This window comes from Ursus arctos, unplaced genomic scaffold (genome assembly GCF_023065955.2).
Source record: "Ursus arctos isolate Adak ecotype North America unplaced genomic scaffold, UrsArc2.0 scaffold_4, whole genome shotgun sequence".
NCBI classification, from domain to species: Eukaryota; Metazoa; Chordata; class Mammalia; order Carnivora; family Ursidae; genus Ursus; species Ursus arctos.
Window position 1 is genome coordinate 18,818,687 of NW_026623056.1, and position 288,358 is coordinate 19,107,044.

General features: G+C 44.9%; 2 protein-coding genes and 1 long non-coding RNA gene across 23 annotated transcripts; 2 read left to right on the forward strand and 1 right to left on the reverse strand.

Moving 5' to 3' along the window:
- The first annotated feature begins 17,824 nt into the window (after window positions 1-17,824).
- On the forward strand, window positions 17,825-29,368 carry ADIPOQ (adiponectin, C1Q and collagen domain containing). 8 transcript variants are annotated; one of them, XM_057306914.1, is made up of 6 exons: window positions 17,990-18,029; window positions 18,726-18,990; window positions 21,493-21,603; window positions 22,692-22,786; window positions 25,742-25,963; window positions 27,108-29,368. In XM_057306914.1, exons 5-6 carry the CDS (start codon window positions 25,750-25,752, stop codon window positions 27,626-27,628), a joined length of 735 nt encoding a protein of 244 aa, XP_057162897.1. In that variant the 5' UTR covers window positions 17,990-18,029; window positions 18,726-18,990; window positions 21,493-21,603; window positions 22,692-22,786; window positions 25,742-25,749; the 3' UTR covers window positions 27,629-29,368. The 8 variants fall into 8 exon arrangements, with proteins under 8 accessions (XP_026352702.1, XP_044239410.1, XP_057162897.1 ...); XM_057306915.1 differs by lacking the exon at window positions 21,493-21,603; XM_057306916.1 differs by lacking the exon at window positions 18,726-18,990 and having other exon boundaries at window positions 17,993-18,029.
- A 12,799-nt stretch (window positions 29,369-42,167) lies between these two features.
- On the forward strand, window positions 42,168-212,698 carry ST6GAL1 (ST6 beta-galactoside alpha-2,6-sialyltransferase 1). Of its 14 annotated transcripts, XM_048214724.2 has the most exons (11): window positions 42,168-46,876; window positions 53,016-53,074; window positions 124,082-124,220; window positions 156,727-156,829; window positions 173,220-173,344; window positions 181,834-181,969; window positions 185,693-186,328; window positions 193,181-193,278; window positions 207,958-208,056; window positions 209,152-209,326; window positions 209,778-212,698. In XM_048214724.2, the coding sequence occupies exons 7-11, from the start codon at window positions 185,743-185,745 to the stop codon at window positions 210,017-210,019; spliced, it is 1,200 nt and encodes a 399-aa protein (XP_048070681.1). In that variant the 5' UTR covers window positions 42,168-46,876; window positions 53,016-53,074; window positions 124,082-124,220; window positions 156,727-156,829; window positions 173,220-173,344; window positions 181,834-181,969; window positions 185,693-185,742; the 3' UTR covers window positions 210,020-212,698. The 14 variants fall into 14 exon arrangements, with proteins under 14 accessions (XP_048070681.1, XP_057162901.1, XP_057162903.1 ...); XM_057306918.1 differs by lacking the exon at window positions 173,220-173,344; XM_048214725.2 differs by lacking the exons at window positions 42,168-46,876; window positions 53,016-53,074 and adding an exon at window positions 96,043-96,143.
- Window positions 59,833-97,864, reverse strand: LOC130542693 (uncharacterized). Its single transcript, XR_008957409.1, has 2 exons — window positions 97,321-97,864; window positions 59,833-64,453 (listed from the first exon to the last, which is right to left on the reverse strand). It is a non-coding gene; the product is annotated as an uncharacterized LOC130542693 (long non-coding RNA).
- Window positions 212,699-288,358: the final 75,660 nt, after the last annotated feature.

A 288,358-nucleotide genomic window follows, 5' to 3' on the forward strand; every position in this document is an offset into this window, starting at 1 on the left:
TAGTAGTGTCCAAAGTGAAATATATAAAGAACTGATAAAACTCAACACCCCAAAAACAAATAATCCAATAAAAAATTGGGCAAAAGACATGAACAGGCATTTCTCCAAAGAAGATATACAGATGGCCAAAAGACACATGAAAAAGATGCTTAACATCACTTATCATTAGGGAAATGCAAATCAAAACTACAAAATATCACCTCACACCTGTCAAAACAATTAAAATCAAAAACACAAGAAACAACAAGTGTTGGCAAGGATGTGGAGAGAAAGGAACCCTCGTGCATTGTTGGTAGGAATGCAAACTGGTACGGCCAATGTGGAAAATGGGATGGAGGCACCTCCAAAAATTAAACATAGAACTACCCCATAATCCAGTAATCATACTACTGGCTATTTATAAGAAACGCAAAAACATTAATTCAAAGGGATACATGCATCCCTATGTTTATTGTAACATTATTTACAATAGCCAAACTTGGAAGCAGCCCAAATATCCATTGATAGGTGAATGGATAAAGAAGACGTGGTATATGTTTATATAATGGAATACTGTTCAGCTGTAAAAAAGAATGCAATCTTGCCATTTGCAACAACATGGATAGAGCTAGAGTGTATAATGCTAAGGGAAGTAAGTCAGAAGAAGACAAATACCATATGATTTCACTCTTATGTAGAATTTAAGAAACAAAACAAGCAAAGAAAAAAGAGAGACAAACCAAGAAACAAGACTCTTAACTATAGAGTGCGAACCTATGGTTACCAGAGGGAAGGTGGGTGGGGGGATGGGTGAAATAGGTGATGGGATTAAAGACTACACTTATGATGAAAACAATAAAATAAAATAAAATAAATGAAAAAAATAAATTAAAAAAAAAAACCAAAGTGAAAAACCACTTTACCATATCAGTAGGACAAACCTGTTATTCAGTTACCAATCCAGAAATACATTTATAGGGTCTCTGTGAGCCTGGCACTATGCTCTAAGTTGTGATGGGAATTAAAAGCATTAAGTTTAGGGGCATCTGGGTCAGTCAGTTAAGCACCTGACTCTTGATTTTGGCTCAGGTCATGATCTCAGGGTTGTGAGACTGAGCCTCGTATTGGGCCCTCCTGCACTGGGTATGGAGCCTGCTTAAGATTCTCTCTTTCCTTCTCCCTCTGCCCCTCCCCCTCCTTCTCTCTCCCTCCCTCTCTTAAAAACAAAACAAAACAAAACATAAAGTTTAGATAAGAAGTAAAAAGTCTACACACATAAAACCTCAGAACTGAAAGGCCCAGAGGCGTTGTCTAGCCCCTTCCTTTTAGAGACTGGCAGAGGGTCAATTTCACACAGCTTTTCGGCAGCAGAATCAGTTCTCATGAGTCTGGCTCACCAAAGAGGGTCTGATGAGATGTCACGGAGAGCAATGCCAACAGCAAGGGCTCTAAGAATTCACAGGGGCCTCGGCGCACTGTGTAAGTAGTAGGAGGGCCTTGGGCTGGTCCCTGAGAGGAGATGAGACTTCCAGGTCAGAATGTAGACTCAGAAACCAGGCAATGGGGCAGGGAGGTTTCAGGATCAGGAATATCAGGACCTTATGTCTGTCTAGCATTTTTAAAAGCTCTGACACATACCAGATTATCATCCCAGTTCATTCCTATACCACTTTTAACCCTTGGGATTGCTAAGCATAATAACTCTGTACACTCTGGACAAGGCATACAGGGACCCGATGACAACAAGGACACTGGTAGCCACTGAGGGATATGGAGACAGTGCCTCTGGAGACAGCCAGGTGGAATGGATCTTGTGCCAGAGGGAGTTACAGATGTAGACTGGGTTTGGGCAGCGAAGAGTAGAGTGTAGCTTGACGGGAGGAACACAGCAGCATGATAAGTTAAGGAGGGAGGCAGGCACTGTGGTTTGGGAAAACTTGTTTGCAGCTTGACCACCGATGACTTGGGAAGCTTCAGGAGACTGGGGGAAGATCAGGCCCACTGAGGAAGGGCTCTGGTGGCAGGCAGCTTTGTAGGGGCTGCACAGTGTGCAGGATACAAGGCAAAGACCCAGTTTTAGCAAACATCAGAGCATGAGGCCAGGAAGTGAAGGCTGCAGGCCCCTTGTAGCAGCTGGACAACTCATGCCAGTTGCATGGATAATTAAGAGTAGACCCAGGAACCTTTGAAAATCACTGAACTGCCTCTAAAAGAGCATTTTCAGTGGTGATTTGGAGCCTTGCTTGAGAGGTTCATGGATAGAGTGGAAGGAAATGAGAATGAGAAGGAGGAAAGTAGCCTCGAATGTCAGGCTGAGGAGTTTGGCTTTTATGCTGGTTGTAGGCAGTGGGGAGCCACTGGAGGTTGCGACCTGGTGTTATTCTCAAAGCTGAACAGACAATGTTCTGGAGATGTGTATTTCCCCACCCACTTACACGGCTTGGGCTCACTTCTATTCTCTTGGTACACCTGTGGGAGAATGCGGAATGATGGGCTCACTGATATTGCTTACGTCCGTATTAATGGAGCTAGCTGTCACAACTGGGATGGACCCAGAATCAAGGCACACAGGGAACATAGCATGGTATGTAAGTGGGAGAGGACACCAGGGCTAAATAAGCCAGGACTACAGAAACATTTCCTGAATATATGAGAGAAAAAAAATCAAAACATACATTTATACACACCTAAGTAGATATAGCGTTTTATGTGTGTGGTGGCCTTACTCCTTTAATACTTGCTTACTTAAATGTGTGTGTGTGTGTGTGTGTGTGTGTGTGTGTTAAAGTAAATTAAAATTGGCTTCATTTTGAGTGATTTTTTTCTTTCAGCCCTAAATAAGCTTTTTCATAAAGCATGCAAAAATTGCACGCACAGGTAAATATTATTTTTTTAAAGATTTTATTTATTTATTCGACAGAGATACAGACAGCCAGCGAGAGAGGGAACACAAGCAGGGGGAGTGGGAGAGAAAGAAGCAGGCTCATAGTGGAAGAGCCTGATGTGGGGCTCGATCCCATAACGCCGGGATCACGCCCTGAGCCAAAGGCAGAGGCTTAACCGCTGTGCCACGCAGGTGCCCCAATATTATTTTTTCTTTAAAAGAAATATCAAATATTTTGAGACTTCATGCTGTTTATTGATTTGCTTACTTTTTGTATTTTTATAAAAAAGACATCAATTCTCTCTTGATGTTTATTAGTAACTCTGATTCCTTTGTCGTAGATTGGTTCGAGAAGGAAAAACACACTTCAGAGCTATATTCATCTGAGTGTACAAATTTAAACTCTAGTTCACAGAGGAAAACTTTGCAAAAGGGCCTCAGTCAGCCTAACAACCTAGACTAATTCTGAGACTCCTCCTTTTTTGACATCTAGGCTGCTAGTGGGGCAGATGAGGCAAAAATTAGCCCTGTGGGTTAACACCCATCAGGTAACAGCCTCACGTAGGTGGCCACAGCATCATGGTTAAGCACAGACACTTGAGGTCCTAGAATTCCAGGTTCAAACTCAGCTCTGTCCCTGTGGGCAAAGTTGCCTACCCTCAATGTGACTTAAGTTCCTAACCTTGTATTTTACAAAATGGAGGTGACACCTCACAGTCTCTCTGTGAAGACTGAATGAGATGGAGCTCGGGTACTTTCATTCATGTTAGCACAATGGTACTGTCCAATGTTCCTCCAAAGGGACAGGAGAAAGCTCCTGGCTCAGGCCCTTAGGCAAGGAACAAGTAACTTCTTTTAGGCAGCTCCAGCTCCTCAGTCAAAATAACTCTGTTTATATGCTAGGATTGTCCTAAAGTTTTCACAAAGTTTACCTTTCTTTGGCTTGAGATGAGGATGAAATCTGGAAGAAACCAAAACAAGAACAGAGTTTGACCATTTAAAATCTGTGCAGGAAGAGATGCTGAGGAATTAGCAGGATCCAGACTGGTTCCAATCCGCCATCTAGTGGACAAAAAGGGAAAGAAGAAATTTAAAGCAAAATAATTGATCTTAAGATTTTGTCAATGTCTGTAGTTTACCAAAAAAGTATTTTCTGATTAGTATAATTTAAACTCTCTACTGAATTTGCTTATTAATAGATTCATTTAGCTTTTGTAAAGTAAAACAACCCAGTCTTCTAAACATTAAGCACTAAAACTAAATTCCCTAAAACATTTATCTTTACAAAGTGTGAGTTTTGAAGGTTGTTGGAAGAGAGAACGCTCTTGAGTTCATATCATCATGACTTTTGATGGTCCGCCTTCCCATTTATATTATCCATTTCTATATAGTACTCTTTGCATTTATTTTGGCACATAGACTAGAAGTAGCTAGAGCCTGTTAGTGTTATGTCTTCCCCAAAACACTGACTGCAATCATTGGGGAAATAAAATGACTCCATTAACTTTTCAAAAATGTACACCAACTTAAAGTGCTGCTATAGTGAAGATGAACATTTGTTAAAAGTCTACGTGCTTGCATTAGTCTTTTTGCTGATTTATGTATGCACATATTTCCTCTATTTTTATTTCTAAGGTCATTTCCTTATGTGTTTATGAGGATTTCCATTTTGTCTAAGATGAAGACACTGGCAACCAAATTTCCCCAAAAAGTTCGTGACAGAAGCATACCTGAAGTGGCCAGTGCTGTTCGGAGACTTTTTTTTTTTTTTTAAACTCTTATTACCACTAACAATAATATTAGCAGGTGCTACTTACTGAGCTTCTGTGATGTGCCAGGCACGTATATGTTCTGATGTACATACTACCAAGCCTCTCACTAACTCTCTAAAATAAATATTGTTATCCTCACTCCAGAAGAAAAACTGATGCTTGTGACCCACTGGGCAAATCCTGACTGTGCCAAATAATCACTGACTGGTTGACCCCTTTGAGGACTAAGGCCTGTTCTCTAAGGATGTGCCTGACTTCAGCACTCCTCTGCTGGGAGCTGTGGGGCTTCCCGGGTGAAAAAGATTTCGTCCTTGCACCACGTAGCCCAGGGACTTGTGGAGAAGATAGCCCTAAGGGCACAGAGTGGGATGGTAGTGTGTGTTGGAGCAGATGCCCTGGAAGGGACGTCATGGCAGGCACCTGTGTGACCTCCCACAAAACACCTTTCTGCACTCTGTCCTTGTCTTCTTTCTCTGTTCTACCTTTCCTGTATCCCTACCTTTTTCCTTCTGCTTCTCTCTCTTTTCTTTCTCCCTCTGCCCTGCCTAGAACAGTGCTTTTTAAACGTGGATGTTAATCCATTAGTACGACAAAAAGTCAATTCAGTGGGTGTAGACCAGCATTAAAAAAAATGAAATCACACAATTCAAACTACACTGCAAGTGATGAAGGGCATCACTCACACTAAGGGCAATGTATTTTTTTGTTTATTTAGTTTAATTTTTAATTTTTAAAATTTTAATTCCAGTGTAGTTAACATGTGGTGCTTTATTAGTCTCAGGTGTACAATGTACTGATCCAACAGTTCCATACATCATTCAATGCTCATCAAGACAAGCTCATTCCTATCTCTGAAGGTAATGTTTTGTGTAAAACTTGCTTTAATATGTGTACCTGTGTTTGCATATACACTGGGTCAAGATGTAAACTTCATATCTTTTTTTTTTAAAGATTTTATTTATTTATTTGACAGAGATAGAGACAGCCAGCGAGAGAGGGAACACAAGCAGTGGGAGAGGAAGAAGCAGGCTCCCAGGGGAGGAGCCCGATGTGGGACTCGATCCTGGCACGTCGGGATCACGCCCTGAGCCAAAGGCAGACGCCCAACGACTGTGCCACCCAGGCGCCCCCATAAACTTTATACCTTATTTTAAGACATTAGGAAAACACTGCCCTCAAGTGGGGGCCCCTCCCTTACCTGTGGAGTTGCCAGCAAGAAGGCCCCAGGCACTGACAGCGCCCAGCAGGGAGGTGGCATCCGGGTCCTGAAGCGCTGGGAAGATCGTTTCTTTCCAGGCTCAGGCAGATCCTTCCTGAAGGCAGGGAATGGCCCAGGTGACCCTGAAATAATGCAGTGGACCTGTGGCCAGATGTGTCAGAGGACCTCTGTGGCAGCCCTGAGCCTGGCTGAGGGTCCCCTTCCCCTCCGGCTGGGCCCACAGGAGAGGGGAAAGCCGCCACCAGTGCCTGGCCATTATTTTACCTCAGGTGCCAGTTACCTGCCGGGTGGCCGGAACTGGCTGTCAGGTCTCTCAGTTGCAGCTTTGCCCCCCCCTCCCCCCCAGCCCTGCGGGCCCCAGGCCCTGAGTGCTCCTTGACTGCCAGAGGTCTCAGAGCCGGACCCAAACCTGGCCTCCCAGCAGGTGGCTCTGAGGCCCCTGCCCCCCACGCTTTGTCTGCGGCACTGAGGCCATGGCCCCTGGACACGAAGCCCTTCCGTTCACGGGTGGCGATGAGGACATGTGAGTGTGAGAGAGGAAAGAACGGGAAGCGGATCTGTCAGCCATCGCTCCTCTGACTCTTCTTGGAATTTCAGGACAACAAACAAAACTAAGCCAGTGTCCACTGGCTTGCTCGCCCCTGCGGAGGAGACGACTAGTTTGCGGGCAAAAAGGGAAGGATGCCTGGGGACCCTCTCCCCAGAGAACAAACACCGGTTCCAGACCACCGCGGCTCCCAACTCGGCCGAGCGACCCCAGGCGGCCTTCGTTCTGGGCACAGGCTGCGGCGGGCGCCGGGGGACGGGCTCACCCTTAAATAGGGAGCAGCCAAGGAGCCTTGGACCCTCCGAATCTGCCACCCTGGCGGGGGGGGGGGGGGGGGGGAGGGAAGGGCCAGGACCGCCTTCCAGGAGCCTGAGGAAGGGTCCACGGCCTGCCCGCGGAGCCCACCCTCCGGGTGCGGGCGCGGAGAACCTGTGAGCTGCTCCCCACGCGCCTGCCGGAGCTCGGGGCACTGGGCACAGACAGCCGCAAACTCCGGGGCTGCTCCCCACGCGCCTGCGCGAGCGCCGGGCTTCGGCTCAGACTCCCGCGAACCTCAGAGCTGTTCACGCGCCTGCGCGAGCGCTAGGGCCGCGTACTGAGGCTGGCGGAGGCCACGCCCCGGAGGACTCTACCAAGCCGGGCTGGAGCTGGACCCGCCCGGGACAGCAGTGTCTGCGCGGGCTGTCTGCTGGAACCCGCCACAGTGTCCTTAGCGACGAGGCTGCTCAGTTTCAGAGAGGGCTGGGTCCATGTTGACGTCTGAGAAATTTACGTTTAGAGTTTTTTAGTCTTAGAATTAATTTTAGAGTTACTTACTTTTTAGTTTTATTCGTTATTAATTTTCGTTTATGTTGAACTAGTTTTCCAGTTATTTAACTTTGTAGTTTTTGGTTTATTTTCAAAGTTCGTTTTCAGTTACTTATCTTCAGTTATTTTTGAATTGCTTTTAGAATTATTAACCCTTAGCTTTAGACTCAGTGTTTGGGTTATTTTTCATAGTTACTCTTTTCAGTTATTGTAATTTTGAGTTATTTTGACTTATTTTAAGTGTGACTTTTTTTAGTTATTATCGTTTTTAGCTACATATTTTTACATTCATTTAGTTCTGAATTAATTTTTAGTTATTTTTTTTGAATTTTCAGACTAATTTTTTAATTTTTAATTTTCCAAAATTTTGTCATTGGTTTTCATCTGTTAGTTTTGAGTTATATTCAGAACTATCTATCGTCAATTGTTTTCGTCCCTTTTTAAATTAAATTTCTGTTCCTTATTTTTGCTTGTTTGGTTTTAAAGTTTACTTATTTTAAAAAACGGCTTAGTTTTAGGATCACTGTCGGGGTCCAATCACTGATGGAAACACCATACTGTTTGTAATGGAAAGAATTCAATATAAAGAATTGTTACTCAGCTATTAGAGGACTAAGTTTAGGCAAAACAAACAAAAAGATATTGGAGTATCACGGAGATCTTAACTGCAAGAAGCAGCCACCAGCCCAAGGGCTGAGGGAGCAAAGGGAAGAGGTTGGAGGTGGCCCTGCATAGCTGGGTTTGACTCTCTGAGGAAAAAGTGCTGCCCCCCCCAGGACAGGTGTCCCAGGAGCTGGAAGTTGGTTTGGAGCTGGATGCAGAACTCTCGGTGCTGTCAGCTAATGCTGGAGTCTCTGAAGAGCAGGGGGAGGGATGATGAGGCTGGTTATGGAAGTATTGGGAAAATGGCCTACTGTAGACACTAGAACCAGCTGTTGTTCTCAGGGTGCAGACTAGTTGCTGGGGGGATGCTGACAGGAACTCAGGCGCACAGAGGTCCCTCTCCCCTCTTCCATTCTCTGGTCAGTCTGCTCTATTGGCCAAGCCTGACAGGGAGCAGCTGGCAATGGAAGTGAGTGGCTCCAGGCCACAAAGCAGAGATTAGAAGGGTGGGCTGAAAGCCGAGAAATTATAGCTAATAACCATCACACTGACCTCTGGAATTACTTAGTTTTAGTTCTGGATTTAGTTAGTTTGGGATTTGTTAAGGTTGATTTGATTTTAACTTTTTATCCGATGTAGAATCTGTCTGAGTCTTCAGTTCTCTGATTTGTTTCTGGAATGGAATGGGCCAACAAACATCTGAGGAGTGTCTCCCGTAAAACTCAAGAAAATCACTTCAGAATCAAGAAGATAAGTGTCTCACTTTGTTCATAAGGAAGCACTTTGACCACATGGCCAAAACTGGGCAGAATCTAAGGAACAGACAGTCAGGGAGGGGTTCTTTGGCACAATTGTCCAGCAGAGTGTTCTTTGAAATTTTTCAGAAAGTTATACTTTCTCCCACCCATTTCTCCCACTTCTCCCACCCCCCTTTCCTAATGACAAAATAGCTTTATTCTTAGATACAGAGTATATGTCAAAAATTTTCATTAAGTTAGTGTCTGAGGTTGCCCTGTGGAGGGCAGGATCAGCCCCCCCCCCCGCCCAAACTTCTGAAAAAAAAAATGGGTTCTGATATCCAGACTGATGATGATACCACAAATGAATCAAGAGGATATGAAAAGGTCTGTTACTCACATGATGAGGCTTTGAGGAAAGAGCAGGAGCAAGTATCCAAGCTAGTCTGAAATGACTTGAGTGAAGGGAACAGTGACTGGCTTTGGTTTTTATTGTGGTTGGGGTGGGGCCAGAGAAAGGTTTCCATGTACAGGCTGGGATTTGCATGGTTTGAACTTCCCGTCCAGTACCAAGGGAAGGGGTGTACACACTTTCTCTTCAGCTTGCCCAGATGTGAAGCAAAAGGGAGAGAGAAAGGTAGAGGTTGAAAGTTGTCAGTGGTCAAACATCAAAAATGGAGGCAGACTCTTTATTCCAGTTAAGCTAAGTTGTGGGGCTACACTTTCTTTGCCCATTTCCTGTGCAAAAGACAAAATATCTTTCTTGGGAGATAGAGTATGTTTCAGATTGGTAGACTGCAATGATTTTTATTTGCACAACAAAATAAAGATCTTCCCAAATTCATAGGGAGTCTTATTTCCTTCTACCCACATTACTTTCTAACCTACATTGTTCCATTTGGACCATAAGAACATTTCTTTATTTATGTATGTATTTGTTCATTTCCAAAAACACCTATTTCCTGAACACCTCTGTCCTCAGGAAGGTGCTGGCATCAGGAGAGACCAGGAAGGCATGAAGATGAGTGAGAAGCTCTCAGTACAGTTGAGGGAGACCGATGTGGAAATATCATCACAACACAGTGTGACACATTCTTTGGGGGCACAGAACCCTGCCACTGACTTCCTGATGTAGTCAGTGATGACATGACATCTGGGCTGGGTCTCCTGGAGCAGGCGATTTCTCCAGGTGGAGAAGGAGAAGGACATCCCGGTCATGCACAGGCACAGAGGCGTGGAGGAGCGATGCATGGCAGGGAGGATGCGTTGACAGAGGCCCCTGGGCCACAGGGTTTAGAAAAGCACTAACGTTAGGGCTGGCCCTGGTGCTTGACAAATAGGACCTCAGTTGGTCCTCACAGCCAGTCTGCAAGAGAGTAGGAAGCAACCTCAAGAGTCAATGCACTTCCAGGCCTTCCTGTTCCAATCACAGCCTAGAAGGTCCTCTGACTTGTCATTCCTGGAATTCTTCAACTCATTTCTGGCTTTATCCTTGGTCCATTCACTTCTCCCCACTTACCTTTGGAGGTGAGTCCCTCCCTCCTTAATCTTTGGGTTCCTGCCTCTTAAACATCCGTGGGGAAGGAGGAGGGTTGAGACCAGCTGTGAGATACAGGTGTGGCCAGCTGCAGAAGAGGCAGACAAGAGTGGAGGGGAGCCCCTGTGGGGTATCCTAGGGGAGTTCTGCAGACCAGCATGGTGGCAACTGAGCTCCTGGTGAACCAATCATAACCTGCCACTGCAAACAACACCCCTTGAAAGCTTGTGGGGGTGCCTTCCCAAGGTGGGGAGCCTGCCTTACAACCAGTCAAAGTTTGTGAATCAACAGATTGGGATTTTTAAAAGCACACAGAGCCCTTTGCTGCATTAACAGCACTGGACATGTCTACCCAGTCAAAAGAAAGTATAGTCTTTCACAATCTATGATGGCCTATTTTCATACTTTTCTATAGAACACATTCATTCAGTCTTGAATATGTCTCTCAGCATACTTCTCTGCTTTGGCTCTCTGGTCGTCTTATCAATTACCATATACATGTCTCAATAAGAATATGTAAGAACTGGAGCTGGACAGAAAAATCTTCTAGATTCTATTAGAATTGTCAGAAAACCCATCACTTGGATCCTCTTAAACACTTTGATCATTGACTAGCCATGTGCCCACTACAGAAACAGCTCAAAGCTTTCTCAGTCCTTTGGACATCAGTTGTTCTCTGAATCTGCAGAACCAGCCACACTTGGTGCTGGCAAAGTGCAAGGTGTCCAAGCCCTGCAGGCTTCACATGAGGAGCGTCTCCACAAATCCTGCATCACAGGTGGACGGCCAGAGGAACCAGGACCAGTCATCACTGCTGACGCTCCTGGAGTGCCGTCCCCCAGGCCCATTCTGAACGCCCACTCTGGCCAGTAGACACTGCATTTTCTTCTCCGAGGTCGCGCGTCCCGTAGCCACTCAGGAAAAAGTTACTGAGTGACTTGTGACTGAAGTACCTTTTTAAAGCCTTTTAAAAGAAAAGAAAAGGAAAAGAGAATGGCTCTTCTCTGGGTAAAACTTTTGTCATCTTTCCATTTGTTTAACTGAGAAAGAATACAGCACAATGAGATAAAAATGTCCTAAACCTTTTGGGAGAATTGTTCTGTGTGGTTTTGTAATATTGCCTGTTGTCCCCTCCAGATGACACCCTCTGACTAAAGTGGCTGGATTAAGGCAGCCTTGATTCTGTCAAGTCTGGTGGTGTTCCGAATGCATATGAAACACTCGCTGTGCCTTATGCAATGTTTAGAGAAAATAGAAATCATCCAAATCAGCATTTTTCAGATGTGTTTTTCAGAACCAGGAAGAGAATACAAGAGATCAGCAATTTTCTTCCTCAAGTTGCAATATAGGGAAAAAGAAAACATGTAGCCAGATTCAGAGAATTCCTATAGGAAGGAAACCTGCAGACTTTTTTTAACCCCTTCATTTCCCAAACTGTTTGACTGCAGTACTCTTACCTTTGTGGAATACCACATGCCATGTGGGTTAGTGACCTGCTGCGACAGGGAGCCCCAACAATACAGGGAGTCAAACAATACACTTATTTCTGTCTCTTGGAATAGTGCAGGGTAGGCAGGAAGCCTGCTCTGCATTCAGGATTCCCCGGCTTCTTCCGTGTGGGTTTCACGCCATCCCCTACAACATCATCTTTGTCCGTATGGTCAAAACTCGGTCATAGGCCTATAGTTAATATCATGTATTGTATACTTGGAAGTTGCTGAGACTAGATCTTAAGTGTTCTTGCCACAAAAAAAAAAGAAAAAAGAAAAAAGAAAAATTATGTCAGGTGATGGCAGTATTAATTAATTTGATATTGGTAACCATTTCACAATGTGTATGTATATCACATCATAGCATTGTGCCCTTTAGAGATATACAATTATATTAGTCAGTCATTCCTCAATAAGCTTGGAATAAGGAAGAAACATGTAGTTCTATGAAAAACAACCAATCCCCAATCCCTCCCCTCAAAAGACTGTGTCACAGGCATATCTGCCTTCCAGTTCATAGGTAGAGAAGAAATTGAAGGATCGCCCATGCAAAATTTTAAGACTCAGCCTGGAAGTAGCACACATCACCTTCTCTCATATTCTATAGGTGAAAACTTTGTCATGGGGTAACTCCTAGCTTCAAGGAGGGGTAGGAATTATGTTCCTGATAATGGAAGCCATTTCCCAGCTACCAGTCCATTAATATGTGTCATGGCCCCCCAACCAGCCTGCGGGGAAACAGGGAAGAGTCCAGGTCTTATCTCTTGGTCCGCAGTTCTCATTGCCACACCAGCATTTCTGTACTCAGCCCACATATATGGAGTACTCCTGTATGCCAAGCTCCATGTCAGAGTATAAGGATGGAAAGTTTTATAAAACAGTCTCCTAATTACATATTTGGTCTTTATAAGTGAATAAACTTTCAGGTATGTCTTTAATAGTCCTATCTTATAGCTTTGCATCATACATATTCCTGATGAACAAATACATACAACGAGCAGAGATTCCTTAAATAGACCCCCAATGCATTTGAAAAGTGAATGTATGAAAAAGACATTAAAAATTAGAAGTGAAAAAAAGTGCATTAAGATGGGCATTGGGTTCACCAAGGATATATATTTAAAAAAGAACATATAAAACATGAGGAACTGCTTATGTAAGACTCTAAAGCTGACGACCATATTTTCTTCCAGTTGAAGCAGGAAAGCCCAGATGACCCCATCCAGCGTGGAGAGCCTCTACGTATGTACCTGTTGGTAGTGGACCAATCAAAGACTGACAAATGTATTTGAAAGCCAATCATAACACTTTTCTCACTTCCAAATATCCCACCGTACAAGAACCAGAAAATCTCACCTTAAGACATTCTTACCAAAGACTGTTTTAAGAGTTCCTCCTTTCGATATGTGAAGCTCACTGTCCTTTCAACCCCCTTCCAGTCTCCCCTGGAATAAAAGGTGATAGTAGTGACTCCCTTAGAATAGTAAGCTTTGACTAAACAGCCTCTGATTGGAAGTTGCTGAGACTAGATCTCAAGTGTTCTTAAGTGTATAGGTGGTCTTTGTTCATTTGACAAGATAATTATAGGTTGGTCAAATAGTGAATTAAAAGAAAAAGAAATTGTGGGGCGCCTGGGTGGCTCAGTTGTTAAGCATCTGCCTTTGGCTCAGGGCGTGATCCCAGAGTCCTGAGATCCAGCCCCACATCAGGCTCCTCCGCTGGGAGCCTGCCTCTTCCTCTCCCACTCCCCCTGCTTGTGTTCCCTTTCTCGCTGGCTGTCTCTCTCTCTCTGTCAAATAAATAAATAAAATCTTAAAAAAAAAAAAAAAGAAAAGAAAAAGAAATTGTGAACATTCTGGGGGGAAAAAAAACATATTTTAAAGAATAACTTTGGAATGGGAGGAATCTTTAGGTAAAACAGAAAATCCAGAAATCAAAAGGAAGATGTTAAAAATTAGGTTAAAGAGGAAGCAAAAAATTTTTGTATAACATATTTTTTTAAAGGCAAAAGATAAATAAATTTTCAAAACATATGAGAGGACTAATTTCCTTGATATACAAAAAACTTTTAAAAGTTAATAAAAATAACTCAATAGGAGAGAATGGACAAAGGAAATAAACACATGAATAGAACACAACACAAATAATATGCAGTAAAAGAAATACAAATAATCAATAAATATATAAAAATATATCCCCACACATAATGAAAGAGATACAAAAAAAACAAGATAATTAAAAAAATCTATATTAGAGTGTCAAATATTTATTTATTTATTTATTTAGAATGTCAAATATTTATTTTTTTAATGGTTTAGAGAGGGAGAGAGAATGAGAGAGAGAATATCTTTTTTTAAAAGTGTTTTTTGTGTTTTTAAAAACGATTTTATTTATTTATTTGTTTATTTATTTATTTGAGAGAGAGAGAACGTGCAGGGGTAGATAGGGGAGAAGGAGAAGCAGGCTCCCCAATGAGCAGAGAGCCTGACGCAGGACTCGATCCCAGGATCCTGAGATCATGGCCTGAGCCGAAGGCAGACGTTTAACTGACTGAGCCACTCAGGTACCCCTGGAATATCAAATATTTAAATGTTGGACAGTATCCGATATTCGTGAGGGTATAGGGAAACAGGTAGTCTTATATCATGTTAATTTTGTGCTCTTTATTTTTCCCACCTTTAAAAAAAATCACCCAAAGTCCGTAGTTTATATTAGAGTTCACTCTTTGTGTTGTACATTCTATGGGTTTTGACAAATGCGTAATAGCTATCCACCATTATAATATTTCTTACTATTTAATTTTAGCCATTCTAGTTGGTGTGTAGTGATATCTCATTGGTGGTTTCAATTTGCTTTTTCCCTTATGGCTAATAATGTTGAACATCTTTATATGTGTTTATTTGCCATCCATATATCTTGATTTTACGAAATATTTTTCATGTCTGTCACCCACTTTCTAATTGGATTTTTTTTGTTTAATTTTGAGAGTTCTTTATATAATCTAGGTAAAAATCCTTTGTCAGATATATGGTTTGCAAATATTTTGTCCTAGTTTGTAGCTTGCTTTTTAATCCTCTGAACAGGGTCTTTTACGAGCAAAAGTTCTCATTTTGGTAGAATCTCAGTTTCCATTGTTTTCTTTATTGGATCAGGCCTTTGGTGTCATCTGTAAAACCTCTTTCTCCAGCTCTCCTTCCCTGTATTAGTTTCCCAGGGTGGCCATAACAAATCACCACAAACTTGGTGACTCAAGGAAGAGAAAATTATTTTCACCTCCTACTATGGCAGAATATTCACTAATTATTTTTATGTATGTCATTTCCTGTCACCTCTCGAACTATAACAATTATTCTTAAGTTTGTTCCCCTTTTTTGGCTATTAGCTTTGTTTTCTTGGGTGTAAATTCTTCTATTTGTTGAAGTTGTGGTCTATGTCAGATTATGTCTATTGGTACTTAGCCCCATACCCACTTTTAGATAATCCCCTTTATTCCTGAAGCTGTGTGTGAAATGACGTATCCTCCCCTGCTGGATGAACTCCAGTAAGATTCTGCAAAGGGGAGACAGTTGTGTAAGATTGAAAGGGGTAAAAGGGAGAAGCTATTGTGTTTCTGGCCATGTCACTGGCAGTGTCAGCGGCCCTGGCTGCTGTTCAGTACAGTCGTGGGGCCTCTAGCAGTACAGACACTGAGTGTAGGCTTACAGGCTATGGCCCAGTGACAGAGGCTGCTTCCTGATCTCTGGGCAACACCATCTCCTTTCCTTTGCTTCCCCAGCATTTCCAAAATTATTGTGGGAAATTCTTTGACTAAAACTATATTTGATACCCGGTGTGGTCCCAGGACACAGGTTCTCAAAGATATGAATCTAGGATTGCTTATCGGAACTGGTCTCCTTGCCAATGGAAGTGCATTACTCTTAGTCCAAAGCATGAGTGGCAAAACAGATACTTAAATTAGAATCTGAGGTTGCCCTGGATGAAGTGCAAGTATAGCCAAGTCTTTGTCCTTTTATAGCCAAGAATTGTTTCCTTTCTTGCCATTTGTAGGGATTTGGGGATGGAGCGGAAGGCTGCAGTATGTGCTTACTCTGCTGTCTTGCTCCAATATTCTGGATTATTTCAAAACATAGTGATAATGCATCATTATTTCAATTAAGATTATGTTTTAAAAATCACAATCAAGCAAAAATATATGGCAATATTTAGCCATACTTATGGCAAACTTAGTCATGTGGCCTGCTGTTTTAATATCCCAATTCACCTGCTGAAAGGGGATTGAACTGCAGCCATCATACCCTGGAGGAAATAATCACATTTATTTGATTGTTTTGCTCTAGGTAGTAACAGTTCCGTCCTGGGAAAAAGACTAGCCTCAAGGCCTTCCTGACTGACTGCGTTTCAGTTACAGTCTTTAAGCCAGTAGGCCACAGAATTGCCTCTTTCCACACGGTGACCTTTGTGGCGGTTGGCAGATTTCCCTGAGGTCTCAAAATGACAGACTTTCACAACGTCACTGGCTGACAACCAGACCCAGCCCAGTCTTGGTGTGTTTTTGGGGCTAAAGTCAATCCACCTTGTGCAACAGTTAAAGCCTGCTGTAACCAGCTGCGTTCCCATATAGTTGGGAGAAAATACTTTTTTTTTTGCCAACCCCAAAGCTACGCTGGAGTGCAAACGTGAATCTTAGGGTCTCCTAGTCCATCAGGAGAAGTGCGAGTTATGAAGTATTAGAAAGCATACCAGTTTTGTAGTCAGATCTGGGTTCAAATCTTAGATCTGTGCCTCGGACAAGTCACTCAACCTCACTGAACTCCAGATGCTTTATTTGTAAAATACAAGACAGCCATTGCTATCTTCAAGAGGATATTAAATACGATCAGGGGATACAACACTGAACACACAAAGCGCCTGTTCTCATGGAGTTCCCGTCACATTAAGGAGAGATAGATAGTAATACAAACCAAAGTAAATAAGAAAATGCCACAATAAAAACAGAACAATGATGTAATTGAGGGTAGCTCTGGTTTCTCTGTGTTTTCTCCTTGGTCCGACCTACCTGGGAAACTATAGTAAACCTTATTTTCCCCGGCCCCTTATCTAAGGCAGTGGGCCCTTGGAAAGAGATTCATGACTCCAATTTCAAAGGACTAATGTGACTTCTCTAGAAAATGTGCGTATCAGCCGAAGCCGAAGGCCTTAGATCAGACTTTTACTTTACTTTGCTGTGGACTCTTAGGCTCTGCGTGGCCAGCAGAGGCGGTGTTCAGGGGCGGGCACACGGGCCCAGCCTCTGCCTGAGAACACTCTGTTTCTGAACGTCTTACAGAAGTTGTAGCTGGGATCTTGAGCCCTTGCTGGGGTCATGATCGAATGCCTCAGAATTCGTGGCTTGCAGGAACCAGATCTGATCCTGTGTTTCAAAAATAGAACATGGGTTTGCCAAGAAAGAATCCAAGGTATGAAAGTTGCCATTTCAAGCCTAAGCCTTCTAGGAACACCTACATGGGAGGCAGCCGCTGGTCCTCCAGGCCGCTCCCAGCCCAGAGCTGGGTTCCCCAATAGGTAGAGTAGGCAATACTCTTAAAGGACTGGCAAAACGAGCGCTCACATACCCACAAAAAGTTCATTTTCAAAACCTTATTCAGAATTTTGGAATCCCAAAATCTTGAGATGGTATTCCAATATCACATTTTATGGAAGTTCTCTGCTATGTCGAATTTGAATTCCATAGGGTTAGGAGCTCCATAAATTTTTGGAATGCAGGGCCCCTAAAGGTCTTACTCTGGCCCTGCCCCATGCCACCCCAGGAACTTCCTTTCACCTCAGTTCTCAGAATTAACACACAAAGACTTCCCCAAATTTGGGGTCCAGGCGAGAGAGCCGAGAAAGTGTTCTATTTCCTGTTTTATTGCCGCCCCTCTGACTAGTCCCCCTTCTGAAGTGCTCTGTTGGGACCCCACAATCTCGCACTTTGTCGTGCACAGCGAGCAGGAGTGTGGTGGTGGCAATCGGTGTCGCTGTCTTATTAGGGCAAATCTATGGGGAAAGAGGGGTCTCCTGAACCACTGGACAATTCGTTTTACAGGAGGAAGCTTCGCCCTCTGATGCAGAGATGGCTTGTTTTTCTTTTTCTGGGCTTCACCCTTGCCCCATCTTCTCTTGCTATTGTAGGAAGCAAACATATGAGCCAAGAGAATGTGAGTGCCGTGACTGAGGGTCCACTCAACTTCCTAAGCCCAAGGGGGGTTGCAGCAGGTTCCCCAGAGTGGAGACCTGAAGCAATTGCCAGGGGAGGGTGCCCGCCCACTGGCCTCTGGCCCTCACAGGGTTGGCCAATGGGAAGGGACAACTGTGGGGTGGGGACTGCCTGCCCCCCTTGAGTACCAGGCTGCTGAGGCTGGATCATCTCCTCATTTCCATCCTGACTGCAGTTTGTCTGATTCTACACCTGAGGGTAAGAACAAGTCGATTACAGTTCCAGGCTGGGGGTGGGGGTGGCTGCCTTGCAATGGAGCCTCTGGCTGGGGTTTGCCCAGGCTCTCTTGTCATAGAGGGTACAGGTGGGTACAGGCAAAACTCTGGCCAGGGCAGCACTGGTGGAAGCAGACAGGCCTTGGGCTTCTTCCTTGATTCTCCCACAGCTTGAAGAGAAAAGGGGCTGTTCCTATGATCAAAATGCCTGGGGCCATCTTGAATTTTGCCCAATTCACTCTGTGGCGAGAGGTCTACCCAGAGAAAAGACTGGGATCAATGAGGAGGGAGGGATGGCCCAGTGATAGAGTTCAATTAAATAAGAAGAGAAGGAAATAATTCACTTCTCAGCTTGACTGGGTAGGCAAAGAAAGAAGCACGTGGAAAGGCAGCTTGGGGAAAACCTGAGCTCTGACCTCAGGCTGAGTCTAGAACTTAGCTCCACCACTTGATTCTTCTCAGCAAATATTGATTGAGCAGATTCTGTAAGGCCAGACACTGGGTAGAGTTAGTGAGATACAAAGATGAGTGAGACATAATCGTTGTCTGGATTGAGGGAATCTGTAAATACGGGGATATCTACACAGATGTGGGGGTATTTCACAGGATGATTGAGACATTCAAATGAGATAAAGTGAGCTTGGAATGTACTGAAAACTTATGAAAATCTTATTTTTAGATGACATTTTTTGACAGAAACCAATGGGTCTGCCTGGCCTTTGCCAAGCCCAATCCTGCTCGCCCCAGGGAGCACTACACCTGAGGCTTCTGGTTGTTTCCAGTGTAGAGGCAGAGGTCAGAGTGGGAAGGATTTTAGAGATCAGTCCAGCCCTCCTGTGTCAGCGGGTGTGGGTCCCTGGTGTGGAGAGGTTCTGGTTTTCAGATCAAGCTTCATCGGGGACGCAGCCATCTCACTCCTGGTGACTCCCTCCAAAGGCGGTAAGGTGGGTTCCTCTGGATGAGGTGGGGGAGCAGGGGAGCCCTTTATGCTCGTAGAATATGCCCAAAGGAGCATGGGAGTGTCAGCTTTGTTCTTGAGGCAGAGAACTGGAAGCAGCTTAATTGGCAGTCCTTGCTGCCTCCCTCCCTGAGTTCTGGAGGAGTTGTAAAGAGAGACACGGGACTGGCTTCTTGTCCTTTCTAAGGTAGTTCCAGGGATAAACTTTCCACTGACTCCATGTCAAGACAGGAGATTAGTGGCCCCGCTTGGGGGAGGGCAGGAAGTCGAAGCTTTGGAGAGTAGAAGTTTTCAATCAGGAATTTTTTCATCTGAAGAGAGACTGATGTAAAATGCATTAGAGGACTGTTCTGCTTTGCTAGTTCCTTGAGAATCTATGCATGTGTGTGTACGTGCATGTGTGTGCATGCATGCGTGCGTGTGTTGGGCATGGGACGCGGGCAGCTCTCCTAGGGTTGAGTGAAGGTTTTCAGGTAATCCTCCCGGGAGCCAGCCAGAGTTGAGTAGATTCCTGACCCTGTCATTCATCATTAGGCTGTACCATGTGAAATTGCCAGTATTCTACCATTTTAACCTTTACAAATGGCAATTTCATCGAACCCAAAAAGTTGCATGATCTTTCTTCTCCTTTTTTTTTCCCCTTTCCAGCCACTCAGCACTTCTACTAAGAGTTGCGTGATCTTAAGCCAGTATCTTGGTCTCTTCAAGTCTCAGAATCTTCTCTACAGTGGAATCAAGAGCAGGGCTATGGGGAAGGTTACATGAAATAACATTTCAAAGTGCCTTATGCAATCTCTACTCCAAAGCACCCTTGCCAATTTCAAAGTGTTCCTACGTCCCTCATGTGATCACATTTAGCGGATTAGGAAGTTGAGTCTGAGAAGGCTTTTTAGAGGCCGTGTAATGTGATGGGAAGCTTACTGGTTTGAAAGTCAGACCAGGAATGCCTCAGGGATCATGCTCTTAATCGCTCACTTTTCCCATCTTTAAAGTTGGGATTATTTTCCTTGCTTCATGGAGTTCTTGTAAAGATTAAAATAAGTAATAGATAAAATAAATAATGGGTAAAAGCTCCTCGTGTGGGAGCTGGCCTCTATGAGGTTCTAATAAATGCATCCTTTTCCTTCCCTTTAACCTCCTGCTTGTAAAAGCAGGACAGAGGTGAGACGGCGTATGGGGTCCATTCCAGCTCTCAGGGACTTAGTGATCTGTGCTTTAGTGCCCTTTCCTGCTGGAAGAGTTGGCACCAGATCTGGTGACTCTTTCCCCACCTAATGCTCTGTTTCCTCCCAGTCCCAAAGGAGACCCCATCCTGCATTTCACAAGATTCTGCTGTTGTTACTGAAATTCCAGCAGGTCAAAGTGGATTTTCTCATGTATATTAACATATGAAAATAAGAGGTCATAATACGGCCCTTTAGGATCCAGAGAACATCATGACCAACCTCTCATACAGTTTTACAAATGGACGGATCCCTGCCTATACACAGTGTACCATGAAAGCCAGTGCAGTAGAAAGAATTCGGCTTTGGATTTTAAATTGCACCCCTGCACTCCTTTCCTTGTTATGCATGGGCAGAAGTTACTAACCCTCCCTGGTCCTGGGATTGCTCTTGTGGGAGTTGAGTCCCACCTCCTGGAGTAGTAGGGGTGAAATGAGATGAGAGGGCAGGTGGATGTAGAGTGGGGGTCTGTAGCCGGTGGTCCATAAATGTTTGCTCATTTCCCTTCCCTTCCCTTATATGTGTGGAAGTTTATAAAATACTTCATACTTTTAGTCAATTGAGTCTCACAATAAGATTGTGACATAGGCTAGGTAAGGATTAATATCATTAGCAATCACGTTTGCGGGCGAAGAGCAGGAGATCCGGGAGGTGAGGTGGGGGCGCGTAAGTCACCCAGCGTGTTCATGGTGGAGCCTAGAGCCAGGGAACCTGCATCCTAATCCGGAGGGCTTCCCAAGCTATTTCCCTTATGGCCCTCATCCCATGGAGTGGAAGATGAAAAGGCAGATGTGTGATCCTGATGCTTTTTGTTTCCTCCTCTGAACTATGCCTGAGAGTCCATTTCGGGGCTTTGGAAGACCAGAATTTGATCTCCAGCTTTTCTACATTTAAAAGCTCTAGGATCGGGGGCCCGGGTGGCCCGGTCAGTTAAGCGTCTGCCTTTGGCTCAGGTCGTGATCCCAGAGTCCTGGGATTGAGTCCCACATTGGGCTCCCAGCTCAGCGGGGAGTCTACTTCTCCCTCTGCCCCTCCCCCTGCGTGTTCTTTTTCTCCCCTTCACAAAAATAAATAAGTAAAAATATTGAAAAAAATAAAAGCTCTAGGATCTTGGACAAGTCACATAACTTTCCTCCTCTCTAAAATGGGTACAGTCAGAGCTAACATTCGTTAAGCACTGACATGGGCCATGCACTGTTCTAAGTACTTTATACGGATTGTGCCACTTAATCCTCCAACAAATGTTTGACTGACGCGTGTTACAGGTAAGAACAAATTATTCTCATCCAAGCACCAAGACCATAGAGCCTGTGATCCTGTTCTGCTCCCCACTGTCTCTCAGAATGGTTGTGAGGATGAAATGAGACATTAGTGAGGTAAGGACTTTACAAATGGAGTTCTGCAAAAACAGAATTGTGAGCGGAACTTGGGGTTTAGCTTCATGTTCCATATAAAATTTTCATTATAGACACCATTGAGTCTTAGTTTACAGTTTTGTTTAATAATGTTTTCTCCTGTAGAAGTCTTTCCAAAGAAAAGTGTGACAATTGCCCTATCTAAACAAAGAGCCCAGATAATTTTGGAAGACTTTTTATTTTTATTTATTATTTTTTTAAGATTTTATTTATTTATTCGACAGAGACAGAGACAGCCAGTGAGAGAGGGAACACAAACAGGGGGAGTGGGAGAGGAAGAAGCAGGCTCATAGAGGAAGAGCCTGATGTGGGGCTCGATCCCGTAACGCCGGGATCACGCCCTGAGCCGAAGGCAGACGCTTAACTGCTGTGCCACCTAGGCGCCCCGACTTTTTTTTTTTTTTAAAGTGGCATCTCCTCACTGACCTTCATTTGTTATCCATTGCTGATTTTTCCACCCAAAACTAGGTGTACCCATCTTCCCGCCACCCCTCTTCTCAGTACCTCCACCCATGCCACTGTCATGAAACCCAGACTGGTTGTCCCTGCCATTGGAGAAATCCATCCATAATACTGAAGTGTTGAGGACAGAATGCCTTCCCTTGGGCTGGGAGAAGAGAATTTTGACTTTGAAAAGAGGAGGAGGAGCCACAGAACTCCAGAGACCTTCTGACTTCACACTCTCCCCAACAGTTTGGAGAAAGCCCCCAATCTATCTTTGGGTTCCTCTGTAGTTGCCCCCACCAGTTCTCATGTTCTGGACTCTCTCTTCCTATCTCCCTGTGGAAAAGAGCACAGCCTCATAGATTCTGCCCTCCTCATTAAGGGGGGGAAAGCAAGCACACAACCTCTCAGAGATCTTCTCGGGACTTGTAATGCTAACCCTAGATGGAGAAAGGAGGAAGGTGAAAAATAGTGAGAAACTGAATGCATATGAAGTCTTAAAAGCCTCAGAACAAGTATTCTTCCTAAATACGAAAGGGGCTTGGCTGGTTTCCCCTCCTTGGCTTCTAATTTAACTTACCTCTTTCTTTTTATTTTGGGACAAGCCAAGCCTAGGCTGTGCGTCATTTCCAGCCGTCTTTGACTGCACCCGCCTGAGCCCTTGAAATCCAGTAGAGGGCGACAAAGGTACATGTAGATGGTAAGAGGAGCCTTGGCTAGAGGTTCACCACCATCAAGGGGCAGCACCTGTTGCTCTATGACCTCTCTCCCCCCTTCTCTCTAAGTCTATCTAATTTTCAATTCTCACTTTACTTATAAGATCATATTCAAACTTGATATTTACTAAATGATGCAGCAGCTCAATAGAGAGGGGAGGGATTAACTAAAGGTGTCTTCAAACAGCTAGTCTTGAAATAGAAACCATCTGAGTATTTTAGATCACAGTTTATGCCAAAACAAAATATCAAAGATGAACTAAAGAATGAAATTTAAAACATATCAAACAATAGAAGACAATAAAATAGACTATTTACCAAGAGCTGGAAGGGCTAAGAACTGTTTAAAACTTAGAAACAGAAAAATAGCAACAGAGTTGACTGTAAAAACGAAAACTCTGTCACGTAAAAATCAGGGTAAACAAAAGAATAATCTACAGAATAATCACCAGAGAAAATAGTCATGGCATTTATGATGAAGTTTCCGTATAAAGGAAACATCACACAAATTGATTCAAAAGTACTTTGTGTCCCTAATAAATTAAGTGACAAAACCACTAATGGATGTATCATGAATGAGGAAATTAAGTTAGGAAATAGGCTTTTAATAAAATGTACAACTCACTATTGATCAAAATAGCAAGGTGCCATTTCTTTTGTTCACTAAACTAACAACAGCAAAAATAGGTTTTTAAAATTTTGCTGGTGAGAGTAGCTAATAGAGCCTCTTACACACACTAACACACTACCTAGCAACAGTGTAACAAACTGCAGTTTGGAAATACACATCCAGACCCTTAAAAATGTTGCTACATTTGGCCCAGTAATTTTACTTCTGGGAATATGTCGTAACAAAATATAACTTGGGGATAAGCTATATAACTAAGGATATTAGTTAAAGATTTTAAAATAATACTTGAAAGTGGAAGTAAGCTAAAAGTTCAACACAATAGAAATGGTCAAGTGTACCCACTTGATGAACGGGCACACACACATTTAAAATAGTGATCGTGACAACTAGAAAGTGACAAGGCAAAAATGGGGGGGATAATTCTATGCAAAGTGTGTTTTTCATTATGTTTAAAAATAAAGAGAGGAAGCCTTAGGACTGGGGATCCTTTTGTTTTCTGTAGTTTACAAAGTGTTTATGTTACTGATTTTATTGACTACATGTGCGTGTATGTCTGTATCTATAACTACATCTCTCTCTATATCTGAAACATGAACATATATGAATGAACGAATGAATGAATGAATGATGAGTTGGTTGTGTCTCATGGAGAGGGCACTATAGAGCCCAGGTGATGGGGCACAGAGGCGGGATTCTAGCCACCATGCACATCGTGTGTGTGGGGGGGGGTAAAATCCCCAGTCAGAGGTTTTTCCTGCATCACAGAGGAGCTGTCTCCTGAAGCCAAACCCAATTCTGGAGACTTTGTACAACTCTGAAAGACAAACAAACTGATGGAAAATCGTGAATCTTTGGAGTAAAAAAACACACATGAACTGTGTTTAACTTAAAATCAGGTTCATGGGATTAAGCATCTTTTAAATGCCACAGAAGGTTTTAGCAATGCCTGTGATCCAGGATCCTAGGACTTATTCCCCTTTCTGTGATGTTTTCTCTCAACTCCCTGGTGACAGAGGGTTGGGGAGACTAAGACCCTGGCTATCAGAGCTGGGGGACCAAGATCACCCTAATATCAGAGGCAGAAGCTGGGAGGGGACCCGTATATACATAAAGGACCATCTTCTGGGAGGGGGATATGGAGGAACAGTTCTGAGGCAGGATGTCCTTGGCCACCTGTGCCACTTGAGCTTTTTCCTGGGGCTCCCAGAATACATATTTCAAATACACTCCCTTCTCCATCCTTCTTCCCCTCTTCCTTTCTTCTTTCCTTCCTCCCTCCTTCTCTCCTCTCTCTGGCTCTCTTGCTCTTTCTTTTCTTCCTTAGAAAGATATTTATTTGGTCCCTACTCTGTGCTGTAGTATGTTAGGCTTTGCCCCCGTACTTGTAGTTTAAGGGGGGAATGAATGAGCAAATCAGGAATTATAGGATAGTGCAAGACGTGCAACGCTAGAGGTAAGCAAGGGCACTGGGGGTGCGCAGAGGAGGAACCAACAACTCAGACTGGAGAGGGAGGACTTCCTGAAAGAGAAGACATCCCAACGCTGTTCTGAAGGCTGCGGAGGGATCAGGCAGGTGATGAGGTGCGGTGAAGGGTGGCCCAGGCAGAGGGTCAGCCGCAAAGTGTCATCCTGATGAGATGGTGTGTCTCTGGTTGTCTGATTAACTCAGGAAGAGGCTGTGTGTGTGTGTGTGCATTGTGCAAGTGTGTGTATATGTGTGTGCATCCATGTGTATGTATGCATGTGTGTGTACATGTGTGTGAGCCTATGCAATAAACCAAATGGTCTAACGTGTGAGTCAAGAGATGGGGACAGGAAGAAAGAGAATGAAAGAGAGAGAGGAGGAGGAACAAAGAAATGAGGGAGGGAAGTAGAGAAGAAGAACGAAGGAGCCAGAGAGAGAGAGAAGTTGTTTAGAATTGAAGAGGATGACTTGAGTCATCATCCTTGGAAAACTCAAGGGGTAGATTCTTGACAAATGCACTCTCAGAACTTGGTCCAAGGAGCCTGGTCCTGTGCTCAGATAAGAGGCAGTTGGAAGAGCGTTGTCCTGCCCTCACTGAACTCACAATCTGTTGAGGAAATGAGATTACACACAAAGAATAATGCTAAATATTGCAAATTTCAGAAAAGAGAGAGATCAAGGTGGTTGGAAATAGTCAGACAAGTCTTCTGGAAGAGGTGAGTGTTGAGAGAGCAGGTCTCAGAAGTGGATGCTGCTGAGATGGCCCGAGTCCAATGTAGGTCTGGACGGAGCGTGCTGTGTGGGGTCCGCTCACGTGGCTGACAATGTGGATCTGGGTTCCAGGGCTCAGGATGCTGTTGCTACGAGCGGTTCTACTGCTACTAGTCCTGCCCACTCACGGCCAGGACGCTGTGACAGAAGGGCCTGGAGTCCGGCTTCCCCTGCCCAAGGGGGCCTGCGCAGGTTGGCTGGCAGGCGTCCCAGGACATCCTGGACACAATGGGACCCCAGGCCGTGATGGCAGAGATGGCACCCCTGGTGAAAAGGGTGAGAAAGGAGATCCAGGTAAGAGCAAGACGTTTGGCTTCCTCCATCGTAGACTTCTCCTGGGTAGAGCAGGGCTTCTGGAACTATACAAGGGCATTAGCTATTGACAAAGGCCTAGACACAGGGAGGAAGCAATTTTTTTTTCTGTGAACCATAAGTAAACTGAAGTGAATTTTGGGTTGGTCTTCTGGTTGTGAGAATAGGTCATACCTATAAAACCAGTACCCTCAACTCTGCCCTATTGACATCACATTCCCTGTACCCTTTCCCATCCCCGCCTCATCCATCACTCTTCCGTCTGTTCACATTCATGTTTCCCTTCATTTCCACTTAATTCCCATTCTACCCAGTGGCATTCACACTCAGTTCATCCTTGTAGCTCACAGTCCTACTCCTGGGGAGCTCTTGGTGAGTTAAGAAGATAAGTCTAGGGGCGCCTGGGTGGCTCAGTCGTTAAGCGTCTGCCTTCCACTCAGGGCGTGATCCTGGAGTCCTGGGATTGAGCCCCACATCAGGCTCCTCCGCTGGAAGCCTGCTTCTTCCTCTCCCACTCTCCCTGCTTGTGTTCCCTCTCTCGCTGGCTGTCTCTCTCTCTGTCAAATGAATAAATAAAATCTTTATTAAAAAAATAAAGTAACTTAAAAAAAAAGAAGATAAGTCTAAAGCACAAGGCTGTTAAGGATTACTACAAGAAAGTCGATTCCAAATATGCCAAACTGAATATGGACAAATGCCCAACGTATGGAACAGAGAGAAATGTTCTCCATGAAGAACTGGATTAACAATGAAGGCTTTAAAGAGGAGGCGGGGCTTGAGTCAGGCCTTGAAGGATGGGCAGACAGAATAAAGGAGGGAGGGCATCCCGCACAGAGGGTATAGAAGAGCAAAAGTATGGTTGGTCGAGCTAGCATATAAAGGGTTGGCAGGATGGAGGGTCTGTGATGGAGACATAGGAAATAAGGTTGGAGATGAATTTATGGAAGCCTGCTGGGGGATGTAGAAGGAGAAGGTATAATTCACCTCTTTGAGGGCTCCCTTTGGTTCTTTGCTCTGTAAGTCAGGCAGGTTGTGGGTGAGGGTCACAGGGACAGTGTTTTAGGTTAGAACTAACCAAGGCAGGAGTTCTGTTCTTTATGGTCACTGAGGTCTTCTAATTCTCTAGGTCTCGTAGGTCCTAAGGGTGACACTGGTGAAACCGGAGTAACTGGGGTTGAAGGTCCCCGAGGCTTTCCAGGCATCCCGGGCAGGAAAGGAGAACCTGGAGAGAGTGCCTATGTGTACCGGTCAGCATTCAGTGTGGGATTGGAGAGCCGAGTCACTGTCCCCAATGTTCCCATTCGCTTTACCAAAATCTTCTACAATCTGCAAAACCACTATGATGGCACCACTGGAAAATTCCACTGCAACATTCCTGGACTGTACTACTTCTCCTACCACATCACGGTCTACTTGAAGGATGTCAAGGTCAGCCTCTACAAGAAAGACAAGGCTATGCTCTTCACCTATGACCAGTACCAGGAGAAGAATGTGGACCAGGCCTCTGGCTCTGTGCTCCTCCATCTGGAAGTGGGCGATCAAGTCTGGCTCCAGGTGTATGGGGATGGGAACTCTTATGGGCTCTATGCAGATAACGTCCATGACTCCACCTTTACAGGCTTTCTTCTCTACCATGACACCAACTGATCACAACTAACTTTGAGCCTCCACCAGGTCAAACAACCCAAAAGTGAAAGAACAGTCCACAGGTGTTCAGTGGAGTTAAGAGAGTCATTTTGTGATCTAGTTGGAGGGCTCTGAACATTATTCATTCATTTACTCATTCATTCATCAAGTATCTTTTCAAAAAAATTGTATTCTATGTTCCCTTTCCTGAAGAAGACATGGCCCCTGGCCTCAAGGGTCTCTTATGTAGTAGTAATGAAAGGTTAATAATATTTCTGGGGGTGCTTCACATATACGGTGAGACAGAGAACTACCAGGAAGTATTTGACAGTGCTATTCTGTTTCCACTGTTTTTCTTCATGTTCATGCCAATCCTGGGAGGTACACAGGAAAGATATTATTCTCATCACTTTATGCTTGGGTCCTGAGCCTGAGAGAGTTAGGTGAATGCCTAAGCTCACACAGGTATTAAGTGAGAGTTCAAAGTCAAACCCAGGTCTGTAGACCTTTCTCCACTAAACCCTGCCCTTTTTTACGAGTACATGGCCTCTTGGGACTGTTGATAGGGGGTCTATCACCCAGGTTAACTGAGGGCCTCTGAGTTGGTCTTCATGGTGAATTAAGCCTTTTCCCAGTAGAGCTCCCTCAGAGAAGGTAATTCTATGACCAGGTCCCATCCCAGCTGGACCACTAATCACTCTGTACTTCTGCTTCTCTGTGTCTTTCCTCATGCTCTTCTCTCCAGCTCAGAAAGCTACATGCTGAAATCCTCCCTGTTCCCCAAAACCACCTAGTCAGGAAGCTTCTCTGACGTGATAGCTCTTTCCCGCAAACCTTCCTCACACACTGTGCCCCTGTGCCCCTCTACATATTACTCTGGATGAGAGTCCTGGGTATAGAAGACATCTTTCTACCAGGCCAGGGACAACTGCCTGAAAAGGACTGTGCCTCCTTCACCTCTGAGTCCCTTTGCTGGTCCTTGATAAATGCCTCATGAAGACCAAGCTCTTGAATCTCACCTCTACCCAGAACGAACCCCAGTTTAGTCTCTTCATAAAACTAATCCTTATCTATAAAAACATTTTCATTTTAGGAACTCCCTGAATTTAAGTACTTAATCCTTGTTCCATTGGATAGTTTGAATCTTTTCACACTGAGGTTTGGCATGACTGTGCTTTCCAGAATACTTAAAGAATTTTTCCTGAAGGAGCTGGCAATGCAAAACCCACAAAGGAATTTGGAAACCATTCTTTCCTTGGGTCTGGAAAGACCTGGGCCTTCTGAATCTATTTTTGTTCTTTAAGAATCGAAAAAAGGAGAAGAAGAAAAGGGAAAGAACTCTCGGAGGTGATGGATATGTGAGCTGGCTTGACTGTGATTATTTCACCATGTTTATCTCAGCAAATCATCACACTGTACATCTAAATAGACGCAATGTTTAGTTGTCAAATATTTCTCAAAAACATAAAGAAGTATATGTGGTTGATGGTGGTAAATACCCTCCCAGCAGGCAATAGCTTGAGTAACGCTTTTCAAGGTTTTTAGCAAAAGCTGAGTTAATGGCATTCTATATAAACAGAAATGGGAAGCTTTTTTCTTTTGCTCTCAGTTTTAAATTCTGAATGATTCCCTTTTGTGTCCGTATTGCTCATTAAGTGATTATTATTTCTACATACCCAGCTTCGTCTTTTAAAGTATTTGTACATCATCATTTTCTACAAGTAAAGATACTATTCAGCATTAAAAGGAGAAACACTTGAATCACATGCCTTTTGTTTTCATTTTTTGGAGAAAGACACGGGGTTTAGAGAGGGTTGAAGGGATAAATTGCGTGTTAGGACTCTATGTTATGAATGACAGAAAACCCAACTCTCACTTGAGAGGAAAAAAGAAAAAAAAAAAGAGGATTCCCTTGCATGATGAAGGTACCAGAGCAGCTATCCTGTTGTTAGGTAAGGCTTGAACCAGAGGCTCAAGGGATATCAAAGACCCTTTTCTATCTGTCCTTCCAGTCTGCCTTCAGCCATGTAGGCTCAACGCTCGGGCTCCACACAGTATACTGCTAGGTTTTTGGTCACGATATCAAATAGAATGACCGGCAGCCTGCCAGCTCTGGTATCCTCTCACCACATCATCTGGCTAACGGGACATCCTCTTTTCTGGCGGTTCCCTTGGAGGAGAGTGGAAGTTCTCTTTTCCAGAAGCCCCAGCAAGTATATCCTTGCATCTCATTGGCTCTCACTAGGTTGTATGCCCATCTCTGACCAATTACCTCAGTCAGGAGGATGGACTATACTTACTGACTTAAGTTGATTATGGCTCAAGCTGAAGAAAAGGTATATTTTCTCACATAAAACTGGACACAGTTACCAGAAGTGGGAGAGTGGATGATGAATGTGAAAACACCTGTCCCCCATAAACTCTTAATGCTATGATTGAATTTGCTTAGGTTTCTCAGAGAGATATTGCTGGAAGATTACTACTGGTTTTCTCTAAAATTTCAACACATAGCTGATGTCCGGTCATTCTCGCAGCCCCATATCTGGGTAGGGTGGGATCTTCACAGCACAGAACATGGAGTCACTCTCACTTTAAGCTCTCTGGAGCAGGGCCAATTCTTTGTGGAAACAGAGAGAACCAATCTGCATAGCCCCTCCTGAGAGGAACTGTGGCCAAGATTTTAGGATTAATGGTCTCATGATATCCTCATGGTCCCATCAGATCTTCAAATATAACTACGCATTTCTTTATTTCTCTTCAGTTCTGTCAGCTTTTGCTTCCTGTATTTTGGAGTTCTCCTGTTAAGTACATACTCATTTAATATTGTGTCTTCTCAGTGAGTTTACTCTTTTATCATTATATAATATCTTTCTTTCTCTCCACTGATTTGCCCTATTCTGAAGTCTACTTTGTCTGAAAGTAATATAGGCATTCTAGCTTTCTTTTGATTATTGTTTGCATGGTGTATCTTTTCCCATCGTGTTGCTTTAACTCTATCTATACAATTGACTCTTGAATAATGTGGGGTTTCGGGGCACCAACCCTCCACATAGTCAAAAATCTGTGTGTAACTTTTGACTCTCCAAAAACTTGTCTACTGTTGACCAGAAGCCTTAATGACAACACAGTCGACTAACAGGTACTTTGTATATTATATGTATTATATGCTCTTTTATTATCTTTTCTAACTTCTTTTTTATTACTTGAATATTTCATAGTATTTTTTTTAAAGATTTTATTTATTTATTCGACAGAGATAGAGACAGCCAGCGAGAGAGGGAACACAAGCAGGGGGAGTGGGAGAGGAAGAAGCAGGCTCATAGCGAAGGAGCCTGATGTGGGGCTCGATCCCATAACGCCAGGATCACGCCCTGAGCCGAAGGCAGACGCTTAACCGCTGTGCCACCCAGGCGCCCCTGAATATTTCATAGTATTTTATCTTAATTTATTTATTGAATTTTTGGCTATGTCTTGGTATATTTTAGTAGTTGCTCTAGGAATTACAATGTGTATACCTAACTTTTCACAGTATACTTAGAATTAATATTTTACCACTTCAAATAAAATATGCATGCCTTATAATCAAATAAGGTTCTGTGTCTTGATCCCTTTATGTTGTGGTTGGTGTGTATATTACATCTATATCCACTGAAACATTACAGACAATGTTATAATTTTTGCTTTCAACAGTCCTCCATATTTTCAAGAATTTAAGAGGCCCCAAATACTCTATTTATCTAGATATTCATCATTTCTCTTGTTCTTTCTTCATTCCTAAAGTTCTGTTTCCCTCTGGTAGAATTACCCCTCATCCCCAAAAACTTTCTTTGCCATTTCTTTTAGAGCAAGTCTGCAAGTGATGAATTCTCTTAGTTTTCCCTCATCTGAGAATACCTTTATTCTGCCTACATTCTTGAAGGATATTTTTGCTAGCTATAGAACAGTTCTTTCCTTCTAGTACTTTTTATTCTTTTTTTTTTTTTTAAAGATTTTATTTATTTGACAGAGATAGAGACAGCCAGCGAGAGAGGGAACACAAGCAGGGGGAGTGGGAGAGGAAGAAGCAGGCTCATAGCAGAAGAGCCTGATGTGGGGCTTGAACCCAGATCGCCGGGATCACGCCCTGAGCTGAAGGCAGACGCTTAACCGCTGTGCCACCCAGGCGCCCCAGTACTTTTTATTCTTAAGTAATCTTCTACACCCAACATGGGGCTTGACCCTTAAGATCAAGAGTGGTGTGCTTTACTGACTGAGCCAGCCAGGCGCCCTTCCAGTACTTTCTATGATTATTTATTTATTGATTTTTCTTCTAGCACTTTGAAGATATTCTGTTTCTGTCTTCAGGACTCCGAGTTTTCTGATATGAAGTAGTCATAGTTTCTCTTACATGTAATTTATCATCTTTTGCTTCCATGTACTTTTAAGATGTTTTCTTTACCTTTAGGTTTTCAACAGTTTGATTATGATATATCGGGGTTGGTTTTTTTTTTTTTAACTTAACCTGATGGGATTCATTGTGCTTCTTGAAAATGTAAATAGATTCCTTTCACCAAATATAGAATGTTTTCTGCCATTATTTCTTCAAATACATATTCTGACTCAATTTCTCTCTTTTTCTGCGATTCCAATGACATGAATGTTAGATTGACAAGTGCCTAAGGTTACATTAATTTTTTTCAATCTTTTTCTCCCTGTTCTTCTTATTGTATCATTTCTCCCTCTCTCTCTCTCTCTCTTTTTTAAAGATTTTATTTATTTATTCGACAGAGATAGAGACAGCCAGTGAGAGAGGGAACACAAGCAGGGGGAGTGGGAGAGGAAGAAGCAGGCTCCCAGCAGAGGAGCCTGATGTGGGGCTCGATCCCAGAACTCCAGGATCACGCCCTGAGCCGAAGTCAGATGCTTAATGACTGCACCACCCAGGTGTCCCATGTCCTGTGATATTCTTGAAGAAGGAAAAGGAGAGGGATTAAGCGATATTAGGAACCCAAATGTAATTTACCCTGAAGTTGATGGAGGTCAAAGAAAATAAGTCCAATCTTGAGATAGACCCTTGTTAAAGAGAACATGGAAGTTACCAAAAACTCTGACCAAGGGAGGCTGGGGCCAAGTAAGGTCTTGATTATAATCTCAGCCTCTGAATTTTAGTGTGCATGGAGTGGTTGATGAGAATACATGACATGCTGTGCAGAGATTAAAGAAGTCTGCATGACCCCACCAACAGGGACCAAAGCAGAATATTTACCTCCAAATTCAGAAATTTTATTTTATATAGTGTTTTACTTAGGAATGTTTGGAAATAGCCAGGATTTTAAGAATGTTTAGAAAGAACTAGATATTTTCCTTTACTCTTTTAGTTTTTACTCAGGTATTTTACAGTGAGTCAACATGATTTGGAATAAAATTCACTGTGTAAAAACCACATTTTTCCCAAAAGTAAGTGAAGCCAGATCTCTTCACTTTCTCATTTATGTGTGTCTCACAATATCAGTGTAAGTGGAATTCCTGGGCCAGATTACGGTTAATGTACAGTTCAGTTTGTGGTTAGAGTTAGGGTTGTGACAGGTTAAGGGTCAGCGTGTGGCAGGGGCTAGGTGTCGTTTACACCTGCTGGGTGTTCTGCCATTTCTCCACTCAAGGTGGGCCACCCCCTGGCCCTTCGCTTCAAGCAGGGAAGGTGGTCCATTCTGATCCTTTTCTTCTACAGGCCGTTGAATGGATGAGGGCAGGTACTTAATCCAAGCCAGGCCAACCAGAGTACCTCTAGAAATATGAATTAGGATGGATGAAAAACATGTAGATTCAAGACCCACAGGTGGCCACCTTCTACCATGCGGTCTAGAGAGAGAAGAGGCTCATCTTGGAGAAAGAAACAGTCAGAGAGAAACAGAACTGAGAGGCGGAAGAAGAGACAGAGAGAATTCCAGTTCCCAGAAGCTTTCCATTCTTTGGTTCCATTCCTTCTTGACACTTAGCTATATCCCTGCCATTGGTCCCATGAGACACCAGCTCCTAGATTTTTGTACAATTTCCCCTTTTCTCTTAAGCTAGCTTGAGTTGATTTCTGTTATTTGCATCCAAAGAGTACAAGGGGTCAGGAATTAGTTTGCGAATGTGCTCAGGAACCAGGCTGAGATCTAGTTAGGAAGAACACTTAGTAACAGGGTAACAGAATTAAGTCACTAGACTGGAATATAAAATAAACATTTTTGTTTTCCAGAAAAAAAAAGAAGTCGTTAGGCCCCATGAAATCAAACCTAGAACTCCAGTTTTATTTAGATTTATTTTATTTGCAATTAATTTCCTAGCTGGCAAATCTCTCGTGGGCATAGACTTTCTATTTCGTCTCTGAATTTTTTATAGAGATATTTATTCATTTAATAAATAATTATTGAGTATCTATTATGTTCCAGGCACAGAATAATTTTTTTAAAAAATAGCAATGATAATAGTATAAAAAATCATTTTGAGGTACCTGCTTGAAATGCATTATTTTATTTAATTCTTGCAACTCCCTGTAAATTAAATATCATAGACCCAACCGTCACATCAGAAAATTAGTGCTTAGAGAAACTAAGTTGCCATTCCAAGCCACGACTAGAAAATTGTAGAGCAAGGATTTGTACTCAGAGGTGCCTAACTCCAAAGTTCACGTTTGTAGAAAGAATGGACCCCAATCCCACCAGTCTTCCCTTCTTTCTAGGTTTCAGACATTTGGAGGGTAGGGCATTTACACAACCTGAAGCTCTAATGTTAGCAATCCTGTAAATCCTAATAGTGGAAAAACTTGCCTTTGTAAAATGAGTCATTAAATTTGCTGCATGACAGAAAGTCTGGTTGTTAAAAGGAAATATGATGAAATGTCTCACTCATCATTCATGTGGACAAGTTCTGAGGACCGCACTGAGGTTCTTTGTAAGTGTGGTACAAGAAAAAAAAGGACCTTGCAAAATAGTTTGTTTATGCCAGCTGAAGTAGATTGAGTCAGTGTTCAACCATTTGCTACTGAAACATTTTATGAATTAGAAATAGAATGCTATTTCCTTAACATGATAAAGGACAACAAATTCTAAATAGTGTCTAGCATTATAATAAACAATGCACACCAAGTATGTCCTCATCAAAATTGGGTACAAAGCAAGGACAACTGCTTTTTCCATTCCTACTTAACAACGTTCTGGAAGTTCTGTTGCTTTATCCTCTTGTCATTGAGCTCCCTCTTATTTTATTCATGTTTTCATCACAGCCTTCCATAGAACACACACTCTTGGGAAGTATTTATTTTTTAAGATTTTATTTGTTTAGTTGAGAGAAAGAGACAGGGAGAGAGCACGAGTCAGGGGGCAGAGGCAGAGGGAGGAGCTGACTCTCTGCTGAGCAGGGAGCTCGAGGTGGGGCTCGATCCCAGGACTCCGAGATCATGACCTGAGCTAAAGGCAGATGCTTCACTGATTGAGCCGCCAGGTACCCCAGGAAGAATTTATTTATTTATTTTTTAATTTGGGTTGGCTTATATTTTTTTCTCCCAGCCTGGGTTCTTGGCTCTACTTTGGCACATGGTGCTTGATGACTATCTGATTAATTCTAGCTTGTTTGTGTTGAATATGGGCAACAATTTCCAGACCGTCAGCTCTCCATGAGACAGTGAGGGTGAGTTCTTCACGACTGCCATCCCTGACATGCATGTCTCCCCTTCAGGCTACAGGATGGGGCTAGAGTCTTGCGTTCTATCCACTCTTCTGAGACTGAGAACAGAACGGATAGGAACAGCGCTCTGCTGGGCCTGTATGCAGCCTGTGTTGAGTAACCTGGGTTTGAGTCTCTCTCCTGGAATGATGTTAAATATCTGGTAGCAGGACTTAATCTATCAATTGGCCATGCATCCTGTCCTCATGGTAGAATCCCTCTGGGTTCCTGATAGTTTCCTGGGGCTTTTCCTGTGTCCACCAAGAGCTGAAGTTGGGGCCTTTACTCTGAGTGTTTCCTTGGGCTGCTTACTTGCCTCTGAGGCTGTTTTCCTCCAGGTTGGGCAGTATTAGTGCGAACTCTCAGGAATTTGTCCAATCCCCTTCTCTCCTCAGGACTGTCATGGTGGGTAGAAGGCTACAGTGGGATTAGAAGCCAGGCCTTGGTCTGACAGAATCTTTCGTTTCTTTCCTCAATAGCCACATTTTGAAGTTTCTGACTTGTAGTTTTACCCCTTTTCTTATTTTGTTGCTGCTGGTGAATTTTCCGAGGTGTTAGTTTTTTTTCCTTTTGTGGTAATCATTTGAAAGAGCGAACAGATGAGACGATATAAGAATAAAATTTTAAAAATAAAAACTTACAAGTGGGAAAGGCAGTTAGACTTACTAGTTCTCGGAGCACATTACAAAATTATAGCAATTAAAGCAGAGTATTCTTGGCATAAGAAGAGACAGGTTAATGGAAGATAAGATCGCCCAGAATTAGACCCTAAGATAATGTGAAAGTTTAATACATGATCAAAGAAGACTTGTGCATTTCAGTTGTTTGAAACAAAAGAAAAATCATGGCCTTTTCCTCATATATGCTTGAAAAAGTTTGCACATAGATTAGATAGTTACATAAACTTTGAGTACAAATAAAACTATTAAAATACTCTGAAAGTATATAAAAGTGACTACCAGGACTCTAAATGGGGGAGAGGAGACTCTTGAGTTTGAAACGCGAGTAACAAGGGTGCCTGATTGGCTCAGTCGGCAGGGCTCTCGACTCCTGATCTCTGGGTTGTGACTTCAAGCCCCATGTTGGGTGTAGAGTAAAAATAAATAATAAATAAAATAAAATTAAAAAAATATAAACAGACTTGAAAAGAAAAGAAAGAGAGAGAGAGAGAGGTCAAATTGGTAAGAAAAATACAACATCCTCAGTAAACATGTGGGTAGGCACATGAAGAGACAAGCAACAGAAAGGAAAAAAATAAATGACTAATAAGTTTATGCAAATGCTTTCCTCTCTAATAAATACAAATTAAAACAACAAAGTTATGCCATGTCATTTTCAAACATACCACTAATGAAAGATGGTTTTAAGTGGTAATATTTAATGTGGTCATGAATTTGGCATCTTCATGCACTTTTGCTGCTGTTATTAATTATACAATTCTTTGGATATAAATTTGTCACATTTTATCACGGACATTTAAAATGTTTATATGTTTTGCACAGTAATTGAATTCCTGAGAGTATATATGAAGGAAATAATTCTAAATGCAGGAAAAAAATCTCTGGGTACAAAGGTATTTATTGTAGTATAATTCATAATGGGGAAAAACTGGAAACAAGTTAAGTATCCAATAATGGAGAGATGGTTATAATTATACCATGGTTGCATGAGATATCCATGAAAAATGCTATTTGCAAATAATTTTGAATTAGCCAAGAAACACTTCCATAATTATGTTAAGTTTTAAAAAAAGGATATAGAATTGTGGTAGATGATTATTAGTACGTATAGAAAACGACTGGCATAAAAATACTACAAAAATCCAGTAGTCTTTCGTTGTGGAATTAACAGTACTTATTTTTCCCTTTTATACTTTTCTGTTTTATTGTTGACTCTCAGTTATAAGTAACAGAAACCCAACTCCAACCAGTATGAGCAAAAATAAAAATGTATCAATCAAGTAACCAAAAATCCCGGGGATACAGCACACTTCAGTCTGGATCTGGGGGCTCCAATGACATGGTGATGAGTCCAACTGTCCTCTAATTTCATCTCATCTCTGTGGCTTTCAGTGTATCAATAACATTTTTCCTTGATACACATGGCTTCTTTTGTGAGACCGGAGAAGACAGCTGAAAAAGATCTCTATTCTGTCATTCTCATAGCTCTGTCTCCCAGAACTAAAGAAATTTTCACTCTTCTGATGTCTGTATGTCAAACCCTCCAGAGGACCAACTGGTGGTTGCCGGAGGGAAGGGGGTGGGAGGATGGGCAAAATGAGGGAAAGGGAGTGCGAGGGACAGCCTTCCAGTTACAAAATGAGTAAGTCGTGGGATGAAAGGCACAGCATAGGGAAGAGAGTCAATGGTATGGTCGTACTGTTGCATGGTGACAGATGGGAGCTACACTCGTAGTGAGCCCAGTGTAACACAGAGCGTTGTGGAATCACTATGCCTGACCCCTCAAACTAATGTAACATTGTGTGCCAACTACATTTCAGTTAAAACAAAAACAGAAAGCCCTGAAGTTTGTGATTACCCTTCCTAGGCCACATGGCTACCTTGTTCTGATAAGCACACGCCCACTTCTGTTGCTAGTAATGGAGGAGTGGGGGGAAATGTGTGCATGGGTTTTGTCCCACCTGAATCACTTTTGATGGGGGATCTACAGGAAAGAATGCTTCCAAAATGTGGGGAAAGAGGGAAATACAACAATCTCGTATAACAAGCAAGTATCACATAGAAAGTTAAAAAAAACAAACTTCTTTTTTTAAATTTATTTTTAGTTTTTAGAGGGCGGGGCGGGGGGAAGGAGGGGCAGAAGGGGCAGAAGGAGAGAGAGAATCTTAAGCAGGTTCCACGCCCAGCACAGAGCCTGAGGCAGGGCTCCATCTCACAACCCTGAGATCATGACCTGAGCCGAAATCAACAGTCAGATACTTAAATGACTGAGACCCCCAGGGGCCGAAACTTTATTATTTAACAAAATATATTTATTTATTTATTTATTTTGGGGGGAGCACACAAGCAGGGGGAGGGGCAGAGGGAAATGGAGAGAGAGAATCCTCAAGCAGACTCCCTACTGAGCACAAAGCTTGATTCCAGGACCCCGATATCATGACTGAAAGCAACATCAAGAGCTGGACCCCTGATTGACTGAACCACCCAGGTGCCCCTCCCAAACCTAACTTTTTTTTTAAGATTTTATTTATTCATTTGAGAGAGAGAGAGAGAGACAGAGAGAGCACAAGCAGGGGGAGAGGCACCCAGGCATCTGAGCCACCCAGGCACCCCCAAACCTTATTTTTAAGAGCAAACTACCACCATCCACTCACCTCTCCCCAACCCTTCACCAAGAAAGGAAAAAAAAACAAAAACCACAACATTATTCAGATTTGACTAGTAAGAGTGTGTTTTTTCATTTAAAAAGAAACAATTCTTATAATTGAAGGCAATACACAGTTATAAATTATTGGAAGCATCACACCTAGCAACAACGTGAAAAGCTATTTTGAGGTAAAGCTCATACTATTGCAGAAACATATTAAGTCCTGAGTTATAATATAGAAAATCAAGTTTTGAGTTAAAATGCTGACCCATCCCTCAAAAGACCCCCAACACCAAAACCAAAAAAATGAACTCAAGTAAAATAAAACCAATAAAGACATGAGAACTGGCTTCTATCTAGCAGCTAAGTGTTAGAGGCTCCAAATGAGAATTTGGTGACCAACCCACTCATAGGGTTTTTCCACATAACATTTTCTTGCAAAGGGAACTAGTCTCATGGGAACAATAGCTGGTAGTTTCCTAGGTAAATAAGCAGTGCTGAGGTTAAGACTCAGGACGGTCTTACCCAACCCAGTCAGTCCCGCGGCTTCATGCACCCGCACTTGGTTTTCACGGCTCAGTACTATTCCATCGTAGGGATGGAGCACAGTTTGTTGAGCCATTGATGGACATTTGGGGCTTTTCCAGCATTTGGCTATTATGAAAGACTCTGCTATGAGCAGTGTGTACAGCTCTTCTCGTGGGCATATGTTGCTATTTTTCTTGAGAAAATACCTAGAAGTAGAATTTATGGGCCAAACAGTAAGGGGAAAATTTGACTTTTAAAGAAGCTGTCAAGCTCTTTTCCAAAGTAACTGTACCGTTTTGTATTTCTGCTGGCAGCCTATGACAGTTCCAGATCCTTTACATCCTCGCCAACACTTATTATTTTCAGTCTGTTTTACTTTTAGCTATTTTAGTGTGTGTGAAGTGAGATTTCATGGTGGTTTTGATGTATAGTTCCCTGATGACAAATGAGGTTAAAATTTTAAAATGTGCATGGGTATTTCTATATATTCCTTTATGAAGTTCCTGCTCAAATCTTTTGCTCATTAAAAACAATTGAGAGGAAGGTGCAGAGAATTCCCATGGACTCCCTGCACAACGCGTGTCCAGCCTCCTGCGTTATTAACACCCCCACGAGAGTGGTACATTTGTTACGATTGACGTACCTACATTGACACGTCATTATTGTGCAGAGTTCATAGTTAATCTTAGGGCTCACCCTTGCTGTTGCATATTCTGTGGGTTTGGACAAATGTATAATAGTATTTGTTATTGTCCTTTTAAAAAATGTAACATTCGTTATGTATTCACTACTGTATCCTGTGGAGTATTCTGCACTGCCTCCCATGAAGAAAATTCTCTGTGCTCTGCCTATTCATCCCTGACTCTAAATCCTGGCAATCCCTGATCCTTCTACTGTCTCCATAATTTTACCATTTCTAGAATGCCATATACTTGGAACCAGACAGTAGTAGGTAGCCTTCTCAGATTGGCTTCTTTCACTTAATAACATGCAAACTGTCAACCAGTTAATTTTTTATCGTTTACTGCAAAATGACCTGATGGCTAATTAGTGATGTGGTGAAAAGGCTTGCAGCAAAAATGTCTGTGGCGAACTGCTTATGGCAAAAACACCTACAACCAAAGTTTCATTTCAGATATTGTATTTTCCAATTTCTAGATGTTCGTTTGTTTTTTGTATTTTGCATTTCTTATCTCATTATGTTGTTTTCCTTTATATCATTGAGAATATGAAGCATATTTACAAGAGCTGTTTTCATGTCTTTGTCATCTTGCCCCACCATCTCTGGTATTTCTGCATCGTTTTATATTGACTAATTTTTCTTCTGGTTATGAGTCATGTTTTTTCTTCTTCTTCATAGACCTAGTAATGCTTGGTTGAATTCTGGACATCGTAAATTTTAGATCGTTGAGCTTTGGCTTTTGTTGTAGGTCTTTAAAGAACAGCTTTGTGGGGGCGCCTGGGTGGCACAGCGGTTAAGCGTCTGCCTTCGGCTCAGGGCGTGATCCTGGCGATCCGGGATCGAGCCCCACATCAGGCTCCTCCGCTATGAGCCTGCTTCTTCCTCTCCCACTTCCCCTGCTTGTGTTCCCTCTCTCGCTGGCTGTCTCTCTCTCTGTCGAATAAATAAATAAAATCTTAAAAAAAAAAAAAAAAAAAAAAGAACAGCTTTGTGTGTGTGTGTGTGTGTGTGTGTGTGTGTGTGTGTGTTTGTATTTTTTGCTTTTGTTTTTGCTATGCAGTTAAATTATTTGTGGCTTCATCTTCTAGGGAGACTCTAGAGTAGCCTATACTGTCAAGTTAATTTACCTCCACTGTTAAGCCTGGATCTTCTGGAGTCTCTCGTAAAGGCCCCGTGTCCACAATACTGCCTCTCTACTCCTACTAGCGGGGACTTGAACAATTCCTGGGGCTCTGTAAGCTCTGTGAATTTTTTGGTTTTCTTTCTCCAGAAGTCATTCTTTGATGTTGTGGGATTTCACCCTACCACGTACAGATTGGTTTCTAATCACATTCTAAAAGGGATCCCTATTCAGATTTCTGGAACTCTTTCTTTGCACTCTTCTCCTTTTCAGGAATTATGCCCTATAAATTCAGCCTCCTCAGTCTTCTGGAACTCCAATCTTCATCTCCTCAGCTCAGTTTGCATGCCCTCATCTGTCCCACAGCTTAGACATTGCTTCTAGGCAGAAAGGCTAGGCGGAAAGTTCGGCAAGTGTAGGGCTTACCTTATTTTTTCCCCTTTTCTCAAGGATCCTAAATTTGCACTACCTGTTGTCCAATATCTGAACCTGTTTTTCCTGTGTCCTCCAGTTTTTTAGTTACTTGTAGTGGGAGGATAATTTCAGACCCCATTACTCTGGCATGGCTGGAAATGCAACCCCAGAATTTAATGATTCTGGAGAATTATCAGTTACAGTTCCAGCTTATAAATTTTGGGCTCTTTTTTCTTTCAGTTCTATGAATCAGCAGACTTTGAAACGTTAGTAGTATTATACATTTGGTATTTCTGTCAATGAAGAATAAAGGCACTTGCTTTTATGTAAGTTGCTGGTCATTTATCAGTGGGTGAAACATTTAACAATATATTTGGATTTTTTTCTGATTACAAAGATAATGAATTTTCATTGCAAAAAAATTGGGAAGTACAAAACAGTTCAAAGGAAAAAGTCATAATTAAGTTTCCAGAGACTATTACAGCAAACATTTGATTCTACCCGTTCTTTTTGTATATATATAAGTTGATAGTGGTCTTTTAAGCTCCAGTATTGGGGAACAAGGTAAGGTGTCACAGATAACCTCCAAATGATAATTTAAACAAAAATTGTCAGAATATTTTAGAATATAGTTTGGAGGTAAAATAATTTGGTTTAGAGTATTTTTAACATTTAAACAACTTATGCCATATATATATATATTTATATTTATATAATATATATATATATTTATATAAAATCATGTTATACACCGGAAACTGATATGATGTCATATGTCAGTTATATTTCAATTAAAATAAAACACTGCACTAGAGGAATGAATGTTAGCTTTTACACTGGTACAGGGGTTGATAATCTCTCCTAAGGTTGAGTTTTCACTGGTTCATTCACTTAAAAACTGAAAGAATTGTGGGCTTTCTTTGTTCTCAAGAAATTTGAAAGATAGATGTGTTGAAAAGATAGATGATTCTTTTTATACTAACCTTCATCCCTCTGAATAGAAGGTCAGCATATCTTTTTTTTAAGATTTTTTAAATTATAATAATATTTTTTATTATGTTAGTCACCATACAGTACATCCCTGGTTTTTGATGTAAAGTTCAATGATTCATTAGTTGCGTATAACACCCACTGCACCATGCAATACGTGCCTCCTTACTACCCATCACCAGTCTATCCCATTCCCCAACCCCCCACTCCTCTGAAGCCCTCGGTTTGTTTCTCAGAGTCCATAGTCTCTCATGCTTCATTCCCCCTTCTGATTACCCCCCTTTCTTTATCCCTTTCTCTCCTACTGATCTTCCTAGTTCTTATGTTCCATAGATGAGAGAAACCATATGATAATTGTCTTTCTCTGCTTGACTTATTTCACTTAGCATTATCTCCTCCAGTGCCGTCCATGTTGCAGCAAATGTTGAGAAATCATTCTTTTTGATAGCTGAGTAATATTCCATTGTATATATGGACCACAACTTCTTTTTTTTTTTTTTAAAGATTTTATTTATTTATTTGACAGAGATAGAGACAGCTAGTGAGAGAGGGAACACAGCAGGGGGAGTGGGAGAGGAAGAAGCAGGCTCATAGCGGAGGAGCCCGACGTGGGGCTCGATCCCATAACGCCGGGATCACGCCCTGAGCCGAAGGCAGACGCTTAACCTCTGTGCCACCCAGGCGCCCCTGGACCACAACTTCTTAATCCAGTCATCTGTTGAAGGGCATCTCGGCTCCTTCCACGATTTAGCTTTTGTGGACAATGCTGCTATGAACATTGGGGTGCATATGGCCCTTCTCTTCACTACGTCTGTATCTTTGGGGTAAACACCCAGTAGTGCAATGGCTGGGTCACAGGGTAGCTCAATTTTTAACTTTTTAAGGGACCTCCACATTGTTTTCCCGAGTGGCTGTATCAACTTGCATTCCCACCAACAATGTAGGAGGGATCCCCTTTCTCCACATCCTCTCCAGCAATTGTTGTTTCTTGCCTTGTCAATTTTTGCCATTCTAACTGGCATAAGGTGGTACTTCAGTGTGGTTTTGATTTGAATTTCCCTGATGGCTAATGATTTTGAATATTTTTTCATGTGTCTGTTAGCCATTTGTATGTCTTCATTGGAAAAGTGTCTATTCATATCTTCTGCATATCTAATAATAAAAGAAATGCACGTTAAAATGGCAAAAAAAAACCCACCCTACCCTAGATCTGTGTTCTCAACATTTTTGGATTTATCACATATGTTGAATTCTAGGAATTTTGGTGGCACTCAAGAAGGGCTTGCTAAACACGTCAACGATCACTCCTGCAGTAATTGTGCCTCCCAGGGTATAAAAAAGCACCTTTACTAACATGCTAGTTATTTGGTTACCTTCCACACTGTTTCACATTTTTGAGAACTGAGTTCCATGACTTTGCTCTCATACATAATTTTCAGTAAATGGATCTTGGGGTGGAATGAATCTTTGTTTAGGCAGTGGCATTTTCCAAAATGCATAATTTTTACAGCAGAGAAAGAGGCGTTTGAAAGAAGGAAGAACTTTAGAACAAGGGAGTCAGGTTAAGAGTGGAGTTACTCCTGCAAGGGGATTCCTGTGCTGGGATGAACTTTGGGGGCTTTCTTTTGGACAGTGGCAAAAGCCATATTCTGAGCATTTCTTTAGGTTTGCTCTTCCTATAATGTTGTAATTTCCTTAAATTTCCTGAGCCCTCTATTATAGTCTTTTGTGGTGGGGTTGGGGACAAGAAAGGAACAAGACAATCAAATAAGGTGAGGCTTGCTTCTCATCAACCACTGGTGTTCGTGGAAAGGAAACAGTGAATTGTGGGGCTAGCTTTCAGTAAAGTTTGGCAAGAAACAGGTGGTCTGTGGCAAAGCTGGGAGAAGCTGCAGACCTGCTCCACTCACACAAGGGCCCCCTGGAATGACCTAAGACAGAACCTTTGCTTTTTCAGTATTTTTCCTGGAAGAAACAGACCCTTTAAAAGAGATAGAAGGAATAGGAAAGTTGGGGTACACAACACATTTGTTAAAACATTGGGAACATAAAGAATATCCAGTGTTTGGTCTGCTTTCTCAGATAAGTCGAATGTCATAAAATACAGTTAGTAAATGTGAGTTCTTTTTTTTAGAGACAGGGAGAGCATGGGGGGAGGGGCAGAGGGAGAAGGAGAGAATCTTAAGTGGGCTCCATGCTGAGTGGGGCTTGATCTCACCACCCCGAGATCATGACCTGAGCCAAAAATCAAGAGTTGGTCGCTTAACTGACAGCCACCCAGGCGCCCGTGTAAGTGTGATTTTTATATGGATGCATAATGTTCCATTATATGGTTGTTCCTTAGTCAGTCCGGTGCTATGGAGAGTATCATAGACAGGCTGACTAACACAATAGAAGTTTCTTTTCCCAGCTCTGGAGGCAGGGAATTCGAAGATCAGGGTGCCAGCACAGTCCGGTTCTGGTGAGGACTCTCCGGTTTGCAGATGGCCATCTTCTGGCCAGGTCTTGCTTGGTGGACAGAGAGTGATGATCTCCCCTGGGGCTCTTCTTATAAGGGCACTGACCCCATCCATGAGCGCTCTACCTAATTACCTCCCAAAGGCCTCCCCTCCAAATACCAGCACATTAGCCATTAGGCATCAATAATAAATGAAATTTGGGGAGGGGACACAAAGCTGTAGTCCACAGCAGGATGTCACGGTGATTTGTTACAATAATGTTTATACTTAGAAATGAGACATGTTGGCAGATGTGTATATAGACAGGGCAACATGCCTGACTATGGACTATTTTGGGGAACGGTGTCAGAGCCCAAAAGACTTGGACATCTCCACGCTGGGCTGGTTGGCTGAGGATTAATGACAGCTGGAGGATGGAGATGAAGAGAAGGCCCCACAGACTCACAGATGAGTTTGAACGATGTTGTTAACAGAGTAAACTGTAAAACCCAGGCTTATGAAAGCCTGCTTTCTGTAATTTGAGTTTGTAGAAATCTTCCTTAATATTCTGGTCCCGTGTACACACAGGTGTTGACTAGCTGGAGTCTAGCAAAGGGCGAGTCAGGGCTCAGTTAAGAAGTGAAGTAGAAAAAAAAAAATTGAAGTAACAGCTCTTTCTCAGGTTCACGCATTCCTTTCAACTTATTGGCAGTTAGATGTTATCTGGTTCATAGCCCTGTGTACTTGGCAGGCACATTTCTTTTGGTAAATAGGAATGCATTACATCTGAATCCTGAAGACAAAGATCTTACTGTCTTCCTCACTCATGACAAAATCACAGCCACAAAAAAGGAAGCCTGGATTCTGGTATTCAAATGAAGAAAAGTTCTATTGAGTTGCTTTCCCACCCTGGAAAACTTTCTCTCAGAGAATAATTTCATGATGGGTAATTCTGTGAGGAATAACACAATGCTGTGAATGTCTGCATGCCAAAGTGCTTTCAACAAGTGAGTGTTTCTCTGGAACTGGAAATTGTGACGCAGCCCAGGCGAGAGCATGCTCCCTGTCTTCAGTCATAAAGGGAAGAAGCATTGAGCAGAACTCAGGTGTAACAGAGATTTAAGATGTGGGTAAGTAATAACCTGATCAAAGGGAAGATAAAGATTTGCCATGTTTTCCCGTATTTAAGAGAAGAACGTATCGTTACACCCCTCCCATCTCTTCCTACGATAGAACGGTCTCACAAAAAATAAATCTGCATTTATTGAGAGAGATGGCTTCAAAATGTGTAGGGAATTAGGGTCCCCGCAGTGAACATGAGAACTTAAGTGAGAACCTGTCGTTTCATTTGCTGTTCACTTATATTTCCTAGATGTGAGTTTCTCCTGAGGCTGAGTATTATCCATTCTAAAGATAGATATTTTTCATTCAGTGTAGCTACTGACGGCTCTTTTGTGCATACTCAAAATCCTTAAAAAGGATTGTTAAGGATAATTCTAGTAGATTTGGCTATTGCCTTAAGCACTGTGACACAGACTACTGGAACACTGCAATCTTTGCATGCTCTTCTCTATTTCCCGGTGTTAGGTTGGCCCCATGACTAGGTCTGGCCAAAGGAGCAGAGATGGGTATCACGTCCAGGCTGAGGTAATGAAGTGTCTGATGTGCCTTCCCACACACTGGACTCTCTTTCCATGGGAGAGTGGAGGCCAAATGTTAATGATGGATAATGGGAGTCACGGGATGAAATGACCCTGCTTCCCCGAGCCACCTTTGGAGAGCTCCCCAACTTACATCAGCTTATGACATGTGCAGGAAATAGACTTTTGTTTTGTTAAGATTTATTGTGTTATGAAAAGTCTGGGGTCATTTGTTATCGTTGCTAGCGTTTCTTATCCTTTAGAAACCATCTTCCGACCTCCACTGTCAACTGTCAGATAAACTCAGTTCTCCATCCGTGTTTTCTCAAGACAGAGCACGGCAAGTTCCTGGATGCAGTCGTGGAAACATGTAATTGTTGAAGAACACCTCTGAGATCAAGCGTTTTCATTCAAACTCTCAGCTTCAAGTTTTCCATAATTTTGGTAAGAGGGTTTATCCTGCTAAGAAGTGATCTTTAAAATATTTCATGTATGATTTTGGGGATATAATATGATAACATTTCCTGATTCCTGAGTTGCATAATTAAATTAAATATATCAATTTCACTGGGATCTGAAATGAGTACTATGACTTTCAGGTGTGTCCTAGATACATTTCGGAAACCTTCTACTCTTCTGGGCTAGAAGGCATGTATAATCACGAGGTGGCCTTGAAATGTAAAATACTGATATTGTTTCTATCCATCCATTTAGCCATTCAGCAAAAAGGCATTGATCACCTACTACTAGGCAGGATCTGTGGTGGGCAGAGTAGAACTGGGTTGTCCAATTCTGTAGCCACTAGTCACATGTGGCTTTTTAAAGTTAAATTCAAATTAATGTAAATAAGATAAAATAATTTGGTTCTCTGTCACACTAACCACATTTCAAGTACCCAATAGCAACATATACCTTATTGGACAACACAAAAGAACATTACCATCATCCAGAAAGTTCTACTGGACAGCACTTACCTAAAGGGAAGATAGATATTTAAACTCCTGATTTCCCTTTATCCTAATAATTGTTTTCATAAAAAATAATAAAATGTGGCTCAAAGTTAAGAAAAGAGATGCTTTAGGCTCTCAGAAAGGTCAGGAAGTCTGCGCATTGGGGATAACATTTGAACTAGGTCTTAAAAAAATGAGAAGGAATTTACTAAACTGAAGAGCAAGGGAGGATATTCCAAAAGGAGTGAAGAGCAGATATAAAGTCAAAAAAGCATAAATAGGTGAGAAATTCAATGTGACTGGAAAGAAACATATGTAAGAGAAAAGACCAGAGATGAAATTGGGTGTGGCAAGCTCAGGAAAAGAGACTACTAGTAGGGTAGAAAGTGTTTGGACTTCATCTTTGGTGATGGGAAGCCAAGAAAAATCTTTTAAGCAGGAGCATAATATGATCAGACTGGCACTGTATTAAGGTCATTTGCTGGCATTATTGCTGTTGAAAGACCAGATTAGAGGCTTTTTGTTATGAGTCCCAGCAAGTGAAGACAAAAGCAGTAGTGATTGAGTTGAGGAGGAAAGACTCAATTCTAGAGATATTTCTACATTACAATCATAAATTTGTCATAAAATCATAAAATCATAATCTTAGTCTAGATGCTGCTTCATTCCGTTGGAGTGTATGATGCTGCAGGTAAGAGGAGAAGTGTGAGTGTGTGTTAGGTGGGTGTCTCAGCCCCTGCTCGCAGAGAACAAACAGACATAGGGTTTACATACACCTCTATCCTATCACACTAAGGCCGTGCTCTTGAGCAAGTGGTATGTATATCCGTTCGATAGGGAAACTCATCTGTGACCTTCTTCACCACAGGACACTTGACGTTAACAGAAGCCCACTTCTTCCTAAGAAACCTCTTTCATTGAAGGGACTCTTTGGATATCTCTGTATTGAGAATTACTGTCTTTTAATGAATTTATTTCATCCTCTTACATTTCCATAATGTACTCTGAGTTATTTTAACGCGGGTCTATCAATACATTGAGCGATGATATTATGGGTAGCGGGGGGTGAAGTATTTGGAATTTATGAGTCTTGTGAAAATATCTTCTAAAGGCGACGGGTGCCTGTTTGTGAAGAGCTTTTCGGAGTTGATCACAGTGGATAGGATCCTTGTTCTTCAATTATGATGAGATTTCTGATTTGCTTTTTAGTCTATCCAAGTAAATTTTCAGGTCACTTTTAGTTTCTCAGAAAAGAACAGGAAGTATTTAGAGTAGAGTCAGTTGGCCATATTAACCAGAGGCACCACTTCCCTTTGTCAGTTAATCACTGAGCCTGGTTTCCTTCTCTACTGGGTAAACATCCTTTTTATATCCTTGTTTTCCCTCGAAGTCAGCACTTGCTTAATGATTTCCTGTTTCTGAGCAAAATCTTCCTGAAATCAAACATGAAATCAAGCCAGAGACATTGGTAAGGCTGCCATGATGAGAGAATTGGAAGTCCTAGAATTTGTCTGGGTTATGGAAAGTTCAAGAATGAGAAGGTGGAATGTTTGGGGTCCTCAGCCTGCTATCCATTTTCTCCCCACAGGACTGTCTGCAGTGAGGGAAGGCACTGAGGGACCCAAAGCTCTCAATGGAAGTTTCTTTATATAGCTCTGTGGAAAACAGCATTTAAGCACCTCTTCTTTTTCTTTTTCTCCTTCTTCTTCTCCTTCTTCTTTCTTCTTCTTCTTCTTCTTCTTCTTCTTCTTCTTCTTCTTCTTCTAAAAGATTTTATTTATTTGAGAGCACGAGTGGGGGGCAGAGGCAGAGGGAGAAACAGACTTCCTGCTGTGCAGGGAGCCCAACAGGGGGTTCTATGCCAGGACCCAGAGATCATGACCTGAACTGAAGGCAGATGCTTAACAGACTGAGCCACCCTTGTGCCCCTTGAGCCCCTCTTCTTAGGATTAAGTGAGAAATAATTATTTCTCACTGAAGAATGTCCAGCAGCTTCTAATTAGTGTAGTGCTTATCTCTAAGGTTGAAGGCTAGAAATGCTTGGAAGAGAATATATTTCTGTTGCCTCCTTTATGCTGTGGTGATTTTTCCTGAGTTACTAACAGTGTTGTTAGGGGAAGAACCTTCTTCTAAGTAATCATAAATTTGATAGCTTATTTTTCTGATATGCCAAAAAGTCTTTTTTGTTTGTTTTGAATCCTTTTGTTACATTGTTTATATTATAACGTCACAACTCAGTGTCTAGTAGGAAAACTGATGATGAATTCAAACTATATTCATTGATGTAAAACGCTATGGAATAACTTTACTAATCCTTTCTTAAAGCTGCCTTGTATTAAGACCTATAAAAGCTCAATTTGTCATGGGGTTCAGATGAACACTTCACTTGGTCACCTTCTTCTAACAGGGGAAACAAAAGTGATTCTGGTAGTTTTGCTGAATATTAAATACAATGGAAAACGTTTGCTTTGTTTAATTGTTTTGACAGCCCCCAAACCATCCTTTCCTTAATTCCTATGAAATACACAGTAACTGAACTGGTCGTGCTTGCTGAGACAGGCTTGCCACACAGCTCATGCACAAAGGCTGGCTAGCAGTAGGCAACAGAAGTTGCCAGAAGCTCCTGTGGGCCTCATCTGGAAATCCCTACCCTTTCTTCATGCTCTCTATCTTACTGAGCTACTCTACCCTTGTTGGGGAATCCTGGAGGTATTGCGCTGCAAACAAGACTACCAGGGAGCAATGCAGTGGTGAAGACCAATCAGAGATTTTAGGTAGATTTCCCCCCACTCTTTAATAATCCATTCAACAAAATATGTTGAGTTTCTTCTCTGGGCCTGACATTGGGTTGCTTGATGGAAATCAAAAGATGAGATTCAAAATAAGACATGGTTCCTGCACAGACAGTATTATAAAAATCAAAATTATAAAAAAAATTTTTATTAAAAAAAAAAATCTCAAATTGATCTACAGAGTTCATGCGATTTTAATCCCAAAAAAGGTTTTCAGGGAACTTGACGGGCTGATTCTAACATTGCTATGGAAAAACGAAGGGCTGAGAAGAGTCAAGATTCTCTGAAAAAAAGGGGGCGCCTGGGTGGCTCAGTCGTTACGCATCTGCCTTCGGCTCAGGGTGTGATCCCAGAGTCCTGGGATTGAGCCCCGCATCGGGCTCCCTGCCTGCTTCTTCCTCTCCCACTCCCCCTGTTTGTGTTCCCTCTCTCGCTGGCTGTCTCTCTTTGTCAAATAAATAAATAAATAAATAAATAAATAAAATCTTAAAAAAAAAAAAAGATGTTCTGAAAAAAGAACATGGCTGGAGAATTTGTCCTTCCAGGTAATAAGACTTATTATAAAGTGATAGTAATTAAGACAATGTGGTTTAATTCAGGAATGGACCAAGAAATGGAATCAGATACGAACCCATGTATATATGAAAATTTCATTCATAATGAAGGCTGCTTCACAAATCAATGGGAAAATAATGGATAATTCAATTACTGTTGCTGGGATAATTGGTTATATAGATTTTAAAAACCATGAAATTGACTCCCTTCCTTGCATGATACATGTAAGTTTATTCTAACAAAGTTAGAGACTTAAATATGAAAGAAAAAACTTCAAATTTTTAGAAAAAAATATGGATAATAAAAGATTTTATAAACAAGACTCAAAAGGCATAAACGATGAAGAAAAATATTTTTAACCTTATAGTGATATTAAAATCTTCTATTAATCAGAAAATACCCCTAAAGAAAGGGAAAGGGACAAGCCACAAATTGGAAGAACGACCTTACACCACATATCACTGATGACAAAGAATTAATATCCAGAAGAGATAAAGACCTAAAAAATAGTCCTATAAATATTGAACAAAAGTATGAAAGAATACATAATTGGTTAATATATGAAAAGATAACAATTCTTATTAGTAATCTAGGAAATTAAAACTAAAACCACGAGATGCCATTTAAAAAGTACAATTTGTAATAACATCAAACTATTTAAAGCCTCCATGTTTAAAATCGTAAAACATGTTGGAGCTCCTGGGTGGCTCAGCAGGTTAAGCATCTGACTCTTGGTTTCAGCTCAGGTCATGATCTCATGGGTCATCGGTTCAAGCCCCATGTTGGACCCTGCTCAGCGGGGAGTCTGCTTGAAAGATTCTCTCCCTCTGTCTCTACCCCCACTGTGCACATGGACACGCATGCTCTCTCTCTCTCTAAAATAAATAGTCGTTAAAATTACAAATCATGTTGATAAATTTTTAAAAATCTAAGTAAATGGCAAGATACACCATGTTCATAGATCGGCAGTTTCAATATAGTTAAGGTGGCAATTCTTCCCAAACTGATCTATAGATTCAATTCAATCTCCACCAAGATCTCACCAGGCCTCTTTGTAGAATGTGACAAGCTGATTCTAAAATTTATTTGGAAATGCAAAAGACCTGAAATAGCCAAAACAATTTTGGTAAAAAAGGACAAAGTTGGAGACTTACACTACCTGATTTCCAGACTTATTATTTAGCTATAGAAATCAAGACAGTGTGATATTGATAGAAGGATAGTCGTATAGATTAATAGATTAGAATAGAGAATCCAGAATTAGACATACACATTAGAACCCTCACAACTCAATATAAGACAAACAACCTTATTTTTTTCAGAAGGGACAAAATATGAACAGATACTTCACAAAGATACATGAATGTCCAATAAGCTCATGAAAATATACTCAACATCATTAATATCAGAGGAATAGAGGTTAAAATCATGGGGGTGCCTGGGTGGCTCAGTCAGTTGAGCGTCCAACTTTTGATTTAGGCTCAGGTTATGATCTCAGGGTCGTGGGACCCAGCCCCCTGTTGAGCCCCACCTAGGGCTCTGTGCTAGACATAGAACCTGCCTAAGATTCTCTCTCTCCTCTCCCTCTGCCTCTTGCACACCCCTCTACCCCCTCTCTAAAAAAAAAAAAAAAGGAAAAAAAGAAAAATTAAAATCATGAAGAATACCCACTTTATAAGCATCAGAATGGTTAAAATGAAGCAGTATGACAATGCCAAGTGTTGCTGAGAATACGGAGCAACTGGAACATCAATTTTGTTGTTAGGAATGTAAAATGGTATGACCACTATAGAAAAGCAGTTCAGTAGTCTCTTATAAAGAAATAAATAAAGTAAACATACATTTACCATACACCCGGAAAAAAGAAAAAATGATACAAAAAGAGTTTTATGTGAATGCTGTCGTGTAAGCCTCTGACATTAAGCTTTTTAACTTTAGTGTAAGTGCCTGACATTAAGTTTTTGATGGCCATGGCATCCATTTCAAAATCCTCCATCTTGAATAGACACATCACCAGCCGTATGACACAATTACTAGCAAAACAACCAGATAAAAAATTGGGCTGCCCCCACCCAGGAAGTTTTCTCAGAAAGCCCTGGGGAAACTAAATAACTGACCATTTGAGTGACCCCATTTCTCCCTTCCTCTACCCTAGTTTCCCTCTATGCTTTAAATTAGCCAATAAAGAGCAAACCATTGAAATTCTAGACATCCTTACACTGGGACCCTAATAAAGGCAGGACCCCAGGCTTAAACTCTCTCTCTCTCTTCACCCCCCAACCCCAGCTGCCACCTGATTCCCTTGCTGTGTGGACTTCCGGTGTGCTGTGTACCCTCCAGGACCTGTGAGTAGTAAATCTTGTTCCCCAGAATTCCCTGATGGGTTCTGCTCAAGTGTGTCCTGCAGTTATAAGAACTCCAGGGGCTGGTCCAGCCACGACAGGTGACCCTGGTTGGGGAAATATCTGTGGGGGCTTCCTACAAGTAATATGGGCTCAGGAGGGTGCCTCAGGTAATCCTGGCAAAGAGCATCACTACAAATAAGCTGAGGCCAACACAACAAATGCTCATTTCTGGTTTATCCGTAATTCGTAACAGCCGCAAACTGAAAAATAACCCAAATCTTCCACTACAGATAAATGGATACCCGCACTGTCCTATACTCATTCATGCAACAGGCTACCACTCAGCAATTAAAAGGAACAGATTTCTGGTATTTGCAACAGCATAGCTTGATCTAAAACACGTTATGTCGAGTGAATGTTGTGTTGACCCCGAATTGTAAATACGGTAGGATTCCATTTATACGAAGGTGTAAATCAGGCAGAACTATTTTATGATGCTAGAAATCAGCTCAGTGATGCGTGCGTAGCTGGTGGCAGGGAGGACGGATGGCAGCGACACCTGAGCACAATCTGTATTTTGATGCAGTGGTTGCTGCCTGGGAGTGTACACTCTTCACAACTCCTTCCATCATATGCTTAAAGGGTGTGCATTCGGTTGCCTTGTAAGTTATGCGCCAATAAGCCTGATTAAAAATGCGATACCTCAATAAAAACTGTGAATGTACTTAATGCCACTGAACTGGACACTTAAAAATGATCAAAATGGTCACTTTTATGTTATGTATACTTTGCCACAATAAAAAATACGAGGTTTATTTTTCTAAAATTATAATGTTTAAAATTTCAAACACACAAAATGGAAAGAACAGTGTAATCTTCCCCTGTATGTCCTCTGTGCATTATCTAGATCTAACCATTATTAAAGCAAATATGGCAAATTTGCTACATTTATATATATATATAAACACCCTAGATTGAGTAAGCTTAAATTTATAATCGCATTGTTTTGATTTTAAATTTATTAATATTATATTATATCTGAGTAAATTAACAAGAATTCATTAATATCATTTTTTATCTAGTCAAGTTTCAAATTTTCCCAAGCATTCCAAAATTCATCCCCGAATTTCTCTTTTATTTATTTATTTTTATAATAATTATTTATTATATTATGTTAGTCACCATACAGTACCTCCCTAGTTTTTGATGTAAAGTTCCATGATTCATTACTTGCGTATAACACCCAGTGCACCATGCAATACGTGCCCTCTTTAATACCATCACTGAATTTCTCTTTTATAGTCTTTTGTTCCACTGAAGATTGAATCAAGGTGTGTGTTTTGTTATGTCCTCTTAGGCTCACTTAATCAAAAGTTGTTTTCTTTCTCCTCCATGATATTGACTTGCTAAAGGCACCCAGCCAGATAGGGAGAGCCCCATATTCTGCATTTGTCTATTTCCTCATAGTATTATTTCCCTTGTACTCAATTCCCTTTACTTCTCGTGACGTGGAAACTTTGTCAAGGACTTCGTTAGATTCAGGTTAGTATCTTTGACAAGAATTATTCATAGATACATATGTATAGTTAATCACTGCATCATATCGTAGGGCTGATCAGATGGTACCACTGTTGGTGATGCCAAATTTGGTTACTCAGCTAAGGTAGTGACAGCCAGATCTCTTCATTGTAAAAACGTCTTTGTTTTTATTTGTTTGTTTATTTATTTTTGCAATTTACAAGCAATGGTTTTAGTATGCACTAAAGATCGCTGATGATTCAATGTTTCTTTGGGGGGTAAGAAACTATTTGAAACCCACTATATTGGCAAAAATTTAAAAATCTGGTATTGCCAAAGGTTAGTGGGAGTGCATAAGCCCCTAGATCTCTTATCCACTGCTGATGGAAGTGTATGTTGATTCAACCACTTTAGAAATCCAGTTGGCATTATCTGGTAAAGCTAAAGAGGCTGCTAATTTATAAACCACACTTTTTTCCTCTTTATCTCTTTCTTAGGAGAAATTCTCATACCAGTGTACAAAGAGACATATACAAGACTTTTCATAGTAGGATTGTTTTGTAAGAGCAAAACTTGGGAATGATCCAAATGTTCCTTAGAAAAGAATGGATAAATAAAGTGTTGTACAGTCAAACAACAGAGTAGCATAAAACAGTGATACTGAATCACCTAATGCCATGAGCATCAGTCTGATGAATCTTACACACACATACACACATGTTTTAGGAGAAAACATGCAGTACTTTTTATTAAAGATGGTGGGATTAACACATATCTACCTCTGTTCTTTCTCCAAATTCCACTAAAACAATAGCAGAATTTTTTAAAGCCATGTTTGCACAAGGACAAACAGGAGTGTAGATAGTAGCAATAAAGTCTACAAGGCATAAAAAGAATGGTAACTGATTTATTGGACTGGAAAATTGACTCTTAAGCTGGCAGGGAGAATGCAAAGGAGCATTTAACCATGTGCTCCGAAACACCCAATGGGTTTAGGAATTGGTGGAACCAAGTATCTTTTGAAGCCTGACATGGCCCTGCCATGCTGGCGAGGCCAGGTACAGGGCTTCTGGTAGATAGTCTCAGCTAAGCCCAGCTTTCCACCTATCCCAGCCAAGTGGCCAGACATAGGAGTTGAGAAACCATGCTGCGAGTGAAATCTCCAACCCAATCTGCTGCAGAGCTCAGCCACTTGAGTCACTCCCAGATGTCTGAGTCATCTCAGCTGAGGCCCTGGACATGGTGGGACAGCTTAAACTCATGATCCACCAGAATCTACAAGTGTAATAAAATGTCTTAGACCACTACGTTTTGGGTGGTATGTTATACAGCATTGGCTGACTGGAACAACCATCAGGCCTGCAAGGGACACGATACAACAAATGACAGCCCAGGTTCCAGGGTGGGGTTCCATGCAAATCCAGGGGAGAGCTGGTCCCATGGGAGAGGCAGGCAGTGAGAGGAAATGGAAGGGTCTCCGGAGTGCTGGGAAATCAAGCCAAAGCAGAAAATACCTTTTGTTCCTTATAGATCAGAACTGACTCCTAAGAGATTTGTCAAAGTGAGTGATACTTTGAGAAGGATGGTTGTATATGAAACTTTGAGAATCAGATGTTGTGAGAATCAGAATTGCATACCCTTTGGTAATTTATCATTTTTTTTGGTAAGCTCTCCTTCCTGAAGTCTTCATATGGTTATGAATGGCTATAATATGAGTATGGTAGCAAGCATCAGTATAAACGCCCACCGTCATGCTGTCTCCCCATAGGACTGTGACGGTGCCTCTTTCGGTCAGGCACTGACATGGCTGGTTCCTCTCTGCAACTGCTAATACTTCTATTTACTCCTTCACTATATACGAAGGTCAAGGTGAATTCCAGCCCAATCGAGGTGGGGAGGTCCTCTGAGTAGGGGGAAGGGTGGAAAAAGACTGACGGTTCAGGTATGGACAAGGTGATCTGAGGACAGGGTATACTGAAGAGAAGAGTCTGGGGAACCTGAAACCTTGCAGATGTAACCAGAGACAGGATGCAGGGTAAAATTTCTTCCTTGTAAATAGGCTGAGGCTTCCCTTCCTTCACTACCTCTGACCTCTTCAATATCTATCTCCTTAGAGCTCTCATCCACTGTGCTTATAGTCATGATAACTCAAGAAATCCTTGGAACATTCCTGCCTCTGTGGTCCTGAACTGTTGCTGAGGTAATGAATTGTTGCTCTGATTTCCAGTTAAGTCATAAGAAGATTGCCCTCTAGTAATATGCTCATTCATTCATTTGGCTTTAGTCCACTCATCAGTACAGCCTTCATTGCAGGAAGGGCTTGAGAGATCTTCTTGCCCAGGCTTCTTATCTTACAAATGAGGAAGTTGAGGCTCAAATTGCTCCCATTGGTGGGGTGATTTATGGTGACTTACAGTAGAGATCTACAGGGGTAGGTCTTGGTACTCAGCAAGATGTCAATTACTGATGACATTGAGTAGACTCCATATCCTTAATGACCAGATGAAACACTCAGTTTAACTTTTTCCAGTGACAGGAATCTGTTGGGGTTTTTTTGTTTTTTGTTTTTTTTTTTTAGAGAGAGAGAAGGAGTGGGAGAGAGAGAGAATGAGCCGGGGAGCGTCAGGCAGAGGGAGAAGCAGACTCCCCAGCCGAGCAGGGAGCCCGATGCGGGACTTGATCCCAGGACCCTGGGATCATGACCTGAGCCGAAGGCAGACGCTTAACTGACTGAGCCACCCAGGCACCCTCAGCAACAGGAATCTACAGGACAACAGAGTAACCTCATACACACTGAGGTCAGTTATGTGGAGGAGCAGATGAAAGAAAATTTGCTATTTTATAATGTACACCAAACCTAGAGGGAAGCCTCATGTCTTTGGGGGCTCAAGACGAAAGGTCTACATGTCAAAGAAAGAGCCCAAGGGAAACCTTTCAGATCCTAACTTCACAAAAACTCAGGGCAGAAAACATTACCAATGATCTTCTTAGCAATGTCCCCATTTTTACTCACTGAGAGGGAGGTGCTGTCCAGTCTGCACGAGACAAACCTGGGAGATGTGGGGATGAGGATGCTGTGAGGAATAGATTTCTTAAATTGAAAATTATGCCAGAAAGGAGGGAGGCAAATGAGTTTAAGGCAATGACTAGAAATCGTCCCTTTGTGAGAAGACCTGGTTAGCCTGAGGTCAGTCCAGCAGCCAACTGATCAAGCAAAAAATATCATTATACCAGAAATATAATAATCTTGATGTACATAAATAGACAAGGCTGCTGGATGTAGCAAAGTTTGTATAATAGCCTAAGTGCCCACAAAAGAGTCAATGAATTCAGGTAGCTCTAACAAAATAAAATATTGCGTAGGCAGTAATCAGGATAATGTATTTCTATGTTCACTGGCACGAAACACTTCCATGATCATTTGGTGACATGTATTATATAATTTATATATATGCAACATTATATGTGTGTGTGGGGTGTGTGTGTGTGTGCGCGCACGCGTGCGTGCATGTCTGTGCTTAGGGAGACCTCTACAAAGATGTCCCACAAAACTTCTGGAAGTTAGTATTTTTGTTCTTTAAAATTTTTTTCATGTTGTTCTGTATTCCTTGAATTGGCTACAGAAGATTTTCTACTATAATCAGAAAAAATGACACAGGTATTTTAAAATCACGAGAGCATGTTGTTTGGAGGGAGGAACCCAGGAGAGGAAAGTGAGGTGGAGTGGCGTGGAATTAGAGGCAGCTGTGGATGCCAGCGAGCAGCCGCATCTCTAAACCACAGCAGTGTGGTTATCCCCACGGACAAACCTGTGCAAGGGAGAGGAGACTGTCCAGCCACACTCTTCCTTACCTTGTGTTCGATGCCCTACCAGACTACCTGGTGTTCTAAGTATGCAGTGTTTTTTAAAAAAACTTTTTTATATGCCTTTTGATTTGCTTAGAATGGCTTCTTACTTGGCCGACTTTCATAAGTACTTCAAGCATCACCTCCACTTTGAAGCCCTCCTGGGTTCCTCTAGGTAGCTATGGAATTGTAAATATTTGTTTATACGTCATCTGATGGAGCTAGATTGTGGGCATCTAGTGACAACCACGGTGATGGTGACCATCCATTGTGATGTGCCCTGTGGTGTTAAGAATGGAAAATGCTACAGGATGACAGGATTCGAAATACCGCAGAGTAACAAACACCTGGGACCGGATAGTGGTTATGGTGCCCAGACCTCCATGCAGGCTGGGAGAAGAAAAATATTAAAAATTTCAATTCTGAAGTTCAATAAATTATCAAAACATGTGAAAAGTCACTTACCTTTTTCTACACTAAGTACGAGATACTATTTTTCATCCATTATGTTGGCAACAATCAAGTAGTTTTATGACACCACATATGGGTGATGTTACAGAGAAACAGAAAATGTTGCTGACTGGAGGGTACATTTGTACTTTTTGGAAGATGATTTGGCAAGATCTGCCAAAATTTTAAATCCATTTATTTTTACCCAAGTGGTTCTACTTCTAAGAATGTGTCCTACTTACATCATACACATGTATGAAATGACATTGTGTACAAAGTTATTCATTGTGGCATTTGTTGTAATAGCAAAAGTTTTGAAACAATTTGAATAGCCATTAATAAAGAAAGGGTTAAATTAATTATCAAACATCTATGCTGGGGCACCTGACTGGCTCAGTTGGTAGAGCATGTGACTCTTGATCTCAGAATTGTGAGTTTGGGCCCCACATTGGGAATAGAGCCTACTTTTTAAAAAAATCCATGTGGTGGAAAGCTCAGGAGTCTTTAGAAAGAATATAGCAGCTTCATATATACTGGCTTGGAGTGATCTCTAAGATGTGGTTTTATAATTTTTTTTAAAGATTTTATTTATTTAGAGAGAGAGTGCACGTGCGCACGCACACAAATGGGGCTGCGGGTGGGGAGGGTCAGAGGAGAAGGGAGAGAGAGACTCCCAAGCAGATTCTGCGCTGAGCCCACAGCCTGTTGTAGGCCTATATCCCACAGCTCCGAGCTCATGACCTGAGCCGAAATCAAGAGTCAGATGTTCAACTGACTGAGCCACCCAGGCGTCCCTAAGAGGCAGTGTTAAATGAAAAAAAGCAAAGTGCATACCAGTATATATAATCTGTTAAAACTGCAGAAAAAATATGTAGTTTAGTCAATTTGGCCGCTATTACAAAGCACCATAGACGGGGGGTTTATCAGAAACAGAAACATGCTCACAGTTTGGAGGCTGGAAGTCCGAACAGGGTGCCAGCACAGTCAGGTCCTGGGGACAACGCTGTACCAAGCTGCAGACTGCTGGCTTCTCATTGCGTCCGCACATGGCAGGAAGAGGGAGCTAGTTCTCTGGCCTCTTCTGGTAAGGAAACGAATCCCATTCATGAGGGCTCCACCCTCATTTTTGACCTCATCACCTCCCAAAGGCCCCACTTCCTCCTAATACCATCAGCTTGGGGGTTAGATTTCAACATGTGAATTTCGGGAAGAAACACAATTCGGTCACATATATATACATATATGTAATATCTATATTGGTCCCCAAGATACACAGAAGTGTATCAGTTCGCTAGGGGTACGGTAACAAAGTACCATAGACTGACTACCTTAAAGAACAGGAATTTATTTCTCACAGTTCTGGGGGCTCCAAGTGTGAGGTCAAGGTGTCCCAGGGTTGGTTTCTTCTGAGGCCTTTCTCCTTGGCTTGCAGAGGGGCACCTTCCCCCTGTGTTTTTTTCCTGATCTTTCCTCCTGTCTGTATCCTCATCTCCGTTGTTATAAAGACACCAGGTATATTGCACTAGGACCAACCCTAATGACCTCATTTAACCTTGATTACCTCTTAAAGATCCCCTACCTCCAAATGCAATCACGTTCTGAGGAACTGGGGATTGGGACTTTGGCATATGAATTTGGGGGGTGTGACACAACTCAGTCCCTAACAAAAGGTACACACGTAAGTAAGTCCTCTTGTAGGTACCTTTAGGAGACTTCGCAGCCAATGGCGATCATGTCTGCTTCTACGGGAGGGAAGTGTTGGACAGACAACGGTTAAAGGAAAAGACACACTTCCATTTTTGGAACTTTGAAGCACCCTATGTAGGTAGTACCTATTTAAACATTTAATTAAGTAAAAATAAAGGGAAAAAACTTGTCTCTCAATCCTTTTTTTTTTGTCTGCATTTTAAACATTTTTTCTTTTCTTTGTTGAAGATGAATAGTTTATGCATTAAAATAAGCCTGAAAAGTCTGGATCTGCATCCTTTTGAGTTTCTCTAATGGAGGAAAGCACTCGTTTTGTGCAGTGCAGGCCACCACCTGCTGGGACTTGTCCCACATAAACGAAGTACGGATCTATCTGGGAACAGACTCCTTTATAATTCCTTTATATCAACTATACAGAGCGGTGGTAGAAATTCTTCCTATGGGTCTCCCATCACAGCCAGTATAACCCCTTTAAAGTTAGATAATGTCACTCTTCTGTTCAAAACCCTGAAAAGGCTCCCATTTCACTCAGCGCGAAAGCAAAGTCCTGAGAGCAGCTACAAAGCCAGTGTGATCAGCCTCTCATCCTTCAAAGTGACCCCTCTAGGCTCGCTGCTCCTTGCTCACTGGTCCAGCTGCCCTGGCCCCCCTGCTGTCCCTGGAGAACCAGCTCTGGAAGCCTCCATGTTCTGCCTTAGCCAGGGGACTGCTCCCCCCACTACCTTCTGTGGTCCTCACCTTTAAGGTTTGGCTCTGGCTCGCTTCCTCCGGCACCCCACCTACCCTGACCATTGTATTACCTTCACGACCTGCCTCCCTCCCTCTACCCCACATCACCCCCTCAGTCCTGATTTCCCTTCGTGCTCTATTTTTTTTTCTATAGCATTCATCATCTCCTTATATATTTTATGTTTTTATTGTCTGCTTTCTCCACTAGAATGTAAGCTCCACGAGGGCAAAACTCTTTGCCTGTCTTGTTCACAAATGAATCCCAAGCACCTAAATTCAGTCCTGGCACACAGTAGGCACTCAATAAATCTCTTGAATGAATGACTGAGTAAATGACTGGTAAGCCCGTGCCTTTCTTTTATGCCTGAGGAAGGGACCTCTCTGCTCCAGACTTATCTCCCCTTCTCTCCTGCCGTTCCTCCTCCGTGCAGAAACACAGACCTCTGTTCTGATGAACAACAAGACCTCACCTCAGGTGTCAGGCTGCCTAGTACTTTGCCTGTTACCTCAATCCTTATAATACTTTGTAATTTACGTATTAAGAATGTGCTCATTTCATACACTTACAAATAGTAAGTCTCTAGCTCAGGGTTATCAGCAATTAAACAAGAGTCCTAGAGCTTTTATGCAAGACTTTCTGTCATAAAATGAGATCAGAAACTATCTTTCTGGAAACGCCTCTGTTCTTCTCTCGTCCTCTCTCAGTCTCACCAACTGGCCGCCCTATCCATCTTCCTAAAAATAAAACCTGCTTTCCCCTTTAACAGGAATTTACTGAGTGAGGGCAGCAGAATGGTTAACTGAGAGCTATGTTCATCCCAGATACATTTCGTAGTAGAATCAGATTCGTGAAGAAGTTTCCTTCAACAAACATTTCTGGGGCTCCCGCTAGGTACCCCGGCAACATGCCAGCCTCTGGATTCTTAAAAGGACCTTCAAAGAGACTTGCAGGTAATCATACAAATTACTCCTCAAACCCAGCCTCTAGTTTAACGCACGTTTTCCTGGGCAAGGGCACACCCGGTCAGTGTGAACCCCAAATCCTTATTAGCAAGGGCGTGTCCCCATCTTCTTGATGGTCAGCACTCCTGATTTTAGATGATTTCAGGTGGGGCTGGGAGTCAGGATTTCGCAGAGCAGAAAAATCCCCAAAATGTCTCTTACCAGGGAATTGCTATGCAATTTCTTTAGAAGTGAATTTGCCTTCCTAATTATGGGTGCCTGGGGCTACAATTACAGATAAAGAGCGTTTCCAAAACTTAAAGTTCTTCCTGCTTCCTTCTCCAAAGCCTTGCTGGCAAACTTCCTGGGCTGTCAGATTCTGCAGAGGTGGGGGAGGCAGGCCGGAAGCTGCAGGCCTGACTGAAAGCGGGAGGGGAGTGCGGGGCGGCTGTCCCGGAGACGGGAGATGCGCTGTCTAGACCCGCTCCAAGGGAAGCCTGGCTGCCCAGCTGCAGGGAGTGGTCAGGAGGCAGCCTGCAGTGGTCAGCTCTGTCAGAAGAGTCTGACACTCCTCAGCTGCGGAGTGGCCCCGTGGGTGGTCACGCCCTTCCTGTGCAGCCTGTGATGAGGGACTGAGCGACGTGAGGGGCCTCTGTGCCCCATCCGAGGCACAATGACGTCCTCAGGGCAGAGCCAGTCACCAGGTTCGTGGAGATTTTGCATTGTGGTTCCCCTTGTTCCCAGGCCTGGTCGTGCCTCCTCTGTCTTGCTTTCATAGGTGTTCGTCCCCAGTAAACAGAGTCCACGCTCCAACTCCATTACAGTGTCCACTAGAAACCCAAGCTGTGGTGAAGGGTCAGAGGATGAGGGGTAGGCCCAGCTGCAGACGCAGACAGAAGAAGGTTCCTGACCAGGGGAGCCCGCCGTTGGCTTTAGTGGCCTTCTTGGAGGAAGGGGTGTTCTACCTGGTGGGCAGAGCAGTGGCTCACAGACCTGCCAGCAGTGCCCTGAGCCCCCAAGACCTGTCCCTCCCATATCTTTACTCTGTAAGGGCCGTTCCTCTTACCATCACTCTGAGCGCACATTCTTTTTTTTTTTTTTTTTTTAAGATTTTATTTATTTGACAGAGAGAAACAGCAGCGAGAGAGGGAACACAAGCAGGGGGAGTGGGAGAGGAACAGACAGGCTCCCAGCGGAGCAGGGAGCCCGATGCAGGGCTCGATCCCAGGACCCCGGGATCATGACCTGAGCCAAGGCAGACTGAGCCACCCAGGCGCCCCTGAGCACACATTCTTGTCATCTCTCTCTGGATTCATTTCGTGGGCTCCTAACTTCTGAACTCCCACCGGACTGATGGCTCTGAAACCTCTCTCCGATCACGCTCGTTCCTTGCATAAAACTCTTCAAAGGCTCTCCATCAAGCTCAGCACGAGGGTCGCGTGAATTAGCGGGGCCTGGAGGTCTGGCCGGGTTCGCCTCTCGCTCTTCGGGTGCAGCTCTGAGCGCAGCCCGCGCCCCTTCCACTTCCCACCAGGCTCAGGGGGCTTCCCCGCTGCTTCAGGCTCCAGGGCCCGCAACTGCAAACAGCAGGCGGTAGCACCCTCCGCTTGTCAAGAGGGCCACCCGTGTAGGCGTACCCACCTCCCTGGGGCCCCCTGAGAGGGGGCAGCACCAGCTCTACCGCCCCAGGGATGACCACCATCCTCTACACGCTTGCCCAAGCCTGAGGAGTCGGGAGGGCGCTGGGGACATGGGGGGATGGTCAAAAGCAAACGGCAGAGTACCCGGCTCATGACGGCGAGGGTCAAGCGAACATGCCTTGCTGGCACCTGGCCTTGGAGCGCCGAGTGTGCGGCCAGGTCACCCATCCGAGGGGCAGGCGCTGGGGGTGAGCAGCGGGGGGTGGAGGAGCTGAGCAAGCTCCCATCCGGGGTCCCTCAGAAGGTTCTCACACGAGCCCGTGGCTGACTCAGCCCTTGGACATCTGCCACCCAGAGGACAGTGGGCCAGCCAGTGCCCACCAGAGAGCCAGGCAGCCGACGCAGAGAGGATAAAGACCATGGTGGGTTCCGCGGAGCGACATTTCCTCTTCTCCTTCTCCCTCCTGGCCGCCCCTCGTTGCAAGTGCTGGCCACCGTCACAATCTCAGCTCCAGTCTGTAGAGGTGAGTTTGAAGTTTTAAATTACCTTTTAATAAACCAGAAAGGAGGGTTTGAAAGACCGTGGTTGAAGACAGTGATTGAATAAGAAAACAGTTTTGTGTTTATGCCCCGCTGGGTTCTATTTTAGAATTTTGCCACCTTCCTTAAAGTTGGACTAGACCACCTGCTGCCCCCTAAGTACTCCAGAAAAGAGTGGGGATTTGGGGCTGGAGCCACATCGGCTCTGGCCCTTCAACCTACGGACGTTGATGGACCTCGGACCCTGTCATTTTTCCATCCTTTCTGTCTCAGCAGTCACAGTGATTGGTTAAGTAGGTTCCATCTGGCAGGCAGAATTTTAAATTCTTGATGTGTGTTAACTCGTGCTGTCTTGGTGAACAACTCTTTAAGGTATATGCTATTGCTCTCTATATTTCTAGAAGAGGAAATGAAGGCACAGAGAAGTGAAGTAACTTGTCGATCCCTTCTTTAGGGTCTCAGCCCCTGCTGCTAGGACAAAATGCCATAGACTGGGTGGCTTAAACAACAAATGTTTATTTCTCGTCATTCCGAGGCTAGGAAGTCCAGGGTCAGGATATTGGAAGACTCGGTGTCTGGTGAGAACCTGCTTTGGTTTGCAGTTAACTGTCTTCTTGTTGTATCTTCACATGGTGGAGGGACAGATAGGCAGAGAGAGAGAAGCAAACTCCCTGGTCTCTTCTTTAAAAGGTGCTAATCCCATTCAAGAAGGCTCTACCCTCACTCATGATCTAATTATCTCCCAAAGGCCCATCCCCAAATACATGGGGGTTTGGGGGGGTTTGAGTTTCAGGGTATGACTTTTGAGTGGTCACAAACAGTCCCTAGCCCTTAAGCAAATGACAACGTAAGACTTGAATCAGATAGTTTGGTTCTAAAGCCCTCCCTGGCTTGCCCTCTATACCCCACTGTCTCCTGAGCTTTAGAAAATCCTATCCTCTGGACTTCTTGGGGAATCTTATACTATTGTTTATACTTCCCTTTTCTGAATTTCGAATTTCTGCTTCTCCTCTGGCCTTCTTCTCACCCACCATGAACTATGACTCTTTTCACTTCTGACTGACCTCCAGCTCGTTACTTAAGAGCAGACCATACCAGCTGCCTCCTTGTTCTCCCTTCTTTCTCTAGAACAGATCTCAGCTTGTAGTAATGACCCTGTTGAATATCTTTATAGAGTTTTTGCTATTGACTCCTTCCCTTCTTGAAAATTCTGCCTTGCTTGGTTTCTGTGACATCCTTCCCTGCAAGCTTTCTCTCCCCACCTCATACTCTTTTTCTGACTCAGACCTGTTTCTAGCCGGCTCTCCTGCTATGCCTGAATGTTGGTATAACCCTGGAGTCCAACCTGAGCACTCTCCTCAGAGCAATTCTCTCCTTTCATAGAAGTGTTCTAATGGTGTTCCTCAGGCAACCTATACTCAACATTTCCAAGACTGAAGCATCTTCTTTCCTTTAGAACCTGTTCTTGACATAATCCCCATCAGAAGAAGAGTTCTGGAACCAGACCAAGGTCTCCACCAAACATTTGTTGAATCCTATTGTTTTTACCTTGTAAACTAGTAAAATTTTTGGTCTCTGAATTCTTGTAGACTCTTAAAAATCAAGGATCCCTGAAGGCTTCTATCTATATGAGCTATTTTTAAAGATGTTTATGCTATTAGAAATTAAAAGAGAAATGTCAAAATATTTGTTTAAAATAATAATAAAGGGGTGCCAGGGTGGCTCAGTCACTAAGCATCTGCCTTTGGCTTGAGACATGATCCCAGATTCCGGGGATCGATCCCCGGATCGGGCTCCCTGCTCCACTGGGAGCTTGCTTCTTCCTCTCCCACTCCCCATGCTTGTGTTCCCCCTCTCGCTGGCTGTCTCTCTCTCTCTCTCTCTGTCAAATAAATACATAAAATCTTAAAAAAAAATAGACCCATCACATATTAACATGAATGAAATATTTTATGAAAATAATTCCATTTCCAAAGCAAAAAAAAAAAAAAAAAAAAGAGAGAGAGAGAGAGACAGAGAGAGAGAGAGAGAAGAGTTGCATTGTTTTACATCTTTTTGCAAATCTCTTTAATGACCAGCTTCACAGAAGACAGGAGGATTATCATATCTGTTCCTGTTGCAATATATTATTTTGGTTGAACTCTATGGAGAAAATCCAGCCTTAGACTGATCAGTAGTTGGAAGAGGGAGGGGGGATTTAAGCAGCCTTTTCAACTAATTGTAGATTGTTTCCTTTGATACTACATCAAAGCACAAGTGATGATTTCTTAAAGGTCAGCCGGGATGCGAATTCTCCAGACCTCACACTGAACTCTTTGTCCTGTGTTACATTACAATGTATCGGTCTACTTGACACTTTGAATGGCTCTCTTACAGGCATGACTTTATGATACGATACATGGGGCTTTTGGAAATACTGGTTCACTGCCTTATGCACATGTCTCAAATGCTGACACACACGTGCGGTGCTCCCACCACCGTATTAGTTTCCTAGGGCTGCCGTAACAAAGTGCCACCCACTGTGTGGCTTAAAATGACAGAAACTTATTCTCTCCTATTTCTGGAGGCTAGAGGTCTGAAGGTAAGGTTTTGGCAGGGTTGGTTTTTTTCTTGAGGCACTGAGGGAGAGTCTCTCTCATGACCATCTCCCAGCTTTTGGTAGTTGCCAGCAATCCTTGACATTTCTTGACTGACCTCAATGTCTACCCCATCTTTACATGGCCCCATCCCCTGTGTGTGTTTGTGTTTATGTATGCAAAACACTCCTTCCTTATAAGAACACAGAGATTGGAGTTAGGGCCCACTCGAATCGAGTATGACCTCTTTTAAACTGATTACGTTTGCAAAGAGCCTCTTTTCAAATAAGGTCACATTGACAGATACCAGGCATCAGGACTTCAATATGTCTTTTTGGGGGACACAATTCAACCCATAGCTATTGCCTCATCTGAAAAATCTTTAAGAACTGGTAAATACAGGGGCATCTGACTGGTTCAGTTGGTAGAGCATGTGACTCTTGATCTCGGTGTTGTTGAGTTTGAGCCCCACATGGGGTGTAGACCTTAAAAAAAAAAAAGGAATTGGTAATTGCAGTGGTGGGCAAAAGTTTTCCAATTCTAATTTTTTAATTTTGTTTTAAATTATTTATTTATTTATTTATTTATTTATTTATTTATTTATTTATTTTTAGAGAGAGTGTGCAGGGGAGGGGGCAAAGGGAGAGGGGCAGAGGAAGAGGGAGAGAATCTCAAGCAGACTCCGTGCTGAGTACAGAGCCTGACATGGGGCTCGATCTCACGACCCTAAGATCATGACCTGAGCCAAAACCAAGAGTCAGATGCTTTAAACAACTGCGCCACCCGGACATCACTCAAATTCTAATTTTGGCCTGAAAACTCAAATTTCACTACTGGTAACAAATACAACTAGTAGCAAATACCACAACAAAAACAAGAAAAAGTTGTTATCCTTTGAGTGGCAGATTCAATTTGTTCATTTTCAAGAAAATGTCTCTTAAATATTCAGGGTGAATAACCTTAATCGGTCCTCCCCCCCTTAGGTGAAAGTGGTGTTCCGTGAAAAAAGTGGTCAGTGCAGCTCATAACTCACTTGCAAATGTATTTTTCTTTGGGACAACAATTGTTTCTCTCTGTGACTGAGATGTTACATGTATCCCTCCTACTGCATCATACAGAGTATGAAAAAGAGGTGTATTCAAGGCTGAGATTTAATGAAATTAATCATTTTTATTCCTTCATCAAGGACATTTTGAAGAGGAATTGACTTTTTTTTCCCCCTTCTATGAATGCATGGAGGTGAAGGATGCAAGACTGTTAGTGGACTTCAGCATCTTAGTTCTGCTAAGACACCAGCAGTTTTACCCATCATTGTTTGGCACTGTTAGTGCAAATGTCGACCCAGTGAAAAAGCCCAATATTGCCTTAATATTATTGCAAAAATAGGGTTTTTTTTTGGTTTTGTTTTGTTTTGTTTTTTTATTTTAATGTTTTTTTATTATATTATGTTAGTCACCATACAGTACATCCCCGGTTTCCGACGTAAAGTTCGATGATTCATTAGTTGCGTATAACACCCACTGCACCATGCAATACGTGCCCTCCTTACTACCCATCACCAGTCTATCCCATTCCCCCACCCCCCTCCCCTCTGAGGACCTCAGTTTGTTTCTCAGAGTCCATAGTCTCTCATGCTTCATTTCCCCTTCTGATTACCCCCCTTTCTTTATCCCTTTCTTCCCCTACCGATCTTCCTAGTACTTATGTTCCATAGATGAGAAAAACCATATGATAATTGTCTTTCTCTGCTTGACTTATTTCACTTAGCATTATCTCCTCCAGTGCCGTCCATGTTGCAGCAAATGTTGAGAAATCGTTCTTTCTGATGGCTGAGTAATATTCCATTGTATATATGGACCACAACTTCTTAATCCAGTCATCTGTTGAAGGGCATCTCGGCTCCTTCCACAATTTAGCTATTGTGGACAATGCTGCTATGAATATTGGGGTGCATATGGCCCTTCTCTTCACTACGTCTGTATCTTTGGGGTAAACACCCAGTAGTGCAATGGCTGGGTCATAGGGTAGCTCAATTTTTAACTTTTTAAGGGACTTCCACAATGTTTTCCAGAATGGCTGTACCAACTTGCATTCCCACCAACAATGTAGGAGGGATCCCCTTTCTCCACATCCTCTCCAGCAATTGTTGTTTCTTGCCTTGTCAATTTTTGCCATTCTAACTGGCGTAAGGTGGTATCTTAGTGTGGTTTTGATTTGAATTTCCCTGATGGCTAATGATTTTGAACATTTTTTCATGTGTCTGTTAGCCATTTGTATGTCATCATTGGAAAAGTGTCTGTTCATATCTTCTGCCCATTTTATGATTTGTTTATTTGTTTCTCATGTATTGAGTTTGAGAAATTCTTTGTAGATCTTGGATACCAGTCTTTTATCTGTAGCGTCATTTGCAAATATCTTCTCCCATTCTGTGGGCTGCCTCTTAGTTTTTTTTTGACTGTTTCCTTGGCTGTGCAGAAGCTTTTTATCTTGATGAAGTCCCACAAGTTCATTTTATCTTTTGTTTCTCTTGCCTTTGGAGATGTGTCGGGAAAAAGGTTGCTTTGGCCGATGTCGTAGAGGTTGCTGCCTATGTTCTCCTCTAGGATTTTGATGGATTCCTGTCTCACATCGAGGTCTTTCATCCATTTGGAGTTTATCTTTGTGTATGGTGCTAGAGAGTGGTCAAGTTTCATTCTTTTGCATGTAGCTGTCCAATTTTCCCAGCACCATTTATTGAAGAGACTGTCTTTTTTCCACCGGATGTTTTTTCCTGCTTTATCAAGGATTAGTTGCCCAAAGAGCTGAGGGTCCATTTCTGGGTTCTCTATTCTGTTCCATTGGTCTATGTGTCTGTTTTTGTGCCAGTACCATGCTGTCTTTGTGATCACAGCTTTGTAGTACAGCTCGAAATCCAGCATTGTGATGCCGCCAGCATTGTTTTTCCTTTTCAACAGTTCCTTGGAGATTCGGGGCCTTTTCTGGTTCCATACAAATTTAAGGACTATTTGTTCCAGTTCTTTGAAAAATGTCATCGGTATTTTGATCGGGATAGCATTGAAAGTGTAGATTGCTCTGGGTAGCATGGACATTTTAACTATGTTAATTCTTCCGATCCATGAGCATGGGATATTTTTCCATCTTTTTGTGTCTTCCTCAATGCCTTTCAAGAGTGATTTATAGTTTCTGCTCAGGAATGACTCGATAAACCAGGAAATCAAAAATCAACTTAAACAATTTATGGAGACCAATGAGAATGAAAACACAATGGTCCAAAACCTATGGGATACTGCAAAGGCAGTCCTAAGGGGGAAATATATAGCCATCCAAGCCTCACTCAAAAGAATAGAAAAATCTAAAATGCAGTTTTTATATTCTCACCTCAAGAAGCTGAAACAGCAACAGAGGGACAGGCCTAATCCACTCACGAGGAAGCAGTAGACCAAGATTAGAGCAGAAATCAATGAATTAGCAACCAGAAGTACAGTAGAGCAGATCAACAGGACTAGAAGCTGGTTCTTTGAGAGAATCAATAAAATTGACAAACCGCTGGCAAGACTTATCCAAAAGAATAGAGAAAGGACCCAAATTAATAAAATAATGAATGAAAAAGGAGAGGTCGCAACCAACACCAGTGAAATTGGAAGGATTATTAGAAACTTTTATCAACAGCTATATGCCAATAAATTAAGCAATCTGGAAGAGATGGAGGCCTTCCTGGAGACCTATAAACTACCAAGACTGAAACAGGAAGAAATTGATTTTTTAAACAGGCCAATTAATTATGAAGAGATTGAGTCAGTGATAAACAACCTTCCAAAAAACAAAACTCCAGGCCTGGACGGTTTTCCTGGGGAATTCTACCAAACATTCAAAAAAGAAATAATACCTATTCTCCTAAAGCTATTTCAAAAAATAGAAACAGAAGGAAAGCTACCAAACTCATTCTATGAGGCCAATATTACCTTGATCCCCAAACCAGGCAAAGACCCCATCAAAAAGGAGAATTACAGACCAAGTTCCCTAATGAATATGGACGCCAAAATCCTCAACAAGATCCTGGCTAATAGAATCCAAAAGTACATTAAAAGGATTATCCATCATGACCAAGTGGGATTCATACCTGGGATGCAAGCGTGGTTCAACATTCTCAAATCGGTCAGTGTGATACATCATATCAACAAGAAAAGACTCAGGAACCATATGATCCTCTCAATTGATGCAGAAAAAGCATTTGACAAAATACAGCATCTTTTCCTGATTAAAACCCTTCAGAATGTAGGAATAGAGGGTACATTTCTCAATCTCATAAAAGGCATCTATGAAAAGCCTACAGCAAATATTATTCTCAATGGGGAAAAGCTGGAAGCCTTTCCCTGAAGATCAGGAACACGACAAGAATGCCCACTCTTGCCACTATTATTCAACATAGTACTAGAAGTCCTTGCAACAGCAATCAGACAACAAAAAGGGATAAAATGTATCCAAATCGGCAAAGAAGAAGTCAAAATGTTTCTCTTTGCAGATGACATGATACCGTATATGGAAAACCCAAAAGAATCCACTCCCAAACTATTAGAAGTTATAGAGCAATTCAGTAACGTGGCGGGATACAAAATCAATGCTCAGAAATCAGTTGCATTTCTATACACGAACAATGAGACTGAAGAAAGAGAAATTAGGGAATCCATCCCATTTATAATAGCACAAAAAACCATATGTTACCTTGGAATTAACTTAACCAGAGACGTCAAGGATCTATATTCTAGAAACTATAAATCACTCTTGCAAAAATAGTGTTGACCTTGCAGCCCACCTGAAAGAGTTTCAGGGACCCCTAGTGGTCTGTGGAGCACATTTTGAGAACCACAGTCCTAGTCGGCTCTCCACCGGGACCCTGCCAGCCTTAGGGCCCATCAGTTCTTAGGAGAACAATTGCCAGAACCAGTTGTCCATCTCCAGTTGTTCCTTCTGACCAGTTCTCCATGCAGCAGCCCACGGGCTCTCAGAAAGGCATATGTTCCTGGGACACTCCGCTGCTTCAAACAAACCCTTCAGTGGTCCCCACTGACTTTAAAGTGGCAACTTCTTAGCATAGCATGGCACAGGAGGTAATCTTGGATCGAACAGTGACTTACCTTTCCCACCTCTTCCCCAGCCGCATTTCCACATGACATTCAATCCAACCACACCAGTTATTTTAATCCATGATGCTTTCTGTTGCCTGGAATGCCCTACCCTTCTCCCCTCTTACCTGGCTAAGCCTTACTGTTTAAAAGGCAACTTCTGTCCCTTCTTCCAGGAAGCCTTCCTTGACTAGCTTTTTGAATTAGCAGGATTTTCTCCTCTATGTTTCCATGCCATCGTGTACTTAGTTCTATTATAATATTTCTAATAACGTACCGTAGTATCGGTGAATAACAATAATGACTATTATAATCACAAACACTTATTTCTTACTTATATTTGTTGGATGTGATGTCCGGCACTTTAAATGCACTGTAATTTCTAGCATATGCGGCTATCATACACATTAAGACTTGGAGTTCTTTAACCCCACCCCAGGTATAGGAGGTAAGATAACAAAGTGGGTAAGTGCAGGATTCTTTTTTTTTTTTAAAGATTTTATTTATTTATTTATGTGAGAGAGAGCATGAGAGAGCACAAGCAGGGGGAGGCGCAGCAGAGGGAGACTGAGAAGTAAGCTCCCTGCTGAGCAGGGAGCCCCATGCTGGGCTCCATCCCAGGAACCTGAGATCATGACCTGAGCCAAAGGCAGATGCCTAACCGACTGAGCCACCTGGGCGCTTCAAGAGCATGGTTTTTAAAGTGTATGAGACTTGAGTTCACATTGCAGCTTTACGCTATGGGAACTTAAACAAGTTTCTCATTTTCTTCTCTCAAAAATCTTTGTTTTTACCAAGGTGATATATGTTATACAGAAAAGTACAAGTGAGAAAGCAATAAATGAGCCCTAAATCCCACCACTCAGAAATAAAATTATTTTTTGTAAGCACAGTTATAGATCTTTTCAAGTGGATTGGAATGTTAGGATGACATATCAATAACAAAAAATTTCATACATAAGGTGATATTCCATATTCTATTGTTTAGAAGTAGAAAAATACAACAACAACAACAACAAACTAGTGAAATTCAAGGGATTGCTGAAATTCAGGTAAATGATTCTTTACCAGAAGGGACATTGGGATACAGGTAGCTCCTTTAAACCCCTCTTAGAGCAGCACCCTTGCCTGTGCCCAGCAAGCTGCGGACCAACCCACACAGGCGCCCTGCTTGGATGCACGCGGTTCATTTAAGACAAATAGAAGTGAAATGTCTCATCCTGGCCACTTCCCATGCTCACTGAGCACCAAGTACATGGGCTGGGGAGCCAGACTGTGCGGGTTTGAATTCTGATTCCATGACTTGTTAGCTTTGGGTGGTTAGTTAACTTCTCTGTGTTTTATTTCCTCTTTTGTAAAATGAGGCTGGTAATAGACTGTTCTTTATGGGGTTACAGACAGGATCAAATAAATTAATCTGTAAAGAGTTTAGGGCAATAAGCCTACGCTGAACATCAATAAATGGTTCTCATTATTACTTGCTATCTGGCTCCCGTGCTAAGATTAGGAGGAGAAAAGGATGACAAAAACCATTAAAAGTGGGAGTTATTATACTTTTAAAACCGTAATATTTTGATTTGGGATCCCACCAACTGATGGCTTGCTAGAAGATAGGAGACCAGCCTTGTCATACTACTTCCTCCTCTTTTGCCCCTCTGATCAGTTTTCGCTTGTCAGTGTTATTTCTTTGTAAAGGTCATAACCATTCTGTTCCATTCCATTCTGTTCCATCACTTCTCCATTAGTTAACTTTGCCTTTATATTTAAATGGATTTCATGCTTACCATCAGGGTTTTTGCCCCCACATTTGTATTTCGGAGTTGTGTTATGCTGATTCAACTCTTTATCAGGTAGAGCTTGCGTGTTCAAGAAGGGCTCATGCATGCACGCTACATTCCTTGAGTTCTTGCATATTTGAGAATGTGTGCCTTTTGCATTTACACTTGAATGACATTTTGATGGGATGTAATATGTTGGGGTCACTTCTTTCCCTTGGAACTTTGCAGACATTACTCCACTGTCTTCTTCCATTGAACATTGCAGTGGAAAATCTGATTTTTCACCTTCTGGGTGGCTGGATTTTTTTCCCTGGATATCTAAACAATTTTTTTTCCCTACTCTTTCAACTTAACAAGCATATATCTAAATATCTCTTTTTTCTATCAATATTAATGGAAAACAGTATATCATTCTGATTAAAAGGCTGAAATCTTACACTTTGGAGAAATTTTTTCTCTATCACATTTTCCTATATTACAGTTTCTTCCCTTAATTATTGCAAATCTTCACTTCCAAGACATCAGGAATTTTTATGTTAGATTGTCTTTCTCATCTATTCTTTAATTGCTCTATGTTTCACGTCCTTTCCCTCAGTATTCATTACGATTATCTCAAGTCTTCTGTCCACGAAAATAATTTGATGATTAACTGTATCTCTTCTGTTCCGTGTTTATTTTTCGAAGTGATTTGTTAGACCCGAGCGAGGATTTGGCTACACACTTTGTCTCTTTAGCGCTGTAATCTCCCTTTTAATCTCCCACTGTTATTTAATCCTTTGGTCTTTGTGTTCTTATTTTGTTAAAGTCATATTCTTGGGCGTCCGGGTGGCTCAGTTGATTAAGCCTCTGACTCTTGGTTTCAGCTCAGGTCCTGATCTCAGAATTGTGAGTTCAAACCCTGGGTTGGGCTCCCCACTCAGCTGGGTATCAGCTTGAGATTCTCTTTCCCTCTCCCTCTGCCCCTTCCCTGGCTCTCTCTCTCTCTCAGATAAACAAACAAACAAACAGCCCTTAAAAAATAAAGTCATATTCTTTATTAGAATATGTATGTCTGAAGAGTGATGAATTCACAGAGTACTCTGCTGTTTGGTTCGTTTGGGCTAGGTTTTCTCCCAGACTGGATTGATTTTTTTTTTTTCTCTGTTTGGAAGATAATTTTTTTATTTAGCCTCTGACTAACATGGATTATTTTGTTTGATATAAAATATGGGTGACTTCTTGAAACCCTTCCTGTGTTATTTAAAACTCAGTTGCGCCCTCCCCCCCCCCCCCCCCCCCCCGGAATTACAGCTTGAGGGCTGTGGCCAGTTGCCTGCTGTCTACTTTTCTGCAGCTTTAGGACATGGGGAGTGGAGGGGGCCGCATGCAGCCTGGCTGGGAGACCGGGGACCTGTGCTTTTCTGAGACCCAGTAAAATGTCCCGTTGCAGTCCGCATGCCACCCCGCTGGGTGTGTGTACCGCTCCGGTGGGCGTGCCCCCAGCCTAGCACACTGATCTGGAAAGCGTCCAGTCCCGGGTGCCCCTCTTCACTCCCTCATGGCCCTGCAGGGGTGGGGGGGGGGGGGGGCTTCCGCTCGCAAGCGTTTTCTTGTGATTTTTCTCCAGCTGCCTTTTCATTCGCTCAGCATAGTCTCTCCAAACAGGGGTGGGCCAGTTCCTGAATGTTACCGGATTTGGCCATTTCACCTGTTCTCCATGTTACCGGATTTGGCCATTTCACCTGTTCTCCATACGGCTTCTTGGGAAGGAAGTATGAGATTATGATGCACGTGGCACCACGTCAGAACTTTTTGTTCCTTTCTTCCTTTGTTTCTTCTTTTTCAATGTTCATGGCATAAAGTTGAACCTCTTTCCTTGTTAGTGGTGGTGGATTTTTAAAAATGCCTTTACTTTACCTCCATTTTGGATATTTTTAATGAATATAGAATTCTTGGCTGTTAAGGGCTTCTTTTTCCTTTCCCATCTGTGGATGTTCCACTGTCTTCTGGTCTCCATTATGTCTAATAAGAATTCAGCAGTGACTCACATGACTCTTCCACTATGTGATGTATCTTCTTCCCCCTGACTCTGGCTGCTTTCCAAAGCTTCTCCTTACTTCAGTTTCCAGCAGTTTGACTAGGATATGCCTCTGTGTGTCTTTATTTACAATTAACGCTGCATGCAGTTCACTGAAGTTCTTAAATCTATAAATGTATGTCTTTCTACAAATTGGGAAAAATTGAAGCCATTATTTCTCCAAATATGTTTTTCTGGCCTCATTCTCTCATTCTTCCACTTTTAGAATTCAAATTACATGTACCTAGATATTGTCACATTATTCTACAGGTCCCTGACTCTGTTCCTATTTTTCAATGTTTTTTCTTTGTGTCATTCAGATAGAAAATTTCTATTGCTCTATCTTCAAGTTCTTAGAAACTACATTTTTTTTTCACATCGCAAATGTTTATTTATTTGTTTATTTATTTATTTTTATAATTTTTATTTTGTTATATTAGTCACCATACAGTACATCCCCAGTTTTTGATGCAATGTTCCATGATTCATTATTTGCATGTAACACCCAGTGCACCATGCAATATGGGCCTTCCTTAATACCCATCACCAGCCTATCCCAATCCCCTACCCCCCCTCCCCTCTGAAGCCCTCAGTTTGTTTCCCAGAGTCCACAGTCTCTCATGGTTCATTCCCCCTTCTGTTTACCCCCCCTTCATTCTTCCCTGCCTTCTCCTACTAATCTTCCTATTTCTTATGTTCCATAAATGAGTGAAATAAGTCAAGCAGAGAAACTACATTTTAAAAGAATCATTGGAAATGCTTGAACTGAAAAATACAATGTTTGAAATTAAAAATTTCTGGATAAACTTAATAAAAAAAAGAGTCAATTTCTCATCTGTGATGTCCTACCTTTCATTCATTAAAAGCATATTGTCCTAGGGGCACCTGGGTGGCTCAGTCAGTTAAGTGTCTAACTCTTGATTTTGGCTCAGGTCATGATTGCAGGATTTGAGATAGACACCCCCCCACCCCCCCACCCCTGCCAGCCATATCAGTCTCTGCATTGGGCAGAGAACCTGCTTAAGATTCTCTCTCTCCCTTCCCCTCTGTCTCTCTCCCACCCCCTGCTCACACAAACATGCTCTCTCTCTCTCTCAAAAATAAAAACATTTATTTTCCTTGACTTCACTGAGCATATTTTTTTAAATTTAAATTCAATTAATTAACATAATGTATTATTCGTTTCAGAGATAGAGGTCAGTGATTCATCAGTCTTATATAATACCCAGTGCTCATTACATCACGTGCCCTCCTTAATGTCCATTACCCAGTTACCCCATCTCCCCATGCTTCTCCCCTCCAGCAGCCCTCAGTTTGTTTCCTATGATTAAAAATCTTTTATGCTTTGTCTCCCTCTCTGATGTCATCTTGTTTTGCTTTTTCCTCTCTTCCCCTGTGATCCTGTGTTTTGTTTCTTAAATTCCACATATCAGTGAGATCATGTGATAATTGTCTTTTTCAGATTGACTTATTTCACTTAGCATAATACCCTCTAGTTCCATCCACGTCATTGCAAATGGCAAGATTTCATTTTTTTGATGGCCGAGTAGTATTCCATTGTATATATACACCACATCTTCTTTATCCATTCATTTGTTGATGGACGTCTGGGCTCTTTCCATAGTTTGGCTAGAGTGGACATTGCTGCATTGGGGTTCAGGTACCCCTTCGGATCACTACATTTGTATCTTTGCGGTAAATACATGGTAGTGCAATTGCTGGGTCGTAGGGTAGCTCTATTTTCAACTTTTTGAGGACCCTCCATACTGTTTGCCAGATTGGCTGCACCAGCTTGCATTCCCACCAACAGTGTGAGAGGGTTCCCCTTTCTCCACATCCTCGCCAACATCTGTCGTTTCCTGACTTGTTAATTTTAGCCATTGACTGGTGTGAGGTGGTATCCCATTGTGGTTTTGATTTGTATTTCCCTGATGCCAAGTGATGTGGAGCATTTTTTCAGTTGTCTGTTGGCCATTTGGATGTCGTCTTTGGAGAGAAATGTCTATTCATGTCTTCTGCCCATTTCTTGATTGGATTATTTGTTTTTTGGGTATTGAGTTTGATAAGTTCTTTATAGATTTTGAATACTAGCCCTTTATCTGATAAGACATTTGCAAGTATCTTCTCTCATTCTGTCAGTTGTCTTTTGTTTTATCAACTCTTTCCTTTGCTGTGCAAAAACTTTTTATCTTGATGAAGTCCCACTAGTTCATTTTTGCCTTTGTTTTCCTTGCCTTTGGAGACGTGTCTAGCAAGAAGTTTCTGTGGCCAAGGTCACAGAGGTTGCTGCCTGTGTTCTCCTCTAGGATTTTGATGGATTTGTCTCACATTTAGGTCTTTCATCCATTTTGAGTCTATTTCTGTGTGTGGTGTAAGGAAACGGTCCAGTTTCATTCTTCTGCATGTGGCTGTCCAGTTTTCCCAACACCATTTGTTGGAAAGACTATCCTTTTTCCATTGGATATTCTTCCCTGCTTTGTCGAAGATTAGTTGACCATAGAGTTGAGGGTCCATTTCTGGGCTCTCTATTCTGTTCCATTGATCTATGAGTCTGTTTTTATATCAGTACCATACTGTCCTGATGATTACAGTTTTGTAATAGAGCTGGAAGTCTGGAACTGAGATGCCACCAGCTTTGGTTTTCTTTTTCAACATTCCTTTGGATGTTTGGGGTCTTTTCTGGTTCCATACAAATTGTAGGATTATTTGTTCCAGCTGTGTGAAAAAAGTTGATGGTATTTTGGTAGGGATTGCACTGAATATATAGATTGCTCTAGGTAGCATAGACATTTTAACAATATTTGTTCTTCCAATCCATGAGAATGGAACATTTTTCCATTTCTTTGTGTCTTCCTTAATTCCTTTCATGAGTGTTCTATAATTTTCTGAGTACAGATCCTTTGTCTCTTTGGTTGGGTTAATTCCTAGGTATCTTATGGTTTTTGGTGCAATTGTAAATGGGATCAACTTCTTAATTTCTCTTTATTCTGTCTCATTGTTAATGTATAGAAGTGCAACTGATTTCGGGACATTCACTTTGCTGAATTCCTCTATGAGTTCTAGCAATTCTGGGGTGGAGTCTTTTGGGTTTACCACATAGAGTATCATGTCATCTGTGAAGAGTGAGGGTTTGACTTCTGTGCTGATTGGATGCCTTTTATTTCTTTTTGTTTTCTGATTGCTGAGGCTAGGACTTCTAGTACTAATTTGAATAACGGTGGTGCTAGTGGACATCCCTCCCATGTTCCTGACCTCAGGGGAAAAGCTCTCACGTTTCCACATTGAGAATGATATTTGCTGTGGGCTTTTCATATATTGTTTTGATGATATTGAGGTATGTTACCTCTATCCCTACGCTATGAAGAGTTTTAATCAAGAAAGGATACTGTATGTTGTCAAATGCTTTTTCTGCATCTATTGAGAGGATCATATGGTTCTTGTCTTTTCTTTTTATTAATGTAGTGTATCACATTGATGGATTTGCGGATGTTGAACTACCCTTGCAACCCAGGAATAAATCCCACTTGGTTGTGGTAAATGATCCTTTTAATGTACTGTTGGATCCTATTGGTTAGTATCTTGGTGAGAATTTTAACATCCATGTTCATCAGGAATGTTGGTCTGTAACTCCCCTTCTTGATGGGGTCTTTGTGTGGTTTCAGGATCAAGGTAATGCTGACCTCATAGAAAGAGTTTGGAAGTTTTCTTTCCATTTCTATTTTTTGAAACAGCTTCAGTAGAATAAATATTAATTCTTCTATTAATGTTTGGTAGAAATCCCCTGGGAAGCCATCTGGCCCTAAGCTCTTGTTTGTTGGGAGATTTTTGATTACTACTTCAGTTTCCTTGCTGATTATTGTTCTGTTCAAGATTTCTATTTCTTCCTGTTTCAGTTTTGGTAGTTTATACATCTCTAAGAATGCATCCATTTCTTCCACATTGACTAATTTGTTGGCATATAGTAGCTCATAATATGTTCTTATAGTTGTTTGTATTTCTTTGGTGTTGGTTGTGATCTCTCTTCTTTCATTCATGATTTTATTTATTTGGGTCCTTCCTCTTTTCTTTTTGGTGAGTCTGTCCAGGGGTTTATCAATCTTATTAATTCTTTCAAAGAACCAACTCCTAGTTTCGTTGATCTGTTCTACTGTTCTTTTGTTTCTATTTCATTGATTTCTGCTCTAATCTTTATTAATTTTCTTCTCCTGCTGGGTTTAGGCTTTATTTGCTGTTCTTTCTCCAGCTCCTTTAGATGTAAGGTTAGGTTATGTATTTGAAACCTTTCTTGTTTCTTGAGAAAGGCTTATATTGCTATATACTTTCCTTTTATGACTGCCTTTGCTGCATCCCAAAGGTTTTGAAGAGTTGTGTTTTCATTTTCCTTTGTTTCCATGAGTTTTTTGATTCTCCTTTAATTTCCTGGTACCCATTCTTTAGTAGGATGCTCTTTAGCCTCCATGTATTGGAGTTCTTTCCAAATTTCCTCTTGTGATTGAGTTTCAATTTCAAAGCATTGTGGTCTGAAAATACTCAGGGAATGATCCCAATCTTTTGGTACTGGTTGAGACCTGATTTGTGACCCAGTATGCAATCTATTCTGGAGAATGTTCCACGTGCACTTGAGAAGAATGTGTATTCTGTTGCTTTAGGATGGAATGCTCTAAATATATCTGTGAAGTGCATCTGGTACAGTGTGTCATTCAAAGCCCATATTCCTTTGTTGATCTTCTGCTTAGATAATCTGTCCATTGCAGTGAGTGAGGTGTTAAAGTCCCCTACTATTATTGTATTATTATCGATGTGTTTCTTTACTTTTGTTATTAATTGGTTTACACAATTGGCTGCTCCCATGTTAGGGGCATAAATATTTACAATTGTTAGATCTTCTTGTTAGACCCTTTAATTATGGTATAGTGTCCTTTCTCATCTTTTATTACAGTCTTTGGTTTAAAATCTAATTTGTCTGATATAAGGATTGCTACCACAGCTTTCTTTTGATGTCCATTAGCATGATAAATGGTTTTCCACCCCCTCACTTTAAATCTGGAGGTGTCTTTGGGTCTAAAATGAGTCTCTTGCAGACAGCACATCGATGGGTCTTGCTTTTTCATGCAATGATACACTGTGTCTTTTGACTGGGGCATTTGGCCATTTACATTCAGTGTAACTATTCAAAGATATGAATTTAGTTCTGTTGTATTACCTGTAAAGTCACTATTTCTGTATATTGTCTCTGTTCCTTTCTGCTCTGTTACTTTTGGGCTTGCTCTTTGCTTAAAGGATCCCCTTTAATATTTTTTGCAGGGCTGGTTTAATGATTACAAATTCTTTTAGTTTCTGTTTGTCCTGGGAGCTTTCTATCTTTCCTTCTATTCTGATTGACATCTTTGCTGGATAAAGTATTCTTGGCTGCGTATTTTTCTCATTTAGCAACCTGAATATATCATGCCAGTCCTTTCTGGTCTGCCAGGTCTCTGTGATAGGTCTGCTGCCAATCTGATGTTTCTACCCTTGTAGGTTATGGACCTCTTGTCCCACGCGCTGCTTCCAGGATTTTCTCTTTGACTCTGAGATTTGCAAGTTTCACTATTGTATGTTGAGGTGTTGACCTATTTTTATTGATTTTGAAGGAGGTTCTCTGTGCCTCCTCGACTTGGATGCCTGTTTTCTTCCCCAGATTAGGGAAGTTCTCCACTATAATTTGCTCCAATATACCTTCTGCCCCCCGCTTCTTCTGGGATCTCAATTATTCTAATATCGTTTCACTTTATGGTATCACTTATCTCTTGAATTCTCCCATTGTGATCCAGTAGTTGTTTATCTCTCTTTTTCTCAGCTTCTTTATTCTCCATCATTTTGTCTTCTATATCACTAATTCTCTCTTCTGCCTCATTTATCTAAGAAGTTAGAGCCTCCATTTTTGATTAAATCTCATTAATAGCCTTTTTTATTTCATATTGATTAGATTTTGGTTCTTTTATTTCTCCAGAAAGGGATTGTTTTGCGTCTTCTATGCTTTTTTTGAGCCCAGCTGGTATCTTTATAATCATTATTCTGAACTCTAGTTCTGACATCTTACTTATACCCATACCAAGTAGGTCCCTGGCAGTCAGTACTGCCTCTTGTTCTCTTTTTTTTTTTATGATTTTTTATTATATTATGTTAGTCACCATACAGTACATCCCTGGTTTCCGATGTAAGGCTCAATGATCTTTTTCTCTTTTTTGAGGTGTTTTTCTGTCTTGTCATTCTTGCAGAAAGTGGTTGCTTTTCTACTTGTAGAGTGTTACAGCTGTTCTTTTCTTAGATATCCAGTTAAGTTTGCAGATGTTCAGAATGATTTGATAGCTATCTAGCAGAGTTCCTGGGACCAGACAAAACTAAGGTCTCTTATCTCTCTGCCATCTTGGACTCTCTCCCACTGAGCATAATTGTAATAGCTGCTTGACAATCCTTATCTAATTGCAACATCTGGATCATATTGGGGTTGGTGTCAGTTGATTGTCTTTTCTTTTCAGCCTGAATTATATTCCCTGGTTCTTTGAATGTTGACTCATTTTGAATTCTATCTTAGGCATTAGGAATTTGATGTTATGGAGATTCTATGTCTAATCGTAGTCTTCTGAGAGAGTTGATGTTTTGGTTTAGGAAGCAAATAAACTTAGGTGGATCCAAACTGCAAAGCTGCCCTTTGGGGTGCAACTCAATTCAGCTCATCTCCCCTGTCTTTGGCTTGGTTACACTGAGTCTGCTTAATGCTTGAGTGGTTTGGGATCTGTCAGAAACTTGGTCAGGGTTTACACACAGAATTTGGGGCTCTCTCTCTTTGGATCGTTCCTTTCCCATATTTCCCCTTTCTTCTTGCTTTCCAGCATATTCTATCTTCTGGTTCTTTAGGACAGAAGGACTGTGAACTTTTTAAAATTTAGGTTTTAGCCACCCCACATGGTGCTGACTCCAGCCTATTTGCAGGTGGAAAACTACAAAAATAGGTAGTTCACTCCTCGCCATGACACTCTTCTAAGATTTGATTCCCCTTCAGATTCTGTTTGCTTCTGTTTATTCTCTTGTCCCTTCAGGTTGTTGTTATTCATATTTCATCCAGAGTGTACAGGTGTTATCTGTGGGAGAGCATGGTCTGGTGGGTGCTTATTAGTAGAAATTACTGATAATTTCTTTTGCTGTTTTATGGTTTTTACTTTTGCTGTTTATTGTGTTAAATGTTGGGAGAGAGAGGTGTTCTAATTTAGAGTTACTTTTCCGCCTTTACCCAGAAGTGCTTCTGTGCAAGTGTCTTATTCTTCCTGAGCCTCAGCTCTGTAATCTGTAAAATGGGGGGAACAGTCCCTTTTGTATGGAGTTGTTATAAGGGTTAAATGGGATAGCACAGGTGAAGCTTTTCAGCACAGTGCTTGGCAGTTAATAAGATTATTGCCATTACCTTTGGTGGCAGTATCTCATCCCTAACGTAGTCCCTGGTATATGAAAGAGGTGAAAAATGATCTTTGAGTAAATGAATTAGACTCATGGAAATGGAAGAGGAAGAGAATGGATATAAGAAGTGGTGGGATTGGGGTGCCTGGGTGGCTCAGTCGTTAAGCGTCTGCCTTCGGCTCAGGGCATGATCCCGACGTTCTGGGATCGAGCCCCACATTGGGCTCCTCTGTTGGGAGCCTGCTTCTTCCTCTCCCACTCCCCCTGCTCGTGTTCCCTCTCTCGCTGGCTGTCTCTCTCTCTCTGTCAAATAAATAAATAAAATCTTAAAAAAAAAAAAAAGAAGAAGAAGTGGTGGGATTGTAGGGAAGCTGAGGAGCAACTTCAAGATGAGCCTTTTCCCCTCGGACATGGGCACGCAGCAGACACGCAGGCCTGAGGCCAGGTAGCTCTTCCCTCTGGCCAGGCTTCTCTTTCACAAGGTGTTCTAACTCATGGGTGATTCATTATGCAAGCTGCAGCATGAGGCCAAGCCTTCAGAAGTAGGTGAAGAGGCTCCACATCCCCACTTTGCGTACTTTCCAGGAGGCACAGGGGGACTTTTTGGGATTCTGGAGCCTGAGGGGGGACCCCCCGCCCCCGTCCGATTTGTGAGCACTGGAGGAAATGGCTGGAAGTTGCATTTGTGTGGAACAGTATCGGAGACAAAATGAAGAGACCTGGGGATGGGGGAGGCCGCTCGTTGTCCAGACATGACAAGCCTGTTAACACCCTGACTTTAGGGAGGAATAATTCTCCACATGGGAGGGCCGAAGCGCCAACCCTCAGCAGGCAGTTACATGTTTCAAAATCCTAATGGTGTTTTCCAGGACAAAGGGGTTGGTTGGGGTGCTCGGGCACGAGAAGTGGCCATGTTTCCCCTCGGCATCTGGGGGGCCGCTCTGACAGGATGGCAGTGTGAACAAGGCCCTGGGCCTGGGACTCTTGTTCACCCGAGAAAAATATAAGACTTCAAAAAATATTATTAATTGAACTGGACAGGTAAAAATGGTTAAAATGGCAAATTTTATATTTTACCGCAACTAAAAACAAACACAATTATTAAAATAATACATATCCATTGTAGAATGTTTGTAAAACTAAGAAAGATTTAAAGAAACAAAATTATCCATATCCCTTCTTTCTAACACTTTGATAATTTCGTTTCTTTCTTTTTATAGGCAAATGGTGTTTTTACTTAGTTGAGATTATTCTATGAATAATGTGTGGTGGGTTTTTTTGACTCTTACAATCTGAACATATTTGTTATTCACTATTGTTTGAAAATATCATTTTAATGGATTAAAAGTAATTTATTTTATAGATTTATCAAATTGTTTTTGATTTCCTCAGTGGCTATTTAGGCTGTTTCCAGTATTTTACACACAAAAAAAAAATTAACACTTTAATAAACATCTTTAGATGTTAAGTCTTTGTCTAAGAGATCTTCTGAAAGTGTAAACATTTTTCTTTTCTTTCTGTTTCATCCTGCTCAGATCCTACACTTTCTTAAATGCCTGGCTCAGGTCTGGCCTCTGCTAGGACACCTTCCCTGAGCACTTCAGCCTGCAAAAATCCCTTCCTTCTCTGACTCCAACTGCATTCATTCACTTCATTCCATCATTCATTCATTTATTCATCAACTATCATTTGATGGCATATCAAGTATGCACACATATATGTATATATATATACTCATCAAATACTAATTTCTTCTGTAATAATGTGATTGTTTAGAATACTAATTATGGTTAATGTCCTTTGAGTATTTACCCTGTGCTGGCACTTTTTAAATACTTTACATGGGTTATCTCATTTCATCTTTATAATACTATGCATGCTTTACTATGGGAAAATTGAAGCACAGAGAGATTAAGTCACTTGCCCAAGATTGCTCAGCTATTCCTTGAGTGACCTGGGATTCAATTCTAGCCCCTGTGCCTCCAGAGTCCATTAACTGCATTAACAATATACGTGCTGCCTCAGTGGAACTATTCTAAGGACGGGGGATGGAACAGTGAACGGAACAAGTATACTTCCTGTACCATGGAGTTTGCCCCACTTAGCTCTGGATCATGAAAGTCTTGAGGTGTCCCGTCATGGCTGTGCCTTTTGCTTCCCCATCCTGTGAACTCCTGCAGGGCTGGGGCCCTGGCTCCCGCTGCCTTGCACCCCTGGGAGCTAGTGTGCAAGGAGTACTCAGTAATGCCTTTAAACTGATGGGCAGAGGGGTGAAAGAAATCTGGTTTTGCCTGGGCAACACAGGAGAGGATTCGCTATCACTCTGCTGCTTGTTTCCTCATGAGGGAAATGAGATAATCTTTGACATTCTACGAATGTAGTAAAATCTCCAGTAACACCTTCGGTTTTTCTCACAGAGGGATGAGTAGCCGCTACTACGAGACCTTCCTGTGGCCTCCAGCTCTCTGATTCAGTCCAAGGCCTGTCATTTTAAGGTTAAATGTGAGAACGTTGTCTCCATGTTGCTTCTTTTTCAAAATGGCAGATATGAGCAGCAATCGTTTAGAAGCTGAAAAGCGGTGCTAATTTTCTCATGGACAAATCTGTTCAGGCTGCTATAACTAAACTACGAGAGGCTGGGTGGCTTACAAAGAACAGAAGTGTATTTGTTGCAGTTTTAGAGGCCAAGCAGTCCACAGCTAAGGCACCGGCAGCCTCAGTGTCTAGCAAGGGTTAGCTTCCTGGTTGACAGATGGTCATCTTTTTTGCTGTGTCCTCATGCGGTGGAAGGGCAAGGGAGCTTTCTCAGGCAGCTTTCACAAGGGCACGAATCCCATTTGTGAGGGCTTCGGCCTCAAGACCTCATGACCACCCAAAGGCCCACCTCCTACCATCACCTGGGGCGTTAGGTTTTCAACATGTGAATTTTGGAGGGACACAAACAGGTAATTGAAGTTACAATGTTTAATTTTTAATGGGATTTGGAGAGAAGGAAGAGAAGAAGGAGGCATTTTAGGCAAGACCAAAAGCATTTATCTTTTTTTCTGAATTGGCCCCAGGGAAGTTAGTTGTTTGCCTCCTTTTGATTGGGGGTCACATTTCACAATCGCAATAGCTGTCATCTCTTGAGTACCTATTTGGTGCTCATAATAGCATTATTGCTGATCTTTACCGTGATCTTTCAAACCTTATAGTGTTCCCACTTCATGGGCTCAGAGGGGTTAAGGGTCTTTCCCGAAGCCACCTGGCTAGTAAAAAGCATTGCAGGGGTCACACTCCATTTTGCTTGACCCCAAAGCCCGCTGAAATGCCACTACCACACAGACAGCTCCTGTCTCATGAGTTATTTAGGGAACGAGCTGTGGCACTAGCCTGCTGGAGAGGCACGGCCTTTCTGGAATTTTTTTTAAAGACCTTGGAGAGGCTCAGAGAGGAAAATGTCAGCTAAGAGGAGCAGGTCTGTTTCTTGGCCATGGGTGAAACCAGGAGGGACCCCCCGCTTCCATACCTCTATGATTCTGGGTTCACATCTGGGGGATGGCTTAGAAGAAGATTCTGTACTGAATCAATTCACATCTCTGAATCTGTTAAAGGAAATTTTGTCCTGATTTGTGGATTGATTAATATAAAACAGTGTTTCTATGAAATATCTAATGCATATTTATTTGAAAGTATGTAAAAAAACCCAACCTCATTTAGTTTTATATTTCATGAATGAAAAAAAAAAAAAAACGGCCCTGGGAAATTCTACAAGTGTTTCTAAGACTTTAGAGAAGGAAGAAATGATTTTGGACTCCAGGCTTCCTGCAGCAGCTCAGGGTTGAATTAGACTTTAGCGGAGGGGTTGTGTTCATGCAGTCAGAGTGAGACGAAGAGGACATTTCAGAGAACTGAAAAGGTAAAAGCGAGCGCTAGCGGCAGAGATAATGGGGAGGTGAGTCAGGCCAACCTCACATCACTTTGCCTCCAAGGAAAAACTGATGATGAGCACGGTGGTTAAAGAGTGGCTTTGAAGTCATGCACACGTTGGTTCAATCCCCGGCTCTGCCAGTTACAAGACACGTGGCCTTTGGCCAATTATTCAAACCCTTTAAGCCTTAGCTATCTCCTTTGTAACTGCTCGTAATGACGCACGCGCACAGGTCTTTGTGAGGATTAACGATGGCGTGGTTCCATTGGCGGCTCAGTAATTTGAGGAAGTCATTATTATCTCTCAGATCATCCTGGAATATCCAGATCCTAATCTTAGCACGCTCTGTTTCACCTCAGTAATCAATAACTGAGAATTATTATTTCTTCCAGCTCACGAGATCTCCGAAGCAGGGAGGCCACCTCACCCTCTGCGCCAAAAACGCTGAGGCGAAGGAAATGTACTATCGGGGGTCTAGCCTCACACAAATGATGAGTGACTTCCTTCTTCCCAGCAGAAACAATAACATTCCACCAGGCTTCTGGCCATTCTCTACCATGCCATTAATCGCTTTCTTAGCCCTTTGAAGAGACAGGCTGAAAACCCAGCCTAATGATCCCTGACCACTCTGAAGAGTTGGAAAATAATGAGCAGGGCCTGATTCCTCTCAGGGGTCTCATTATGGGGGGCTGGCCCACAGCAGTTTCTGCTTTTTAAGCCTCTGGTTCTCTCTATACTTTCCGGGCTGCCCTGTGGCCCCTTATTAGCATCTATAACAGAGTCAGAAGATGTAGGCTCTAGTCCAAACTTTGCCACTTATTAGCTAGGTAATCTTTGCCAGGCCATTTGAGTTTCTAGGCCTCAGCTGATTTATCTGCAAAATAGAGATCAGTTGAAAGATGTACAGCAGAGTACCTTGGGAGTCCTCTAAGTGAGGAACACATTTTAAAGGGGGTAGATTAAAATCAAGTGGGTGCTCTGTGGCCCTTTCTTCTTAACCCAACCTGGGATGAGGCCCAGAGTCTACAAACAAAAATCTCTCCTGTACAGTTAGTTCCCTCTGAATGTGGACTTAGGAACTTTGCATCTATTTGGGGCAAGGAAATGAGTTTCTTACTCTCTGTCCTTTCTGTGAGCTTGAGGAAGTCCTCATAGAGGAACTGCATAGAGAGGTATGATAAATGGTATCCCTTGCTCCCTGCAATTACAGCTCATGTGATAGGACCCCAAGCCGATCTGATACAATAATACAATGGTATCTATTTAATACAAGTGCCTGTACTCCCCCTCCTTCAAACCCTCAGGAACGCACACAAATCTTCGGCCTAAGGGGGCCTGCCCTGGTGTCCCTGACTTTTGGATGGAGTCATTCTGAGGCCTTCAGGTCATGACTCTGCAGTGCTCTGAGCCATTGGAGTTGAGCGATACAGGCTCTTATTCTCATTTTAGACCACCTGCTTGCTAATTGAACTTGACAGTTGAGTACTTTATGTTATCAGCGAAGGAAGACTGTAATGGATAATGTGGCATTGTTCAGGGGCTATTTCCTGCACTGAGCCTTATCAGTGCTCCTCAAATGCCTATCTGATTTTGCACACGCTTAGACCTTAGCAGAGCTCCTTATGGATTAATTCAAATCGCCAGTGCCCACACCAACTCCTGGCAGGGTCACGTTGCAGCTGTACACTCAGGTTTCTCCTGGGAAGTACCAAAGTTTTTGTGTTGTACCCGACACAAGGAGAGTCTAGAAAGCTCATGCTGCTTTCCAGGAGACATTTGACCTTAGGAGCTGTGCCAGTGATGGAGAAATGTGGCCCTTTCCATAGGCTATTGTCCAGCGGTTGGTGGTGCATTAACTATTGGTGATGATTGTCAACAAGAACGTGGCTGAGGCTGTGGCCATGTCTGAGCCATCCAAAGCTCACAGTCCCTTGGCAGAAGGTCCCTCACTCGGGGTGCTATTGAGAGAGAGGTCTCCCATGGTCATGGAGCACCATGGTGCTTAGGCACGGTTGGTGGCTTTTTATCCTGTTCCTTTGGGACAAGTTAGAAAGAAAGAGCCTTAGGTGAAACCTTGTCGACTTATCTGTCAACCCTGCCCATCATCAGCACTGCCTGGGGACCATGTTAACAATTACAGATACCCAAGTTCCGACCCCCGAACCGCTGAAATGTTGGGGGGAGAAGAGAATTTATTATTTTACATGATTTCTGCATGTGATTTCAAAGGTCTACTCGGTTGAGAAACTACTAATTTAGTCCAACTGCCCTCATTTCAGAGTAGCAAAGGGGAAGTCCCTGATCTGATTTCTGCAGTCTGAATCGTGAATGTTGGGGGTAGAATTCAGGCCTGCTGACTCAGAGATTGGGGCACTCTGTGTGGTGTAGCTTCTCTCATGAAATGCCAGTTCTCTTTGGGGAGAAGCTGGTGAAGGACGATAATCAATGGCGTGATCCTTTGAATGTCTAAACCACCCGAATTCAACCCTGGCTATTGGCTTGCTGTCATTAATCAAATGCCTGGGTTAAGAATCCAGCTTCACCGCTTACTCCTGGTGTGACCCTGGTTAAGTCACTCATTTCTTTGTTTCCTCCTCTCTAAAATATGAATGATAAAGTTGATTGTCTCTCCCTAACAGGGTTGCTGCAAGTGTGCCATGATGGAATGTTTAGAAAGTACTTAACGTAGTACCTGGCACTTGGCAAGTGCTCAGTAAATATCAGCTATTCGTTTTTTGAGTCTCTGCCATGTACCAGACATTAGACTAAGGGCTTCATGAATGCCATCTCTAGTGTCGCAACACTTCTGAGAAACAGGCATTTTTTCTTTTTTAAGATTTTATTTATTTGAGAGGGAGAGAGAGAGTGAGCGAGAGAGAGAGAGAGAGAGCAGGAGCAGGGTGAGAGGTAGAAGAAGCAGGCTCCCCACTGAGCAGGGAGCCCAATGTGGGGCTCGTTCCCAAGACTCCTGGATCATGACCTGAGCCAAAGGCAGATGCTTAATGGACTGAGCCACCCAAGCACCCCAAGAAACAGACATTCTTGATCAAGCCTTCTCAAAGAGGGTGTGAAGGGAGGACTGGCCGAGTTCGTACTCCCTGCTGTATTGTCATTTGAAATGAGGCGTTCTCTAATTCCTGCACACGTAGGTGATAATGCAGAACTATGTCACGGTGGAAATTTACTCCTGGACATAACAGCTGTGACAGTTTTGTAACTGACCAAAGGTCCTGGAGAGTCGGGCCTGTCTCTTGCTCGTCTCGCTGTCCCCTGTTCATCTCGGTGTTTCCTGACCTGGCCTAGACCCTTTCTGGCCCACAGAGCTCAACAAATGTTTGCCATGTACAATTAAATGTCATCTCTTCAAATTGATTGGATGTCTCCTTCCAAGGTGAGTTTTTCTCCTGGGTCGTTTATCCAGAATTTCTTAATTCTTAATGCCTTATCTTGGCACTCAAATGTTTTCACAGCAGAGTCTCAATCTACCTTTCCTCCCCTGATGCATGCAGTCAACGGTTTATAGGGCTATTTATAATCGTGGGAGAATTGGAAGCAATGTTAATGTCCAGCTGCCGGAGAATAGTTGAATAATTTATGGTGCAAGCACATAACCGTATATTGCTAATAGCAACTCCTTAGTGCTTACCATGACATCTACTATTCTAAGCACTTTTCATGTAATTAACTCATTTCATCTTTAGAACCACTTTGTGAGGTAGATACTACTATCCTCGTTTTATAGGTTAGGAGATGGAGCCAGAGAGGTTAATTAACTGGTCCAAGGTCACGCAACTAGGATGTGGCAGAATCAGGATTCAAACCCAGGCAGCCTGACTCCAGAGTCAGTAAGTACTCTTAGTCCCTAAACTGTCTCTTTTCCAACCAACAAATGGTGCAAATACACCAATAACAACTTGACTCAGAATGCTTGCCTTGCATCTAATAAGGGCTGAGGTGAATGAATAAATTTATTATGACATACATACAGGCAATGCTTATGTTATACTCTCCACGGGGGAAAAACCTGGATATCAATGATATAGATTATGATCTCAACTATGGAAAGCTGTAGAAAAATATATAGCAAATAAGCAGAAGAAAATAGGCCAAAAGGTTAATTCTGCCTGTGGCTGATGGGCTGACAATATTTCCCCCTTGCTTCTTTTTTTTTTGTTGTTAAAAGATTTTATTTATTTATTTGACAGAGAGAGACAGCCATCGAGAGAGGGAACACAAGCAGGGGGAGTGGGAGAGGAAGAAGCAGGCTTCCCACTGAACGGTAGGGAGCCTGATGTGGGGCTCAATCCCAGGACCCTGGGATCATGACCTGAGCTGAAGGCAGACACTTAACGGCTGAGACACCCAGGTACCCCATACCCCTTGCTTCTTTAGACCTCTCTGACTTTTCTAAATTTCCGAAAGCAAACTTGATCTGTAAAATTAGAACAACTATTAACAATAGCTTTTTAAAAACATGAGGCCCTACAGAGGCAGGTTTGGGAGACATCACGAACAGGCATCAGATACTGATTCTTTTCCCCTCAAAACTTTTTTTTTTTTTTAAGATTTTATTTATTTATTTGACAGAGATAGAGAGAGCCAGCGAGAGAGGGAACACAAGCAGGGGGAGTGGGAGAGGAAGAAGCAGGCTCATAGTGGAGGAGCCTGATGTGGGGCTCGATCCCAGAACGCCGGGATCACGCCCTGAGCCGAAGGCAGATGCTTAACCGCTGTGCCACCCAGGCGCCCCAACATTTGTTAATTTCAGAGAGTTTCACTGCCCCTCACACTCTCTTGCACACAGACTGACCCTTACTGTAGGTCTTCTGAGGGTCATTCTCAGGTAATAAATACACAGGAGGCAGCTTCCAATTTGGTGATTCTTTCCTTGAAAGAAGAAAATTTCCTGGAACTTTTTGAGGGCATTTATTACAAGCATCTTTGATTTCTGAGTCCTTTCGCCCCTGCACTTCCTTCCATTGCTAGTGAGTGAGATCTCCTGAGCACAGCTTCTGAGTCCTGCCCTGGGGCCCCAGGGCAGCAGTTTGGGCAGGCAGCAGTGCGTGAAGTGTTACTGACAGTCTGATGTGCCCCTCCAGGCTTTTGCAGCCCTGGGCCACATGTGGTAGGAAGGAAAGAGGACTTGGTTTCAGGGCATCGCTCAACACGCACTGATGGACTTTAGGCAATTCGCTTTACCTCTGAGCCTCAGTTTTCTCATCTGTAAGTGGGGATGATAAGGAGCCATACTCACCTCCCAGGCTATTGTGAGTCTGCAAAGGGCTCAAATGGGGTAATGTATATGTAAGCCATTTGTAATGTAGAGATCTATATTCACGTGCATTGTCTTTATTTTTCTTGCAGCTTCCCACTCTTTTTCTCATACCTTTTGGAGTTGCAGAGAGAGGCTAGTTCAAATTAAGGAAAACCTCTAGAGGGAAGGACTTGGGAAGTGGGAGGGAGCTGGAGGAGTATCACGGGAGGGTGAGGGATGCTGAGGAGGCAGGTAGAGAAATGTGAGAAGGTGATGTCAGGAGTCGAACATCAGAGAAAGGGATGTTGTAAGCAGATATTTAGGAAGCCTTGCATCTTGATGTTTGGTGTGACCCCATTTTGTCTTCTTAAGAAACCTGCAGGAAAGACCTCTCTCCCTTTGTCATGGTCTTGGAATGAGATTTGTAGCCATCCCCTTGCCTCCTGTACATTAATTTCATGCTAAGATTGGCCTTAAGGCAAGAACAGGAGGAGTCATCTAAGAGGACTTAGGTACACCAGGGTTCTAGAACGATACCCCCTCTGCCAAGTGAGGATTAAACGAGAACAGGCACATAGATTGCCTTGCATACAGGAGGTGTTCAGTACATGGCAACTGTTATTATTATGAACCAAAAGATATTTGGCTCAACCATCAATGATTTGAGAATTGAGACTTGGTTTCTGCTCGTATCTCCTAGGACGGGGCTGGACACTGAAGTTGATTGGGCGAAGCGCAGTCCAACGACACCTGTGCCCACGGGATACATCCATTTCTTTGACCACACCTACTCATACTATGCCCATATCACACTCTGAGGTCTTGGTGCTGTACTGCTTGCTGTACTAGGCACGGTCGGGCTAGCCACTTCCCGGTCCTGTGGCTGTGATCCTCCCCGAGGCCTGTCTCTGGTGTCCAGCCTCTGCCCCCTAGTGTTGTTCTCCTAGAGATGCTGTGACTCTACTTCTATTTTCTGCTTTGGGCTCCATAGACTTAGCTGTGTATAGGTATCTTTATCTTTGAGGCTGATAGCACCGAGGCCCAGGGTAGGGGGTACAGATCAACCACAGGGTGGTTCCTTCAGCCCTGAGCCCACCCTTATATTGGACAATGGGTGCTGAAGGGGTGCAGAGAAGAACCTCGGGGGCTGTCAAAGATTCTATGTGAGCAGGTAGAGTGGGATAAGGAAGAAGGGTTTGGGAGGATATTTTCAACCGTTTGTGCTTTCTTTATTCCTTGCAAGACTGTGTAATAGCACCACCTCCAATTCAAGAGTGCTATGAAAATACTGTGAGTGGATTGTTGCAAATGAACATTATAAAGTAGGGCATTATTTGTATTAGTCGGGAGAGTGCCTAAAAGGATGACCAAGAAAGGCATTACCTAAAATATAATTCATGAGCGGAGACTGAGTTCATGGGGGGGGGGGGTGGGGTGGGGAGCTGGAGATAGTGTCCAGAGCGAAATTAGGTATCTGTACTTCAACGAAAAAGAGCCTGTCAAGGCAGGGGCCCCAGAGAGAATACATGGGAAAGCCTCCTGGACAGGCTGGGGAGGACAGGACCACCCACTTCCTGCCTCTCACTAACAGGTCAGAAGGCCCCAGCTGCAACCCGGAGGGAGTAGCCCCCAAAGGGAATGGCTCCACAGCTGCTCCCACCCTGGACATCTTGCAGGGGCATCTTCCCTACCTGCCCACTCATCTGCCTCATAGCCCCAGAAACTTCTTGGCCGTTTCATGTCATCTCCGGTCATCGGGGTCCTGAGGAAATTCAGAGTCAGCCTCTTCCTTTGTTTTCTCCATAATTCGGCTGTAGTTCTCCTTGTAAAGACTGCTATGGAGCGGGACTGGAGAACCTTCTAGAAAAGCCTCTCCTCTGTTTCTTGTTCTTTCTTTCTTTCTTTATTTATTTATTTTTAGTAATCTCTATACTTGTGGGGCTCGAACTCATTACCCCAGATCAAGAGTCGCATGCTCTTTTGACTGAGCCAGCCAGCTACCCCCTTGTTGTTGGTTCTTAAGTAGTGTTGACACAAAAGTGATACTGAGGGAGGAAATGATTAAGGCTTTCCATTAATGTGGAAGAGGGTTCAAATTCTAGCTCCTCCATTTTCCTTGGTGACTTCAATTTTCTCATCCATACAATGGGGCTAAGGCCATCACATATCTTATGACAAGGAGAGACAATATAATAAGGCGAAACGCCTTTGCTCCCCAAATGGTAGGTTTTATTTGCATGTCTTTTCTTCATTCCTGCTGTCATTGCCTCAGCTCCTGTTATATCTCCCCGGACGGCAGTTTGCAAGCTGGTCTCTATGGTCCATGCTCACAGTCCCTGCTCCTGCCATCCATTTTCCAGTAAGCTATCAGAAAAATCAGTATAAAACACCAGGATGCCTGCCATGCCCCTGCATGAGATCTTTTAAGAGTTTCCGATTTTTTGAGACTAAAGCTTGAAATCTTCAATATGGCATCCTCCCAGAAAGTCTTATGAGTTTGTCTACTTCCACTCGTTCACTCATACATTTTACTGTTACGAACACCTCTACATGCCAGATAGTAAGCTAAAGGCTTCATAGAGCTTGTTTCACATAATCCTGAAAACAACACTGTCATTAATATCTCCACCATACAGAAGAGGAGAGGTTCAAAGAGACTCAGAGAGGTTGAGGAACTCAAACCAACACACAGCTAGTTGGTCACAGAGATTTGAATTCGCTCTGCTTGGCACCTCATCCCACTGGAGCTCTCTGCACTGAGCAGTAATGCTTCCTCAGCTCCTGGGAAGGGCAGGCAGCATAGCAGGAGGGGTCCAGGATCTGGGAAGGGAGGAAGCAATATTTGGAAGAAGGGTGATGGAGTTGAGATGAGGATGTGAGCTCCTTTTTCTCAAGTGGGTGGTGGCAAGTGGTCACCTCGATTTGGAGAGAGTTCTATGTCTGGGCTTCAAGGACTGGTACTTGCGTCCTCCACATTGTGTCCCCAGAGGACCTAGACTACCTTCCACTCTGCCCTTCCCTCCAAGCACAGAGCCTGGTGCGAAGTGGGTGCTCAAAATACATTCAGGCGATGATTACTGCATTGGTAGTCCCATCCTGTCTATGGGGACCGGAGTGGCAGCCCAAAGCTGCTTCTGGCCTTCCTGTAGGGCGGCTTTCTGTGGTTAGTATACCAATGTGATGCTTGCTCAACCTGCAACCTGCCGTTTCCTCTCGCCTCCCCCTGGAAGCCCCTGATCAGCCTCAGTGAAGGGACGGAATCTCACTCCTTCACCGCCCTACCTGAGGCTTCCGGTCCCCCAGCCTGCAGACAGCTCGGGCCCACACTCCCCTTTTGCATTTGCGGTGTTTGAAAGGCACGTGCCACGCCTGATGCTGGGAGGTTCTGGTCAAACCCCGTGAAAGAGATTTTGTATTTTCATATTCTACATAAGAATAGTTCAGAGAGGCTAAGTGACTTGCTCAGGGTCACGCGGTCAGTCGGTAGCAGAGCCAGGATTTATAGTTCCCCTTGAAAGGCCCGAGAGAGTGTCGGATTCAACCCTCCGGACCTGCGGACCCGGGAGGTGAGCCAGCATTTGGGGATCCCGGCCCAGCCGCGTCGCCCCTCCCCCTGTTCCCCCGTCCGGCCTCCTCAGCAGGAGGCAGGGTCCCAGCATCACGCGTTGCGCTCCCCGGCACCCCTCATCCGGAGGCCCGCTTACTAGAGACCCCCGGAGGGCCACGCCAGGGGGTTTGGGGCACCGTGAAACCGGGGACCCACCCCGTCGGCCCGACAATTTGCATAACGGAGCCCGTCGCTTCCCCCGCCCCTCTGCCGCGCTCTTCTCCCCTCCTTCGCCGTCCCCTCCACCCCTCAGCCCCGGTCCCCCACCCGTCCCCAGCAGACCCTCCCGCCGGGACTTGGCGCCGGGCTCCCAGCGGCCAGGCTCCCCTGCGGCCGCGGGGAGCCGAGTCGGGCGGCACCTGGGGGAGGGGAGTGCAGGGCAGGGCCGGGCCGGGGAAGACGCCTGGGGCACTGCCCGGCGCTAACAAAGGGAGCGGCTGCCGGCCGGCGAGGGCGCGGAGCGGGCGGAGCAGCCGCAGCCCGGGCGGCTGAGCGCGCAGCGAGTGAGTAGGGGTGCGCAGGGCGGCGGCGCGGCCCGGGGTCCGGGCGGAGGCGCGCGAAGGGGCTCGGGAGGGGAGCGGGGCGGCGGGGCCCGGGGCGCGCCGAGCCGGTGCCCTGCGCCGCCTCAGCCGTCTCGCCGGCGGGCCGGCCACCATTTGGGCCGGGGTGTCTGTGTGTCGGTCCCGGCCCGGGGACAGCCCTGGCGTCCCCCGGGCTCCGCGAGCCTGCGGACCCACAACAAACCCACGTGCGCTCGGCCCCCGGGAGCCCCGCTTTCTGCACCGCACCGTCGGGAAGGTGTGGGACGCCTCGCCGACTCCGGCGTCCTGGGGATCCCGACAGCTTGTTCTGCAGACCGGGAGCTGAGGCCTGCGGCGGGGGTGGGGGCTCAGGCACCACAACAAACGCACGTGCGCTCTACCCTGGGATCCCGGCGCCTCGCTGGCCCTGGAAGGGCCGCTCTGCGGAACCTGGCCATTGTCTCGAGCCGCGGGGGAGGGAGCGGCGCGCGGGGCGCCACTTGCCGGAGGAGGACGACAAGAGACATTGAAAAGGTACCACTTGGCCGTCAGACTAAACTGCCAGACTGAAAAACGGGGAAACGAAAAACACGAAAGCGGTTACAAAAAGCTTACCCCAGGCCAAGAGCCTGTCCCCGGCCGTGGTGCATTACTTGATGTGACCAGGACAGCCCCTCACTTCCACCGCACGTCTTAAAGACCCGGTTGAGTTAAGGGTCCATGGGTTCCCCTCCAAAAGAAGACCGTGTCTAGCGCACCATTGTCCCCGCACTCTGGCGACTGCCCCTGCTGGGAGATCGCGAGCGCCTCCCCAGCCTGCAGAAAGAACGGTCCAGTTTAAACAGCGCCCAGCGCTGTCTAGGTCTTCTCGGCCTTTTGCTTGCCTTGTAGGTCCTTTCCCTGTGTCTAGTCAGCCCGGGTGTCGTTGGCTCCGTTTGGCTTGGGGCTTGTTATGTGTTTTTACAAGCAAGGCTAGCCTCTTGTTCTGGGGAGGGACGCTCGTATCTTCAGTTCTATCAGTTTGAGAGAAATTCTGAGGTCCAGAGAGGAGAGGGCGCTTGTTTGTTTTGCTTTTTCTTTGCTCCCGTATGCTCAGCTCAGCTTGGCAGATTTTAGTTGATCAGACCTGTTCCGGCAGTAGTGACGTGGGTGGGAGGGTGAATTGGCCTTACAGGTGATGGTGTTGGTGCAGAGGCAAGCCCCTAAGGTGTGGGAGTGGGTGGTTGGTGTGTGCAGGAATGGGGGCAACCGCTGCCAGAGCGTGTTTGCTGAGCCATCCGGCTGCCAGGACCTATGGAAATTAAACCTGTCCCTGGGGAGAACTGGAGGGCCTTCAGCCCTAAACCCCTGCTACTGAGGATCTAGAGGGAATCTAGTGAACCCTCTTCTTTTACAGGCAGGAAATGGAGGCCTGGAAGGTGCAGCCACTTGTCTGAGTTTAAACCAAGTGAAATTGGAGAGAGCGAGGATTTGAGTCCAGGTCTCCCAACTCCCACACTGCCCCCAGGCCTTGCCAGCAACCAAAGGCAAAACCAGGATGCTGGGTTGGTGTACAAGTCTGTGACCATAGGCAGAACAGAGTTAAACAAAGAAAGTAATTCAGATTGAAAGCTGCACCCTTCCATTATCCCTTTCAAGAGTTCTTTATTCACTTGAGAAACGATAGATTTAGTAATTCTTGACTCTTCTCCTAGCCTTTCAAAAGCTTAGTTATTTTTCTCTCCTCGCTGCCCCTTTCCCCTCAGATTGGAATAGGGCCAGTTGTGGAGACCTAGATGTTTTGCCTCTCATCCCTGTGCCAGGAGGCCTTTGTTTGGGCCTAAGCATTGGGCTGTTGACATCAGCCCCGCAGGGAAGAAAGTGTCTCTAAGCGGGATACTCCTGAGCCACTTGTGGGAGAACAAAGCATTATTTTCATTGATTTTATTTAATTAAATTCTTTTTGAGAGTTCCACGGAAGTAGCTGCCTATTTTTATATTTGGCAGAGGAAAAGTTGGAAAACCAAAAGAACACTTCGAGTCCGGGTTTCCCCAAAGCTAATGTGCTGTTTCGTCCTGTCCTTGTTATCTCCTGGCTACACTTGTTTCTTTTCTTAGGGGTTCTAGAGGGTTTCATTTTTGTGGTAATTCCACAGGGCGCTTTGAGTATAGTTTTCTTATCAGGATGCTCGCCTTAGAAATCCCCTGGCCAGACCCTTCTATTTTCCAGATGGGAACACTGAGGACCTGAAGCCAGGTGTCTGGTTTTAGTGTCTCTTTTTGCGTAAAAGAGTTGTTGTTGGTAACCCAGAGTAAAGTCAAAGTTATGATGGTTTTTATAACAACACCCTTTAAGACAGAGAATGAATTCCTTAAGGATTTAAGTAGGTGTCGGTTATTAAACAAAGCCATGGATCCCAATGGTCGCTATGGTAAGGAGTATTACAGTTATCATCAGGGATCAGTTTTCCGTAGTGTTTACTAAGTGGTTTACTTTCCCCCTGTCCTGGCCTCCTCCACATTCTCCTGTCTATTGCTTGCTTGCCCGTAGGGAGCTGCCTTGAGTATCATCATACAGCAAAAGGCATCAAGAAGCCAGAAGCCAGAGACCCCACTTAGCTTTTTGTGCTACTTACCTTCCTGGGCTGCAGTTTCCTCCCTTGTACAGTGAAAGTCTTTCCTGCCCAGTCTCTGCACAGGCTGTACTAGTGGGATGGGAGATGGTTGGGCCCTGGAATCAGAGGAGCGGGTGTGAGTCAACCCTTCTTTCCTGTGTTCCTTGAGGATATGATTATATAATGTGAAGGGAAGAATGAGTATGTGTGTCCTGGACTTGTTTTGGGTATCAAGTCATGTGACACATGCTTAGGACCACTCAGACCTCTTGGCAGGCTTGGGTGCTCACCCGCTTTTTAAGTGGTAGAGAATGGTGGTGGGAGAGGAACCCCAGAGGGTAAGCCCTCTGCTCAAATTAGGGGACCCTACCTAGTTAGCAAAGAGGTGTAAATGTCTGCCAAACTGTAAAGGGGGCCTTTGAGTAGTTGCGAAGTATGTGTGATTCTAAGGTAAACAAACCTAGTAAAAAACAAATAAAAAACAAAACCATAACATTCACGCCCAAGTTGTGCAATCTAAAGTGATTCCATCCCTTCATTCCCTATTTACTGAGAAGTAGACAGGCTCGGGGTGGCGTCCCATGCTGACCTGGAGTTACAAAGAAGCAGATCCATTCTTTGCCCATCACCCGTGCTCAGAACGCGTTTGGATCTCCCTTTAGAAATTGTCCTCAGAAACCCACAGAAAAGAGATCTAATTTATCTCAATATTGAGCTGGGGGGTGAAGGGTTCCCCTTTTCTTCATGAGTCAAACAAGAGCAGGTGGTAAATGAGCCAGTGGAAGAGGAAAGGCTTCAAAGAGCATGTAGCTCTCTACTATCGTGAGGCTGTGGCTGCTTTAAAACATGACAGGGAGAGTTCATTAATGAAATTCGCAGTAATCTTCTGGAACGTTAGAATACTGAGAATTTGCTTACACCCGGCATCAGTGATTTGTTCAGTAAAAACTGAGTTGGGGCAAAACACCTTTTTTCTTGCTTGTGTGCATGTATACTGAAACGACATGGTGGCATTCTGATTCCAATAGATGGACTTTTTATAGTTTTATCTGTAACAGTAACACAGTAAGCAATGCGGTTTCAAAGTCATTACTAGGGTAGTGGGTAGGGTTCAGAGTAGCCTTCAGAATCCGTTTGCTGATTTAAATTTTATTTACTGTTCTGATTATAAAAATCAAGTATGCCCATTGAGGACGATTTGAAAAGTACAAAAAAGTATAGAGAAACAGAAAAAGATTCCATCATTCAAAGGTAACCACTGTTAACATTTGGTAATTTTCCCTCTGTTTTTTGTTTGTTTGTTTTTGTTTTTTTACTTTTAAATGGATTTGTTTTCTCTAAATGGTTGAGAACATACTGTATGCACAGTTACCTTTTGCCTTTCTTGCTTAACCTTCTCAGATACACGTGTCATGGTTTACGTCAGCCATTAAAGTTGCGTCTTTCATTCATCACCCATATCAGCTGCTCAGCATGTCCGAGGTCACTTGGCCCATGGGATCTGATCACTTCAGTGATATTTCAGTGAAGGCCTGTGGGGGAAAGAGCTTTCAGCAGCCTCCCCCTAGCCCAACCTGCCTCAAACGTTCAAACTCGAGCCTTTATTTTTTTTTTTTTAAGAGAGAGAGAGAGCCGCATGCACACGAGGGTGGAAGGGGAGAGGGAGAGAGAGAATCTTAAGCAGACTCCACGCCCAGCACGGAGCCTGACACAGGGCTCCATCTCATGACCCTGAGAGCGTGACCTGAGCGGAAGCCAAGAGTCGGACGCTTAACTGACTGAGCCACCCAGGCGCTCCTGAGCGCCGGCATTTTTATGTAATTTTTTATTTTAGAAAAAGTTTAAAGTCTAAGATGAAGGGGGAAGGGCCCTGCATGTGTGACCTTGGGTTCTACTCCTGCTCTTGTGACTTCCAACAACTTGAACAGTTTCTGAAGGTATTAAATAAGCAACTCCATAGTCATTTACTAATTCAGTCCTCACATATTCGAGTGCCCACTCTAAACCAAAGACGTGTGAGAAGAGCTCAGCCATTTAAGGAAGCTCACGGTCCAGTGGAGGAGACCGGAGAACAAGAGACTGGTACAGGGTGCCCTGGGAGCACGGAGGAAGGGCAAGCACCCAACACTGGAGCGGGGGGAAAGCTTCTGGGATGGGGGATAACCCAACCACTTCTAATTTGCCCTCTGGTAATTGATGCTGTGATTAACATGTTTTTTTTTTTTTTTTTAAAGATTTTATTTATTCATTTGACAGAGAGAGAGAGACAGCCAGCGAGAGAGGGACACAAGCAGGGGGAGTGGGAGAGGAAGAAGCAGGCTCATAGCAGAGGAGCCTGATGCGGGGCTCGATCCCAGAACGCCGGGATCACGCCCTGAGCCGAAGGCAGATGCTTAACGACTGAGCCACCCAGGCACCCCTGTGATTAACATGTTTGTGAATAAATCTCTGTCTATATTCCAAGTTTCCATAGGATAGAATCCTAAGGTTAAAATGACTGGATCACATTTTAAAGGATATGATCATTTAAAAACTTCGTAGGGGCGTCTGGGTGGCTCAGTCAGTCAAGTATCTGACTTTGGCTCAGGTCATGATCTCGGGGTCCTGGGGTCAAAAGAGCCCCATGCCAGGCACCCCGCTCAGAGGGGAGTCTGCTTGTCCTTCTGCCCCTACCCCCTCTAGTGCTCGCTCTCTCTCAAATAAATAAATAAATAAATAAATAAATAAAATCTTAAAAAAAAAAAAACCCTCATAGATTTGGTCCCAATTACGTATAATGTCTTAAAGTACTGAAGTAGTACCTATTGTGGGAGCAGTGGAAATTAAGAGCACAAGTAATTCAGGATTTGATTTGTTTTGACTGAGGTATAATTGACATAAAACATTATATTAGTTTCAGCTGTACAAGTTAGTGATTTGACATTTGTGTAAATTGTGAAATGATCCCCATAATATGTCTAGTTAAGGGGCACCTGGGTGGCTCAGTTGGTTAAGCATCTGACTTTTGGTTTCGGCTCAGGTCATGATCTTGGGTCGTGAGATGGAGCCCTGCGTCAGACTCTGTGCTGAGCGCGGAGTCTGCTGGTCTCGCTCCCTCTGCTCCTCCCTCTGCACCTGCTCTCTCTCTCTGTCATAAATACACAAACAAACAGACAAAAAATCTTAAAAATAATCCATCACCACACATAGTTACAGAATTCTGTTTTCTTGTGATGAAGGATTTGAATTCTTGCTCATCATTTATCACAGGTGGAGACCTGGACAAGCTGGTTTAAGGTCACTGAACTTCAGTTTCCTTCTCTGTAAAATGGGCAGCACAGCCCTTCCTTCACTGGGCCATTGTAAGGATTAAATGAAACATAGCTAAAGGGGCCAGTACAGTGACAGGTATACAGGCAGCAGTCGCTAAGTGATGGTTCTTATTGTTATAATTGAGATTTTTTTCACAACCTGCAGAAACTTTGCCCCTAATATTTTTTCTTAACATGATAGCAAGCCATTATGTGGCTTTCTGTGCTGAGGGAAGCAGAGAGTTCATTAAAATGGAACGGCCTACCAGGTGCCAGATTGAGACGGAATGATCCACTTGCATGATGCATTATAAAAAATTCTTCCTCTTCCTCTTCTTCCCCTTCTTCTTCCTCTTCTTCTCCCTCCTTTTCCTCCTCCCCTTCTTCTCCTTCTTCTCTTTCTCCTTCTCCTTCCTTCTTCCTTCCTTCTTTCTTCTTTCTTTTTCTTCTTCTTCTTCTTCTTCTTCTTCTTCTTCTTCTTCTTCTTCTTCTTCTTCTTCTTCTTCTTCTTCTTCTTCTTCTCCTTCTTCTTCTTCTTCTCCTTCTCCTTCTCTCCGTGCCCAGTGTGGAGCCCAATGCAGGGTTTGAACTCAACAACCCTGAGATCAAGACCTGAGCAGAGATCAAGAGTGGATGCCTAACTGACTGAACCCCCAAAAGGTCTTCTTAAGGACAATTTCAAACGTACAAAAGTAGAATGAATAATGTAATGAACCCCTGTAAGCAATCACTTATCTTCAGCAGTTGCTAAAATTCATAGCCAATCTGTAGCCCCCACAGTCTGCCCCAGATAACTTGGAAGCACATCCCAGACATCTTATCAGCAAGATGCATATTCGAAACATTGAGTGGTCCTGCGCTTGGAGCCTGTTTCTGCTGTCGCTGTTATAAACCCGTGTGTGTGTGTGTGTGTGTGTGTGTGTGTGTGTGTGATGGAGGGAGAGGGAGAGAGAGCAAGAGTGCCAACTGGAGAACTTCTTAAGTCTTACAACTCAAGCGAGGAGGCTCGGTGGCATCCCAAACTGACAGGATAGAAGGAGCGCTGAATTTAGAGTCAGGAGCCCTAATTTTGCAGAATGGCCCCACCCTTTACCAGTTGTGTGCTTTTGAGCACATTTATAAAAGTTTGGCATGCATGAGGTCATCCATGTGATAGCCCAAGCAGCTCGACGTTAGGTGGACCTGAGTCAGACTGGACTCCAGGCTTCCCTTCCTGAGAGGCAGAGTTTCCATAGGGAGTTAAGGTCACAGACGACGGCCCCGCCACCCAGGATGCATTCAGGGAGTGTTGTTGCCAGTCTCATTCTGAGAATGTGCTGGAGGCTCAGAGAAGCACCTGGCCCACAGGGCACCCCGTGCCGGTGAGTCTCGCCTTGTCCCCTCTCACTTAGCCTTTCCCTCCGATTTATAGATGAGGGCAAGGAGGGCCTGAGAAGGGAGGGCCTGCCAGCTGTGCCTGAGTGACAGGCCCTGTCTGAGACCCTTTCCCTCCAGGTTCCATGAGCTTGGTTTCTTCTATCAGGCTGTTCACCCAAGTAGGAATTTCTGACTCAACTAAAAGAAGAAAGTTGATTTGTTTTAGTAATTAAGTTGACGCCCTCTCTTTAATCCTCTGGGGGTCCCACTGTGTCGGCACTATGCCCGCACCATGATTTGTGGGCTCCGGCTCTCGCTAGCTAGCGGTGTGTTAGGCAAGATGCGGGCCACCCTGGGCACCCCACCTTAGGGACCCAACTTGTAGCTGTCCAGACCCCTTCCAGCTCTGAGATGATCGATGACAAAGGGGGACATGTTGACCTAAGGTCAGGGGGGCTTCCTCATACACGTAGTAAATGGAGTCTGTTTCAGTATTCAAACAGGGTAAAAAATGAACCCCCTCCCTTTTTGCCATTTTCCCTGATCCCACTTCTCTCTGACATGACTACCGTTTGCACTTTGTGGGTCCTTAAGCCCCTTTGGTGTATACATTTATGTGTGTGTTCATGGTTATATGCAGATACATTTAAAAAATTCAGTAAATAAGGGCACCTGGGTGGCTCAGTGGGTTAAGCGTCTGCCTTCGGCTCAGGTCATGATCTCAGGGTCCCGGGATCGAGCCCCATATCGGGCTCCCTGCTCAGTGGGGAGCCTGCTTCTCCCTCTCCCTCTGCCTGCCACTCCCCTGCTGGTGCTCGCTCTCTCACACATGATCTCTCTCTCTCAAATAAATAAATAAAAGTCTTCAAAAAAAAAAAACCAAAGAAATAAAAACTCAGTAAAAAGATTCCATTTTAACTGCCACTTTACAAACCTGCCCTTTTCACTTTACTATACATATTGGAGATCTTTCCCTGTCAGTGTATGCAGATATTTTTCTCATAGCTGCATTACACTCTATATTATGATCTTTACTTAACCATAAAAATATATTTCCAAGTGTATTTAGACCCTCGACATGGAACAATGGTTGTAAAGGTCAGTGGTTAAATGAAGCCAGTCCATAAAGCTCTGGAAAGGGTGGCGAGGGAATGGAACAGACGGGCACAGGGATGCTGAGGACCACACCCTGGAAAGCTAGAACAGAGGGCTCCTGGGAAATTACTAAGAGGCTGAGTGTTTGGATGGGGTTATTTTTGGAGATAGCCTGCCTGCTGGGGTGCCCTAGGCTGCAAGGGCAAGACACCAAGCTGCGTCATCACCTTCTCCTCCTCCTTGCACTGTCCCGGGCACTGCCAAGTTTGTTTCTGTTCCCAGGGCCTGAGGAGAGACCCAGGGGGAGGCCTGGAACTGGAGGGTGAGGGATGGAGGAGGGAGAAGGGAAGGAGAGGAGTATTTGATGGCAGGCTTGGAGGAGGGAGTGCAGCAGTGCTACTCTGCCCTGTCTGCCTGATCAGACCCATCTGGAGTGTTCTGTTTCCCTGGCTCTGATACAGATCATGGTAACATGCAGCACACCCAGAGATGGGCTACTTGGAACACAGAGGCCAGCCTATTGGAGGTACGATGAATGTGGAAATGGGCTTCTAGCCTGTAGGAGATAAGAAGAGGCACCTTCTTCATGTGAAAAAAGGACCAGAGGCACACTGGGGGTCCTGTGCAGGGGAGAACCAACACAGGTTGGGGGAGACGTGGTGGCAAGGCGGATAAGGAAGAACTTACCCACCAGAACTGCGCAACCGTGGAGCCAGCTGTGTCACCGGGCAGCGAACTCCCCGTCGTGGGAGTATTCCAGCAAGCGTTGCATGTGAACTTGTCTGCCGTTGGAAGATTCCTGCTTTGCAGACCCGTTGACTTAAATGCCTGCGAAGAAGGCCCCTTCCAGCATTGGGAGTCTATGACCGTGACAGGGGAAGCAGAAAGAGGCAAAGTAGGACTGCGGGGTTGGGCCAAGCTTTGGAGGACGTAATGGGAGCAGTTCTCACCTGCTTTGTAAAGGGGGAAAAATGGACGCCTTCAAAGGAGGCTTAAACATTGTTTCCCATGGATCTTGGCAACCCTCCTCCTGTTCTGTCCTTGGCTTCAGCCTGCTTGACTTTATATTCATAAATTATTTCCACAGTAATAAATATATCACATACACTTTAGATGACCAGGAAATCTGGCAACCAGAAAAGAACTACATGTCCCAGGAGGATGATTGTAAATTTTTTTTCATTACGGTCTTTCTAAATCTGCATCCATCTCCTGGTTTCCCTAGCTCAGTGCTGAGATGTCATTCAGCTTTAATTTTAGCAACACTCTACCCTGTGCAACCTCTTGAAGGTCCTCCTGGTTAGAGCTGACAGCACCCACCATGTTTAATGCTTGTCCCTTTCTTTCCTGAGGATGAGGAAGAGCCTCTTGAACTTAAGTGTCAGTCGAGTCTGGGTGAGGGCGACATAGCACGTTTACCATGTTCTGGGCTTTTGCTGTGCTCCCGGCCCTGATGAAGCACCGTGAAGGTTCTCTCATCCAGTCCTCACAGAGACATTCTGTGTCCTGGTATCATTAGCTCCATTTTACAGATGAGAAAACTGAGCTTCAGAGAGGAATAGAGACTCACCCAAAGATTCACTGCTGCTAAGGCCTGAGCCTGGCATGGAGCATAGCTTTTTCTCTGGGTTATGTTACAGGTTTTTCCACTGCTGATAATTCTAAGTCCTTGGAGTCTGAGAAGTGGTTCATTCTTAGTTTCACCGGAGGCTTGGCTGAATTTCTCCCTAGAGGGGCTGATGGAAGTTTTCTATCTTTCCCCTGAGAACATATGAAGGAAAGAATTCATGGGAGAGTCATGTGTGGATAGCATTTGCTCATTCCCCTTTTTGGTAAGAGTTTGTGTCAAGCTTGGTTTGCCCTTTTAAAAACTTTTTTGCTTGCCCTTTAAAGCTGGGATATCCACCTGACTCATTATCTGGTTATGACTGGTCATAAACACTGGTGGTGAGTATGGCCACAGATTGGTGGTTACCACCACTCGGCTCCCTCACATGCCTTTAGCTTATAAATGCAACTCAATGTAGGCATTGTGAAGGGCTTATCTTGCACCTGTGGTTCTGGGCTCTTAAACAGTTTCTTCTCTTTTGAAGTGTACTCAACATTAATTTAGTCATCAAACATTTCTTGAGTGCCTATTATGTGCTAGTCATTGTGCGAGGCATTAGGAATATTTACAGAAAGAGCCCATGTTGTAGATAACACGCACACACGCATTCAGTGTAAGGAGCAGGGCTTTGGAGGTCAGTGGCGACAGACTTCCTGTGTCACCCTCTTCCTCTTCTCAGAGTCCTTGCTTTGTTCATTCATTCAACCAACTTTGAATGTCTGCTGTAGCCTGTGTCCAATGTGCATTTTTAGAACGGAGACCCAAACATTCCCACAGTTCTGTTCTTCAGGAGCTTAGTTGGAGGAGGGCATGCAGATGTTAATGACAATATTGTGTGATAAATATTATGAAGCGGGGAAGAACGTATAGCGAGTTTGAGAAAGCTTTCTGGAGCAGGTGACGCCTAAGCTGGGCCTTGGAGGGCAGTGGCTGGTAGCCTCCAGGGAAAGGGCATTTTTTTTTTTTAAGATTTTATTTATTTATTTGACAGAGAGACAGCCAGCGAGAGAGGGAACACAAGCAGGGGGAGCGGGAGAGGAAGAAGCAGGCTCCCAGTGGAGGAGCCCGATGTGGGGCTCGATCCCAGGACCCTGGGATCATGCCCCGAGCCGAAGGCAGACGCTTAACCACGGAGCCACCCAGGCGCCCCTGGGAAAGGGCATTTGAAGGAGAAGGGGTTGAGGGAGCAAAGGTGTGGGGTGAAAAATGGCTCGCTGCATATGGGGGGGAGCCACTAGCAGGTTGGTGTTTCTGGAAAGGAGCACATAAGGCAGGAAGTGGTGGGGATGGGGCTGGACCATTATGGCATTATCTATAATTTTCATAACTTCCCTACGTGGGATACGTACCTTCCTCATCTCCATTTAGTAGGTGAGGAAGCAAAGGCTGAGGGAGGTTCAGTGACTTGCTCGGAGTCATCCAGGGAGCGAATTGAGGTGCTTGTACTTGGATACAGGCCTAATCAGCTCCCACAGCAGTGCCTGCAGAGGCAGGTTGGGAAGGTCTGGCTTGCTGGCTAAGGTGCTTGTTCCTTCTCTTTTGATCTTTTAAGGGTAATATCCTGCTGAATCTTCTTTCTTCCACGTGCATTATGGTGTTTTCCAACATATATTAAATTGGGACTAGCGGGTGTGGTGGTGAAGGCTTCCTCTGAGTATTGGTTCTAGTTTTTGCCCTCCTTTTCATTTAGAAAATCAGTACTCCAGAAGTCTTCAAAGAAAACCTTGATGTGCCTAACCATGTATGAAAAGGGAGATGAAGATTCATGCCCTTTCTCAAAAGTTCCAGGTTTCCTTAGTAGCCCAACTATCACCTGTGAATGTTTAGTTCAGAGAAACCCCTGGGGACTGGAGAAAGAGCAGTCAGTCTGGGCTAGAAGAGTCTGGAACAGGTGGGTCTTGAGGAAGAATGAGTAGGATCAGGAAGGTGGATGACTCACAGATGACCTAAGAGTAAAATTATTCTGTCTCTCCCAGTGAAAAATGGCATCCCATTGACCTATTCTCCCCACCTCTCAAGCTAATTTCTGGCTTGGAGTGGGCTCTTGGGTTGGAGAGACAGTATCCATTCAAGCATTCAAATAAAGTTTTTTGAAAAGTAATCAATAGAGAGCTCAGAGACAAGATGACTGAACTCTGAAATGAGATAAAGAATAAGGAAACAAATGAGGATACAGACATCACTAGGGAAAAGTTAATAAAGGAACAAAGCAGCACACACTGAAAATGAAATTGTTCAAGAGGGACGGCTTCAGGAGAATCACAGTATATGCTGAGAATGGTAAGGAAATTAATCAGAGAAAACCAGAGATCTAGAAGTCCTCCGGAGGTGATCTCTCAGAACAGTAATTGGGGCCTCCGCAGAGACACACGTCACTTCTGCTCACGGTCTGTTCACCAAAACGTGGACACACCTGTCTGTCAAGGAGTCTGAAAGAACATCTCCAGCTGGGGGCTGGGCACCCTCTGAAAACTCCGGTTTCGAGAAGGCCTTCTATAACAAAAAGGAAGAAGAGGAAAATGGATATTGGGAGCCATTTGTCTCTGCACAGAGAAAAAAGTCCTGTTGGCCTCAGGCTTGATCAGCAGCAGGAGAAACCTTGAGAAGGCGGAGAAGAAATATTCAGGGCTCTGAGGGAAAGGCAGCGTGACTGAGGACTTCTGCCCTGACGTAACTCACTCCACAAGGATAAGGCGGGTGGCCCGTTCTCAAGGTGCAAGAACTCAGGGAATGGAGCACGAAGGAGCCTTTCTTGGGAAAACCTACTTGCCGATGAGAAGGGTGAATCCGGAGGGCCGCTGGGAAGGCATGGTTAAGGGTCGTTTGTGAGCCCCCGCCTTTTTCTTGTTTTTTTTTTTAAGATTATTTATTTTAGAGAAAGAGAGAGAGAGAGAGAGTGGTGAGCCCTTAATCCACTCAGAGAGAAGTGAAGCAAGGGTGGGCAGGAAGGCTGAGGAATAGAATGTGAGAAGTAGCAAGAAGGTGAGGGAAGTGGAAGCTTGGGGGGAGGACGTGGGAGCCCACGTACGTGCTAACTTTCCCGCTCTCGTACTGTCTAAAGGAAAGGGTCATGGCTCCAACCTTTCAACTCATTCTCTTCTTAAACTTGGAGGGATCTTAAATAATATCTGTTTTGGTGGAGAAACATTTATGAGAAGTCCAGCTTTTTAAAAATTTTACTTTTCTCTAGAATGGAAATAAAATACAATTTAAAAATAAAAAATAGCTATTTTATCAAGCCTTTCCAGCCATCCTCGTTTCATGCATTCTGCCCTCCTCCACGCTTCCATCCACATGTAAATGCAAAGAGTGATACTAATCTATTTTTTTTTTTTCTGGATGGTGGCATCTTGGGTGGCTTTTAGTTCTGTACAATTTTGTGTTAGGTTATCAAAAGGTATTGTTGGGGTGCCTGGGTGGCTCAATTGGTTAAGGATCTGACTCTTGGTTTCAGTTTAGGTCATGATCTCAGGGTCTTGAGATTGAACCCCGTGTGGGACTCCCTGCTCAGCTTCGAGTCTGCTTGTCCCGCTCCATCTGCCCCACCCCCAACTCATGCTCCCTCCCTCCCTCTCTCTCTCTCTCTCACTCTCAAATCAATAAAATCTTTTTTTAAAAAAAGGTATTGTTAAATACTGATGCTCAGTGTGTGGAGAGCAGGTGGGAGATACAATGGATGAACAAGACATTCTCGTCGTGGGGAAGTTGGCGGGCCAGTTACGTGAACACTGAACTCTAGGCAGAATGAGCCACTGTAAACCAGGTGACCCAGTGCGTCCTGGGGCCCAGAGGATGAAGGGGAAGGTTTCACCGAGGAGATAGAGTTTGAACGGGATGCTGAAGAATGCAAAGAGTTCTGATGGGTGGAGAATGGGAGAAGGGCATCCCTGGCCTAGCAGGGAGCAATGAAGGTATGGCATGTCTGGGTAGCCGTGAGTAACTGGTGGCGGTTGGAGAACAAAGGATGGGTGAAAGAGTAGCCAGTGTTCATTTCGTGTGCCCAGCGTGCCAGGTATGACGCACCGTATCTCTAGGCTGCCCAACAGCCCTATTATAGAAGGAGCATCATTATCCCTGTGGTAGAGATGGGGAAACTTGAAGTTAAGAGAGATTTATTTGCCCGAAGTTGCGCAATGGGAGACTGCGGCTTGAACCCCCCGAGCTGCCATGGTTCTTCTACTGCGCTGTGATTGGCGGCTCACAGAAGACCTGAAGAGGCCAGCTTTGTGAAACATAAGATATAAAAATACAAATAAATATAAAAATATTTTTTATAGATATACTTTCTAGATAACTATACTTTATGTATTTTACCTACATGAGAGACTTATGAAATCTAAATCTCTTTTCCATGTAAGTTTTAGGTAAATATAAAAGCCTAATTGTGGTCCAGACTGTAGCTGTGTGTAGCCTCAAGCTACTTAATCCTAACCCTAATTTCCTTATCCATAAAAGGGGATAATAATTGTGGGGCTGCCTACCCTCAGATTTGTTTTTATGTTCAAATGAGATCATAGATGTGAAAAGATGACAAAGAATAAAGAGCCACACAGAAGGGTTTGTTATTGCTGGCACACCCCTTGCCCTTCTGAGAACTTACAGACATCTGTTAGAGCACCCACAGGTGTCCATAAAAACTCCCACAGTCACGGATATGCTCTATGATTGGAGCAGCGGAGAGGGAGGGAGGTGGGTCCTCCGTCTGGGTCTTCCCATTGCCAGCAGCGGAGAGGAGCCTCCTGCCTGCCTTCCTGGTTGCTGGCAAAGTCTGGGCCAGAGTTGAGTCGGGACAGCTGTGAACAGCTTGGTGAGTTATCCAGAGCAGAGAAGGGTGTTCCAGACACGCCAGGCTACAGGAAGGAATGTCGGAGCTGCCAGGCGAGCGGGCCCCTGCCATGTCTGTCTGGTAGAGGCTTGTGGTCTGGAAAAGGGACAGGAGGGACAGAGATGCCAGGGGCCTCTGGAGCAGTCTTTACTTTTCAGGAGTGCTGACGAGAACAAGGCAGGGCCCTGGCCTCAGAAAAATTGGTCTCTAACACAATACATCAGGGTGGGCTGACAGCCAGACCTCAGGACTGAGCTAGTGTGGCCTGAGGCAACTCATATTTGCCCCGGGAAGGATTGGGATTGTTCTAGGGTCTGGAGTGGGGCCTACCATGCCCCTGGGGGGGTCCAAAAGCCCTGTTGTGTGTGTTGTATCTGGGGTGATGGGCTGGTTTTAGAGAGAGCCAAGCTACTCCTTACTGTTGAAGAAACCAGTTTCTTCATCCTACTGGTGTCTCTGCGATGCTGACACAGGCCTGTGAGCTCAGCATCAGCTCCGGATGGGCCCCTCCAGTTACTGGCCCCTACAGCAAAGAGAAGACCCTTCATCTTATACACTGTATTTCTGTGTTAGACAGCGGCCCCCTGGATGGCAGGATGCTGCTGGGGTTCTCCACACAGCCCAGGCCCAGCACAGTGCCCGGCCCTCCCTGGGCTTGCCCTCTGCCCGCCGAGACCAGAGTGCAGTCAACCCCAGTGAGCATGAGCGGGTGCTCGCTAGGGAAGGTCAAGGTGCGAGGGCACAGTGGGAGATGCAGGAGCCCAGGGTGGGGAACACGCAGGGCAGTCCTTTTTCACCGGCCACTTCTGGCCTTGGAAGTGAGACCCAAGCAGCAAGATGAAGTAGGAAATATTCTCTGGACTGGTCCGTGGAGCTGAGCCCTAGGGCGGGTGGAGGCAGGTTTAGGACCTTGCTCTTCTTTTTCTCATCCTGTTGGGAACCAGGGTCATGGGAATTTGTCCCAGGTGAGAGGGGGGCAGGGCAGTGAGGGAGCTCTGACAAAAGCAGTTGGGTTGGACCTTCATTTATCCAAGCAGGCAGCCTTTGTCAATTGTGTGATGTTGGGAGGATGCTGGCCCGGGGCCTGAGCTGGGGGTGGTTAATGACAGTATTAGGAATAAATCCCCAGAAGCCGCTTCCTGCCAGACCGCTTGTGGCGGTTCCTTTTTTTGCTCTACACAATGACCATTTTATTCTGGCCTATAAATCGGGAGGAGAGAAAGATCAGGTAAGGAGGAGACGGGTGAAAGGCACCTCCCAGGGACATGCTTCTGCACTGGGAGAGTCTTACTCTTGTCTCCCAGGCCGTCCAGGTGACTCCCAGGGTGGGGGCAGGAGGTGACTCCCTGGCTTCCCCATTACCATCTGCAGGGTCTTCTTTCTCAGACAGTCCTAGCATGCTGTGAAAAACATCACATGCTCTACGGCCAGATAGACTTGGCTTTAATTCCAGATGTGCCTCTTCCTCCTCTTCTTCCTCTTCCTCTCCTTCTCCTCCCCCTCTTCCTTCACTTCCTCCTCCTCCTCCTCCTTCTCCTTCTTTTTTTTGGGGGGTGGCCACTTCTTCACTGTATGAACTCGGAAACTCACCTTCTCTGACCCTCAGTTTCTCATCTGTAATCTGTATTAATCATTGCTACCTCATAGCATTGGTGCGAGTCCTGTGTGTAGGGCCAGCACGTAATTGGTGATAATAAATGGTGGCGATTTTTAATGTCATAGTGATTTTCAGTTATTGGCCACCCAACGGGCCTGACACCCTGCTAGGCACTGTGGATATGAAGCTACGTGAGGTCCAGTCTCTCCCTGGAGGAGCCTCTGTCCAGGAGGAGAAGTGGGTATAGAATCAGGACACAGATGAATGGGAGCTGCAATGGTGGAGCAAGAGGCAGGGGTGGGGCGTGGCGGGGCCAGAGAGGACCAGGTGAGATCGCAGTGAGGGGGGGCGGTTTGCCTGGGCAGTTAGGGTAGGGTGGAAAGAAGTTCACACCCTGGATTTGGCGTGAGATCCACTGATAAGGAGGGGCAGGAGCTGACAGTAGGGGACAGTGGGGGACCAGGAGGGGAGCCCACAGGGCTTCTGCCCTCTGCTGGCATTCAAGCTCTCACAGTTTAGGCTCAAGATGGAGTCTGTAGTCTTTTTCCAGCTGTTGGGTAGACATGGACAGGGTCCTAGCCAAGATTGGCTCGGGGAGGGGCTATTGAGAGGGCACTTTTCACCACAGAGATCTCTCTAGGTTCTGGGCTAAAATCAAGAGTGGACCTTCCCAGAGGGAGTAGCACAGATCACCAGACAGGAATTGCATATATGGAACCCCTGAAATGCAGGCTCTAGGTGGTGTGGACTGGAGATGGGCTGCACAAAAGTTTGGCACAGAACTGTTGTTATCACACTGGGATTCAGGGAGGCTGGGGTGGGAGGGGTGACCAGTGAATTCCAGTGATCTCATATGTAGTGCTCAGTGTCACAAACAGAACCGCAGGACACCTCCTTGATATTTCAGGATATACATTTGTGATTTTAGTTATTTGCAAATGACTTCAAAACCCTGTGATAGATACAAATTGGGTGAATCATTTGGGTGAGCGAAAAACAAAGTTGTATTCTGTATTTGCTACAAGAGTAGTTTATGTCACTTTGCTGGTGATAAAAAAAAAAACAATAGCTTTCATTTACTGAACTCTTACCATGTGCACCTTATAGGTCTCTCATGTAACCCTGGTTACCTCCAGCTCGCTCTCCCCACCACGCCTGCTGCCCATGGCTGAGTGCCACGGTAGAAAAGCAGAGTGATGTCCTGACTGCTCCCGCTAATTCGCGACCACGATCCTTCAGTGGACGTTAGCGTTGTCAGGTCACCTTTCTCCATTCCCTGGGGCCAGTGGCTCTCAACTCTGGCTTCCATTAGCATTACCTGGGGGAGATCATAAGAGGTACTGCTGCCTGAATGCCTTCTAGAATGAGTGAATTCAAAGTCTTCATGGAGTGGACCTGGACACCAGTACCTTTTTTTTTTAAAGATTTTATTTATTTATTTGACAGAGACAGCCAGCGAGAGAGGGAACACAAGCAGGGGGAGTGGGAGAGGAAGAAGCAGGCTCATAGCGGAGGAGCCTGATGTGGGGCTCGATCCCATAACGCCGGGATCACGCCTTGAGCCGAAGGCAGACGCTTAACAACTGAGCCACCCAGGTGCCCCACCAGTACCTTTTTTAAAGCTCGGCTGTTGGTTCCAGTGGGCAGTCTTGGCTGAGCACCACTGCCATTCTCTCTAATCTAGGTGACTGTTCACACCTCTTTCTCGGTCTCCAAACCTTTATCGCCTCCTCTCCCATCCTTACCCTCAGTCAGAACCTTGTTTCCCACTTACCTGAGAAAGTAATGTCAGTCAGAGAACTTTCACACCGTTCTGCCACCAAACATACACCCATAAGTTCTACTTTCTGCCTGCTACTGTGGATGATGAATTATTTCTTCTCCTATTTAAGACCAGCCCCTCCCCTCGTGTGCTGCATCCTATCCCCTTAATTAAGGACATGACTCCAGCGATAGTCCCTTCTCTTTCCAGTGTTTCTCTCTCTCTGCTGGACCATTCCCATCTGCCCGCCCCATCTGTCTATCTATGGCTGTTGTTTTTCTCCCACTGAAACCCACCCACACGCATATGCACACGCACTTCTTCCCCTGACCTCATCTCCCCCTCCAGCTGCTGCCTCATATCTTTGTTCCTTGAAAGAATCATTTGCTCCCTGTAGTTCCTCTTCTCTCATGATTTAAACCCAGTCGAATCAGTACTTTGCCTCCATCACTCCACAAAAACCACACCTGTCAGGGGCACCAGTGAGCTCCATATTGTCAATCCCAATGGTCAAATGTCAGTCCTTATCTTGATTTATCAGCAGCGTTTGATATGGTTGGTTATTCCATTTCTCTTGAAAAAGTGTTTTCTCTTGGGTTCTGGGATAGCACACCTTTCGGTTCTCCTCTTCTGTCACTGGCTTCTCCTCAGTTTCTGTTGTTGGCTCATCTTCATTTGTTCACGTTGGAGCACCGCAGGAAGCAGCACTTGGACTTGACCTCTACTCTGTCTCCTCACTCCCTGGTGATCTCCTACCACCCACATGCCAACAACCCTCAAGGTACAGCTCCATCGCAGACCTTTCCCTGAATGATACACTCTTATATTCAGTCACCATGTTTCCTTGGGTGTCGAATAAACATCGCAACGATGACAAAGTCCAAGGCTGAACTGCTTTTCCCTCGAAAACCGCCATCCCCACTTCAGGAGATCTTCTTTCCAGTTGCTAGAGTTTCAAACTATGGAGTCACTCTTGACTCTCCTTTTCTCATGCTGCATCCAGGCTATCAGCAAGTCAGCTGTACTTGCAGAGCAAACTAAGGAACTGACTGCTTGCCGGATCCACTAAATTCACGCCGGTCCAGGACAGTTCAATCTCTGCTTTTAATTTTTAGAATAGCTCTGTAACTGGGTCTTCTACTTACATTCCTCCTCCTGTGGTCTCCTCAAAACAGCAACTAGAGCGATCACGTTGAAAGTTGTAGTATCAGTCATTATTCTGCTCAGAAACCAACAAGGGCTTTCCATTTCACTCAGAGCCTTAGCACTCAGAGTTCTGAGAAGGGTCTACAAGGTTCTACATGATCCAGGTCCTCACAGACTTCAGCTTCTCCAATTTTCTGCCCCTTCATTCTGTCTTACTTCATGTCTCTTAAACAAAAAATCACATTTAAAAAAAGATTTTTTTTTACTCAGAGCCTCTGCACTGCTGTTCCACTCAGTTGGAACACCCTTCCTTCATAGACGCGCATTGCGTTCCCCTTCTTTTCCTTCAGGTTTCTAACTAACTGTCACCTTATTTGAAAGGCCGTTCTGACCAACTTATTTAAGATAATCTGGCGCCAGCCTCCTCCCTCACCCCCCGGCTCTCTCCCCTTTGCCCTCTGTTGTTTTAAGTGGCATCTATGGCCGTCTGACGTATTTACTCCGTGTCTCTTCTCACTGGGAAGTTGTTTCTACGAGGGCAGGACTTTATCTCTTTTGTTCGTAATTATTTTCCTAGGACCCAGAGCAATGCCTTAAGAATAGCGGGCACAATACATAGTTGTTGACTGAATTTAACTTAATCCTCACAAAAACACTTTGGAATTAGTTGGAATTACCCACAATTTATAGATAAGGAAATCGAGGCTCAGGGAGGTTAAGTAACTTTTTCAAAGTAACAGAGCTTGCCAGGATAGAACCGAGACACACACTTTCTTTTTTTTTTTTTTTTTTTTAAGATTTTATTTATTTATTTGACAGAGACAGCCAGCGAGAGAGGGAACACAAGCAGGGGGAGTGGGAGAGGAAGAAGCAGGCTCCCAGTGGAGGAGCCTGATGTGGGGCTCGATCCCACAACGCCGGGATCATGCCCTGAGCCGAAGGCAGACGCTTAATGACTGCGCTACCCAGGCGCCCCTAGACACACACTTTCCAAGTGACTATGCCACTAGACGCTCTCCCTGTTGAACATGGCCTCCCCCAACCCCCGCATTCCAACTTGCCTCATTTTTTCCACCTCTCATTGCAAGCAGGCAGACCCACAGAGTGACAAAATCCCTGTGAAAATGCCCCGAGTGTGACTGGAGGTGTGGGAGGTGCGTACGAAATGCACACGCCATCTCTTATCTGCAATTTCCAAATCCAAAAATCTGTGAAAACCGAGTTTTATTTTTAACCCATTTGGTGGCAAAACCTGTCCTGAACTAATGTGAGGCTATTTATAAATCTTTAACCTACTTAGTATAAACATGCCTTTGTTCTGCTGCAGAAATACTAATCCGTATGGTTACGAAGAGCTGCCCTGCCCCGGGCGCAGGTGGTATGCAAAATATAGAGTGTAGGGGTCACATACCACTTTTCCAAAATATGAAGCACGCCGACACTTAGCAGGCCTCGGAGATGCCTGGTAAGTGACTATGGAAGTCTGGCCTTTGAAACTATGCCTGGAAAACAAGTTGTTTTTTATTTTTTCTTCTCCTGGTAACTAAAACTTCTTTTAAGGATCTTTCCAGGAACAAACTCAATTTAAGACCTGATTAGGATCAGGCGCAGCAGGCCAACCTGAGAAGGGCATGCGTGAGATGCCTTTCTAAAACAGAGGGAAGGAGTAAAAGTGTGCATACTGAACAGCGGGACCACCCCTCCCCAACTTTCTTTGTTTGGTGGTTCCCACAGTGCTGGAAGCTAGGGTTATATCCCCTTTTCCCTAGTCGGGAGGTTAGAGGGGTCTGTCTGCATCAACTTAACAGCCCAAGAGGAAAGACCTATAGATACCGATATTTAGAGTTCTTTAAATAAAACGGAGAGATTACTCTTAGCCCTCCTTGGTAGCCACTGGCTGGCAGCTCTGCCTGGGTACATGGAGCTTCTGGTCAGCCTTTAGTGTCTCACTTTTGAATTTAAAAAGACTGCTCAGTATCCCCAGATAGTTGAGAAAAGTTCGAAACATAAAACACAGAAACCAAAAAAAGACAAACGACAACCACATAAAAAGAAACTCTCAAGAAATAGAGGCAGTGGCAGGGAGAGAAGCAAGCATCACACAGACTATAATTACTGGTGTCCTGGAGGCAAGACAAGATAGCATGGTAATAGAATGGAGGCAGTGTGCAACAAAAGGAGTATTCGGAGAATAAGAAAGAACCCTTGGAAATGAAAAGTGTGATAGAAATCAATGAATCAGTAAAGGGTTTGGAATATAAAGTTGACGAAGTCTTGGAGAAAGGCTAGAAACCAAAAAAAAAAGGGGGCGCCTGGGTAGTGCAGTCGTTAAGCATCTGCCTTCGGCTCAGGGCGTGATCCCAGCGTTATGGGATCGAGCCCCACATCAGGCTCCTCTGCTGGGAGCCTGCTTCTTCCTCTCCCACTCCCCCTGCTTGTGTTCCCTCTCTCGCTGGCTGTCTCTGTCAAATAAATAAATAAAATCTTAAAAAAAAAAAAAAGAAAAGAACCCCCCCCCAAAAAAGGGGGAGGAGGGGGAGCTATGCAGTGAAAAATAAGAAAGATCATTCTAAGAAGTTCAACATCTGAATAGGAGGATGAACAAAAAAAAAGAGAATAGAGACAATGGAGGGGAAGATTTATCAAAGAAATAATACAAGTAAAATTCTGAGAACTGAGGAGCACAGGTTTCTAGATGAAAAACCTCACTTGAGTACTCAGTGCTATGAATGAAAAAACACACACACCAAAGCACATCGTTGTGGAAAAAACCCCGTACAAACCAGGAGCAAAGCTTGAAGACACAAGGAAAAAAAAAAACCCTAAACTGATTACATAGAAGAAAAAAAAATCTGATTCAACGGCAGCACTGGAAGCTAGAATGCAACGGAGCCATACCTTTAAAGTTCTGAGAGGGATTTATTTCCAACTGAGAATTTATATTCAGATAAATTATTACTCAAATGTGAGGGAAATGATGGCATTTTGAGATATAAGAAATCTCAGTTACTGTTCCTCCCGTACACCCTTTCTGAGGAAGCTACTCTAGATATGTTCCTTCAAAATTGGGAGGAGTGGCGTAAATTAAGACAGAAGAAAAGGAGTCTTCCTTTAAGCCCAGGGAGCAACAAGCTCAGGTTGGAGTAGGAGGACAGAAGATTCCAGAAGGGAGAGCTTCAAGGGGAAAAAAAAAAGTTGGAAAGGTGAGGGCTAAATTAGTGATAGGTATATAGAAGTTGAAGCAAATAAACAAGAGAGATACTACTGGACTCCAGAAATGACAATGAAGGAGTGAAGGAACCATAGCACACCACAGAGCTTGGCTGTGAGCAATCACTTATCTGGTCATCATAATGTACACCTAGTGTAGACTTAATAGGAAAAAAGATGGTGTAACTATATTAGGAGAAGTAGAAGTCGTATGTGGGATGGTGGTAAAAGCAAGCGAAATTCTCATTTTCCATAGTAGGAGGTATGGAAGTAGGAAATAGGTAACATTGAAAAAAAAGCCATATAAGTATGGTATTTAGATACATGGAGATCATTCTAGAATTAAATCCAAGAGCCAAAAGTCATTGCATTTGGGTGGCAGAGATTAGGGGTCTGCAGGACTGGGGCAAGGCCTGAAATCATGTGTGTGGAGAAAGGGCTTATGTGTCTCTGTGTATGTCCAGATCGGCAGCTCGAATAGGCCCAGTGGAAACTGAGGGACTGTTTGCTCCCGACAACATGTTAACAGCACAGTCAAAGAAAGCAGGAGTTCCTTTCTTTGGGTGTTTTGCATACGGCGGTGGCAGAAGAGCTTCCTTTTTCTGGTTCTCTGGAAATAAATTCTTTACACCACTTCTTGTCAGAGCCCGTGTATTCAGTGTTGAACTCCTCTTTAATTTCAGCTTTTTTTGAGAGAGCTTGGCGGAGCTCTGTCCTAACAGTGGGGGAAGAAGGCCTTGGGGAGACAGGCCAGCGTGTAGAATTCTGGCTTCGTCACTTCCCAGCTTTGGGCCCTGGCTACTTACTTAGGCCCTTTCCCTTGTCTGAAAATGGAGAAAACACTCCTTGCCTCATAGGATTGTATGGGGAATAAATGAATAATTTAGTATATTAAGTGCCTAGCACACAGTAGTTGCCAAAAACATTTAAATTAAAAAAAAAAAAAAAAAGGAACATTGCGGTTAGCCCTTGGTCTGGTACAGAAGCCCTTTAATGTTGGGTCTGGGCCCTACAGATGAACCTTCCAGAAGAAACAAGAGCTTGGAAGGAAGGGGAAAGCAGAAATAATCCAGGAAGTCTTCTGATTTTAGCAGAAATTTTTATCGTATTTTGGGTGCAGTATCTTCTGATTGGACTGTAGAGCTCAGCAAATTTGTAGAGACCCAGACCCTGGAAAGTTTTATGTACAAAGATCGATAAAAGCTCTTAGCTAATTTAGCTTCCATATCCAAACCATCAGCAGCCGCTCACATTCCAGATAATGTGGAATAATGGAATCAGGGCTAACAGGGTTATCTTTTACCCCAAGGCTCCTGTGTGCCTTATGCCGACCGTTCATTTAAGCCAGGGACCTGGGGCCCGAGCCGTACCCCTGGGGATAGGCTGACCCATTCTCTGACTCAAAACCAAGCCCATCAGTAATGGTCCTTGTTTGGGGGATGATTACATCAGGGGATGCTGAGCCATGAAATTCTTATGTGTATGTGCTTGGCTCATTTTATGAACTTCTTTGGGTTCTTTGGTTCTTGGTGGGCTTTCTAAATGCCGGCTGTGGTCTGTGGTCAGCGCCCACCCTTGGATATCTGAAGGAAACACCTACATGAGGCGTGAGGGAGCTAATGAGGCCAAGGCAGCCTCTCATTTATCTGCTTTCCTCCTTAGTGTCTTCTTCTAATGCTTCGGGGGCTGACAGAAGGCCTTAGCTAGGAGGTGCCGGGGGCTGTCAGGTGAGGGCTCCGTGCGGGCAGGAGCGAGGGCAGGAAGTGATGGGGCAGAGAACAGGTCCCAATCATGAGGAAGGCATAGAGTAGAACTTTGGTTGGTTAGACTGCGGGAGACAAGTGGTGAAGCCAAATCCAGATGGCAAGCCAGTGACCCTTGTGGAATTGGAGGGGCGTCAGGGAGCAGAAGACACACAGATTACAGGGGGCCATCAGTTCAGTGGGTGCTGTATTAAAACTGCAAGGAAGCACATGATATGTAGGTGGCTCGGGGGGAAGGGAATGCAAAGGGTCAACTGAATGGGTCACACCGGTGGGGTATTAGGAGGAGTAGGAATAAGCCACTTAATAGCAAAACTGTATAATAGAAAAATCTACCGTCTGTTATTACTGTTCTGTTATTGTTTATTTCTCATGTTTCTGCAAAGTACAAGTTGTACTTGCAACCCAAGACTGTCCTGTCAAATTGCCTCATCTGTCAAAAATCCAGCCATAAACTTGGGAAGGAAGTTAAAAAAAAAGGGTTTTGAGCAGCCACAATGGATGGCCAAAGCCCAACCACAAAGCCGTGCACTGGGTGATGGTGGGAGAGCTCCTCTGCTCTCAGTCCTGGCCCTGGAAGACTTCAGTGAGCTGGAGACAGCTGGGACCCCAGAGCTGCTCTAAACCTAGCTCTTCAGGGGTTTCTAGAAGGGATGCAGGGGATGCTTATAGGAAGAAAAACAAGGAAGTACAGATGAACTTTGCAGTTTCTAGACCATCACCAAGCATCTGCTCTTTCTGGGGCTGCACAGTTTCCTGTCTGCCTCTCCCTGGGCCTCTGCCTTGTTCTCTTTGTGGGCCAGCTTCCTCTCCTTCTGCAGGGCCCTGTGGCCCCATCACTTGGTTTCGTGCCTGGCATTCCTTCTTCTAGCGCCCCTGCTACCTTCCCTTGAAACTCGAGGGTCCACCACTAGCTGACTTTTTTCATAGTTGTAATTTTGAAAGTATCTGACTGGTCCAGCTGCCTTATTTAGGTGAGTTGCTTTTAAGTCCAAGTTCCACCCTTTGTCCATCAGGGGAGGCCCAGGTGTGAGTATGGGTTGGGTAGGAGGGAGACAGGTAGAATGACTTGTCTATTGGAGTCATAGTAGAGGTCTGCAAGCCATCTACCAAAGGGTTTAAAAAGCACGAATAGAACCCCACATTCCCTCAGTGGTCTGCAGATTCCTGCAGCTGGAGTGGAGGGTGCATAGGGTGGAAGTGGTCAGCTGGGAAGGGGCATGAGGCTTGGCTTCCCAGAGTCTTTGCCTGAGTCACAGGGCCACAGAAATCCATGAAGTCTTTAGAAAGATTATGTGGTGAACTACCCATGTCTCACTGAAGGTTTGGCCTGGAGCAAAAGGAGGGATAAGGGAGGCTAGCTAGAGAGAGATGGAGAGAGGGGGCCTCCCTCCTGTTAAGGGGGCAAGTGAGTCTAGTTCCCCCAACCCCAGGAGCACCTTGCGCCTGTTCCCTGGGGAAGGCTGGTTACCGGCATGCTCCCAGGTGGCCACCAGCACTTCACGGAGCTATCTCTTCCCAGCCTGACCCAGTCTCTGCACCACTGTGACTTTGGCTCCTTGTGTCTTGTCGGCATTAATTGTAGACAGCAGCAAAGTGCCCAAATGCTGCAGGTGACTTTTTATTTTCCCCTGTCACCTGATGCCTTTGTCCTTTGCTCTGCTTACCCTGAATCTTTGCAAGACCGTGACATTTCCACCCCCTCAGTGGCTCACTTCATCTTCGCTTTCATCTGGTCGTACTTCCTCTCAGCGTCTGCACTCTCGTGGCCTGACTCTTGTTTCTCATGGCATCTCAGGGTCTCTTCCTCCTGGACGCCACACTTGTGTGTTACCACTCCTCTCTGTTCTGCAGGGCATTTCTCACCTTTTCCTCCTTCCAGTTCCTTCTCCCGCACCTGCTCCCCAAGCGTGATTAGGGGAACTCATGGAGTCATCAGGTCTTATACTAGGGCTGAGCTGAATGTGAACACCGGTGACAACCCAGACAGCTGGCACTGCGCGCTCGTTTGCCCTGGAAATGTTACACGGGGTGAGCGGGGATGTGGGCAGGGGAGGGGCGGGGCCGAGGGGAGGAGCGGCAGAGGCCCCGGCGCCTCTCGCCAGCGCCTGGAGCAGTTTATATGGCACAGGAGTCCTGGAGGCAGCAGGCCAAGACTGAGACATTTAGAAACTCTTTGCCTAGGTCTTAAGGAAATAACCATGGATTTCCCCAAGGATTTAGTTTTAAGGACTTTGTGTAATTAACAAAAACATTGGCGATGGCCAGCCCTTGGGGGGTAGGGTGACAGTTCTGCTCCGGCCACATAGGGGCAGGTTACGTAGTCCCTGCAGAAGACCGCTGATGACATGGCACTAACCCATGCCTCGCTTTATTGCATCTTTGTAAAAACTCCAGATCACCAAATAAAACCAGGAAGGGTGTGTTATCTGTAGTTATCTTGGGGAGGGAAGAATAGGTGATTTTTTTCCTTCTGTTGACTTAACTCTATTTTCTAAAATTTCTAGATCGAACATAAATTTCTTTGACATTCGGAAGCCTAACAGTTACTTTAAAAACAATTGCCATCCACCCAGACAGCTAGAACAATACATGGGTTGAAGATTTAGTTTCCGTTAAAAATGCTCTCCAAATAAATTTAGGAATTAAGTTCACATTTGTAACATTACACACGATATACTGTCGGCCAAAGGGAGACGGGGGAAGGGTGATGTATTTGTTGACTGGAATCAGCTATCCCTAAGCCTTATCTAAACACAAGACTTGGGGCCAGAACTGTAGTTTTCTTTTTCTTGCTTTTCTACTGATAACAGCAAGTAGCGCAGGATTAAGTGACCGTGGTCGAGTTTGCTTTGCTTCATCTCCAGCTCACTGAAATTGTGTAGCCCCTAAAGGGTAGGTCTGGGTGAACAGATGGGCGGCTTGCGTCCTGGGAAAGCTGCCGGCTCTTTCAGGTGGGGCCGGCCTCCTGGAAGGGGCTCTGAAGTGTCAGGAGTGACCAGGGCGGGGCGTGGGAGGAGGAAGGGTGCTAACCCTTCTGCATGAATTAACATACGGGCTTCTGGTGTTCTGTCTACAACTTTTCATTGTGTGCCTGTGGTTTTTTTTTTTTTTTTTTTTTCTCTGCAGACAAGGTAGAGCCCGTTGTGCAGAGCTCTGCTGCGAGCGGCCCAGACAGGAGCAGTGAAATCCTGGAGCCCAGCTGAAATGAACTGGCCTCCTTGAGCGGGCCCAAGCCCTGGTGCCAGGCCTCTGTCTCAGCACTGAGGTAAGACCACCTGAATCCCAGCTTGGGGGCGAAGAGGGCAGAAGGCCTCCTCTTCCTGGGAAACCTTTTCCTCTAAGGCTCAAGGGAGAAGGAGCAGCTGTTTTCACCATCTGCTTCCACCTCCGCCCATGGGGAGGCAAGGTCATTTGATGGCCAAAGAGGCTTTGATTTTTCAGAGCACGGCTTTTGTAATCTTAACAGGGAGTTGTAGTTTCTCGATGGCTGGTGAGACTTGAACTCCAAAGGGGATGAATTTATTCTCCAGGTAAGACAGCACCAGATTCAGGTGAACTTAGGTGCACCTGCTCTGTTCTGCCAGGGAACTTGAGCTCTTAGGAAACTCCCTCTTTCTCATGCCCAAGGGAGACAGAATGATGGAAATTATGTGGGGAGGTTATTGCAAAACATTCCACTCAGCTCGCTAAAAAAATGACTCATTACCTAGGTATGTTCTGATGGTAAAGGTAACATGTGTTCATAAGATGTTTGGGAAAATACGGACAAGGAAGAGAATGAAACATGCCTGAAATCCAACCCCTGTTAACAATCCTTCAGGTAGGTTTCAGGAAGGTTCCTCTTTCAGCCCCCATAGCACATCGACTCCTCCTGCCAGGAAGTAGAGAGGTGAGGCAGAAAGAACCGTCAATTAGGAGCCAGGAGAATTCGCTTCTAGTCCGGGAGGCTCTCAGAGAGCCCATTTTTAAATATTCAGGAATTTTGCAAACTGCTTGTTAAACATTGTTGACAGCCGGAAATTGGCCATGGTGGGGAAGTTTACAGCACAGAAATTAGCCAGTGCTACAAACCAGGGCCTTTTGGTTTTGGAAATTCAGATTACCAGCTTGTACGGCCAACAGTTTGGGAGGCATAGAAGCAAGTCACCTCCCCTGTAGACCCCTCTCCCCCCTCCCCTGTGAAGAGTAGGTACCAATAAGCATTGGTTGAATAGATGGACAAGAGGGAGATTTCTCTTCTTATTACCCCATAAGGCCGTTGTGAGGCTCCTGGCCCACGGGAGGGGGTTTAGTTGATTGGTAAACTTTTGGTTTATCAGTGGAGAGAAGTCAGCTGGCCTTTCCCCGCCTTGGAGCTCGCTTCTTGGGAAATCTGTGAATTACTGACACCCTTTTATAAGGGCAGATAAAAACTCTCCTTTTACTGACAGACATCTGGGGCATATTTCTTTCCTGGAAAAATCAAGGAGTCGGTCAAAGAAGTGTGAAAAGGAAGCCCCAGCACTGCTAGATGTGAGAGCCAGGACTGAAATTAGAGCTTTTGACTCTTAAACTCCACTGGGGGTGAGAGGAGGGAGGAGGGAGGAGGGAGGAGGAGAAGGAGCACTTCCTGCCAAATGTGAAATTTAAACAAAAGCCTCTTTCTCCAAGGCCCTGCTGTGGGCAGATTAGAGCTAATTAAATTAGCATAATGGAGCCCCAGCCTCTGCCTTTCTCCCTCTATTTTCAGAGTCCTTGGGCTCCCTGTCCCCCGCCCCCCTTCATGTATGGTGGAGGAGGGGATGGGGAGAAGGTGGGGGCATCAGTTAACCACCGGTTCACCTTGTAGAATTGTAGTTCAGGAAAATTATGAAGGTGGAAAGGACTAGAGGGGCCAGTTGGTCCCACACCCTCATTTTAAGAAGCCAGGTCACACCGCTGGTGACTGTTGGCGGCTGAGGAGGAAGGTACGCTCTCCTGGGCAGGCAGAGGACGAGGCTGGTGGGATGGGACTCTGCTCAGGAACTCTCCTGATCCCTGAGCCCTTGTATGTGACCAGCAAGGGGACGTGGTGACCAGCCCTGCCTCCACGCTTCCCAGACCCCTTCCCCATAGCTGCTGCCCCCTCCCCAGTGAGCTTCAGGCAGTGGTCCCCTGGTGTGCTTGGAATTAAGACCCCTTCCTCATCAGGGGCTTGGTTTTCCAGGTCAGTGAAACCAGCTGGGCAGATCTAATTCTGAGGACTTCTAGGTGTGTGTATGAGGAAGGGCAGGGAAGGGTAGGGAGGGCTTAGTCGTGGCTCTAGGCACTGTGCTTTATGCTCTGCTTGCAGGATCTCACTGAACTCTGCAATGACCTACCAGGGTAGGTTTTTCTATTCTCACGAGGCAGATGTGGAAATGGAGTCCCTTGTAGAGGTAAAGAGACTTGTCCAAGATGGCACAGCCCACAAGCAACAGAGATGTGAGCTGAGCCTGGCTGGGACTCCACAGCTTCTCAGAATTAGTGGGTGTTCTTCACAGCAGGTCGGCACCTCCATGGCGGGGGGTTCCCGAATGCAGTTCCGACAAGCAGGGTCCCTTCCCTCCGGCTACCTCGGTCCATCTCTGCCAGTGCATGGAGTTTCACAAAAGGCCACACTGTTCCTTTCAGACGCCAAGGACTCTTCAGTCGATAGTAAGATAGCGTCAGAGCTGGGAGCATCCATAGACTTCTTTAGCGTAGTCCCCTCACTCATGTGACACCCCGGGAGGGGAGCTGGGGTGCTGCTGGCCCCAGGTCTCTGAGTCATCTGGAAGCAGAGGCCTTCTTGGCCTCTGGACTCCCGGTGCTCTTGCCAGGGGAACATACCGAAATGGATCTGTTTGGTTTTCCTCCATGTTTGGGTAAGTGATTATTCCTCTGTCAAGAAGGATTTAATTCAGCTTCATAGATATTGTGTACCTGGCTACCTATCCTGGCCTGTTTGGGCAAGAGATTCTGGCTCAGCCCTGAGCATACAGGTACGACAAGGGACAAGGGGAGGAGCGCTCCTACATCGCGACTGTACACGACATATATTAGCCCATAACCATACATCATCTCCAGGAATTCCAAGGGAGAAATTGTCTGTGTGTCCCAGGGCTCCCAGAGCCCTAAAAATAGAATTTCCAGTGATCACCCTGCTAAGGAGGGAGCAAAGCAGCAAATGGTGGGTCAGGGTCTTTGGAAGATTGTTGCAGGGGTAGGGCTGGGGGGAGGAGGCAGAGTGGCAGAGGGAGAGATTGGGTTGGCACTGCTAAGGAGGGCAAGTGTCTTTGACTGGGGAGCTGGGGTTGAGGGGGAGCGGGGTGGACGGTTTTCTAGATAATCAAGAATCCTTTTCTTCTCTGGCACCCATCAACTTCAGAAGGAGGAAAAGCTCCCTTCAGTGGGGCACTCGGAATGTGAATCAGGGCTGAAAGAGGTCCTTGGAAAGCTGGTTGGTTGGCCTTCACGTCTTCCATCTAAGGAAATGGAGGCCCAGAAAGGGGAAGGGCCTTGTCTCCGACACAAGTGGAACTAGAGTCTGTTCTCCTGAGTGTCTGGCCAGGGTCCTTCCCACCAAACATAGTAGCTGCACAGGGAAGGGTGTTCCTAGAGGCAGGTACAGTCCGCTTCCTGCCTTGGACTATCTGGCCTAAAACCTGTGATGGGCTGGGTTTGGCCGTTGGAGGAATCTGTGGCAATGGCAACCCAGAAGGGAGAGGGTGTCCTCTCAATGATGTCAGCCCTTCATCCTCCTCTGTTCACATCCTAGAGGTCTTGTTGAGCCATGGGGTATCATTTCTGGCTTCTTCTTCTTCTTTTTTTTTAAAGATTTATTTATTTATTTATTTATTTATTTATTTATTTATTTATTTATTTGACAGAGAGACAGCCAGCGAGAGAGGGAACACAAGCAGGGAGAGTGGGAGAGGAAGAAGCAGGCTCCCAGTGGAGGAGCCTGATGCGGGGCTTGATCCCATAACGCCAGGATCACGCCCTGAGCCGAAGTCAGACGCTCAACGACTGAGCCACCCAGGCGCCCCTCATTTCTGGCTTCTTACTGGAAGTTCAGCATTGTTGGAAGACTGCACAATACACAGACAAGTGCCCCAGCTTTGAGGACATTTGAACTAGGTTTGAGCCTTGCTTGACCATAGTTGCACGACTACCTGGCCTTTCTGACTCAGTTTCCTCATATATAAAATGGGCTGAATAGCCCCTACCTTGAGTGAAGATTAATAATTATTTATATAATGCTCTTCTCACAAAGCAGATGCCTAGCAAATGGTCACCATTATTTTTTTTTCATAAGCTGTATTGAGGTCTAATTGACAGACAACATACTGAAACCTCACAGCTTGATGAATTCTGATGTGTGTACACACTCATGAAATCCTCCCTGCAGTCAAGTTCGTGAAATAACCATTACCCCCCCAAAGTTTCCTCCATCACTTTATCCTTCCCTCCTCCCATCCTGCGTCCCATGTCCTGTCCCCCATGCCCAGGCAAACCCTAATCTGCTTTCTATCACTAGAGACTAGTTTGCATTTTCTAGAACTTTATGTAAATGGCATAATACAGCACACGCTTTTCTTACTCTCAGCATAATTTTTAATTTTTTAATTTTTATTTTTTTAACAGTTTGTATTTAAATTTCAGTTAGTTAACATGCAGTGTAATATTAGTTTCAGGTGTACAATACAGTGATTCAACACTTCCATATGTGACCTGGTGCTCATCACAACAAGAATACCCCTTAATTATCTGACATTCATCCCTGTTGTGTGGATAAGTAGTTTATTACTTTATTGCTGAATAGCACCCTACTGTAAGGACATACCACTATCTGCTTATCCATTTATCTATTAACAGATGTTTGGGTTGTTCCCAATTTTTGGCTATTAAAAGAAAGCCAATGTAAGCATTTGTGAAAAAAAATTTTTGTGGGGACCAGTGAATTCTTTTTCCTTCCTCAACACCTAAGAGTACAATGGCCAGGTCCTATGGTGGGGGTTTCACATTTTAAGAAATGTTATGTTTATGTTTCACATTTTAAGAAACCGCCAAATTGTTTTCTAGAGTGGTTGTACCATTTTACATTGTCCCCAGCACTCAATGAGAGTTCCAGTTGCTCCTCCTCCTTGCCAACCCTTGGTATGGTCAACCTTGTAAATTTTAGCATTTTAATAGGTCTGTGGTGATCGCTTGTGAATTTATTTGCATTTCCTTAAAGAAATGCTCATTTAAAAAATTAGATTTATCTTCTTCGGATTGAGTTGGGTTCTTTATCTATTCTACAAACAAGTCCTTAACCAGAGAAGTTTGAAAATATATTTTCCAATTCCGAGGCTTGCATGTGGTGAGAGATAATGGCACATAAACTAATAATCACAATTCAGTTGAGAAAGTATGTATATGTACAGGGAAGTACAAAGAAAAATCAGTACTCTTTTTTTTTTTAAGATTTATTTATTTATTGGAGAGAGAGAGAGAGAGTGTGCGAGCATGAGAGAGCATGCAGGGGGGGCACAGAGGGAGGGAGAATCCCAAGCAGACTCTGTGCGGGGAGCCGGATGCGGGGCTTGATCTCACAACTGTGAGATCATGACCTGAGCCAAAACCAAGACTTGGACACTCAACCAACTATGCCACCCATGTGCCCTGAAAGATCAGTAATCTTAGCACAGGTTGTCAGGGGAGCTTCTAGGAGGTGAAGGTATGTGAATTGGGTTGTAAAGGAAATGAAAAGTTAGCTAGGTGGAGGGAGGGCAGCCTGGGTAGAAGTCTGTACGTGCAGCGGCATGGCAGTTTGCAATACCATGCTGCCTGTGAAATTATAGTAATCTAATTGGAGGACTACGATTTTGGAGAAAGATGTAGGCTGGAATCCCAGCTGCCCTGCTGATGGCCTGTGCACTTCTTTATTTTTCTCATGTTTTATTTTGAAACAGTTGTAGATTCACTGGGACTTGCAAAGATAGTACAGAGATGTCCAGGGCATCCTTCGTCTAGTTTGTTCCAATGGCTTCTTCTTACATAATTATAGTACAGTATCAAAGCCAGGAATGTGAGATTGGTACAATGTATATTTCTATGTCATTTTCTCACATGGGTGGATTAGCAGAGCCAGTACTGCGATCCAGAGATCGACTGTTCCATCACCAGAAAGAGCTCCCTCCCGCCACCCTTTCATTGTCACACTGCTGCTGCCCCTCCCTTCTGTGTTGCATCTCTATAATTTTGTCATTTTGAGAATGTTCTGTAAATAGAGACCTACCATATGCACCTTCTGAGACTGGCTTGTTTTCCGTCATCATCGTACACTTCGGGTCCATCCAGGTAGTTGAATGTATCAATAGTTGGCTCTTTTTTGTTGTTGAGTGGCATTTCACGGTATGGATGCATTAGTTTCACTATTCACCTTTTTTGAAGGATGTTTTGGTTGTTTCCAGTTTTTGACTATTACAAATAAAGCCGCTATGAACAATTTTGTACAGGTTTTTGTGCGGACATAAATTTTTGTTTTCCCGGGATAAATGCCCAGCCGTGCAATTGCTGAGTTGTATGGCAAGTGTAGTTTTAACTTTTTAAGAAACTGCCAAACTGTTTTTTAGAGTAGCTGTACCATTGAATACTCCCACTGGAAGTGGGAGTGGGAGAGATCCACTTTGTCCATCTACTTGCCAGCATTTGGTGGGGTCATATTTTCGTGTTAGCTGTTCTGATAGGTAGGCGGTGGTGTCTCATTATGGTCTTAATTTGCATTTCTCTGATGGCTGGTTGTGTGACTTACCGTTTGTGCTCCTTCGGGTCTGGCTGCATGAATCTAGACCCCAGCCTTTTAAGTGTGAGAAGCAAGAGGACCTTGTGATGATAACCACCCCCCACCTCCCCACCCCCCGCATTTCTGCAGCTACCCTGAAGTCTGACTTCTTTGTCCTTTGACCCAGTTAGCCAGTTCTAGGAGATCCTTCTTCATTGTTCTGGGTGGCTCCAGGAAAGTGATATTTTCTAGACCTGCGTATTTTTCCAGGGAAGTTTTTTTTTTTTTTTTTTTCCCTTTACCACAGATGAGCAAATAACCTGTGAGTGGTTTTTTTTTGTTTGTTTGTTTGTTTTTACTGTGCTGTGGGGTAAATTCTCTCTCTCCACCCTGTCCCTCCCTGGTGCCAGTATGCCAGCATCTGTACTTAGTGTCAGCTGAGATAAAGAAGCCTCTGGAGTTAGGCCAGGATGGCTATTTTCTCAGTGTTTGGAGGCCTGAAATGCCAAGGGAATCTGCCATGGCCTCAGGCCTTCCCTATGCTCAGCATCTTCTGTTCCTTCCTTTATAGACAGAGCCATAATGTGCTGGGAAAAATCATCATGGTAGCTAAAAATTCTGTAGCATTTCTTCTGTGCCGGGGACCGAGGGCTTTCTATGTATGAACTCATTTAATGCCCACAACAACCCTAAAGTTTAAGTACTCTTAAGACCCAACTTGACAAATGGGGAAACTAGGGCCTGGAATGTCTCCTAGCCAGTACGTGGTGAGTAAGTTGGGACTTGAACCCAGATGGTTTGACACCCACATCCATCCTCATGGTCATTGTGCTTCCTATCTCTGTGCGAGGGCAGGTAGCATCTTGTACCGTGCGCACCTTGCTGTCTGAAACTGCGGCCTCAGGCTCTCTTGAAAATGGGGGGGGGGGGGCAGGAGGACATGCCGTGGTGTTCTCTGGGGTGTCAGCACTTCATGAGGTGGGAAATGGAAGAGCTGGGAAGTGCTTTCCCAGGGGAAAAGGGGAGTTCCTTGGAGGCCTGCACTGGGCATGGGCTGCTGTCCAGGTATGAGTGAGGCCCAGGCTCTGTGCCACGGTCTTGTGAAGACATGATTCTGTTCCGTGAGCCTGCTGTGCACCCAGGACTGGCTCACGCATACTGTGGGCAGAGGCTGGAGGAGGATGACGGCAAGGCCCTGACCTGGGGCAAATCACCCACCTCACTGGCCCTCACACTCTCAGCTACCTGCCTGTGCCGTGATAACCTTGAGCTTGGACAGAAGGGACTCGCCACCCCAGAGATGACTGGGAAAGAGCTTGGCTTTTCTGACCCCGGTGCTGGTTGCAAAAACTCCATTTCCATCTATAAACAGGAGAATAACCGTATCTAATGTCTAGATTGTGATGAAGCTAAGTGGGGACAGTGTCGTGATTGCCCTGGAGAATGTTGGTTCCTTCTTCTCCTCTCCATGGAGCCCTTTCCAGTCTTAACTATCCAGCTGCATGGCAGTGCTGCCCTGAAAGAAAACGGATGTGTGTCCCTTGTCCTAATTTAGTCAGTGAAGAGTGTCCATTCACTCATTCAGCGTTCAGTCAACTTTTTATTTTTTTTAATATTTTATTTTTTTAGATTTTATTTATGTATTTGACAGAGAGAAAGAGCACGAGCAGGGGAAGCAGCAGGCAGAGGGAGAGGGAGAAGCAGGCTCCCGGCAGAGCAAGGGAGCCCGATGGTGGGGCTGGATCCCAGGACCCTGACATCATGACCTGAGGCAAAGGCAGTTGCTTAACTGACTAAGCCACCCAGGTGCCCTCAGTCAACCCTTTAATGACCCCCTACCATGGGCTTGCTTCTGTAATAGGCCCTGGGAGCCTAAGAGCTGGATCCTTGACCTCACATAGCCTATGGCGTACAGAGAGAGACAAATATTAGTTAAATAATAGCCCAGCTGAGTGTGACATCACGAACTGTGGAATTCCTGAGGAAGAAGTTCACGGGTACCGTGTGAGTGAGCCGCAGTTGAGGCCGGAGGACTCTTCCTCAGGGGAGCAGTTCTGATCTGGGTCGGATTCTCTACCCTTGACCCACTGAAGAGGCCCCTGTGGAATGTTCTGTAGGATCATTTCATTTGACACCACCCAAAGCCTGGCCACCCTGGTGTTCTCCCCACCCCAGCAAGCCACACTGCTCTGGGAGGTTCCCCAGACCCAACCGCTGACAGCTGCTGCCGACCCACGGGGGCTCACCCTGAAGTCAGAGCCACACCTTGCAGGCTGGGTTACGTGTTTGTTGTTGAATGTGCTCATGACTCAGTTTATTACTCAGCCGAATGTGGCACGCCACCGTGAACTCACATAGCGTTTTTTAAAACAACTTTACTGAGTACAATTTATATTTCATGAAATTAAGTGTAAATTTAAGGACTTCTAGTAAATGTACCGAGTTGTGCCACCATCATGACAATCCAGCTTTAGAACATTTTTTATCATTGGAGGGGTCGTTCGTCTTCACATGGAAAAGGCAAGAAGATTATTTTTGTATGGAAATCGTCCCATAATGACTTTTTCTGGAATTAGTTCTGTGCTCCCAGTGGGAGGATCTCATTCATTAATTCAATTAGTATTTACGGAGTGCCTGCTGGAGCCCACGGCGGGGCTAGGTGCAAAGGGGAAGCGAGAAATGGTGGAGAGGGCAGTTTTCCTGGGGTCGACAAGCTTCCTACTGAATTCGCACTGTTCAGTGTAGCCTGTCTGCAGGCGTGGGTCTCAGCAGGCCAGGTGTTTGCTTTCCACCCTGTGGCTCGTCACTGAGGACGAGGCAAGGGCCTCGCTTTTGCAATATTGACATATTGAAAATACTGGCTGAGCAGAGAGAGGAAGTGCACTCTCCAACATCTGCAAACAGCTCCAGGCGTTGGCTAGCCTGAACGCAGGACCCGCGAAGAGAGGAGAGTGGCTGTGCTGTTTACAGGGCAACGATTCCACTGGTGGAACTGGGGTGAGCGGTGAGGGTGCCTGGAGGAAAAAAGGACCGGGAGCCAAGTCAGGGCAGGGAACTGAGGCGAATTCAGGGAGTAGTAGTGCGGTAGGTCCCCTATAGCTTAGGGGCGCATTAGCATTTGGTGGACTGTTGCTTGGAGGCTTGGGGGTGAAGTGGGGGTGAGGAGTTTGGGCTTAGTGGAGGGAACATGGAAGATGCCATAACTGAGCATAACTGTTCAGAGCTGGACTTGGGGCACAGTCTGGCATGGAGAGAGAGATGGGAGGCAGCTACGGCTAAGGAGGCTACTGTGAGGGCCCTAATATCAGGCTGACTTTGGCTGGGCCAGTGGGGTGAGGAAGGAAGAAGTGGATGGGAGAGGAGACTCTGTCAGGGGAGAGAACATCTCCCTGTTCCAACTGCTTCCCTTGGGGTCCAGACCTACTTTGCCCACCTGCCTCTTGCTCTTCAACTAACCCCTCACACTCAGCTTGTTCACGGCCAGGCCCGACAGCCCCTCCGCACGTGGTCTTCTCCTTGCCTGCCATGCTTTTCTCCCCTCCACTTCTCTATCCCATTCTTCTTGCCCAGAAGGAAGGAGAGGAGCCAGAAAGCAGACATGTCTACCCCCAGAAGGCAGTGCCATAGAAGGTAATGGTGAGAGATTTCCAGAGAGGGAAGTGCCAAACACCAAAGATGGGCACTGAAGAAGGGCTGGGGACTCAGGGCTGGTAGTGGCCAGGCAAGCCAGGTGCCTCAGGCACCGAATTTAAGGAGGCACACTCGGATCCCAACCCTGTACTCACGTGACCCTGAGGGTGTGGGCCTGCCTTGCCTTACCCTAGTCCTGGACTAGGTTCCTGGAGAGAACTTGTCTTTGGGAGGACACTGGTGATCTTGGACAAAGCATTGACTTTCAGCGGACTCAGGATGGAGTGTGGAACTGTTTCTTCAGAAGGAAGCCTTCTGTGGGAAGCTTCCTGAAGCTGTGTGAGGGCCTATGTGTCACTCTCCTCCCCACCCCCAAGACAGCTCCTCAGGATCTCCATGGACTCTCTAGGATTCCTGGAGCACAGTTTGAAGAGCACCAGTCAACTCCAGCCCCCATCTTACCACAGAAAGCTCCGAGACCCACAGAAATACGTGACTTTCCAAGACCACACAGGCAGGTGTGACCTCAGTGGTCTGTCTTTACTTTCCTTTGGTTCATCATCTTCAGTTTTACATTCTCTTTTTATTGCCCCCAGTCTCCACCCCCCATAAGAATTAGAAATAGTTGATACTGAAGGTCTCAAGATATTTGAAGACTGTAGTCTGAGAAGTCCATTTATTGAGCGCCTGCTACCTACCAAGCACTATTTTAGGGGCTTTTACATTCATTAGTTTAATTCTTTAAGAACCTTTCCAAGTATGTGTCATCATCCCATTTACTTGACGTGGAGACTGAGGCTCAGAGAGAACAAGAACTTGCTTAAATTCTCAGTTACTGACAGGTGCTCCTGTGTCCAAAGCCTGTGTTCTTTCTTCATACCGTGTCTTTCTTCAGTCGTTCAGACTGACCAAGCCTTGCTACCAGGCCCTGGTTTGGGTGCCTCATCCCCCTGCTCTCAAGGGGTGGTGGGCCGGCTCTTTAAAAGGTCTTCTGTCACAGGTGTCCCTGGGCTGCCTGTGGTGGTTGCAGTGATTTCTGGCTGTTGTGGAGATGAAATCCATGGCCCCATTCACTCCCCAGCCTGGAAGTCCCCTGGGCTCCTTTCTCTGTGCCCTTGGGATTCTGGAACATTCCACTGACACAGCGTTCAGGCAGTATAGGCGGTTTGTTCTGCAAGGAGCTTGACCACTCCTTTCCCCCTCCGCCCCCCCCCCCCCCCAGTTTCCCTACATTTCTTGGCATTTATCACCAGTGGTTTCCTTCGGCTCCCACCCCCCAGCAGAGCTCTGATTTACTTCCATGATTTAGCCCTGATAAAGGCAAGTTATTTTGGCCTCTTCAGCCCTCAGCCCCGGTGAGAATTTGGACCCAGTGTTTTCACTTGTCACTTCAGAATGTTTGCCAGAGTTTGCGGAAAAAGGCCTATATTATTCATGTCCTTGCCAGGAACAGCTGCGCCCTGCCAGCTTGTCATGTGAGCCCTCTGAGCCGCCCGGCTGCACGGCCCACAGCCCTCCGGGGCCCGCTGGCTCGGGTGGGAAATGCGATCCGCTCGGACAGAAACAGCAAACAGTCAAGGAGGGCAGAAAGCAACTTGGAAGGGACTGATTAGGGCCTCCCCTAGGAATTCACCACGGCCCAGCGCGTGTCGGCGGGGCCGATTCCATCCTGTGCTCCGTGGGGCCCATTCTATTTGAAGTCTTTTCATCTGACGTCTCCCTCCTCCACAAGATAAGAGTGAGGCTGTGCACCAGTTCAGTAGTACCTAGAGGTCCCTCGTTCCTCACAGAGAACACGACCTGGCCACTCGAAACAAACGCTCAGAACCAGTCTCTGAGGTGGGGCTCATCTCCATTGAATGGATGAGAAAACAGCCTCAGAGAGATCAAGTGCATGACCTGAGGTCACGCAGGCACTGAGGGGTAAAGGGGGGATCTGAACCCAGGTCTGTCAGGCTCCTTTCAGGATGCTGTGAGCCACCAGACACAAAAGGACATCTCCCGGGCCCAGCTGCAGGTTCACCTACGGCCGGTCCCAACTGTGTCTCTTACCCTCCTCTCTTCCCATCTCCCTGTAAACATGGAAATCCAATTTCTGGAGCTTGGTGTTCCCGCAGGCCTTGACTAGAGTTTAGGACCCGCCAGGTCAGTGGTTGGTGGGACCGAAGGTCAGACCAGGGGTGAAGAAAGATGGTCCCTGGCACCTTCTCCTCTCTCAACTGAAATGGCTCCTCTTCACACCCCATCAAAGCCCTTTTTAGTGCCAGGAGCTCAACACTGAGTTTAGAGAAAATCGTAATATCCCTTGCTTGCTTAGAAAGCCTCCACCAGGGGCGCCTGGGTGACTCAGTCATTAAGCGTCTGCCTTTGGCTCAGGGCGTGATCCCAGGGTCCTGGGATCGAGCCCCGCATCGGGCTCCCTGCTCTGCTGGGAGCCTGCTTCTTCCTCTCCCACTCCCCCTGCCTGTGTTCCTCTCTCACTGGCTATCTCTCTCTCTGTCAAATAAGTAAATAAAAATCTTAAAAAAAAAAAAAAAGCCTCCACCAGTCCCAGTTTCTTGCAGGATGAATTGGGGCTAAACACACTTACATCTGGAGCAGATAACCCTGTTGAATCCCATTTCCCATCACTGCAGCCCTCATACCCTCACCCCTCATAGCTTCTCACCATTCCTTGACTACAACGGGTCCTCTTTCATGGCTAAGCCTTCGGTCTACCATTATCTCTGTTGGGTATGCCTTTTACTGCCTGTTAAACTTCTATTCATCCTTCAGAACCCAGGAGGAACATTACCTTTCCTGACTTCCTCTAGTGGAGTTGGTACCACCGCAACCTTTAGTTCTGAACGCCTTACATGGCTTTACACCCATCATTTTATGGGTCTTTCTCTTCCTCTAAGGCCCCAGGAGCAGGGGCTTAGCACCTGTACTTGGTGCATATTTGTGTGACCAAATGAATGGGGGCTCATTAATGAACTGCGTGCTAATGTGTGAGTCACACGTGGTTCCACTTTCAGTACAAGGTTGCAGGACTTCAGTGAGAGATGATGGGCCAAGGCTGTGGTGCTGTTGATGAGTTGACAGGTGAACCAGGTACTGAGAGCGCTATGGTAGATGAGCCCTGCAGCGGAGAGGAGGTCTCCCAGGGGTGAAGAGACATCGCAAAGCTTGGAAGTTGTGGAGTGAAGCAAAGCCTGCCCTGTTCCCCAGGCCAGCCTCTCCAGCTCTATACCCAGCCTGCCTCCCAAGAGGGGAGCTCCTTAGGGCTGGGCTGGGTGCAGACCTGGAGCAAGAGTGGGGATACTGGATCGTCCCCAAGGGAAGAGGAACGGGGTGGTACTGAGGAGAGGAACAGAAGCAGAGGCAGGAGGACGTACAAGGCCAACTTCGTTTCCTTACTGTGATGCTGGGGGCATCTTGCTGGCCAGAGCTCCTGCCTGATGGCTGCTCCAGAGGATGGAGTATGAGCCAGGTCCAGGCAAGAATTGGGAGCCAGATCTGGATATATAGGCCATTCTGTGACCCTAAACCTCCTGCCTATTTAATTAACCTCCTTCCCCTACTCCTGGGGGTAGGCACTTAGGCTTTACCCATGATAAGATCTGAGTTTAAATCCTGGTCTCAGACACTTTTAACTGTGAATTGTGTAGCAATGAGCAAAAATACTAGGGTTGCTGTTTTTTATTTGTTTAATTTTTAAACTTTAAAAAAATTTTACTTCCAGTATTGTTAACATACCGTGTTATTAGTTTCAGGTTTACAATATAGCGATTCAACAGTTCTCTGCATGACTCAGTGCTCAACACGATCAGTGTACTCTTAACCCCCATCACCTATTTCCCCCATTGCCCCCACCCACCTCCGCCCTGATAACCATCAGTTTGTTCCCCATAGTTAAGACTCTGTTTCTTGGTTTTTCTCTTTTAGATTTGTTCGTTTGTTCTGTTTCTTAAATTCCACACATGAGTGAAATCACATGGTACTTGTCTTTCTCCGACTGATTTCACTTAGCATGATACCCTCTGGGTCCATTAGGGTTGCAGTTTTATAGGGTCATTAGGACGAGTGATGACGCCACTATGGGGAGGCTGTGTGCTAAGACATCTAATTTATTCCTCTGCATATCCTGCAGGTAGGTATATGCTGTTCTCATTGCAAAATCACAGATCCTTAACTGAGGTTCAGAGAGGCTCCACAAGCTGCCCAAGGTCCCATAGTGAGTAAACGATAGAATCAGATAGTGGACCCAGGTGTCCTACACTTGATCCACTCCATCACCAGTCTCCGATCTGTGTGATCATAAGAATCACCTGGGGCTCTTGTTCAAGGAACAGTTCCCAGGCTCTGTATCAGATTTTGATTCAGCCCGCTTTGTTGGCGTGGGGGTGGGGGTGGGGCGGGGGGGCGCTGCTGGGAAGCAGAGGCTGTAACAGGTGCCCAGGATGACGTTAGGATCTGGCAAGTTTAGGAAACATAGTATTGTACTTTCCTGCCTGTAAGGAGTGGCACCTGGCTGGCCCTCAATAAATGTTGGCTGTATTATGACATGAATTGCTGGAAAGGATATAGTACTGTGAAGAGCTTTTCATCTTTTAAAAGCTCATTAGTCCTATAATTAAATCTTAGAGATAGAAGTTAAGAGAAGTAGATCCTGGGTCAGTGAGCCTGCATTCTAAAACTCTAAACTCAGAACTATCTGCAAATGGAATGAGCTGCCTTCAGAGGTCCCTGTTGTTCATGATCAAGCAATCAGTGACAGTGTGCGTCAAGCATGCTGGTCGAGAAGTCAGCTCTTTGAGGACCCGGTGCCCGGTCGGCGTCTGCCCTGTGCAGGCACGCACCGAGGAGTTGTTCCTGGCTTTGGCGTGTGGCTATTCCGGGGGAGGTGAGGTGGTGCAGCTATTGAAAGTTCAGGAAGGATCCCAACTCCAGGAGGGAAAGCAGGAAGGCAGGGATGGCAGAGGCCAGAGTATCTCGGGGCCATCACTCCCTGCTTTGTGTCCCGGGAAACCTGTCCTGCAATTTTCTGTGTAGCTTCTGCGTCTCCAAACTCTCAGTCCCCTGCCGCGAGGGCACAGAATACTTTCATTTTCTTAGGGATTAATGGTGAACTGAGGTCTATCTCTTCTCCAAAGGTCTGGATCTTGCCTTTGTTTTTAAGTTCTTAAGGCCCATCTTGTGGGCATCTAAATTATAGAACATAGGGAATATTGTCCCATCAGAGCCTGGAGAAAAGCTTGACCTCTATCCTGTTTTCCACCTCGGCCTCGATGTCACAACTCAGCAACGGCTTTCCTAGAGACCAAGAGCATTTCTAAAACTCTGCTAAAACCTGATGGAAACCTACCGAATAATTGCCTTGGATACTTTCCTTCCTAAGAGCCATGATCATAGCTGCCACTTTGACCACTGGTCCTGTGTTGGTGCTTTATATGTCTTTTTTCATTTAATCCTTGCAGCAGTCCTGTGATACGGGTAACTCCGCCCCTGTTTTACAGAAGAATAAATGAGACTCAGAGAAGTCAGCTGAGTTGCCCTGGGTGACAGTTGGTAAGCAATGGGCTGGGACTTCAGACCTAAGTCTGTGTGACTCACAAATTAGAGCTGACTATGCCTACACCATTTGGTCTCTTTGGAATGATCAGAAGGTTTGCTTCTCTCCACGAGGAGGTAGTTAGGGGTTGGTTACCCTCACCGGTGGTAGAGCACAAAGCTACATTCAGAGTGCATCAAAGGGATGGCTGATCCCTACATCCGTGTTTGAAGTCATCCCCAACCTTTATGGATGTGGAGATGACCTTCCTCTAGTCATATCTTGGTGGTGGCAGCAGATTTCCGGTCCTTCATGACCCTCTGGGAGGCTCCATCCCTGCCGGGGTTGTTGGGAGTGTGTGTCTGCACACTGCTGGGCTCTGGGGCAAGAATGTTTAGGGCCAGGAATCTGATGGCTCATGAGCGATGACAGCTGGAAGATGAAGTGAGAGGAAGGGAGCATGAGCTGTGCATCTTTGAATCAACCTGGAGCTTAAGACCAAGGGATACCTGTGTGTATTAACTTGGCTAAGGAGACCATCTGAGCCCCCATCTCTGTCTGCCAAACAGGAGATTGCCTCTTCTAGTATAGAGAGCTGATGTGTTGGAGAAACAAAAATCCGCCAAGAGAGGTGAGGAATTTGAGGGCTTTCTCCAACTCAAGCTCTGTTTTCCTTGAACAGATTGTACTTTTTGGCTCTACGTCATGTGCATACTGCTGTCAAGGTGGAGGGCTTCCACCCCACTCCCCCTTTTGACTGCCTATCGGCCATCTTTTCTTCCAGCAGCCCCTTTGGCCTCCATCTTGAGGTGGGTGCTCTCCCTCACTGCCCCTTTGCTCTTCTGTTATCTCTCTGACCACTGATGAAGCCCCCAGTGGCTGGCCTCACTTCCCCGCCTTCTATTTAAAAACCCTGCACCCATCTTTCCTTTTTGAAGGGTTCTGGCTAAAGCCAGCCATTCCAATAATAGTCTCTGTCTTCATTTCTAATCTAGCCAAGGTGGTGTCTTTTTCTTGGAGTTCCTTATGTCAATAAAGTCCATATTAGACAGCTTGCCCTCTTATTATAGTGGTCTCATTGCATTTATTCAGCTGTTTTATTTTCTGCCTCAGGTATCCCAAGTTTGTCTCTCAAAACTCCTTATGGGCAGGGACTGTAGTTTAAGGGGAAGTAGTGATGATTGTATTTTAATTTCAGGGTTTAACAGGTAATAGTAGCCAATAAAATTATTTTTTCATTTGATCAACTGATGTTTATTGGATAGTTACCATGGGGTGTGCACTGGACAGAAGGAACCAGGGATATGGAGCTAATTATGACTTAGTGGTTGAAATGCTTACAGTTTTAAGGGAAGAGAGACACAGAAGCAAACTAAAACTATATTTTAATTTGATTTGAGCTGTAATTGAGGTATAGTAAAATTTATTGAGAGCTCAGATGAGAAATAATGAGAAGAGAGAGATGGAGACAGATTTAAGAAGTGTTTTGAGAATAGAAATAGAACTTTGTTTCCTAATTAGTTTGATTCAGTACCATTTAAGGGCTTGTTCTAGGGGCAGGGAGGTACCAGGACGAGCAAGTAATCCAGGAGCACTTGGGGAGGTGAATGGATTGAATATGCGGTAAAAAAGAAGGAAAAGCCAAAGATCCTTGGCTTAGGGAGAGAGTGAGAGCTGGAAAGAGTGAGGGAGAGGGTTACAACTGCTAACGTATCTTGCCTGCTGATTACTGTGTGTGTGTGTCGGGGGGGGGGGGCGGTTAGTTAACATGAATTGCCTCGTTTTTCATCCATAAAACCCCTGAAGAGGTAGGTACGTTCATTTTCTCCATTTTACAGGTGAAGAGACGCGCTCAGAGCAGGGCAGTAGCTTGTTGAAGATCACACAGCTGAAAAGTGCTGAAGTCAGGTTTAAACCCAGGCACTCTTGCTTCGGAGCAAACACCCTAGAACAACTCAATCAACTGCTCCAGAACCTCCAAAGGGCCCTCAGTGCCCATCGCTCCCAAATTCATACATCCAGCCTGGACCTTTCCCCTGACCTCTGACTCTGCTTGGGATGCCTATTTACCCTCACTTGATGGTCTGATTGCAAACTCAGGATACCCCAAACTTCTGCTCTTCCCTCTTCTCCCCTTTTCTCCTCAGAGCAGCACCATCCTTCCGACTGCTTCAATCCCAAACCTTGGCCTCACCCTTGACCTTTCTCTCACCCACATCCAATCCATCAGACTTGAGTTTCAGAGCACACCTGGAATATATTCCTTCTCACTACCGCCACCGCAACTTCCCGCTATGGGCATCTGGCACTGGGGTCTCTCCAGGGATCTCCTGATGGTCTGTCTGCTTTTACCCTTGACCCCCCTCCCTGTCCCTACATGGCAGCCTGAGCAGTCCTGGCATCATCGAGTCACATCAGGTTGCTTTTTCGCCAAACCCTTGCAGTGCTTCTCACTTTTACTTAGAATAACAGCCACAGTCCTTACCATGACCCATAAAGCACTAGCCAATCTCTTCCATCCCCCTATCCAGTTGTCTCTGTCCCTCTGGGATCCCCTCCTTCTGTCCCCTGCCCCTTGTACCTTGTCTTTTGGCCAGTGCGCACCCATGCACTCCTGCCTTGGGGCTCTGCCTCAAACACTCTTCCTGACATATTGCGGGGCTCACTCCTTCACTACCTGGAATTCTTTGGGGAATGTTCTCTTCTTAATGAAGCCTACTCTGATCTTTTTAAAATGGAAACTTGCCTCAACCCCGCACTTCTGATCCTCCCCTTCCCATACTCTGCTCTGCTTTGTTTCCCATAGCACTTAGTATCCTCTAAGATACTAAATAATTTATTACACTTATGGGGTTTTGTGTGTGTGTGTGTGTGTGTGTGTGTTTCACTCTGCCCTCTAAGGGCAGTGATCTTCATCTGGTTTATTCCCTGTTGGGTCCTAAGGCACGAAGATTTTTGCTGAGGACATAGTGGCTCACGCATTTAAGAGGAGTAACCGTAGAGTGCAAAGTTTCTGTCCAGGTGTTCAGTTTAAAAATGGTTATTAAAAGTTGTGGTCTGGAGTCCAACGGAGATGCCAGAGGGGGCTGGCCACATGGATGTAGGAATTGTCTGTAAGGGGGTATAGAGTGAGCGGAACCCCTGCTGAGGCTGGACCCCCTGGGGATGTGGGCGTTTCAGGACTGCTCTGGAAGCCGCTCACCAGAGGAGGCTGAGATGGGAAGGGAGGAGGGAAATGGGAGGTGTGCCTGTTAGACTTTAGAAGGAGGGCGTTTGAAGAAGGAGACCCAGAGAGGCCTCACAAGGTGGGCACTGGAGAAGAACCTTCAGATTTCGCAATTAGAAATGCAGTTTCAGTGGAGTGATGTGCGCCAACTTCAGTTATTTGAGGAACAAGTGGAAAGCGGGGAAGTGTAAGTAACTCAGTAGCCCTGCTATGAGGAAGGAGAGATTAGGTGATTGTTTGAGGAAGTGATTTGTTTGAAGGACTTGTTCTTAGCTGTAAAAAACAAATCTTTTGGGTGTGGGTGGGTGAGTGGATGAGGAAGTGACATACAGTAAGCTAATAACTTCCAGACCGACAGACAGAACATAGTGCAAATTATACCTTGTCCTTGTGAGAGAGCCGCTACTCAATCCGGCCCCCTGGCACCCTGCCCGGCCCGCAGTGGGTCCGCAATAAATATTCACTGAATACAATGTGAACTACTGTAGACCTTCATGACCCGTCCCTGTATCAGCAGCAGCAGCAACAAAATCACAAGAATGTCTAATGTAGGGAGATGCTTTTTGACCCAGTGACTGTTGGCTCGTGGCATTTCTCTCTCCCCCAAGCTACACCCTCCTTAGCACTTTGAGCAGCTCTCTTTGGTTATACGTTGGGTTCCTTTACCGCACAGGGGTTGTGTTTTTAAGAAGTAAATCTTCAAGTGACTCATTTGAGTCACGAGAATGACAAGTTAGCAGTTCCACATGGATGTAAAGGATACAATGGTGTCTTCGTCCATTCAGGCTGCTGTAACAAAATACCAGACTGGGAGGCTTAAACCACAGAAACTTATTTTTCACAGCTCTGGAGGCAGGAAGTGAGAGATCAAGGCGCCAGCATGGTGACATTCCAGTGAGAGCTCACTTCCATGCTGGCGACATTCCAGTGAGCACTCACTTCCTGGTTCAAAGCTGGCGCCTTCTCGCTGTGTCCTCACGTGGTGGAGGGGGCAGTGGAGCTCTCTGGGGGCCTCTTTTATAAGAGCACTAATCTCATTCATGAAGGCTCCACCCCCATGACCTCATCACCTCTTAATACCTTGGCCTCTGGGGGTTGAGATTTCAACATATGAATTTGAGTGTGTGTGTTGCGGGGAGGTGGACGCAAATACTCAGACCAAAGCTGATGGCAAGTCCTATGAAATAAGAGGAACAAAAGGATTGGCCGGGGGTGGCAGAAAGAGCTGTTGACTGTTGGTCAGAGCCTGCCCCTGAACCAGCTTCATCTCGCACCACGTTGTGCCACCTCGCTGAGGTTCGATGTCAGTGCTCTGAGTTTGCTTCCTTGGGATTTTATAAAAAGAATAGTGTCAGGAAAGGAACACGACTTGAAATATAGCCACAACCAAAGTCTTTCTTCTTCTTTTTTCTCCTTTTAAAAATGTGACACGCAGAGCATGCCGGCTTAATTCCCTCATGGTGGCAAATGACCTAAAGTTCAGAGATGTCCTGGGAGAGAGGAGAATGGTTTGATTCCTCTTGAACTCCTATCTTCTCTGAAGAGAGACAGATTGGCAGGCTGCATAGGAAGGAATGAAAGAAAGAAAAAATCCCTAATGTTTATTACATATCCTATGTGCCTGGAGCTATGCTAGCCCCATGTGCACCTTACATCCGTCCTCATTAGGTGAAGGGCATTAAATCAGTATTTTTCATAACCTACCTGAGGTCTCACAGCCAACAAAGGGGAGAGAGGATAGAACAAGCCCCATGGAAATTGAAGCCTGCAGCTAAAAAGAGACCAGTGTAAGAAATGTAGCTGCTTGAAGTCAGCCAGAGTCTCTAATGCCCAGCCCAGTGTCTAATTCTCAGGAAAATCTTGAGAAATATTCATCAAAGGGGTGCTTAGTCGGCTGAATGAATTACCAGGGCCCTGAGAAAACTCATATATAGTTTTGCTGAAGTGCTATTGGAAGTCTTCATTGTCTTCTAGAGAATGGGAAAAACCAAGGGAGAGAGAAATAGAATTTAAATTTTCAAAAGGCATAATTATGAACCGTGAGCATCAGGCAATAACTGAAATATCCTATGTACACACACAGCATATGGTAGTACTTGTTAAGTGATCACTATGATACTTAAGGGAATTATTAATTATTAAATAAATCTAGCCCACTGCTTCTTCTCGCTCTGGGACATGAGGCATAGAGTTCCATGACTTTAGACTTTTCAATTTGGGGCTCATATTGGAAAGCACTGTAGCTTCTCTCTATCTATAATGTCCTGTTACAAAAGATAATCTCTTTCCCATGTGGCAGTCCCGCACAACCTCTTGTACCTTAGTTTAGCTGCTCTTTGTGGTGTCTGCACCATGAAACTTGTGTGTGGTCCCATAACCTACATTTTAAAGACCATCCGAAGTATCCCCTCAAGGGCAGCTGTGTGAGGTCATATCAAAAGACAGGATGATTATGATGATAGTAAACTTAGAACTCGTCCATCCGACAATAAGCATCTTTGCATCCTCCATAAAGGGGGGGCTTATATTCTCAGGAATAAGAAGGAAGATGTGGATTGCATGGTGTTTCAGTTGGCTCAGAGGTACTGCTTCTATGGCCGTCACTAGTGAATGCTAATTGGTGTCAGGAGGATAGTGTCTGTCTTCAATCCTAAGCTGTGATTTAGAGGAATACATAGGGCTTGCTGATTTATGGATGATTTATACCCATCATTTGTAGTAGCAAATGTTGTATGTGCCAGGGTCAAAGTTCTGGATAAGCTTCACAGGCTAGGAGAGGAGCTAGTGTAGAGACAAAGGAGGCACCAGGGTAAACGGAGGATCGTGTGTGAGCTCCAAATACCAATGGCACAAGTAACGCAGCCCAACTCTGTGTGGCTGGAGAGGAGGACTTGGAAAAAGGGCAATGAGCTTGATTTCAGTGCCACTCAACTGAGGGTCATTAGCATGAGACTGCTAAAAACTAACCAGAAATTCTTAATATTTGCATTGTATAGGGGTAGTCAGTTTCCTGTTCTATACTAGTTGGGCCACACCTGGAAACTGTGTTTAGTTCTATTCGGGATGATGTGGACAAATGAGAGTGGGCCCCAAGGCGGTAAGTGGAAATGCTCAGAGTTCAGAGGCCATGTTATTGAAGGAATGGTTTAAAGAAGGAGACTCTTTAGCCTGAACAAGAGAAGATTTAGAGGAGTTTAAAAGCTTAAAGGATTTCCCTATGGAACAAAGAACAGACTTGTGTTTTCCTCTAGAGAATAGAATTAGAACGAGCAGGTGGAAGGTAAGAGGTGTGAAGAGGAGTGCAGCCCAATGTAAGTAAAAAGTTTTTCAGAATTAATATTTGGCTATCTGCAGGTGGGCTGCCTTGGAAGAAGAGATTATCATAATGATAGGTACGAAAGAAGATGCTGGCCGGCCATCCATCTTTTGTTGCTATTGAGGGGGGAGTTTGTTCCTCAGGGGGCAGGTTGACCAGCTGACTGTCCACTGAGGTCATTTTTAACTGTGATGATGTGCTGTAGGCCACAGAGAACATTTAGGCTCCATACACTGTGTTTGTAACGGTGTTGGTGATTTGATAGGCAGAGGTAGTGTAGAACGCTTGAGCTTTTGATGAAGAGCTAATGACTGAAATCTTCCTGTATGTACTTGACTTCCTCTGTGATGAATAAAAATTAGAATCCCAAAGTGCCCATTGGGTAGCATTCACTATTTGAAAAATAGTAGCATGATTGCAAGGCACTTGAATTTGAGCATTTTCTCTCACAGGATCTCAGGGACCATCAGGACCTCCTGGGTGTCCTTCCAGCACTGTTCCAGCTGTCTGCATCCTACACACCCTTCCAGGGCCAACCTTATTTCTTCACAGGAAACCTTCCCTTCTCTACCTTTGTTTGTAGGGGTGGTCTTTCTTCTGTGTACCCTAAACATGGGCTTTGGAGTTGCGTTTGAATTCTAGCCTTGTTCTAGCTGCATGCGTGACCGTGGGCAAAGGGCTTAGCTCTTCCTGTAAAGATACTCATCTATGAATGTAGGTGACTTACATTTGCCTTGCAGGGTCATAATGATAATTGGAGAGAGACAAACTGCCTCGTACAGCACCTGGCACATAATTCACGTTCAGTCAGTGGTGTTGATATTTAGGATGATGTATTTTTTTTTTTTAAAGATTTATGTATTTATTTGAGAGAGAAAGAGTGTGAGTGGGAGGGAGGGGCAGAGGGAGAGAGAGGGAGAGAGAATCTCAAGCAGATGCCACACTGAGCATGGAACCCAACACGGGGCTCTATCCCAGGGCCCTGAGATCGTGACCTGAGCCTAAATCAAGTCAGCCACCCAACCCACGAGCTACCCCGACACCCGTATGTTGATGTATTGTTTGGCATCAGGATTGACCATTATATTCCACTACCCTGTGAGTGGCCACTTAGAATGAAGAACCAAGTCCCTTTCTCTTAAACCATTGCAGTCCTTTCCCACAGCTTGGTCTTTGCTGATTTCCTCTAAAAACTCCAGTAATACAAACTGGGTCCTGGCTTTATCTGGAACCAGCTGACTCGGGTACTTGACCCACTGAGTTCTCCATCACTGCCTGTCATGGTTGCCTGCCTCCACACCTTCTCTGCCCCTGCTTTTAGGTCATCTGCAAATAGCTGGGCAGGGTTTCACAGTATTTGTATGAATCTCCACGCCAGGCTCCTATCCTGTGCACCTGGTTGTAACTGACTAATTCTCCTTTTTTTTTTTTTTTTCATGTGATCTAGACCTTTCCATCGAAACTGTTAGTTTATAATATGGGAGAGGCAGGTAGGATCTAGTTGGTTGCCCTTTCCTGGACTTGTTTTGATTTGGCTTTTCAGTCAGATCAGGCCTTTGTTTTCTCTTGGGTGGAGTGTGATTCTCCTATAGGTACCTCAGTCACAGGTCATGCATTCAGAGTACGCAGAAGTCACTGCCTAGGACCCAGTCTGGACCTAGCGGTGTGGTGAGGTCTCGAATGGTTTCTGTGCTCTGGAAGGTCACACCCTGGCAGAGAAGTTGGACACAGAAACCATGAGAAGGGTGCTGTGGGACATGAGGGAGGGGCTCCTAACTCAGACTGGGGGTCAGGGGGACTTTGGCTCCTGTACTAAATTTCCTCATATTCAGCATGCTCTTTACATCAGACCCACTGGTTCTTCCCACACGTTAAGTCAAAGAACACCTGTGACTCCTCCCTGGGTGGCCTGATAGAGACCTGGGATTATCTCCTCAGTCCTTCCCAGGCTTCACTTGTGAAGGTGTGTGTTCTTGTGATCAGGGTCCCTTGGAAGCATGAGTTACTTGCCTGATGGCCTCATCCCATCCTGGGCAGGGGTACGTGCTGCCCTGGTGCCTTCTGTGATGAGCCATATTCATCTTGCTGCCTTTGCTCCCATGATTCCACTGCTCCCAGGGTTGGGGGGCATTGAGTTTATAGGCAGAAATGAGTTCCACTGAGTCACAGAGCTTGGCTTCTGCTCACAATAGAAGCCAGAGGGGGCTTCTGTACCCAGCCGCCTCCCCTCCCTTCTGAGGACAGAGGGTGGCCTGCCCATAATCTTTTAGGATATCAGTGGTTCCCACCCTTTGAGAGGCCTTGTGGGTATCATTCTATCTTCTGCCTCATCTCCAGCTGACCCCTGATATGGCCAAGTCAATTCTGAGGGCAGGAATCTAGTTCCTCAAACTGAGACTTTCAGAATCTACTGCAGCACCTGAGAACAGTTTCAATATCCAAACATAAATATCTTTTAACATTCTGAATATAGTGCCTGACCACGATCAGAAAACCCACAACAAACATTTGGGGCCTACTTTTGTGAAAATACAAAGGCAAATTAGACATGGTCTTTGCCCTTAAGGCACCCACAGTCCACTATTACTCTCTGTTGGATGGTTCTCATTGCTGGTCAGCACTTGTGAGACAAATCCTTTACTAACCTCTCCAAAACCACCCATCCCTCTAATCTCTTGGGGATGGCAAAGGATAGGCTCCTATGACAGCAGATGGCTGTTTGACCCCATACCCTCTCCCCATGATGCCTGGAGCTACCTATGGGCTGAGACTCTGACTTGAGTGTCCATGTACCCCACAAGCCTTCCCTGCCTGGCATGGGCATCAACCTTGTAGGCACTTGATAAACTCCTGCATGAAGAATTGCAGTAGCAAGTTCATAGATGGATCTGTTCTGGGGTCAAACTCCCTGTGGGGTGCCTAAGTCACTGCTTGGCTGGCCTTTGGACAGGGGATGTCTTTTGTCAGTTCACTTTCATGACTGGCCAGTCTGACTCGGTAATTAAGTCGCCACGACAACCCAGTGGATCTGAAGTTTAAAGAAAAAAAAAATCATCAGAAGGGAAATGTTTTTTTGAGGTGGGGGGGCATTCTGGGATCACCTGAATGTCTATCATTCCAAACAAAAGAATCATTTCCTGTTCTGTTCTCTTAAATGTGTCAGGTGGACCCAAGGGAAGACATAATGGCAGCCAAAGAAATTGGAAGTGAGACTAAACAGGGCCATAAATATGCAGAAGTCATCCTGTGGATCAGAGAGTGAAGTTTTCTCTGCTTTTCAGTTTGACAACTCAACAGGACTTTGTTTCTGTTTTTGTTTTTTCTTTTTAAAATGGTTTAGAAAATAAAGGGTCTAGTTAAAGAGCTGTGCTCAAAGGCCTCGTGTGTGTGCAGGGTAGCACTGTGCTAGAAAGGGCTAGGCTTGGGAGCAGGACTCGAGTCTTGGTTATGTCCCCTTCTAGCTGGGTGGCCTTTGGGAAATCACCCACTTGCATGAGCTTCAGCTTCCTCACCTGTAAAATAACCCACAGAGTTTTTCAGAAGATTGAAGACAAAATGGAAAGCACCTGGCGTAGAATAGGGCTTCAGTGATACAATGATGATCGTGACATGATAATCACAATTGAGTGCTAGGCTCTCTGCTTGCCGTGTTGCTACATACAGCAAGACATGGCTGTGCTGTCTCACCAAGGACTGTGTCACCTGGACATGGCGTGCTCCTCACTGTCCCTATATTTCTATGTGTTTAGATGTGATTATCTGCTTTTCCTAAGTAGCAACCTCAGAGACACAACATACAGGCATGCAGACTGGCATTTCGGTGTCACCCTATCCACTCAGCACATTCTTAAAAAGGGAGAGAGTCAAAAAGAAAGAATAATTGAAATTGTGCCCACTGTTCTGATAGCCGCCCAGTCATATGAATCTACGGCCCGCACAAGGGCAGGGCGGGAGCCGCGAACCCGCCTTCCCCTTGGTCTCTACAGAGCGAGCATCTTTGTGGCCGGTCTGATCCCACTGTCTTTCTCGTGCTACGTGGAGCTAAACTGAAGATTATTACGTCTCTCTTACCCAAAGGAAAAAACCGTCATCTGCTCCAGGACAGGATGATAAGCCCGCTGTGCTGGGTTCCCTGAGCGAACTTCAGTGTGAGCATTCAGGGTTGTGTAAGCAGACTGTGTGTTTTATTTTATGGGTGATTAAAAGTAGCAGCACTTTTCATTTAACTTTCATTCACAGCATGTGATTATCCACACAAAATAAGATCTTATTTTACCTGACTTCTAATTCAGCTGTTTATTTTTTCATTTATCTGAATAAATATATGTTTCAGTGTAGGTTTAAAAGATCCCTGGGGACATTTTAGGGGCATCTGGCTCAGTACATAGAGCCTGTGACTCTTGATCTCAGGGTCATGAGTTTGAGCCCCATGTTAGGTGTAGAGATTACTTAAAAAAAAAAAAAAACAGTTTATTCAAATCAGGATCCAAATATAGTCCTTATAGTGCTGTAGGTTGATATGACTTCTAAAATTCCTAAAATGCTTGTAATCCGTAGTTTCCCGAGGAAGGAGGATTTGGGGCCTTGGTGCTGATTTTGTAAGCAGCCATTGGTAAGGTGTGGCTCCACTATCCATATAAGCACAGGTGGACCCTGAGCCCACCCATGCCACCTCCTCAGGGGCCTTATCTCCTCTCACTGCTCAACCGTCCCTCTCAGAGTCACCCACTTCCTGATCTTTGGTCTTTTTATTCTTGACTGAAAATAGGATCATTCGAGCTTCTTTGCTTTTTGAAATATTTGAATACCAAGCTGAAGGACAAGTTCCGCTTCGGAAATGTCAACTTGAGATCTTCACCCCAGAAGCTTCATGTGTCCGCTTGAACTGGGCCATGCAGGCGGAACATTGTGTTGTGGATAGACTTTGCAGCCTGGCTTCACTAGAAAGAAGCTGGATCTCATTTGGGAACTAGGAAGAAACATGTGATAACGCAGAGAAGCCCACCCCGCCAGCCATAGGACGGTGTAGATTTGTGCCTTTCACACTCGGTGGCCCTCGGAGGAGGTGGCTAGAGCGTCGATGGTAAGGAGGTGTTTCCTGGCTGAAAATAGGAACAGGATGTTTTGAGACAGGGGCTTTTGCTCTCCTAAACCTCAGTGCACAAAGCCGAAGTTTATGCCGTTGCCACAGGTGGTGGTTCAGCTCCTCATAGCAGATCGCCTAGGTCCCAGAGTGGCCAGTGGGGTGAGCAGGGAGAAGCTGAAGTAGCGAGGTCAGAAAGGCAGCCGTGTTCCGTCTGCAGGAAGGACCTCTTAATTGGGGGCCTCCCGTGATAAGATTTATATTGTTAGGCGGCCCATTGTGCATCATATGCTGATGTTTACTTTGGATTAAATGCCATAGCCTGCCGTGCTCATTCATGCTTTCGTCCCCTTCTGTTTTGCGCATGTCAGAAAGAGTCCTTCCTGTTGGCCATTTCCTACATCTCCCCGCCACCATGCTTCTCTGCTTCTCCCACGTGTTCTGCTTCTCCCAGAGTAAGGGGCACCCTGCTCTCTGTCCCTGGTGCCCTTAGACTTACTGGATTCCTCCATTCCAAGCACGGTCCATGTGGCATCGTCAGGTTTCCTGCAAGGCCATCCCCACCACGACGCTTGATGCCTGGTGCACAGGGCACACTCCGTTTGTGTGCAGGTCTGAAGGGGTCTCCATATAGCACTCTGCTTTTGTTATGTTGGGGGACTTGGGAGAAGAAGGAGGTGTGTTCATGGGGACACTTGTTTTTAGAGACAAGAGACATGGAAAATAGTTAAGTGATAGTACAAAATGGAAGGCAGAGACTATCAGAGGAGGAAGGCAGGGCCACCCCACCTCCTTGCTTCTGTGCCAATTATACTACTTAACCCTGACCTCTGCAGTCCCTGACAGTTTATCGAGCACCTTCCACCCGCATTCTCTCATGCCGTGAACATGATATCGTTACCCTATGTTTTGTAAATGACAAAACTGTGGCTCTGTGGAGTGAAATGGCATGCTGAGGGCTACTAATTAGTAATGGTAGAGCCAGGACCGGAGCTCCGTTTTCTGATACTAAAGCTAGTTTCCTTTCTACTTTTTGTCACCTGTCTCAGGTTGGTGACCTGGAGCCTGGGAAGGAGAAAGGACTCCACCCGGAACTAAAGATGTGATTAATGACTTTAGACAAGACCGGGCATGAGCCTCTGTGTGGCCAGTGAATGGGGAGGAGAAGTAGAGAAAGGACTAACATCAAACAGTTACCATGTTCCGTGCAAACAGAAAGCAAGCCACAAACATGGACTACATATGTCATTTTAAATTACATAATAGTCACATTACAAAAGTAAAAATAAAAGATGAAGTTAAATTTTTTTTAAAGATTTTATTTATTTATTTGAGAGAGAGAGCACAAGCACAGGGAGCGGCAGGCAGAGGGAGCGGCAGGCAGAGGGAGCCTGATGCAGGACTAGATCCCAGGAACCCGGGATCACGACCTAAGCCGAAGGCAGACGCCCAACGAACTGAGCCACCCAGGTGTCTCTGAAGTTGATTTTAATATATTTCATTTAGCCCAATATCTACAAAATATTATTTACTTTATTATGCATTCGACATAAAAATTATCAACCCAACATTCTTACATTCTGTTTTTCTGTATAGTTTACATTTACGGCACATCTCAGTATGGCTTAGTCACACTGCTAGGGCTCCATAGTCACGTGTGCCTCGTGACTCCTGTACCAGGTGAAGTTGCGTTTTACCTATTTCGTATATTACAGCAATTACATGAAGCATTTCTTTTTTTTTTTTTTTAAGATTTTATTTATTTATTTATTTGACAGAGAGAGAGACAGCCAGCGAGAGAGGGAACACAAGCAGGGGGAGTGGGAGAGGAAGAAGCAGGCTCATAGCGGAGGAGCCTGATGTGGGGCTCGATCCCATAACACCGGGATCACGCCCTGAGCCGAAGGCAGACGCTTAACCGCTGTGCCACCCAGGCGCCCCTACATGAAGCATTTCTGACAGTCCCACCTAATGGCTGAGGAAATGAGTCCAGAGAGGTTGCGTAACTTGCCTGGGGTCACAAAGCTGGAAAGTGAGAGCTGGGTTGTGACCCAGGTCTGTCCCTCCTCTTCCCTGTGCTTGATCTGAGCCTGGAAGGATGGTGGAATTGAATAGGTGGAAATGAGCAATGGCCTTGATGTGGTGACATTACCCCTGAGGGTTTGCCTTGCTGCTGGTGTTGATAGTATTGTGTGCGGTGGACAAGGGGGGGTGTAGAGCAGGGGTAACCAATTTCCAAACCATTGTTAGACTTGCTTCTAAGGAGGTGGCTGGGAGTAAAGGGAACTGTTGTCTTCAAACACGAAGAGCAGAAGTTGAGGGAGTCCTTTCACTGCGTGGCGAGCCTGTTATGGGAAGGTTCGGGTTATAACTCGCAGAGAGAGCTCAGCTAGGGCCACGCTGTGACGTGCCAAGCAAATGGGTTTGCCCTCCCTGTGCTAAGATAAGAGAGCCTGTGTTTTATCTGAGTTTTATGCCTTTCCTGGAAGACTACGATAGTCTAACAGAGGGGAAACTGGGTTAGGAGGGCCATGTGCCTGCTCGTGGGCAACCTAGTGGGTTCTAAGTTTGTTTTTCTTATTTTATTCACAAACATTATAATAGTAGTAATGATACACTTTTTAATTCCTGGCGTTCTGGCACATTAGTGCTCATTTCACAGTGTTCTCCTGCCATCATCCATTTTTCCATTTGTGGGGGAAAAAAAGGTTTTTACTATAATTATAATTTTAGCGTGGATGGTGTTTATTTTGTTTCTCCCTTTACCATAAACATTTTTCTGTCTTTACAGTGCATGTGGTATGTTAATGGCCTCCCTTTACCATAAACATTTTTCTGTCTTTACAGTGCATAATGGTATGTTAATGGCCTCAGAGAGATATTACCAAATTCTATATATAATTTGCCTGTTTCTATGGCTGGATATTGAGATTGTTTCAAAATTGACATATTTAATGCTCTAGCCTGCTACCTCATGCCTAGGTTTCTTTTCTATCTTTTGTAATTAGATTATAAAATCAGATCACTACGATTTACAAATATATTTATGAATTATTATTACATTTAAATGTAATATAATTAAATATAATTGTTTATAAATAATAAGTATAAGTTTAAAACTTTCCTTAAATATTTATTTATTCATTTATTTATTTGAGAGGGAAAGAGAGTACGAGTACAAGCAGGAGGGGCAGAGGGAACAGGAGAGAGACAATCCCACGCAGACTCAGGCTAAGCGTGGAGCCCAACACCGGGCTTGATCCCATGACACTGCTCACGACCTGAGCTGAAACGAAGAGTCAGACTCTTAACTGACCACACCACCCAGGTGCCCCTAAAACTGTATCTTTGTAATAAATACCCCAGCCTTTGAATTCTAAACCAGAAAGCTGCATCTTAAAATGTGTTGGTTGTTCTGAGATCTTGCTTCCATTTTCTCGAAATATTGCTTCTGTTTTTTCCCCTACCAGTTTTGAGATATAACGGACAGACAGCACTGTGTAAGTTTAAGGTAGATAGCACGTGTTTCCACAGTCCCAGCAACTGTTCCATGAACTCACCATTTTTGCCACAAAATCCCGAGCACTGACGATGAAAATTTCCTCAGAGCTTTGCCGAATTTAACAAAGGTAAACATGTGCCAAGTGCTTGTGTGTGCTGACTTCCTCACATGCCTCTTGGAACACCACTGACGTCACTGACCAGAGGGACAGGCAAGGCCACCATCAGTGCTGGGGGGCCTTCCTCGAGGAAGGTTAGTGAAATAGTTTCCTTTGCAGACTGATGGTGAGGGCCAAGCCCCAATACCCACCACCTTCAATTCTGGACACAGCACTCCCCAAAATTCAGCCTCAGTTTCCCACAGGGGAACAAAAGGAGAATGGAGATCCATCGTGAACTGGATGTAGCCTGTGGAAAGGGCCGACCTTCCTGCTTCCCTCCACACCTCCTGTTGCCTGTGGATCTGTCACAGGCTTTGGAAGCAGAGAGATGTGCGGGGGTGGGCACGTTATTTAATTGGCTCATTTTTCCTCTAAAATGGGGACAATGGCAGTCTCCCTATAAGGTTGCCGGGAGGGTGAACTATGTTAATCCTTGAAAAGTACTAAGAACAGTGCTTGGCATTAATAATTAGTACTCAGTGAAGCTTGGACATGTGGGTTTGAATCTCAGTCCCAACACTTTCTAGATGCCTACTTTGGACAAATCACTTAACCCTTCTCTTCTTGAGCCGCTTCTTCCGTAAAATGGCATGACAGCCCCCCCCGCACAGAGGGGGTCGGGGGTTTTGGTGAGCTGGTGTAGAGCACAGAGCTTGGCACATAAAAGCCCCTGCCTCAAGGGAGCCCAAAGAAAAGCACTGTTTTTTAATTTTTATTTTCTACTCTGCAGAAGGGAGAGCTTTATCCTCTTACACTGGTCTAGGCAGCTGTTCTGTCGTAATGAGCTCTTGGATTTTGACCATGTGTGTTATGAGGGTGCATTTTTATGTCTACGTTGTAGGTAGGAGCAAAGCACCATTGTCATGTCCCTGAAACTTTTTAACAGGTTTTAATAAAATCTTCTTTTTAAGGTTAACAAGTACCTAATTTCACAAAGAGAGGGTGATACTTCATATAGTTATTAATTTAGTGGCTTCTCTCCACAGTTGGCATCAAAAGAAACTGTCAGATTTATGGAAGGTAGCAAGTGTTTCGTTGTGTTCAGATGAAATTTGTCTGAATGAAAAGGTAAAAGGCACATTCCTTTCTTTTTTTTTTTAAGATTTTATTTATTTATTTGACAGAGAGAGAGGCAGTGAGAGGGAACACCAGCAGGGGGAGTGGGAGAGGGAGAAGCAGGCCTCCCACTGAGCAGGGAGCACGATGCGATGCGGGGTTCCATCCTAGAACACTGGGATCACGCCCTGAGCCGAAGGCAGATGCTTAACGACTGAGCCACCCAGACACCCCTAAAAGGGACATTCTTTACAAAAAGCAAAGAAATGACCAAAGGGGCCCTTGAGCACAGCCCACCCACCCATCCCCTGCTCCTGTCTGTCCAGTTCCTCCTCCTCTCCCTGTTGAGTTGAAACGTCTCCCCTAGGCAGCCTCCCTGCGCCATCCGGACTGGGTGACTGGACTGTCCTCATGGTAGCCTGCTGGGCAGCTGTGATTCTTTCTTACCCGTCTTTCTCCCTCGGAGGCAGAGACCCACTGTAGTCACCCTTGTGTCATTGTTATCCTCGTTACCTAGCACTGAGCCTGAGTCACCGTTGGATCCTTATTACCTGGCACTGGGCCTGAGTCCCCATTGGATCCATGTCACCTACCACGGGGCCTGAAGAGCATAGCACTCTGTAAGTATTTGTTGGCTGAATGCATGAACTTGCAAAAATCTGCCCATGATGCTAGAAGGTGTGTGTGTGTGTGTGTGTGTGTGTGTGTGTGTGTGTGAAATGGCAGATGGATTTGTAAAGTAAGGCAAGCAGAAACTTAAGTGCCATTTTCTGCTTGGGCAGAGGACAAATGAATGCAGTCCTGTTTGTTGGGAAAAACCTGGAATTTCTTTTTGCTTATGCGGCCTCATACTTTATGAGGCATTGGTTTGTTCCTGCATCCCAGCTGTTTCTCATCGCTAAGCAGCCTCTTTCTTTCAGCGTCTCACCAGTTGCCATCTGTGCCATCGACCTGTGCCAGAGATTTGGGGTGAGGCTAGTTCTGTGCTGTGTTCTTGTCCGGTTTGTTAGCCTTCCTACTTCTTGGGTAGAATCTGAACTCAGGGCATATCATGGAAAGGGTGAATGTTTCCTTCTTCAATCCTCATGGCTGGTGAGTTAGAGAAGAGCCCGAGTGAGCCTCATTGGCTTTCTTGGAGCAGCAGTAGATGGTGGAATGGGGTGCCAGGCAGGTGTAGGACCAATCTTGGTGTGAAATGCGCTTTGCCTAGAAGTGTTGGCTGTGGGGCCTTCTGCTTTGTCACTGCTCATCTGGGAAATCCAATCTAATGGAACAACAGTATTCTCTACTGAACACCTGTCGCGTGCGGGGGCAGTGTCCTGGGAGCGTCACAGAGAGCGTCTCAGGTCTTCACGTTTAAGGCCTAATGCGAATCCCCTACATCTCCCATGAAGCCTGGCTGGATACTGAGGTCAGCAGCATGACACAGTGATAAGAGGAGCCTTTGAGAGGGAGCCAAGAAATCTGAGTTCCCGCTTGGCTCTGCCGCCGATCAGTGATGTGGCCTCCTCCATGCCAGCGGGCCTGTTTTCTCATCTCGAAAAATGGGATGGGGAGAAGCAATGAGAGGCTTTCTCAGTTCCCTTCTGTTTCTGTCCTCAATGTGTCTACTCCACCCCAACCTGCTCGCTTCTTCGCCTGAGTTAGTGTAGATTGCAGGTCGGAATTACATAGTTTAGTAGCACTGTACGTTCTGAGTGGGTCTTATCTCCTAGCGATACTCTGATCTGCCCGTGACAAAGACCTTCCCTTGTTCTCTTAAATGCTTCTTAACTCCGGGCCTACCTCACTGGTGAAACATAACACACACGCTGTTACCCTTGTGCGAGGCCCTGGAACATCTTGGGTACATGTTGTCCTGAGATGGTTGTTTCTGGGCCTCTTCAGCCTTTTTCACATTAAGAACTGAGGTTAGCTGTCAGGGCCATTTTCAAATAAATTGGACTTTAAATGTGATGGACTTCTATCTAACCGTTGTTTTTCCTTTTGTTATTTAGTGCCTTTTGTGCCCTAAGGCATCTTTATCTGCTCCAAGTTCGTGAAGATATTTTCCTGTAATTTGCTCCTAGAAGTGTTATTGTTTGAACTTTCACATACAGGTCTAAGATCCTTCTCTAATTAATTGTATGGATAAAGTGAAGTAGAGGTCAAAGGTCAATTTTTTTTTCCTGCTTAGATATCCAGACATTTCGAAATAATTTATTGAGAAGATTTTCCTTTCTCCATTAAATTTCTTTGGTACCACTGTAAAATAATTGTTACTCTATATGTGTGGGCCCATTGAGGGATTTTGTGTTTTTTTCCTTGATCTAGTTGTCTGTCCTTATACCAATAACACATTGTCTTGATTACTGTGGTTTCATAACAAGCCTGGTAATGTAAGTCCTTTAACTGTTCTCCTAAGATGGCTTTTGCAATTCTAGGTTCTTTGGATTTCCTTATAAATATTAGACTTCACTTGTCAGTGTCTACAAAATAACAGTGGGGATTTTGACTGAGAATGCATTGAGGCTGTATCAATGTGTTTCAGTTCTCCAGAGAAATAGAACTTTCTCTCTCTCTCTCTCTCTCACACACACACACACAGTTAATTCTATTTTTAAAAAGCTAGTAGTGATGCTCTGACTTGATTTTGAGACCAACTCATGTAAAATACATATTTTTGATAAACACTGGTGCAGTGAGGGAGAGAAGGACCTATAAAATAAGTGATTACCATCTGCTGGAAAGTGCTACCATGGTGTGTACGGAGAGTCTAGGACACAAGGGAGGGAGAGCCAAACCCGGCAGTGTCCTGGAGAGTCTGGGAAAACTTCTCAGAAGTCCTTGAGGAGTTGACATAGAAAAGGAGGCATTTAACATATTTGACAAGAGGGTAGGGAGAGGTATTTGAGCTCAAGGATGACAGCAGTGGTGCGAGTGGGAAATGATGAGGTGGGATGGGTAAACTTCAATTAGTTTAGTCCAGCTGGAATGTGAGGGCTGTGAGGGAGTGGCAGAAGATGAGGTCACAGATAACGACGGCAGCAGTAAAAATCTCAAAAGCTCTGTGGCGACAGTCTAAAAAATTTGGATTTTATGATGAGTGTATCAGGAAGGCATTGGAGGGTAAATTAAGAAATTTGCCTTTTTGCCTTTTACAAATGTTGACTCAATCAGCCATGTGCAGGTAGACCAGTTTCTACCCTGTGTACCCATGGTTTAGAACAGAAAAGCCAGACCCAAAGGAGATCCGGTTCTGGAAGCCAGATTTCCTAACCCACCTTAGGCAATTATCCTTTCATTCTACCATGGGGCTTTCCAGAAGATTCACCCAGATGCTCAAATTGTGCTCTTTTAATCATTTACCGAAATAATTATCGTCCCTTTCAGGGCATAGTAAGAGGTGGTGATAGAGCTCATTCTGTCTGTTCTTTCTTATTCCCTGTGTAGGGTTACGTCATCTGCAGAACAAAGTTATGGGAACCTGTGAGAGAGTGATATCTTTTATACCTACAGCACGGCATTATTCTAGGTGCTTTCTAACTATTAGCCTAATTGATCTTCCTAACAATTCTCTGTGGTATTATTATTTCCATTCCGTAGATGAGGAAGCTGAGGTACATAGAATTAAGTGACCTGCCTAAAGTTACACATGTAGCAATTAGCAAAGCTGGGTTTTAGGTGAAATCTATTCTCCTAACCACCGCGAGCCTTCATGGCTGGGTTTGATTTCATTAAAGCCATGTCCTTGAACCCAGATCTTTGAACAAAGGTGGTCATGAAAAGATTTGGCTGTGAGTCTCAATATTGCCAAATCTGAATCTTCCCTAATACAGAGGAAGAGGAAAGTTTTTCTAGCTGGGAGAAGAAGGATGGCTTCTTGGAAGGAAATGGTATTTTAATGGAGCTTTGGAGAGATGAGTGAAATTTTGAGAAGTAAAAATTGCTGAGAAGGAAGGGCAGCGGTACCAGCCAAGGTGATGTAATCCAACTATCACCTCGCTCTGTTTACAACTAAAAAACTGGACAGAATGCAAAAGCAACCACGCGAGAGCCCCGAGAGTGGTAGGGTGCACATAAGATACTGGACCTGAAACTTGAATGATGACCCATAATGGCCTTTGTCACATGGAATTGCACCATGCTGTGGAAGGCTAAAACTCTGAGATAGCCCCATCTTTCCAGCCAGAAGAACCCGGCAAAGGAGCCAGCAGGGAGTGGGAGGAAATCCCTGAGAGCTGAGAGCTGGACAAAGGGTCCCACTCACTCTGTGCATGGACTAATATAAGTCATGGGCATGTGCCAAGGTGTGTGTGCATGGAATAGACCCAAAGAAGCACAGCAAAGGTTTGGAGTACTTGACCATGACATTAACATTACCCAGGTCCTGGATGAACCCTGAGTTGCCTATGTGACAGGCAGACCCAGCTAGCCTAGCAAAGGCTTTGAAACCCAAACTGGCAGCAAAGCTACCAGTTACAAAAGATGCGACAGAATTTTCAGTCTGAAACTAAGTGGGTTAATTGTCCATTAAATAAATAAACAAAAGTAGCAACGTTTTTTTCCCAGAGAATTTTAGCAGGATTCAGTTTCATAATGTATTATTCAAAAGTCCAGGATACAATCCAAATTTTCTCAAATAAAAAGAGCCAGGAAAATCTGAATAATACTCAAGGGAAAAGACCATCATAGGTGCTAACCCTGAGATGACTCAGATGTTGGAATTATGAGACAGATGTACAGTAGCTGTTATAACCGTTCTTTACTCTTGAAATGAATGAAAAGATAGAAATTATCAGCAGAAAAATAGAAACGATACAAAATAAGCCAATGGAAATTTTAGAACTGAAAAGATGACATCTGAAGTAATAAATTCATTGCATGGGCTTAGTGACAGAAAAGAGATGACAGAGAAAAAAAAATCTGTGAACCTGAAGATAGATCAATAGAAATAATGCAGTATTTTATATTTGTAAATATACATTTATTTTACTGGGAAAAAATGGACAGCATCTCAGGATACCATAGGACAACATCAACAAGGAAAATTCATGTTATTGGAGTCCCATCCCAGAAGGTGAAAAGAAAAGGTATTGGTGCAGAAAAATTTGAAGAGGGAATGGCTAAAAATGTGACAAATTTGGGGAAAGACATAAACTTACAAATTAAAGAATCTCAGGGAGGGACGCCTGGGTGGCTCACTCAGTTAAGCATCTGAGTCTTGGTTTCTGCTCAGGTCATGATCTCAGGGTCTTAGGATCAAGACTTTTGTTGGGCTCTGTACTCAGCAGGGAGTCTGCTTGAGATTCTCTCTCTCCCTCTGCCCCTCCCCAACTTGTGCATACTCTCTCTGATAAATAAATAAATCTTTAAAAAAATAAGAATCTCAGTGAATCCTAAATAGGATAAACTCGGTGACGACTACTCAGCCACATCATAACCAAGCTGCTGAACATGAAAGATAAAAACTATGAGAGCAGCCAGGGAAATAAGACACGTTTTCTATTTAATAGTCAAGCCTTTTAAAACAACTGCAGGCTTCTCATTTCTAACCATGTGGGCCAGGGACAGGGGAATAACATCTTGAAAGTACTCGAAGAAAAGACCTGTCACCTCAGAATTTCAAATCCAGAAAAAATATCCTGTAGGAGTGAAGGAAAAATAAAGATCTTCTCAGATGAAGGAAAATCAAGAAACTTCATTTTAGCAGCCCTACTCTTAACTGCTAACGGAAGTTTCTCGGGCTGAAGGGAAATGACACCAGTGGGAAACTTTGAACTTATATGAAAGAAGAATAAGAGAAACGATAAATAGGTATCTAACACCATAGATTCCTGTTAGTGAAACTAGAGACACAAATACAAAAGTAAACAAAAATCCTCTCTAAGGTCATGACACAGGGGTAACTGTATACTACTGACGATATTTTGGATATGGTTCCTTTTAAGTTATTTTCTCTTTGAATAGCATTTCTTTTTCTCTTCCCTGCCTCCCCCTCTCTTTCTTTCAACTAAAATTATAGCATATATGGTTTTATAATATTCTTTATCAATTCACATTGTATTATAAACACTTTTTTTTGTTTGGAAACCTTAATTACTGAAAGTTCTGTTAGGCTTGATAATGGTATTTTAGTTGTGTTTTTAAAACGAATACATTTTAGAAATACGTACTGACATGTTTATGGATGCAGTGCTATGGTGTCGGCAGTTTGTTTCTCAAAGCCAAGGTGGGGGCTTGGTGGATATGAATGAGATAAGATTGGCCATAAATTGGGGCACCTGGGTGACTCAGTCGGTTAAGTGTCCAACTCTTGGTTTTGGCTCAGGTCATGATCTCATGGGTCATGAGATCAAGCCCTGTGGGAGGCTCCGCGCTCAGTGGAAAGTCTGCTTGGAGATTCTCTCCCTCTGCCCCTCCCACAACTCATGCTTGTGCTCTCTCTCTCAAATAAATAAGTAAATCTTAAAAAACAAAACCACAAAATTCTCCAAAAAACGTTGGCCATAAATTGATCATTACAGATGCTGGGTAATGGTTACATGATGGTTCAGTTTACTGCTTTCTGTAGTTTTCTGTATGTATGCAATTATTCACAAAAAAGCCTTAAGAAATCTTCACGGATGTGATTTTTAATTATTTGATAATATCCCATCCTGTGGACATTCTGTAACATTTAGGTATTCCTCTATTGTCATAAATTGAGGTTGTTTTAGGTTACCTGTGGGCTCAGATGGAACTATAATCTTTGACAACTTCTCTGATTGTTAACTTTTTGGAGATATGACTGAGTTGAAAGAGAATGGATATTCTCATGCTTTGATACATTTTGTCAAATCATCCTTCAGAAGAAATGTTGTATGTAATTTCCATACAAGAGGTATGTAAGAGTGCTCTTGTCAGCTCTATGTTATATATATTTTCAGCCTCTATTAATTTGATAAAGGGGGAAGGTGGTATCTTACTGTTTTCATGTGTCTTTCTTTGGTTTCCAGTGACATTGAATTTCCCAGCCTGACACTGAATTGTGTCAGAGAGGGAGCAGGTTGGGGGAGAGAGTAGAAAAAAAGAAGACATTTGTTGCCCCTTCCCCATTCCCCACCTTGAAGATGAGAGGGGAACAGACACAGGGAGCCCTGGGTTCAAATCCTGGCTCTGTCACTTACTAGCTCCTGACTGTACAACCTCAGCCTCTCTGTGTCTCGGATGTCTTCAGGGAAGAACTAGAGCAGTCCTGCCGGCCTCCATGAGGGCGAAGTAACAGAGATTCACAGGGGCCAGCCTGATGCACAGTGTCCATCGGTCATTGTCCTTGGGAAGCTGAGGATTAGGATATAATAAAAGGACTTCCTGCTGTCCCATACAGAGGCAGCAAGGAGCTCAGAACTTGGTGTCCCCCTCCGCCCCCCCGTGCTCTTTGTACAGAGGAGGCCCCCGCAGGAACTTCTGTTCACATTTGTGTCACTGCCTATTTACCTTCTGTTCTTTGCAGTTTCCCTGGTCTTTCAGTCGTGGCTGAGAGATGGAGGCAGTTATCATAAGCCAGGAAATCCATGTTGGGGAGTTGGGTGAAGTTGGAGGCAGGAATTCTGACTGACTGCTAATAGTATTTATCTGGGTCAGTGGAGATGCACGTTGCGGTGCTTGGCTCAAAGGCTTGGGGTGAACTTCAGGTGGGTGTGTTTGGCAGTCTCTCACCTTACTCTTTGGAACAGAATTCAGACCTGGAATGTGATCTTTCCAGGGTCGTCCAGCCAAGTGGGGGTCTCTGCCTCAACTCACTGCCCCCTCCCCAGCCCTTCATCCTCATCACACTGTTTCTCTATACCCAGGCCCAGAGCCCCTAAATTGGACTTGTTCTTGCTACACACACACACACACACACACACACACACACACACACACACACATCCCTTCCAGAAGGTTGAGAACAGCTGAAACAGAAATGAGGACTGTGGCTGTAAATAACCCGTCTGTTCACAGACTGAGAGAGAACCCAGTGTATTCTTTCTCTATTTACAGCTTTTGATTGGTGGGAGGTGGGGGTGGTGAGAGCCCTTTAGGTTATTTCAACACCAAGCAAGAAGGCCAGAACACCCTACAACACTCAGCTCAGAGCATGGATGCAGCTGACCGGGCAGAGAAGCATTTCTCTTGAAATCAGGGTTGGGTGCCCAGACCTCAGTACTCCCCAGCTACCCTGGTTTCACTCTGGGACCACTTGACTGACTTCCTCTTTTCTTCTCAGGGCCCAGTACCTAAGGGTAAGGTTGGGAGGGGGAGTGAGTTTGGACTATTTTCTGAATTGAGGGAAAATCCAGAGATAGGGGTTTCTTGTGAGAATTTGGGTCTACTGGCTTTTCCTGCCCTGGGCAGTGAGCCCTCTGCTCCATGGAAATCAAAGCAGAACTTCCCCACCCCACCCCCTTCCTGCTACCACCCTCCTCCCCTCAAGGGTCTGCAGAGGGCTCTGGGGGACAAACTCTGAGGGCATTGAACAGCTTTATCTTTCATGCGTACAATCACAGAGATGTGATTCTTCTTACAGTTATAAGTCACCTCCATTCATAATCAAAGGATGCTTTAATCGAGGAAGAAATCTTCAGTGTCTTAAGTTGGTATTCCTTAAGCAGCGTTTCTTTTTCCTCTCTGAAATGGGCAGGTGCTTTACCTACAAGCTTTATTTCCAATGGCTTTCTAGAGGCGATGAAGTTACATCATGGTCTTAGAGAAACTTAAAATACTAATAGTTTCATCTGTGTGCTGGAAAGTTCCTTCTCCTCTGTTTTCTCCCTTGGGCTTCACTGTAGCCCTGCGAAGTAAGGATTGTTCGGCTCCTTTCCTTGTGAGCAGCAGAGGCTCGAGAGGATACGTGACTTGCAAGGACACACAGTGATTTGGGTGGACAGCGAGGGACCACCCGGCTGGGACCTGGTTTCAGAGTTTGCCAGGAGGTCAGGCTTCCGGCACCCCTCCCTTGGTTCTGACTTCCTGAGGGTGCTTAAATCAGCTGCTCTTGACTGTGCGGCAGTGTTTGAAGGAGTTAACGCTGAGAGCAGCAGATGTTGGCTTTGTCGAGATGAACATCGAGGTCCTGTATTTAGCCAAAGACAAATATTGACTCATGACACTCCCAGAAAGTTCATCTCCTCTCGCAAATGAAGACTTCCTCCAGCCACGGCAGCCAAGCCAGGCCACCACCTCCCGTGCCCTGTCCCCTGCTCCCGCCTGTGCAGGTTTACAAGTCACCAGTTATTAAGCATGGTCCTTACTTCTAGCCCTTTGCAGCAGTCTCGTGAGGTAGGTGGTTTTGCATACATTTTACAGGGGAGGACACTGAGACCCGGAGCACTCATGTCACATTTGCCTAAGATCACACAGGGATGAGTAATGCAGCTGGGGTCCAAGTCTAGATTCGTCTGACTACAAAGCTGGGTTCCCATGAAATTTTGCACCACTCTCCCAAACGGGCTCCCATTTGAGTGTCTTCCTCATCTCAGGCTTGGTCCTCGTCTTGTCTGCACTGGGGGCTGCACCCAGGTTTTCCTGGCCTGTGGGCCTTGAGTCAAATCTGAGTTGAGACCCTGGCTCTGCCTCCTAACAGTAGGATGCTTGTGGGTATGTCTCTCACCCCCTCTGAGCCTCAGTTTCTGCATCCCACAGTTACCTGCCTTGGGGGGTTATTTTGAAGATTCGGCAGGTGTTTGGCTCAGACCTGGCATGTGGTAGGTGGCCAAGAAGCCGCTGCTGTTACTAGTTTGTTGGCTGCTTACTTTCAGGGAGTGGACTGGGGATGTTCAGAGCTGCCGTACCCTCCTCCTGCTGACTTTAGATAGTCTCTGCAGGCTCATCACTTCCCTCCCCTGCTCTGAAACTTTTTATTTGCTCTCCACTATGTGCCTGATAATCTCCAGACTCTTCCATGGTGACTCACGGTGCCGCAGGCTGAAGTCCCAGTCTCCCTTACAGGGTCCCCTCCCGCTGCTCAGCTTTATGCACCTGCTTGGGCCAACTTGACCCTCTCTCTGTGCCCTGGTGCCTGCCCACGCCCACCTCCATGCTGTTTCTCTCCTGTCCTCCAGGCTTTCCCCATCCATGGATGCTCTGATCCCAGGTTGGATGTAGGCCCCTAGTCCTGGGCTAAGATTCTTGAGCACCTTTTTTGCAAGAAGAAAATGTTCACTTATTTGGCACATGAAGCCAAGCCACAGGCACTGACCTTGGCCCTGGCAACATTGAGATAACTAGCTGGTTCAGGGGCTCACTGCCTGGGACTGTTGTGTGTGGGCGGGGGGCAGACAAAGTAAATAGTGCATTAGGTATTTGGGTCCCTGTCTGATTTCTCATGGTATTTAGGACTGTTAGCATCTTGAGAGCAGGGGAGTGGCAGTTGCCTGTAGGCCTACTGTTCTGAGCTCAGAGTTACCAGCATCCTGGCCGAATTGATTGATCCAAACAGATGTGGTCCAAAGGTAAGCTCGCAGCTTTGCCATGCCCAGGCCAGCAGTGGTTGGGGGCGGGAGGGACGGTGAGGAGCCCAGGCACAGCTCTCTCCCTTCACCCGCCCTCTTCCTTTCCCCTCCATCCTCCCAAGTCACATTCGTTGATTGGGTCAGCATGCAGCAGTGGACAACTTTTTTGCTGACTTGTCAGTGGGCTGTAGGGAGTAAAGCTCACAGGCTTTAGGGCCAGACATTTGCTGGGCAGGTTACATGACTCCCCCAGCCTCACATTCCTCTTCTATAAAGTGTCTCAACAGTAGATTAGACATTCATGAGGGTGTTCTGTTGAGATCTTTGAGAACTGGCTCTTTTTTTTTTTTAAAGATATTTATGTATTTATTTAGAAAGAGAGAGAGTGGGGGGGGGGAATGCTAGGTGGTGCAGAGGGAGAGGGAGAGAATCTCAAGCAGACTTGGTGCTGAGCATGGAGCCTGACCCGGGGCTCAATCCCACCACCCTGAGATCATGCCCTGAGCTGAAATCAAGAGTCAATGCTCAACTGACTGAGCCACCCCTGTGCCCCAAGAGATCTTTGAGAATTCTTAATCAACATCCTCTTCGTCACTGTGACCAAGTTCTCATTTATTGACAGCAGCCCTAGGTGAGGCATTCATTCTCATCTGACAGATAAGGGACTCATGCACATGCGGCCAGAGCACAAAATTTCCCCGTATATGCAGTCACACATAATTGAACAATTAAACGATTTCTGTCTCTTACGATTTCATGAGTACAGGGCTATAGGCATTTATAAATCTATTAGCAGAAATTCATCATAGAGTGTAAACTTTCCTTCACAAGGACTAGCAGCCTTATTCCTTTAGGAACCATAGTTCACAAGGAGCTGTTTGTATCACGTTCTGGTGCATGGAGGGCACAGAGCCCACCCCCCTGTGCCCTGGGTCATGGCCTGGGGATGAGCTCTCTCACATCCTAAGGGATCAGCTCCTGCCAGCTTTCTGTGCACACACTTCATATTCATGAGCAAAATCAGCCTGTTTTATATTTAGGACCTTTGGGGTTGTTCTCCGATAGTTACAGTGTCAAATGTTGACTCTGTAAATGCCAAGGGTCCACTGCCATAACAGCAACTATCCAGGGCTGCTGAAAGGTCCAGTTCACCATATCAAGTATCTAGCATCCTAAGTGTGTGCTGGGCTTTGAACTCAATACTCTTGGTTTCCTTATAACTGAAACCATTTGCTTCCAGGGTGAGGTGGGCACAGCTCTGGCTGAGAGAGTCACAGGTCAAACAAGATGGCCACTAGAGCACAGGCTTTAAGAACGTGGTCTTTAGATTCAGACAGTGTTGGGGTCCAGTTTTGGCCCTTCCATTTACTAGTCAAAGCCCTTTAACCTCTTTAAAATTCAGCTTCCTTATCTGGGAAATGAAAGTGATAACCATGCCAACCTCAGAGGATGGCAGTTAGGGTTGAATGAACTCTTCCGTGTACAGGTTTAGTACAGCACCTGGCATGTAGGAAGCCCCTAGAAGGAGCCACAGTGACTTCTCTCTCCCTCATTCTCTGTGCAGGGACACACACCCAGTAGGTGCTTCATGTTCATTGATGATTTTGGTTCAAGTCTGAAATCATTGCCCTATTTAAAAATTAACCACCTTCCCCCGCTCCCCCAAAATACATATTACAAGCACCAGTGGTGGGCCCCAGTCCGATATTGAGTACCACTTGTATACCTTGTGCTTGGAGTACTGAAGCAGCAGAATGGGTGTTGGTGAACTCTATCATCATAGAGCCTTATCTGATTGGAAGAATAAGATCCCCACCCTTCCACAGCACCTGAAGGAGCCTGAAAAGAATAGTCACTTAGGTCAGGAGTGTGGTGGGAGTCCACACAGGAGGACGGCTCTACCCTGGAGAGTCTAGGAAGCTTCCTCTGTGGAGATGGGCTGGTAACGGGTGTGCCCTTGGATCCCTGAAATGAAGGGAGGGAATGATGAGGAGGGAGATTTGAGGGTATGATGAATGAGTGAATGCTGAGATCTGTGCATCTGGCCCCTGAAGAAAAATATCCAAGCCTTCTACTGGTCAGCACGCTCCATTAGGCACCAACTAGGAGCAGATATCAAGTGGTCTTTGTGTAGGGGTGGTGAGGAGGGAAGTGAATGTAGAAAACCTCAGAAAACCAGCCCTTGCCCTCTAGGGGAGCAGGACCATCGGCCAGGAGTGGGAGTTGAGTGCGAGTCCTCGTCTGGGACTGCCCTGGATGGAGCACACTCTCGCACCCACAGGATTAATCTTCAGTCACGTTGTTGCCTGTGTCATCTGGTGACCAAAGTCAGGATCACAGCCGAGGGGAGAGAAAGGTGAAAGACGCACGTTGATGCAAGGGCGGTTAGCACTCTCTCTGGTAGTCCTGAACCCCCTGACCTCACAACAGACGTGAATTGTTCACATCTCCTCTTGGAGCGAGCGGCCCAGAATTGACAAGTTTGGCCTGAAATTCTCAAAGACTTGGACTGAGGCAGAGGCCCTGCTACCTCCTCAGGAACTCTGGGCCATGAAGGGGCATTGGACGCCCCGGCTAGTGGAGGAGCCTGTGCTAAGCAAGGACTTCACGTGCTTGAGGCCATGTTGTCAACTCACCATCCCCGTTCACCCTAGGCTGAGCCAACATGGCCTCCTCTCACTCTGCCTGAAGCCACCCTCCTGTGAATGTTCACATTCCTCAATGACTCTACCGTTTATTGGTTTAGAGCAATTAGATCAGAAGCTACTGAGGACAGTGCTGGCCATCTATATTTTTAGATGCTTCCTAGGCGTTGTTAATGCCCAGGTACTATAGAGAAGTAGCGGGAGCCCAAGTGGTTCCTTTCACCTACACTGACCTTTATGGCTGTGGGACTAGGGGAAGGGTGGTCCTCTGAGGACAGACTTGATCAAAACCTTTCTCCTCTACATTCTCTGCCCGTTTCTCTTTGTATGGTGTCCCAGTTGGCCTTGGGCTGGACCTAGGGAAGAGATCAGTTTGCTAAGGTGTGTAAGGTAAACAGTCGTCACTTTGGTGGCCTTAAGCAGTGGCAGGCTCACATCAGTGACTTTGACCTTTGGGAAATATAAAGAACTCTGGCCTGACATCCTCTTGTCCAGTCAGGTAAAAATCAAGATGGAAGGGAAGAACAAACAGTCCTTGGCACGATCTCCAGCCCAGGAATTCCTGGAGAAAATTATGGTTAAGACAACATTAGCAGACATCCTTGTTCTCATTAAAGACACAGTTAAACTGGGTTTGAAGAGCCATGTAGGTCATCAGACCCTCATTATCAGGATTTAAGAGAAAATTTTGAATCTTCGATCTTTCAGTAGAGCTCTTTCCCCCCTGTGTTGTCATTTGGTCTTCCTCTGCTCTTCATGGAGAATTCTGGACCCCGTAGTTTTACTCTGCTGGGCTGTAACAGCTCTGCTGTTCTGTCCCAGATTGGGGGCATCTTTCTGATGTAACTGCAGCCTGCTTCAGCGCGGAGCCCTGAGATGATGGGCGGGGCACCTGTATCTGTTTGATCTGGCAGTCAAAAAAATTCTGCCTTCATATTGCTGTGCTCCTGAGCTCTACACACTTGGGGGCCAGATTCTCTTCCAGATAAGAATGCCTTAATCCTGCCTAGTTGGGGGCAGTTGTGGGTAGTTTTTTTAAGCACCCTACATGTCTAGCCAACCAGTAAAACCTGTTTTTCAGGAGGCCAGCTGGAATCAGAAAGTTACGATTTTACTGGGGGTAAGTTTCGGGCCATACAAACCAGAATTCCTTGCCCAGGCTCTCTAGAGACCCATCACACGCTTGGAGTATTTCAAAAAGCCAGATGGCAGAAGCACATTTATTAAAAAAAGAAAAAGAAAAAAGAAACCTGTACAGGCCAAGGAAATTATGTAGTTTCTTCGTATCGCGCTGGAATTTTACCAACAGATTGTGATAACAATGACAATCTCCTGCTGATCAGAATCTCTTATTGGCAGCAGTATCTCCGTTCATTTGATAACAAATAAGAACTCAAATTCTTAATCAAATTTTGCTGATAGCATCTTTTAAAACCTGGCCTGGCCATCACGGCAGGGGGGAACAAATACAAGAGGCACTCGGTGTGGAAGAATTCAGGAACCTGGCTTGGACTAAATTAGGGGGAGCTCCTGTTACTTCCCTGTGCTAGGGAAGTGCTGGGATGAGGAGAGATCTGTGTGGATGATGGAGGAATTTACTGCTGAGAATTCTGCTGATGTTCCTAGCCTAGTAGAAATAAAAAGTCAGGAAGTCTCTACTCACAAGCTCTGTTGGGGTAATGCTAGCTGCATTTGCTATTTTTGCTCACTTTTCATAGTCCACTGGTCTCCCCTAGATGCAGGGTGTGCGTGCGTGTGCACTTCCTGGAAAACGTAATCCCTGGCGGGGCCACCACTTTCGATCACACTCTATAATGGCAGAAGGATCACACGAGAGACATGGACTCTGGGAAACAAACTGCGGGCTTCAGAGGGGAGGGGGTGGGGGATGGGATAGACCGGTGATGGGTAGTAAGGAGGGCACGTATTGCAGGGTGCACTGGGTGTTATACACAACTAATGAATCATCGAGCCTTACATCAAAAACCAGGGATGTACTGTATGGTGACTAACATAATATAATAAAAAAACATTAAAAAAAAAAAAAAGAAGGATCAAAAAAGAAGTTTTGGTGGGGCAGCCAGCCATCCTTGACATGAGAAACAGGAAGTGGAGTCATTATGGGATTAAGTGGCAGCCCAGACGGCACGAATTAAGAAAGGCAAAGGCGAGCCCCTCATGGTGAAGGCTTCCGGAAGCCAGGACGAGCGGACTGCTTCTCAGAGGCATTGTGGTTAGCTAAGGTACCCTCTGGGGGCAGAAGGGAGTCAGGGTCTCTAGGGACGAACAATTTAGGTTCTAAGGTACCGAGGATGAGGTTTGCACACTGAGGGGTTAAGGAGACGGTGACCAGGGCAGCATAAAGAGGTGTCACCAGAAGGTCCAAGGTGGTGACCAGCCACGGCCGTTGATCTGACCTGGTAAAGCATCCAGGCTCTTAGGAGCCCTTTGAAGCGCCCTGAGTAGAGAGACATATGTTGGATTGCACAAGCAGTTCGGGGGGTTAGAATCATCTAGTTTGACCATCGGCAATGACATCTTGAGCGAAAGGCTTAAACTCTTGGAGCTTCCTTTTTGTTTATAAAAGAGGATTCTTAGTAGCCCACCCCATAGGGTGCTGGTAAGGATTAAGTTGGGTAACATCTCTAAATTGCTAGCGCCCTGGAAGGAGCTTGGCAGGTGGCTCACGGGCCTTTTTCTCCTGGATTATTGCAATAGCCTTTTGAAAGCTCTTCCTTTTTCTTTTTCTTTTCTTTTTTTTTTTTTTTACCTCCCGCAACCTGCTGTGTACGCACTTGATTCTCAGTGCAGCAGTCAGAATGATCCCTTTCAGACCTAAGTCAGCCAAGTCTTCTTCGGAGTGAAAGCTAGAATCCTACACCAGTCTAAGGCCCTAGGTGATCTGGCTCCCAACACTTCCTGACCCCATCTTCTGCTACCCTTCTCCTTACCTGCTCTGTTCCTGGCCTCGGTGCTGTTCTTGAAACAGGTCACGCCTGCCCCTGCCCAGGGATTTTGCTGTTCCATCCACCTGAAATCCCCTTCCTTCCCGAAATCTGCATGACCCCTCTTTCACCTCCCTCCAGTCTTTGCTCAAATACCTTCTTCTCAGTGAGGCTTTCCGACTATTGAATTTAACACTGATCTCCCCCCTTCCCCCCTGCACCCTGCTGTCCCTATTCCATCTTCCCTGCTTTAATTTTCCGCATGGCAGTTATCCACTTCCAGAGCATCAAATACGTATTTATCTTGTTTTACTCTTTCACTGTTCCCCTCACTGGAGGGCAAGCTCTGGGCGGTGTGGGATTTCTGGCTGATTTCTGCGCAGCCGTATCTCTGGTTGCATCGCGATAGGCAATGATCATTGGCAGCGTGAACAAGCCTCTCTGTAAGTATTTGTGTGGGTTGTTCTCATGGACTCTGGGGCTGCTGCAAAGCAGAAGAGCTCAGGCCTCTCTGCTCCTGGCCCTTACCTTGAACTCCCCTAGACAACTATGACTTAGACCTTCCTACATACAGAAAACTTGGGAGAACCATTCAACTTGAAACCACTGAATCTCATCAAGCCTTGGAATCTAACACTCCGTTTACAGGAAACACGGAGCAGAGAGGAGTAAGTTCAACAATACCATAAGGAGGTCCTCATCCAGATTCAGTACTGCGCACATTCCATGGGTCAGATGACTTCGTTTCCTCCACAAATATATGTCCTAAAAAAGGAAAATAAGGGCGTGAAGAACTACCATAAATTCAAAGAGAGTTGAGGGTGGTGTATCATTCACACAAAATGTTTGGATCCTCATTGAAGGAATTTAGTGTAAAAGATACTTTTGGGAGAACTGGTAAAAATGGGAAAGTGGATTGGGAATTGATGGCACTGTGGTTCTATATATATCCTCATATATTCTCAGGCAGAGCCCAGGGTGTGTGTCGCATATTATAGAGACTGAAGCTCCGTGGAATATTATTTGAGGGCCTCTGGTCCCACGTCTCCCAGGGAGGACACACAGCTAATACCATCCTGGATGCCAGTGAGGTAAGTTCATTTAGGACATAAATGGATGTCATTGGGCATTAGGGCTTCCTTTTCTCACAGAACGCCAACGGAGAAGAGCTGGTGTCAGAGACCGATTCGAGGGCTGACATTTGTTTTAAATTACTCCAGAGGAAAAAGAGGGGGAGGGGACCAGATCAAGTTGGCAAGTTGTTGGTTCTCTTTGGAGCTGGGTTCTGAAAACAGGCTCATTGTGTTACTCCCTATACTGACTTGTATGTACAAAAACGTCTATCATATAAACGTCATTCTTTTTTAAATATTAGGAGGAGGTGAAACAGACCCACCTCCTGAGGAGGAGAGAGGCCCATTTTCTCTTCTCTCTGCTTCTGTTGGGTGTGGGTTGAAGGAAAAAGGGGTGGGCCTGTTGCTTGGGAGGCGTGCAGTGCTTACTCAACCCCCCTTTAGGCCCTTCTGCTCCTTCTTTCTTGGCCGGACTCTGACTGGTGGAGTGGAGTGCACGGTGGTTCGCGGTGTGGTAAGACTGGGCAAGATGCCAGCTGGGGCAGGGGCTCTGAGCACTTGTACTGGGCAGTGGGCATCGTCCAGAGAGGGAGCCGATGGGGCGTGAAGTGTCTCCTTTCAGCCAGATACCTGTCAAATGGGAAGGCAAATATTTCTACAAATATACAACTATCGAAGGCTGCAGACAGTAGCCAATGGCCCGTGATTTCCCTCTGCCGTGGCTCTGTGCATCCTGAGTTCAGAGCTCTCCTTACCTCTTGAGTGGCCGGCTCTGGTCAGAAACCACAGAGCGGCTGCACTGTCTGTGGTGGGGACTCACCCCCCACCAAGTTCTGTTCTCATGTTTTTCGAAAACCTCAGGGAGATGTACTCAGGCCTTCCTTCTCCATCAGTGCCTGCCTGGCTGGGAAAAGATCTAATCTCTGTCAAGAGACACTTTTTGCAGCCTGGGTCTGGAACAGTTGGGGCAAGCAGGAATGAAAGCCCCTTTATCTTCAGGGGCTTTGATCTGGGCAGGGTTTCCCTCTCCCCCACCATTAGCTCGGAGGCCGGGCTTGCCTTCAGGTAAACACCGGCAAACACAGCTGCCCAGACACTGAAACTTCTCCTGGCTTCCTTTCACTCTCCCTGCAGATTGATTAACTACAAGTTGGTTTCCTGTTGCTTAATGTGTTTCTAACTTGAGGAAAATTGTGGCTTGTCAGAAATATTTTGACATAGCTATTAGTTTTTTCACCTATGCTAGCTTCCACTGATAGAACTCAGGGGCTGGGGCTGAGAGTGAGTCGCCAGCCTGGACCACCTCTCTGGGGACTGTGGAAGCAGGTGATAGCGGAACCTGCCTCAGGCTCTCGTTGCTGCAGGAATTAAACGAGGTTCGCTGAATTATAGGAGCTTTACCGTATGGAAAGCACTTAGCACACGGTAAAATCTCAATAATTATTAGCTGCAACAAAGTGATAAAGTCTGTCATTAAATTGTCACCACAACCCTGCAGGGGCAAATTTTAAAGTATTATTATCCATCCTTTACAGATGAAGACACCAGGCTTATAGAAGTTGACGAACTGGCCTATCCTCCTATAACGGACAGATAGAAAAGCCAGGATTTGAATCTGGGCTTTTGAGATGACAGACCCAGGGCTTCTCAAACTGTCCGTGAAGAATCAGGTTTTTCCCCCCAACCTGTCACACATCAGTAATTTCTAAAATACAATGAAAAGGATTTACTGAAATAGTGAAACGAAGGACCTTTATAATACAAGCCTTATTTTTAAAGTGATTATTAGATTCCATAGGCATACAATTACTCTTTCAAATCATTTTGGATCTTGAGAAAGCTTTCTCAAACTAGCCCCAAACTGCAGACCTCACCTTGAGGAATGGTGCCCTCTGTTTCCCAGAGCGTCGGTCGCAGAGGGGACGACTTACATGAGAGGCACCTGGGTGCTTGCTACCTGCCCACTCTGAGCCCCATCCCACACTGCTTGGATCAGAACCACGGAGGGAGAATTCAGGAATCTGCAGTTCAACAAGTCATTTGATGATCGCAACGTGCTCACAGTCTGACCATCAGTGCTCTGTGCCGGGCTGCTTCCCCTCATGGGTAATAGATGATAGGGAGATGGTCCAGTGAGTATAGTGTTTTAGTCTATACTCCCATCCCCACCGGGGGGGAGGGGTTGTTGTTTCTAAATCCTTCAGCAGTTCCTTTCCGTAGAAACTCACTGACAGAACCGGCTTTCTCAACTCATTCCAGTGCATGTTGGCAAACGCGCATTGAGTACAAATGACAGGCTGGGTAGAGGGGGAACGGACCACAAGGTCCTCAAACCTGTAGACGATGAGTGTCGATAGAGCAGAGGACAAAATCCAGGGCCACTTCGGGGTGCAGAGACGGGGGGGGGGGTGAGGAGGAATGAGCAATGGAGACTACTGAGGGATGACCAGTAAGGGGGGGGGAAACCAGGAGAGTGAGTATAGGTTTTGGAATCCAGAAGGAGGAAATGACCAACTTGGTAAAATACTGCCGGTGAGCTGAACAAGATGAAGATTGAGCCTTGACCATTTACTGAGCAACACGGGAGCGGGAAGGTCTTTGGCGACGTACACAAGAGCAGTTTCCTGGAGATGGGGGAGGCCTGCTGGGTGCATTCAAGTGCTACTGGGAAGAGGGAAATCGGAAACACGTACGCAGTTCTTTCAAGGAGTTTTACCGCCAAGGAAAGAAGGCAGGAGCTGGGAGGTGAGATGAGGTCAAGAAGTTGCACAGGAGGGACAGGGAGATGAAGGTTATTTAGAACTCGTGCCATGGCTAAATCTGTTTCTGTTGTAAAGTCCTATATCTTTTTCAATGAATTCCTTCAGTAAAACAGAAAAACTGTCTCCTATACTTACTTTTCAAGCTCTTTCAAACTCTACCCACTCGCAAATGATATTGTCTAAAAAGAGTCTGCCAATCACTCTTATTCCTGACATAGCCTAATTTGAACACATTTTTTTTTCATATGACATTGCATTTTTTCATATTTGCTTCATCTATATTTTGGCTGAAGTGTTCTAAAGTAGATTTCATCTCTACTTCACCTGCAGAGGACTTAAAAAAAAAAAAAAACCCATAACCATACTATGTAATCATAATAAAATAATACTTACAGTTATACCTAACAAAATTAACAATGACTTCTTAATATCTTATAATACCAAACCTATATGCAGATATACCCATGTGTCCTCAGTGGTGTTTTGTTCAAAGCAAGACTCAAGCAAAGTCTGCACATTGCATATGATATTTTTGTCTTTGAAGCCATTTGTTTTTCCTGCCCATTGACCTGTTGATGAAACTAGTTCCGTTGTTCTGTAGAATGCCCTGCTTTCTGGATTTGTCTGATAGCTTCTCCGTGGTGTCATGTAACTTGTTCTTCTTTCTCCTGTGTTTTCTAAAAACTGAGATTACATATAAAGGCTTGATTGTATACAGATTAAACATTTCGGGTGAGAATTTTTCAGAGATGGCGCCGTGTGCTTCCTGTGGCTTCACATCAGAAGGCGTGTACTGCTTGGGTGTCCCACTCTTGGTGACGCTAAGACCGAACAGGGTCATGGGGTGGTTGCCTTAATCAAGAGAGGTTTTGTTTTGTTTTGTTTTGTTTTAAGATAGGAGACACAATAGCATGTCTGTGTGGTGATAAGCATGATCTTTGAGAGAGGGCTACATATGATGTGGAAGAAAAAGGGGAGATTTTATAGAAGAATATCCTTAGGTGGACAGGAGTATACAGGACCTAGTGGAACGAATGTTGGGTATCCCAAGTGTAGCGTGCAGCCAATTCATCCATAGCAACAAGAGATCATTTGGGCATAAATGCAAGTAAGGTGAGTAGCTGTGGTACAAAGGTGTGTTGTGTGTGTGGTAATTATATTCTGGTAGCTTCCTTTTTCTCTATGAATAAGTCGCAAGTTCACTGATGGAAGGGGAGGATAAGGGGAATTTTCATGGGGAGTAATCAGATAGTCCTCTAGGAGACTGGCCGGTGAATTGACCAGAAAAGTAACATGTGATTGCTAGGAAGCATGAAGGAGCTACTTGCAGTTAGTGATCATGAACTTGAAGTGAAATCCATAAGTAGTATTTTGTGATTTTCTTTAGCCATGCGGCTGCACGCCTACAGCTGTGGAGGAAGACAGAGAGCTGGATTTAACCAGGTTTGGGTTTTATCCAACATTGTGTGATGAGAGAGACCAGTTGAATGACTGACCATGCAGTTGAAGCTGGATGGGAGGTGAAGTGAGGATATGAAGGAAGTGAGAGACAGTGAGTGAGAAGGTGGCAGGAGCAACCACAGGGAGACAGCTGGAGGTCGGTACTAGTATGATTAAGCTACAAAGATAGGAGCAGTGATTGGGGTGGTGGTGTCTGAAATAAAGACTATGGAGCATTTTTTGAAAGTGGTAAGATCAGAGATATGACGTTGGGGGTGAGTGGCATCTTTAGAATAGAGGAGATGAAAGAACTGAGAGACCAGGGGACTAGAATGGTTCCGAAGGTGGATGTTGGTATCCCTAAGAGGCAGGGCAGAAAGAGCATGGGGAGGATTACTGTGAGCCAGTTGCGAAAATATTCAAGGAATGAAGAGTGTCCTGGTGGAGGGGAAATGACTTCACCAAGGTGGGTAGCAGGTGGCGTGGTCTGCATGGGGTTGTGTAAGGATGAAATGAGTTGGTGCATGTGAAGTTCGCAGCACTGAGCACAGGCTCTGCGTGTCTCAGTGCTTAACCCACTGGATTTATTTTTACCGGGATGGTGGGGGGAGAGTTCTCTTCATTTTAAGACCTTCTAAGGGGCAAAGCTGTTCACATAACTCTGCCCCCAGGAGATGGTAAATTCCCTGTCACTCAGTGTATCCAGTAGACCAAATGAATGTCTGCAGCGACAGTGCTGCCAAGGGGATTCTAGCAACTGACGGCGATGGGTGGGTGAGTAAGTGTGGGTCTAGCAGTCGAAGGAATGGGGGATGGGAAAGGGTGGTATCAGAGCTAGCTAGCTTCATTCTTTCTTTCTGATGCGACCGAGCACGTCCCACTTCTGGCTCAGAACCTGGCTAGATGTGGAGCGGCCAGAAATAAACCTTAAAGGAACCCTCAGTCTGGGTGGGCTGTCCCATCTGCTAACAGATAAATGTCACATAGTCTCCTAGGAGCCAGAACAGGCACAGTGGAGTCATGTTGATCTCTGTGGGCTCAAGAAAGTCTTCAGAGTCCAGAGGCACTTAAGCTGGTGCTGGGGACAGTGAGTGGGTGTGACCTCGTGAGAACAGGGTAGGAAAGATCATTTCGTCAGAAGGAACTTTTCTTGCAGGGCAGCAAAGGGCAAAAGAGGACAGGGCATTTGGAGTGCCATAATTGAGTTAACTCTGAGAAAATCACTCCTCTTCTCTATTTCAGTTTCTCTATTTGTAATTTGGGACGGTACTGGTACTCACAGGGTAGGGCATGGTGAGAAGTACGTGAAATGATGCGTGTAATCTTTGTCGCAAGCCCTTTGGTGATCCCTTTGGTTGTATTACCTTAACTTGCTTATTTAAACAATCCTACAAGATCGGCTCTTTTATTATTATTCCCATTTTACAGATACAGAAGCTGAGTCTTAGAGGGTTGAGTAGCTTGCTGGAGGTCATGTAATGGTGAAAGACAGTTTGGACTCTTGCCCCAATCTGTTTAATCCCAGAGCTCTGACCCTCAACCCCTAAGCTAGTCAGTGCTGAGCACATAGCTAGTACTAAATAAATGGTAGCTATTATGGTCATGATTGCTAACATTTCTCACCCAGAGGACTGAGGACTCTGTTACGACTTCGGCAGCTGGTTGAAGTTCACCAGGGCTGCAATCTCATGAGCCGGGAGTGGTTGTTACCTCCTAGGAGGGCAAGTTGCTCTGAGCAGATGTGACCGATAGGGGGAGGCAGGTCTGCGTTAGCTGCACTCCTCTGCTCTCTGGGCACTGAATTCAAACCAAAGGGGCACGCCCCAGCAGCTTACTTACGGGGGCAATGGCAGCAAACCAGCATTCATAAGCAAGAGGTGTCCTCTCAAGGGCAGCAGGCTGCCCGAGGTGTTCCTTGTGAGGGTGCCAAGAAAGAGCCTTTTCCATCAGTGATGCCTGAGGAAAGCACAGACCTCGAAAGAGCTGGCGATCCTTCATTCATTCGATGAATAATTACTGAGCACTTACCACGTGCCATATACTCATCTAGGCACTGAAGGTGGTAGCGAAGGAGGCCGGCGAGGTTTCTACTGAAGGAGTTTCCATTTTTCGTAGAGGAGGCGGATGGTAATCAAATAATAATATGAACGCATGCATAATTACGCACTCGTGCCACAAAGGCAACATACCTGACATGAAAAGGGGAAGGGCTAGCAGGGGTATTTTGGGACTCTCCCAGGACGTCTGCCCGGGAGCCAGTTCTTCAAACTGGTAAGGAGAGCCCTGAGATTTTGACAAAGGTCACCGAACACCTCTCCCTGTGGCCCTGGTGATGAGTAAACCCAGGGCCCGCCCACACATGCCCACCTGCCAGTCTGAACCCCAGAACTGCTGGGCGGAGGCCTCCCCCTAGGTCATGGGAGGGAGCCAGTTGTGGCCACTGTGGCTTCCTCTGAGCTCTGTTCACGCTGCATCTTCCAGGATGGGCTTCGAGATTGCTCCGTAGTGGGTATGGAGTTGATAGACAAGGTATTTTCAATATTGTCCCTAACAGTTTTGCCTTAATTACTCCACTAACATAATAAGCATAATAAAGGAAGTCAGACTGAGAGAGGAGAATTCAGCTCTCAGGTTGCTCCTCAACTGTTTTCAGGTCTGAATCATGTACATTTTTTCTAGATATTTGGACATGAGTAACTTTTCGTCACCATGGTACATGCACAGATAACATTCTCTATTTCACTTTTTTTGTTTAATATTTAAAGAATGTTTCTCCGAATTGCTACATAAATCCACGTACAATTATTTATATGTATTATATGTTATTACATCTTACCTTATATATGTTAAATTAATTAATATTGTTCTATAGTCTTTCTATCAGGTGGAGGTACCCTAGTAACTATTTCCCTTTTGCTGAAACCTTGGTTGTTAACCTTAGATTTTCACCATTAGAAATCACTTTCAAATTGCAAACTATTTTTCTTCTTGCACGTACCTATTGCTTTATAAAACTCTTCCACCAGTCCTCTTCCAAACCTCACCACAACTATGGAAGGTAGGGAGTCATTTACGTGCAAGGAAACCCAAATATGTCATCTTTTTCTCCTTTTAATTCTTTATTGTCTTATTTCCTGCAAGTATGATAACTTGGTTGATAGTTATAAGCTCTTAATTCTATGACCTGGTTACTTTTCTAAAAAGATTGAGTTAATTTCTACTGCTCCCTGAAAATATGCCAATTCTATTATAACTGTTTCAGTAATGAATATTATCATTTTGAAAACTGCTGTCTAGTATTAAATCTATAAACTGGCCTCTTAACATGCCAGTTGTCCCTTTTGGGTTTCTCTCAAGATTCGTCAGAATTTTATATGCTTGTTAATTATGTTTTCTATTTTGTGATTTGTCCATTCACGTGGAGTGCCTGTTTATTTTGAGAAGCTTTGACTCTCTTTACCCTTAGCACAGCTGGACTCTTTTTTTCCTTTTAATTACAGCATTTTCTTGGAGACAAGTGGGAGTTTTCATGCAAGTGACTCTATCAAAGTTTTCTCTTATTATTTTTCTACATTCTGTCAGAAGAAAGAGCTGACAAATATAGAATTCTGTTTTTAGCTTTCTAAAATTATATTTTTATAATATTTTTCCCAACACTAAGAGTAATGCATATACATTTTAGAAATTATGGAATATACAAAAAATTATAAAACATGAAAGCATTCATTATGCTACCATCCAGGGTTACTTTACTGTGTTTTGTTTCTAGTCCTTTCTCTTTTCACATGTACATTAAAGAACATTTTTTGGGGGATTTGATTAGCATATCATACACAGTTTTGCAACCTATTTTTTCCAGCTAGCATTATACTGATTGAAATTTCACATATCATCAGGAGTTCTTTGATAATAAATAATTGTCTAGAGTATATTTAGGGATGATCCGAATCTTCTCTCCCCAAATTAACTATTTATGTAACCAGTAAGTGAACAATCCTTTCTTCCTAGATTGGTCTGTGGTGCTTGCTTTCTCCTCCTAGCATGTTCTTATCTAGTATCGGTCTATTTCTATGCCTTCTCTGCTAGTCACGACCCTGCGCACAGCACCTATAATGGGCTCTTGTCTCTGCGTTTCTTTTTCTGAGCTCTCCAGGCTTCCTGGATTGAGCTGTAGTGGAGGCCAGGAGACTAGTGGAGGGGCCTGTCCTCCTTGTTAATCTTTAACCCTGCCCCTGCTGGAAACCAGCTCTTACCTCCTCTTTGTTTTTTTTGTTTTTTTGTTTTTTTCTTTTTTGGCCTTTGCAGATGTTTTTTGATCATCCAGAGAAAAATGAGCCTTGGCCTCCAGACCCAATAAAGCAAACATTCCTCCCATGGAGAATAGCACTGGTTCCTAAGGATCCAAAGGGCCTGCAGCCCCAAGGGGATTAGCCAACAGCAGGTAAGGAATGCCTGGAGGCATGGCTGTGGGGGCAGCAAAAGGGTACATTCCTAATTAAAGAATGGGGTGGTGGAGTGTGCTGGCCAGGAGTCCCAGAGTCCCGATGTCTGACTACGGCTTCGCTGTTGTCTTCATGGATTTGTTTAGTTCTCATTCGGTGAGGGCTGGGGATAGGTGGTTTGCCTGTGTCTGTAAACGATTTGAAGTTATTCTGTGATTCAGTCCACCCTTTGTGAGCACCTACTTTGTGCCAAGCCCTGCCTTTGGTACTGGGCATGTGGTGATGAGTAAACCAGGGCAGGAACCTTACTTTGAGAATTTTTTTTTCTGTTGCTTCAGGGTTAGCTTGTTCTTTATAGGTGACAATGTGGGTTGTTACTGGATTCTTCTAGAAGCCTGGTGGGGGTAGTAAGGATCTATCGATATAGTCGCATCAGTTTGGTAATGCTTTATTGAGTTCCCAGTCAATTTCAGGGACTGTGCTGGACACTGGGGTTCCAGGCATGAGCCAGGACGAGTTCTCCTCTAGCAGGGGGGTCAGCAGGAAAAGTGAGCATTGCTAAACACTAGAAATGAATGGGAGGGGGCTCCATGGGAGGTCGGAAGCAGAAAGGTAACCCTGTCTGGTTGCCGGGCAAGTGGACAAGAGACAGACTAGAGCAGTGCAAAGGCCCAGAGGCTAAGACATCTGGAAAACCCAAAGCTTGATGTGTTTTCCCAAAGAATCAAGGGAGAAAAATTTACTACTCCTTCCCTTCAGTTTGGGCTGCTTAGAGGGAACTGCCTCAGTCCCTGTCTCTTTAGAGCAGCCGGAGAGGGGAGAGAGGGTCTTGAAGCTCTCTGTGTCTCTGAACAGAAGCTCTAGCCAGCCAGTGGACTTGGAGCGGCAACAGAGGGTGGTGTCAGGACACCGGGGGAGCCCCGAGGTGAGCTTTTAGAGAAGTATCCTGGGGCCATGACCCTGAAGGCTAAGGCTTGTCTTAAAGTGGCAGGACTCCTGTGCCGGGCTCTTTGGAGGAGCTTTTCTATTCTGGGACCCTCAACCTTGGGGTGTAGGTGCCGTCAGGAAGGTGACCACCATCCCCTCCCGAGCCTTAGTTCCTGGACAGTGAATCAGGTCCCGCCTCCCTACCTCCTGTCTCATTTCACTCATACACAGAAAAGTTGAGTCCCGAGTCTTAACTGCAACCACTTCCAAATCACTCTTGCAACTTTGGAGAGTAAATCAATAAATAATAAATCAATATATATATAAAACTTCAGTTTTTTTCAACTATAAATGCAGCCCATGCAATATGCTCTGCTTACATGACAGGGTTAGTCTGGGTTTCATAAGCCTAATGACCATGAAGGGGCTGCCTGAGGGGAGAGCAGTGTACCCGGGTGAGGGCTGGGGCATGCCCATGGCCAAGGGGGTTTTTCTGGGATTGTCTGGCCAATTGACTTGTCCCTGTAGAGCCCCTGATTTCTGAGTCCTGTTTGGTCAACACTGACTTTTCACTGTCTTTTTAATACGGATGCCTCTCTTTTAGTGCAAAGACCAAGAACTTTTAGAGTCAGACAGACCTGGGTTGGAATCCCGGTTCTGGCAATGACTACCTGTTGACTTTGGAGAAGCCCTGTAAGTCTGCTAAGCCTCAGTGTTTTCATTTTCTCCAATGGGGCTGTGGATACCTATGCCATTGTGTCACAGTGAATATTGACTTAGACATTGCACTAAAGTGCCTACCATATTGCAGGCACTTCTCAAAGGCTCCATTCCCTTCTTCTTGAGTTCTTTAGCTCTCAGAGTAGTGGGGTCAGCTGTGCTGAGTATCTGAGGAAATGGAGTTCCTTCGTTTTCTGACCTGCCACAAGCCCCCTCCCCTATTTCATAACCACACGCTTGAATTTTTCTCCCTCTGTGTACATTCTGTCACTTCCCACACTTCCGCAGCTCAAGGCAAGAGCCCATTCTCCCCAGAGCCACCTGTTCCCGAAGTCTGGGGTGGTGGGAAGCACGGTTTGGTCGGTACTGCCCATGGATTCCAGGAACGGTCTGGATGCCACTTAAAGAGTCTCAGATGAGGACGTGAGCTCGGGTCGATGAGTCATGACCAGTGTTCCACTCTGCCGTCTCTCCCTGTCCCGCACGACCTCCACATGGCCTCCAGCCAAGGGGCTGCTCTCTGGTCTCTGTTCAGAACACTTCCTGTGCCTTTGCAATGACCTAGTTCAAATACCATTTCTGCTGGTGCTCCCAGCACTCCGTGAGTGAGAGAGAGATTATTCTACAGAAAACCTAAGTAAAGACAGATTTAGTGACTTGTCCAAAGTAACCGAGAATGCAAGGGACCCCAGGATTTGTGAATACCTAGTCCAGTACTCCTACCCCTTGTCCCAGATATCCTATACCCAAATAGGAATTATGGATCCCTAGCGGGTTAGCAAAATGCCAGGGGCGATTGCTTAGACTCATTACGGTAAATAAACCCAGTTATTTAGGAAAGAATTTAATGTTTTCCAAGAGATACAGACATTGTTTGAGTTCAAAGTACTTCCATCTTCCATTCAGTTACCCAATAAATTCTGGGAAAACAAAGTAGGGCTTTACCCAGATACAAAGGGGACTGTGAGGCTCTATTTTTGTAATAAAATCCATTTGCCAGAACTTTCAGCAGTTCTGCGCATGTTTATGCTGAAAAGGACATGGATTATGGAATCAAGTGCTCTTGGATTTGGACTTCGGTGCTACCATTTACTCAGCTTAGTGATCTGAGTTACTTCTCTTAACCTCTCAGAGCCTCAGGCTGCTAGTCTGTAGATACGGAGATTGTAACAGCTTCCTGGCTAGAGATGGTCAGGGCCTCCCTGCACAGCTCGGGATGCCCTCCCTACCGGACTATCATGTAGGTGGTGCTGGCTGGAGCCCTACATGACAGGGCCCCGGTCTACAGTGAAATTAGGTGAAATAATGTCTTATATGCTTGACACATCTTCGTTTTTATCTCCTTAATTGGTCACGTGTTACCAAGATTTCCTCTCCTTGACCATGAGGTGAGGCAGCTTCCTGCCACTTGATAGTACTCTCACAGAGCAATCTGAAGCCGGTGTTATGCTGTCAGCTAACCACTGGTCTTCTCAAGCAGGAGTCCAACATGGCAGCCCTTAGAGCGATGTGTCACAGGCCTATGGCACTGTCTGTGGACAGAGGTCTGGCAATTTTAAGAAGATGCTGGGCCCCTTTCGATTTTAGGGAGTTTGGATTCTTGTGAGGTAGACCAGTCATCCTGCTCTTCCTTTTTTCTCCTAGATTTTCAAGCACACATGCCTTCATTGAACAGACAGCATAAGGCCCCAGGAGCCCAGCGATGTGTAAGCTGTGGTTCCTGACCTCACCAAGCTCAGAGTGCAGTCAGGGAGCTAGACCAAGACAACACAAACCTAAGAGTCAGGGTGTAAAAAGGAATGGCAGGAGAATACAGAAAGTGTTCATGGCTCAGAGAGGAAAAAGGGAACGTCTGAGGACTGCTGTCTACATTCAAAGCCCAAACTGAGGCCGAATATTTACTTCCAGTTGTTGCAGGCTGTAGGCCTGCTGGGAGTAGACCAAAGGCTGGAAGTGAGTCTCCTCTCTCTGAACCCGTTGCCCAGCTCGTCACCCCACCTCTTGCCTGTCGCTACTTTTAGATTTTATTCACATTGGTTTTGTTTGTTGTTTTTGCCTCGTCTTACCTTTTCTAGGCTTGTTTTCTGCTCAGAACAGAGTGGCTGCCCTGAATACATCTTTCATTATGATTCACACCAACCTGAAGAAAAAGTTCAGCTGCTGTGTGCTGGCCTTTCTCCTGTTTGCAGTCATCTGTGTGTGGAAGGAGAAGAAGAAAGGCAGTTACTATGATTCCCTGAAGTTGCAAACCAAGGAATTCCAGCGGTTGAGAGGTGTGGAGAAACAGGCTGCGACTTCAAGCAGCACCCAGAAGCCCCCCAGGGGCAACCAGGCCCTCAGCAGTCCCCGGGGCCCAGCCAAAGCCAAGCCAGAGGCCTCCTTCCAGGTGTGGAACAAGGACAGCTCTTCCAAGAACCTCATCCCCAGGCTGCAGAAGATCTGGAGGAATTATCTGAATATGAACAAGTACAAAGTGTCCTATAAGGGGCCAGGGCCAGGTGTCAAGTTCAGCGCAGAGGCCCTGCACTGTCACCTCCGGGACCACGTGAACGTCTCCATGGTGGAGGCCACAGATTTTCCCTTCAACACCTCCGAATGGGAGGGTTTCCTGCCCAAGGAGAACATCAGGACCAAGGCTGGGCCATGGGGCAGGTGTGCTGTTGTCTCATCAGCCGGATCACTGAAGTCCTCCCAGCTGGGCCGAGAAATAGGTGGGTTGTGGGGTGTTAGGGCTGCTCCTGTGGAGCTGGACATGTGGACGGGACTGGAGAGGAGGGGCCCAAGTACGGCCTGTGACTAGCACACCGGCCCGCTGCGCTCTTTTGCAGCCTTCTCGCGTGACTCAGAGGCACCCCGGGGGCAGCCGGAAGGGTGGCGATCCATCCAGCCTCCCGGCATGGTTATCAATGAGAGTGGCTTTGCTTTTCTCTGTTCTAAATAGTGCTGTTCTACAGAAAATATTGTTGGAAAAGTGAGTTAGAGTGTAGGAAAGCACTCCACTGTAATTGACTTTTGAAAATAACAGAAGCGCTGGTTTCTCCTGTCTCTTCAGATCCTGAAATTCTGTAATTTTATTGGCTAGTTAAGGACTAATTGTCTCTTTTGGCTTCAACCTGAGTAATTTTCGGCCTTTCTGTTTGAGGATCATTAATTAGAGTAGGAATTCTTCACTTGGGGACTGTGGACCAGCTTTAGGGTGTTCATGAATCCCTAAAGCCGTGTGCAAAAATGCCTGTGGATTTAGGTGTGCATAAAGTACGTGTGTGTGGTCAGTCTGTACATTTTTCAAGAGAAAAAGTCCATCGCTTCCAGTCGATTATTCTGAGGTGTCTGTGACCCAAAAAAAGGCTGAAAGTCACTGGTCAGAATATATCAACTTGCTTTTTTTTTTTTTTTTTAAATCCATCACAGTTAATAAAGATGGAAAGTCTGTCCGTGTTTGTCAACATGTGTACAACACCAAGGGATGGATTTGCTTAAGGCTCCCCAGTTCCCTTATTTTGAGAGAATGTGTTTTCCATTATTGTGAAATGAATCAGGCTAAAGGAAGTAGAGCACAGGAAGCCTTGCTCTTCTCTCAGGCTCTGGAAGGTACTGGAGCAGGTGAGGTCATACGTCTCCTGTTTTATTCCCTTCCTGTGACTGCCAGGAAAACTGGTCTGAAACCAAGCACAGGCTCTCAAAGGAAGAAAAGTAGACCCAAATTGGATTCTCTGGAGCAGGAAGAAGTGGTGAGATCACCTTTTGTGCCTCCCCAAACAGGCGGCACTCACTAATAAAGGCTGCCAAGATTACCGGCCCCGCCCCAACTTTTGCTTTTTGCCTTTTTGGTTTCTTTTGGACTTTGTTTTCCAGAAGCTCAATGTGATCGGTTTTTGTTCATCCATAATAGAACTGAATTCCTTTCTTTCTTCCTGATTTTTGCTCTATAACGGTCATGTTTAGAATATTCCAGGTGCTAGCGGATCTTCTCCATGTTAACTCATCACTGACGGCCCGGCCAGAACTGGGTTATGGTTTCTGGCAGAGACCGATACTTCTATGAATTGGAACGACAATCTTTACGTGCTCCGTGAAAGTATGGAGTGATTTACATACACAGTAAAATCATCTTTTTCTGTAGACTACAGTTTGAATTTCAAGTATGTGTTGCCCTGGAAAGACTTTGCTCTTGAGATGTACCGAACATTGCGGGCTGGACTTCCAGTGTTCTGCCCTTCAATAGGGCCTTCCCCTGGGCATTCAGTCTAACAAATGTTTTAAGGAATTCATTCATTCTTGTCTTCATTCACGGATCTTTCAACCACACAGAGCAGGAGCTTAGAATACAAAGAAGAGACGGGGAAGGCCCTTTGCTGAAGGCCTGGGAGTATCAGGCAGGGTGCCAGGCCCACGGCCTTTCCACTGTACCTGGAATTTGTCCCGTTTATTGTGGACTATTGAGCGTATTCGATGGTTTCAAATTGTTTGCTCTTACAAATTGTACTGCTAACAGGGTTTTTGTGCAGATGACTAAAGTGCCTAAAGGGGAAATATCCACAGCCGTGGGGCTAGAAGACCAAAGTAAGAGAAGATTTGTGGCTCTTTTTTGTCCATTGTAAAATTGTTTATGGAAGGGATTGTAATAACGTACTGTGTCTCCAGCAGTCCCTCAAAACAGCCAACGGTGGGCATGGCCATTTTCAATTATCTTTGGAAGATGTACCCTTAAGGTATCTTAGATTTGTTTGCGTTTTCATTTCGAACAATAGAGTATTTGTAAAACATTGTAACCAACAGGGGTAATGCTGTCGTGCACCTGCTGTGCGCCCAGTATGCCTCGCTTTTTAATCTTGCCGGGAATCCTGTGATGTGGGGACAATTATTGTTCCCATTGAACTGACAAGCTAAGTGTGGAGGCTCAGAGATTACACAGCTGGTAAACAGTGGACTGGGACTTGAAACCGGATCCTTCGACTCCAAGGCCAGCACACTCATCCCCTCTGCTCTTGCGCCTGCAGTGGTTGTGGCTTTATGATGAAATTTCTGGTGTGATGAATCCCTTGTCAGGTTAAAAAAATCCCATGATATTCTTGCTTCCTTGCCCTCCTACAGGAAAGGAGAAGCGCATTCTGAGTTGAGGCAAAAGCAAGCAAAGGCTACATGGGGAAAAGTGCGGAGTCTGTTGGGCTGGGATGTGGGGTCCTGCAGGGTGAAGGGGGCTGGGGAATGAAGCCGGAAAGGTAGGCAGGCCTCAGCTCCTATGGAATGTTGATGGTCACGATCTAGACTTTGGGTTTCATTCTTTGAGCCACAGAGTTCTAGAAGGGTTTTGAGCGAGCAAGTGATGGGATCATGTGGATTTTGGAGAGATTTCTCATCTCTCTGAATACCCTTGTCTATGGGGACTGCTCTGTAATCAAGTATTAGGGATTACTGCCACTTCCGGGCGAGAAGTGCCAGGCCTGTTCAAGCCGTGATCGTGGTGGTGGAAAGAACGGGTCTGATTTGAGAAGAGACAGAAATTGGTATCTAACTAGAAATGACCTTGAGCGACAGGCAGGAGCCAGGGTTTCTAGCCTGGAAGTGGGCGATCTTGGATCAGAGGGGAGCATGCTTCTGGAGGAGGACAGGTGCTGTCTCGGAGGGGCTGAATCAGAGGTATTTGTGGATTTCCCTGAGTAGATATCTATGCGGTTGGGTATTTGATTCCGGGGAAGGGTCAGGTGGGGGGAGATCAGATTGAAGAATCATTTGTCCCAAGGTGACCATTGTAGTCCAGGAGAGAGGGCTGAGGAGAAAACCTGGGGAGAGTGTACACTTAAGAGACAGGGAAAAGAACAGGGAAGGCAGAGACATTCAGAAGGCCGGTGAGAAGGACCAGGGGAAGCAGGTGTATGCCATATGGTGGACGGCAAGGGGAGTGGAGTTTGGGCAGGTTTGGGGCAGATGGAGTTCTTGTGCAGAGTGAGGACTGAGAAGACATCGTTGGATTGTGGAGTTCAGAAAATATGGTTGTTTCTATCAGGGGTCAGCAAACGTTTCCCATGAAGGGCCGGACAGCAAATATTTGTGGTTTTGAGGCCACATAGTGTCTCTTGCCTCAGCTCTGCTGTTGTGAATAGGCCTGGCTACGTTCCAGTAAAACTTCATTTACAAAAATGGAGAATGGGCTGGCTTGGCCTTCAGGCCATAATTTCCCAGCCCTGATCTCTATTATATCAAGTTTTCCTCACCAGGACAAGAATATAGCCTTCCAAATACGATTATATGATTCATTGAGCTACTTTGAAAATATAAAAAAAGCTTGGTCTAAATTGTGATACAATTTCTTTCCTTCTAATTCCCAGCTATTTTGAGTTTCTGTACCTGGAGGCAGTGGGTTTGTATTGAACTGACTAAGGAGCCGATTCTGGGGGACAGTCCAGGCCTGCAGTTCTATCTGGGCGTACAGTGGTGCATTTATTTCTGCGTTTTCTAACTTGTGTCTTTTCCTGTCCTCTAAGTCGAAGTTCAACTGAAGTCGTGGCCTCTGTTTTCTGCAGCCCTCCCCTTGCAAAGCCTCGTTTGTTGGGTTCCAGGAGCTGCGGATTTCTCCTGGTGATTTCCTGGAGGCCTATTTGATTTCAAAACTTCCTCAGCCTTCGAAAGCAAGGGACAGTTTGGCCAACAAGGATGCTCTCCTCTTTCTCTATGAGGCCAACTTAGTGGCCTGTTTGAAAATTTTCTTCTTCGATTGATTATTTTTTTCTTAGAAGAAAGTCCAAACTTCCTACCCGGCCTCCCCAGGCTGTGTGGCCTGGTTCCTGCTAGCTTCCTTAGCAGCAAATTTGCTTTTTCTTCCCCTCACTCACTTGTCTCCAGTGGAGTCCTTGTTCTCCTTGGGGTCCCAGCCGTGCTGCACGCTCGGGCTGGTCTGGAAGGTACTTCCCTGGACTCTTCCCGCGCTCGGCGCTCCTTTGGGCTCATCTCTGAGGCGTGTCCTGAATCCTCACTCTCTCCAAAGGAGATTCCCTCAGTGTCTCTGTCACACTGCTTAATTTATCTGTGCCATCGCATCAGTCACAGTCTGTCATTATCTCAAGTGTGGGTGGTTGGATTTCTTGGCTCCCCTCTGTGCTATAGATTGCAAGATCTCGGAGAGCAAGGACCCTGTCTTTTTTGTTCACGGCCATTATCTCCAGCACCTAGAACTGTGCCCGACAGAGAAGAGGTGTTTCTTTCTTTTTTTTTTAAAGATTTTATTTATTTATTCGACAGAGATAGAGACAGCCAGCGAGAGAGGGAACACAGGCAGGGGGAGTGGGAGAGGAAGAAACAGGCTCCCAGCGGAGGAGCCCGATGCAGGGCTCGATCCCATAGTGCCGGGATCACGCCCTGAGCCGAAGGCAGACACTTAATGTCTGAGCCACCCAGGCACCCCGAGAAGAGGTGTTTCATCTGTATTTGTTGAGTGAACAAGAACATTTTCTTCTCTTATGGTCAATACCAAGGACGGACCGTAAGCCTCCTATGCTGGGTGTTCTCCACTTAGCCCTCCAAACCCACGCTTCTCCCTTTTCTGCCTGACTCTGTGCCCCGGGAGATTGAATTCGGGACTGTGTCAATGGGGCTTTATTTCCCTCTGGCTTTTATTTGGGGCTGGACAATAGAAGCACTGCACCAAAGCTGAGAAGGAGGAGAGTGAAGTTGGGGTGTCTGTCCCCCAGCTCTCTCCTTGCAGAATACCCAAGGGCTGCTGCTTTCTCTCGGCTCCAAGTTCCACCCCCTTCAAGCAGCCTCTCTGTCTGAGGCCTGCTCTCTCTCTCTATCTCTCTTTTCCTTCAGTCTGAGCAGTCAGAGGGAAGGAGGAAAGAGGATGGGGGTGTTGATTCCCTTCTTGCCGGCTGGACCTTAGCAGGAGCTGTGCTCCCCTGAAGGCCAGCACCCCCAACAGGTGGCTATCTTTGGTTCAGGGCCCCTGCTCTTCTGCCCACATCAGATGCGGGGGGTAGCAGTGGCCGCCACTGCAGCCGACCCTGGGATAGTGGCCATTCCTTGTTGATTTCTTGAAATCTGACCTACAATGTTGTAAATAGTCCTTTTATTCAATGACTTTTATTCTCAGTGCCTCCATCTGAGTTTGTCATGTCTTGGTCCGGGGAGGCTCACATTAATGATTTGCTCACCTGTGAAATGGGAAGCTGACCGAGTGAAGTTTCTGATGTATCTGCGTATCTGATGTGATTAGTGCTAGTCACTTTTGAAGCCAGTGACTGATACGGACAAACGTGTTGCAATCTGAGTTGTGTAAAGGTGTGCCTTCTGCCCTATTTGAAGTTCTGGGTGCCTGCCCTGTAAGCTGATAAAGTTTGGACTGTGTACATCTCCTGTAACTTTCAAACCATTTTGATGAAATTTGTCCTAGGATTGAGAAAATTGTCCTACGGTTGTTTTCATGACTAGATGTAGACTCCTGAGGTTTAACACATGTGTCAGAAATGAAACAAAGAGGGAGGCTTTCATCCCTTAATTCTGTGGGTATTCTTTTTTCAGCTCATCTTGTATTGAGCCAAATCTCCCCCCCACCTTCTGATGTCACCTTTGTGGATGAAGAACCACTCCAAATCAATTTCCCACAGGGAGGGAAATAGAACAACAGAAAATTGGGCTGACCTCCAAACCTTGTGCAGATTTCAGTGGTGAGCCCCAAACTTGCTTGATCAAGTAAGGTTGGGATGAGCTCAGAGGAGGTTGGCTCAGGGTTGGGATAGATCTTAAAAGTCATTTGTTCTCTCTCCCAGAAGATTGGCCGGTGCCACACAGAGAAACTTCTCCAAGTCTCCCAAACTGCTGAAACAGCTACTAGAGCCAGGGAGTGAATGGGTTTTTAAAAACATGGTCGGTTTGAACTTGCCTGGATTTAAGACATTGTTTCTGACCAAGAGTTTTTCTTTTTCACTAGAAAATGTGGGATTCAGTTTTGATCTATGTCCTCCTATTCCATCTCTGCCACCACCCAGACTTGTGACCCTTCCGGGGGCCTCAGGTTCCTAATGGTGCACCTGGGGAGTTGTCTTGGAAACCACGGTAAATCCCTCTGATTTGCTGAGCACCGCGAGCTTCTCAGAGCGCACTGAGGACTTTGCACTTGTGGGTGACACTGAGCTTATGGGAGCATCTTCATTTTTCTGACAAGGAGGGAAGTATGACCTACTGGAATACCAAGAGAATGTTCGGTTGGCTTCTTTGGTGACTGGGATAGTGATTCCACATGAGGTAGCACACAGGCCCTGGTCACCTCTCTGCCGTGCGCGGGCGCACTGGAGTCATGGCAGGGATTTCAGGGAGGCCCGATATGAGCCTCGTTAGCTTCTGCAGTGACCAGACCGGCGAGTGGTCATCTCTGTCTACAAACTGTGCCAGATTGCCCCATATGAATATGATCCTTTTCCCCTGTGAGGGGACTCACGATGGGATAAAGACTGGGAAGTACGCTTCTCTTGCCCTCCCCTTCTTCCTGCCCTCTTTCCTTCCAGACCTTCCTCTGTTTCTGCATGTTGCCGGTGCTCACCACCTCTTTTCTGTTTCCTTGTGGTTTATAGATGATCATGACGCAGTCCTGAGGTTTAATGGGGCGCCCACAGCCAGTTTCCAACAAGATGTGGGCACGAAAACCACCATTCGCCTGATGAACTCTCAGGTAAACTTTCTTCTGTGCAGATCTGGAGTGAGGGAAGGACCGCAGTGTGGGCCCTTATATAGACCCCACCTGCTGGGAGCACATCAGAGCTGCCAAGTTAATTAAGTCCTGTGACCTTCCTGAGTTCTGGAGTCTAAGACCCAGCCTGGTGATGTGTTCATGAAAAAGCCCCTGTGGCATTCGCTGGCATTAACAGAGGTGTCCAGTGCTCCAAGAAAGGAGAGTTCTGCTGTCCCAGTAGCTGCCAGGTTTTATCTGGAGTATTGCGCAAGGGACAACATGGCAGAGAATATCAGAGTGAGGGATGCTGGGAAAAGTAAGTGAAGCAATGAATGTGGGCATGTTCGATAAGCTATAAAATAGTATACAAGTATTGTAAGACGTGATCACCAGATGACGATGTGTTACATGGCACTCGAATTCACGTATTGCTTCATGAATTCCCCTAAAGGATTAGTTTCCTGAGGTATTTTCAGGTAGCATATGCTGATTTCTCAAAACCGATGGGGTCTTGAGAAATACTCTTGCCACAAAGTTCTGTTAATAGATTTAATTGGTGGTTAAAAAACAAAAAACAAAAAACCCAAAGAACAAAACTGGATGACACATATCTCAAAAGTAGCATGAGAGGTCTGCAAACCCATTCACCTCACTCACGACCATTGATGTTTATTGTTTTCTGTGTAAACATGTAAACCTGGGGTGTTTTTATGTCAATGTGTAGACTCTGTACATTGCCTAGGATTCTGTGGACATGGAGCACATCCAGGGAGTGATCTTAAGTGCCCTTTCCGTACTGTTCCAATACACCTGCATTTCTCCACTCTTCTGCCTCAAGGCTCCACTTCCGTTTCTCTCAGGCAGTGATCTCTTCACTGCCTGCCCTTCAGGAATTCACCAGCTGGGCAGAAGCTGCTTCTTGCATGGCCCGCTTTCCATCTGAGGCCCACAGTCCTAGGAACCTTTGTATGAAGAGACTTGGATTGATGAACTTCACTTCTTTGCCAGTGGCTGCCATCTTGTTTTCTGTCCTTTCTCAAATCCCTTGATGATGATATCACTTTCTGTCCCTGTAATATCCTCAGTAGACTCTATGTGTTTTCATTTCCTATTTATTATTCAACCTTATATTTTGGGCTTTTATATTACTTTTATTATAAACTATAAGAAGGCAGATTAAAAGAAATAGATTGGTCAGCAAGAGACTTTCTGGAGCACATGGCACCAGAGCTAGTCTTTGAAATATGGGCAGGATTTGGAAGAATCGTAATAGAAAGGCATTCTAAGAAGTGCTTTTGGCAGGACAGAGGCACATAGGAAATGAGGGAGACATCCAAACAGGTCTGGCTGGCGTGGGGGTGGGGATGGATTTGCGTTGCGCAATAGAGGGAGGTGAGCCTGCAGCTTCATGGCTGCTTGGACTCTGGCAAGTCTTGAAAACCAGGCAGAGGAGGTGGGATGAGTTTTCCCTTCTTTCTCCTTTTCCTTCTCGTGCCCCAGTCAAAGAAATCCTGGAGCTAGAGAGCACCTCAGGAAGTGCTACAGCTTAACCTCTACTTCTGTGTAAGGTGGTACCCGACTACCCACCTTTGCCTCCCCTCACCTCCCCCCACTTGACAAATATGGATAGAACCGAGTAGAATGTGGTGGTCAGTACGTAGATCTGCAGTCGGCCTGCCTGGGGCGGAAACCCTGGCTCTGCCTCTTAATGGCTAAATGATGGTGGGTAAGTATTGACAGCTTCATTTGTTCATGCGGAGAGGGGAGAAGAGCAGCACTCCTTCATAGCACAAGGTTGTTAGGAGGAGGCAGCGAGGAGACCACGCAGATCCCCTGGGACCCGGCATGTACATCAGTGGAGAAGAGCTACTCTTACGTTCGTGTGGGCCCATGCTGAGATGGGTTCACGGGCCGCCTACGGCTACAACCAATCATCGTGCAGAGAGATGGGTGGTGGCACCAGAGAACTCCGGAGGAGAGGCTCAAGGTGCTCCCAGAGCCGCCGCAGGGAAATCTTCCGTGGTCAGGGACGTCAGGAGCCTTGAGGAGGCGAGACAGCTGGGTGGGCATGGAGGGCGAGTAGGGTAGGGCCTAGGTGAGGCCACGTGTGGGAGGGGGCAGGGCAAGGCCAGGGCCCCAGGAGGAGGGGAGTGCATGTGGGAGTGTGGTGAGGCCAGAGGCTGAAGGTAAGGAGGCGCCACGTCCTGGCGCCGTGGTCAGGAGTGTTCTCCGTGGCCTGACCAGACTTGCACTCCGCACATGTGGCCGGTGTCCATCAGCACAGAGGCCGTGCGGCGCACGGAGAGACAGTTAGGAGGCTCCTGCAGGGAAATGTAGCAGTTGCTGCAGAGGAGAAATGAGGGTGACTGTGAGGATGGAAGGGATTCGAGAGCTATTTGGCTTGTGTGGGCCAGAGGTGTTCGTGGGTCTGCGGCGAGGGGTGAAGGGAGAGGAGCTGCCGGCGCTACTGGGTTTCTGGCTCGTGTGGCTGGCCGGCTGAAGTCACTGGGATTGCAAGTGCTTGCAGACGTTTTGGGTTGTGTGGGGGTCAGACAGGAGGGCAGGATAAAAACTGTGGTTCTGGAGGGGGTTGATCTGAGCTGCCTCGGAGATGCCTGTGAAGAGATGTCACGTAGGCAGCTGTACAGAGGGGGCTGGAGGTGCGAATTTGCCAGGCGTCTTTATCTGCGAGGCAACGAAACGGTGGGGCCGAATGAGAGCGCGAGGGACAGGGTGTAGACGGAAGTTCTACGCAGGGGCTTTGAGTAACAAAACCGGGAAGAGGGGTTAGTCAGTACTGTCCGATGCTGCTGAGGCCCACCGAGGTGAGGCCTGAGAAGCACTGTTGTCTGTTTGGCAGCACGGAGGCCACCGGTGGCCTTCAGCAGCAGCTGTCTGGGAGAGCGATGAAGCCAGAAGCCATGTCGGGGCATAGGGTCAGGAGTGAGTGGGGAAGGCCAGTGCGGAGGGTTCTTTCAAGAAGGCCAGCTCTGAAGGGCAGAGGAGAAGTAGGGCAAGAGCCGTAGAGAGTCGAGAGTTCCAGGGCCCGTTTCTGTTCTTTTCATGTTTTTAGATTGGAGAGAGTTGAGTACGTTTAAAAGTCAGTGGGAAGACAGTCACGAGGGCACATGCTGTACGGGGTACCCACATGAGGTTCCTGGAATAGTCCAATTCGTAGAGACAGAAAGTAGAACGGTGGTTTCCGGGGCTGGGGGTGGCGAGGAATTATTGTTTAATGGGTAGAGAGTTTCAGTTTGGGTAGATGAGGAAGTGCTGGAGATGGATGGTGGTGATGGTTGTGGAACAGCCTGAATACACTTAATGCCGCTGGGCTGACACTTCAAGACCCTGGAAATGGCACAGTTTATGTTATGTATATTTTACCACCGTAAGATTTCTTTTGAGTCAATGAGGAGAAACCAGTTGACAGAGGGAGAAGCTGAATATACTGAAGAGAGGGGGCAGTAAGTAAGGGATGGGGAGGACGGATTGATCCAAAGCCCCGCTGAAGATCAAGCCCCGCAGGAGGGAGTCAGAAGGGAAGAAGGCTAAGAAAGGTAGCTGGAGGCCATTTGTCGTGGAAGGATGAAAGGGCTGCTGTATTCCCCACAAAGTAGGATATGAGAAAGGGAGGCTGAGGGGAAGAAGGGTTTCTGGAGAGGAGGTTTGAGCAAAGAAGGCTTGGCGTGAGGAGAGCAGAGGAAGGAGCCAGCCAGAGGAGTGGCGCAGGATCTCCAGGCCTTGCTGGCCACTTTGGGCCTGGAGAGCGTGACTTCAGAGAGAATGGGTACGACCTCCAGATTGGTAGGGGCAGCGATCGAGAAGAAGGAGCATGGAGAAGCCCTGAAAAGTCTCTTGGGTTTGGAAGGCTACCCCCTTCTTAGGCATTTCTTCCAGGTGGTGAGTGAAGGGGTAAATCTCCATCCTGCAAAGATTTCATTTAAGGCTATGGTAGGTCTGCCTATGAAGCTCTCTTCCAGGTTGGGGAGAGGAGGCCCACGTTCCCTGCATGGCAACGGGATGTCCTGATTGGACTTCAACCAGGACATTCTCGGGTCACTCACTGGGGCTTATCCTGAGACCATAGCTGGTGCCACTTATTCAGTGGTTCTTCTGTCTGAGGCCCATACGTATCTTATCTCACGGGACCTTTAGCACAGTGCTGCGAAGTGTGATCATAACCTACCACTTTATGTAAGGACACCAAGGTTCAAAGAATCTGAGTGGGTTGCTCAAGGGAGGACAGAACGGATGTGAAAGAGGTAGGATCTGGATGGAGGTTGGTTTGTCAATTTTCTGGAAGAGTTTGTATAGAATTGGTGTTTTTCCTCTTTTTTGAATGTTTGGTAGATTTTGCCGGTAAAGCCATCTGGGCCTATAATTTACCTTGTGGGAAGTTTTTAAACTACAAATTCAATTTCTTTAATAGATTTAGGGCTGTTCGTGTTACCTGTTCCATCTTGGCTGAGCTTTGGAAGTTTGTGTCTTTCAAGGAATTTGTTTATTTCTTCTAAGTCATTGAATTTATTGGCATAAAGTTCTTCGTAATATTCCCTTGTTATCTTTTCGTAAAAGATTTATTTCCCTCGTTATCCTTTTAATGTCTGCTATGATAGGACGTCCTTTGCGGTGATTCAAGTGGTATTGGAATTCACAGAGCTTAAAAGGACTTTGAAGATCAACAAGCCATGAATTCATTCCAGAAGTTCTTATTGGATCGCCTGCCCTGTGCCAGCCTCTATGTCGGGAGCTGGAGTTCAGCAGCCCACAACAGCAGTAAAACAGAGACAGACATGCTCCCTGCCCCTGTGGAGCCCAGGGTCTTGTCAGGTCATTTCAGTTTCCAAAGGAGACCACCCAGGCCAGGGAAGAGAAGGTGGCCCTCACTACACACAGAGGGTAATGGCAGGCCCCGGGGCAGGATGAAGGCCTCCTCACAGCTGGGTCAGGCTCCTCCCTGGCCCTCTGCTGGCACTTTCCCAGTCCATGCCTCTCGCTCCCCTCACCCTAGTTGCCCGTCTCACTTATTGCCAAGTTCTGCCACCATGACGTTCGGTCTCGGAGAGGAGGCTTGTTTGTCTGTTTGCTCACTCGTATACCAAGTGCCAGGATCAGAGCCCATTACATGGTAGATGTGCAATAAATATTTGTTGAATGAAGTAGAGTCTAGAGAACTTTCTGCTCACTCAGTGGACTGCCTCCAAACTTCTCCAAATTCTTTAAAAATTTTTTTTGAACTTGTTATTTGGAAATACTTTAAAACTTTCAGAAAAGTTGCAGTAATATGTCTAATATGAAGAATGCCTGTATATTCTTTATCCAGATGCATTTTTTCATTTTATCCTACAGTTGTATCATCTGCTCTATTCATTCTTCATACTATTTTTTCATTTGAAAGTAAGTTGTATATATTGTAGACATTAATTCCTAAATACTTATTATGGGCAGAAAGTGTATGTCCCCCCCACCCTCAATTCATATATTGAAGCTCTAACCTTCAATGCGATTGTATTTGGAAATGGGATCTTTGGGAGAGAAATATATTTAGATGAGGTCTTGAATGTGAGTGCCCCTGTGATGTGTCTGCCACGTGAGGAAGGTGGTCGTCTACAAGCCAAGATGGGCACCCACACCAGGAACCAAGGTACTGGCCCCTTGACCTTGGACTTCCCAGCCTCCAGAACCGTAAGAAGCAAATGTCTGCTGTTTAAGCCACCCAGTCTATGCTACTTTGTCATAGTGGCCTGAGCTAAGATCTTTTGGTTCTGAGAGGAGGAGTCTTGTTATGACAAAAACCTAACAATGTGGAGTGGTTTTGGAACTGGGTGATTGGTAGAAGCTGGAGGAGTTTTGAGGGACATGCTAGAAATATAGACGCTAAGGGAAATTCTGGTGAGGACTCAAAGAGAGTAGAGGAGAGCTGGAGAGAGAGCTTCTGTCTTTTTCGAGAGTATGTAAATAATCGTGAACAGAATGTTGGTGGAAATATGGATAATAAAGGCCCTTCTAGTGAGGTCTCAGATGGAAATGAGAAACATGTTCTCGAACAATGGGGAAAGAGTGACCCTTCTTATGAAGTGACAGAGATTTCGGCTGAACCGGGTTCTAGCGCTTTGTAGGGGGTAGAACTTGTGAGCAAAGAAATTGGATGATGCACCTGAGGTGATTTCTAAGCAAAGCGCTGAGCGACTGGCCTGGTTTCTCCTGACTGCGTTTAGTGAGATGTGAGAAGAGAGAAATGAATTAAAAAAGGAATCGCTTAGCAAAAAGGAAACAGAACTTAAAGATTTGGAAAATTCTTGGCTTATCTATATGCCAAAAAATCGAGAAAGCTTGTTCTGAAGAGAAAACAAAGGGGTGGCCCCAAAACCATTTGATAAGGAGATGAGCAAGGGTGTGAACCACGGGCCTACTCAGCCCCCCCAGCAGAAACGCTGCCAGCTTGAGCTGACGGAGATGGATACAGGACGAAGTGGAGGAACGCCGCGGGCCTCTTAGGTCCAACAGGATGGGACTAGAGAGCACTTGGGCTGTGAATGGCATTTTTCTTCGTGACAGGAAAAGCATGATCCCAAAGGTGATTTAGAAATCATCGAGGCTGCATCCTTAGTTTCAGAGGTGGGAGTGGGCCTTGATTTTCAGAGGCCAGATGGTAGCTGCTCAGAGCCTTAGGGGTGTGACTGCGGCGTGGCCGAGCCACAGAGGTGGGACCACTGCCCTGTGGGTCCATAGGGCACAGCATTGAACCAAAGAGGATTCTTCTCAAGCCTTAACTTCTAGGGGTATTTACTTTGCTAGGTTTTGGACTTTCTTGGGTCCTGCCACCTCTTTCTTCCTTCTGATTTCTCCCTTTTGGAATGGGAATGTCTAGCCTATGCCATCCCACCACTGTACTTTGGAAGTATATAACTTAGCTGGTTTCATAGGTTCACAGCTGGAGAAGAGTTTTGCTTCAGAATGAACGATCTCACTCTTGTCTGATTTAGGTAATAGTCACGTGAGACAAGACTTTAGACTCTCAAGTTGATGCTGGGATGAGTTGAGACATCTGGCAGGTTGGGTGCAATGAATCTATTTTGCATGTGAGAAAGATATGATTTTGGAGGATCCAGGGCAGACTCTTATGGACTGAATGTGTCTCCCCGAATTCATATGCTGAAGCCCTAACCTCCAGTGCAGTGGTATTTGGCGACGGGGCCTTTGGGAAATGACTAGATGTAGGAGAGGTTTCGAGGGTGCCCTCGTAAGAAGAGAGAAAGAGACCAGAGCTCACTTTCTCTCATGAGACACAGAGAAGACAGTCATCTGTAAGCCAGGAGGGGGGCTCTCACTGGGGAGCCAAGTATGCTGGTGCCTTGATCTTGGACTTTCCAGCCTCCAGAACTACGAGAAATAAATGTCTGCTATACAAGGCACTCAGTTTCTGGTGTTTTGTTATAGCCCCTGAATGGACTGAGTTAATACACACCTTAGGCTGTATTTCCTAGGAATTTCCAAGAATATTGTCTTATGCAACCAGAGTACAGTTATCAACGTCATATATTTATGCTGATAACATAGTTTAATCTGTCTGAATTCCAGACTGATCTGTTTGCTTATTGACCTAATAATATCTTTTATGGCATGTATTTTTTTTTCCCCCTTCGGTACAAGATCTAGTCCAGATTCAGGCAGTGCATTTAGTTCTTGTGCCCCTCTCGTCTCCCTTAATCTGGAATATTTTCATAGCCTTTCTTCGTCTTTTAGGGCACTGGCATTTTTGAAGAATAAAGTCCTTCTTCAAAGATATAAATTATTTGGGGTTTGTCCAGTGCTTTCTCAATATTAGATTCAGTTCATACACTCCTGGCTGGAAAACTACATACGTGATGTTGGGTCCTCCTAAGAGCGTCACATCAGGGGGCATCCGATGTCTGTCTGCCCCTCAGCTGATTTTAATTTTGATCACCTGGATAAGGTATTGTCTGATTTCTCCGCTTTTATAGCTGTTATCTTTCCCTCGTAGTCTATGGGTGAGCACTTCACTACCTGCGCCACTGTTCTGCTCCTGATCAAAATTTCCTCCTCTATTTAGCATTCACGGCTCACTTCTGCCTGTACCAGTCTTTACTATGATGGTTGCAAAATGGTAGTCTTCTCACTATAGGTCTGCCTGTTCCGCATCATTGGGTTGGCGCTCAGAATTCTACTGTAAGTGACAGCCCTCCCTCCCTCCCCTCATTTCCTCCCTCCCTCCTCTCCTTTCTTTCTCTATTTATTATTGGTAAGAACTCACAGATTCCTATTTTTTCAATGGTTTGTAACTCATCACTATTCTGAATTACTTTGATGTTCAAATTGTCTTAGAATTGGCCGGTGGGAGTTCCTTGAAGCTGGCTCTTGTTTCCCTGCCACACGCATGCCCTCACCATTTTTTTTTTAAATACTTTGGTGTCTTCTGGCATAACAAGATATTCCAATTAATTTTTTTCTTATCTGTCTCGTTTTAAAGGTTTCGTCTTTATTAGTTTTATCCAGAATGTATGTATGCACAGTGTTCTGGGTCAGAGACAGATTTCTTATTTAACACTTTACAGTAGATAAGGAGTGTACTAGTCCCTCTGTGTCCAAGCTCCTACTCCCAGGGCAATGCAATGATCTCACCTGACTAGCCAAATACCCCATAGGCAAGGCACAAAAAGGAAGTGATCCCCACCCCCGACACACACCGCTTATAAAAGGCAGGAGGTGGCTGTCCTCTGCCCTTCCTAAAAGGGGCCCCTTCTTACTCCAGCCCCTTAGAATATAAACACACTCAGATGTGAAACTGGAGATGTCTGTAAGTTGCTGGGCTTCTTTCCTCCTGCACCGGTCTCCTTGGCCTCTTAGGATATCTCTATATTAACCTCGAGATGTCATCTGGGCTATAACCATTTGGCTTCTTGGGAAGATAAGAGAAGTTTTATTTGGTTTTGAACCAGAGCAGAGCAATTAACTAGACAAACAGCTACAGAGTTTATTCTGATAGGTATGTGAAGCGTTTAGGAGTCTAGGGCTGTTTGCAGGAGCACTGAGATAGCCAGGAAAGTTTTATTTCCTCCTCCTAACCTACCTTAACTCTGGGATATGACATTTTTTCCAAGGAGTCTTGGCTCTTTTAAGTAAAAATTGATTGTCCTGGGGTCCTGGGATCGAGCCCCGGGTCAGGCTCCTTGCTCAGCGGAGAGCCTGCTTCTCCCTCTCCCTCTGCCTACCACTCCGCCCCCCACTTGTGCTTCCTCACTCTCTCTCTCTCTTTAAAAAAATAATAAAATAAAATAAAAAATGGATATTAGAAACCAAGATCTGGGTGCTAGGTGGCTCATGCCTACTGAGGTATCTTGGTTTCTTGGCCCTTACGGCCGGGCGAGCTAGGAAATAGAGCACGTATACACACGTATGTGTACCTGCACACACACAGTGCACGTGCACGTGCTTTCATATACTTACTGTATACTTACACATACCTGCGTGTGTGCACGGACACATCCGCATAGACATGCGTGTACATGACCCCGACTGACTTCAGCCTACCACAGAAGGTGTCCCTTGCCTTCCCCATTCTATATTTGCACCCCCCCTCCTGCTTCTAACACATTCGCCTGCTTATTTGCTCACAATTGATAAGACCCCTAAGGGAGTTTGAGAATTGCTTTGCACATCTCTCTGTACTGCAAACCTCCCGGAGAGCGTTCAGGCTGGGCTCGCAGTTTTCTTCCACACCCTGCCCGAGACTGAGGTCACATAGTCACGTGATGTACACCTGCCTTACCTGGGTTCGTCCTTGTCTTTCTCTGAACTGAGACTGTTGAATTCATTTGAAATTCAGTTGTATGCATTTTGTTTCAGTTTTGGGGTTTTCTTTTCCTCCTTCTTTTTAAATTATGCAGAATATTAACATACTCCCCAAATTCAAAACTCCCCAGAAAGGTATAGTCAGAGAATTCTAACTCCCTCCCAAATTCCTGCCAGCCGGCTCCAGCACCACGCTTGCTAGGGAGCCGCCCATACTGTGCTCTGATCTGTCCTTCTGTATGTGTGTTTGTCGAGACAAACAGATGTACGTATGCTTCCTTAATCCCCCTGGCTTCTCTCACGGAACGTAGTGCAGGGGGTCCTAGATGCTCTTTTACACTGTTTCCCCCAGTATCTTCTCGAAATCCCTCCGTATCAGCTCCTCGAGATCTTCCTCCTCTTTGTCATAGCCGGATAGTACTCCTTGGGGGCTCCATTCCGTGGCTTATTCTCATAACCTCTTCTGCTTGGACATTTAAGTACTTTCCAACATTACTTCTTCTTATCCTTAATGGTTCTTTTGATGACTTCCTAGGCTGCGGGGTAGAATTACAGGCCCCTCTGATTTGGGGTTTGTGGTGGCTTTCCACTTGAGGTGCCCTTCTCCCTGTTAGAGCACCTGCTTCCCGTCTAGGTCTGGTTTACCATAGTCAGGCCTTCGTTTTTCGTATCTACTCAGGACCTCAGCCACCCCTTGGTTTGTCTTCCTGTGGCACTAACTGGCTTTGTAACTCTGGCAAGGTTGCAAGTCTGGCAGCTAGAACACAGACTGTTGCATCATCCCTTGCTGTTTTGAATGAAGGTTGTCTGGTGCAGTGGAAAGAGACCAGACAGGCCTTGATTGGTGTCCTAGCTCTTTCCCTTCCTTGCTATGTGATCCTGGGCCAGTTATGTAGCTTCTTAGAGCTTCCTTTTCATGCCCCTTTTGGGGCTGGGAAATATTGTGAGGGATATGTGAGAAGACATGGACTTTGTTGTCTGTGTTTAACAAAACAACTAAGTCTAGACTCTGTAGTTAAGATATCAGTACACACACACACACACACACACACACACACTGTATTAGTTTCTTAGGCCTACCGTAACAAACTACCACGGATGGGATGGCTCATACAGAGATCTATTTTCTCCCAATTCTGGAGGCCAGAGGTACAAGACCAATGTGCCATCAAGGTTGGTTACTGGTAAGGGCTCTCTCCTCGCTCTGTGGATGCCACCTTCTCTCTGCATCTTCACATAGTCTTTCCTCCATGCTCCTGTGGAGAGAGAGATCTTTGGTGTCTCTTCCCTTTCTTATAAGGATATCAATCTTATCAGATTAGGGACCCATCCTTGTGACTTCATTTAACCTTAATTATCTCTCTGAAGGCCCTATCTCCAATATAGTCGCATAGGGGGCTAGGGTTTCAGCGTAGGAATTTTGGTGGGGAAAGGGGGCACAGTTCAGCCCATAACTGTGAGGGAAAAAAGATTTGGGAAGAAAAAAGACCAACATATTCATAAGGCAATATCTGAAGAATGCAATGATTGATGGTTGTTTTCTTATTCATATATATATATATATATATATATACAGGTGTGTGTATTTTGTCTCTTCTAACTTTCTGCAGTGAGCATTTCTTGCTTTGTGATTGGAGAGGACTTGAAACAGGTTTCTCTAACAGCCCCACCCCATCTCCCTGGTGTAGCCTTTTCCTGGCAGGTGTTCCTTGGGGCTCCGTTGCTGTGGCAATGACTTACTTTCCTCATCACGAGGCTCCTGGGATCCCTGAACTCAGGTCAGACTCTGCACGAGGTTAAGTGCAGGGGCATTTGAGAAGACCTTGATCTCTCCGCGGTGCCTTGCGCTGCAGTTGGGGGAAATGGGAGTCTGAGATGCTGTCCAGTCATGGCCGGCTGCCCAGGCAGGGCCTCACAGGGTGGTCCTGTCCTATAAATAAGGCACCTGAGCCTGGAGACGGGAAGCAGCCCTCCTAAGACCACAGAGCGAGTCAGACACGGAGCACTGCCCACTTCCGCGAGCAGTTTTGAGGCTGTCTTGTGTTTGAGGAAATCTTGACCTCTCACGTAAGGGCGACCAGAATGAGTATGTAAGTTCAGAGCCGTGTCCATTTAAGCTTGAGAAGTGCTTGCTAGCTTCTCCCCTGGCCCCGCGCAGGTCCCAGCTGCGGTCACTTTCTCTTCCTCCTCGGGATAAACTAGCCCTTACCTTCACCTCTTCTCGGTTTCGTGCTTTGTCATTCGCCTCATCAAGTAGCTGGAGTGAACAGCCACTTCCCCACTGTGTATGGTGAGAACCGAGGGTGACGCAGGCCCCGCAGCGTGCTCGCTGTTCAAATGCCTCGTGGTTTATCAATACAGCCCTGTGGGGAAAGAAAGAACACTCGGGGAGCAGCCAGCCTCTAGACTCTGGTTCTGGCTCTGTGCCGAGCTCACGTGGAAGCCTGGGACAAGTCTAAGTTTATGGACCTTAGTTTACCCATCTGAAAATGACAGACTTGGGTCCAGGCCCTTGAGGATCTTCCAGCTGTGACTTGCTATGACTCAGGTAAGAAGCAACATTCTCGTGACATGTCCGTCTCCCTCATCAGCTGCTTTCTTCGGCGTCTCCTCCCCAGACCCGTGGCTGACCCACCCTACCCTCTTTGTGCGAGGCAGTGCAGGACGTAGGTCAGAAGTGTGGACTCTGGAGTCAGACCAAAGGGAAGAAACTAGTGAGTTTCTTAGCATCTCTGAGTTTATTTCCTTATTTATATGACGAGCATATTTATAATGACCTCCTGGGACGGTTCCGAAGGTGAGCTGAGACACCGTATGAACGTACCTGGCTTGGAATAAACGTCACCAGATGGCATCTCCTGGTACCATTGTTGTTCTCCTTTGTCGGAATGGAGAAGACTTTTGAGCAGCTCTCTTGGGATTTCCGAGGACCGTGAAGCCACAGATGCTGGGAGAGTCTTAGGGTGCCAGAACTTGCTGCTACTGGCCTCCTTCTTGTGTGCTTACTGGAGAGGAGCAGGAGATGTTCAAACAACTCCGGTTCTCTCTGATCCTCGCAAGTGCGCGTACATCACCGGCGACGGTCCTCTGCGGAGAAAGAAGCGAGGCTCAAGAAAAGACTGGGGCTCTCAGTGCACCAGCTGCTTTGAGGGGGAAGGAGTGGGATGGGAATAGGGAATGAAGCTGTAGAATTCGGTCTCAGAAGACACGTATAGAATAGTGGGAGGTCGCCCACGGCTCCCTGGGCCTCCCTGTCACCAGCTCGATCGTGTCTGTCTCGCAAAGCCCCATCTGCCGGGATGCGTACTCTGCCTTTGGACCGCAGCCCTGAATGCCTGTGCCGGGAGTGACAGTGCTCCCCACGGACAGAGGGTCACACTTAAAGTCAGAAGACGGTCCTCGATCCCGTGGCCCCGCAGCTGTGTCTCAACCTTGAACTTCAGATCCCCACCTCACCTCCATAGGCACATAACAGTTGCCTTTCTTTCCACATTCTCATTTTAGGAAATGGCCTGAGGTGTTGGAGCCACTTTTAACCCCCTTTGCTTCGCTCTCAACGCCCAGTGGGTCCGCAGGTCTGCAGCTGACGGTCGGAGCTTCTGGTCTTCGTTCCTTCTCCGTCATTTCTTTGTCCACAACGGCCGCTTCTACCTGGTCTCCCTTTCTCTCAAACTTTAGAGATTCCAGAACACTGGTCAGTTTACATCCTTCTCACTTAAAAGCCTTCACCAGCCCCATAATCTACTGAAAAGACTCTAAGCTCCCTGGCATGGCCCCTGCCTACATTTTTCTAACACCTTCCAGCTCTCCCTCTGTATCCTAGCTGCCCTGCCCAACCTGCAATTCCCAGACAAGCTCCTCACGGTACTAAGTAGAATTAGGTTTGGCTGTTAGTGACAGCAACACTCTGCCCACCCCTCAACACAAGGTTAACAAGATAAAAATGTATTTCTGTCTCATGTAAAAGAAGTCCAAGGAGGGACATTCCAGAGCTGCTATGGTGTTCCAGTGTGTCAGGAACCAGGGCTCCTACTACCTTGTGCATTTGCTGTTCAATCATGTGACTTCAACTTCATGGTCCAAGATGACTGCTCCAGCTCCAGCCATCACATCCACTTTCAGCGAGCAGGAAGGAGGAATGAACAAGGAAAGGCATGACTCTGCCTCTAAGGATACTTCCTGCAAGTCGCACTTGCTCACATGCCCTTGGCCAGAATTTTATCACGTGGCCAGGCTTAGCTGTAAGAGAGGCTGTGAAATTTTTATTTCCAGTAATCTTCATTTTAGATGGCCATGTGTTGAGGTAAACAGAAATGTTTGCCTCACTCACCTCATGGCCATACTCATGCTGGCACCCTGTGGCTCCCTGGGGACTCCTTAGCACCCAGTCCGACCACATGATCCCTGGCCAAGGTGGGCCCACCACCAATAGTTTTTGTCTCAAAGATATACTGAGGAGGTGGGACTATATTCTTCAGGCTTCCAAGGCCTTCCTGCCCTTGGGGGAGGGGACGGAGTAGCTCAGAGGCTCGTGGCAAGTTGCTGCTCTCTGGGTTGTACGTAGTCATTCTTGAGGTATTACAGTGACGCTGATTACGTCTCCACCTCGTGATGGTGAGTGGTCGAGGTGGGGAGCGATTATTGTGATTCTTGCTTTTATCTTAAGGTAGTGCTTGATTCGGTTTCTGCCACTTGTCTCTCTGTTTCCCCCTGGGCAACATGTGCTTTTTAAGGTGAGCGTCTGCCAGCTGGTCTCATGGATCACTGACATGAATTACCTCCATGGTACTTGCCACCTGTCGGTTATTTCTCAACACAGAACGTTGACAGGTCCACATTCAGGTGACAGTTTGTTTCTTCCTGCAGTTGGTCACCACTGAAGGGCGCTTCCTCAAAGACAGTCTGTACAACGAGGGAATCCTAATTGTGTGGGACCCGTCTGTTTACCATTCAGATATCCCAAAGGTAAGTGGGTGTCCATGGGAAATAGGGAGTGAGTCTTCTGTTTGCCTATCCAGTTCCCGAGTTCCTGGGTTTGGAAAGTCATGGCTGACCTGGGCCACCCCTGAGGACTGGCTCTTTCCGCTGGAGGGAACGCACTTCAGTCCGGACTAGTAGCGCAGAAGTATCCCTGTCCGATACCAGCGCTCTCTGTGCTCTGCCCCGCAGGGCCATCTTAATGATGGTAGGGGTCAGGAGTAACAGTGGCTGGATTTCTCACCGTCTGGGGTGGGGTTGTGTCCGTCTCATGCAGTTATTTCTGAGGCAGAGCAGCAGGAATAGACAGTGGCTACTCATTCCTAGGACAGAATCATCATGCTTGACCTACTTCCGGTTTCCAGAATTCTTCCCAATTCACTCATAACAGCATAGGGAAGTAGATAGAGGCATGGCTGTTTCCCTTTTCCAGAATGGGGAGAGGGAAAGTGTCCTGTCCCAGGACTTGGGTTTACTAAGCAGAGGGCTCTCTTCCAGGAAGAGGACAGAGTCTCAGGCCTGCTTGCCCCGCAGCCTCTCTGGAATGGTGCTCTTGGTTTTGGCGTGCGTGTCAGCCGGCCTTTCCCTGATGTGGCTGCAGTGCCACAGGGGAATGGCGTCAGGGTGGAAGGACACAGCGTGCCATCTTGAGGTCACTGGATTCTGAAGTCAGACCCACTAGGAGCTGACAGGCACTGGTGATCCCTGGCACCCTCACCCCCTCAGCCTCCACACTTTTGCTCGGATCTCACTTAGAACTGAGGTGTGCCTGGGGCAGGACAAGGGCTCCCAACCCGCAGATGCGACACGCCGCAGCCCAGTTTTCAGCCCTTTAAGAATGAGAGGTGGGATTAGATGGTGCCAAGGGCCCCTCTGAGCTCTGATGGCATTCCCAGAGTCCATGATCCCAGAGTCTGAAGCTGTTCCAGGGTAGCCAAGCTCAAAATTCCCTGTGAGCATAGGTCGCAGGCTGGGTCCCCTGTGCTAGCAAGCGAGGCTGTGATGGGCAGTCTGGAATCCGCTCTGAGGAAGGGGCTCCAAGTCATCTCCCTCTCCTTGAGAAGACCATTTCCTTCTCTTCAGTGGTACCAGAGCCCCGACTACAGCTTCTTCGAGAACTATAAGAGCTACCGCAAGCTGCATCCAGACCAGCCCTTTTACATCCTCAAGCCCCAGATGCCTTGGGAGCTGTGGGACATCATTCAAGAAGTCTCTCCAGAGGAGATTCAGCCCAACCCCCCATCCTCTGGGATGCTTGGTGAGTCAGTATCTGGGGAAAGATCTCTTGTGTTTGTTTCTAGAAGAGATTAGAGAATGGGATTTCATTCATTCATTCATTCATTCATTCACTCATTCCTTTGTTAACCAACAACTGCTAGGTTTTTGCTGTATTTCTACGCTGTGCCAAGTTCTAGCTAAGAGCCAGAGATCAATAAGATAGAATCCTTCTCCTGTAGGGCTTTTGGTGGGGGAGTTCAGTCAGGTGTCCGAAGCCAGGAGAGAGCAGCGCTCCTGGGGGTGCTGTCAGAGAGCTCAGTGGAGGAGCAGCATTGGGCCAGGCCTGCGTGAGGGGCAGATTTGGCTTAGGGAGGGGGACGTAGGAAAACAGGAAGAGCAGGCTGGGATTTGAAAGATGAGGCAAGGGAGGCACTTGCCTCAGGTGTACCATTTAAGGGGACACCAAAAAATTGATCCGCTCTCCTCCTCAGGTATCATCATCATGATGACCCTGTGCGACCAGGTGGATATCTACGAGTTCCTCCCGTCCAAGCGCAAGACCGACGTGTGCTACTACTACCAGAAGTTCTTCGACAGCGCCTGCACGATGGGCGCCTACCACCCACTCCTCTTTGAGAAGAATCTGGTGAAGCACCTCAACCAGGGCACAGACGAGGACATTTACCTGCTGGGGAAAGCTACACTGCCTGGCTTCCGGAAAATTCGCTGCTGAGCATGGGCTCCCCAGTCAGGTCCCCTCGCCCTTCTCCACCAAGTCTGGGCAGATCACGTTCCCGAACAATCACAACCCGCACGGTGGGCCTTCTGCCAACGAGAGCCTCAGGCTGCAGGAGTCCCAACAGCAAGCAGCCGGGTCCAGCCTGACCCGGAGCCGCAGAGCTGTGCGAGCCCAGCGCCTCCCGCCACACACGTGTCCACACACCCCAAGCATTGTTTCCACACCACCTATCCCCCCCCCCAGGGCTGCCGACGCTGGGCTGTTTCCCCATCGGAATGATGTTAATCTCACAAACCAGAGCTCTCTCTTGCTCGAAATCTGTACCTAGACATGGATTTCATGTGTAAAAGAAATTCTCCCAAATTATGATTGTGCCCGGGTATAGGGTGGCTCTGGGGAACCAGTAAGTGGTACAGGGCATAGGAAACATGCTCGATTCCTCCAGAACAAAGTTGCTCCCGAGGTCCATGCCCCTGGGAGAGGTGGCATTCCTATCACTCTAGCCGGTTTGGCGGGTCCTTAGCCTGGGTGCTTATGCACAATGGGTCTCAATGAAGCCACATCCTCTCCATATGGAGAAGAGAGGCCCGGGAGGGCACGGTCTCCATCCTCCGGAGGCTCACGGTGCAGTGGAGGAGAGACGGAAGATTCGGTGTGCTCCGGGCACGGGGGTTGGTGGCGAGGCAGACTCGCCGTGCTGTGGGCTTGCATGCGCCAAGGGGCCACGCATTTGCTGTGTCTATGGGTCAGAGAGGGCTTCGCCGAGCTGGGCTGTGGAGGTTTTAGAGGAAGAGGAGAAACGCATCAAGCAGATGCTTGAGTCATTTGAGTTGTGTTTTCCTTTCTGCGCTTATTGCCCATTTATTCTCTAAGGGCCACCTGAACTTTGAGGCCCAAGTGATTTTCCGAGGAAACTGCTTCCCCTGAGGGCAGACACCTGGCAAGCCCGATGCCAAAACCTGACTGGTCCGTGCTCGGCCTAGCGGACCCTTCACTGCTGCTGGGTTCGCACACTGTGTCCGCTGCTTCCCCATGAATGCCCACCCCACCCCTCCTGGCTGCCATCTCATTTTCCCCCTTAAAGCAGATTTTTTTTTTTTCCTCTCTCAAATTACTTTTAAGCATTTTGTACTTTAAAAGTATCCTGATCTGATGATTGCTTTCACCTTCATGGGCCTTTTGCAGAATGTCTCTCAGGGAGTGGGGATGTGGTTCCCTAGAATTTAAAGTTGCTCTCAGAAGTCAGAACCTTAGCGATCATAACGGATTCTCACAGGGGTTATCGGACGGCCGTGCGCTCCACCCCTCCAGCAAGGTGCAACGTCAGAGTCTCCAGAGAGAGGCCCTCCCACCGTGGTGTGCAAACATGCTTCCCGGGTAGTTTTGCTACCCCCTTCTCCAGTGGAGAACCGCGCTGGACTGGTCTGGGCCCTGGTGAGGAGAAGGTAAAGGACTTGCTCAGGGACACAAAGTAATGCTGCAGAGCCAGGGCTCCTAACCCATGTGCTCAAGGGCCTCTTAAGCTTAAGCCCTAGAAGAGTCGTCTGGGAGCTGACGCGCTCACGGGCTGCCAAAGCCTTGGCTTGTATAGGCAGCGGCAGGAGCCCTGGAGGGAGAAGCCTTGGGCTTTCCAACTGATGCTCCCCTACACACTAGCCATGCCACCATGAGCGAATTTTCCTGAGACTCTGTTTCCACATCTGTAAAATGAGGGTGATGAGTCTACCTCACAGCGCTGTTGTAAGGGTTACACGAAACTCCTGTCCCGGCTCTGTACCTGGCACATAGCAGGTGCTCAGTACATGGGGGCTTCCTTCCTCCTGCCCTCCCTTCCTCCCTTTACTAAGGACCTGCTCCAAGCTCACACCTGGGCATGACCTTGCTTTGAGGGAGGTCAGAGAGGGGGTCCAGTCATCAGGGAATTAACTATTCTACTGGGAGACAACTACCCTGCCTGGAACACCCAGGAAACCATCCGAGGACATGGGGGAGTGCAGGTGCAGAAGTGTCCCTCCTCCCCTTCCTCTTCCTCCCCCTCCTCTCCCTCCCCCACCCGCCATCTCCTTGCAGCTCTGGCCTTTCTGCTTCGGAATGGGCCGAGCACTTGGGCTGCTTCCTGCTGTGGGGAGGGAGTCTTTCCCACCTGTCTGGGCCCATGAATCCCCAGCTTGCTTTAGGTTCTGATTTGATGCACTCATTGCAATCTTTGAATCATACACAGTGAGAGGAAGGTGGCGGGAGACAGGCGTTGGTGTGGACACCGAGACTACACTGGGTAGATGCTAGCTTTTAATTACTATAAGGGATCGGATTAATTTAAGTGTGATTCTGGATCTACAGGACTTTTAATTCTGTGTTCTCTCTATATGGAGACTAGTAAAATGCAAATAAGACAGGGGTATTACTGTTGGTCTGGTGAGAGGTTTCATAATTGTGACATAATTTAAAAATGGTGATTCTGTGCAGCAGGGAAGTCCCCGTCTCGAGGGGTTGTGTCTTTGTCAGTAGCTATCTCTTCATCCTATATCATGAGGTCCCCCAATCCTTCAATCACATAAGCTATTCACCTTGATTTGGAGACCTCGATCTCAGAAGTGTCTGGAAACATGACTAATCGAATTCTGAATTACCCAAAGATGATGTAAAATTTTAAAATAAATGTGTTTTTAAAAAGCTTCTCCCTCTCTTCTTACTTGCTAAGGGAATGACTGATGCTTCTCAACTTTTATCTCCAAGGAAGATGCAACTGGAATCCCAAAGTCACGAATCCTCCCACTAGCTTCTCCTCAGTACTCCAGGAAGAAGGTCACTTAGGTGGCAGATAGCATCTCTGACATATTGACCGATTGACTGGGTTTTCTTCCTTTTGCTCTTGCTTAGATTCAAATGACTAAGCTGTTTGTCCAACACCTCAGGGAAGGGGTACAGGAGGGCAGAAAGCAGAACGGAAGGAAGGTCTTTACCTTGGTTTCCAAAAGCCTAAATCCATTAAGGGAATGACATCCTAAGGGAACAGCCAAAATGTTTGGATAAGAATTCCGAGAAGCAGGAATAAGGAGAGAAAGGAGAATTCCTTTTCTCTGTGAACTGCATACCTCCCAGTATGGCTTGAATACGTCCCCCTAAGCCACACTACACTACATTGTAGGCTGAATGTGCGATAGTATTGTGTCTACAAAAACTATGTACATACCTTAATCAAAAAATATTTTATGGTTAAAGGATGCTGCCCGTCACCTGAGCTTTCAGTGAGTCACAAGTGCAGGGTCTTGCCTGGATGTTTCTGGCTGCTGGCTGATCAGGCTGGTGGTTCCTGAAGGTTGGGGTGACTGCAGCAATTTCTTAAAATAAGACAATGATGTGGGGGGCTTGGGTGGCTACATCGGTTAAGTGTCTGACTCTTGATTTCAGCTCGGGTCATGATCTCAGGGTCGTGGGATCGAGCCCCGCATCAGGCTCTGGGCTCCTGCTCAGCACAGAGTCTGCTTAAGATTCTCTCCCTCTCCCTCTGACTACCACCCCCACACCCTCACTCTCTCTCTCAAAAAAAAAAAAAAAAAAAAGACAATGATGAAGTTTGCCACATTGATTGACTCTTGCAGGAACAATTTCTCTACAGCATGCAATCTGTTTGATACATTTTACCCACAAAACTTCTTTCAAATTTGGAGTCAACCCCCTCAAACCCTCCCACTGCTGGGTCAACTATGTTGATGTAATATTCTGAAGGCTTTGTTGTCATCTCAACAGTTTTCACGGCGTCTTCACCAGGAGGGGATTCCAGCTCAAGCAACCACTTTCTTTGCTCCTCCATGAGAAGTAACTCCTGTTCCATTCAAGTTTTATCATGAAGTCGCAGCAATTCAAAAATAAGCATGAAAGACTTTGAAATGTGGTGAGAATTACTAAAATGTGACACAGAGACAGGAAGTGAGCAAATGCTGTTGGAAAAAGTACCGATAGCCTTGACGCAGGGTTGCCACAAGCCTTCGATTCTTAAAAAAAAAAAAGAAAGAAAGGAAAAGCAGCATCCACAAAGCGCAATAAAGCGAAGCACAGCGAAACGAGGCATGTCCGTATTTCCTTCTGAGGCCGGCAGCCCTTGCTCTCGTGCCGTCAGCTCCCTGGAACTCAGATGGGATGCCCTGTCAACCAAGATGGCGTTTCGTCTGGATCCCAGTGGAAAGGGAACTCAGAATAGAAGTGACAGGAAAACAGGTTTCAGTCGGTTTGGGAACCGAGATTTGTGTTGGCCACGTGTACAGTGGCCCTAAATCTCTGTAAGGTCCTCGTGGCCGGTGAGCTAGGCGGGCCGCGCCCCTCTGTCTGCCTCTGGGGGGCACTTCTGCAACCTCCTCAGACTGCCTTTCCCCTGCTCCGGACTCCAGTTCGTCTGCTACTTATGTTGGGCGTGAGGGAGAAAGATGGGGCCCTGGCTCGTCCTGACCTCACGAGCCACTTGCGAGCGCCAGACTACAAAGGGAAAGGCCATTTGAGTGAGAGATCCGCCTGCCCCCCCACATCTACCTCACCGGTAGCTCTCTCACTGACCGAAGCCCAACTCCTAGGCCCTTTGTTCTTACAGAAGACTTCGCGCCCTGACCGTGCTGAGCCCACACCCACACCAGCGCCGGTTCCATAGCTGGGAGTGGGCGGGACGAGGGGTGCACTGGACTCCCCGACTGCCACCCCCACCTATTCCTAGCTCCCCGCCTCCGCTGTGGCCTTGGTTTCCTTTTCTCTTGTGACCTTCAGGGCAGCCTTCCCGGATGTGCGGTGATGTGACAGGGAGTGCATCGTGGCTCCAGGGTCACTTTCCACTTTTCCAGCCCAGAACATTCATCTCTGTGGGCTGGGATAATGACATCAGTTGCAGGAAAAAGGAAAAAGGCCTTACTGGCACCCAGAAAATCCCACCACCCGATGCATTTATTCCACCAGCCAGTCCTTTTCAGGATCGACCAGACAACAAGTTCGTTTCTTTTTTTTTTTTTTAAGATTTTATTTATTTATTTGACAGAGATAGAAACAGCCAGCAAGACAGGGAACACAAGCAGGGGGAGTGGGAGAGGAAGAAGCAGGCTCCCAGCGGAGGAGCCTGATGTGGGGCTCGATCCCAGAACGCCGGGATCACGCCCTGAGCCGAAGGCAGACGCTTAACCGCTGTGCCACCCAGGCGCCCCCAGACAACAAGTTTCTAATGGGGAGAGGACTTCTGTTCAGTCCCGTGAGTCCACAGGGAGCGCCTCCCGTGGGAGGAAATCAGAGCCTGGGAGAACGGGCCTGCCCCGCCTGTGTGCAGGGTCTTGCTCAGGAGAGAGCAGCGAGGCCATTTTCTGGAGCGCTAAACCCAGGTGGTACACTTACGTTGTTGCATTTATAACTGCACGCAAACGCCAAAGAAGAAGACATGGGAGCGTACGAGGAAAGGAACGATAATGAAGTTCTAGAAAAAAGAGATTGATTTTGGGTAGTCTCATGGGTGACACTCTTGAGGGATGGGCAGGATTCCCCCGTTTTTCTTTAAATGTTTTATCTGATTATAATAGTAGTATACATTCACTGTCAAAAGCATAAAGGGGAAAAAGTCATCTGCATCCTGTCATCCAAAGATAATCCCTGCTAGAAGTTCCCAATTGTATTTTAAAACACTATATAAACATATATGTCCACACACATACACACAAAATACTATACTTACACATAAGACCATGTCCTGCTTTTTTTAAAATTAAAAATACATCATAAAAGTGTCTCCAGAACAGTTAGGGTCTCTTTGTAATTATGCTGTGTAATGGGTACATGATATTGTATCATAAAAATATATTGTAATTTATACCATTTTCCTTAGAATTGGACATGTGGTTTCTTTATACTTGTTTCCCCCCCCCAAATAATTGCACATATAAGCATATGTCATCATCTCTGACTACATTCTGAGGTGGGTGGTAGGTAGGATAGGTAGTCTTCTCTCAGGAATTGTGGCTAGAAGACTCTCAGAACCCTCTTAGAGGAACTTCTGGAATAGTCTTAGAAAATCGGAAAAGACAGCCCAGGGAATAAACCAAAGGCAGCATTATAAGATTGCTAGAAACTTTGTGACTTTTTCTGGTTTATTGTTTTATTATTCCTTTCTGTTTCTCCATAGAAATGAGTAAAAACCTAGAAAATGAAGAGTGTGTATTAGTTATATTAGCTCTCTAACAAATGGCTCAGAGGTTAGCAGCTTAAAGCAACAGTTAAGCATTGATTCTCACAGTGCCTGTGAGTCAGGAATTGGGGAGTAGCTTAGTGAGGTGTCTCTGGCTGGGGGTCTCTTACGGATTGCAGTTAAGATGGCAGCCAGGCCTGCAGCCATCTGAGGGCTTAACTGGGGGCTGACTGGTCTCCTTCTAAGACGGTTCTCTACATGGTTCTAAGGTCAGGGGTGGTGCCACTGGCTGGGCTCTGTGGTCAGAGGGAGCCACTAGCCGGGCTCTGCAATCCCTGCTGGTTGGGTGAGCTTTCACCGTGGTGGGGTGGTGTCATCGACTGGACTCTGTGATGGGGCAGGGCTACAGGCTGGACTCCGTGATCTCTCCTGTTTGGTTGGGCTATCAGCCTGTGCTCCTGGGTAGGATGGTTCTGCTGGCTTTACTCCGTGTGCAGGCAGACTCTGGACAAGGCTCAGACGGTGCTTTGTGACCCGTCAGGGCTGTAGACCAGGCCCTGCGATCGGGCAGGCTGCTGGCCGCGCTCCACTGATACGGGAGCGGGATGTACGTGTGGGGTGGGGGGACAAGGACGATTCGGAAGCCGTGAACATGTGGCAGGGTTAGGATCAGGAAGGCAGACCGTCACAGCCAGGCTTCAAAATGACCCCCAGTGACCCTCACCGCCTGGTATTCCTGTCCTTTTGAAATCCCTTCCCACACCGAATAGCGCCGATCTGTGTCACCCAGAGGAGACTGAGGAAAGACAGGGCAGTACTTCGGAGGCTGGGTCACAGACGTTGCAGGTTCCACCTTGCGTTCATTTGGGTCACTTGCTCTAGGACAAGCCAACCGCCACATCAGGAGGACACTCCAGCAGTCCTGTGGAAAAGTCCCGAGAACGCAGGCCTCTCGTCAACAGCCAACAGAGACTTGCCAGCCGTGTAAAAGCGAGGTTGCTGGTGGGGTTCTGTGGTGGGGAGGGGCCCCCAGCTGTATCCTGCAGCTGGGAGGGGCTAGACGCTGTGCTCTGCGGTCAGGCGAGTTGCTGTCTGGGTCCCTTCGTCAGGCTGGGCTGCCCGCTGTGCTCTGTGACCGAGGCCAGTCCCCATCTGGGCTTCCTGCCTGTGGAAGGCTGCGGGCTGTGTTCAGCAACCAGCCAGGGCCAGAGGCTGGAGTCTGCTGCTGGGTGGGGCCGTGTAGGGCCGGGTAGGCCGGGTAGGCCGGGCTCCGTGGCTTGGCAGGACCACAGGCTGGGCTCTGGGCCTGCCCAGGGTCGCTGCTCAGGCTCCCTAGTTATGCAGGGTCAGAGGCTACACTTAACAGCGGGACAGGGCGGCCGGCTTGGCTCCCTGACCAATCAGGGTTGGAGGACGAGCTCCAGTTGCCCCAGTTCCTCGGCAAGGCTTCCTGGATAGGCGGGACCGGAGCCGTGCTCAGCAGTTGAGTGGGGCTGCAAATCTGTCTCCCTACCCCAGCAGAACACAGGCTCCACAGTCAGTATGGACTCGACTGGGGACTCGAATCAGAGAGAACTGCCAACTGAGCTCCCTGGCCAAACAGGGCCACCAACCTGGTTCTGAAGAGAGACGGCCAGAGCCACCGGCTGGGATCTCGGCTTGAGTGCTGCTGCAGGCAGAAAAGAGATCCATCAAGATGTGAGCACTGGCGGTGCTAGGCCCTGTCCCCTTCTTCACCTCTATCTGATACCCGGTGTTTGAGCCCTGCAGAGTCCCCCAGTGATCCCCTTAAGGTGAAATCCAAGTGGGCCCCCTGGGAAGCATCCCATAATGCTGGGGGAGCTGGATGTCCACCTTGGGCTCTCGTTTCCCACTGGAAAAATCAGATGCCCGGGGGCGCCCGTTCAGTGTAGCGTGGTACAGCTGGGGGAGGGCAATGAGTTTACAGTGAAGGGTAAGGCTCTTCTTACCCCTTTTTTAAAAAATATATATTTTTAAATTTTATTTGTTTGAGAGAAAGAGAGAGCATGTATATTATACAAAGAAAGAGAGAGGGAGAGAAAGGAGAGGGAGAGAGAATCTGAAGCAGACTCTGTGCTGAGCACAGAGCCTGACGCAGGGCTTGATCCCATGGCCGTGAGATCATGACCTCAGCCAAAACCAAGAGTCAGATGCTCAACCGAGCCGCCTAAGCACCCCAACTCTTCTAACCCTTCTAATGTGGTGGTCCTTTTTGGTCTCCGGGGCCCCAGAGAGTGCCTCAGTCTCATCCCTGGGTTCTGGGATTTTCACAATAGTGTCTTGTCTATGAGTAGTTGCTAATTGGTCTTCTTGTGAGGGAGACTGAAATATGGCATGACCTGTGCTGCCATCTTGATAACATCACCCCATGTATCTTTTCAAGTGCTTATCAGCCATTTGTATAACTTTTTGGAGAAATATCTCTTCAGAACTTTTGCCCATTAAAAAAAAATGGGTTAATCTGTCTTTTTATAATTGAGCTTTTTTAGAGTTCTTTATATATTCTGGGTACAAGTCCCTTGTTGGATATATGATTTGCCAATATTTATGCCATTCTGTGGTCTCTTTCACTTTCTTAATTGTACCATTTAAAGCACACAAATTTTTAATTTTTGTAAAGCTTATTTTTCTTTTGTTCCTTGTGCTTTTGGTGTATCTAATAAGACTTTGCCTAACCTAAGGTCGTTAAGATTTATTTCTGTTTATCTTCTAAGAGCTTTATAGCTTTATTTCTTGCATTTAGGTCGGTAATCCTTTTTAAATTAGTTCTGGGGTAGGTATAAGGCAAGGAGTCCAACTTCATTTTTGGGGTATGTGGATATCCAGTTGCCCCAGTGCCATTTGTTAAACAGATCTGATACACTCATGACCATCCTTTTGCTTATAAGGTTTTTTGGGGTCTCATTTGGTTTTAAGTGTGTTTCTTTAAACCAACACATTATTAGATTTTGTTTTCCAATTCAGAATGTTAGCTTTTTTTATTTTTTTAAGATTTTATTTACTTGAGAGAGACAGAGAGAGAGAGAACAGGAGCAGGGGAAGGGCCGGGGGAGAGGGAGAAGCAGACTCCCCACTGAGCATGGAGCCTGATGCAGGGCTTGATCCCAGGACCCAGAGATCGTGACCTGAGCCGAAGTCAGATGCTTAAACAATTGAGCCACCCAGGCATCCCAGAATGTTAGCCTTTTAGTAGGGAGATTTTAATTTAATTTAAACTCATTTTAATGTACCATGATTGTTATCTTCAACTGTCACCTTCTTTCATTCTGTTTTTAGACTTCCAACTACTTCTTTTGTTTTTTCCGTTTATTATATGGGTTTTTCTTTTTATCTTTTTCAGAGCTTTGTATAATATACATTCGATACAGTGTAGTATATATCCTATGTTTCATTCTACTCAAAGTTTTGCAAAAGCACTTTAACCCACATTTCACTCGTCAAAGTCAGAAATGAAATGGTATCTTATATCTCTATATAAACAAGATAAGTTTGACAAACTTTTATTCTCTATTCCCTATCCTTAATCTTTGTTAATATTAGGGTTTTAGCCCTACAACCCAGCAATTGCATTACTAGGTATTTACCCCAAAGACACAAACGTAGTGCTCTAAAGGGGCACCTGCACCCCAATGTTTATAGCAACAATGTCCACAATAGCCAAACTATGGAAAGAGCCCAGATGTCCACTGACAGATGAATGGATAAAGAAGATGTACACACACACACACACACACACACACACACACACACACACACTGGAGTATTACTCAGCCATCAAAAATTATGAAATCTTACTATTTAAAATGATGTGGTTGCAACTAGAAGGCATTATGCTAAGCGAAATAAGTCAATCAGAGAAAGACAATTACCATATGATTTCACTCATATGGAATTGAAGAAACAAAACAGAGGATCATAGGGGAAGGGAGGGAAAAATAAAATGAAATCAGAGAGGGAGAGAAACCATAAGAGACTGTTAACTATAGGAAATAAACTGAGGGTTGCTGGAGGGGAGGGGAGTAAGGAGATGAGGTAACTGGGTGATGGGCCTTAAGGAGGGCACTTGATGTAATGAACACTGGGTGTTATGTAAGACTGATAAATCACTGACCTCTACCTCTGAAACAAATAATACATGATATGTTAATTAATAGAATTTAAATAACATTTTAAAAATTAGGATTTTAGATTCAGAATATTATTGTTTGGAGAATAATTTTTGATGACATCATTCAGTTTAAGAACCAGAGGTACAATATATTTTAAGGAACGTTTCTATGTTAAATTGATTAATTACTCAGCAACAATTATTTTATACTGCAGTATCCCCAATCTTGATGCTCTTAATTTGCTCCATTTATCATTCTGCTGTAGGACATGTTTAAAGACTTGTTTCAAGAATACAGAAGTCCTTACATATCTGAAAACGTCTTTCTGTTTTCATAAAAAACAAATTGTCTTGGTAAAAAATTCTAGGAATAAAAACATTTTTCTTTCTAAAACTGCACAGTGGAATCACATTCCTATCTAGTTGTAAGGTTCAAAAGTTCGTATAGAAAGCAAAAAGCACACATAGTTAACATTTCTCCTAAAAAATTCCCTAAAGCACCCTAACCCCAGATCTGGGCCCTTGAAAACTCAAAAGCCTGAGACTATCTTCTAAGTCCTTCTTTGCCTTTTGGCTCAAGTCCCCCTTTCCCTAAAGCAGTGAAGGCCCAACATCCGCCTGCCAAACATAATTTTGAAAGTGGACTCTTGCTGGGCAAGCCATACAGATTGCTCCCAAAGGCCCAGGCCTGGGGTAGCAGTCTGTCTTTCCAGGCTTATCAGGCCTGGCTCAGGTTCAAGGGGTCACAACAGGAGGGGAAGGGATACGGATTGTTCTATTGCTCTGTTATGGAATTAGGACGAGAGGACTGTGGTGCCAGTATGAGAAAACGCTCTAAGTTCAGATTCCCTCCAATACCTGTGGGGGATTGAAAACGCGGTGTGGCATGCAGCCGTGAGTACGGCGGTTAAGGAGAGGCAGCAAGGATGGCTGGTGCCTGGCACCCGTGTTCACAGAAGAAACAAGAAGAGGAGGAGAGTGATGGCTGCCATGAAGACCTCGCTGTCTTATTTGGGTCAAGATTTGAGGGAGTGGAGCTTTCTTTAAAGGGCCAAGGTCAAAGCATGAAGCGAGAACAAGAACGGCCTCTGACAGAGAGGTCCCTCATGGAAGGGGTGCAGGGCACACCTAGGTCAGCCGGGAAGGGGACTAGGGGCAGCAAGATGGTGGAGGCTGCACAGCAGTGGGGGTGCTCCGATTAACTGAATTTTTCAAGCCTTTAGCTGCAGAAGCAACCTGCTCTTTCCAGACACGAGATCCTTCTCATGTCTGTCCTTCTGTGGTGATGAGCTGTGTGTTTGTCTCTGCTCTGGGGCAGCCTACCGGTGGGCCTGCGCAGGCCTCAGGCCCTGGCATCGCCCAAAGCTCCCACTGTGCTGCCTAGGTTGTTTGTTTTTGCCTCTTTCCAAAGAAAGATTGAAGGAGAATGAAAACAGGTGGGGAAAAGTTACATAAATTTCTTTATTGGGACACTCTGAAACCCACTTGCCAAACGTCTGCTGGAGGCATGACTGGAGGAATGGAAAGGATCAGTATCGGGCGCAGACATGAAAATGACTGAAGGTCTTAAATTCTGCCGCTCATGTGGAGACAAAGGCTGTGAGCCCCTAGGAGTCTCTGTGGAAGGAGATCAAGAGGGAGGCATCCACTAGGTCTTTATGTGAATACCCATTTTCCAAATAGGAAACCTCCTGTTCCTGGAACGTACTGCACAGGGACAGTGTGTGGTCCTGGGAACTGAGTAATCCAGTAGTAGTCAACCAAGAGTTCTAGATGAAAGTAAAAACACAGAGAAACCCTGCGTAGCCACTTTATAATAAAATAATCCAACCGTAGTTGATTCTAATGCTCCAGGCGGCGCTTACGTACTGAGAGGAGGGAGTTAGTGGTTTGGCCTGTGGTGACCGTGCTGACCTCACTGTCTGCTCTACTTGGCCAGCAGTTACTAAGCTCAGCTTTTTTCCCCTTCAGTTTCGCTCATGGGAGTTATTTCCTATCAGACCATGGTAAATTCCATCAGAAGCCACAGAGCAGGGCTCCATGTTTACCAGCTCAAAGGACACCACCACTGCCAGCCCACTATTCAAGAGCGGGCCCACTTTCTAAGTTTATCCTTACATTGAAGTTTCTAATACTGCCTAACTCAGCAATCTTCACTTAGGACAGACGCGCTAGTTCAGACCTAAAGTTCGTTCTAAACTCTTTGGATCTAGTAGCCACTAACCCTGCCAGCTATCTCTTTGCACCCTCTTCTTTTAGAACCTTTAAAAAATACTTGTTGGGGGCACCTGAGTGGCTCAGTTGTTAAGCATGATCCCGACGTTCTGGGATCGAGCCCCGCATCAGGTTCCTCCGCTGGGAGCCTGCTTCTTCCTCTCCCACTCCCCCTGCTTGTGTTCCCTCTCTCGCTGGCTGTCCCTTTCTCTCTGTCAAATAAATAAATAAAATCTTTAAAAATAAATAAATAAATAAATAAATAAATAAATAAATAAATAAATAAATAAATTTGTTCCCCCATCCATCCATCCAGCCATCCGACCAGCCATCGTCCAGCCATCCAGCCATCCACCCATTCATCCAGCTGGTAAATAATGAGGTATATATGTTATGCCCAATCCTGGTGCCGTGTGATGAAGTTACAAAGTTTATAACGACAATGATAATGACAAGGAGAGTGACATCACCAAAATGGTGACATACGAGACCCCAGCTCCTGTCCCCACATAAAGATCAATAATTAGGCAGCTAGCTATGAACAAAAACAGCTCCGGGGTCCACTTAAGAAATGTTAGCAACACAGTGGAGCAACAACAACAAAAAACCCCTGAGCATAACCGCACGAGAAGGAGGGCAGCTCCATTCTGCCTGCATCACCCCGCCTCGCCAAGTGGTGTGCTCGGTGCCCAGCGGGAGCTCCCCAGCTAGAAAGCACTCCTCTGGGCAGGAAAGGAAAAGCAGGCTGAACCACCAGCTTCTCCAGGCTTTCGTGGGACTGCAGAAGGGACCCGCTTCTGTTTCACCCCGCCCGGACAGGCAAAACTGAGATGGACGGCGATGGCTACAAACAGAAAGCAAAGCAGGGGCTAGTGACAGCAGCCGCGCAGCAGGAGCGAGTATGGTTCACAGTGACCTGTCCCACAGACCGCCCCAGCGGCTTCCACCGCCGAAGAAAGAACCGATGGGCCTACAGCTGCCAGACCCCTGCATGTCTCACCAGCTTTGGCCCTACAGGTATTTGTGCCCGCTGAGGCCAGCCGCCTGAGTCCCTCCTGCTCCGTCACCACCCCCTCCCTGCCCCTGCCAGTGCCTGGGAACCACGCTGGCAGCCAGCAAAACACCAGCCTAGATCTTCACACTGACCCCCGCCCTCCCGCCCCCCACTGCTCTGTGTGCACTCAGAGCCAGACCCTCCAGCTGTCCCCTTGCATGCTGCCGACCAGCCAGCCTTCACCAGCCCTTACCGCGGGGCCCACGCCCACGGAGACCGTGCAGCCGTGGGAGGGCATGCCGCTGGCCAGGAACCCCACAGCTGCTTCTGGGCCCAGAGCGGGCCCTGGGGTCTGTCACTGGCCTGCACCACCATACTAAGCTGTAGTCAGCCCCTCCATCTGTGTATCTGCATACCCCGGCCCGACCCCGTCACCGGCCTCCCCTGAAGTATACACATGCAGTAGGAGACTGTACAACAGAAAATCATGTTGACGTCTAGGGCCTCTGCAGCTGCCAGTGAGCCCGTGGCTGTCCCCGGCCCTTGCTGCCTGCCCCGGATACGTATGTCTGCAACTGGCTCCCACCATAACACAGGCCCCTGCAGCTGGCCCCTGCTGCTGAGTGTGTGCACACCCCCAGCTCTGGCCCCCAGCTGCTGGATGTTGGGGTGCCGCTGAAGATCACAACAGCTGTTGCAGCCATGATGACCCCCCCCCCCCTCTGAGTTCTCACCAGGGACACATAGTTGTTGATGCTAGGGACTCTGGTGGCCTGAGCTGAAGAGACATTATGCCTCCCCATGGACCTGGTATTGCCACATGCTCCCATAGCTGGAGCCCTGCACCCCTTGACCCGGGGTCACAGCATACTCCAGCATGCCCCACCAGCAAGTCAAAGTCTTCCCTTCCCAAAGGCTGTCCCCAAAGTCTAGAAGAGGTGACTGCTTCCTCCAATGCACAGACACCTAGATGGGGCTGTAGGAATCATTAAGAATAAAGGAAACACGACTCCACTGAAGGAATATAGTAAGCCACTAGTAACTGGTCCCAAAGAATGGAGATTCGAGAATCGTCTGACAGAGATTTCAAAATAATTGTTCTAAAAATGCTCAGAGAGCTGAAAGAGAACACAGATAAACAATTTCATGATATCAGAAAGACAACAGAAACAAAATAAGAAGTTTGGCAAGGAGACAGAAAACACGAGAAAGAACCAAACCTGGATTGGCCAGTGTGGTTCCTCACAGGAACCGCCAAACAAAAACCTATAGTAGAATCACAAAAGATGAAGGGCAGAACCAGAGTATACAACCAAGGAAACTCATTCACAAAGGAACACAGCAAGAAATGAAGAAAGGGACTACAAAACAGCTAGAAAAGAATACAGTGACATTAGTAGTCCCTACCTATCAACAATCAAGGTAAATGGATTGAATTCTTCAATCAGAAGACATTGAGTGGTGGATGGATAAAAAGACAAGAACCAACTATATGCTGCCTAGAAGATACCCAATGGGGAAAGGATAGTTCCTTCAATAAATGGAGCAGGGACAACCTGGATAACCACGTGTAGAAGAATGAAACTGGAGCCCTACCTCACACCACTCACAAAAAATTAACTCGAAATGGACCACGGATGTAAATTAAACGTAAGAACTGAAACCACAAAACTCATAGGAAAAAAATCCACATGAATAAAACTCTTTAACATCGGTTTTTTGGAGATGACACCAAGCACAAGCAACAGAAGCAAAAATAAACAAGTAGGGCTACATTGAACTAAAAGGCTTCCGCATAGCGGAGAAACAATCAACAAAATGAAAAAGCAACCCACCGAATGGAGAAAATACGTGCAAATCCTGTGTCTGATAAGGATTTGGAGCTAAAATCCAAAATATATAAAGAACTCATACAACTCAATAGCAAACAAACAATCCAATCTAAAAATGCTCAGAGGGAGAAGGAACTAAATAGATATTTTTCCAAAGAAAACATACAAATGGCCAACAGGTACCTAAAGAAGGGCTGAACATCACTAATCATCAGGGAAATGCAAATCAAAGTCACAAAAGATAACATCTCACAGAAAACTAGAAAGGCTATCATCAAAAAGATAAGAGCTAACAAGTGCTGGCAAGGATGTGGAGAAAAGGGAACTCTTGTTCCAAGTTGCTGGGGGAAAGCTTATGGTATGTTAATGAGATATGTTAATGAGATGAGACACAGCCCTCACTCTGAGACTGTAAGTAATATTTGTCATTTTTCTCTGCTACTACATGTTCTAGATTCACCCCTTGCCCTTGGCTACCATTTCTTGTAGTCTAGGTAGCGACTAGTCTGGTGAAATGGCCCAGACCTTCAACCTTGGGGTTCTGAGCTCTTGGTTACCGTGCTTTTATTAGGCCACGGTTCTGTAGCTACCCAGTCACGCTTAATCCTGGCCATGGGAGTTCCAAGGAATATCTCAGTGAGCCACCTGAACACCAAACATATTCCTCCCCACCCTCATTATGAAGCACAGTTCTGCCTCCCCAAAGTCAATTCCCCTGATGGTATGGCAACTTATTTCTGTATCTTTTGGTTTACTAGCAATAACCAGATGGTAGCCATAGCTTTAAGTGTAATGGGATTCTTAATACATCCCCTGGTGGAAGCGTACCTCCCCAGGGAATCAGGACCTTAAGACCCACAGGGCCGAAGTTTGCAGGAACAAGAAGTACAGATTCTCCAAGTGGGAGTGATGGTAATGGGAGTCATTTCCTACTTCGGATTGCCAGACTCCTACCCACTGATGACACAGACTCCAATCCTCACAGGGTATCGCCTCTAAGCTGGCACTTCAGCTGTACCTTTAAGGGGCGGATTCCACAGTCAGGCCAGTAGCCTCTGGATGATGTAGTATGTGGTCAGGACTAATGGACCCGGGAGTTTTGTGCCCGTGGACACACATTCAAAGCATTGTTATGCAGTATCTCTTGCTGGTAAATCAGATGCTCGGTGGGCCCTTGGCTAGTGAACTGAGGCCTGCGTGCAGGAAAGGCAAGCCCGTTCCTGGAATATACATCAAACCCAATCAGGAAAAATGCTTCCCTTTTCAGAGTGGACAGGGTCCAATGTAATCAACTTTTCACTTAGTGACTCATTGTTCTTGAGGGCTGACACTATATTTGGACTCCCTGTTGGTTTCTGTTTCTGATAAGTCAGACATTCAGCAATGCCAGCAGTTAGGTCCACCTGGGTGAAAGGAAGCCATGGACCCATAAATAGTCTGTCTTCCTCTCTGCCTTCATGGCTGCCTTGTTCATGGGCCTATCGCACAAACATGGATATAGCCAAGAATGAGGCAAACTGACATCCATTGGAAGGGGCTGCTTACTGGCTTACTGGCTGCTTACTCAAAATGCTCACATTTTGAGCCCACTCTCCCAGGTTCATCTGTATGCTTCCTCTCCAGACTGCTTTAGTCCTGATTTTCCAATCTTTCTCCTTCTAGGCCCCTAGCCCATCAGCCAAGCCATTCACTGCTGTCCATGAATCTCTATATACCTATCCTTACCACAGGCCCCTTCTCTCTCCATAATAAGGTAGGTGACCAGATGCAATGTCTAAACTCTGTCCAGCTGGGGAACTTCTCGCCACTGTCTCTCAGGGCCACCCTTGAGTGTGGATATATATGGTCCATGGTTGATTTGGGGCTTATACCAACATACTCAATCCACCCATGAATCAGACCTGGTTATTTTCCTTTGGTTGGTTGATCAAAGGAACTCCCCTGTGAGACCATAGCTGAGGCTCACAGCAGAGAAGTTATTGGTGCATGGGCGACGAGTAATGAGTGGAAACTGAGCTGACTTTCCACGCAGATTGTGTCCTCGCCCCAGCTCCAGCCACATCCAGAACATACCACTTCTCTCACGCAATGGCTTGTTGCTGGGCCTGCCCAACCTTCTGACTTGGTAATTCTGACAGCTCTCGGATCAAGATGGCCAGCTCTGGTCCCAGAGTTACTTGATTTCCTAAGATCGAATCCTCTGTCTCGATCAGGGCTCAGTACCATGCTAGGAGCTGTTTTTTGGGTTGTCTTTGTGTTAATGGTGTATAAGTCTATGCCGCAGGTGGCAGGACTCTGAGTATCAAGGATGCCAGTTAGCAAATTCTGCAGTAGTCATAATTACGATCTACCTTGTATCTCTCAAATGCTGAAGATAGCGAATAGGCTGGTACATTCCCTTCTACCTGCGTACTGTCTCAGGTAACCCCAGGTGAAAGCTTCAGTAACTGCAGTCTTACAGGGTGTCAGGGCCTATCCCCACGAGCACGCATTTTCCTCTGGCCAGTGTACGATACAGCTCCAGAATCCCACCCTGAGAGTCTGCTTCCTAGGACCACTTCTGATACCAACGGTCTTAAACTGGATTCTCCCAGAATCAGATTTTGAGTCCAGGATTCAGGTTCTAGTGATTTATGAAGGAAGGAACTAGACAGGAAGTGGCAGAAGCAGGACAGGGAGGAGAAGAGGCTAAGCAAGGCTGCAGTTGCTGGTGAAGTGCCAGCTTCAACCTGAGCTGTAGATACCCCTGGGAGTAACGGACTCCTCAAAGTTTATTTCAGCTGTTCATTTCACCACAAAGGAGCTATGTGGGTACGTGTGTGTGGGGGGGGGGGGGGGTGAAGGTAGATGTGAAACACCCAGGCACCTCTCGCTCGCCGTAAGGATGGGCAGCCCCAGTGCCTAGGAGGGAAAACCTATAAAGGTCACAGGTGTTGGCCGTTAGCTGCAAAGCACGCAGAAGCTGGGGGATGCAAACACATAGTGGTAAAAGGGCTCTCAGGGCATCTGGGCAGGGCCCCCTTCTGTCTACTCCAGAGTGATCCAGAAAGAAATACTCTGAGTTCAGAAAATCAAGAGATCGTGAGTGAGATGGAGTGGCTGGATGAGGTCAGACTTCGAGTAGGTTTATGGAGAGGAAGTAAACGTGTGACTTCAATTATTGTATTAACAAGGGCATCACCATTACGTTGGGTGGGGCTGTCGGTAGGGACCGGTACACAGAAGTCTCCGCGGGAACGAATTAGGTTAACACAGTAGCTGCTGTTGAGATTCTTCAGTAATTTCCTCCAGAACCCTTGTTAGGCTGGGGAAAAAAACACATAGCAAAAACACAAATATCTCAAACATCTACTCTTGCTCACTCCTCTCTCCATGTCTGTTTCAAGGCCTCTTCTAGGAAACTCATTTTGAAGGGGTAATGCCAAACACCCTGGCCTTATTCCTCTGCTCCCCAGCCCTCACCAGCCCCTTTTCTTTCCCACTCCTCACTCTATGGTCAGTAGGCAAGTGAGTATAGTAAGCAAGGGTAGTCGGTAAGACACTGCATCCTCTCTTGGATGTCTGTACCTAGGGAATGTTGATTATTCCTCTGCGTCCTCTGAGGGCTCAGCATTTGCTGAAAGGTCCAAATCACTGCTCTCTAATAATAAAAGACAAAACATGAGATAGCAGAAAAGTGTAATAAATTATGAACATGAGAGCTCAGGGCCCAATTTTGTTCAAGCAAACAGGGGTGACTTTCAGAAGCATATGGGACCTGATTGGACTCTTAGAGTTCAGTGTGATGTAGAGAAGGTGGGGGGGAATTGCCTTCAAGGGAGCTGAGGTATGTGAGAAGGTATCTAGTATGGAGGACAGAGGCGGGAGAATGTGACATTAGTGCTTCCTAAGCTCGATCCTGATTTTTATTTTCCAGTTTTAGAAATTATTTTCTAGAACGGAAGATGAAAACCTAGCTGACAACTCACCCTTCATCCATACACACTTCCATATCCCACTCCTAATACAATCCTAATAGTACCATGTTTGGGTAAGTCGACATTCAATCATTGCATTTTTTACTATATAACTGTTATTAAGTGAGCCATATTTCATGATTATATTTTCTTTCTTTTAAATTCTTCCTATCCCAGAGTTTATATATTTTTGTTTGTTTGTTTGAGTAGCCTACATGCCCAGCATGGAGCTCAATGCAAGGCTTGAACTCACAACCCTGAGATCAAGACCTGAGCTGAGATCAAGAGTCAGCTGCTTAACCAGCTGAGCCACCCAGGCGCCCCACATTTGTTTTTGTTGCTTAGTGTTCTTTTGTAATATCCCTAGTTTATCCCCCAATTCTGACGGAACTGTAAATTTTTTCTCGATATATTTACTTAATAAATATTAGATACTACCTTCACGTTTTGAGGGGGGCTGTGGGGGAACTATCCCTCCAGAGCTGGCGATCTCTAATCCTACACTGAACAATATTGTCCTGGGACTTCATCCTCCACTCAGGAACTCCCTTTGCTCCCCTCTCCTCTTTGAATTCTGCTCCTCTCTGTTGCCCCCAACTGGTTCTTTCTTGGTTTATGTTTCCTTGTTTTTGCGGGAAATACCAAAACAGTGGTTTCTAGAAAGAGAGAGCACACAGAAAGAGAGAGGGAAGCAGGCAGTGGAGGTGGCGATGGCTCCAAGAAAGCGTCCCATGTAGGAAATGTGAGGTGAACGCTTGGGGTAATGCAAGAATGCTATATGCTTTTGGAAATTCTTCCCGAGAAGGCGGTATGTTTCAACCACACAGAACTGGGAAGGTGAGGGCCTTAAGATAAAACTTTATATTCTTCAGTGCACATCACAGGCTTGGATTTCATATGGAAGACAGACAGTCCCTCCCTAAGCACCAAAAACAAACATTAAAAAAGCTGTACTTTGCCGCAGATTGGCAGAAGAGGGCACCATTAAACTCAGAATCTTGTAAACCACCCGAATCCACAAAAAGAATTGAAGAAAATGAAATAAATCTATGCAAATTGACTTAAAGGTAAAGAAAAAGAGAATCAATATATCTCAAGTGATAAAATCCTCCACCACTCCAAGGGAGATAGAAAATAAACAAATCCAAACAACATAAAACCACCACGAAGCGGAAGAAAACTGCATGACAACGTTCTGGACTGAACTAAAGATCCTCAAAAAGTATTTGGAAATATAAAAAACTGCCTATAATCAGAAATTAAAAACATAAATGGAAACTCAGAGAGATGCCTGAACTCAAGAAATAAGTAGGAAAGAAAAATCATCTCAGGACTGAAGAGTAAATTTTTTTTTTTTCCCAGAGAAAGAGAGAGTGGGTGGGGAGGGGCAGAGGAAGAAGGAATCTTAAGCAGGCTTCACGCCCACTGCGGAGCCTGACGTGTGGCGGGACGCAGGGCTGGATCTCACGACCCTGAGATCACGACCTTGAGCCCAAATCTAGAGTCCGGCTCTTCACGGACCGCGCCACGCCCTCCGGGCGCCCCTGAAGAATCAACTTCAAGCAGCTCAGTGTGTTCGCTTCCTAGGGCTGCCTGAACAAAGCAGCACGGGCTGGGTGACTGGAAACAACAGCAATGGATTCTCTGGCAGTTCTAGAGCCTGGAAGTCTGCCATCGAGGTGTCGGCAGGGTAGGTCCCTCTGGAGGCTCTCTCCTCACTTCCGGTGGCTGTCAGCTATCCCCGGGCCTTTTGGTTTCTACTTGCATCCCTGTCATCTCGCCTCCAGCTTCACAGGCCCTTCTTTTCTATGTTGGCTCCGCTTCTTTTCTAAGGACACTTGCCACTGGAATTTGAGCCCACCCAGGTAATCTGGGATGATCTCATCTCAGGATCTACACCATAATTACAACCGCAAAAACTCCTTTCACCAAAAAAGTCACATTGACAGTCTTTGAGTGGACATACCTTTCGGGGGGCCGCCATTTGACCCACTATAGCACCGCAAACAAAACAGGCTCAAATGTAAATTTAGTAAGTGGTACTAAAGAAAGAGAAGCAAACAGCTAAGCCATTAAATGAGAGAGCAAAGTAAAAAGGGTCAGGAAGGAAGCGGTTGACACAGAAGACAAGCAAAGCAACATGGGTAAACCCAAGGGGCACCTGGAGTCCTTAAAGAAGAAATATAAAATGTGGAACAGCTATACCTGAAGAAATAAAATAAACACCAATCTACAAACTGAAAGGGTCTACCAGATAGCTGAAAAGATGAATCTGAAATTGTCAACTCCAAAATAAGCTAATAGAACTCTCTCATTCCTGCCCTCTACATATCTGTCACTGGGCCCACAGTGGCTTAAACACAGTGGCTTTCCAGTAAGTTTCAAAATCAGGAAGTTACAAGTGTTTCAACACTGTTGTTCTTTTCAGAATTGGTCTGGGTACTCCAGGTCCTGTGCATTTCCATATACATTTTACAATCCACTCGTCTATTTGTACCACAAAGCCTATAATGTTTCTGATTAGACTTTTGTTCAACCTTTAGATCAATTTGGAGCAATGACATTTTAGCAACATTGAGTTTTCCAACCTATGAACACAATGTTTCTCCCCATTTACTTGGGGCTTTGCTTTCTTTCATCTGTTTTGTAGTTTTCAGCATACAATCATATTTTGTTAGATTTATACTCATGTATTTCATGTTTAATGTATCATAAATGGCAATATTTAAAAAAATTACATTTCCAATCACTGACTTTTACTATATAGAACTCAACTGATTTTTTTACGTTGACCATGTATCTTGTGGCTTGATAACTTCACTTATGAGTCCCAGTGTCTGTTTCGTAGGATTTGAGGGTTTTCAATATAGAAAATCATTCATCTATGAATAGAAACAATTTTATTTCTTCCTTTTCAATATGTATAAAATCACTTTTTCCTATCTTATTGAATTCAGTTCGATGTTGAATAGGGTTTTGGGAGTAAACAGCCTTACTTTCTGACTTACCAGCAAAGCAGTCCATCTTTCACCAGTTAAGTAAGAGGCTGTAGATTTTCTGTAGATAGCTTTATCACAGAAGAAATAGCTTTCTTCTATTCCTTGTTTGCTAGATTATATTTTTACCATAAATGCGTGTAATATTTTGTCTGTTATCATGTTATTTCTATTTGATACTTTTTATAGTTTGCATCTCTCTGCTAAAATTTCCCCCTATTCACACGTGGTCCACCTTTTCCACTAGAGCCTTTAGCTTACTGTTTAAGTTATAATTCCAACATATGAATCATATGTGAGTCTGGTTCTGTGGCTTACTTTGGCTGATGATGGCTTATATTTTTATTTCTTCCCTTTTTTTTTCTTTTTGTGTATTTTTTATTTTGGTTAAAAGGCAGACATTATGTGTAGGACATAATGACTGAGGTAAATAGTATTTATGCTTGGAACTGGGCACTCTTCTTCTGCTAGGCCATAAGTATTGTGGGAGGTTGAGTCAATTTAGTCAGGAATTGAGCTGGGTTTGGGTTTTTGTTTTTTTTTAAGATTTTATTTTTATTTGAGACAGAGTGAGAGAGAGAGAGAAAGAGAATGAGTGGGGAGGGGCAGAGGGAGAGGGAGAAGCAGGCTCCCTGCTGAGTGCAGAGCCTGATGTGGGGCTCCGTCCCAGCACTCCAGGATCATGACCTGAGCCAAAGGCAAACGCTTAGCCGACTGAGCCACCCAGGTGCCCCTTGGGTTTTTTTTTTTTTTTTCTATATTTAGTTTCAGTTCACCAATGGCTTCCAATTCTAGTGTTCCCCTGTACTTATGGTGGGACACGTTTACCTTTTTCTCAATGTTCCTGTTCCGCTCTTAGCTTTAGGCCTCGACCGGTTGCCTTTGCCTGCATTTCAGAGGCTGTCTCTCCACCCTCTAGCTCCTGCCCTAGAGGCGGACTGCGAGTGCTTCTTACTACCGGTGCTTGGTTGTTTAGTTGGGGTAGGAGGCCTTGGTCCCACCGGAGTCTTCGGCAGGCCCTATGCCTCCGAATTTCAGAAGTGAGACCTCACCTCTGTGAGATCACCTCAGTGACCCTCTTCTCCCCCAGCAGTAGGAGACCTTTGGTGGTCTGAGCCCATGAGGACTTTTTTCTTTCTGCTTCTCCCAGCCATAATCAGTCTTCACCTATGCCCTGGGAGTAAGAGGGATGCTGCCCTTGGCCCAGTGGCTACATTTCCAGACAAGGCTTCCTGCCTTTCCTGCAACAGAGACTGCTCCCCTCCTCCAGGCCAGTACCACATGGATGCTTTCCGCTCTAGTCCCCTGCTCTGCCAACCAGACTCCTTTGTGAATGAATACCTTGTGGGGTCCATCGAGAAAAGCCTACAAGTATGAAATTCCTTATTTTTGTGGCTCCTTGGGATTCTGTTCTCTCAGATTATCTCACATTCATATTCAGACTTTAGCACTGGATAATTCTTCTTCCCTGCTTATGATCTGACCCCATATTCTTCTGCGCTTTTCTACAAGTGAGTCAGTGTCTGGTCTCTTTTTAGAGACTCCTGTATTTCATTAGAGTTTGGATGACCAGCTGTCCTGCAACCTTAATTATCTAATGAGTTCAAGAAAAGTTGCAATTTTGTTAGATTGTCTTCTGGCTTCTTTCAGGAATTTTTATCTTTGATTTTCTGTAATTTGAAAATGATACACCTAGGTAGAGTATTTTTTAAAAATCTACCCTGCTTGGTATTCTCTAGACTTTGTGGATCTGTGTTTAGTGCCTGACACTTATTTGGGAAAAATTCTGTTATTGTTTCATATATTCCTTCTGTTCCTTTCTATTTTCTCCTTCTGACATGCCCATTACATGTATGCTACAACTTTTGTACTATCACACAGTCCTTGGAGATTCTATTCTGCTTTTTTTCAGTTTTTGTTCTCTTTGCTTTGCAGTTTTGGGAGATTTCTACTGGTATATTCTCAAGCTCAGGGATTCTTCCTCATCTGTGTCCTGTCTACTAATACGCCCACCAAAGGCATTTTTTCATTTGTTAGTGTTTTTGATTGAAGTTTTTTTTTTTTTTTGGTTCTTTCTTAGGATTTCTATCTCTCTGCTTACATTGCCCATCTCTTCTTGCATGCTCTTGTACCCCTTAGAGCCCTTAGCATATTACATTTCCTGGGCTGATGGACTGTTCTCAGTATTGGAATTACAAACAATGCCACAGTGAATATTTTCAGGACACATACTGTCAGATTGTTGGAGATACAGGTTCCCACAAGTGGGTACATACCCAGAAGTGGAATTGCTGGATCAAAAGGTAAATGATTATGTCATTTTGTTAAATACTGTTAAATTTCCTCCACAATGATTTCATTGGTTTGCATTTTTACCCACAACATAACTTTGCATCAGAATATTATACTATGCATTTTTCCCCAGTCTGAAAGGTGAGAAATGGTATTTCATTGTGATTTTAATTTCCATCTCTCTAAGACTGGATATCTTTTCCTATATTTATGGGCTACTTTTATATCTTTCGTATGTGTGTGTGTTTGTGTGTGTGTGTGTGTGTGTGTGTGTGTGTGTGTGTGTGATCTGCTCACATCTTTTGTGTATTTTTGTCATGTGTGTGGTCTAGGCATCAAAGAAGCCCATGAAAATGAGGAAGTTGATCTGTTACAAGATCAAGGTCTCCATGAAATAGAAAAAGCTGTCATTCATGAGAATCAAAATCATTTTTGGTGTGGAGACAAAGAAACCTCCCTGTGGGTCTTCACGAAGACACTGAGATATTTTCCTTCCATTTGGCTTTGCTTTCAAGGATATTTTTGTAGTTCCGGTCCAGTTCTGGCCTGGTGATAACCACCTTGCTACACAAAGGCCCACAGGCTCAGTGGTGTCATTAGCCTTCTGCTGTACTTGCTCATTGTGGATGACATGTTTCCTCTTACCTGGACCACCTTGCCAATTTGCTGACCTTTGTACTGTCCTCACACAAACTGAACTCAACATCCTTTTGGATGGGCATGGATTGAACGTTATACTTCTAACAACGTGGAAAGAGGGGAAGGCAATCTTCCCATGCATGTGAGAAGACGCACTGAAATGCCTTTCAGGGTTCTTGCTCTGGTCAGAAGTTGGAGGGATTAAACTGCATTTTGACTGCTGCTGTTTTAGTAATGGCCGCCAGAGAGAAAAAAAGGCTGGTATAGATGCTTTTCCTTACTGTTGCCACTGTTTTCTATGACCCTCACTAGCTCGAAATACCTGTCAGTGGGAGGGCAAGTGAGGGACTGAGTCTGAGGAGCAGTGAACCAGTCCTATGTGGGCTGCGATGCCCAACAAACTAGCAACCAAGGGGAGGGGGGCTCTCTAATGCATCTGGTAAGGGGGGTGCTGATGCCTGAGAGTCACCTCCATTTTACAGTCCCCATGAAAGGAAGAAAGATCTTAACTGACCACAGACTCCATTAGAAGACAGATGTCCTATGGTCAGAACATAATCTGTCTGAATCAGGAAACAGCCTATTGTCTTGGGCTCTGACAAATTAAAATTGTTTCAGTCATCAATGCTTGAGTGTAGTCAAAACCCTTGACACAGTCAGAAGACAGATGAGCCCAGACCCATCCTCAGAAATGGGCCGCAGCAAGGCTGAGGCTCAGCCAACCCAGGCAGCTCAACCCAGCTCCGCGTCAGGCCTCTGAAACTTTGAAACCTGGCATTTCGTGACAAAAAGTAATGCTTTTATTTCCTTTCAGTTTACAAAGTTTTATCTCAATATCTTTTGAGACTTGTAACCCAGTGAGGAAGGCAGCCTCCTATTTTCAGATGAAACAATTAAGACTCAGAGAGGTTTCCTCCACCTGTCCAAATCATAAAACTATTGGGAAGAGCCAGGACTCCAAGATACCTGGCTCCTTGTCCTTTGCCCTTTGTTTCTGGATTTATTCTGGCAGGATTCTTCCCAGAAGGAGAACCACTCCCATAACTGAGAGTCTGTGATTTCAAAACGGAGACCAAAATGTTAATATTAGGGGAGTGAAGCTTTAGATAGCCAGCTCAGCAAACAGAAACCAATACATGATTTTATAGATGGATCCCTTCCCCTCTTCCACAGCTTTCCCCAGTGTGATGCACACACATTCCATCACCCCATACAACCACCCTCCCAATACACAGCCAGGTATTTCCTCCATGGTCCCACCACTAGGTTGTCTTTACCCACTTGTCTTAGCTCTGTGTAGCGTTGCTCTAAGTCCTGCTGATGCAGGATCTGTTTTTAAAAATCAGGTCCTGGGCGCCTGGGTGGCTCAGTCAGTTAAACGACTGCCTTTGGCTCAGGTCATGATCCCAGGGTCCTGGGAATGAGCCCCGCATCAGGCTCCACCTGCTCTGCAGGGAGCCTGCTTCTCCCTCTCCCTCTGCCTGCCACTCCCCCTGCTTGTGCTCTGTCAAATAAAATCTTTAAAAAAAAATTAGGTCCTAAAAAATATCTATGTCCTAGGCCTTCTTTAGACTCCATTCTTTCTTAGTTTACAATGGCACCCACTCATGCTTATGACATTCACCTCAGACACATGTCTGTGCCCAAGACAGCTACACATTTGCAAGCTAGAGCCTGCCATTCTATCTTGAGAATAAGGAATTCCTTTCTGATACGAGAGGAAGAGAGTGTTGACCTCTAGGACACTTTGGTACAAAAGAAAAAGGTACCTTTCTTTCCTCTGGGCAGTGGTAGCCTTGCACAAGGGTATGGGTTGATGAGGGAAATTCTAGCAGAGTTCTCAACCCTGTTAGCTCCCTTGGCCACTGGTATGTTCTCAGCATTACTCAGCGGTTTGGCATATAACCCAAATTCTAGTGTTTATTGAATAAATGAAAGCACACTTTTGAAGCATCAGAGAGACATGTTAGCATGGGATGGGGCAAGGCACCACGAGGAAGTAAAGGCAGACTAGAGAAAGCATCTCGGGCGTCACGGCCGGGGCTCACGGCCGCTCAGGCCCTACAAGCAGCTCGGGAGCAGCTCATGGGCTGGGAGCCGTCAGAGTTGTCGGCTCTGGTGTCTCAGCAGCAAATGCAGGCATCCCTTGGCTCCCGCTGCTGCTGAACGCTCTTCATTTCTCAGCAACACCCTTCCTTGTCTCTTGTTCAAGGTCCATCAAGAGGATGTCTTTTCATTTTTAAAAAAGTATTCTTATGAATAAGTTAATGCTAGCTCATTACACAAAAATTAAATAGAACACTCCGACTATATTATCTATCCAATTTATCTAGGAAAAAAACAATAGCAGCTCGATATTATCTGTATGTACATACAGAAATCATCTTTCTGTAAACAGAGGCATTTGTAGATTCTATTTTGTGACCACAATTAAGTGATACATTACTTTTCTGGAACTTTAAGTTGTTGCAATAACCCTTTATATTTGTAGGTCTTAAACCTGTTGCAATGTTTTACTATTACAAATAATACAAAGCTGGAATGCCTGGCTGAAGATAAATAGGAATCTAAAAAAGAGAGTCATTCACCTCCCCAAAACTTAAAATATGGATCTATACATTTAAAATGGGTAATGTGTTGTAAAACCATCTCATGGTACATTTATATTACTACTATTTTAAAAGCCAGTTTCTGTGGATATTAATTTTTAAAATCTAATTGTCAAAATTAACCAACTTGCTCTCAAATGAACTGTTTTCATATTGTATACCACTCCACGGGAGGATCTTAGGCCTTCCATTCATAAGAAATGTCAAGTTTTGAACTTGGGGCAAAGAAGTACCAACAGCTATTTTTAAAGGATTTAGGGGGAAAAAATGTCTCAGATGGTGAGAGTAACCAGTGGCAGCACAGTCCTACTGCAAGCAGTGTCAGAGATCTATGAGTAGCATGCATCTGCATGACAAAGGGATGTTTTTACAACCTGGGGTGGCAGGGCTGGTGGTAGTGTGCAAAAAGTATGCAGTGTAAGTTCACACACAGCAGCTATCTGCCCTGTTAATAACCCAGCATGTTCAGACGTAACCCAGGCTTTTCACTGGCTCTTCTCACATGGTCAGATTGTTGCAAGATGCCTGTTCTATGTATAGCATCTCCTCTAAGATACAGGCAGAGGAAGGGGAAGAAAGGAGAGCAAAAGAGCACATGTTCTGAAGTTACCCCCTTTTAAGGAGCTTTACTTTCTTAGAAACCCCTCTCAACACATTTAGTTACCCCTCATTGACTCGTCACACTGTGTCATCCTGATTTGTAGCGGAGGATGGACAATGTCATGTTTTTTTGTTTTTTTTTCTTTTAGCTGAGCACATTACAAATGTGCTTCATGCAAATCAGAGTTCTGTTAATAAAGAAGAAAAGAAGAATGAATAGAGGGGTAGATAACTAGCAATCTTTCCTGTGCACAATTTTGGAAAAGATGGCTTAGGAAGACTTCTGGGAATTTCAGCTCCCAAAATAACCAAAAGAAAATGGGGGGAAATGTATTAAAAAGAGGGGAAAAAAAGAGGTTCTCAGTAGAAAGACCTACTGGTCTAGTTATTAAAAGATAGGTTGAAAAAAGCCCAAATTGATGGGCAACCCATTAATGGTCATGGCAAGGAAATACCAAGAGAAATAATAGTTTGTCAACCACAGTGTCTGCCCTTCAACCTTATATTCAATCTTCAGATGGTTCTGAGACAAACGCCCCTAGAGGGGAGGCCCATGACCCCAAATTAGGACACTTCCTCTACTGGGCTTGGGAACAGGAGGCTTTATGTGCAAGTAACAGACCTGTGGGTATGGAGGATGGGGTACAGAGTGGGGTGGGACTGAGACACAAATGTTTCATGAACACCGGGTCACAAGTAACCCTGCAGGAGTCTACAGGCTGACAGAGATAACAGGCCTGAGAATACTGACTAGATAATAAAAGTAGGGAAGATACACTATTATCTCTGCCCCATCCTCTCCTTTTCTCCCCAAACAGAAAAGAACCTTAAGCTACCTATCACAGTTCATCCTAGGTTGACTGAGTGATGACTTTAGCCACCTATAGAAAGCATCTAGCTGACCCTGTTCTACTCTTTGTATAGGACTTCACCATTCCTTCTATAGCAATTTCTACCAGTGGCTACTTGGCTCAAGCACTTCAAAAACAAACTTGGAAAGATGCAGGGGAACAATTAGACTGGGTTGCTGCCAAACCAATGAGTCTACCATCTCCTCCCTTGAGAACAGTCGTACTGGCCACATTCTGGAAGTCATCCTCATTTGAAAGTCTTCTTAAAGAAAACTTTATTGTAGTAAGACAAAGAAGTTCAGTAATACAAAGATGTGTATTGTACTGTTCCAAGTATTAGTTCCCAGTGAGGAAGGCGAGTAGAGTGCTCTCTTCTGGGGACTCCTTGGCTTGGAGCTCTGACCCGGCATTGCCCAAAAGTTCAATGCCAGTGACATACTGCTGTAGCTGGAGGTAACTCTGCATGGAAACTTTCCGAAAGAAACTCAAAGAGGTCTCTGCTGCCTGCACTGAAGACACTGAAGATTAATTATGGAAGGGCTAACTATAATACCAATTTAAATAAGATTACAAGCCAATAAGCCAATAGTCCTCATTTTAGTACAAAAAACATCAACTATGAGTTTTACCTTGAAGGAATTATCGTAGTCATTGCCCTAGACATCTCAGGGGATTCATAACACCTGTGGTAACTGACTTTTCTCAGGAAAATGCTAAATTGCTTATTTGCTCTATGCCAAATTATCTAATTATTCTAGAGGCTGCAGATACAGAAAAATGCATATCCCAACTGTTGGAGATACATACTTTATTCTAGAACAACTGAGGGATGGGAAATCATGGTACTGAGTATCCAGAACTTGGATAGCCTATGCAAAGACTAAGCTTACAAGTAATAATAAATGGAAGGTTCTACTGCAGTTATGAGAGAAAATATATGTGGGGATGGAGAACATTAGACTTACCGAATCTCTGTGAGCTGGAACAGGGTTGATTGTACCTGACTATTTAACTGGACCCATGAGAAAGATGATCCATTCCCTAACCCTGAGAGTCCCTGGCTCCTGTTGTCCTAAGGCATAGTCCCACCCCTATCTAAATATGTTTCTCTGAGTCTGAGCTTAAGGGAATAGGCACCAGGACTTGCCACACCAAGGATGCTCATGAAGGCCCTAGATCATAGCATCCATATCAAGTACCAAAAATTGGACTCTGGGTTTTGGCAAAAAGTGTAGGTCCACTCCTAATTCTCCTACTTGCTGGATATGAGGACCACATGTACCCGAATGACTGCCTAAGGAACACAGGGGGAGATGCTATTTGGAATTAACTAGACCAGCACTGGAGCCATTAAATGGCTCCCAAAAATCCCTTTTGGCCTCAGGAAGAGAATTGACTATATAATTTCCAAAGTTCAGATTGACAGGGCTACTTCAAAGATCTGTGATACAACCACAGATGACCAGCTACACTACAATAATGCTGAAGAAACTGTAGCCATAAGATATATGGTGGTCTCCAACCACAAGCCCTTAAGATTACATTCTAGCTGGGGAGGGAGGAGCAGCATGTGTTATTAAACAGGGAAAATACCTACGTTCCACACAACTCCCCAAAAACATGGGATTCAGGAAGCTATGTCCATAAAGAAATGGTAAAAGTGAGTGAACTTTATGGGGTCCTAGTTCTCCACACCTTTTAGTAAAGTAGGAATTATAATAAGGAAGTTTATTATTTGTGACAGCATGATTTCTATTTTTAAGGGATGAATTATGTGAAAATAATAAATGATGGCATCCTGTTGGTCTGTAGATCGATGTGTTGGTCCACACAAAAGTTATCAACTAAGGGATGGGCTGTGCTGGGTCGTGACTTTTCAAGTATTGTAACTTGAGAAATCCCATGGTTGGAAAGCCCCTGTGTTATACGGAAAGCACCCTCCTCTCACCCCCACGCCCATTATTTGTAGCTCTGATCTGGAGAGTTCCTACATCCTGGGGTACAGTTTGAAAGTCTAGACTCAAAACAGGAACTTTAGGTCCAGCAACAAGGTAGCGGGAATACAGGTTTACTGACTTAGATAAGGATGACATCATCTTCTAAACTGATAAAGAAAAACACACACTGAGGAGACTCAGTGTCCCTCTGACCTGGTGGGACTCCCATCCTGCGTTAGTAACATAAGCCCATAGATTTCGGGCACATATCAGGGAGAGAAAAGAAAAGAAAAGAAAAGTACTGGAGCGCAGCATGTGCTCTACTGCCTTAAGGCATTCTCTGCTCTAACGAGCTGGGTTATAGCCTTGATTTGAGATACGCTAACGCTTGCTACAACAGGACTAAGGTCTGGCCTTTATCCTGACACACAACTTGGAGGGTTTGGGTGCTTCACTACAACTAACTGTTACCACCTTCAGGGGATCCTGACATTCATCAAATGACGGTCCAGTATCCTGAAAGGACTCTACAAATTGCTCTCAGAGTTTGTTCATTCCTACCCAAGCCTGGCCTACACGAATTGCTAGGCATCCTAATTATCAAGCGTCAGTGAGCATATTCAAGATACAGTACTGCTAACAATCTCTGACGTCTAGAAAGCCTACCAGCTTACCGTCCAAATGCACATGTGTAGCATTAGTGTGCTTCCATCTCTCATCCCCTTGGAAAAATATCTAAAGGTAAATGTAACAGACTCATGCCTATCCAGAAAGAATGTATTCTGATTTGTCAGCAATGGAATGGGAAGGGGAATTTTCTCTTTGAGAATCGTGCCTATTTCAAGGGAGCAACATGATGTAGGAGTCAAACGGGAAAAAAAGATGATATGACATACTTCTTGGGGAGAGAGGGATGTGGTTAAAATATCATCTATCAAGTGCTTAGAACTTGACAGTCAATAAAGTTTGGGGCATTCCACACACTATCCCAGACAGAAACCATCTTAGGGATAAAAGTGTAAGACATCGATGCTTCGTAAATTTGATGTGTCCAGACTGGTTAAAGCTATAGGCAAAAATAAACCTTACAGAAAGTGCCATAAACTGCAAAATGGATCCTGCACTAGGCACGTCTCTGCACTTTGTGAGGCTTTCCCAGGTTGTGGGAAGCATTCCTGGGAACCCACCAGAAACATCAGAGCATTTTGGAATGGGTAAAGGTCGTAAATACGCGACCCTGGGAATCTTTTCATAAGGAAAAGATTTTTATAACAAAACCACCTTGTGTATCCCATGTCTGGGTGACGTTGTAAGATAAAAACAAAAGTTTTTTAAGATACAAATATCCATAGATTTTTCAGTATTACTGTGCAATAATAATTTATTTTCCCGATTTCCCTTCTGGTGAATGTCGTTCAAGTTGTTCATATCAGTCCTATAACTGAAAACAACTAAAAAAGCTGGATAAAATATATTTAAAATAATCTTTTCAAAAGCATCAAAGAGATTACAAAATAGTAAGGAATTATCAGGCCAAAAATAAAGAGAAGTCAAGAATCTAGAGAGGTGAACAAGCCCGAAGCTTTTTCCCTGACAGTGCTAGCTAAAGCCAGAAACTAGACACTCCGTTTTCACGGCTTTTCAGGGTACAGAAGGGGACAAACTGTGGATCCATACATGTTGGGGCATCTGACAGGAGGCCTTCCCCTACAACAGTCTGGGTTCCAGGGTCTCAGAGTGAAAGGAACAAGAACTGGAATAATCTAAAGAGAATTAAAACATAGTAAGAATCCCTTGAGCTGTCTAGGAAATAGCACACTTGGAACAGGCGATTCCAGACTGAGAGCGCCCCCACGTGCCTAGCAGAAGCAAATGCAAATACTCCTTGGAGCAAAGTACTTGCATTATAGGCCTCATAGCTATTCCTGCAAAATAACATTTCAAGTGCAATGACTAGCACAGAGTCAAACATGCCCAGCACATAAGAAAATCAGAATCAGTGAATAAAATAGACAACCAGAAAGAGATCATCAAGAACTCTTAGGTGTAGGCCCCAGCACCTCTGTATTAACAGGCCTTCCAAGTCATTCTCATACACGCTAAAGCTTGAGAATCACTGCTTTAGACTTTAATCGTATAAATATTCATCCCCCACACAAAAATGTATAAGTGTGTTAGATCTCGGGAAGGGCCCAAGAATTTGCATTTCTAACAAGATCCCAGATGATGCTCATGCCAGATGAGGAACACTACTATAAAAAAAGGAATTCCTCTACAGGTCAGAATTGTGGTCACCTGTGGGGAGAAGGGCTATAATTTGGAAGCAACATGTGGAAGGCTGGCAATCTTCTCCTTCTTGATGTTCGTGATGGTTACACAGTGTAATCATTAAATTATAGGTTTATATTTTAATGCATAATGAGATCAATGGTTGTCCTTTTCCCGTTCAATCATAGAAGTCCAATGCCACTGCACTAATCCTATCCACCTTCATCCCACCACCCTCACTTATAACCAACTCCCAAAGTAGGAAGTGTAAAAGGTTGCAAAGTTCCAAACATTACCTCCTTCACTTTAGTTCCTAATGTAATTAGCTCACAAAATTAAATAGCTTTCATACTCAACACAAGAAAAATTTAGTCTAAGTTTCTAAAAACTCTGTTTAAAAAGTTGTTTAAAACCCAGAGATATGATACTGCTTATAATCTTAGTTCTTTGTCCCAAATGTAAAAATACCCGCAAAAATAAATAACAATCACCTTAAACTTTTAACAAGAAAAAGTGCCCAAGGTAAAAAGTTACCTTAATTTTCCCCCTAAGCTAAAAGAAAGGGAGAACTTCTGAACTTCCTACTCCAAAGAGACAAAGATGCTTGCTTCCCTCCAAATACAAGCTGAAAATAAAATACCTAGTATTGCTTGTAGTAACAGTAAAATCCAGCCTGCTCTTTGCATTAATCTTCACCTACGGGGAAAGCAATATTCATCACCTGGCCTTAAATCTGTGAACACTTTAAGAGAAAATACAGAAAATCTCTTTGTGGAAGGGGAACAATGAAAAAAAAAAAGGGGGTTGGAAAGCACCAAATTAAATTGATCAGCGCGGATTGTACCAGGTTTCTTATATTTATATAAAATACTTTTTCTGGAGGTCACATTCTTCTGTAAACTTCAAAAAACAGTTCATACTTGCCATTTTTGATCATAGTACCAACATATCCTATTACATAAGCCCTCACCTTTACTCTGTGAGGAAACAATTATAACAGCAGAGTTTCCGACTCTGGCAACTAGTCAGCAGCTGCCTAGGCCTCATGATGTGTCAGACAGGTATCCGAGCAACCAAATGGTTCCCACAGCGAGGTGTGGTGAACTACTGAGACCACGGAAAAACATATGCAGTTGGTTTTGTTATGCCCATAAGTACCATGAGAGTGGTCACAAACACCTTTAACACCCAGACATACCTTTCTGTTTATGTAGTAAGAACTTACCAGACTGCTTTGCTTAACTCCCCCTATACCTTTGACCATTGCAGACCGGAATTCATGTGCCCCTCACAGCTTCCTCTTTCTTACAACATCAAAATACGACTGTGCAAGATGCCTAATCATTATTCTATCAACTGTAGGCAATGTAGCAAGATAATGTTGGTAGCTTAGCAAGGATCGTTCCTGGATCCTGAAGATTAGAGATCCAGATGATCTGGCTTGTGAAAGGCAGTTTTTGTAACCATGTAATATCCTAGAATTTGGGGGACAATGTAGTTGGGGATATAAGAGGCTTGGAAGGCTTCTCCATCCTGGGCAGGCAGAACCTGAGTATCATCGGCCTCAACACCCATCCTGGGAGGAGCTGGGGAAACCTGAGGAGCCACATTCACCAAACACTCCAACCCAATGTCCTGCGTGTCCATTATCTACAAGGCATCCTTCACCAAGCCTCAAACCAAGTCTTTTGTGGGATCATTTCAGTTTAGAAAGCAATACTCATTAATAATAATAATAATAAAAGGCATAACCATAGTGTTGGAGTAGAGCTGCTCCTAGTAGAGCAGTGCTCCCCTTTCTACTCTTTGTTGACAATGCCTCAAGTACTGAATTGGCCCTTCAAAAGTACATCCTCATTCAATTCTTCTGAGTAGAAAACTTCAGATTATCATAATGTAGCTGAGCTTGTTATACTAAATTCTTTCACTTGTCCAGAGGACAAGTACTCTAGTAAACCAAATTTATTAACATCTATAAACTATGCTAGATTACCAACGCTCTAAACATTTTAGTCCTTGGTCAAAATTAGCTTTAAGAAAACATCCTACAGAACTTCCACATTGCTATACCTTTCAATACAATCTGAGTACTCTCTCCTTACTCTCAGGATTATTTTTGCCTTTGTGAGAATATCAAATTCACATGTAAGTGAGTGCCTATTAAGAGCTGTATAATGTCATACAGGTCATCCAGTCGGTATAGAGAGGATTTTGGTGATTGCTATTAGGTCAGGTTAAAGATTTCATCCCATCCATAGTTATAAACAATATTTTCTTATAATAATCACTTGACTTGAAAAACCAATCACAAGCCCTCAAAGCATCCTGCTTTTTCAAGGAAGTCAGAGTCCCTGCCGACAGACTTCACCAAAGTTGTGGATGTACCTGTTGACTGTCCTGCTCCCCTTGATGTCTTCTGATGACAAGGATTGGTTTGGAGGGTTATGGAATTTTCTAGTCATTTGTGAATCTCACTGTGCTTCATGTGAGTTGATAATGTCCATGTTCTCACCTTTAAACCAAAGTTTTTTTACATACCGTTCACTGGTTTTATTCTCGTTTAATCATAAATGGAACTGATAAAACTTTTCAGCCTCAATTTCTTCTGTATGGTAAGTAGGATCTAAGTCATCTTCAATTTTGAAACTGAAAGTATTCAAGTATCTCCTGAAGAGAAGTAGAGATCTTCCTGCAAGGTGTTTTGTAGCACTTCCGCCATTACTGGTACGTGAAGTTTAAATCAAATATTTGACCACACCTGTCAGTGTAATCCATACTTCGCTGACTGGTACTGAGTACGAAACATCACTTTATCATTTTTTGAATCTTCTTCCTTAGCATGTCCTCTTTTAGCTTTCCGTACATCTCAGGTTTGGTACATAACCTAAAATCAAAATGTTATTTGAAAGGCTTTTTTTGTTCACATATATACACAACTCCCACTACCATATACCCTCCTGAAAGTTGAAATCTTTACCTCTTCTTTGTCTTTTTCATAGTGGTTAAAAGAACTCTAGAAACAGACTACGTGACCTTAAGTCATTATTTATTCAGTGTGACCTGAACACATTACCAAACCTCTGGGCTCCTCATTTTCCTAATCTGTAATAGGCAGACAATGATAACTAATGTCCTAGGATTTTTATGAAGTTCCTTTTTAAAAAAAAAAAAAGATTTTATTTATTTGAGAGAGAGCAAGAGAACACAAGCAGGGGAGTGGCAGAGGGAGAGGGAGAAGCAGGCTCCCCCGGTGAGTAGGGAGCCCAACGCATGGCTGGATCCCAGGACCCTAGGATCATGACCTGAGCTGAAGGCAGACACTTAACCGACTGAGCCACCACCAAGTGACCCTGGATTGTTATGAAGTTTCTACGTGTGAGGATTCAATATGTTAATAGATGTAAAATTCTTAGGACAATGCTTGACACATGATAAACCCTATACATCTTAGCTATTATATCTATAGCCGTATAAACCCCACAGCTATGAGATTATACATGCTCCTGGTCTTATGATTTCTGTGCCCTATTTATTATACTAATCGAACTCTTGGCAATTTTAATGGGAAGATATCATATATACAGCCTACAAGCTCATGGAATGGTTCTATTTCTCTTGGATACTCCAAGGAATAACTGAGCAAATGATAGAGTCTTCATCATCACATAAAATATAAAACTTTGCCTTGAGGCTGCCTATCTCATTACCATTAATGCCGGCTGGAGGGGCCACAAACACTCCCAGGCTCCCTTGATATCTGAAATAAAAACCACAAGACCAGATGTACCACCAATGGCAATGTAAATCAAGTATGTTCCCAGAGAGTTTATAGCAAAATTATATGTAGCCAGAGGTGGTCACTATTCATATTGAAAGCCTATTACTGTACTCAGCCTTATTCCTCCTCTACAAAAGGGCATTAAGACTTTTTTTTTTTTTTTTTTTTTGGTTTCACTAAAAAATCTATAGGAGTGGCTCACCTGCTAGAAGTAAAGTCCAAATCTGGTGCTAGCTGAATGTTGAGTAGAGTTATAGGAAGAATAGGTGAGACTCTGCCTCTTTAGCTAGAGTATATTTAGGTAAGGAGATAAATCTGTTGTTGACAGACAAAAGAATGGCAGAGACTAAACTAATTTTGCTTATTCTCTATTTTAGGGAAGATTTCACAAAAATCTGTCTGCCTTAGTAAGAAACAGATGTTTACCCAATATGGCTTTTTACTATCTCAACAACCATTTTTGTTCACATTCAACATGTGTATTTCACTAATTTGGCTTCTACCTAGGATGTAGAAACCTAGAAAGAACATCACTCTTACCTAAAAAACCAGAAAAACTATAGAAAACCTTTTCTTAAACCTGTTGGAGAGCTGAGGTTAGGGTAACCAACTGGACTTTTCCTTGTTTTAGTCCTGGAAGTCGTTTGTCTTGTGAAACTCCTCAGTACCACACAAATTGGGATGGTTGGACATTCCAGCAAGGGTTGCAGACCAAGCAAGTAGCCTGAGCTCCAAGGAAAAACTGGCCCCACCAAGAAGATAGGATGTGAGCACCGAAGAAGAGACATCAAGTACCATACAAGGTGCTAAGAATTCATTTAAAATTGTTAACAAATTGCTAAAGGCCAAGTGGGGACAGGATGAAAGTTTATAATCCCTGAGAGCCTAGACAAAAAAGGAGCTTGCTTTCACTTACAACCTCTTCTCCATGTTCTCACTGGGTGCCGATGAGAAAAACTGGGGACAAGGCAGGAGACCAGAGAGAGCCTTGCTTGGAGCGGAAGGCCTTGCCCCCACTGTGGAAAGCGCAAAGTCCTGCCATACCCTTCCTAAGAACGACAGCTTCAAGCCACTGGCAAAGGGGCAGCAGGCTCTGTTGCCTCCAGGGCTCACCTTGATACGGGGTAAGAGGAGGAGTATGAAAGGACAAAGAGCTTCTGTCCCTGGGTAAGGAGGGACAGGAAAGAGTCTTGGGCCCAAGATCTCATGTCAATATGATTAGAGGAATCTGGAGACTCTTATCTTCTCAAGACTTATCAAAAATGCAAGGTAAAATTTTGTCTGCCATAGGGAAACTGGGGTGCTGAGGAAGCCCCATTTTGAGGGCCTAAACATACAAGGCTTGCTTCAGAGAGGCTGGACCAAGATGACTGGTCCTCTGGCTCCCACTACCATGAAGCTATCAAGCAGCAGGTTACAAGCAGGGGGAAAGGCAAAGGCAAGGACAGAGGCCCTTTTTGCACAGGTTAAAAGGAAGGCTAGAAACTGATAGTGGAAAAGAAATATTGAGAAAATCCCTCCAGTGTTTCAGCCCACACCTTAGGATAAGGTAACACTACAGGAAATTGAAACCAATGGTGTACTGAAGGTGGAACAATAAAACCAAAGCTCAACTCAACTACTGACTGATTCAACACCCCACATTACGGACCTAGCAGAAGAAGAAACATGCTTATTTGAATCATACTGTTCTTAACTTCTACTGTTTTATACAAGATGCCTAGCATTGGATAGAAAATTATGAGACACATAAAAAAGAAAAGGAAAAACAACGCATTGTCAAGAGAATGAGGCTCAGAGATAACCTAAGTGTTGGAACTATGAGAGGGACTTAAAATAGCATTAATTAATATATTAATCATACATATTAAAGGTGGATAACAGGAATGATCAGATAGAAAATTTCAGTCGAGGTAAAAACTATGTCAAATGGAAATGCTGGGGCGCCTGGGTGGCACAGCGGTTGAGCGTCTGCCTTCGGCTCAGGGCGTGATCCCGGTGTTATGGGATCGAGCCCCACGTCGGGCTCCTCCGCTGTGAGCCTGCTTCTTCCTCTCCCACTCCCCCTGCTTGTGTTTCCTCTCTCGCTGGCTGTCTCTATCTCTGTCGAATGAATAAAATCTTAAAAAAAAAAAAATGGAAATGCTAACAGAAAACACAGTAACAGCGAGGAAGAATACCCTCAAAAAGCCAGTCAGTACACTTGATACAGCACGAACTTGGAAAGCATGAACTTGAAGCTATATAATAGAAATTACCCAACTAAAATACGAAGAGAAAAAAGTGTAAAGAAAACCCAAAAAACTGTTCAAGTGTTGTAGGACAGTCTAATAAAAGTGTATTTGGAATTCCAGAAGGAGAGAGATAACAGAAGAAACATTGGAAGAATGGCTGAATCCTCCAAAAATAATAAAATACACCAAACCACAGTACAAGGTTCCCAAGCAGAATAAACACCAAAAAATACACACCCCAACATATTATATTCAAACTGCTGAAAAGTCAAAGTTAAAGAGAAAATCTTGAAGTTAGCCGTAGAGAAAAAGGCACAGTACAGAGAAACCAAAGAATTACTGCTGACTTAGAAACTATGCAACCCAGAATACAGTGGAGTAATAACTGTAAAACACTAATGGAAAGCTACTGTTAATGAAGAATATTGTGCCCAGGGAAAATATCTCTCAGATATGATGAAAAAATAGACTTCAAAAGACAGACAAAAGAACAAAAACAAATAAACAAACAAAACCAGGAAAATTTATTATCAATAGACCTGCACTAAGATAAAGGTCAAAATAACTTCCTCCAAAAGAAAGAACATGATACTAAACAGAACTTGCATCTACATAAAGAAATGAATATTTCCAGAAATAGTCAAAATGAAAGTAAAATATTTATTTATTTATTTATTTATTTATTTATTTATTATTTTTTAATTGCTCCAAGAAATAATCAGTAGCCTAAAGCAGTGGTTCTAAACCAGAAGCATTTCTGCCTCTCAGAAGATGTTTGGCAATGTTGAGACATTTTTGATAGTTACAGCTGGGGCGGGGTACGGATGGGGATGCAGTGCTACTGGCATCTAGTGGGTAGAGAGACCAGGAATGTTGCTGGATATCCTACATCCTAGAAAGGTGAGCCCTACAATCAGACTGTTGTAGCCTGACTGATAAAATAAGAAAAAAACATAAAGTACCAAAGCAATGAAATGAAAAAGGAGCCATCACTACAAGTCTTGGACATTAAAATAACATGACAATATCACAAACAACTGTACGCCCACAAATTCGAAACTTAGATGAAACAGACAAATTCCTTTCAAGACACAGCTAAGACTCACTTAAGTACATAACCTGAATAGTCCTGTGTCTATTAAAGACATTGAATTTATAGTTAACTTCTAACAAGGTCAAGATGCCTTCACTGCCAAAAGTCAAGATCAGGACAAGAGCAAGCTAGCTCTTCTTAGTGTACATCTATTTGATACATGTCTTATTAGGTGCCAGGAGAAATGCTTGGGCTTCAACCTACAGGAAATTGCAGAAAGTACAGAATTCCAAGTTATTTCCTCGAAGGCACCGGTCCTCCCCACCCTCTGCCCCCACCCCACACACATTCCCACACTAGGGCCACTTTCCAGGGAACTAGAGGCTCTAGGAAGACTGGGTTAAGACTAGCTTCCAATACACATTAATTTAGAGCTGACATCTTCACTTACCACATTGCTTTTAAGAGACATTCAAAACACTGAAGATTAAGACACTGGAGTCCACTCATTGTATTTTCCATAACCAAAGGAGGCTCCTCAAGTGAGAGCTTAAATACAGATAATTTTCTGCCTCTATCTGTACTTCAGACCAGTGCGCCAGGCAATTTCTTCACTAAAGCTAGTTATTTTCTAAGGTAGCATGACTGACAAAAAGGAGTCAGGCCAAGGCTGCCGTAATCCCATAATTTGTAACAATATAATAATTTAGAGCTAAGGTTGGTGCAGTGACCTTCCCTTGCTTACTTCTTCCTTCCCTTCTCTGCATCCTCTATAGTTCACTTCTACAAAACTAGACAAACAGACAAAGCAGTAGAAACAGTTCTGCCAGTATCTGAATTGGTTCAAGTGGCAAGAGCGGACAGAAGTTTGAGACTTGCCTATACAAGTGACTATAATGTAGCAGTTCTAGACTACATGGGAGTGCTCTCTGGGAGAAGAAGGGCAATGTGATTTTGGGGGGAGAAGCAGTTTTTCTGAACATTTTAAGTAGTTTTCAATACTTTGAAATCTTTAGAACAGTGCTCTCCAAAAGAAACATAATGTGAACTACATATATAAAACTTCTAGTAGTCACATTAAAAAGTAAAAATGAACAGGTGAAATTAATTTTAATATATTTTATTTAACTCAATATATCCAAAATATCATTTCAGCATGTAATCAATTTAAAAATAGAATATTTTACTTTAAAAAACAAGACATTAAAATCTCGTGATCTGGTGTACATTTTACACTTATGGCACATCTTATTTTATTTTTTTATTTTTAAAAAGACCCCTGTTAACGTCTATGTTTTTAAGTTTTTATTTAAATTCCAGTTAATATACGGTGGAATGTTAGTTTCAGGTGTATAATATAGTGATTCAACACTTCCATACATTACCTGGTCCTCATCACAAGTGTCCTCCTTAATCCCTGTCCCCTCACCCACCCCCTCTGGTAACCATCAGTTTGTTCTCTATAGTTAAGAGTCTGTTTCTTGGTTTGCTTCTTTTTTTCCCCCTTTGCTCATTTGTTTTGTTTCTTAAATTCCACATGTGAGTGAAATCATATGGCATTTGTCTGACTTATTTCACTTAGCATAATACTTTCTAGCTCCATCCACATCATTGTAAATGGCAAGATTTTGTACTTTTTTAATGGCTGAGTAACATTCCATTGTATATATATACCACATCTTCCTTATACATTCATCAGTCTATGGACACCTGGGCTGTTTCCATAATTTGGCTCTTGTAGATAATGTTGCTGTAAACATTGAGGTGCATGTATCCCTTTGAATTAGTACTTTTGTAATCTTTGGGTAAATACCTAGCAGTGCAATTGCTAGGTCATAGAGTAATTCTACTTTTAACTTCTTGAGGCACCTCCATACTGTTCCAGAGCGGCTGCACCAGCTTGCATCCCCACCATCAGTGCAGGAGGGTTCCTCTTTCTCTGCATTCTCCCCAACACCTGTTGTTTCTTGTGTCGTTGATTCTAGCCATGCTGACAGCTGTGAGGTGGTATTTCATTGTAGTTTTGATTTGCATTTTCCTGATGCTGAGTGAAGCACATCTTATTTTAGACTTGCCTCATTTTAACTGCACAATAGCCGCTTGTAGTTTGTGGCTACGGTACTGGACAGCACAGCTATAGAGCCTCTCAGCTTCCCACCACACCTGCACCAGCCCTTCCAGGGCATCTGTGAAAGTAGTCCCAGGGCACCCATTAATACGGTTGATTTCTCACCTGACTCTATCCTTGGGCGAGGAACCAAACATGTTGCCTTCAGAAGTGTGGCACTCTCCCATTCCGCGTATTCCTCAAAGGCCCTGAAATATGAGGGGTGCGGGGTGAGCACTGCATCAGAAAGTCTCATGATTCCAACTGTTAATACAATCATCCCTCCTCCGTCTCTTGATGTCTTAGTAGCTACCCAGAGGCCTAGAGAAGAATCCCTTTTAACTCTGTTTTTATATAATTGAATTTTATCAAAGAAGGCCTTCAGAAAAAGATGAGAGTTGGGGCCAATACCGGGTTCATAATTTGCTGGGCATTGGAAAACGGAAAATATGGGGCCTTTGTTCAAAAATTAAGAACTTTGAACTATGTAGAGCATTAAAACAAGTGCAAGGCCCTGCTCCGTGCATGGAGCCTTGTGTGACTGCACAGGATGGACCTTTGTGAAGCTGGTGCCAGTTGAGGCTTCTGTCCCCCGACGAAGTGAGGAAGTGGTGACATTACCTAGACTATCTCTGAGGACCTGAACCTTAAAGGAGACTCCAAAATCATGTGTACTCGAATTCACTGAGGAAGAGGTTTTGAGGCCAGTGAAAACCCTCTGGAAAAAAGTAGTGAGGGGATCAAGGAGGTGGATGAGACTTGCCTTTGCTGATTAAACCACTGAGTATCCGGCATATTCGTAAGTCAAGCCTCTGGGACCCCAAGTTGGGTAACAACAGACCGACACCTGCAACGTGACTCCAGGCCTGAGCAGGAGTCCCTTCGAGGCTACTTCAGCTTTCCCCTCGCCAAGCCACAGACAGGCGCTGCCAGCGAGGGAGTTCCGGGAGCTCCCTCTGTGGCAGGTGGAGGGAGCCGCGGCCCGGCTTCCGGCCACTGACCCTGCGAGAGCCCACCAGGTCAAGGCCAGCGGAGGGGACTTTGCGTACCCGCGCCCGCCCGCACTTCCGCCTCTCCCGCACGGGGGCGACCCACACCTCCAGCTGTAGGGGACTGGGGCGGGCGACGGCCGGTGGGCCACCCGGCCCCGAGGCCCACCCGGGCAGGTCGCAACCAACCCGAACCATAGCCACTATCGCTGAAGCCCGCGGCGGCGTCGCAAAGGGCGACCGGGGACTCGCCCCTGCCCCTGGTCTGGCTTAGCCGCGGCCACGCTGTGGCAGGGGCCTGGGTGCCCGGAGCCTCAGAGGCCCCTTTCCCGCCGCTGGGGCCGAGGGGAGGCAACGGTTCGGGGAGTCTACCAGAAGCCGCTCAACGGACACCCACGCGTGGTTTCCCCGGGCGACAGGCCCCGCCCCCGGGCGCACGCCGGGCCAACCTCCTCGCGGAGCCGCAGGTCGGCTCTGGGTTTGGGCGGAGTCTGGGATGGCTTGTACCTGCGTCCGCTTTCGCGTGCCTGCTCTTCCTTAGTACTCTGTCTTGCCGCGGTGCGTTATTGGCGCTCGGCACGCAGCGTGGCGTCGTACTCATGTTGGATAAACCAGAAAAAGATTCGCTTTCCTTGGCGGGTGCGGGCCAGAGACCAATAGCTTAGGCTCCAGTGGGACAACGAGCGAGGAACGGCTCTGGCCTCCAGAGGGCGCCCTCTCCACGGATAACCCACGGGCTCTCAGCTCCTTTTCTTCCTGGCTCTCAATTTACTTACAGCACAGAGTCAAGATGCGAGTTTCATATCAGTCTTCTAATGCAACTAAACTTTAAATGACTCACTTTGTTTGAAAACAGTATTGATAAATTAATAAGATTCCTATTAATGCAACATCTATGTTAATTTAGTTCCAAATTGAAAGAAATGTCAAATCTGTTACATATTAGCAGTTTACCTCTCGTTCACCTTTGCAGTAGCTGCAATTGAAATCTGTTTCAAAACAAATATATAGTTAGAGATACTATTATAAAAGTGTACCCTCTTTCCAAATAAGTGGATACAAAAGTTTGAATTAGATCTAAAACGCTTCCTATTCACACTGATTAAATCATGCAACAGTGAAACGGGTATCTTACATTATATCCTACATTATCCTGGTGCTGTTTTACATAATCACAAATGGATTAATCACAGAGATCTTTAAATACAACCATTATACTCAATGTCAGTTTATTTTCAAATCTGTCTTTGAGCCTATGCTATTTAACTCGTGCAAAGATGGAAATTGGAAGATGTTGATAAATGGGGTTAACACAATACAAATTTGTTGATAAATATCACCTTAATTTCTTTCTTTCATTTTAGGGAGATTGATTTTATTTTCTTCCACTATATCCATTGTCAGTAATTATCAATCCTGCTATATCCATTGTCAGTAATTATCAGTTTAAGGACTTTAACTTTCCAATGCATTTGAAATATATATCAATTTCACAGTATTTACATTTTTTACTTCTTTAATGGAAACAAACATTTCCCAATCATTTCAGATAGCAAACATATTCAAATAGTGACTTTTTTTTGAAGATTTTACTTATTTAATTGAGAGAGAGAGAGAGAGAGAGAGAGTGTGTGTGTGCCAAGGGAGGAGCAGAAGGAGAGAGAATCTCAAGCGGACTCCCCGCTGAGCAAGGAGACTGATGTGGGGCTGGATTCCACCACCCTGAGATCATGACCTGAGTCACAACCAAGAGTCAGGGGCTTAACGGACTGAACCACCCAGGTGCCCCGCGAATAGTGAATATTTTAAAAACATTTTTCTTTAGAGACCTATCTGATTTCTGTGTGCAGGCTACAATATCCAAACTCTTATTCCTTGTTAATGTGAGATTTAAAAATATTATTTAAGGAAATTCATATTACTGCTAAGTCTCATTGGTTATGATTTTTTGTGTCTTGGTGACTTGAAGAATAATGCAAACAATTGATGCTACAATTTACTACCCAACTGGAGCTGACACTCAAGTAATGACATTGGAATATGATTTAAAATTTTTTTTCTTGAAATAATGTGTGGGTCAAACACGAACAACTCCACTATATCCATTGTCAGTAATTATTGAGGGGAAAATATTCTGTGTCAGATTTTTAAAAATTAAATTTTGGATTTTGAGATCATTGTACATTCATGAGTAGTTATAAGAAATAATGCAGAGATCTGTGCCATTTACCCAGTTTTTCCCCAAACGTCACATTTTTATAAAACTATAATATGACAACTAGGATAGTGAGATTGATGTAATCAAGATACAGAACATTCCATCACCAGAAGAAACCCTCACATTGCCCCTTAATGGTATACCCACTTTCTACCTGTCCCCACCCCATCCTTAAACCCTCATAACTATTCATCTGTTCTCTATTTCTATAATCTCAAAATTGAATTTCAAGGGTTGTAATATAAATGGAAGCACTCAGCACTTTTAAAACTGGCAATTTTGGGGGCGCCTGGGTGCCTCAGTTGTTAAGCGTCTGCCTTCGGCTCAGGGTGTGATTCCGGCGTTCTGGGATCGAGCCCCACATCAGGCTCCTCCGCTATGAGCCTGCTTCTTCCTCTCCCACTCCCCCTGCTTGTCTCTCTCTCACTGGCTGTCTCTCTCACTGGCTGTCTCTGTGTCAAATAAATAAATAAAATCTTTAAAAAAATAAAATAAAATAAAATAAAATTGGCAATTTTTACTCAGCATAATTCTCTGGAGGTTCGTCCTGGTTGTTTCCTACATCAGTAGTTTGTGCCCTTTTGTTGCTGAATAGTGTTTCATGATGGATATACCACAGTTTATTCACCTGTTGAAAGACATCTGGGCAGATTCTGGTCATGGGCTTTTATGAATAAAATTGCTGTAAACTTCTTGTATAGGTTTCTCTGTGACCAGAGTCTTCATTTCGCTGGGATAGCCCAGAAATGCAACTTGCTGGGTTGCATGGCAGTGTATGTTCAGTTTTTCAGAAACTACCAAACTGCTTTTTAGTGGCTGTCCTATTTTGTATGCCCACCAGCAAGTTATGAGTGAACCGTTTTCTCCAAATTCTCTCCAGCATTTGGTGCTGTCACTAGTTTTCATTTTAGTTATTCTGATAGGTATTTAGTGGTATCTCATTGTGGTTTTCAGTTGCTAATATTTCCTAATTGGCCAATGACATGGAACATCTTCTCATGTGCTCATTTGCCATCCATGTATCCTCTTCAGCGAAATGTCTCTTTATTGGATTGAGTGTGTGGTTTTTGTTTTGTTTTGTTTTGTTTGTTGTTGTTGTTTTTTAACTGTTTGGATCCCCCCTCCCCAGCTTTACTGTAGTGTAACTGACAAATAAAATCATAAGATAAGGTGTACAATGTGATGATTTAACATATGTCTACATTGTGAAAGATGCCCCCTTTCCAGTAAATGCATCCAACACATATCTACCTTGTGTGTGTGAGAACATTTAAGTTCTACTCTTAGCAAATACAACACTGTGATACAACACAGTGTTATCAACGAGACACACGTTACACTTTATTTTCTTAGACCCCTTACATCTCATAACTGAAAGTTTGTATCCTTTTACCAAACTCTTCCCATTTTAACTGTGCTGAGATTTATTTATATACTCTAAATACTAGTTCTTTATCAGATACCTGTTTTTTAATATTTTCTCCCATTCTGTAGCTTGTCTTCTCATCTTCTTAGTGGTCTTTCAGAGAGCAAAAGTTTTTAATTTTGTTAATGTCCAATTTACCGATTTTGCCTTTTATGGGTGGTGTTTTGTGTTAAGTCTAAAACTCTTCGCCCAGCCTAGATCTTGAAGGTTTCCTACTTTTTTCTAAAAGTTTTATAGTTTCATTTAAGTTTTTTACGTGTTTGAGCTAATTTTTGCTTAAGGTGTGAGACTTAGGATTCATTTTTTGTTGGTTTATTTATGACTGTGCAATTACTCCAGCAGCAGCTAGACTTCTATCATCTTTTTTTAAAAAACTTGTTTAGAAAGAAAAATTATAAACTTGGCTAAACTACAAAATTAGTTGAAGATTTGGAATTAAATGTTATTAGGAAAGCTATGGAAAAAGTAATACACCTTTTGCATTAAGTATGACAGCAGGAGAAGAGATATTTTCTTTAGTAAAAATCAAGATATCCTTTGAGCCACTTACAATGTATCCTATGTAAATAATCCAAAAGGAGAATGTTCTTATAGCATTATTTTCTTAAGGATTTATTTCTTTTAGAGAGAGAGAGAGAGACCAGGGGGCAAAGGAAGAGAGGGAGAGAAAATCACAGGCGGAATCTGCACTGAGCACAGAGCCCGCGGCCAGGCTTGATCTTACCACCCCGAGATCATGACCTGAGTGGAAATCAAGAGTCAGGTGCTTAACCGACTGAGCCACCCAGGCACCTCTACAGCATTATTTATACTAATGAACTTATATATCCTTATCCTTATTCCCAAAGTGTAACATTTTAGGTATCTTCTCTGAACGCTATTTTATGCAATCATTAAAAGGGATATATATGGAATTATTATAGCAACATGAGTCACATAAAAATGTTGATTTTTATTGAGATAATTGACATGTAACATTGTATTAGTTTCAGATAATCTATCATCTTTGAATCCCTGAAACAAACAGGTGAACAGCAAAGCTGCATTATCATGCATTATCATTTGGAATACATTCATGCATAGTAATGATAATCAGTTTGGCTACAGTTTATTTTTGGACATCTCTCACTGTGTCACTGGTTCTTCTCAAAAAATATAATTACTCAAGATAATACAATAAAATACTTAACTTGTATTTCTTTCCATTGTTACCCTGATATACTGTTGTACAGCTTGTAAGATGAAATTTTATCCAGTGCTATGGAATTTACATTTGTATCTTATTGATTTTAATGAGGATGTTTCTAATCTATCTTCGTTTAGCATAAATGTTGGTCTGGAGATTGAGATAAATATGTTTTATCATGTTATTGATGTACCTACTGCTTACAGTTTAAAAGTTTTAACAGAACAGGTATTGAATTTTTTCTAACAATTGTAAATGTCTAAGGGAATGGTAATATATTTATGTATTGAAATCTGGCATGGCAATTTATTTAAACAGGTTTTCTGATATTGAACCAGTATTTTATTCCTAGAATGAACCGTGTTTGTTCATGTCATATTAGTCTTTTAATATGTTGCTTTGTTTGCTACTATTTTATTTAGAATTTATGTCTGTATTCATGTGTGAGCTTATTCTGGAGTTGTTACTTTTTTTTTTCTCTATGTTGTCTTTTCTTGGGGGGAATAGTTCCAAAATGGAAATCCCCTCTTTTTTTATACTCTTGAACAGTACAAATAACATTGGGATCACCTGTTTTTTCAGGTTAAAAAGTCCCATGTGAAACTGTTTGGATGTAGTATTTTGGGGAAAACAGGTCTTTGACTAATTTTAAATATATTCCATAGTGGATGCCTGGGTGGCTCAGTGGGCTAAGTGTCCAACTCTTGATTTCCGCTCAGGTCATGATTTCATAGCGGTGAGATTGAGCCCCGTGTTGGCCTCTGTGCTGGGCATGGAGTCTATTTGGAATTCTCTCTCCCCCTCTCTCTCTGCCTCTTTCCTCAAAAACACATACATTACACATCCATACATACATTCCATAGTGACTGATCTATTTAGACCAATTTTGGTGAGTTACATTTTATTTATTTTATTATTTTTTAAGATTTTTATTTTATTTATTTTATTTATTTATTTTATTTATTTGACAGAGAGAGACAGCCAGGGAGAGAGAACACAAGCAGGAGGAGTGGGAGGAAGAAGCAGGCTCCCAGAGGAGAAGCCTGATGTGGGGCTCGATCCCAGAATGGCCAGAACGCCGGGATCAAACCCTGAGCGAAGGCAGATGCTTAATGACTGCGCCACCCAGGCGCCCCATGGTGAGTTACATTTTAATAAAATTAATTTTATTAGAACATTATATATTTCATCCAGGTTTTCAAATTTAGTTGCATAGATTTTATCAAAGTAGTTTCTTATGTGTCAAGTTCACAATGTCTGCAATGATTTCTTCTATTATGTCTCATTTTATATAATTTAATTTTTCCTTTTTTTAAAAGTTTGTATTTTAATTTCAGTTAGCATAGTGTTATATTAGTTTCAGGAGTACAATGTAGTAATTCAACACTTCGTACACCACCCTATGCTATCATGACAAGTGCCTTCCTTAATCCTCATCGCCTATTTAATGCCTCTCTTCTCCCTCCCCTCTGATAACCATCAGATTGTTCTCAATAATTAAGAGTCTGTTTCTTGCTTTCTCTCTCTCATTTTTTTTCCCTTTGCTTGTTCATTTTCTTTCTTAAATTCCACATACAAGTGAAATCATATTGTATTTTATTGCTTCCTACCTGCCCTGCAAAACCCAATTTTGGGGCCTTTAAAAAAATACTCTGACTTCTTTTCCTGATTTTGAATTCATAATTCATAATTCAAAGTATCTACTTTTTCCCTTATTATTCCTCTACTTTCCTTCTATCGATTTTTATTGCTTTTTTCTAACTTCTAAAGTTATATGCTTATTTCAATTTTTAAAATTCTTTTTTCATTTATCAATGTAATAATTTAGTGTGTACAATTTCTTCTGAACACTGCCATAGTTATATCCCATGGATTCTGATATGAAATGTGATAATAATTATCTGTTTTAATACATTCTGCAATTTTAGTTTTGAAATCCTGTTTGACTCAAGAATTGCTTAAAAATTTGCATATAATGAATCATGGAACACTACTTCAAAAACTAAGGATATACTGGAAGGTGACCAACATAACATAATAAAAAATTATTTAAAAAAAAGAATTGCTTAAAAATTATAAAAATAAAATTTCTAGGTGGTAGGAGAATTTTGTTTTCAAATTTTATTATAAACATATGGTTTTTATTCTTTGTCATCAGAGATTGCTGTCTGTAGTATTATTTTAAAAAAATTCCTTGATGTTTTCTTGAAGCTTAATATGTAATCAATTTTCATGATGCCTTCCTTTTGTGATTTCTTGGAAAGAAGGTGAAGTGTATTTTTTCCCAAGAAGTTTAATCTGATATAAAATATAACAATACATTATTAAGCGATTTATACATCCTTCCTAATTTTTATTCACTTGGAGTTCCTAAACTGGGAATAATAAAGTCTCTTTTTACTGATGCGTTTTTGTTTTTTTTAGAGAGGGAGTGCGTGAGTGCACAAGTGACAGGAGGGACAGTGGGAGAGAGAAAATCTTAATCAGGCTCCACGCCCAGCACAGAGCCCGGGGCTTGATCCCACAACCCTGAGATCATGACCTGAGTGGAAATCAAGAGTTGGATGCTTAGCTGACTGAGCCACCGAGCACCCCTTTACTCATGCACTTTTAATGTATTTCTCCTCGTAACTCCTGCAATTTTCACTTATGGATATTGATGTAATGTTACTTGGTGCACAGATATTCATAATTATTTTTTCATTGTTATTTGTATGCCTTGTCCTTATAAAGCACTCTTTGAGACATCTCAGTTTGATACTGTTTTCTTTAAATTCATCTTATATGATATGATAATGATCTCTCTCCCTGTTGGGTTTTTGTTTTTTGTTTTTTTGTTTTTTTTGTCTTTGCTAGTATACATTTCCCACCATTTTACTTTCAGTTTCAAAACCCTTTATTTTTAGAATCTCCTGTATATAGTATTAAGTTGGTTCTGCTTTGTAATCTGATATGAAAGTCTTCTTCTTAGTTGATTTAAATGTATTACTGTCAGCCATGGTGTGCTGGAGCCTCTCATACCGACTCAGGAATTTCTAACTCCACATGACATGGTATCAGATCTGTAACTGGAAACTGGCCATGGTAGTGTTAGGTACAGGCTAGAGGAGAGTGGTGGGAGGAACGCCCTGAGGCAAAGTCCTAAATCCTTGAAGGGGTATATATAGAGGGCTGAGCTGGAGGCCAGGACACTGGTAAATAGGTTACGCAACAGAAGTCCAGGTGCACGGCATCCTGACCTTGGGGCTTCCAAGACGTTGGTGTTGAGAGATCCAAGAACCACAGGGGCAGAAAATGTGCTCTCCTCTTCCACCTTGGCCCCAGGGTAACCCCTAGACTCATTATAATGCATTTGCATTGCAGGTACCAGCCTGCCCCCAACCCCCATGGAGAAAGGCTGCCATGATGGTTCAGGTACAAACCTTGTAGGGTCAAAAACTCCCCTCCCAACCTGTGGGAAGAGTCCCCCAAATGATTGGAAGCAACCTCCATTAGAGACCATCCCACCGTACGTCACAGCTCCTCTCAGCCCAGAGACATGCAAAAAAATGTCCATTCCCAATTCACTTAGAGTTCCTAGACTGGGACTAGGGCCAGTTCCACCTCTGGCTTTCTAAACTTGAGTGTACTTTTGCTTTAATAATCCGTTTTGTGCTTGCTTCTTTCCTTCCCGCTGTCTTTATTCCAGCGTGGATCCTACAGGTTAAGGTGTTTTCTTTCATTTTCCCAAAGACAGTTGTTAAGCATTTGCTGGCACACCGCTGGCTATCAGTGATATGTTTAGCTTAATTCTGTCATACTGTTTTACCTTATGTTTTTATGTTTTAATATCTACTATGGAATAAGTTTTGTACTTTTTTTTGAGTGTGCATGTTTAATCTAATACTTTGGAAAGTATCATTGATCTAAAGAGTACAGTTATAAATATAACTTAGGATAAAACTTAGGGGCGCCTGGGTGGCACAGCGGTTAAGCGTCTGCCTTCGGCTCAGGGCGTGATCCCAGCGTTATGGGATCGAGCCCCACATCAGGCTCCTCTGCTATGAGCCTGCTTCTTCCTCTCCCACTCCCCCTGCTTGTGCTCCCTCTCTCACTGGCTGTCTCTATCTCTGTCGAATGAATAAATAAAATCTTAAAAAAAAAAAAAAACTTAATCCTTTATCTGTTTAGACAGAATCTATTAATTCCCCACTGCATGCAGTCACAAATTAGTATATTTCCTTTCTCTTCCCCCTCACCCCTCCATTCAATTTTAATTGCTATCTTTCTTAGCATTTGCCTTTGTATTGCTAAATAAATTTCCATTATTTTTACTTGATTTCTCAGCTTCCAATGATATCAAAAGATATGACCCCTTTATGACCCCTTTTGACCCCTGACTATAAAGGATGAGTGAATTCAATGTTCATTAGTACCTACTTGTTCTCCACATTCTTTTCTCAAATCTATTAGATACGGCCTTTCCATATGGGAAAGACTTACTGAAACCGCTATAGAAACGTAAAGGTGGGTGGAAACGAAGGTGGACACAGTAATGCTTCAGCAAGGCTTGACTTTAGACTGAACATGTTTTTCTCTTCCTCATTCTTGAAGCTTCTCCTTCCCCTTCACCCGTGTTTCTGTAGAATCCTTTGTTCCAGGAACTTGGATTGATATTGACGTCTCGCTGACCTCAATATATACTCAGTAAGGAGACTTAGATGGCAGGTGTCCGTGCTGGTCCTGAGACCACCTTTGAAGACAGGAGGGACTCCGCCGGCCGCCCTACCAGATTCCTATTGAAACCACTGAGATCCTGCATTTTCCTCTAAAACCCCTCAGCCTTTTACCCCCTGCGGGCCTGCAGTCTTGGAGGCATTCGCCTGCCACAGCCTCCTTTGCCTGGCAAAGTAATTTACTATCTTCCTTTTTTTATACCCAGACTTTGGCTTCACATTACGTACTTCAGCTCAGAAGCACAGGGGTCGGTTTTCGACATGACTACATTTTCTTTCCACGTTGTTACCATAATCCCCGCATTTGCTCGAATCTTTATCCTACAGCAAAGGATCTTCGATCTCAGTGCCAAACCTGTTGTTTTTTCATTTATCTCTTGGCTGAGGGACCTTCATCGTCTAGTGTTTTCTACAAGAAGGGCTCATCAGATATTCAAAACGTTCATTTTTTGCCTTCACGCTGGAATGGCCTTTTGAGTGAAAAAAATATTCCTTGGTTACAACTTATCTTCTCGAAGGTATTGTAAACATTGCTCCACTGTTTTTTTGGTATGGGAATGTGCCTTGGGGACATCTGAGGGCTGCCTTATTTTTTTTCCCTTGTAAATGAATTAACTTTTTTGCATAGCTCCCCGAAGGATTCTTTGTCTTTGAAGTTTAATAGCTTTGTGACAGTATAGGTCTGTATTCCTTTGCCCTGGGTCGTGGTGTGTCCTTTCAATTTTGCAAATCAAATCTTCTTTTAAAGGATTTTAAAAAATCAAAATATTTTCAAGTTGTTCAAAGCAACGATTTTTTTCCCTGATAAATGTTTTCCATATTCTGTTTGTTTTTCTTTTCTTCATTTGTTTTTATAGAATCTTTGCACAGATCTTTTGCGGTTCCTAATGGTAACCTCATTTTTGAGTCCGTGGTGAGTTTTCCTATGCAGATATTTACGGGAGGTTCACATGGAGGTGGGGCCACGCTGATGTCTTAAGTGAGCAGAAATTTTCTTTTGAATCTGAGTTTTAGATATGAGTTTTGACAGGTTTTCGTTCTCCACAGTAATGGAAAACAGCTGCTATAGGGCTTTTCACTTTGCAAGTCTCTTTTCGCCCCCAACCACATGGGTAGACCCCTTTGTAGAATTAAGTCTGTCTGTGTAATTCAACCTTGCCTCCTTTACTTTTCCCATCAACACTGGGGCCAGGGAAGCTACCATTGTGTGCACACTGTATCCCTCAGTTACAAGCGAAAGATTTTGGTCTTGCAGTGCGTGTTCTTAACCTTCGAACACGCACTCGATGATCTCTCTCTGAGCTCTGTAGCCCCTTCTCCACTTTCTGCCGTACTCTTCATGCAGTTCCAGGGCTTTTCCTAACCGTTCCTGCTTTTTCCAGTTTTGTGACTAGACGTTCCAGCAATCTCCCTGTTTCTTTGAAGAAAGAGTTTGCATTTCTGCTTCTCGTTCTGCTGGTGGCTTTAGGATGATTTCCAAGAAAAGGAAATTCTAACTAAATTCTTCTAACTAAATTCTTACTTCGCTTGAGTTTTGTCAATTGCAGTTTCCAACTTCCAGCCAGGAGAACTTGCTGGAGACTTTTTTTGATGCATGCAGAGACTGCAGTATGTGGGGAGGATGTGGTCAGAGAGATGTTCCAGGGGTGGGTATTTACCTTGCTGGATATTGCCCCTTGAATACCTAGTATGGTGACTCTTCTCTGACCTTCGTCCTAGCAATGAGCCCTTCTAGCCGGATAAATAGTCCTAATCATAGCCTAAAGAGATAAAGGATGATTTTTTTCCCAGGTCCCCTCTTCCCTGTGTGATACATGTTATCTCAACTTTTGTTGTCTCTCTAGTTCCCATCTCTTTTGTGAACCCCCTAAAAATCTCTCGTCCTCAGAAATGAACTTGATATACCCCAAATCTTCTTCCAATAATGGACTTCAGCATTTCCTACCTCCTGAAAATACCTGAAATGAAACCATACAGACACTTCAGATTCTGACATGGGAAGCAAAGCCCCACGATCTGCTTGTCCTGGAGAGATTTCTCCTCTTCAGGATTCTTCCTCAGCTGCCTCTTCGGGCAACAGATCTCCCTGTGTCATCAAACTAAGAATTCTCTCCCTCTTTCTTCTGTGTCAGATCCTCTGTTTACTATGTGCTCAGACCTTCCTCTTTGATTTGTTGTTCTTTATTCTTGATTTATTCTCTTCCTTTGGTGTAACAACACCTCCACCAGTAGCTTGCTGTGAATGAGTGCAGAAGAGGAAAACAGTACTTTGAGACATTATATGTCTGAAATTATCTCTATTCTTCCCTCATTTTAATTAGAATATTTGGCTGGGTATAGATGTCTAGGTTGGAAATACTTGTATCTCAGAATTTTGAAGGCCTTACTCCATCTGCTAGCTTCTAGAGCTGTCGTAGAGACATTTGATGCCTCTCTGATCTTGAACTTGTGTCTGTAACCTTCCTTTCCCCATCTCTGGGAAATTTTATTATCTTTTCTTTATTACCACTATTCTGAAATTTCACAACAATGTCTTATTGTGGTTCCTTTTATAGTTAACGAACCACAATTTGGTGGGTCGCTTGAATTAAGGAATTCATGTTTTTTAGTTCTAGGAAATTATTTCGTTTTATAACTTTCTCTTTCAGGAACTTTTATTAATTGGATATTGACTCTCTTGGATTAAATTTATTTTACTGTGGTAAGAACACTTAACATTAGAACCCTAGGGGTTATTCATCTTGCTTAACTGAAACTTTATGCTTTTCAATTAGTAACTCCCCATTTCCCCCTGCCGAGCTCCTGGCAACCACCATTCCACTCTTTGATTCTATGCATTTGACTATTTTAGATACTTCAAATAAGTGGAATCATGCGGTATTTGTTTTTCTGTAACTGGCTTATCTCACTTAGCCTAACGTTCTCAAGGTTCATCCATGTTGTCGCATGCGGCAGATTTTCCATCTTTTTAAAGGTTGGGTTGTATTTCATTGTGTGTATACACCACATTTTCTTTATTCATTCAGCCACCAATGGAGTTTAAGGTCATTTCCATTTCTTGGCTGTTGTGAATAGTGTGGCAGTGAACATATACTTGGCATGAAATACTTGGGGCGCCTGCATGGCTCAGTCGGTTAAGCATCTGACTTTGGCTCAGGTCATGATCCCCGGACCCTGGGGGAGAGCCCTGCATTGGACTCCCTGCTCGGCGGGGAGTCTGCTTCTCCCTCCCCCTGCTCTTGCACACATTCTCTCTCTTAAATCTTTAAAAAAAAGAAATTCTCCTGACGTGTGTAGTCTCACTTCCCATTCTGTCTGTCCTTACGGATTTACATATTTAAAAAGTTATTTCGTCTTGTCTTTCTGTGGTGTGGGAAGGGAGTAGAAATAAAAGCAAGTATTCAGACTGCTGCCATTTCAAACCAGAAGTCTAACTTGATTATACGGAAGCTTGGGGCAAGTCCTGCGGGTGGCCTCCTCACCCTTTCCCAAACGGCTACTCCTCCATTCCCAACAAAAGTCTTTCCAAACATCATTGCTTCTCCCCAAACCTCCATCCTTCCTTTTTGCAGAACTTTCTCTTCAACTTAACTCCTTTAATGTCCTGCCTGCATATGTGAAACTTTATTTAGTTATCACCTCCTTTTTTGCTAGGACAAAGAACTTATTCTCCTGTTAAAAAAAAAAAAATCCCTTTATCTTATACCATCACTCAAGTCCTTGGAATTCTGTGTTTTCAACTTCTCCCTCTCTGTGGGTGGTGGAAGGTATAGATGTCCCTCTCCTCTTTATAAAATAAATAAATAAATAATAATAATAATAATAATAATAATAATAATACAAATTCCCACCCTCTCCCAACAAAATATCCCTGGAATGTAGGTCTACTTCTCTTTTATTTTAGCTCCTTACTTTTTGGGTCTGAACTTTAGGAAGTCTTGTGCTTGAGGTATTTTGGGGTGATTGGTAATAGATGGCCACCGACACCAACAAGGTCAGTAGCTGACAGAGGACCCAGTAAAAAGAAGCATGAAGATGGGTCGGGGTCTATGGGCTCTGAGAGAGGGTATATGTAGTAACCATATGTTCTAAGGTATAGTTAGCATAATAGCATGCTTTTAATTGTAACATAAACTAGTCCACCACTGGCTTAAGGAAACTGGAGTTAATTTTCTCACAGAAGTCTGGAGGGAAGCCAGGGCTCAGTCACATCACGGTAAGTAGCCACCTAATGCATATGGCCTTTTCCTCATTGTTGTGAGCTGGCTGCTAGCTTCTGACCAACACAGAGGGTGGATCTTAAGGAACGATAACCATAGACAGGGTCAACTGTGTCTCCCAAAGAGTAGATTCTCCTCCCCCTGGCCATTTTGGGGGGTTCTGGTATCATTTGAGTAAAGGAACCACTTCCTGACAATCATCTCTGGGAGTTGTCAGGGCAGCTGTGTTTTTCCTACTTCTGTCCTGGTTCTCTACTGCGGGGCATTGCTCTAGCTGCCAGCCACGAGCTCTGCTGACACTCATTCTAGGTGTGTAGTTCATTAAATTCCTGACGCTGCACTGCCACTCCTCAGCTGCACACCAGCCTCATGGCTGGATGCCTTTGCTCCTTGCTTTCTTCTGGACACTACTACCTTTTTTCAGGAACCCCATTTCCCATTAGGTACCACTTTCACCCACTGGGCGTTGCTGCTGTTCTCCTGGGTACCGTAGCTACCACTGGGATGGGTAATTATGACTCAGGGAAGCTCCCATGTGCCAAAGCTCTATGGCATTCCATGGGGGAGAGAGCCCCTCTCCTTTGTGTGTTACATTTGGTCATTGGCTACCATGACTATGGTGCTGTGGCTCAGCATTTAACACGATGGCCAGTGAAATAGTGTTTTCATTTTCATTCCACTTTCCACTCCACCCCCATTTCCTGGGACACATGGTAAATAGTACCCAGAATGGTCCTTCCACACTTGATGTCACTGGGTCATCAAGTTGTTCTGTCCAAGCTTTCCCTCCATTTTCCATGCTGATTGTTTTTAATGAGCTAGTGTATCCCATTCACCATTTGCCCAGATATCTACTAATTCAAGGTATAGGTTCCGACATCAAGCCCAATGTTTAGTTCATCAAAGCAGTAGGCTCCCAAGGGTTCCCTTGGGAGGAAATGATGTCCAGGTATGCAACAGGAAGGGTATGAAAGGGACTGGTTAGTTGATGCATGAGGTCAATCCAACCTACTTGCACTGTACCTTGAAGCAAACTTCTCTATCCAATGGGATGGTTACTGAGCCTTCACTAACCTTGTATTTCACAATCTGCTCAAGGGAGCCAGGCTGAGATCTCTGGTGCCCCAGGATTATGATGGTACGGCTGTGACGAGCAGAGTTTATTGCCTAGGAATAAGGGTCCAAAATGAGATGAAGCTTGAAGAAAGTAGGCCCTTTGACTGAGGCACCAGGGAGGTGCCACCAGAGGGCATGGAGCTTTATCTGGAACTGTTGGATGTGAGGGTAACACTTCCCAAGGATACTTTTCTAACTGTGCTTGCCTCCTGGCCCTGAACGGTCCTGAATGGCAAATACCACAGTGAGAATGATCTGTGATCAGGATCTCACAGCACATTCTTGTTCACCGTCATCCATCCCCTGTGAGCCTTTAAAAAAGCAACACAGCAAGACAAAACCTATAATATCACTCCTGAAAGAGTCTCCAGGGGTCAACGTCACAAACTGAGCTAGAAGGGATTTTAAAGAACATATGCTCTAATCACACCATGTTTTCATGTGGGAAAACCAAGAGCAATATCACATGGTGTGTTTGAGTCAGGGTAGTTCATAAAACATGGGTCTCCTAGCACAGAACTCTGCCCATGTCACGAACTCTTGAGTTTTTCCTGGACTAACACGAGAGGAAACATTCTGTAGTTATTTAAAGCCTGGACTTCAGGGTCAGACCGGCCTGGGTAACATTTTGGTGCCATATAGTTTTGGTCAAGTTCTCTTTAAGCCTCGGTTTCTTTATCCTTTCAATGGATATAAGTCTGGGGTCTGCTGTATTGGTGTTATATCAGAATCGAATGAGATTATGCACGTAAAGCCCCTAGAACGGAGTCTGCATATGGTTGCTCAGGAAAGCTCACCTGGGAGTGTCAAGTTATGCAGATTATGAAATCTTTTTTCATTGGGTCCCTTATCTCTCCAGAATTATTTTATCACCTACAGTGTTTTATAACCGCGTTTGCAGTGAGCGGTTCATTGCTTACCACGACTTCTTTCTATTTCATCTTTCCTTGCCAGATCCCCAGCTGTCCAGGGCCTTCCCTTGCCCCCAGCCTCCCCGCTCCGCTTGGTGGCTTTGCAGTTGCTGGCTGGGCTCCTATGCACTCACTTTTCTCTAGCATTTACGGACAAGCCTTTTCCCAGCCGACTGGTTGGTCAAGAAGTTTCTCAATCTCATCCTAGCCATGCCAGCCCCTGAAAAAAAAGTCTTCAAGTTTCTGCTGCACTGATGACACCATTCCTTGTGGCCCAGGGCTGTTACAGATGATGAGCCGATCTTATATACCTTTCTGTATTTCTATGAAGTTTGAGTGGAAGGGCTGCTGTGTGGACCTCAAAGAGCATCTTGACCAGGACACCTTGGCAGACCCAGGTCCCGTGTGCAGGCCTCAGCCGATGGTAGCGGGGCTCAACTTTCTCACAGTCCTGCTTCCAACAGAAGCCTGCTTCCTGCCCAGGACAGCACATCCTCCTCAGTCTCCTGATAAAGCTCCAGATGGCCCCAGAGTGCGCATGGCTGTCTCCCTCTGGGGGCACCTATGCTCTCGCTCCTTGGCCAATCTGTTCTTTAACGACTGAAGCCAAGCTTGGAATTGTAGCTAGAATTATAATTAGATTCCTCTAGGAGAAAGGCCTCTCAAAACAAATCAGAGTTGGGATTTGGGGCCCCAGAGTTGTGCCTTTAGTTACACTCCCTGGGTGGGGAAGGTGCGGTTTGGCTAAGAAGAGGAGGTAGGGTTAGATCAGAAGTAAAAATGGCATTTTTAGACTCCAATTCCTGATAACACTTGAATTTTTCCAAACCATAGAGATCTTTGTTGCTGAGAAAGCAAGTAGCAATATGGTGCTGAGGAGGGTAACTGAACTTCCCGCTTAAGTGATCGATTTACCTACTCATGGTATAATTTTGGGTGAACATTTTTCTCTGAGCAGTAGGCTGGGATGTGCCCTAGCCTGTCCCACTTGTTACCCCAGCTTGGAGACCTTGGGTGTCTCTCTGGTATCAGCAGTGTGTCCAACATGTATCCTGAGGCCCAGGACTCCTGTAAGCGGGGCTGGCGGAGAGATGAGGAGGGAAGTGACAGATAAAACCGGAAAGTAGTCAGGCAAAGAGAGAGTCCTGGTAGAGTTTACATAAAAGTCCCTAGCAAAATGGACACTTGGAAGTCTTGAGTCCGTACTTTTGATGGATATTGAAGATTGTCATTTCTGCTTGGGCCCCAGGCCTGCCTTTCGCGGCCCCGTATGAGACAGATGAAGAACTCTTCCTGACACCGAGGTCTCCTGGCATCTTTCCGGGGTGTCATTGTATTCTAGTTGCTGTCCACTGTAAGACGGAGCCTCCCTGAGGTCCCGGGACCACTGCCAACCCCTAACCTGGCCAAAGTGCACGTTCCCTGTCCTGGATTTCCTGTTTGAATAGTCCTTCCCATAAGTCTTTTTGCATCTTTTCCCTTTTTTTGTCCATAACCCTCTTCACTGTCTGTTTCTCCCTTCATCTTTGATCTCTTTCTTCACTCTCCTCTCTCCTCCTGACCTTCGTTACTTCCTTATTCTCCCTCACATGTCTTCCTTTAAACATTTCTTTCTGGACTTCCCCTGTTCTTTCTCTTTCTTCCTATCTCTCTCTCTTTCCCTCTTTCATCCCCCTTCTTGGCATATCTCTTCTCTTCTTATCTAACCAAGCTTCTCTTTGCTACTTTATCTCTTAGACTCTACATTTCTGCCCCGTCTCTGTGCATCTCTCTCTTTTCCCTCATTTTGCTAACTTTCTTTCCCTTTCCTTTTCTTGAAAATGCCTTTAATGTGAAATGTAAACATATGTTCAAAGAAGGCACAAACCATTAAGGTAAAGATAATAGTTATGAATTCGGCACCTATGTAACTCCTGCGAGGGTGAAAAAATAGATTATGCCCAGACCGGTAGCCCCCAGGATGTGCTGCCCTGACCACGGGCACCTGTCCTTGGAGTCTCACTTTTGTGACTCTCATTTCCCTGATTTTCTTTATAGCTGGACTGCCCAGTATGCTTCCTAAACCATATAGTTTAGTTTCGCGTATTTTTGAATGTTAAGTACATGGAATCATACCATATATATTCTTCCATGTCTTGCTTCTTTCACAAAATATCATGTTTGTAAGATTCATTGGTGTTTTGTTTGTAGTTCGTTCCTTTTCATTGCTGCCTAGCATTCATTGTATGCCCGTGCTGACATTTAGCCTATCTGCTGAACAACAAATTGTAGTTGTCAGACTACAATTTTGCCTTTAAAACTAAGAGCTGGCATTTATGGAACATAAGAAATAGCAGGAAGATCGGTAGGAGAAGGAAGGGAAGAACGAAGAGGGGGTAAACAGCAGGGGGAATGAACCACGAGAGACTATGGACTCTGGGAAACAAACTGAGGGCTTCAGAGGGGAGGGGGGTGGGGGAATGGGATAGGCCGATGATGGTTAGTAAGGAGGGCACGTATTGCATGGTGCACTGGGTGTTATACGCAAACAATGAATCATGGAACACTACATCAAAAACTAAGGATGTACTGTATGGTGACTAACATAACATAATACAAAATTATTATTAAAAAAATAATAATAAAACTAAGAGCTGGATTTGCTGCCCCCTGGTGTCTTACTGCCACTATAACAACATCATCAGATGTATCCTTTCTTTTTTTTTTTTAATTTTTTTTAAAATTTTTTTTTTATTATATTATGTTAGTCACCATACAGTGCATCCCCAGTTTCCGATGTAAAGTTCCATGATTCATTAGTTGCGTATAACACCCAGTGCACCATGCAATACGTGCCTCCTTACTACCCATCACCAGTCTATCCTTTCTTACTCCTTGTAATCCAAACAAAGGGCTCCAAAAACCAGCTGGAGTTTCGTCAGTCCCGCTGCTCCAATCACACCGGGGGCCGAGAGGACCACAGGTTTCAGCCACAAAGGGCTCTAACAAGGGAGATGCTTTTTTCTTTTCTTCTTTTCTTTCTTTCTTTTTTTTTACCTGCATCAAGGTGAGCTCTGACTTGATTTGAGTCACCAGGACAGAAAGGAATCTGGTGTGGATAGGTTCATCACAGTAGAGTTGGAGGGGTTCCGAAGGCCCAAAAGAATGTTTTTTTAAAAGAATATCTTTTATGATATTATTATTTGGATGTCCTGTGAAAACAGGTCAGGGAAGTTCATTTCAATTCGTATTTCATTCTTTTATGTACCTGATGTTTGCTGAGTTCCAGACTGTTCCAGGCACGAGATTACAAAATGGAACAAATCCAATAAACAAATGATGAAATAACTGTTGTAATATACTGCCAGTTAGGGAGAGGTACTGAAAAGGAGACAGATGAATGGGAAAGAAATAGAGGGGAATGGACGGGCCCGTGGAAAGTCACTCAGAACCGGAGACAGGGAAAGATGGGTGTAAAGTACCAGAGCAAGCTCTGGGAAGGTCCAGGGGAAGAGCACAGGTAAAGGAAGGAGCAAGGGCAGAGGTACTGAGGTGGGGAAGAGCGTGGTGTGTTCGAAGCACAGTGAGGAGGTGGGTGTGATGAGAGCAGAGGAGAAAGATGAGAGCAGCAGGAGGCGAGATGGAGAGACAGGTAGCACATGGTAGGTGTGGTAAGAAAATTGGACTCTCCTCTGAGAAGGTTGGAAATCCACTGGAGAGTTTGAGTGACATGATCTAATTTATATTTTGAAATGATCACTCTGGCTGCTGGGCAGAAAAATTGATTCTAAGGGGATGAAAGGAGAAGCAAGGTGGTAAAATAGAAAACAATTGCAAAATTTCCACTCGGAAATGGCATCGCTTTGGACTGGGTGAAATGGGGGAGATTGTGAGAAGCGGTCATACTCGGGCTGTATTTTGAGGACAGAGCCTCTGGGACATGTGGATGCGGAATGAGGGAAATAGGAGTCCAGGATGAACTCCTGGTTTGGGCTTAGCTGGTAGTGGAGGGGTGGAGCTCAGCGTAGTCAAGGGAGGGGCGCATGTTCAGTTCTACTGGGGTACATGAACTTTGAGATGTTCGTTGCACATCCACGTAGGCATGTCCCATGGACAGTGGTACCTAAGTCTTGAAGTGAGATTGGGGCTGGAGGCATCTAGGTGGGAGTCATCATGGAGGAAACGGAACTGAACGAGATTGCGTAAGAAGTAAGAGTAGAAGAGAAGGCTGAGGCCTGGGCTCTGGCACACTCATCATTTAGACAGCTGGAAGAGGAAGTGGGGCCAGCAAAGGAAGCAGCAGGAGTGGCCAGTGTGGTGGAAGGAAAACCAAGAGGGTTTAACATCTCAGAAGACTATTTTTAAAAATGGTTGAAGGGGCGCCCGGGTGGCACAGTCAGTTAAGTGTCTGACTCTTGGTTTTGGCTCAGGTCGTGATCTCAGGGTCATGAGAATGAGCCCTGTGTAGAGCTCCAAGCCAGTGAGGAGTCTGCTTGAGATTCTCTCTCCTTCTCCCTCTGCCCCTCTCCCACTAGTGCCCTCTTATGCGTGTTCTCTCTCTCAAATAAATAAATCTTAAAAAAAAAAGTTAAAGAAAGAAAGCAATAAATTGCCAAAAAATGTTATTAGGAAGTCAAGTAAAATGAGAAGTGAGAATTGACCACTGGCTTTTCCAGAATGGAAGTCGTTGATGACCTCGGTAAGAATGATCTTATTAGTGGTGATGCAATGGAAGCTTGGTTGGGAAAGATTGCATTAAGAACAGGGAGGGGAGATGTAGAAATTGTGAGTAAAACAGTCAAAAAGTTTTCAAGAAATGCAATCCATGCTCACAGGAAGTTGAGCTTACTAAAGATTAGTATTTCAGGGGACTTCTGTGCCTTTTGAATTTATATCTGGCAACACTAAATGTAGGTCCCTCCAAAAAAGTTAAAAAAATGCCTCTGTGGTTTGCTGGGAGGAAATCATTGAAAAGTTTTAAAGGAATCTGTTTTGCATCTAAATGACTTAAAAGTTAAGTAGAAACACAAAGCCTCCCGAGATTATGCACCATTAGAAGACCGAGAACTAACCACGTATGTACTAACCACAGTATCATCCAGTGTTGGCTTGGCTCAGGAGAGGGTACCAATGGCTGCGAGCTTGTGCACGGTCGCCTTTTTAAAATACAAATTTAATAACCTTACAGAATTGTTTCATCTTTTCATTCTTCATTTCTCTTTGACCACATGGTCTCGCCTATTTGATGTAACTTCTTTTCTGTTTAATAATTGAATTATTATTCTTAGAAACTGCTTTAATATGTTTTGGAATAAGGCTTAGCTGAACAGTGTAGTTATTGAAATATTTATAGATTTTCATCCAAATGGCATTCAGAGGGACTCCTGGGTGGTTCAGTCACTTATGTGTCGCAGAAACCTCCAGAATAATGTCAGGCCAAATATTTAGATATTCAGTTAACCACTGGGGGAGGTTAACTATCACTTAAACAATTAACAAAAAATTAACCGTCACATAATTAGATGCCACTTTCTTTTTAGGTGTTGAAGTTGAGGATGACCAAACTGTATTTAGTTGATGCCAGGTCATAATATACAAGTGGCCTCTGGAAATAAGACTTTTGACTCTATTCGTGCCTAATTCCCTAAGTAAATACAACAGGCTAGGGATTTCTAAGTGCACGGTCCAATTATACCTGTGTAGCTGCATCTGAAATCTTACCAGAGTGAGGATGACCTGGGATCTCACTCAGGGACTGAGGCAGAGACGGCTGATTATCCCCTGATCGTCTGTCTCCCGGTATACACTGTCCAGAGCCCTCAGTCAACTCTGGAGGATGGGAATGCTCTGGATGGATTCTATAGCGGCAAATATATCAAAGTACCAAGCCCTCAGCCGCCTCAGCAATCCATCCAGCAGAATGCTAATGACAGGTGGATTCAGGACTGATATGGGAAAAAACGGGCAAGGTAGGTGACATCACTGGGTCCAACTTAGGGAGTTGGAGTAACCTTGTGCTACTCTTCTCTCTGGCCCTTTTCCCTCCCCCTCTGGGAGCACCCCTGCTCCCGATGCACGGGGAATGCTGCTGAGGCTTATTCCTAGCTTGGGAGTTGGCAGAGTATAGGATGCCCTTCAGCCTCTTCTTTTGCCTTGTGCAGCCTTTCTCCCCCTCCTGACTTATTGCTTCTCACGCCCTCTCTTTGCAGAACCATCTTTGTTTCATGCAGGGTGTTGTGCTGAGAGTCAGGGGAACAGAGTCGTCATCCCGGTTCTGCTTTGTGGTGGCTCTGTGACATCGGCTGGTGGCTTTGCCTCTCAGGACGCCAGTTTCCTCATCTAAGGAAACACTGAAGGAGTCAAAGGCATGGTGAGGGCACGGAGGTCATATTCAGGAAGTGAAGCGCTGGGATCCAGCTTCCTTCCTCAGCGTCATCCTGAAATAAACAGATCCTTGCACGCACGTTGCTGCCGTAGTTTTGAGGTGAAGCCACTGCTTTCTCCGCTCTAGCCTTTGTATGCGTGGCGTGCTTCTCCAGATTAAGATTCATCGTGGCCTCTCATTACACTCCTGCTTCAGCTACGCCAAAGGATGACGATTTCTTCCCCCTGTCCCCCAGGGCCCTTTGTCACTGTTGGATATACCACTCAGCTTCTCATTCAGATCAGACGATTCCAAACATGCCATCCAAGTTCGGCGAAAATGTGTCCATTTCGATTTGAATTCCGTAGTGACAGGTAGAATCTTAATTTTATTTTTAAGGACAGACCATCTGGCTGGACAAGTTACTTCCAGTAAGGAGCATGGTCAACCTCTTTCAAGCAGAGCTCAGTTTGGAAACCACTGTACCATCAGTGGCACGGAGCCGCCCAGCCCTTGGAGGGGCTCCGTAGGGAGGCAGGCCCCGGGCATCCTTTCAGGGCACGTGCAGAGGACCGACTACAGTGTCTGCCAGGACTTCCCCAGGGGGAAGCACAGACCGCAGTCCTCCGTCCAGAGCATTTCAGAGCACTTCAGAGCAGACGGAGAGAGATGAGTGGGCGATAACGTCTACACTGAGCTGTACGCGTTTCTGAGGGGCAGAGCCTCACAGAGCTGAGAGAGCTCGATGGTGAGGTGCGGGCCCGGGAGGTCAGTCACGGCCCCAGGGAAGCCTTCCTGGGTTTGTTTTGAACGTGTTGTTGAGGACGGTGCTTTTCAGGGCACCTCTCGGTGGCTCTCTAATGAAGACCCATAGGAGAGGTTTTGCTTAGGACTCGGAATTGGGAAAGGTGCTGTGTTTGAAAGTCTTGTTTGTTTTTGCTGTATAGACGCTGAGAACCTTCTGGCTACCCCTGTTTCCTTTTTCACACTGGTGGCTACCGGTTCTCTGTAACACGTGTGTAAGAGTACGTGGACCTCATCTGTGCATGAACTCCAGGTCTGGGTCCACCTTCCTCAGTCTTTCTCTTCTTCACCCTTTGCTTGTCTTTTCACGGATTTAAAATCTTTGGTACAAAATTCCTAACAACCTTAAAAGTGGAGAGGACAGTACAATAAGCCTCCATGTATCTATCTCCCAGGCTAAAGTTATCAAGACATTGCCACATTTGCATGTTGATTCCTTTTATTATTATTTTTTTTTCGTTCATGGCTAGGGAATTCTGAAGCAGGTCCTAGATGTCATGCCGTTTCACTCTCATACACTTCAGGGTGTGTCGCTAAAATTTTTGGACAAGTTCTTTTTTGTTGTTGTTTATTGAGTTTTTAATCTTAATTCCAGCATAGTTAACATACAGTGTTATATTAGTATGAGGCTTCTAGTGATTCAACAGCTCTACACATTACTCAGTGCTCATTGTGGTAAGTGTACTCTTTAATCCCCATCGCCTATGTCACCCATCCCCCCACCTACCTTCCCTCCGCTTGGGCAAGTTCTTAACAATCTGCAAGGACATCATCACACCTAAAAAAATTATTAATACTTCCTCACGATTAGCTAAGTCAATCTGTAATCAAATTTTCCATGTTATCTTAAATATGTCTCTTTAGGGGTGCCTCGGTGGCTCCGTCAGTTAAGCATCAACTCTTGATTTTTATTTTTGTTATTTTAATAAGGCTTTACAGGGCACTGAACAAAATAAATTTGTATATATATCTATCACTTATAGACATACGACTCTGTTGCAAAAATTAATATGTTTTTTAAAAAGATTTTATTTATTTATTTGAGAGAGAGAGAATGAGTGCATGAGCAGGGAGAGGGGCAGAGGGAGAGGGAGAAGCAGACTTTCTGCTGAGCAGGACCCTGGGATCATGACCTGAGCTGAAGGCAGACACTTAACCAATTGAGCCACCCAGGTGCCCCATGAAAATTAATATTAATGAGGGATTATCCATATAGTTTTCTCTTGGGCCACGAAAGAGAACACCATCATTCCCTCTCTCCATGCTTTTCCCAGCCTTCCCACCCTAAACTCGTCACTGCCAGATCAGTTTCTAGCCTTTTGTAAGAATGGATCAAGAAAGATTTTAGGGCAGGGGCGCCTGGGTGGCACAGCGGTTAAGCGTCTGCCTTCAGCTCAGGGCGTGGTCCCGGCGTTCTGGGATCGAGCCCCACATCAGGCTCCTCCGCTATGAGCCTGCTTCTTCCTCTCCCACTCCCCCTGCTTGTGTTCCCTCTCTCGCTGGCTGTCTCTATCTCTGTCGAATAAATAAATAAAATCTTAAAAAAAAAAAAAAGGATTTTAGGGCAGAGAGAAGCCACCTAGGGAGAAAGCTGGAGGGACGGGAGGGGAGTAGAGGTAGCAAGTTAGGGGTGCTAGAGGACCCGGAAGGGAGGAAGTACGGGGCAGAAACAGAAATGTGAGGAATCTTCTATAGCTTGCGACTTCGATCACTTTTGTCTCCTTTCGGAAAAGCAAGTGAATAAAATTCTTCTCTAATTACTTATTTGGCTCTTGTCGTATGCATCTTGAACATAATGCCCTGTAGGGATGGACCCATGTGGACCATAGCATCAAGTCTTTGTGGTAGAAATACCTAATGCATTTTCGGATAATACTGGATTGAGATTTAAGTTGGCTGTCAGTGTGAAATCCGTCATGTGAATTCATATATGTGTACCAACTTCTGCAGAAATGAAGCCCATCCACACGCCCACCACGTGGGTGCATCTTTTCCTAATTATAAGCAGACCTAAAGGCAAGGCTGAGTCATACCGAATGTCCACTCACATCCTCATGCTAGAATCCAGGTCTTCTGGAATGAAACTGTATGAATCACTGGCAACATTTCCAAAAAAGAAGAAAAAGCATAGCCACAGGAAATAAAGCCTGACCCTAAGCACTGCCAGTGCATTAGCTGTACAGAAGACGTGGGTTGTCAAAGCACTGGCGGGGGGGGGGGGGTGGGGGGCTGCCCTCTAAGCAGAAACCGAGGTCAGCTGCCCAGGAGCAGAGCCCAGGGAGCGGCTGCATGTGCCCCGCCCAGGATTCTTTCATGGGATTGCAGGCTTCTGGGCCTGGTCCCTGAGGGCCGTGAGGGCCCACTGGAAACCCAGTCCCTGGGGGGCGGTGCTTCGCAACCCTCTCTTCAGTCCATCGCCGTCCGATTTCAGGGTTCTTTCTTCCAGAGAGGATTTCGACTTTCATTTGCAGTAGTCTGGGGAGGTCGCAGACCTACTGCTGCTTGCCCAGCCTTCCTCTGGGAACCTGGGTCCGCTCCGTGTTCTCTCTGCCCAAAGCTTAGATCTGGAGTATCGTGTGGATGCTGCATTTTCCCTGAAGACAGCTCTCCCTTTTTCTACCCACCACTGGTTTCAGCTCCAGGTTTTAAAAGTAAATGTGAGACTTCCATACGCAGTGGACCCTTGAGCCACACGGGTTTGAGCTGTGGGTTCGCTTAGACAGAGATGTTTGTATATATATAAATACACCATAGTACTGTAAATGTATTTTCTCTGCCTTATGATTTTCTTCATAACATTTTCTCTGCCTTACATTATTGTCAGGATACAGTGTATAATCCATGTAACATACAAATATGTGTTAATTGACTGCTAATGTTATCAGGAAGTTTTGGGGGAGTCAAAAGTTACATGTGGCTTTTTGACTGCACAGGCCTTGGTGCCTCTAAGCCCTGCATCATTCAAAGGTCCACAGTATCAATCTCCTTCATCCTCACCAGCAGCCTGGGAGCCAGGAACCATTATTCCTCTCGTCCCCACCCTAAATCAGCCAGATGAGGAAGCAAGGCTTTGGAGGTTACAAACCTCTCCAGTTACACTCCTAGTAAGTGGCGGAGCCTTGTTTTCAGCCTTGTCTCTGTTTCTAAAGCGCATGCTCTTAACTACTGTGCTTCCTGCTGTGTCCTCCCTGGAACGGACTGTGGCCATGACCTTCCGATGGCCACTCTGCTGTTTCTGATTTCAATCCACCCTTCATGCTGCCAGCCGACTGCCCCTTGTAAAATATGGCTGTCTAAGATAGCATCAGTCTACCCGTCCCTGATATGCCACCTTCCTACTTCCTACTGCAATGTGCCAAAACACACACAGGACACAATCGCCACAGCACTGGGAATTAAGGACGGTGATGCACCATTTGCCAGCGTCTGGGAAATTTCCCACCAAGTGAGATGTGAAGGGGCTTAAAATGACAACTACCGCGAGGCAAGTCATAATGATGCCAGGGAGCAGATTTGACACTTACATGTAATTCCTCTCTCCAGGCCACGCAAACTCCCCAACTCTAAGTCACCACACCCACCACCATGGGAATTCCCTGGATGGGAGGAAAATAGAAGAGTCTGTGCTGATTTCTTCTGGTACAAGATATAAAATCAGCCAGACAGAAAATCGGAGCCTGGAGGCGGTGCACTCAAGGGCTTGGTTTCCTGAAACAGCTCTGCCCTGCCCCTCCCTCCTACGCTTTGCCTTAGTTGTGCAATAGAAGTAAAGGATGGAGAGAATTAGTGAGCTAACAGGTTGGGGGGGAAGGTACTTAGGAAAGCCAGCAAGGGATGGGTTTCTGTGTGGTTTGGGAGAAAGAAAAAGAAAAATGTTTTAGAGGAATAGCTATTATGGTAAGTGGGAAGTGGATGGTGGCAAGGAAGTTTAGGATACTCTGTTTCATGTTACGAAATGTAATTCCTCATCTGGCACCGCTCAGAAAGATGTCAATAAGAGTATAATTTACGTTTCAATGCCTTTTTCAATTGTGCTTCTCTTTACTGTGGCTCAGTTTAATGAATGATTGTAAGGTAGTCCAAATTCGTCTCGGCTTCACCAGGAGGCAGTGGAAGAAATGAAAGATTCCTTCTTAGTCTGGGTGAGTCACTCCTGATGCCTGTCTGCAAGATAATCACCTCCATCAGGGGTGTGATCTGAATGAGGGGAAACCACGCCCCTGCCTGCTGGAAAACCTTGAACCTTCATGGATATCTTTCAAATTTCAGCAAATAGGGAAACAAACCAAATTAAGCCAAAGGAAAATATAAGCCCGATCCTAATGGAATCTGTCAAAACAAGCCACAAAAAAGGACAGTAATCTAAAGATGTAAAAAGAGCGCAGATTTAAGAGAAGTTACAGTAAGAATCAAAAGCCTGCTTTAGAAGAATCTGCTTTCCTTCTTTTCTCGCCAACTCCTTCTTTCTCCCTGTGGCTCCCTTGCCTCTCTCCTTAGTCCTTCACTGTTCCACTCTCTCCTCTTTCTTCCGTCCACTAGCCCTCCCTCCCACTGCATCTTTCTCTCCCCATTTCCCCTTATCCTTTTTAGTTTCTGTAGCCCCTGCTGAGGATGACATGGTGAACATCTTTAAATCTTCCCCTTGTTCTCCATCCCGTGTCATGGAGGGACTGTTGGGGTCTGAAGTTCCAGGTCCTCTTGTCCTGGAGCCTCTTGGGGGGAAGCTCTTCCTGCAGCTCCTTTCCTTGCAGCATTTGATGTCGTGTCTTACATCAGATTCGAGTTTGCTTGTTGAGGCTTGTTCAAGAAGGCGAGATGCACCAGGTGTGGGGCAGCAGGGACCCTGAGTAGAGTCTAAGGGTGCCGCAGATTGAGTTTCCTGGAAACAGACTCAGAGACACAGAGCTGCATGCAGAGTTTACTGGAAGTGCTCTCGGGAGTTACGCCTGTAGGGAGACGAGGAAGGCAGGATTGGATAGACAAGATACTGTCACACCATACTGCTACCAGTGAGGCTTAGCTGATCCTAAGAGGGGCTCGGGAGCTGAGACAGACTTTCAGAGTTGTCCCAAATCAGGCAAGGGGCAGGGGCAGGCCTTTGGATCCTTGAATTAGCCAGTCATTGGCCCTGGGGAGTCTACTGTGAAAGGTAATTCCCAGTGAGCCATCAGTATTTTTAATACTCCCAGCTGAGGGATGGGATCATCTTTGGAAAGGAGAGAATCTGGGGTGGGAGGTCTGAAGTCATATCTGGGGATGTACATAATGTGGGTGTTTTAGTGGCATCTGGGTGGCTTAGTCGGTTAAGCATCTGACCCTTGATCTCAGCTCAGGTCTTGGTCTCTTGAGTTCAAGCCCCACACTGGGCTCCACACCCAGCGTGGAGCCTACTTAAAAAAAATGGGTGTTTTAGAACCATCTGCCCAATACACTTCATTCTCTAGCCACAGTGATGAATGAGACAGAGGGTCAGACATGGATTTGTTCTTCATACAAGGTACAAAGTAATAATGACCAAAATAATGAAGGATCAAGAAAAAGATTAAGGAAGACGTCATCATCAGAGGGGGATCTGAGAAATCTCTCCGGCAGAGGTAGCTTTGAATTGGGCCTGGGGGAAACAGCAGATTTGATAGATGGATGTGACGTATAGGGCAGCAAGAACGTAGACAGAGGGAGTCATGTTGAAGGACAGCTCGCCCTTGGATGACATGGGGCTAAGGGTGCTGATCCCCTTGTACAGAAATTCGTGTATAATTTCGACTCCTCCCAAGCTTAACTACTACTAGACTACTGTTGACCAGAAGCCTTACTGATAACATAGTCAATCAACACCTATTTTGTATGTTACATGTATTATATACTGTATTCTTTTTTTATTTTAATGTTTTTTTATTATATTATGTTAGTGACCGTACAGTACATCTCTGGTTTCTGATGTAAAGTTTGATGATTCATTGTTTGCGTATAACACCCAGTGCACCATGCAATACGTGCCCTCCTTACTACCCATCACCAGTCTATCCCATTCCCCCACCCCCCTCCCCTCTGAAGTCCTCAGTTTGTTTCTCAGAGTCCACAGTCTCTCATGCTTCATTCCCCCTTCTGATCACCCCCCTTTCTTTATCCCTTTCTTCCCCTACCGATCTTCCTAGTTCTTATGTTCCATAGATGAGAGAAGCCATATGATAATTTCTTAAAATAAACTAGAGAAGAGAAAATGTTTTAATAAAATCACAAGGAAGAGAAAACACCTTTATAGTACTTAAACTTATCAAAAAAATTTGTGGGGCACCTGGGTGGCTCATTTGGTTAAAGGTCCGACTCTTGATGTCGGCTCAGGTCATGATCTCAGGGTCCTGAGATGGAGCCCTGCATGGGGCTCTGCGCTCACTGGGGAGTCTCCTCAAGATTCTCTCTCTCCCTCTCCCTCTGCTCCACCCTCCCCTCCCACCCTGTGTGCTCTCTAGCTCTCTTAAATAAATAAATCTTTAAAAATTTTGCATGAAAATGGACCCCTGCAGTTGGAAGCCATGTTGTTCAAGGGGCAACTGTACTTTAGAGTCTGTGCAGGTCTTCAAGCCCCAGATTACTGTGCCTAAAAAAGTGCTGATTTCTCAAAGTAAACGTCTTTTAAAGACGGGATAAAGCATAAAAGGGATGGAATGGAGTGGAAGGGAAGCCCAAGAGGCCTTTCCCAAGAGACGTTTTCATGAATGAGTACCTCGAAGATGGCAGGAAGTTACAGGTATGGAGGTGTTCCCTGGAGACCCCATAACTTCAGCATCCTGTATTTAATGGAAGTTTACTCACAAAGCCATTGCTGAGGCTTGTGCCTTGAGATGAGGTTGGGAAAGCTCCAAGGATTGTAAGAGCTGCTGCCGTTAAGTGCCCGAGGAGTGCCATGGAGTGGGTGGGTGGGGTGGGGTGTAGCACTTAGTTAAGGTGGATCCGGAAGGCAAACCCAAGGTCACTGTGTGGATGAAACAGGAGACAGATGGCTCACCTCATCGAAAGCGAGAGTTTAAGGAAAGGCATTGCTCTGTCAAAATCAAGCAGGCTAGCAAGGAGTCAGTTGACTGTAGGAGACGGAATTTAAGCAGAAGCTGTAAATGCAGACAAGGCTGGAGAGAAGATTCTTTGGGATTCACAGTCGATCTAGATGATCCTCAAAGCCCATGTCAACTCTGAGACGATATAATAATGACGGACATTTATTCACCATTAACTGTCACATGCCAGAGTGGTTGAGAGAGCAGGCACTGCCATCAGACCGCCCAGCTTCAAATCCCTCCTTTACCACCTGCTGGCCAAGTGACCCCAGGCAAGTTGCTGAACCTTTTCAAGGCTTATTTGACTCTCTCATAAAAAAGCAGCAAAACAAAAGCCTACTTTATAGGGTTGATGTGAGGATAAAAGGTAAACCTTTAACAGGGTGCCCGCTTGGCCTATTGTAAGCACTCAGGCAATGCTAGCAATCCTTACAAATGCTTTGGTATGGAAATGTGGGGTTGCTATGGAGAACCTTGGGACTCCCTGCCTGGGGCCCAGGACACGGGAGTAAGCATACCAGGCTGGGTAAAATGGTTCCCTATCAAGACAGGATGAAGTCATTTCAGGTGGAAGAGGCATCAAGAACAGAGGAAGAGGTGGGATTCCAGAGCCTGTTCTGGGAGAAGAGAGGCCTCAGTCAGGTGGGTTGAGAAAGGGTAAGGTGGTAGGAAATATGCTTGGTGAGTTAGATTGAGACCAGATCATGGGGGACCTTGAGTGCCACGCTAAGCAATTAACCAGTGGGCTGGCCTTAAAGTGTGAAAACAGAGGTGAGTTTCCACATTTATGCATCTTTCTTTTGTAGGCCCTGCTGGGTTTACTTGGAGCCAGAAAAAACTTGGAAGACACATTGCCAGGCAAAGATAGAACCTAGAACTGCCTGGATCAGGGGTGGTTATTTTATAGCTGTGGTCATTTAAAATTTTGAGAAGGATTCTAGATAAGCATCAGTCCTTATTTATTTAGAAAATCTTTAGTAAGGAAAAATTATGGGCATAGCAATAGCTTTTCACTGGGAAAACAGGGACTTGCTCCTTGCATATGTTTCTGAGGCTCTAGTGGGGTTTTGGAGAGGGAAATCCTGCCTTTACCAGCCCTATAGGTATGTTGATAACTGTGGGCCCACAAATTGTTAGAGCAGAGAGGAAACTTACGGACATGTGGTACTATTCTACCAACTTTAGGGACACAGAAATGTCAGACCAGAGAGGCCAAGTCACATAACAAGTCAGTGACAGAATGCAGACCTAACATTTGTCTTTCTCGTTCGTTCTACACAGTTCTTGCTAACACTATTTCTCTCCTGTAGCTTCTGAGAGTTTCTTTATGCAGATATGTACTGAGTATCGTATTTCCAGCCAAGACAGATGTGGATCTGTGCACAGAGGCGCGTGGCACCACCTCATACCAGATGTCAGTAGCTTCCAGAAGCATGGGTCCCAGACGCCTGAAGTGCAATTCAGTCAAACGATGGCAAAGAGTCTGCAGGAAGTAGTAAAGATTTCCCAACTGGAAAGGCTATGGATGCCAAAGCCCTAAGACTAGCCAGGCATGGGTGGCCACCATGTTAAGAGGAAGTGTGGGTCACTATGACCCATGAAGTCACTCTGGTGCAACCTCGGCCAGTTCTAAGCTGGAGTGTTCATGTCCTTGGGCCTTCTGTACCTGTTCCCCGTGGGTGCTCAGATCAGGGGCGTTAGGCCCCTTGGCCTTCTACCTGGTGTGAAAGCCATCTCCTTTCTGGTGGGGCTTGTCAGACTCCTTGAGCAGGGCCGTCGCTTCTGGAAACTAAGAAATGCAGAGTAGAAATGCAGCTTCTGCTGCGGGTGCCCCAGACAGCCTGCGGACAGACAGACCTCACATCTGCCTTGCAGGCAGACCTCCCAGTGAGGTCATTTGCTAAAGAGTAAGTTGGAATGCCATAGGGTTATTTGTCTAGATAGAAATATTATTTGATTAGAGAAAACGTTCTGCTATACAGAAGGGCGTATTACACTGGCCTCTGCCTAGCGAACGCAAGTTCTAAATTAAACTTAATTTGTGCCAATGGGGATTGCATCAGCTTCTTACATACACGCATGGGTACGTGTGCGTGCGCACACACACACACACACACAACTCTGGTGATTCTTACCTTCTGTGTTCTGGTTTTTCATCATAATGTTTATTGTAGCAACAACTGCAAAATACTAATAGAGAATTCATTCCTGGTATTGGATGATATGCTTTGGCTCCAGGGCAAGATTTATTTACACACTTTTCTCAGCTTCACACACTTTCTGAGATAGCTCCCAATACACCCCAGAGGCTGGTTAAGTCCATTTACTTCTCTGGGCATCGATCGCCTTGCTTCAGAGGCAAGAATACTGAGGCGAAGGATAAAGTTTAATTGACTTAAAAATCCTTTCCAATGTTAACATTCAGTGGCTCTGATTTGCTTTCCGCCTTCTGACTGTGTCCAGTACGAAACTAGCGCAGTGACACGTCCCCAGAGCTCTTCACTGTGCAGCGACCCCTAAGGAGACAGACCCTGATGCCAGGCACTACCCATAATGCCTCAGTAAGGGCCTCCCTCCTCCACCCAGCGGCCTCTCTCTTACCTCCTGTCCTCCCAAGGATTCGGATTTCTAAGTATAAAGCTCTTTGGAACCATAAATGGCTATAGTCACAGGGGACCTTAGTGTTGCCATGTACTCTAATGCTCCATTGAACAAATGGACAAACTGAGGCCAAGAGAAGTGACTTGTCCAAGGTAACAAAGCCAGCCAGGAGCAGAGCTGGGATACATATTTCTATCTCCTGACTTCCAGTTCAGCACTCTTTCCGCGGAAGCTGGGTGCCTGTCATCAAATGATCACGGCTTCACAGGAATCGTGTACCCACAGATGGCTTTATGTACTGTATTTTCTTTGGTCTGATTTCAAGATGGATTTCTCTTCCAGCTTTAAAATATTTACACTGGGCGTCAGGGGTCTGTGCACACTGTCGCTCTGTGAAGTTCGGCAGCAGGGTGGCACCCGCAGTAGTAACAGCGAGCTTTGCAGGACAAATACACCTCACTCCTCTTCCCGGGGTTGTGGCCTCAGTAGGGCCCAGCGAACCGTTGACTGGAGGGATATGAACTCCAATCCTCAGAGTCTGGAATGGCCATATCGAGTGATGAGAGGGTAGAAAGACACATTTATTTAGCAAATATTTTGTCCTAGATTCCATGCTGGGCAAAGATGATCAAAGCTGGGGCTTTGGAGATCATCATATTAGCTGTTAAATTCTGGGCCAGTTATCTAACCTCTCTGCTTTAGCTTACAGATTTGCAAAATGGAGCTGGGGCTGCTGTTACCCACCTATAGAGGTTGTTATTAGGATGAAATAAATTAATATGTATAAAGCACTTTGATACCTAGTAAGTGCTATATGGCGATTGCTGTTTCTACACAAATTAAACATATATTCACATAAAATACCAACACATGTTTTGCCAGAATGAAATGATACACATTAAATATATTGGAAAAATATATGAGAATATAAAAGAATTACAAAAACAAATAAACAAGAACAAAAACCCAAGCAAGTGATTTCAGAGCCCTTCCCTTTAATCACTACAGATATTGCTTCCTTATTATCCCATTGCCAAGATGAATAAACCGAGGCTAAAATAAAATATGTCAAGGCACCAAGCATTCATGCAGAAGCAGGAGGACTACTTGGAAGATGGTCTCCAGTACCAGATGGGAGATTCAGGCTTGCTTTTTCATCTGTAATCTTCAGGATCCGCAGGCTGCCCGGAAATCACACTGTTTGAAGGGCTCGCTCAGGTTCCTCCAGCCACAGCAAGCTTCTGGAGAGAGCAGGGTCAAGAGACATGTTTTCCGAATGCAGGAGGCGTTGTGTCTGATACCTAGAGTGTAGGACCACGAGTTTCATCATCTATACAAATAGGTAGCTAGAGGGAAATTATAAAAGACTGAAAAAAAACCTTTAGTACCCCAAAATAGAGGATTAGCTAAATAAATTATGTCCAACCAGATTACAGAATATGGGCAACCTCTAAGATGGATTAATAGTAATTTCTTAGAAAAATATTCATGATATATTGTTATTTAGAAGACAAATCACAGTGGGATATGTATGTATGTATGTGTGTGTGTATATATATGTATTACATATGTATATATGCGTGTGTATACACACATGTGTATATATGCATGTGTATACACACATATACACACATGTACAGGTAAGTGGCAGTCAGGGTGTGTATGTCCTAATATGAACAGCGATTATTTTGAACATGGGTATTAGCAAGGGTAGTACTTTTGCTTTATTTTATCTGTATTTTCCAGTTTTTCTAAATAAACATGTATGACTTTTCTGGGGAAGATTTTATTTATTTATTTGAGAGAGAGAGAGACGTAGGGAGAGAGGGCATGGGTAGGGGGCAGGGGCAGGGGCAGAAGGAGAGGGAGAGGCAGACTCCCTGCTGAGCAGGGAGTCCCAGGATGAGGGGCTCCATCCCAGGACTCTGTTATGCTCATGACCTGAGCCCAAGGCGGACGCTTAACCGACTGAGCCACCCAGGAGCTCCAAACCTGTATGACTTTCATAGAAGAAAAATAATTTATTAAAAATAGCAGAAGAGGCACCTAGAATAAAGTCTGTTTTCCCCATGGATTCTCCCCTACTCTTCTATAACCAAGTTGAAAATCATCTTTTCTCCTCCTGCCAGGCT

Coding starts and splice junctions, on each gene's coding strand:
- ST6GAL1 (XM_048214724.2), top strand. CDS start 185,743: ATGATTCACACCAACCTGAAGAAAAAGTTCAGCTGCTGTGTGCTGGCC. Junction 186,329..193,180: donor CCAGCTGGGCCGAGAAATAG/GTGGGTTGTGGG, acceptor TGTGGTTTATAG/ATGATCATGACGCAGTCCTG. Junction 193,279..207,957: donor TTCGCCTGATGAACTCTCAG/GTAAACTTTCTT, acceptor TTCTTCCTGCAG/TTGGTCACCACTGAAGGGCG.
- ADIPOQ (XM_048214722.1), top strand. CDS start 18,084: ATGGAGCCTCTGGCTGGGGTTTGCCCAGGCTCTCTTGTCATAGAGGGT. Junction 18,136..18,742: donor TCTTGTCATAGAGGGTACAG/GTGGGTACAGGC, acceptor ATTTTTTGACAG/AAACCAATGGGTCTGCCTGG. Junction 18,986..25,741: donor GGTGACTCCCTCCAAAGGCG/GTAAGGTGGGTT, acceptor TCTGGGTTCCAG/GGCTCAGGATGCTGTTGCTA.